Source organism: Stenella coeruleoalba (genome assembly GCF_951394435.1).
Source record: "Stenella coeruleoalba genome assembly, chromosome: 19".
Taxonomy (NCBI): domain Eukaryota; kingdom Metazoa; phylum Chordata; class Mammalia; order Artiodactyla; family Delphinidae; genus Stenella; species Stenella coeruleoalba.
This window is the reverse complement of record NC_137165.1, coordinates 11,665,134-11,906,006: the sequence shown is the minus strand read 5'-3', so window position 1 is coordinate 11,906,006 and position 240,873 is coordinate 11,665,134. Positions and strand designations below refer to the sequence as shown.

General features: G+C 41.9%; 2 protein-coding genes across 5 annotated transcripts; both read right to left on the bottom strand.

Moving 5' to 3' along the window:
• Window positions 1-252: 252 nt before the first annotated feature.
• ANKFY1 (ankyrin repeat and FYVE domain containing 1) lies at window positions 253-72,725 on the bottom strand. Of its 4 annotated transcripts, none has more exons than XM_079903949.1 (25): window positions 72,702-72,725; window positions 55,454-55,646; window positions 51,119-51,237; window positions 40,193-40,328; window positions 35,624-35,747; window positions 34,341-34,490; window positions 32,665-32,830; window positions 27,881-28,085; window positions 26,544-26,612; window positions 26,122-26,321; window positions 21,113-21,210; window positions 17,779-18,010; window positions 16,725-16,823; window positions 16,331-16,484; window positions 15,414-15,582; window positions 14,481-14,599; window positions 13,517-13,673; window positions 12,183-12,383; window positions 10,461-10,637; window positions 5,672-5,819; window positions 5,118-5,208; window positions 4,690-4,814; window positions 3,066-3,212; window positions 1,057-1,147; window positions 253-388 (listed from the first exon to the last, which is right to left on the bottom strand). In XM_079903949.1, exons 1-25 carry the CDS (start codon window positions 72,709-72,711, stop codon window positions 256-258), a joined length of 3,513 nt encoding a protein of 1,170 aa, XP_079760075.1. In that variant the 5' UTR covers window positions 72,712-72,725; the 3' UTR covers window positions 253-255. The 4 variants fall into 4 exon arrangements, with proteins under 4 accessions (XP_079760075.1, XP_079760076.1, XP_079760078.1 ...); XM_079903950.1 differs by lacking the exon at window positions 72,702-72,725 and adding an exon at window positions 60,085-60,152; XM_079903952.1 differs by lacking the exons at window positions 51,119-51,237; window positions 72,702-72,725 and having other exon boundaries at window positions 55,454-55,588.
• A 6,719-nt stretch (window positions 72,726-79,444) lies between these two features.
• UBE2G1 (ubiquitin conjugating enzyme E2 G1) lies at window positions 79,445-181,885 on the bottom strand. The gene is made up of 6 exons (XM_079904220.1): window positions 181,396-181,885; window positions 110,071-110,173; window positions 102,360-102,457; window positions 97,100-97,278; window positions 92,960-93,082; window positions 79,445-80,546 (listed from the first exon to the last, which is right to left on the bottom strand). The coding sequence occupies exons 1-5, from the start codon at window positions 181,439-181,441 to the stop codon at window positions 92,996-92,998; spliced, it is 513 nt and encodes a 170-aa protein (XP_079760346.1). The 5' UTR covers window positions 181,442-181,885; the 3' UTR covers window positions 79,445-80,546; window positions 92,960-92,995.
• Window positions 181,886-240,873: the final 58,988 nt, after the last annotated feature.

Sequence of the window (240,873 nt, the reverse complement as noted above, 5' to 3'; positions counted from 1 at the left end):
TTAGGCTAAAAGACCTGGTCCAATTAGTGAGACGTCTAGTGACCTTGATCATAGTCTGATAAACTGACAATCACACAGAATTATTTGAGATGGGATCTGTCACACCACGGTCCTTAATTGCTCCAGTCTATTGCCGCAAGAACACAACTGCCAGCTCCTGCTCTGGGGGGTGGGGGGTGGGGGGATCAGGCTGGTGAGCAGAGCAGCTGCTGGGGATGCAACCGAGGATGTGGCCTGGACCTTCCCGGGGGCTCACTAAGAGACCCCACCCAAAGTCAGTACATCAAAGCAAATGTTGCAAACTCGCACAGGCTTGTTCAGATCAAACTTTATAATAGGAATCTCCTTGGTCGAGCATTTATGGCAAAGAAGACGTCCGCAGTGACGACTGTGGGAAGCAAAGAAAGGAAGTGTGAGAGGGGTTCTCGAGAGCAGACTGCCGCCCGGCACGCGAGCACAGCACGGCAGTGCCCCATCGGACAAGCAAGCCCACGCCTGGCACTCTGAGGCCAGCTCTGCCCCTCACCAGCCAAATCATACCAACGCATGTATAATTTATAGTCCATGACAACAAAATTCTAGCCAATAATTACGTTAAAGTGATCCTGGAGAAGCCTCTTTAAAGCTCAAGAAAGGCTCAGCAAGAGCCAAAGAAGCGTCTCCCTGTAATGGGAACAGCTCCTCAGTTCTCAGGACAGTGGCCTGTGCTCAGGCTGGGAAGCACACGTCCTGGGAGCGCAGTGATCAACTCAGCTTCACTGCAAGCAGGAAGCCTGGCTAAGACGACAGGAGGCCTGACAGGCCACCTAGCACTGTGAACCCCAGCATTCAGCAGGAAAGCCATCAGTCTGAGTGCCCGCTGGCCTCTGTACATCACTAGAAGTGTGCAGGGTCCCGTCACCTCATTGCTCCGTGTGGTCAAGTGTTGCCCAGGAGAGTACAGGGCCCTGGCAAGTTCATAGTTTACCATGGGAAAAGGCAGCAGCAATGGTATAGCAGAAATCCCCTTATTCCTCTGGCAAGTGATTGGTGGGGGGTGGGCGGGGACAGTCTTACCAGTGATGTTTTCGAGTTGTGACTCCAAACTTGGCAGTACACTCATAGCAATTGGAGCCGTCACACCACGGAGGCTCCTTGGACAGCATATCTGCAACACAGCACAAGACTAGTTCCTGTCAGATACCGACTGTGCCCAGCCAGACCTGGGGCTCAGAAGTAGCCGGGAAATGGCCCAGTAAATAAAGCAACACGTCGCAGAGGGACGTGAAGGATAAGAAAGCAACATACAGGCACGCTTCCTTTTATTGCGCTTTGCAGATATCGTACTTTTTACAAATTGAAGGTTTGTGGCAACCCTGCATTGAGCAAGTCTAGCAGTGCCATTTTTCCAAGAGCATTTTCTTACTTCATGTCTCTGTCACACTTTGGTAATTCTCAAAAATTTCAAACTTTTTCATTATTATTATATTTGTTATGATGATCTGTGATCAGTGATCTTTGATGTTACTATTTTATTTTGGCATTTTTTAACAATGAAGTATTTTTCAATTGAGGTATATACATTGATTTTTGGACAGTGCCACTGCATACGCAATAAACTACAGTACAATGTAAATAGAACTTTTATATGCGCTGGGAAGCCAAAAAAATTTGTGTGACTTAGTTTATTGCAATATTCACTTTATTGTGGTGGTCGGGAACTGACCGAGGTCTGTCTATATTCTAAGTAGGTCAGGGAAAGTGGCACACAGGAAAATATGGAGAACCAGTGTCTGCCAGGCAGACGGGGGTAGGAAGGAAACAGTCTTAAGGCAGTGAAACAGCACAGTGTCTGTGGGGGAAACACATGCAGTCAGGGATGGTATGGCAGGGAGAGGGCAGACCAACAGCTGGAAAGACTGGCAGGGGCCCCATGGTAAGGGGAACAGGGATGGAGGGACCAGACAAGAGCAATGAAGGGGGCAGAATCCGTCAGGTCTGGTGACTGAACACAAGTCGGGGGTGAGAGGGAGGCAGGGAGCAGGAAGGAGACAAAGGTGATTCCCAGGTTTCTGGACAGAGTCACTGAGTCTGAGGTGGGACCACTGGCAGGGAAGAGACATCAGAGAGAAGCAGAGCAGCAGAGGAGTTCAGTTTTGAGTCTGTGGAAGCTGTGGGGCATTCGGTTGGAAGTTACCAGTGTAGGTGACAGCAGCAACCACTAGCATTTCTCTAACCACATGCCGGCACTGCTTTGAGTGCTCCATGCACAGAAGGAGACCGAGCTCACGGGGAGGAATCAATCGTCACCAAGCACCTTCCACATGCCAGCACTGCAGATGGTGTGGGCTCCTGATCTGAGCTCCTAAAAGGTTGACCAAGAGCACGGCAGAGAGTAGACTAGCTATAGCAACACCGCACTTTGGTGCTGGCTCTGCTACAAACCAGCTTTGTGACCTTGGGCAAGTCACCTACATCAAGATCACACAGCTACTAAGTATGTCTGAGCTCGTTTCTCTGCACATACCATGGGGCTAAGAACCCCGTTCCACCTGCACTGTGGGTGATGACAGCACAGTGGCACTTGAGACATTCTGAGTCTTTCTGCTACTTCAATGGGGACAAGTAAAGACTTGCAATATGACATTCATCAAGCGTGAAGCTCTCCTCGCCACAAAAGGAACACAGAGGAGGAAGTCAGTGGGGCTGAACCAGAAGGCAATTCTGAAGGACGCAGAGAAGTGGCATCAGCTGAAGGACAAAGGGTGTGCAGACACGCAGTCGGGAACCGTGGGAAGGGGGAATGCCTGGAGCTGTCAGGTTTCTGGTGGGATCTGGGGAAATGGGAAACTGACGGGAGCCCCAAAGCGGGACACCCAATAAACCAGATTTCCAAAAGTGACCCTCCCACTGCTGCTCAAAGGCCCTGCATGGCATTCACAAAGGCCTAAACCATATGGTGCCTGGAAAACTGCTGGTTCAGATCGTGAAGCAAGTCATTATGAGATTTCAAGGTCACCAATACATCCAGATAATCAACACCGTCACTGTGCCTGCACTGGAAGAGCAGAAAGTGGGCCACTCACCTAAGAGTCTAAACAGCAGCTGCTTGGTGGCAACCTGGTAGTTGAAGATGTTGACCCCTTGGTTGTTGTTCACCCCCAGGCGAGCACCCGAGCGGACGACGGCACGGCACAAGTTGGCGTTCCCTTTCATGTATGCCAAGAGCAGCACTGGAAACAAAACCACAGGCAGGGCTACTTCCCACCGCTGAGGGCAGGACAGAACCCTGGCAGGACACGTGTTGGCAAAGTCCCCACTGACACACAAGGGCCTTGGGGCTCTCGTGACAGCTCCGCAGAGGATCTGCAGCATCTTGCAGCCAAGGACCCGGCCACGAGCCAGGGGGTCCAGAGCAGCTCCAGCTCCAGAGACACACTCCTGCCCATTCAGAGCTCTGGCCACAAGAGCACTGAGGAGGGGTCACACACTGAAGGGAAAATATACCATTGTTTCAGCTGCCTTCCTCTGGCATAAAACACTGGGGGGTGGGGGACAAAGCTCTTTTCACACGATGTACCTAACTCTGAAGACTCGTGAGGTGTGTACACACGGAGAAAACAATAGATTAGTGCGGTAAACCTGCGCCAGAAAGTTCTTCTACCCCGTGGAGCCTCTCTCCTGTGCAGGAGCAGGCCTGGTGGGCGCCCGGGCTCTGGCCAGGCCACCCTGCTGGCCCTCCCTACTGGGGCAGGAAGCACCTGCCTGCCTGTTCACCTGCTCCTGGACAACAGTGCTCACTGCAGTAGGCTCTGGGTCCAGCAGCTCACGCCCAGGGCTGACTCCTCTGAAACTCAGGCTCACCACTGCTGGCTTAAAAAACATGTTCATGAATCAAGGCCGAGAACTGATGACAAAATATTTGGTCCCATGCTAAGGTCTGGGACACCCTTTGGTGACTGCCTTGCTGCCAAAGGCCATGAGGTTCTGTCTGGCAATGATGGCAAATGAATGGGAATACAGCAGCAGCAAAGAGCTCAGAGAGCCCTGGGCTAGGGAGAAAGAGATTTGGGTTTCATCTTTGTTTCCTTACTTGAAAAATGGGGACACATTATACGCACTGCTTACCTTATAAGGTTGTTGCGAGTATTCAACAAGAAAACGAATGCAAAAGTCCATCAAAAACACTATGAAAGCTACACAAATTAACACAGTGATTGTGGGTGGCTAGAGCACTACCATGACAGAGGCCTGTTTACTAAACCCCTCAATTAGACATCAGCCCTCATCTGTATATAACATGCCACTTTTTCAAAACACATAAATACGCACTGTAGCACATTTCCTCCTTCTGAAGCACCTGTGAGGTGGCTGTATTTCCTCTCTCTCTCGGGATCTGGAAGCTTGGGTAGGGATCTAGTTGACTGGATACGAGGTAGATGAGGGCAATAAAAACAGGTGGGCAGGCCTGTCTGGACGTGGATATGGCTTTGGAGCACTAGCCCCACTTCAGATGTGCTTGTGCCTAAAGTCAGACACTGCCAAATTCCAAGTCAGGAATCGGTGACAGGTTCTCACAGAGCCCAGCCCACTGGGCTGAATGTCCTTAAGTAACGGCATGGGTGTCTTGTTTTTCAGCATGGGCTCTTATTTTTTCTAGGAAGCAAGGAACACCAGTGAGACAGGACAGACAAAAATCTTATTACATACCTGTGTTTCCTTCTGCATCTGGTTTATCCAGAGGATACTCAGGCATGCACTCTAAGAAGAGATCAAAGATGGCTGCTGCGTTCTCCTTGCCATATTGTCCCAAAATGTGCAGTGGCGACTGGCCTCTGATAAAACAAGTTGGAAAAGTTAGGGATCTATCTGCCACAGCCATCATGCACAAGAGAAATGGGGTTTTCAGAACTCTGTGATGCTGGATAAATCTAAAGGACACAATAATCATAAAAGTTTTCCTAAAAAGTATTTTCAGAAAGAAGAATTCCAGGGTACTAAAGGCTGGTCAAGGGCCCTAGTGGACAGTTCTGCAGCATGCCCCTGGGGCTAATACAAGGTGCCCGTGACCACCAGCTCGGAGGGGCAGGCCAGGGGACGTGGAGCTCTGGCCTCTGCTCTGAACCACACACACTCACCGTAGATTAAAGGCTTCAGCATCCACAGTGCACTCTGTCAGGAGGACCCGGATGTTGTTGAGCCGGCCATGCATGACAGCGAGATGAAGAGCTGAGGAGGAAACTCTCTTACAGTGCAAGCCCAGAAGCACAGAGAGAAAATCTCGACTCCTCCTCACCCTCACAAACCTCCCTCTAAATGGGACTCGGCCAGAGCAGCCACTGTCCACTCACAGAACCATCCTTTCCATGCTTCACCATCCCCAAGAATGAGTCCTAAATGCAACCTAAGATTCACTTTTTGCCTCTGCCGTTATCCAAAGATGAGATTCAATGGTTTCACAAGAAGCCATTTAGGCCTCCAGAGTTACCACTCACATCAGGAGGTTGCTCAGGCCCTGGTCAGGAGCAGGGTGCATGCCTGGCTCAGAGCATTTCCTGTCACAGCACTGCCCCTGTAAGAGCCAACCTCTGGGAAGGGGAGCAGACCCAAGGAGGCAGTGCCCCTCCAACCCTAGAAGGGAGGGACTGCTCGAGGCACTCAGCACTGCACACGGGGAATGACTGGAAGTTACCATTATTTCCATTCTCATCCACAGCAGCAAAGTCCACTCCATTCTCCAAGAGGACTGAGCAAATGGTGGGCAGGTCCTGCTGGGCAGCAAGATGGAGGGCGGTCTGGCGGTGCTTGGTTAATTCATTCACTTTGGCTCCTGCAAGAAGCTGTTGAAGTTGATTACATGATCAGCCGTTCTACCACAACCAACCAAGGTCCTGTGTAAGGGACCAAGCCTGCCTATCTCCTGGCATCCACAGAGTCTGCCCTGCTGGCAAAGCTGGGAGCAAACTCCTGGTGAGGCACAGGCCAGCAAAACCTATCCCAAGGGCAAACTGGCAATTATCAAAATGTTTAAAAAGCCATTCCCTAGGACAGAGAAATTCTAAGACTTCAGTATATTAAACTACACAGGACTGCAGTGCACTATATAAGGATGTCCACTGCGTGTAACAGTAAAACCAGACTGCAGAAAAGATTTAGTTACAGAAATTATAATACATACAAACAATAGCACTGGGAGCCACTAAGATGTTAAAAATTTATGGCTTAACATGAAAGGATATCTATGCTATAGTAAGTTTAAAAAAAAGGCAAGTTAGGCCTCTCTTGCTTTCTGAGATGGCCCGAACTCTGTCTGTGGAGTGTGTTTCTCTCTAAATAAATCCACTACTTACCTATCAAAAAAACAAAACATAAAAATAAAAAAATAGGGCTTCCCTGGTGGCGCAGTGGTTGAGAGTACGCCTGCTGATGCAGGTGACACGGGTTCGTGCCCCGGTCCAGGAAGATCCCACGTGCCGCACAGCGGCTGGGCCCGTGAGCCATGGCCGCTGAGCCTGCGCGTCCGGAGCCTGTGCTCCGCAACGGGAGAGGCCATAACAGTGAGAGGCCCGTGCTTACCATAAATAAATAAATAAATAAATAATAAATAAATAAAATTTAAATTTAAAAAGGCACGTTAGAAGACAGGAAGATAGTGTGATTCCATTTGGTGAGACAGAGATAAGAGAACTATATATACACACACAAACATACACAAACTGTGAAGGTGTTTAAAAGCACACACGCCAAACTCAGGGAAGAGTCAGGAGTGAAAGGGAGTTACTAACTGCTTTATACCCTTACATGCTTTAAGGGATATAAATAAATCCACAATAAAAATGTACTTTTTAAAATTAGTTTTTTAAAAGAAAGAAAGTAACACAAAGAATTACAGAATCAAAGGCAGGAAGGTCCTTTAAATAGTGTCTTATATATTCATTTAGTATCTGAAGTTCATTCATCATCCACTTCCTAATAAAGTTTCAAAGACAGCTGCTGTTAACAGAACAGAACCTCTACTTTGCAGTCAAAGCCCAGTTTGCCTCTCCTGAGGTCTGCAGCCATCTTTGGTTCCTTTGTCTGTGTGCGCAGGCACTCTGCCTCTGGGAAAATCTAGGCAGTGATCAGCTTCTCTGGTTCTGACCCTGACTTCCAAGTCCCAGCCCCCCAGACCTCTGGGTGCCTGGTCAAATCACTCATAGGTCCAAATAGGACATGCCATAGAGGGGTATTCATGGTCGTGAGTGCTGTGCTAGGGTCATCGCTAACCCTAACCTTTCTCAGTGGAGAAAGGCACTGTTTCAGTGTGAATAGGTTCCAACATTAAGCTATACCGATTCATAGACAAAGGACTACATGGCCATTGTTTGGAAGATCAGCTGTTTCTAGGGACTCCAATCACCTGCAAGATCAAGGCTTAGTAAAACAGAGGCATGACCTTGAGGAAGGGGCCCTGACCCTCAAAACACCTAGGTTCCTAGGGTGGCAGGCAGACTGACACACACGGGGCGCAACTCCCTATTCACGTCTGCCTCCTTCACTGCTCCCCACATCCAGTCTGCACCCGGCATCTGTCAGACCCACCTCCTCATCACTGTCCAGTCCATCCTTCCCTGTGGTTGCCTCCCCTAGGCCTCTTCTCTGCTGACACTGCCCCCACACCCTCACACCCCACCCCCAAGGCAGATGCTCTCTCAGCTCCAACACATGTCAAGTCATAAAGATTTTCCTAAAAAGAATTCTTCAAAAACAAAAATGGCAGGGCACCAAAGGCTGGGCAAGTGCTCGAGCGGTCAGTTCCGATGGGAGGCAGCAGCAAGTGGCAGCTCTGTAAGCCAGCCAGGTGACGTGGAGGCCTGGTCTTGGCTCTGGACCACGCTCTCAGCTCAAACACTCTACTACTGAAAGGATGAAGGCCGCTCACAGTTCTTGGTTTGAAATATGAGACCCCATGACCTGGCTTCTATCTCTCTCTCCAACCACATCTCCTTCTACTCTCTGCTCAAATTTCAACCAAACTTTGCCACTTGAAAAACCACATGCATTTTCCAGTCTCCACATCTTTGCTCAGACCCTTCCCCTGCCTGGGTGGCATTAAGTTGTCCTGGAAAAGACAGGCTTTGGGGTCAAAGAGAAATGGCCAAATTCCCAGCTATACTCCTAACTAGTTGATTTTCCTTCCTTCCTTCCTTCCTCCCTCCCTCCCTCCCTCCCTTCCTTCCTTCCTTTGGTCCTTCCTCCCTCCCTCCCTCCCTCCCTCCCTCCCTCCCTCCCTTCCTCCCTCCGTCCTTCCCTCCCTCCCCTCCCTTCTTTCTTTCTTATTTATCTATCTATCTATCTATCCATTCATTCATCCATTGCTGCATGTAGGCTTTCTCTAGTTGTGGCAAGTGGGGGCTTCTCATTGCAGTGGCTGCTCTTGTTGCGGAGCACGGGCTCTAGGTGCGTGGGCTTCAGTAACTGTAGCACGCGGGCTTCAGTAGTTGTGGCTCGCAGGCTCTAGAGCACAGGCTCAGTAGTTGTGACACACGGGCTTAGTTGCTCCGCAGCATGTGGGATCTTCCCGGACCAGGGATCGAACCCATGTCCCCCTGCAATGGCAGGCGGATTCTTGACCACTGCGCCACCGGGGAAGTCCACTGATATTCTTGAGGGAAGAAAATTCTTTGAGATTAAATTTTCTCCTTTGTAAAATGTAAAACATTTCCTACATCCCTCTGAGTAGTTTTGAGAATTAAGATGCAGTAAGCTCCCTGACATCAGTACTGGTGATAGTTTTTTAGATCTGACACCAAAAGCAAATGCAACAAAAGCAAAAATAAAAAACTGGGACTACAAACTAAAAAGCTTCTGCACAGCAAAGGAGAAACAATCCAATTAAAAATGGGCAAAGGATCTGAATACATATTTTTCCACAGAAGACATACAGATAGCCAACAGGTACATGAAAAGATGCTCTACATTACTAATCATCAGGGAAATGTAAATCAAAACCACAATGAGAGGGACTTCCCTGGTGGTCCAGTGGGTAAGACTCCGAGCTCCCAACGCGGGGTGCCCGGGTTCGATCCCTGGTCTGGGAACTAGATCCCGCATGCATGCTGCAACCAAAAAAAAAAAAAAAGATCCCACACGCCACAAGGAAGATCCCACATGCGGCAGCTAAGACCCAACGCAGCCAAAATAAACAAATAAATAAATAATAAACAAACATTTTTTAAAAGCCCATGAGATATCACCTCACACCTGTTAGAATGGTTATTATGAGTAACAAGTGTTGGCAAGGATGTGGAGAAAAGGGAAGCCTCGTGCATTGCTGGTGGGAATGTAAACTGGTGTAGCCACTAAGGAAAAAAGTATGAAGGTTCCTCAAAAAATTCAACATACATCTACCATACGATCTAATAATTCCACTTCTGGGCATTTTTCCAAAATAAACCCCCACTAATTCAAAAAGATACATGCACCCATGTTTAATTGCAGCATTATTTTCAGCAGCCAAGATATGGAAGCAACCTAAGTATCTGTGACGGAGGGATGGATAAAGAGCTGTGTTATGTATATACAATGAACACTATTCAGCCGTAAAAAGGAATGGAATCTTTTGCAGCAACATGGCTGGACCTTGAGGGCATTATGCTAAGTGAAATAAGTCAGAAAGAGAAAGACAAATACCGTATGACCTCACATGTGGAGTTTACAAAACAGACAACAAAAAACCCCCAAGCTCACAGATTCAGAGAATAGACTAGTGGTTGCCAGAGGCAGGGGTGAGGGCTGGGCAAAATGGGTAAAGGGGGTCAAAAGGCACAAACTTCCAGTTACAAAATAAGTTAAGTCACGGGGGTGTGATGCACAGCATGGTGACTACAGTGAATAAACTGTGGTGTATATCCGAGAGTTGCTAAGAGAGTAAATTTAAAAATCCTCATCACAGGAAAAAAATTTGTTGTAACTACATATGGTGACAGATGTTAACGAGACTGGAGTTGATCATTTTGCAAAATACACAAATACCAAATCAATGTTGTATACCTGAAGCCAACTTAATGTTGTTTGTCAATTATACCTCCAAAAACGATTTTAAAACTCATGAAAACAAGAGAGTGGGGGGGAAGGGGGGGGGAGGGAGGGGTGAGGAGAGGGAGAGTGTGCGCGCACTCGCTGGAAAGCACCAGCTGAGCGCCTGACACAGAGCCGGCAGTCAACGGAAGTGACCTCCCTTCCCTTGATGCTCCCACCCTGCCACCGCCACCCACACGCCGCCTTCCCTCGTGGCCTCACTCCAGCATCTGTCTGCCCACTGGGCACTCAGGACACACTGCCCACAGACACACCTGCTTTCCTCAGTGTACCGGCTACCTCCCCAAATTCCTGCTGGCCTTTCACAATACCTGGCCAAACACCTGTGATGAGAGTCCGCACACACTCTACAACATGCTTTGTCCACACGTTTCATGCGATAATGTTTCAGCGACACTTACCAAATTGCGGACAATAATCTCTGAGCCTGCTTGGACAGCAAGGTGCAAAGGGGTCAACTTGGAAGCATCCTGGACTCTGGAATTCACGTTAGCCTGGACGCTGATCAGGAAGAGCACACTTTCGATATCAGAGTTCTGAACTGCCACGTGAAGAAAATTCCGGCCCTTGTTATCCACCTAAGGCAACAAGTGGGAACCAAAATATTAGTGGGCTCCCCCTGCAAGAGGGCCTCCTGAGCACCTGCGAGCTGCACTCACCACTGGAAGGGCCACGGTGTAGTCCTCCCTCAGCTCCAGAAGCTCCCTCCCAAGAACCAACACTCAATGTCGCACTACACCCCACGCCCCACACCCACCATAGACCCACACTGCGTTTTATGCGTGTGACCACATGTGCGTGGTCAGAAAAAGGGAGCTAACCCAAGCTGCCCCGGCATCCTCCTGAAGCAGGAGTGGACTTGGAAGGCCAAGAAGGAGACAACCTTGAAGGACAGGGAAAGAAAAGCACCAGAATACTGGGATGCATGGGGAAAGGCAATGGTGGACAGCGGCTTTGGGTGTTTCCTGCTTTGGCTAAAACAAGCACCCAGAATTCCAAAAACCACAGCTGCAACGCCAGCCTGACCCTTGAGCAGCCAAACAAACCTTCAGAAATTTCCAGAAAGTCTCTTCTTTCACTGAGCTACAGGATAATAATACATGTTGGGGGAGGTCGCCAACGGTATGTCATAGACTTTGCACCACTGATGTAAAGCAGACAGAAGCCCACTCACATCAAACCACACAGGACACTACAGCTACCAGAGCTGCCATATCAGTGTGAGGGCTCAGGAGGAAGTGAGGGAGACACACATGCTACACACACACCACATTCCGTCTCTCTCTCTCTCTCACACACACACACACACAGCAACATATCTGCAAAGGACTTCGATCAACAGCACCGGTTTCATGCTAGATGGGGAGGAAATGTGAAATGACTATCTCCATTCATGAATATTTTACCCCATGTGAGCAAGAGTGAGGTCAACACCTACTCGATCAGTCACACTCAGGCAAATGCTGAAGAAAAGGGATGTACGGAAGCCTGAAATACAAAGCAAAAGTCTCCACCCGTGTTAGTACTTTTGTTCAGGTCCCAAGTTTCCAATTTACCTTCATAAATGGCTACTCATAAATCTTGGTGTAAATAGACAAATAAAGTGCTGGATGGAGATTCAAGTGTCTGAGAACTGACTTCACAAACCCATCCCAGCTCCCGCCTTAAATCAGTTGCCTCTGTCCTTTCCCGCCCAGTCTGATGTTGCAGGTCAACAGCTCACCATCCACAATAAGGACAACTGAGCCTGCTAAGCTGAATGCTGACAGCTCCTCTAAAACCCAACATGGCACCAAAAGCTCAAGTTCAATTTAACCCTTTTAAGACATTCATTACTAGGGCAAGTAAACCACCCAGCAAAAGCAAAGAATGCCCTCAGTTGTACAAGCACAGAATTCCTGTCCCTGGGCCCAGCCTCCGCCAGCTCCCTTCCACACATGGCACCAGCAGGTGGCTGGCATGCAGGGCAGCGCAGGCACATTCCATCCAGCACTGACAGGACATCTGAATGGCCAAAACTTAAGGGGAGTACAAATGTCTTTAACGAGAAGAGCCCTGTTTAGTTGGTGACACATGTTTAGTGCTTGGGGCGCCATGGAGAATGTTGGGTGCCGGTCACTCACCTGCTCAGCAGCCCCGGACTCTCGTTTCAGGATGGCCTCGGCTGCCTTGTTGTTCTTGTAGGTCATGGCACAGGCAAAGGGGGTGAGGCCCTGCCTGTCTCGGACATTCAGGTGGATGTCAGGGTGGGAAATCAGCAGCTGAATGATGACGCCGTGTTGGTTGCTGATGGCCACATGGACAGGCGTTCTTCCTTCTGCATCCTGTGGGGACAAGGCACAGATTTCAATGTCCAAGCAAAGATAAAACCCAGGAAAAATACGAAGGGGAATAACCTGTAAACAGAATTCAGTTCTGAGAATCAAAACTGCCACTCTGTATTTGAAATCAGTTTTTCAAGAGGCCAAACACAGAGATGACTGACAGCCACTCCCCGTTACCTCCACGCTCCAGTGACCAGGGGCACAAACACATTTGGTTTAGAAAAGCTGTGATATGGGCTTTCCTGGTGGTGAAGTGGTTGGGAATCCGCCTGCCAATGCAGGACACACAGGTTCGAGCCCTGGTCCGGGAAGATCCCACATGCCGCAGGGCAACTAAGCCCGCGTGCTACAACTACTGAGCCTGCGCTCTAGAGCCCGCGGGCCACAACTACTGAAGCCCACGCACCTAGAGCCCGTGCTCCGCAACAAGAGAAGCCACCACGAGAAGCCCGCGCACTGCAACGAAGAGTAGCCCCCGCTCGCCGCAACTATTTTATAAATAAAATAAATAAATTTATAAAAAAAAAAAAAGCTGCAGTCACCCTCACCTCTAAGTTAAACCACTACTTACCTGGCTGCAGGGCCAGACAAATCTTTTCTGTTTTTGGCCGCACAGTGCGGCACATGGGATCTTAGTTCCCCAACCAGGGATCGAACCCGTCCCCTGTATTAGAAGAACCTTAACCACTGGACAGCCAGGGAAGTCCGCTACACAAATCTTTACAGGCTAGAACGTTGAAAAGCATCAAGGAACGTAACTCAGGGATGCCCTATTGAGCTACTGGAACATTTTCCTAAACACAGTACTCAGCTTGGGATAGGAACAAATTCTCAATGGAAATCTGTAAAAAATGTGGACAGGAGGCAAAGAAAAGTTGATTGAACGAAACTTCCTCACTTTGTAGAAAGGACAAAGGCAAAGAGACGAAAAGTCTTAACCTGAAATCATTAAAACTACTAGACAGGCTACACGACCCAAGAGACAGTCACTTCGTGTGTCCGTCCCTTAGGCCCATTCATGGAAAAGCAGAGGCCCGAGACCAGAGACTCTGCAAGGTCCCTGGCCATAAGAGGTGGTTTCCCTGATTCTGGGGTTACCATCCATCTTCCTGGAAAAGAGATACTCTCCTTACCTGTGCATTTACATTGGCACCAAACTCCAGAAGACACTGTATCGTCTCTTCCAGCCCCCAGGAGGCTGCCAGATGCAAGGGGGTCTGCCCATCTCTGGCCTCTTCCTCTCCTTCTCCATTAGCACCAGGTTGTCTGGGACTATTCACATCGCAGCCACTGAAAGGAAGGGGAAGTAAAAGGAACGCATGCTTCCACCGAGCCTGAAGGCATGCTAACAGGTGTAAAGCAGCAGCCTCATCCAACCCAACAGAAAGGCTGCCACCACCAGGGACTGCAGTCCTTGCTTCTTGGCCTCAAATACGGGTGTGTGTGTCCTGCTCCCACAGATTTTTTTTCTTTTATTTTTGGCCACGCCACGCGTCTTGCAGGATCTTAGTTCCCCGACAAGGGATGGAACCCGGGCCCCTGCACTGGAAGCGCAGAGTCCTAACCACTGGACTGCTAGGGAATTCCCTTGCTTCCCTAGATTCTTTGGCAATTGCCCCTGGGGGCAACCTGGGTATCAGAACGCTTAAAAACTCCCCCAGGGGACCTGCATGCATTTAAAGTTTGAGAATTACTGCTCTAAAGCTTTCCTGAATAACCTCAGCTCCCACACCTCCTGTACTCTGAGGCCGTGGAGGCTGGCATGACTCAGGCACCTTGGTGGAGTCCTGCAGAGGCCATTCGGTCTCCTCCACCCCAGCCTCCCGGTCTCACTGTGTGAACTGGTCTGATGTGACTACAGGGACCTATATGGCTCCCAAAGCAGGAAGCTGGCCTAGCTTTTAGATTCTTTGATCTGGGCACATAAGCCCCTCTCCCTGACTGACTTGATCTGACAGAACAATGACCCTCTCTAGCCTTCATTACAAAGGTCAAGCTAGCTACAGGCAGGTCAAGACTATAGTTGGAGTAAATGAGAAAAGGGCCAGTTTGCGATACGCTGAATAAGATCTGGAGGGATACTCAGGCCTCTCAGACCTGCGAATAAGAAAGCAGGCGGTAGACTCGTCGTTTCCATCAATGGCTCTGTGCAGCAGGGTCTGAAGGCACCCACTAGGTCCTGGGCCCCAGCACGTGGCGTCACAGCCATGTCTGACCTGCAGGAAAACACAGGTCACTCACAAGCACTGCCAAGCAAAGGTAAACACGTTTATTACCATCTGTGAGCCCTACGCACATCATTAGACCCAGTTTTCAGGCGAGACACAGTAGATAGTTAACTGAGATTTAGTTTAATCTGTCCCATTCATTAGTTTTACAAACACTGATTAAAATCTGCTCGGTGCAAGTTTTTGCACTAGGTCCTGCGGGAGGGGTTTGAGAAATAGAAGGAAGATACGTTTGATTAGTGCCCTCTAGAGCTGTGTCCTAGAAGGGACAGAAAACACACACAAATGCCTGCATACACACACACGAGCCCCCCAGTAACACACACCTGTAAACAGCAGGTAATCTCAAGAACAGTTGGGTAAAACCCCCAGGTTTAAAATGCCTTTATGTCACATTTCAGGCCCTTCAGAAAACTAAATGAGCTTCTGGGGCTACCTCCACTTTTGGAGCCTGTCTTCTGAATAAGGGGGACAAACCTGAGATTTGAGAACTTATCACTGTGGTAACAGTGAGGACATCCCACAGCCAGTTAAGCCACCACCGGAGCAGACGCCTGAGGAAATGCCTCAGCTCTCTTGCTTCTTGGTAGTTTTCTTGATAAAGACACCCTACGAAAAGGTGTTGGCCAAGGCTACGTTGAACCCGCAAGCTTCTTTAACATGACCTTTGACTGCTTGTCCTTGACCCAATCTGTTACTTGGTAGATCTCATGCTCCTTATGATTGCTACGGAGGCCCCAAATCCATCTCTGACACAAAATATCCCCATGTGTAAACGGAGCTGAAGTTGAGCTTGTCTCACCAGAGTGGATGCGATGTCCTCCAGATTATCTGCCAGCGCAAGCCACAGTGGGGGGTTCCCCTTCTCATCTGGCACAGACATGTCAGCTCCTCGGGTGCATATGGCATCCACGACAAGGGGAAGCTGATTTCTGATGGCCAGCTGAAGAGCTGTCTCCCCATCCTGAGTCCTGCTGGGACATGGACACCAAAACCAATGTTTGTATCTGGGGCCAAATGGTTAAAGCGTGCCCTTCTGGGCATCCTAGAGGCCAGAGTCCACTGTATCCCTTAAACACACTTCACCCACATTCACTAATATTCTTTCAGAGAAAGTTAACCTGTCAATAGCATCTGTCCCTCCTGTCTTTTTAAAAAATACAGCCAGGCTATCCTATTGCACAGAGAAGATAACTGCCAAACATGCCAGCATGCTGAAATCTTACAGGCATACAGCTGCTTTCAACAGCATCTGAATAGAATGTCACCCCAACTACCCACTTGACAAAACACTTTCACCCACTCAGTCATTCTGGGTCAGGTGACATTGGAGATAAAGATAAATTCCTTTGAAAAAGCAAAAATAATAAAAATTTAACTGTGTATTTTCGCCCCTCAAGCCTTTTGATAGCTCATCTGTTGGAATGTTCTTCATTATAACTGAAAATTCCTACTTTTAAACAATTGATTTTGGACTGTCCTTTTTAATGAGATTTGTGCAATATTGTGCCCTGGTCTCAAAAGGTTCAAATAAGAGCAAAGCACACAATTCTCCTTCTGAGTCTATGATTACATTTAATTACAACACTGCATTGGTACTTTTTCAGTCATTGTTTCTCTCCCTTTAACAGGGAACAAAACTCTTTTCTACAAGCAAGGCTATGAACCGTCCCAACTAAACGTGGCCTGGTGCTGTGGCGGAGTGCTGTTCCAGCCCACCTGACGTTTATGTCCGCCTGGTGCTCCAGGAGAAAGAGCGCGCTCTTGCTGTCCTGCCGCTGCATGGCCATGTGCAGCAAGGTCTGCCCGTCGGACATGGTGTCGTTGATGCAAGCCCCGGAGCCCAGCAGCTGGGCTGCGATCGTGTGCATGCCTGGGAAAGAGACAAGCCCCGATTAACGTGGGCTCAGCTTCTCCCACTTCATCAACCTCTTACTACAACAAACACCCTCTCAACTTTGCAAAGCCAGCAGTTCTCCACTGGATATTACGGGCTGAACCCAAACAGAAAGGCTGTCCTACAACAAATGATTAGCTCCGACCCTTCCACCTCCCTTCCCCTAGCGCCCACTGTCTGGCGTATGTCTGTCTGCAGGCCCTGGCACCACCTTACCAGTCCATAATGCCAGGCCCAGCACAGTTTGGTCTCGGGAATCCTTGAGGCTGAAGTCTGGAATAATTTGCAGGTTGTTGGTGGCATGAAGAGCATTAGCTATATTTTTTAAAAGAAAAAGAACACTTGATTTCACCATCCCATGGATCCCATCTAAAGTATTCAAGAGACTACCAGCTCAATTTCAAACTGACTGACTGATCATTTCTATACAGAGAACTGATAAATCTTGTTGTGGGAAGTGGAAGCCAAGACATTTGATATTTTGGAGCAAAGTTTATGAGGAAAAATGAATGGTTTTAAAGGTTAAAATACTGAATCTTCACAAAAGGAAAACAGAGTCCACTATGGAAACACACATTAATTACTTGATTACTGAAAAGAGGATCAAAACAATGCCCTGGTGACATTTCCCTAACACATAAGTCCTACCATCGTATACCTCCTGTGTGGGCTAAGAAAAAGGCACGGCCTATCTAACACCCCACTTCCTTCCATGAGCTCAGTGCTAAAAGATGCCGGCCTTAACAAGGATGCAGGAAAGAGTAAAACAAATTTCAAGGCAGGAAAGAGAAAAATTGGAAGATGACTTTCTGAGGGAAACGGGCCTCCCTCGTGGCAGGGGCTTCCCTCGGCCCCTCTTTCTGGCTCCTCTCTCATGGTTCACCTGCCAGGGAGGCTCAGAGGTGGGCGAGAGAGCTGACCGGCTCGTGGAAGACCGGCGGCGGCAGAGTTTCCAGAGACAGTGCTCACGCCAAGGCAGAACTCTGCTTGACCCGCACTGAAGTGGCCTGGGGCCACACCCCGAAACACCAGAGGAGCAGCCAGAGACTCTAAACCTTAACCCCGCGGGTGAAGTGAGCAGGCCCCATCCTGAAAACGTACACAGAGAAAAACAGTAGCCAGAGCCAGAATATATGCTTATCTGGTTTGACCGCAAAGGATTTTTGGGGTAAGAAAACTCACCAATAGAAGAAACATCAACTCTGTCATTAACTACTCAAAACCACTGTGCAAAGGTCACGGTGATGGGCAGTAATCCCTAACTACCTACCTTTTTGCTCCAGGATGACAGACACCACATCTGGATGATTATAGGCAATCGCCATGTGCAGTGGTGTCTGCAGGTAGACGCTGCTGTCCGCTGAGCTGGGCAAGGATGCAGGCTGCTTTGGTGAAGGCAGGGCCTCCTCCGTCTGTAGGTTTGGGTTGGCTCCCTGCTGCAGAAGCTCTGCAGTGAGGTTGGCCAGGCCACGCCGACAGGCCGTGTGCAACGGGGTTTCTCCCTGAACAGAAATGAATAGTCCCAGTCAGAGCACTTCAGCCTAGGAGGCCCCTTCACAAAGGGACAAAGACAGCCTACGTGCTGCAACTCAGTCCCCAGTGCCAGGCACAGCCCCTGGCTCATCCTGTCACCAGCTCCATGAGGTCTGTCCCACTCCTCAGGTCTCCTCTCCTTCCCTTTCTCCTGTGCCACCATCCTTAGTTCCTCCAATGTCCTCCCAAGCACCCTCCGAACACCCTGGGTCCTCATCTTCTGCATTTCCACCCTTCACTCAGTTTTTAGAATTATGTTACTAATTATAAAAATAATACATTATTATTATTATTAAACAGACGACCTCCGAGCGTCACTAAAATAAACACTGTAGAAATCAGAAAAGCCTCACATCCACAGCCCCACAGATAAGCGGTGCTGTCAGTCGACCGTCACAGCTTTTTTAACCCCCTCCAGCACACTGATGCCCTGATTCTTTCACCAGCTTGTACCAACCTCATCTTGAATTCTGATCAAGAAACACCTCTTTCCCCCACTTTTTAAAATTAAAAAATTTTTAATTGGTATTAGAGGTACCTGATTCAATATTCACAAGGTGCAAGAGTATACACTGAAAAGAAGTTTCCCCTCATGCCTTCCCCCCCACCTACCCAATTATCCTCCCCTGAAGGAACCATTATTACCAGTTTCATGTTTCTCTCCAGTGACGGAATATTCACACAAAGACATATACACGTGTATATATGTGTGAATACATATATGTGTACACCTGTACACACACAGACACACGCAGACACACACACTGGATCTTTTCACCCAAACAAACTGAACACACTGCTCTGCACCGGCTCCTACCGAAGCTACACATCCTCACTGTTTAGAGTCCAAGAACTTCACCTACAAGGCCTGCTGTGAAAAACAGCAAGGTTTCACCTTGTTTTCCCTAAAAAAAATTCTCCTTTCCCAGAGGGAACCACTTTGAATGCTTTGAGCGGGTTTTGTATTTCCTCATTTCTAGCTAGCGTGTTTTTATTGCCGCCTCATCACCTTCCCCGGTGTGGGATCCCCTGTGGGTCCCGCCACTGTGATCTCACCGGGTGATAAGGATTTGGCTCTTTCACTTCTTTCCCCCGTGGACCCCTTCCCACCCCACCCTCTCCCTACAGCCTCCTCCTCAGGCTGTCTTCTGCTCCAGCCCTTCCCCCCACACAGCCTCCCTAGGTACGCTTATCTACGCCCATGACTTCTACCAGGGAATACAAGCAGGGGACTCTCAAACCAGGATCTCCAGCCTTGTCTGTATATCTAATTTTCCCACTGCCTGCAGGATATCCCTGCCTGAATGTTTAAAAAGGAGTTCAACAATCACAAAATGGAATTCACTCTCCCCACAGCAGTTCTTCCCCCTGGCCAGTCCCCTGCTTCTCTTCTTGGATCCAACATAACCGTCTTAACACCTCTCCAGCCCTTGCTTCTGAGAGCCACAGAGGTAGGTCCCATGGACTATCATTCTGCAATTCCTCTGAAACCCATCCCATTGGGTCCAAATCTAGTATCAGAGGTCAGGACAAGCCATTGCTTGTCTAGATGATTCCCATCTGGCTCCAGCCTGGATCTCAATGGTACATCCACCCCACCAGCTATCCCAGGAAGCTTTCTCAAGCCGAAAATGATCATACTGCTTGCCTACTTCTGTGGATTTTCTATTCCCACAGGATAAAGTCCAAAGACCTTAAACCAGCATTCCAGACCTGTCTCCAGTGTCATTCTCACTTGCTTTCAAGTCGAGTCTCCTCTGTGCCTCTACATCTTAAGGTTTCACCCAGTTTTGCTCTGAAGGGTATCAGGAAGGAACAGTTGGTAGACAACGTGGGCTCAAGGGAGAATTTTCTTTTAAGTTGAGAGACAGTAGAGCATGTCTGTATGCTATTAGAAATGAACAGTGGGCAACAGTGATGATACAGGAGAGAGACAGACAGAGGCAGACACACATAATGGCAGGAGCAAAGCCAAGAAACCAGCCGCTGGTGCATACAGGGCCCATGCCATCATTCTAGCTGGAGAGCAGGCCGGGTGCAGGTTTAGGCGCAGACAGATTAGTAGATTTAATGGTGGGAAAAAATGGCGCTGCCCTCCCCTCCGTGCTTCCACGACACATTGATTTGTCTCATACACCAAGCTTACTGTTTACTGCTCTGCCCAGCGCTGCTGAGAGAAAATGCAACTGTATGTTGTAGTGCCTGAGTCTTAATACTGGCTCCGTTATTTACGAGTCACTTAACCTCTCAGAACCTCAAGGTTCTTTACCCTGAAATGAGGGATTTACAGATGTTGATAATGTCTCTTCAACACATGCTGCTTCTAGATCCACTGTGAGAACTGAAAGGGATAATAACCTTAAAGCTCCTAGCACAAAGCAGCTGTAGAATAAATGTGATCTTAAAGATAAACACATCCTCCCTGTCTGAAAATTATAAAGTAAAAATAACTATTATTTAGTTTCTAATGTCCCAGATGTTATGCTAATAAGCACTTAAATTTATCATTTATTTTTATCTTAACCACACCTTATGAAATCAATATTAACCCCACTTTACCGATGAGAACTGAAGCTCAGAAACGTTAAGCAACTTGCCTAAGACCACATACAGCAGTATGGGAAATGGGAAACCTAGTAAATCCAGGAATGTGCAACCCGAAAGGCCCCCCCTTTAACACTGCACCATCTGCCTTAGCTTGAGATACAGACTAAATAAACATTCACATAGGAAAACTTTAGCAAATGTAAAATGTTACAAAAAATTAAGATGCTAATATGGTAGGTTGTTGTGTCCATGTTTGCTAATCTCTAGTAGACCATGAAGTCCACAGTGTATTGTTTAGGACCTGACATACCACAAATGCTTAAGAAGTGGCTGCTGAATGAATCGATCAACCAATATTTGAGGATAAAAGCATCGATTAGACTCTGGTTTTTTAACAGTGTCCATGTATTTTTTTTTTTTGACAAAAATTGAAGAGAATCTATTCTGTTTTTTTCTACCCATCCACCACTGCCACTTCTTCCACAGACCAAAGCCACTTCACCTGGTTGCCCTGTCACACTTACCCACTTGTTTCTGTGGTTGACGTGGGCACCATTGGTTGCCAGGAAAAGAGCTGCTGCCTCATTTCCTGCTTCAGCTGCCCGCTGTAGTAAGCAATTTCCTAGGAGAAAATGCGCATATTCATTCTTCCATTTGCATAAAAATGAGGTCAAGTTCCACACTGCACCACACCCTGCCCTTCCCTACCACCTTTCACAACTTACAAGCCCACACTAGACGTAGATGAAATTTAAGTCTACACAGGCACCCTGTGTGTGGACACAGAGACTCAAATGAGCCTGTGTGGGGAGAAAACACTTGGTCTGGAAGTCAAAAGACATTCATTCCTCCCTGGATTTCCCACTAGCCACCTCCTAGGACCAGGGGGAAGCTATGTCTCCTTACCAGGGTTGGTTAGAACATAATTTCTCAACAGCAGTGCTACTGACATTTTGGGCCAGATAATTCTTTGCTGTGAGGAGTCTGACCTGTACACAGTGCGATATTTAGCAGTATCCCTGGCTTCTGCCCAACAGATGTAACACTCTCAACCTTATTTTTTTTTATTAATTAATTAATTTATTTATTTTTGGCTGTGTTGGGTCTTCGTCACTGTGCACGGGCTTTCTCTAGTTGTGGTGAGCGGGGTCTACTCTTCGTTGCGGTGCACGGGCTTCTCATTGTGGTGGCTTCTCTTGTTGCAGAGCATGGGCTCTAGGCACGTGGGATTCAGTAGTTGCAGCACTTGGGCTCAGTAGTTGTGGCACACGGGCTTAGTTGCTCTGCAGCATGTGGGATCTTCCCAGACCAGGGCTCGAACCCGTGTCCCCTGCATTGGCAAGTGGATTCTTAACCACTGCACCACGACCTTCAACCTTATTGTGACAATCAAGACTGTCTACAGATGTTACCAAACGTCCCTTGGGGGGTGAGGCTTGGGAAGTCATCTCTAAGAACCTCTGGGGTAGATGACCATTTTGGAGACACTGTGAGCCGAAGTTCTACCAGAAAATGCTCCTTAAATACTTTAGTTTTATTCCTATGGCCTTAAATATGTTTGTTCTTGGCTTAGAAATGTTTTACTTCACACTATCACTCTTCTAAATAAAAATCTTAGAAAGAAAAAAACAATAGGAAAAACTCTCTTTGACATAAACCACAGCAAGATCTTTTTTGACCCACATCCTAGAGTAATGAAAATAAAAACAAAAATAAACAAATGGGACCTAATTAAACTTAAAAGCTTTTGCATAGCAAAGGAAACCATAAACCAGATGAAAATACAACCCTCAGAATGGGAGAAAATATTTGCAAAGGAAGCAACAGACAAAGGATTAATCTCCGAAACATACAAACAGCTCATGGAACTCAATATCAAAAAAACAAACAACCCAATTAAAATGAGCGGAAGACCTAAATAGACATTTCACCAAAGAAGACATACAGATGGCCAAGAGGCACATGAAAAGATGCTCAACATCACTAATTATTAGAGAAATGCAAATCAAAACTACAATGAGGTATCACCTCACACCTAACAGAATGGCCATCATCAAAAAATCTACAAACAATAAATGCTGGAGAGGGTGTGGAGAAAAGGGAACCCTTTTGCACTGTTTGTGGGAATGTAAACTGACAGCCACTGTGGAGAACAGTATGGAGGTTCCTTAAAAAACTAAAAATAGAACTACCATATAACCCAGCAATCCCACTACTGGGCATATACCCTGAGAAAAACCATAATTCAAAAGGACACATGTATCCCAATGTTCACTGCAGCACTATTTACAATAGCCAGGACATGGAAACAACCTAAATGTCCAACAACAGATGAATGGATAAAGAAGATGTGGTACATATACACAATGGAATATTACTTGGCCATAAAAAGGAATGAAATTGGGTCTTTTATAGAGATGTGGATGGACCTAGAGTCTGTCATACAGAGTGAAGTAAGCCAGAAAGAGAACAGCAAACATCGTATATTAACACATATATGTGGAATCTAGCAAAATGGTACAGATGAACCTATCTGCAGGGCAGGAATAGAGACGCAGACGTAGAGAACGGACATGTGGACACAAAGTGGGAAGGGGAAGGTGGGACGAATTGGGAGATTAGGATTGACATATATACACTACAATGCATAAAACAGATAGTTAGCAGGAACATGCTATAAAGCACAGGAAGCTCCGCCTGGTGCTCTCTGACGACCTAGATGGGTGGGATGGGGGTGGGGGTGGGAGGGAGGTCCAAGAGGGAGGGGACATAGGTATACATAGAGCTGATTCACTTCCTTGTACAGCAGAAACTAAAACAACATTGTAAAGCAATTATACTCAATAAAAAAAAAATTTTTTTTTCTTCTTTTCCTCTTGAAATGGTTTTAGTCCCAGAACAGTGTTTTCTCTATTAAAATCCATTTCCTTTTTGGATAAACACAAGTCTCACGTTCTACAGCTATGCTATTTGAAAACTCAAAATAAATTAAATACCAGGACTAAAACCAAGGAAAAGCAACGGGACAAAGGACTGCTTTGTTTCCATGCCATTTTTATCTTTTCCCTCAGAGAAAGTGATTCCATGCCTAGTTGAGAGTCTTTCTAATTGAGACTCCTAATAAGAGTCCCACTTTCACTTCTGTAGTCATGCCAGTGTACACAATAACTAAATCATATACCTCCCTACAGAACAAAGATAACCTGCAACTGCTAAAACATTACTGATATGTCTATGAAAACTCAAAGTATATAATGTAAAACTGACAGAACTAGCAAGAAAAATGGACAAATCCATAATCGCAGTGACCATTTCTAATATACCTCCCAGAAACGGACAGATCAAGGAGTCCAAGAGTTAGTAAGCTAATGAGTAAGATCTGAACAGCACAATGAACAAGCTTGATTTAATGGACGTAAACAGAGAATGCTACATGCATCCTACAATTAAAGAATGCAATTCTTTTCAAGTACATGTCAGACTTTCATAAAAACTGTATCTCTAAGAGTCTAACATTCAAGTCCGAAACACCAAAGAACCGATCTCTTATATGTCACACTCTTCTACAATGCAGTTAAATCAGAAATCAGTGGAAGTATGGTCAATAACCAACAAACATTTATAAATTAAAAGCTATTTAGTAACTATCTCATTTCCAGAGAAACTTTAGTCTAAAACACAGTTCTGCCTGTACTCCCCATCCTGTAGTACTGCTGCCTTTAGCTTTTATGTCACCCAAAGGGTGATTTCATTTGACCTTTATTTAAAGTTAATTAGTAACTTCTTTTAGGGGAAGGGATATTTAATATCTTTTTTTTTTTTTTTTTTGGCCAGTTCCCCTCATTAGTGACACTTACCCATGCTTTTATACACTGCTAGCACTCAATACTGAACCACATGGAATCCCGCTCCTTAAAATATCCCCATGTTTTATTTAGTCAGATCAAGGACATATTCACATTAAAACAGTGGTTCTCAATGTATGGTCTTTAGATTCGTAGGGGTTCCTCAGAGTCTTTCAGGGGGTCCAGGAGGTCAAAACTATTTTCATAATAATAATACTTGATGTTATCTGCTTTTTCCCCCTGTGCTGACATTTGCACTGAGGGCACAAAAGCAATGGTGGATCAAACTGGGGAGCCTTAACACAAATCAAGGCAGGGGCCCCAAAATGTACTAGTGGTAATCACTGTACTCCTCACAGCCATGCACTCGGTCAAAAACATAACCAGTTTCACTTACGGTGGCCCTTGATAAAGCAGTAAAAATTACTAACTTTAATAAATCTCAACATTGAGTACATGTCTTTAAAATTCTGTGTGACAAAATAAGAAGTATGCATAAAGTATATAAAGTATGTTACATCTGTTGTGTAACAAATTACACAAGTTGTCTCAAAGGAAAGCACTTGTGTCATTGTTTCACTGCAAGCTGAACTAACAGTTTTTTCATGGAACACCATTTTTACTTGAAAGAATGACTGATTAACAAACTATGGTTATTCAAACCTGAGTATTTGACAGACAATTTCTTAAAAAGTAAGCCTGTCTCTGTAAGAAAAACAACTGGCAATACTTCCACCAAATGACAAAATTTGATCTTCCAAGTGAAATTAGCATTTTGGAAAACTTTTGTCTGCAACTATAAGTTTAACAGCTTCTCAATACTGAAAGACTTTTCCAATGAGATCAGTGGTGATATTAATAAATGTGATTCTAAAATAAATGAACATTTTGAAGATCTGCATAACTCAGTGAAACAAGATTTTCCAAATGACTAAGGCATGATGTTACAAAATCACACATGAAGAAATCCATTCAAAGCACACACAGACCATGGATTTTATATAACAGAGTACAAAAAGTTCACTGATATAGCTTCAGATTCCATATTGCAACTAACCTTAAAAAAATTATCCCTTGATAAATTCTTCTCACTGTAGTATCAAAGAAATATATCCACAATTATCTGAAAAGGCTCTTAAAATATGCCTCGTTTTCCAACTACATCACTGTGTGAGGGTATTTTCTTTAACCAAAACAACATATCTCAAAAGACTGAACACAGATGCAGATACTAGCAACCAGTCACTCCTCCAACTAAATTTTTTTCTGAAAGTTATTCTTCATAAAAAATGTTGTATGTCAACATAAAATTGTTTGTCGTTATTATTATTAATACATCTTTTAAAAATTTCTCAGTTTTAATTTCTAACATGGTAAATACCAAAGATATCCACTTAAACAAAAGCTCTTTGGGATATAATTTTTAAGAGGGTGAAAAGAGTTCTGAGTCCAAAAAGACTGAAATTCACTGCATTAAATAAATAGAAGTGTTTCAGCTTAACGGACTTATCGAGTCTGGCTAGATTTTTGGAAGCACAAGATCAGGCTTTTTACTATGGTTAAAATTACGTACAAAATAATTCTCATAATAGCATGCCGTTCGGTTTTTAAATTTTTGGTAAAAACACTGACAATATTTCATGGGGTCTCCAGACTTGAGCATCAGCTCTTAGGGGCCTGTGTTTTACCTGTTATTGCATCAGGTGCATTGGTGTTGCTGCCACGCTGAATGAGTCTGGCTGCAAAGCTATTTTCATCAAATGAGGTCCCATTCACCACAGGGAGGTCTTCAAAGGGATTTACGGACTGGTCGGAAGACACAGTGATGTACTGCACGGCAAGCCACAGAGCTGTGCTGCCCTCATGGTCTTTCAGCTCTAAATCTAATCTGGAATGAGGAAGCAATGTGAATAGCAAGTATAATCGTCTTCTGACACTCTGTACTGTCAACAGCCTCATTCTTTCTCTTTGTACTTTATGAATGACAATTTTTTATTTACTTTTACTTATTAAAATGGATAATGCTAAAAGACATTTTAAGAGAATCATTTTTCACTCACAATCCCACCCTCACAACTGCTTTTTCATTTCTCCATGTCTCCCTACGTACTGTTTACACTGCAGCAACTGGTTGAACACGTATTCATTCCTGGCCATGATGGACAAGTGTAAGGGAGACCTACAGGATGAAGAAGAGGTGTCAATTCAGGACAGGCCCAGTTCAGGACTACTCACAGCAGGAGGCAACTAGAATCCACAAGAAATTCCCCATTTCTGCCAGAGTTTCTTTTTCTATCCTGACAAACAGTTTTCCAAAACCATGATCAAGTATCAAAGGATGAAAATGGATTTGATTATATGTTACAATTTATTCAAGTAGCCAAAAGAACAAGAATCAATAAAAGGAAGAGATATAAAATACTCTTCAATTAAATACTGACCCTCATTGAATGTATATGTACTCATGTTTTTAAAACAAATAAAACAGTAGTTTCTGCCATAGGTATGCCTACTTTCCCCTACATATCCTCCACAATTCTGAAAAGAAATTTTTTCTTCCCATAATTCTCTGTTATACTCAAACACATTATGAGTGGCATCGATAGGAACTGATTAACCACTCTTCACTGCTTTTATTTAGCCCTCATGTGCCCTGAGGAAGATGGTCACCACAGAGCACAGGGACTCCCAGGCTGGTATCTATCTCAGAGGTACAGAATGCCAGAATTTATTACACTTGGGGGAAAAAGATTAAGAAATCACAAGAAAAAAAGGAATGCAATTATTTTGGGAAATAAGGTAATTATGACATTATACTGAGTTCATGGAGATCCACCTTATTTAAGTACCTTACTCATCACACAAATCTATTTTCCTATTCTGACGACCTCACAGTTATTTTTTGACAGGGTTTTTTAAAGGTATAAAATACTGAGCTGCTATGGTAAGAAGTGGGTCCCCCTAGTGTTGGTGATTCAGGTGGCTTAACTCCCTTCAATGCCTCACACACTGGTGTCCCAGAGATAAGCAGCCCGTTCTCAGATTCTAAACCACAAGGAATCCTCAACCAAATATTTCTGGGAAGGGGCAAAAGGAACATGACAACTACTATCAGTATGCTGTGGAAGATGGCAAGCTGTGTGGACAGAGCTGTCTGAAGCAGAGGTACTTACAAAAAGGTGGAAATGGAGTTTTGTGGAGATGACAGAAACTGCTTAAAGATCCAAGGACCTCAGTTACCCAGGATGGAAATGGTTTCCCCAAATGCCTCTGGCCTTAGTCGTCTCTCTCATTTGCAAAACGAATCAATGTTTGTAACTTCCATAAAATTCAGAGAGAATAATGCTGAACTAAAAAACATGAAGTCCCCGCCTGCCAGTTATGTGCCACAATAAAATAACATTGTGGGAACTGTGCTCAGAGCAGGTGATCTGCTCCCCGACTTACCTGCCCTTGCTGTCCTGCATGTTGGGGTTGGCGCCAGCCTGCAGGAGGGCCTCTGCAATCTGTGCCATCTCGGACATCACATCTGCTGAATGTTTTTTTGAACTGTACGATGCTACAAGGTGCAACGGTGTCTCCTGGACACCCAACGTAGCAGCATTGACAAGGGCCCCGTTCTTAATGAGGAAAGTGGCAGCAAAGAGATCTCCTTGAAAAGAAACAACACAAGAAATGGTCACATATGACAACACTCAGGGCAAGCTTTTCTGACCAATGCTTCCACAAAAAGGTACCAGTCAGTAACCGTAGACAAAGAAGATTTCATCATTGAGATCATGGACTTACATACTCAAATTCAACTTCTGATGACCTCTTGTCATCTGTCCTGACCCCTCGCTTCAATATCACTTCACAATTTTAAGCATACCAGGCTTCTATCCTTCAAAGGTCATTAACTCTCATAAAGGGTTCCGAGATTCCTCCACAACACAATTTATCTCCCTCTCTCATTCTTGACCACAGTCTATACCTAAGCAATACTTACCTCTAACCGGCTATACTTGCAGTGGCTCTTGCTAAGGCACTTATGAGAAGTTTTCCTTTATATCCTGCAATACCATTTCATCTTCTTCAACTATACTTCTGCTATCTGAATATCGAGAACGGGGCTTAGGATTTCGGGAGTGGCAAAGCTCTCAAGTCTGTTAGCTGTATTCCTGTATTATTCATCTGAATAACATGAGTTTCATCTAATCTTCAGTAGACATGGAATTTCAAAATAAACTGGTTTTCGATATTTCCCATCTGCTCTATTCTTTCTTCCAAGGGACCATCTTGCTGGAGAGTGTGAGCTCTGGCACTGACGTGACTAGGCCACCACAGCCCCTCATATCCTGATTGGTCCATGTCTGATTTATTTTTGTATCTACCACTGTCTTATACAAAACAGGCACCAGGGAAATGTTTGGGAAGAAAATGGATTGACTGGTTGAAGTTATAAGGTTCCATTTTAACAGAATGGCTCTAATTCCAATCAATTATGATTTTGGGTAACTTAAGAATCCTCTAACCAGACGCTTCTGAAATCTTTTCATTCGTCTGTCCCCGATTTTTTTCTTGGGGGGTAGGGGAAGATACAATCTTTACCAGCATTGTGTGCAAAGGACCAAAGCTTAGATTTCTTTACAAAAAGATGTCGGTAGAGCTCTGAAAGCAGCAGGTAACATGCATATCAGGGATTAGTCTGGGTCAGGCCTTTGCTGTCCATATGTACAAAGACATACTAGGGTTCTCAGTAGGGCCCTAATGTGTAATATGAACAAACCCCACAGAGATTCAGTCTAGGAGAGAATATGTAAAAACAATACATTAGCAATAGAATAAAATATCCTAGAGAAAGTCACTTACATTCTGGAAGTGGAAAGAAAATTTAGAATTATGAGGACAGAGAGCCTTAAAATGACAAATCTGATAAATAACATGCTGGGGGAGAGGTGAAATGTGGTTTCGTTATCTTTAAGCTTGGCATATATTCCAAACTAAGTAGTAAACAGCAAAGCTAAAGTATGTCAATAAAAAACTTATAATACACTATACACACAGAAGATAAACTGGGCAATACTGCACACAGAAATAAGGGTACAGATCAATGGTTGGATTCAGATGGATGGCATAATAAAAAAACGTTTTATATCTTAAGCCCTCTTGAAAAGAATCATAGGGCTTCCCTGATGGCGCAGTGGATGAGAGTCCGCCTACCGATGCAGGGGATACAGGTTCGTGCCCTGGTCCGGGAAGATCCCACATGCCGCAGAGCGGCTGGGCTCGTGAGCCATGGCCGCTGAGCCTGCGCGTCTGGAGCCTGTGCTCCACAACGGGAGAGGCCACAACAGTGAGAGGCCTGCGTACCGCGCAAAAAAAAAAAAAAGAATCATAGCTTTTAGATTAGATTTACTTTATTCATAAGCGCCGAAGTGTTTTTTTTTTAACTTACACATATATACATACATACAGTATACGCACCCTACACAAAAAGTTATTTAGGAATTATTGGCAACTGAAAATTGATGATGTTTTACATTAACAGAAAGTCAGCCCATGGATATACAGCCTAGAGGAAATAGACAACTGACATCGCAAAGCAGAACAAAGGGAGGGAACAGAAAATGCCAAAAACACCATTTATAAAGGTTCTGTCAACAAGAAAACTTCTAATACATTTTAGAACGATTTCCATCAAAAACCGTTAAAACAAAAACTGTTTGGTGCTCAACAGTTCCAATTACTTCATCACTTCACTCCCTGAAACTGCCAAGTAAATGTATAATGACTTGTCCACATAAAAACATTCCTAACAATGTAGTTAACGTTTAAAAGAAATCCACACACAATTTTTCTTTCAACAAAGCTCCCTGACCGGTTTCATTCAGGGACCTGGCAGTAACTTTCATTATTTAATTAACAAAAGCTGTATCGCATGCTGCTCCAGTTGGTGGCATCATCTGCAAACCTCCTACAAACAATTAGATAGGAGCATGCTGCTTAAGAGACCCACTGATTGATGTTGATCATCAAGGAAAATAAGCACAAGAAGATTGTTTTAAAAAGCAAGGATTCATCTTCTTGCCCAGATGCAGCTAATCAGAGGAGATGGCATCCCTCTGGTCACATGTGTATCTCCTGTGGACTCACTCACAGACGCACTCTCGGTACAAACTGATGGGTACACTTGGTTATTAGGATGATTAGTGAGTCTTCTGGTTAGAGATTCTAATGTGTGTCCACAACCAGACCTAAACCTCATATATTAAGGATCTTCACTCATATTACAATGAACTTAAAGTAAGGTTAACAGTTAAATTTCAGGTATATTACTCAATTTAATCATTTGGGCAGGTCAACGGACTGACAGCTCAAGGTGAAGAAGGAAAAGGTGAAAAAAATTCCTACAGAAATTGAAGCTGGTCGTGGCACTGCAACACAGGGGCGAGGTAAGAGCTGCAGGCTGACCCTACCACATGGTAGTCACTGGGCTAGGTGTGCTACTAACCTGTCTCTCAACAACCAGTAAAGCAGGTTCCTCACCTTACAGGTGAGGAAAAGGAGACTCAAGGATGGTTAAGTGACTTGTCCAAGGCCACAGAGTAAGTGGATGAGCCAGGATTCCCAGCTTGGTACATCCACGCTCCAATGCCAATACTCCGTGCTCCACACCAGGCCACACTGCCACGTTCAACAATCAAGTTTACCGTGCCCACACTGCAGCCCACATACTTGCAAGCAACTAATAAATTCAGAGCAGAAGATTAAATCATCTGCAAATAAGCACCATAAATGCACCACCAATTCTTGGCAATTCTTGTAACTAAGTAATCATCAAAATATTTAATAACTCATCAAAGATGTTTTTTCATCATACATAAGAATTTAAGTCCTTAAGAGGAAAGAGACATAATTCTGAGATTGTTTTTTTAGTAACAAGTTTATTTGTTTCCAAAATAAACATTTCAGACACTAAACAGTATGGGAAAGAATAGTTCCTGATGTGGTGGAAACTTTCCCCACTGAACACACACCCAGTGCTCAGCACCCAATGGCTTTGCACAGTGTGGAGTGATGCTTGGGAAAAATGCATCTGCTCTTGACACTGACATACTCTAAGGCTTTCCTTCCCAATGATGAACAAAATTTTCCTCTCCATCAGCCAGCATGCTTAACACTCTAACGCATGACTTAGAGGGATATTTATATTAAAGCCTATGCCCAAAAAGGGCAAAGCCACAGCTGCAACACGACCTTATTTGAAGTAACTACATTCCACCAACTAGGAGCAACTTGTGAATGGTAAAAATGTGGCAGAGATAATAACAGTACAATAATGCACAACTGGAAGGTTAAACATACATGATTAAGATATAGGGAAACCATTACACGTATTCTGTTTTTGATGTCCACATGTAAACAAAAAAGTGGCCACAGCCAAGTACTTCAATCAAGTCATCTATCCCCCTACAAAATGAAGGCTTTGAGACATTTGAAAGGTTTCTTTCCATACTGGAACTCTACCCCTATATAGCTTTTCACTCTGTCAAAAAAATAACTACTGCAAAGTAGAGTCAGGCAGGATCCATTTGGGACTTAAGAATTATTAAGGCCATGGGAAAAACAAAAGACTAGTACTTGTTTCCCTTTAATTCAATAAGGTGAAAATGCTTTGATCGTAATTCTATCACTTACATAGCTTCCCACTACTAATGACAATGTACTCAAACACAGCTACAATTTCAAATAACTTCCCAAGAACAAAATGAAACTTTATCACTTTGTCATGATCTATGAGAAGTCTATTCTGTAAAAGTGAAAACTCTGAATCCAAGAATATGTTTAAATATTCGTGTTCTTGATACTTTCCCTCTCTTACAGTAACTGATACAAGTAAAGTCTTCCTAGCACAATTTCTGGAGAAACTGATGTATTGAATAAGCAAATAACACATCAATTGCTTACAAGTAAAAGGTACTTTTTCTATAAGTACCATCTTTCTAGCCTTCTTCTGGGGCTCCTGCTGACACTCTGAAGAGCCTAACCAACAAGACATAAGGCAATAGCTCTTCCATCTCTCTTCTGACCCACTGATCACAAATTCTAAATCATGTAGCCTGCAAGTACAGACTCAAGAAGCCTTTGAGAATCTGTGGAACAGGAACAGGGTCAGAGAGTCTTCAAAAGTTACCTGGATAAAGGTAAAATTGCCCACTGCAGAAAATATAAAATACGCTTCTTCCTACCTCTTTGGATGCCTTTATGTAACAAGCTCCAGCCATTCTTGTCCACCATGTCCACGTCAGCTTTGTGACTAACCAGAGTGGTGGCGATACTCTCTAGTCGTCGTGAAAGGGCTAGATCTAAAGCAAGATCTCCGTTATGATCCAACTCATTCAGCTTCCCAGGGAGCTGCACAGAGAAATTTGTAAATCAGCACCCATCCAGTAGAGAATACAACTAAATCTCTCACACCTTGACTCTTAAAAATCATCTCACACAAATGTCAAATTTTAGTCCTATAACTTACTATATCTTACTCTCCAAATTCAACTGAATTCACAAACTTCTCTCAGGCCTCCTCAGGACTCATGCCTTTCAGGGAGCCCAGGACTAACGGGGATCACAGAGCAGGTGCAAACACCATGGAAGACAGTACAAGGGGGAAATGCAGACAATGCTGTAGGAACACAAGTGTCAGGACAGAGGTTCAGAGAGCCTGATGGGAAACAGCTCACATTTTCACAAAAGACTGTGGCTTAACTATCTAATTCCTCCTAGCAGTTTAATGCCTCCCCCACACCCTGGACACCCAGGATAAAACACATGACACAGCCATCCATCAAGAGCAGCTACATTTCTTCTAAGGCAGTGCAGTAAGCAGAACGACAGCCCCAAAGATGTCCACGTCCTAACCCCCCGAACCTGTGACTATGTCACCTCACACAATGAAAGGCACTTGGCAGATGTGATTACGGTTGAGGACCCTGAGATGGGGACAGTGTCCCTGGATATCCAGGAGGGCCCAATCTATCTAATCCCATGAGTCCTTAAAAGTGAAAGAGGGAAGCAGAAGAGTAGGTCAGACAGTTGTGACACGAGAAAGACTTGATTTGCCACTATTGGCTTTGAAGACAGAGGAAGGGGGCCACAGGCTAAAGAAATGTGGTGGCCTCTAGAAGCTGAGAATGGCCCTGACTCAGCTGATAGCCAGAAGAAAATGGGGATGTTGGTCCTATAATCACAAGGAACTGAATTCTGCCAACAACCCAAACAAGCAGGCTTCCCTAGAGCCTCCAGAAAGGAACACAGCCTGCCAACACCTTGACTTCTAGATGGGTGATGCCTGTACTGGACTTCCAAGCTACAAAACTATAAGATAATAAATTTGTGTTGTTTTAAGCCACTAGGTTTGTGGTAATTTCTTACAGTAGCAAAAGAAAAACTAAAGCAGATTTTGGTACCTGGAAGTTAAGTACTGCTGTAACAACTATCTAAAAATGTGGACGTGTCTTTGGAAGTGGGCAATGGGCAGAGGCTGGAAGAATACTGAGAAGCATGATAGGATAAGCTCAGACTGCCTTGGACAAACTACTAGTAGAAATATGTACATTAAAGACTGTGCCAGATGGGCTTCCCTGGTGGCGCAGTGGTTGAGAGTCCGCCTGCCGATGCAAGGGACACGGGTTCGTGCCCTGGTCCGGGAAGATCCCACGTGCCGCGGAGCGGCTGGGCTCGTGAGCCATGGCCGCTGAGCCTGCGCATCCGGAGCCTGTGCTCCGCAACGGGAGAGGCCACAACAGTGAGAGGCCTGCGTACCACAAAAAAAAAAAAAAAGACTGTGCCAGCAATGGCTCAGAGAAAGTGAGGAGCACTGTAGAGAAGAACAAGAGAAGTATAGTTTGGGGAAAAGGTATAGTACCTGTGAATCCATTTCAATTAGATAAAGGAAGACCACATCTTCTCTCTCCACTTTGATAGCTTTATGTAATGGGTACTCAGTCTTGGACTTGATCATTTTGTATAACAACTGAGCACTCATGCTGCTGAAGTCCTCCTTTCGTAAGTCATCCTAAGGATTAAAAAGACAGTGAAAAGCAGAACAGATTCAACATATCAACAATAACGACAACTGACATTTCTTAAGAAGCCCCTGGAATGTGTCTGGCCCTATTTTAAAGGGCTTAACATTTCCCAACTCATTTAATCCTCACGAAAACCCTATGAGGTAGGTACTATTATCCCCATTCACAGATGAAGAAAGTAAAGCATAAAGAGGCTAATTAGTGTGCCCAGCTCGCACAATGAGTGAACGGCCAAGCCGGGATCTGGAGCCCAGAGGCCCACCTGCCGAGCGAGGACTCTTCACCACAGCACTGCCCTGCCTCTGGGTGAGACGATAAAGCACAGGCAACACGGACACTCCACAAGGACAAAGTCACAAGGAGCCCTCCCCGTGAGAACAGAGTCCTCCCCTTCAACCCCACACAGGAGACAGGTACAGAATTAGTCAGAACTTCCACAAACAACTCAGTCCACTGAGTCACCATCGCTTTCTACTGTTGCAGATCTCTAAGTTTCTACTACTTTAGCAGAAAGGTTACCGTTCCTGTTTCAATTCTTTAAAATCCAGTTCTTTAAGACACTTTTTCTCATAATGCTGTTGAGTACCGAACAATTTGCAGAAACTAGGTTATAAACATAGCCCTAGCCATGATTTTCTGAAAAACGCAAAACAGACAACAACAAAGAAATGCAAGACCTGTCTTTATGATGAAAGCTACCTAAGAAGGGCATATGTAAATTTAACAACACCCTCCACACGACAAGAAGGCAGGGAAATCCCGGAAGGGGTGCTGCCGAGCACGAGCACGGCAGGCCTGCTGGCCCTACAGCAGCACCCGCTCCCGGGGCTCAGCTGCCACTCCTGCAGATGGAGGGTAAAGCAGGCCTGTGTCCCTCCGTTCCAAGCCTACTTCTTGACCTGAGCTATCTTCTGCTCCTCTACTCCGAAATCAGAATTATGAGAATTTTAGAGCCCAAAGGAATCTCACAGATCATCTAGTGCGACTACTTAGCCTTCAATTTTGTTATAAGAGGAAGTGAGGGGCCAGAGAGGTATCTTTCTATGGAACCAGGTCCCAGGCCCCAGTCTTCTGACTTCCAGTGAAGGTGCTTCTCCACACCTCTCAGTCTCACACTCACCCAATGACTTGCAATAATTTCTGCACAGTAGTTCATCAGCGTGCTGGCATTCAGCTCCTCCGCAGTCTGATAGAAGCGGATACAGTTCCTGACATTCACCAGGGACATCACACCCTTCTCACATCTACGAGACAATTTTAATGATCAACAGTATTATTAGGACCAATTTATTCATAAACAAACAAACCAAAGCAATAATCTGTGTACTGCCTGGCCATGTCCAATAGCACTAAAGCCTAAGGTTTAAGCAAAGCAGCTACGAATGAATTGTAGCTGAGTTACTATATATATATATATATGTGTATATATATATATATATATATATATATAATTTTTTTTTTTGCGGTACGCGGGCCTCTCACTTTTGTGGCCTCTCCCATTGAGGAGCACAGGCTCCGGACGCGCAGGCTCAGCGGCCATGGCTCACGGGCCCAGCCGCTCTGCAGCATGTGGGATCTTCCCGGACCGGGGCACGAACCCGTGTCCCCTGCATCGGCAGGCGGACTCTCAACCACTGCGCCACCAGGGAAGCCCACTGTATTTTATAAGTCCTAGAATTTCATTATTATATTGCTCATTCTGGTCAGAACCAAAATAATCTGTAAATAAATATGTTAAGCTTAACCCCCCAACTGCCTTGAAAGTAATCACGTGAAACTCAGTAATCATAGCACACAGGCAATTGTAATATCAAACACGCAATAAATCAAATTCAGTCCTTTGATGTTTAATTGTATGGGACACGTTTGCAGTTCCCACAAGCATAACTCTGTCACGCAACCAGTGTGGCTTAGAAATCACTTCAAATATGAGGCTCTATGCCTCAATAAATGAACACCTCCTTAAAAGTCTTCCCCAAATGGTGATCTATATGGTATGAGAATTATAACTCAATAAAGCTGATTTTAGAAAGCCCACTTTAAAAATCTATCATGTATAGAAACAACTGAGTTAAGAGTCAAACTATAGTACACCAGACAGAGAAGAACCGGCTACAACGGATGTCCCATAGAGCCTGGTAACAACATGACAACAACAACAGCAACAATAACAAGACTCTCACAATCACTAAGAGAGCCCCAACTACGTCAGGGAAGAGAGGGCTGCACGCAGGCCTCTGGCAGCACAAAGCAGGCACACGCATGTCCTAGACTAGAAGATGTAGCACTGGGAAGGCCCACACTTCCACTGCCCCAGAATTCCTGGAAATCTTGGTGGGTCTCCACAGCACAGGGCCCGGGGGAAGGAGGCAGGTGACACGGCCCTCCCATCTCCTTTGCCTGAACATCTCCCTACAAATCAGGTTCACCTCCAAGGGCAGTCGAGAGGCCTAATGTGGCATCAGGTATTCCCTGACACCCCACCGCTGCTTCTGTCCCCAGCTCCCACAAAAACCATGTTCTAATCACAAGGGCAGCATACAGTGCTGAACGCAAAGTGAACCGTGAGGTGAGAAAGACCTGAGTTGAGGCCCACGGAATTTGAGGGGCCAAACTACACAAGCTCCCTGTGACCCCACCTCCTCCCCTGTGAGACATTACTCTATCTCAGAGGTTTAGGGGATCTCTGTGTGTTTTCCAAGATAAAGGAAAACTATGTAAGCCTTGCACAGTCTGAGGTACATAGGAGGTATGCTTGCTTGAAAGCTGAGGTCCTTCTCAAGGAAGCTGCATAATTTAATAACTAATAAGAATGGGTTTCAGTATTACTATAAATAAGAATAACTGATTGGCTAGCGGATAACTCCCAATTCTAACAGGTGAGGTTTGGATACCAAGTGGAGAGTGGGAGATGAGGGAGGAGAGGAGGAAAGTCATGAGAAAGACCTGGGAAGAAGGGGGAACAAACTTTCTAAACCTCACAAATGAGACCTTAGGCTAGGAGCAAGAATAATCATGGAGCCATTTCTCCATCTGGCAGTAAATGCAGGTACCCATTTTATTCCAAGACCTGTGCTTAAGTGCTTTGTTTTTAAGCTACACAGCTTTGTGTGAAGAAGCATCTCCCCCAGGGCACTTTTAACTCAAATTGTCACAATATCTAAATAAGTTACTATAATAATGAATAACAATGTTCTATTTCTGAGCCTCTGCTGTCTGTACCACCAGTTTCCCCAAACTATTAGCAGACTGACAGCAATGTTTGAAGTTATTCTGACCCAGGCTATGAAATCAGAGCATTCCAGGAGAAAAGTCCTCTTTTCAGGTATGTGAAACTTTTACCACTTTTACAATGACAAATATCCTAATGTCCTAAAACATGGTGTGATCTCAGGGAGTACTGACTTTACAAAGTATTTTTACAGACAAATGCTGAGAGTCTGAAAATTCTATTCCCCTCCTTACTACTGCCAAAATACACTCTATCAAGATACTCAACTATGTTTCATGAAGACAGATGTTTTGTTACCACTGGCAGACACTTCATTTTCACTAAATTCTGGGATCCCCAGAGTGACATTCACTATTTGGATAGCCTATAAATAGTAACTGACATGATTTACACAACTGAAGAACATGTAATTATATCTAAAAACTCAGATTCTCAGTTCATATCTTCTCTTTGAAAAGTAGCAAGGCAGACTAACTTTCCTCTAAAGGGATTTTGTTGCTGTTAATATACGTTTTTAATTTTAGAGTACAAAAAGGACACAGATGCACAAAAATGATAAACCTAATTTTTAAAGTACAAAGTCAAGCATATACTCAAGCGTCCCACAAACTCCTGTCTAGTTTTTTATCAATCCCGTGTATGAACATAAGGCAGAAAAGTTACTGAAAGAATGAACAACAAAAGGTTAACAGTGGTTGAATTAGACGATTTACTTTTTTTCTTTATATCATTCTATACTTTCTAAATACCATGAACTGAATACGTAGTTAATAATCAGGAAAAAATTATACAAACTGTCAGTTGTTAGCATACACCATTAATTCTCTCCTTTTTTAAGAGTATTTTCCTGATAATGCTTATGCCCAAAACCTCCTTTTCATCAAACTGGTGATAGCATTCCCAAACCACCAAGACCCCGACATTACAAAAATGATCAACACCGGCTTCACATTTAACTGCACACATTTGTGTTGGGGCCCTTTCACTTACTATTTCAAATGTGTAATTTCTCCTGCAGACAGCAGTGGGCGCTCTGTGACCTTTCAAAAGCCAACAATTGAACCCGCTACTGGGTCTCTTCCATCCCAGCCCTTAACAAAGCCATGACAGATAAACTTAGTGCCCACATCCAACAATACAACATTGAGCATCTGGTCATGTTGACAGTTATGAAGCCTAATCAGTCAATAAACAACAAACATTCTAATTAAAGAATCCATTACACAGATTACAATTATCTAAACTGCTCCAAACTGCAGGGCACTTTTATCAAAGCAATTTAAATTACAAGCAAGTTTGACAAGGTCAATGGGAAAAAGCTCAGGAAATCTGGGGGGGAAAAAGTAGATATAAATCACACTCAATCTAATTAAAATTATTCTCATTTCACTCTCAGATGATTCAAAAACTCACCCAACGAAAGGCCCTGACAGTAAAGTCATCTTTGCTAACCTAATACTGTATGTACCTACAAACCTCAGACCTGCTTGTTTGATTTTTTTTTAACTTACTGGATTTAGATATTAAAATGCACTCAAGCCCACATCAATCACAGACAGTCAGGAGTAACCTGTGTACTTGTCTCATGTGGGGCCCAGTGGGCCATCTCAGGGGAAACATCAGCCTCATAAAGAAAACAGAACAAGCAGCTCTAGTAGCAAGGTCTCTCTTGACTCACTGAGGGCAACACAACAAGTGGAATGCCTCTTGATAGCTGAAACTACCTCTCCACCCACCCAGGAAAAAAGCCATTCCTTCACGCATGCAGAATACAAAAGATTACTAAGTGACATAAAAAGACGCTCCATCTACCAAGCTGACTACCAAGGGCCATATCTCCAACAAAAACTAAAGGGCATTTTGCTTGATATCGTCTGGTGAACGTTTTGTTTTCTGTTGTTATAAAGGCCAACTCGGGAGAGCAACAGAGAAAATGCAATATAAAAAACATAGGAGGCTATCTCCTTGGAACCTAAAAAGCAGTTAACAAATGAAGTGAGACCTCAGAAACACTATGAAACTTACTGAAGCAGATTCTCATGTACTAATTTAGTCATTAATGTGTTTCTAACAAGAGAATATGACCAAGAACTCCTTCTAAGTAGATATATCAGAAAGTAGAATAAAATGTCAAAAGGAAATGGTATAGGAGGGAAAGTTGAGGCATTGGACATTGGATTATATTATTTCATATTCAGTTCATCAGTTCACACAGCTATGTAATCTCAGGTAATAAACCAGTGAAAGAACAGAGAATACCTAAAAGCTTTGGCAAAATTTAGCTTACAAGATAACACAAAGCAAGGGAGATAAAATTCTCTCCCCACTACTGCGTTTAAAAGAACACCTTGCAAAAGTTATTTACATTAGCAGAAGCAGCTGTTTTCCCAGAGCTTGGCATAATTAAAGCTCAGCCACCACCATCTGAGGTGCTTGAATATATCTGCTGTGACTTGCCTCTCCCTAAGGAGCTGTAGCTGAAACCGATTAGCTAGTTTCATCAGCTCAGTCAGGAACACATCATCTTCTCTGAACTCCAACTCATCCGTATAGATCCAGCGAAGCATTGTCATGGTCACCTCAGGGTTAGCATCTGGTTAAAGAAAAGAAGTAGAAAAACTTTGAAAACAAAGCACAGATGACACACTCAGGCCTTCTCGAGGACCCCTAAAAGTTGAGGATAATAAACTAAATTCTGGTAGACCCCACTCAAAGAAATATCACACAGGCATTAAAAATGGTAATTAAGCATTTTGGGTACCATCTGACTCCAGAAAAGTGTTAAGAATTCTGCACGGGGCAGCAGGTGGGGAAAATGAACCTATTAAAGATATAAGTCAGGGCTTCCCTGGTGGCGCAGTGATTGAGAGTCCGCCTGCCGATACAGGGGACGCGGGTTCGTGCCCCTGTCCGGGAAGATCCCACATGCCGCGGAGTGGCTGGGCCCGTGAGCCAAGGCCGCTGGGCCTGCGCGTCCGGAGCCTGTGCTCCGCGACGGGAGAGGCCACAGTGGTGAGAGGCCCGCGTACCCCAAAAAAAAAGATATAAGTCAAATAAACTGGGGGAAACTATTTTAAACATATGGCAAAGAGTTTACATTCTAATAAAAAGATCTTACAAATAAAAATGAGAAGATGGACACTCAATGGAAATATCAGCAATGGATATAAACAGGTAATTCACAAAGAAATAAAATGGCCAATAAACCTTACTGATAATTAAATATAAACTTAAACTAGAATACTTTTTTTGTTTCTCAGACTAGCAAAGATTCTTAGAAGTGCATAACATTTTTTTTTTCCTTTGGCTGTGCTGCAGTGGAAGAGCAGAGTCTTAACCACTGGACTGCCAGGGAAGTGCATAACCTTTGACACAGCAATCATACATGTAGATTATTATCCTAAGAAAATAACTAAGCAAATACAGAGAAACATAAGATAGTCAATGAAGTATTATTTTTAATAATGAAAAACTGGAGCAAAACTCTTAAGAGAACTAATTAAATAAATTAGAGTATAAACTGGAAAATGTTGCATCAATTAAAATTATTTAGATCTATATTCAACATAAAAAGATATTCACTACATAGCAAGTAAAAAAACTACATAACTAAAAATACATGTATTAAATGATCTCACTTTTGTTAGATATATTTGTCTGTGTATATATGTGTGTGTATACACATACACACACACACACACACACACACAGTTTTGTGTCTGTCTTCCATCCAAGTACTAACCAAGTCCGACCCTACTTAACTTCCAAGATCAGACAAAATCGAAGACATTCTGGGTGGTATGACCACAGAAAGACTGTCCATCTGTCTGTCTGTCTATCTATTGAGAGACTGGAAAGATATACACTAAAAGTATTGACCTGGAGGAATTTGTAACTAATTTTTCTTTTAGCTTCTTTTCTCCCTGATTTTTATTTAATGAACATACATTACTTGTGTAGTTTTTTCAGTTAAAATGCTTTACAGCAACTCGGGGAAATGCTTGGGATGAAAATCATAATGTAAAATATCTAAATTATGATTTCAACTAAAATCAACTCTTGGTTATCAGAAGGAGGTCAGTGATGGTCAGAGGATCACTCAAAAAATCATGGTCTACACACCAATAGTTCTCAACTGTGGGCCTGGGCTAACAGAATCAGCATCATCTGGGAAAGTGTGAGAAAGTCTTATTATCAGGCCCACCCTGATCTATTAAGTCAGAAACTATAAGAGTGGGGCCCAGCATTTGTGTTTTAACAAGTCCTTCATGTGACTTTGATGCTTGCTAAGGTTTAAGAAACTATACTCAATTCTTGATCACCTAGGAAAGGTGGAACATGCAACAGGAACATCCCATTAACTTAGTAATTAGGCAACAACTGAATGGTTCTTACTAACCCCTCTCTTCCAACTCTAGTGGGGAGGAGAGGGTTGAAGACAGTAATGTCAAGTGAGTGAAACTGAAGGCCCCTGATTAACTTGCAACCACATTAATTCACCATCACCCCCTTAAGTAGCCAGATAGTAAAAGGAGAAAAAAAAAGGTGTAATTGGCGGGGAAAAAAACAGTGAAAAATAATGCATCAAAATGCTAACAGTGATTAGGTTAAGGTCTATTTTTTTTTCTTTTCTCTCTTACCTGCCAATGTAGTAATAATACTTTTGTAAATGTCTTAAGAGAGAGAAAAACATTTTAAAATCAGATGAAAATCTAATTTGATTTCTTTAAACAATTTACTTGAAGAAGTACTTCAACTAAGCTGTCTAAGGTATACAAAGTAGATCTTGAAACAGTGAAATTCTAAGCTAGCTTTGTAAAGTGGGTTTAATGCCTCAGTAGTCTCCTAATGAAAAGAAAAAATATGTAGGCCATGCAATTTGTCCAGAGTCACCAAAAATGCCAAAGCTGTGTACAGGCAGACCTCATTTTATTACACTTCACTTTATCTCACTTTGCAGATAGTGTTTTTTCACAAATTGAAGGTTTGTGGTAACCCTGTGTTATCAGATGATGGTTAGAAATTTTTAGCCATAAGGTATTTTTAAATTAAGGTATGTACATTGTTTTTTTAGACATAATGGCAATGCACACTTAATAGGCTATGTGTAAACATAGCATTACATGCACTGGGAAAACAAAAAATTCATGTGACTCACTTTGTTACAATTTTTGCTCTTGATGGCAGTGGTCTGGGACTGAACCTGCAATATCTCCGAGGTCTGCCCGTACACCACTACTTGGCTCATACAGCCTTATCTTGGAAAGATAGCTTATGCCTAATGATGAGAGCATCCCCAACACCACAACCCTCAAATATCTTCTCTGTGGTAGTTTAATTAATTTTATTTTAAAATTTGGCTGGTTTCCTTTAATAACTCTTACCCCAATTGTCCAAACAAATAAATTTGACCTGTACGGTTGATAAACCAAAATCTAGTTTTCTTTTCTTTTTTTTTTTTTTTTTAGTTTTCTTAAAAACCACATCAGCAGGGACGTCCTGGAAGCCCTCAAAATTTCAAATAAAATAAGATCCAAGTGATCGCCAAATTTTCCCACTCCTGCCTTGACTCTTCCCTTAATCTCCAAAATAAACTGAGAATAGATGCATTTTGAGACTCAGACTAAGCAGCCCGTGGTATAAGGTGGGCAGAGAACAATGAACCAGAAGGGTATGTGCTTCCAACTGTGTACTTTTAGGCAAGCGATTCAGTCTATCTGCTTCCAATCTACGTAAGCAAGTGGCTATAAAAGTCAGATGACCCCATAAACCAGAAATTACCTTTAAAAAGATTAGACTCTGAGAAGTGAAACCAGTTGGCATCCATGACTTGCCTGGTATATCTGCTGCTAGAAGCCGTCACCCTCTCATCAGGCCCAGCGCAGAAGCTGGTAAAAATCTGTGACTGCAAGGATGAAAAGAAGGTAACACCTAACCTTCCGACTTCACTGTAGTCCACGATGCATATTGTCATGCTTTGGAAAACTTGAAATTTTCTTTTGGAGAACTTGAAATTTTCTGTGACCTAGTTGGGTTTTTTTTTTTTTTTTTGGTCTGATTTCAGATAAATGTTTTATAAGACATTTGGAAAGAATGGGAATAAACTTATCTGTACGCAAGTAGCCATTAAATGAAGTATACTGAGGAAATTAATTTTGTTACTTAAATCCTCCATTCAATCTGTCAAATCTGAGAAAGGTGTTTTGAATCTCCTACTGTGACTCTGGTTTGTCTTTGAGTTTCCAACTATTTTTTTCTTCATGCCCTTTACAAAAAGTTTTTAGCTCATAAAATTTAAAAATCATGATAGACTGTATCTTTTTTTTTTTTTTTTTGCCACACTGCAGGACTTGCAGGATCTTAGTTCCCCACCAGGGACTGAACCCGAGCCCCAGCAGTGAAAGCACCGAGTCCTAACCACTGGACCACCAGGGAATTCCCATAGACTGCATCTTTTATCAGTATAAACATCCTCTTTAGTCAGTTTAAGGATGTACCCTTAAATATAACTTCTTGGAAATAAAAATAAACCCCATATCGTACTTCAAAATAATCCCAGTGTCAAAAAGGAATAAAAGTATACAGGGTCTAGTTCTGTTACGGCAGTGTGACAACCCATGCTACTGTAACTGATTATAGCTAAAAACTGTAGACAGTGTACCAAAAACAGCTACCAGAGGATTCTGAAAATAAACAAAAGCATCTGAATTGTAGGGGGAGGCAAAACTTGAAGAAGCAATTGCACTGGACAAGCTTCTCCATTGTTTTTTTTCCCTTTATGGCTTTGTCCTGAGGGTAGACTTGTCCAGGAGGAACACTGCCGTAGTGACCACGAGGATGCCTAAAACGCCAATAAAAACTCCACCTTTCTGGTCAGATGAACCAGGCAAAGGAGCCCCCAGGGCACTGAAGGGTCAGGGGAGAGTCCCAGAGTGAAGAGAACCAGAGAAGGAGATCTCCTAATTCTGTGCACAAGCCACAAGGCCTCAGGCTCACCTCTAAGCCACTGATGCACAGAACAGTCCTAGCCCAGCTTTAAGAACTGAAGTGATATTTGAACCACCACCCACAGAAGGTGAAACAGAAGCTGCAGTTTGCACCTAAGGAGCCTTAGCATTTTCCAGAGGATGACACAGGACCAAAGCCTACACAACATAATGGCAATGTCCAGGATACAATTCAAAATCATTTGATAAAGAAAAACATTTGGAAAATATGACCGTTTTTCAAGGGAAAAGATAACGTCAAGATGACCCAGATACTGAACTTATGAAAGACTTGAACACATCTAGTATAACTATGCTCCAGAAGGTAAAGGGAAACACACTTGAAATTAAAAGAAAAATTTTCAGCATATAAATTATAAGAAATAGAAATTATAGAAATGAAAAATATGATATGTATAATAAAAACATACTCAGTGGGCTCAAGAGCAGAATGAAAACAGCAGTGCAAAGTCAGTAAACCTGAAGATAGATCAGTAGAATTTATCCTATCTGAAGAACAGGAAAAAAAAAAAAAAAAAAGGTTGGGAGAAAAAAAAAAAAGAGAGAGCCTCAAAGAGACCTGTTGGATAGTAACAAAGGGTCTACTACTGGAGTCTCAGAAAGAAAGAGATCAAGGAAGAAAAATAATGAAGAAATGATGGTCCTTTCCTAATTTGGTGACAGACCTAAATTTTTAGATTCAAGATCAGAGTACCCTAAACAAGAAGAAAATCATATCTAGATACATCATCAGCAAACTACTGCAAACTAAACATAACGAACAAGTCTTTACCACTTCACATCCGGTAGAACAGCCTCTATCAAAACAAAACAAAACACAGTAAACAACAAGTATTGGTGAGGATGTGGAGAAATTGGAACCCTTGTGCACTGTTGGGGGAAATGTAAAATGGTGCAGACCGTATAGAAAACAGTTCCTTGAAAATTTAAAATAAAACTACTATATGATCCAGCAATCCCACTTCTGGGTATGTACCCAAGAGAACTGAAAGCAGGCTCCTGAAGAGAGATTTGTACACCAATATTCACTGCAACATTATTTACACTAGCCAATAGATGGAAGCATATATTGCTCAATATGTAGATGACCATATATTCCTCATCTATAAGAGGGAATAAACAATAGTACTTACCTCAAAGTGTTATTCTAAAGATAAGTGAGTTAATACCTGTAAACTACCACCACATGTTAATTGCTATACAAAAATTTCCTATGATTATTATTAAAACAGACTATTTTAAACCAACACACAGACAAATTTAGCATAAACAGAGATTACAGAGAAAAACACAAAAGCCATGTTAGGGTTGAGTAAGGGGACATAACACAGATTAACTGAAGCTCTAAGAAAATCTCTGGGAGGGGGTCTCAGCTGTTAGCAGGAGGCCACAAGGCTGTTTGAGTGTCCTCATGACACAGCAGCTAACTTCTTCCAAAGTGAGCAATCCAAAAGACAGAGCAAGGAAGAAGTCACAATGCCTTCAAAGAACCTATCTCTGCAGTAACATGTTATCAATTACAAGCTCAGTCAGCCTATACTTAAGAGGAATGGAATCAGGATCCTCCTTTGAAGGGAGGAATAACAAATAATTTATGGACATATTTTAAACCACCATAGATATCTTCAAAATACTGAAACTGAACAACCTAGAACTAGCAGTTCACATGGTATCTAACAGATACCATTGTCCCTGTGAGTTTGCTGGAGCACCTTAGTGTGCCTGAGCACAGAGTCTGGGACCCTATGCTCCTTCCACTGCACAGTGCAACCTCCCAGGTCTGTGCTTTGGTGCGTAGTTTTCCTAACTGGACTGAAAAGGAGGGAAGGAGGATGCTTTCTGTTTTTGGAATGGCTTGACAGGACACAGGACACATTCCAGGAAAGCTGAATGACTCACCATAAACTCTCATGCCAGGGAACCATAAGATCTTTGCTGGTGGAAGCATGCAAGAAATTCTAGCTTCAAAACAGCCATTCTACAGCATTGGAACTGCTCAGTGTCAGCTGCTATTACTGAAGTGCTATAGAGAGGCTATAAACAAACCACTTAGCCTGAAGCAAACTGCTTTACTTCATAAAGAAGTGAAATATCGTGCATCAAGATTTGTTGTACTGTGTTGAGCTAACAGTTATATTCTTTCTCTTCCCAGTTGATCAGTCAGTATCTTTATAAACATCTTTATACTTAAAATAACCAATAAATAAAAAGCAAATTTATACTTTTGACCTTTATATTTTGAAACAATTTCAGACTTAACAAAACAGTTGTAGAGTTCCCGTATACCCTCTACCCATCTTCCCCTAATATTAGCATCTTACATAACCATAGCACAATTATTAAAACCAGGTGACTAGGACCGATACAATACTATTAACTAATTACAAACTTTGCCAATTATCCCAGTAATGTCCTTTTTATGGGCCAGAATCCAATTGAGGTACCACACTGCATTTCATTATCATGTCTCCAATCTCTAACAGTTCCTTAATCTTATCTTGTCTTTCATGACCTTAACATATTTGAGTAATACTGGCCAGTTATTCTGTGGAATGTTCCTCAATTTGGGTTAGTTTGATGCTTTCCCATAATTAGATTGAGGTCATGCATTTATGGCAAGAATCCTACAGAAGTGATTGTGCCTTTGTCACTGCATCATATCAAGCGCAAAATATTTTACTTTTTTTTTTTTTTTTTGCGGTACGCGGGCCTCTCACTGTTGTGGCCTCTCCCATTGCAGAGCACAGGCTCCGAACACACAGGCTCAGCGGCCACGGCTCACGGGCCCAGCCGCTCCGCAGCACGCAGGATCCTCCCGGACCGGGGCACGAACCCGTGTCCTCTGCATTGGCAGGCGGACTCTCAACCACTGCGCCACCAGGGAAGCCCAATATTTTACTTTTTTGAACAAGGTATGATTTAAGAAAACTTTCATGTACCCAAATACATTTTAAACACTTGGTATATAATGCCTACTGTATCTTCATCAACATGTGCTAAAATTCTTATAACAATTAATAGAATTAAAGTTGTGCTTATTTTGAATTTTAAGAAATATCAGTTACACAAGAACCTCCAAAGAAAATGTGAGACTTAGGATGTCACTCTAAGAATGTAAGTTCCATACAAATACGAATTTAATTTTGTTCACTGCTATAACCCTAGTACCTTGAAAAGTGCCTGCCACTCAGCATTTGTGATATTAATGGACTAATTCTGAAGAAACAAAATCCCAATAAATTCATAAAATGATTTTCTTAAGTTCATGAGTGTGGAAAAGGTTCAACCATTTAAAACACAGCTTTTACGCTATTTATACACTTGTTTACAAGAGCCTATTTCCAATCTCCCTCAGGCGTGAGGCAGCCATGGGCAGTAGTGCTTCCAGGTATCGTATAACACACAGGCTTCTCAGGCAGTTTCAGTTGCTGCAAGCCCAGATTTAGGTAATCACACCCATGCCCACCCAGGCAACTCAGCAGGACTCTGCACAAGACACACAAACATGAACAGGTCCACAAATGCAACCACCTCCTTGGAACCCTTCAAAGATAAACTTTATAAATAAAAGTAAAGATGGGCTTCCCTGGTGGTGCAGTGGTTAAGAATCCGCCTGCCAATGCAGGGGACACGGGTTTGAGCCCTGGTCCGGGAAGATCCCACATGCCGCAGAGCAACTAAGCCCATGCACTACAACTACTGAGCCTGTGCTCCAGAGCCCGAGAGCCACAACTCCCGAAGCCTGGGCGCCTAGAGCCCGGGCGCCTAGAGCCTGTGCTCTGCAGCAAGAGAAGCCACCACAATGAGAAGCCCGCGCACCACAACGAAGAGTAGCCCCCGCTCGCCTCAACTAGAGAAAGCCCACGCGCAGCAAGGAAGACCCAAGGCAGCCAAAAGTAAATAAATAAAATTTTAAAACGCTTAAAAAAAAAAAAGAAAAGATACCATAAGCTCCACTACAGCTATCTTAGTAGATGCCTGATTTACCAAAGCCACCAGAAACATTGACTCTGCAGCCGCTCACTCCTGAAAGCAAACCTTGTAGCCCGGATCAAACCATGCTGATTATTTACAGCAGGAGGCATGTTCAGGGACATTTAAAGGCATTAACATTATACCTCCCTAAACTCTAGAAAATCTCCTGCTTCTCAGTGATCCAATCTTGTGGTCAGATAGTCACAGATAGTGTTAAAGCAGCTCTTAAATGTTCTAATGTACTAAAAAAGTAAAAGCAAAATTTTAAGTGCAATGTTTAATGCAATTTTGCAATTAATTAATTAATGCAATTTTCTGTGTTCTTACGTAATTTTATTTGTTCTGGGGAGCAGTCATATTTTATTTTTCCCACTCATTCATTTTGGTTGTATGCAATATTTCACAGCTACATTTACCATGATAAACATTTACACTGTCTGAATTACCTATAACAGAATCCATCTGACAGAAGTCAAATGATGAGGTGAAAAAAAAAAAGTATGACTATTTTATAGCTCAGCTGTCTAACTGTTTTCTAAATCCTTCATACCCATTTACAATGTGACTGGCAATGTGCAAGAATACCAATTCCATGAGCCTCACAACTACTGGGATCATCAATTTTTTTTTTTTTTTTTTTTTTTGTGGTACGCAGGCCTCTCACCATTGTGGCCTTTCCCGTTGCGGGGCACAGGCTCCGGACGCGCAGGCCCAGCGGCCACGGCTCATGGGCCCAGCCGCTCCACGGCATGTGGGATCTTCCCGGACCGGGGCACGAACCCGTGTCCCCTGCATTGGCAAGCGGACTCTCAACCACTGCGCCACCAGGGAAGCCCGGGATCATCAATTTTTGATACTGTAGGTATCAAAAGGTGGTAACTTAGTCTAAACTTTTTTCTAACAAAGTTGAATATTTTCAATATTTTATTATCTCTACTAGTCTTTGAAAACTACCTGTTCATGTAATCAAGATCCTATCATGCACTGTGAAGAACACCTCATGATCCAATGGGTTTTAAAAGTTATTCATAATTGTGTTATATGGGGTCAAAGATATAAGGCTTCAAAAGACTTTACTTTTAAAAAAGAAAAACTGTTCAGATTTCAATCATGTGGACTGGTGTCCTTCCAGTAAAGACCGTTTCCCAAGTAGATGTTTTAGTTATAGGCATGAATGCATATGCTCATGTATATGCATGTATGAATATTTGTGTGTTTACAGCTATGAATTACGGACCTCAGGTTAAATCCCAGAAATGATCATGAGACAGAGTTCACTCACAGTGGAGAAGCATCAGACAATTTACCCCCTAAATTCTTGAGATAAATGCTTATTTAACCTGTGCAACACTGCTCAGGTGTTAGCCACCTCTGACACGTTCCTTATCAGCCCAAGTCAGTCTCTTCTGTACCTTAGACATAAAGCCATTACACTACTGTATATACAGCCCTGGCCTTAAATGATTTGTTATCAGCCCATTTCCTCCAACAGAGTATGCGCTCTGTATGGCAAGGATGGTGTCATAGCCATCTCAGTGCTCCTAACACTACACATGGAAAACAGTACCTTCTGAATTGGCAAACCTTTTGAACAAAGACATAAATCAGACTTTCCACACAATCACTTCTGCAAGTAACGCATATCTTAATGCCTGGGTATGCTCCTTACCACATTATAATTCTCTTGATTATTAATATCAGAATTAAATTCAAAATTTGCTCTTTTTATTTTTTTTAAGCAGCTGTTAGGCAAGTACTAAGTGAAAATGCAATTTTGAAATCAACTTTTGAAAACTATGTTTTTAAGTTTACTTAACCACCATATTTACCCAAATTCTACACAACATACTGTGGCATAAAACAATTAAATAATAACATTAAACAGCTCAATGCACTTATTCAAATCCTAAAGACTGATGGTCATCCTTTGATGTTAAAGAAAGAATATTCTTATTCTTTGGAATAAATGTTACTTCTGAATTCAGTTCTTATAGACCAGGAAAAGTACTTTTGGCAGCTATGATTAAATTTTAAGCAACTGAACAGCAGCAGGACTTTTTCTTAGAGTGGAAGAAAAATTTTTCTCTACACATGCTCCCATATTTATAACATACTACTATATGAAAAGAGTTTCTGGATAAATATTCTTATTTTATAAATTCTAAGAATACTGTGAATCCTCAAATATCTATGATTTATCAGCCAGACATTAAACAGAAGTGTCCACAAAGTACAACCTACTGGTTCACTAATTATTTAACTAGTTTATGGTCACCATCAATTTGTAAGAAAAGTATTCTACGTTCATTAAACCACAAATATTTCAAAATTACACACCATAACCTTCTGCCAAGTGTTCTTGTGCTGGGAGTTTTGAGTCCCCAGCCCATCAGAGGCTCACCTGACAGGTCCAGCTCCTCGGTGGAAGACAAACTGGCCAGACTCCAGCTGTCACTGCGGGCCGCCAGGACAAACTTGTGAGCATTGATGTGCCTGCCCCCAACCTTTATCTTCAGATCACTGATGAAGAAAAATACCCACAGATATAAAATGTCATTATAACTAGGTGTAGCTAGGATTCACAGCTGATAAATATATGAGTATTGACTGATCAACATACATCTGCAAAAGAAAAAAAAATCACAGCAGAATTATTTCTCTATGCTACCACTGAATTCTGATGGCTCATATTTACAATATGTTGCTAGACACGTTTTCTATTTCTAACTTCTAGCTTTAGTTCACGTGGGATGTTCTGCTTTCAAAGACATTCCCTAATGTCACCCACAAGATGGTGAACCTACAAGTTATCAATACACAGGATTATTAATATTCATATAAAGAGAAGAGGTTTTATGAAGGAAAAAAAATCAAGATTAATCATCAGGAGACAGAGAGAGAAAGATTAAAGATTGTGATGACAGCTCTGAGACTACAGTGCTGCAATGCTCCACACTATATTAATGCTCAAGCAAGGTTAAACCAAAAACCATGAACAAATTAGCTTTGACAAAGCAGTCAAGAATATGAAACCCAATATCTACACTCCTGTTCTCACCAGAAACATTCAGACCTATTATTGGCCATTTTTTACTCAACCATTTATAAAGAAATGGGATGAGAGAAATCTTGTTTTCAAACATGTTTCCATATGTATGACTTACCACTACATGAAAAGAGCTTTCCAAATAGTTATTTATTTTTAACTCTGAAATGTCAGATGTCAAGGTGGGAAAGCATCTGGGCAGTTAACAAAAACCTAAGGGTGACCTACTGGGCTGACACAAGCATGTGCCAGATGGCAGCGCTGGCAGCAATCCACAGGCACGAATCAGCATCACCCTGCTTGTATCTGCATGTCTTTTTATTTTTATATTCCCGTTGAAAATAATTTGTTAGGCTGGAAAGGTTTCAGAAACTAAATTCAGAGAGAGGGAGAGAGGGAGAGAGGAAGGGGGGGGGGAGGGGGAGAGAGAGAGAGAGAGAGAGCGAGAGAAAGGAAGGAAGGAAGGAAGGAAAGAAAGAAAGGGAGAGAGAGAAAGGGAGGGAGGGAGGGAGGAGAGAGAAAAAGAGAGAAAGAAAGAAAAAACTATTACATGAATTGACTCATCCACTTAAAAGGAGATGCAAACATAATACTGCTTCTATACAACGCTTGATGCAAACACATTTTACCCCACAAAAGCACTGTCTAGAACATACTTTATAATTATGTAAGCATATCAGTTCTACTTCTATTAAAGAACTAACCAAGTTGCAACTAATTATGTTAGATCACAAGAGTAATAGGGTACTTATTATTTCAAACTATTAGAAAATACTGTTAACACAAAACACTATCAATAAAGAAGAAATACAATTGATATTCTATTTTAAATGGAAGATAAAACTGTCTCATATTATATCCTATGATAAGGTTTAAAAATTATAATGAAAACAAAGCACAAATAATTTTTACACTCTAAATTTATTTGTAAAGTATTAAATTCTAATAATGTAAATGAACAGTCACTGTTTACTGTTTCTGCCACAAACCTGACTTTAGCCACAAAATTATAAAAATGAATGTTTCTATAAAATTCCTACTATTATTCATGAATGTCAAGTCAAAACTTTTTCTTCTGTAGTCTTAACATCTCAAAAGGAAATAAATATAAGGATTTCACTAATCTCTAATAATAATAGTTTTTAAAAATATGATTCAAAAATGTAAAATTGGACAGGTCAAGTCTATGAGGACTCTATGCAGAAACAATTAGGAGGCTAGCAATTTTTTAAAAATTTCATCCTAGTCAACTAAAGGCATTTCCTTTTAAAATATGGATACTAGGATGTAACAACTGGAGAGGAAACATAAATAAAGAGCTTCTTGCTAGAGTGTCTCAATCAAACACTTTAATAGGAAAAATTATAAGCTTGTTTGCTAAAAAAATGGTAGTAAATAACTACATATAACCATCATTTTTAACTGTCTTATGGGACCAAAGCCTCCTCCTGAACTTAAGTAAGAATAAAAGAAATGCACCAATTTCTTCCACATCACTCAATTTAAAAATTTTAACACTGACCCTTCAGTTATTCCAATTACTGAAATACACATAAAAACACTATTTAAATTCAACAAAATGCATGTTCATGGGACAAAGTATTCCCCCCCCACATCTTGGTAAAAGAGTATCTGCTTCAGAAATTGATATTCCAGTTTCACTTATCCCATCTCAACAGGTAAGTCCTCTTTGAAGTCTCCATTCCTCATCTGATTATCAATTGTAGATAACAAAGGTATTCAGCCTTCTTTTGATAAAGGACAGGTTTTAGAAGAGGAAGAGAGACCCACCAGAACCATGGGATCATACCATAGCCAACCAGGTAAAAAGTGGCCAGAAGAGATAACTGCCCAGTCTCATTCCCAGTCTCCTAGAAGGAATACAGTATAAGAATGCAATCAGGGACTTCCCCTGGTGGTGCAGTGGTTAAGAATCCGCCTGCCAATGCAGGGGACACAGGTTTGAGCCCTGGTCCGGGGAGATCCCACATGCCGTGGAGCAACTAAGCCTGTGTGCCACAACTACTGAGCCTGCGCTCTAGAGTCCACGAGCCACAACTACTGAGCCTGTGCACCTAGAGCCCGTGCTCCACAACAAGAGAAGCTACTGCAAGGAGAAGCCCACGCACCCCAATGAAGAGCAGCCCCCTCTCGCAGTCTGCAACTAGAGAAAGCCTGCGCACAGCAAAAAAGACCCAGTGCAGCCAAAAATTAATTAATTAAATATAATTAATTAATTAAATAAATATTTTTTAAAAAGGAATGCAATCAACTGTTACGTATTACAGAAAGTAAATTATGGGAATTCTAATGGGTAAGAGCCTTGGACAGTGGGACAGCTGTGTCTGTAATAGAAATGCTAGGCTTCCTGGGGCCAACGGAAACAAAGTTTTCACTTGTCCATGGGAAAAAGAGGAGGGCGAAAAGAAAAAAAAACAATGAACTATATTTTACAAGTAGATACATCCATTAGATTTAAAGAAAGCCCTGTCCTTTACTCAGAGTATGTACTTCCTATTTTTTTGGTATTAATTTTTTCTTTTCTTTTAGAAATGATTAAGATGGTAGATGGCAATCCTGGATTTTGATCTATTTTAAATGTCATAATTTCAAAATTTTACTTAATCATCTAATCCAATCATCCTTCTCCCTAGTAGGCAAATCCTTCCTTCCACACACATTCATGTCCATGTTTCTTTTCCACATCCACATCCCAGCTCAGTCCTTCATCACTTCCGGTCTGGACTATTTACGACAACATCATGGCTGCTCTTGTCTTTTTATAATTTCATCTATACGATGTTACCAGACTAATCTGCCTAAAACACCACTTTGATTATGATAGTCCTATAACTCAAAAACACTGTTCCACACTTCCTAGAGGATCAAATCCAAATTCCTCACCTTGGCATCCCCAATCCACCCTACCTTACCCACCTCTCCCAGTGCTCCCCTACATGGACATGTACCCTAAAATGGGCCCCTCACTGTCCTCTAAATCCTCCACATGTTCCCATGTTTGAGCCTATTCTCAGCCACTCTCTCTACTAGTAATATCACTGTCTTTATCTATTAAATCCTACTCAGCCTTTAACCTTTACCTCAAAACTCATTTAATAACAATTAAAAACTGAGCACTTACTATATGCTAGACTGTTGTTCTAAGTGCTTAAACAGTATTTTATTAATTTAATCCTCACAACAACCCTAAGGTAAACAGTTGTATTATTATCCCCATTTTACAGATTAGGAGGCTGAGGCATGTCATATAGCTCCAGGTCACATAGCCAGTAAGTGGCCAGCTGAGCTTCTAACACAGGCTGTGTGGCTCCAAAGTCCACCCTCAACCATCATGCTACACTACCCACTAGTTCCAAGAAGCCCTCTTTGACCAGCTCAAGAGAAAGCGACCTCTCCCCTCTGAATCCCTGCACCTGTAAGCTAATTCCTATCTATACCAGCGATGCTATCTATCACCATCACTCCTATACTCTGTACTGAATATAAGCAGCAAACAAAAGAGACAAAATCTTGCCTCAAGGGGCCTACATTCCAGAGACTAAAGGCTGGTCAACTAGTAGAGAGAAATAAACTTGGGAAGAAAGTCAGTAAGAGGAGAAGCTGCAATGTAGCCTGTGAATAAAGCAAAAGGGCTTGCTTCCCCAAACTGGCCCAGTGCCAGGAGCTCACCTATACTGCTCCTGCTCGTACAGGTCGGCCACAATCGTCAGCAGGCGGCTGATGAAGGACTCTTTGCTGCTTTCCTTGTTTGCTTGCGCAGCCAAAAGGGTGCATCTCTTCTCTGTCTCTGCCAATTTCTTCTGCAGCTTGACATACTCCTGTCGGAGAAGCATCAAGTGCTTCTCCAACTTGGCCACCTCCTCTGCAAGGGAGACAGAAAATCAAGTTTACCACAGCATGTGTAAAAGCAGACAGCATCCACTCATCCCTCATCCTGCAGCCAGGATGGCTACCAAAATGACTACAGCTGACCCTTGAACACGGGGTTGAACTGCGTGGGTCTACTTACACACAGATATGTTTCATTCGTAAATACATACAGTACTACACCATCCGCAGTTGGCTGAATCTGAAGATATGGAGGAATCAAGGTCATGGAGGGCTACAAATTACACGAAGATTTATTTTCCACCGTGCCGGAACGTAGGTGTTCCTAGCCCCTGGAGTTGTTCAAGGGTCAACTGTAGTCACGTGACATTCCTACTATTTCTTATTGATACTCCTACAAGACCAAGAGTGGTTTTGTTTGAGGATGCCATCACAGTCCAGGGATGTCTTCCCAGTTTCCCTGAAGACCAATATTTAATATATGGAGTCTCAGGAATGATTATCAGAATTACTTGGGAGGCTTTTTCAAACCACTAGCAGTAATAAGTAACTTCTACATATCACATGCTGTTCTACAAGCTTTCCGTGAACTCTCATGCAAGATTCATGACAACCCCATGGGGTAGGTACTATTACTAGCCACACTTTTCAGATGAGGACACTGGGCCACAGATTAAGAATTTGCCCAAGGTCACGAAGCTGGTGAGAGGTGGGGCTGGGATATGAGCCCAGGCATTCTCATTCCGGGGCCTGTGATCTATTAACCACCACCCCACACTACCTGACACCTGCCCTCCCTCAGGAAGCCTCAGGGCAGTCAATAACGGTTCAGATGAAAGCAAGTAATATTCCACAGGTGTGCTGGGGCAGATTTAAAAGGTTGAGAACCACTGTATTTTTTTTTAATTAATTTATTTATTTTTGCTGTGTTGAGTCTTCGTTTCTGTGCCAGGGCTTTCTCTAGTTGTGGCAAGTGGGGGCCACTCTTCATTGCGGTGCGCGGGCCTCTATCGCGGCCTCTCTTGTTGCGGAGCGCAGGCTCAGTAGTCGTGGCTCACGGGCCTAGTTGCTCCGTGGCATGTGGGATCCTCCCAGACCAGGGCTCGAACCCGTGTCCCCTGCATTAGCAGGCAGATTCTCAACCACTGCGCCACCAGGGAAGCCCGAGAACCACTGTATTTGATTCATTAAATTCAACAAACATTTACCGAGTAGCTACGAGGTGCCAGACACTACAGTGGTAAGCAAAATCAGACATATCTTTCCTCAGAGCTTTCAGTAACCGGGGAAAGTAAATTTTTATAATTAAAATAATAATTGCAACAACCAAATGCAAAACTACAACTCTAATGAGTACTAGAAGAAAAGAACAGAGCTATGAGAACCTATAATAAAGAAATTTAACTTCCGACATCAGGCAAGACTCCCCTGAGGATGCAAGCAGTCAAGAGACTTCTCTCTTCCTTTCCCTGGAACTTTGGTGGGGATTCGTGCAACCATGCATAAATCATCGTATCTAGGGAACCACAGTGCTGCTATGGTCATTCTCTGGGCTTCGGTCCATCCACCCCCTACTCCCCACCACAGATATTCCAAATCTTGACACCGCCCTCAACCCCATCTCCCACCCAATCTGCCTCATTCTTGGCCAATGTCTTGAGAAAACTGAGCTACTGCCACCGACCCCCACCGTGCCAGCAACTACTCCCATCTACCCTATGCTTTCTCAGTGAAACCATCTCCCTCCTATCCAAGCTTAATCCCTCCACCTCTGCTCCAAACCCATCACTCTCCTCTGGTCCTCTGCTTGATCATCAACCCCCCCTCCTCCAGCAACTTCAATCTCTTTCAGCTGGGCCCTTCTCATCAGCACATAAAGCTGTCCAGGTCTATACCTAGTAAAAACAAAACTCTCCTTCCACACATCCGACCCACCTCTGCCCTTCCAGCTCTATCTACCACACACATTTCCTCACCCACTACTCCCCTGCCACTCCCTCCTTCTGTCCCCACCACTCCCTTGAAACTCCTCTCACTGATGACCTTCTAATTGTCAAACCCAATAGACACTTGCCAGTGGGTCTCCTCCCACACCTCTGTAACATGACTCAGGACACTACTGTCCATCCCTCTTTTCTTCTCTTCTTTCAGCAACCACAATGCCACCTTCTCTCCAGTTCTGGTGCTCTGTCTCTTTCACATGCTTCTCTGCATCCCTCCGAACACTTGACCACTGACACTCCCCAGGGGGTCTATCCTTGGCCCTCTTCTCCACCGTGGGATCTCCTAAGGCAGCAGATTTTTGGTCTGTGGTTGATGCCAAAATCCAGTGCCAGTGATCCGTAGATTCATCTCTCTAGTGCAGATCTCTCTTCTTAGCTTCAACTATCCATCTGCCCGACAGACATTTCTCCCTAGTGGCCCACAGGCACGTCAAATTCTCTATCCCCAAAACAAAGCTTCGAGCAAATTTGCTCTTCCTTTGTATGGTCCCTATATTAATAAATGACACCAGCATCTATCCTAGTTACCTGAAGAAGAAATGTGGGAGGAATCCTGGATGTCTCCTGTTCACTCACATGACTCTAACCCTACCCCAACTCAAAAACTGACCTTCCCACTTAAAAAACAAAGGAATGGTTAAATAAAGTGACATAAGAGTTTGAAGTTATTATGCAACTATTAATGTTTTCAAAGAAATATGTGATACTAAACATGCATTTTCAAATTATAAATATTATTAACAGAAAAAAGGAGGCTGAGAAGCATATTTTATAAGTCTAATTTTATTAAAAACATTCACATATATGAGGAATAAAAAGACAAATACCACAAAATATCAGATTTTTCTCTTCTTTGCACTTTCCTGCACATTTCAGGTATTCTACAACAAATGTGTTCTCTTTTCATAATTATAAAAAAATATTTAAAGAGAAATGTGTTTAAATACTTAAATACTAATAGCCTATCTTCTGCATACATACAGTAGGGAATTTTTCCCCTTCATCTAGAGATTCCACATTAAATAAATGCCTGGAGTCAAAAACCTGGCTATCTCAGGTATAAATCAGTATTCTTAGGAAAATAAAGGAGAAGGCACTTGCAAGATGAAAATTTGCTTACAACTGCTAAAATGATCACTGTGGTCATGAGTTACATATCAGATGAGAATTCCTAAAACTAATTTTTTTTCAAAATACTGCAATTATTTGGCCTACTAACCGTTAAACCAAATATTGTTTTAAAAAACACTGGCTAAAGGAAAACAGTACTTACAATGATCCTATTGCAATATTTTTTCAAATCTTAGCATTACATTTACACAAAACCCCTTCAGTAGGACTCAGGTCTACACTGCTATTCTGGTGTGACAAATCACTGGTTTTAAAGAGTTCTTCATAGTTACTCAGACTAAAGAGCCATGAAATTGCAATTATTTACCTAAAACGGGGACACATTTAACACAAAGCAATAAATTCATGTGACTGTACAAAATTTATACTTTTTTTCTTCCTGTAAAGAAATGGAGTTGATGGGTCTCTTTAAAGAAAAACTGGCACTCATTTTCTACATGTGGTAACAGAAAATGTAAAAGGACATATGAATTAGGAGTAGCTTCAAATTATGTCCAAAAACTGCTAACACTCTTGGCAAAATCAATCTATGGTGTCACGATAACGGTTATCTTTGGGGGAATGGGCGGAGAGTGGTAATTGGGAGGGCACATGAGGGATGCCCTCTGGGATGCTGGTAACATCCTTTTTTGTTGTTTTTTAACTTAGTAATGGTTACATTCCTGTTTTATTTTGGTAATTCACTGAGCTCTATACTAATGCTTTGCTCTTGGCATGTATCTTATGCTTCAATTAAACAGTTTTAAAAAATTCATATACACCTGTAGTGGATTCTGGAGTCCAAGCAATGGGGATCTAAATCCTTTTAGTAACTAGCTATGGGGACCATGGGCAATTCATTTCTCTGAGCTTTAGTTTCTTTATATGTAAGATGGGGGGCGGGCAGGAATCTACTACTCAGTGCTGTAGTAAAAATTCAATGAAACTACTGTAATTTGCACATGCACTCAAAACTGTCAGCATTGCCTCCACCCTCCTCTTTGCATTTCACAATTACATAATTATTGGATAAACAGTTTAAACTATTTTAACTGTTTACACATTTTTTTGAGTCATGAAAAGCAGAATGAGTTTCAAATGTTTTATTGACTTAGGAATTAAGATTGATCAATTAAAATCATGGCAAATCAACAGGACATTATCAGAAGGATGAGGTGATGAACAAAAGTAAAAACAGAAATGGAAACACCGCTAACTACTGAACGAGCTACTTTAAATACTGCATCACCTCGTATAGCAAGTCTGCAGTGACAATTCCCGAACCAAAAAGTAAAGCCTAACATGCTTTAAAAAATCATCACTACTATTCATTTGAAAGAGGTGTAAGTTAGGCTGTACCTTAAAAAAAGCTCTCAGGGCTTCCCTGGTGGCGCAGTGGTTGGGAGTCCGCCTGCCGATGCAGGGGACACGGGTTCGTGCCCCGGTCCGGGAGGATCCCACATGCCGCGCGGCTGGGCCCGTGAGCCATGGCCGCTGAGCCTGCGCGTCCGGAGCCTGCGCTCCACAACGGGAGAGGCCACAACAGTGAGAGGCCCACGTACCGCAAAAAAAAAAAAAAAAAAAAAAAAAAGCTCTCAAAGAGGCAACTGCTAATCTACCCTAGGAAAAAGTCAGTCAATGCCTATAATTGATCAATCTAGAAATGGCAGTATTATCACTTAGAGGTAAACAGAGAGGAGTGGAAAGTGGTCTGCGGAGTGGGTCTGAGGGGTAGCAAATTTATTTTTTGTTGTAAGTCTTGTAATATTATTTGAACTTTAAATCTATGTGCACTTACAAAGCAAATATACTATTTCACACAAATTTTAAAGATTATGGAAAACAATTACAAATATGAGGAAAAATAAATAATTTTCTAATACCCAAGTGTAAGGGTTTTTATATATCACAAAACTTTAGGAAGGGAAGGAGCCTAAAGATCATCTCTTTTGGCTCAATTCCCAGAGAGTGAACCAAGGAGCAGAAAGGGGACAGGCCCACAACCAGCAGCCTACCCACCTCTTGCCTCAGACTGTGTTTGATGACATTACTCCCAAACTGGCTGCGTAAGAATCACTTAGGCAGTTTGAACTAAAGAGAGAGAGCGCGCCCAAATTCAGTAGATCGGGAGTGGGGTCACAGGAAATACAGAGTACTTTTAAGACTACCCCAGGTATGGGGATGACTAGCCTGGGGAAAAAGTTCAGCCCCCAGCGCGTACCTCCCCAAGTCACACAAAGACTGCTCTGGGAATACTACTGTTTAGATAGAAGACCAACTGAACTGCAATTTTTCTGTTCATTCATTGACTTGTTCAAAGGTTTTCATCTCCTAGGAAGACAGCTGTATAACCTAGTCATTCATTAAAAATTTATTAAGCACCTATGCAGTGCCAGTGTCAAAGTAAAGAAAACCATCTTGGCACATGTTTTTTTACAAAGTCACAAGGTAATAGAGAAGATGGGCAATTAAACAAGACAAATTGATAAAACCTGACAGTACTCTGACAGGGGATGCAAACTGAGCATGGAGCAAGACCACCTGGCTAAAGCCAGCGCAAGGAAAGACACTCCAGACAAGTGATGTTTTACTCCAAAAGATTTAAATAGAGCCTCTGCTTGTAGCATACTGGGTCCAGAAAATGTAAGGAAAAGGCTTCAGTGTTTTGTTTTCTTGGTCAGATTTTCCTTTTAAACTAGTATCGGTCAATGGGTTTGTGCAACAGGCATAATACTAGGCTCTAGGAGAAATACAAATAATTAGAAGGCAAGACCTAGTCTTGTCCTCCATAAAAGTCACTGGCACCACTCACCTGCCTCTCTCTAAGTCAACTAAATGGATGGCCAGAGGACACCTTATCTTGCTAGTTCAAACTAGTGGCTACAGTCACATCCCACTTACCCAAGAGACAGCTTCCAAGTTTTCACAGGGTATAGCCTGTGGCTGTCGACTGCAGATTTTTCTTCCCTGAAGCAAATGAACCCTTTAACCCTGGTTTCAATCACACCATATTCTAGCCAACCTTTTGCTCAAGAGCTCCAATCCATCAAGACTATAGCATCTGTAAATACTCTGCATTTCCATTTCACTTAAACTATCATTCTGCAAGTATTTATGAAGCACCTGCTATGAACTAAGCATTATAGTAGATCACCAGTTGCCTCTTTGAGAGTTTTTTAAAAGGGCAGTCTAATTTGCACCTCTTCCAAACAAATAATGTATTGATAGCACCAAAGGAGTACCAAATATAGAATCAAAGTAGTATCTACAGGAACTCACAAACAGGAGGGAAAAGAACAAAGCTAACAGTCACAAAGAATCTGGATACTGATTCATGTGGGGGAATTATGAGGACATTTGCCTTCAACAGTAGAAAGTTACTAATTCCTTTAACCCTTAAAGAAAAGATCATAAAAGTTCTGTTTCAAACACCTTCTCAAGGAATCCTTGTAAATTTCTTTGGATATCAGTTATACACACGTAAATCCAAAATCTACAGCAATAACCCTAGTCTCTCTCCAGAATTACTGACACAAATTTCTACCTGCAACCTCGACCCTGACATTGTTGTTTCAGTCAACAGTTCCCTAACAACACGAGACATAAATTACAAGGGTTATATAAATTACAAAGAGAAGAGGCAAGATGAAAGGGGGGCTTTAGGATATAGGGCTCTCATTCATGAAATCAGAGATGCTCCCCGCCTAGCATCTTTTGTAGGATGAAACCCTGATCCCAGGTGCACCTAACAGTGGTATTGCAACTGCCACACCGTTTCATAGTATAATGGAGAGAGCACCCAAGGCTGAGATATTATTCTGTGGGCAATGCGTCTGCTTGCAAACAGCAATACAAATGTGTCCTTGAAGTACCACCAAGCTGTAGAGTTCTTATAGGAAAAAGTATACAATTACCATTCTGAGCAATAATGGAGAGAGAATCTACAGCACAGTACAGTGGTGAGGAGCACAGGCTCTGGAGGTAGACTGACTGGGATCAGATCCCAGGCCCAGCACTTCCTAGTTGTGACACTTCAGGCAAAGGCCTCCTTCTCCTCATATGTTAAGTATGTTGTAAACATTAAACATTCAAATACATACAAAGACCTTAGAAGATTACCTGCCTTGCTGTAAGTGGTCAATAAATGTTAATTATTACAATTCTTAGAAAGGCAACACGATACAGTCCTTAAGAGAGTGTACTCTGGGACTTCCCTGGTGCTCCAGTGGTTAAGAATCCGTGCTTCCTGGGCTTCCCTGGTGGCGCAGTGGTTGAGAGTCCGCCTGCCAATGCAGGGGACATGGGTTCGTGCCCCGGTCCGTGAAGATCACACATGCCGCGGAGCGGCTGGGCCCGTGAGCCATGGCCACTGAGCCTGCACGTCCGGAGCCTGTGCTCCTCGACGGGAGAGGCCACAGCAGTGAGAGGCCCGCGTACCGCAAAAAAAAAAAAAAGAATCCGTGCTTCCACTGCAGGGGACATGGGTTCAATCCCTGGTCGGGGAACTAAGATCCCACATGCTGAGCGGCCAAAAAAAAAAAAAAAGAGTGTACTCTGGAGCCTCAGTTGACTGGGCTGAAACCCTGGCCTGCCCATTACTAGCTGTGTGACCTTGGCAAGTCACTTACTCTTCTCCGTGCTTCGATTTTCACAGGTGGAAAGTGGCAATAATCATGGTGTCTCAGAGTGCTGTCCAGGAGTAATTGAGTTAAGATAGATTAAATTATTTAGAACAGTGTCTAGTTTAAAGGTTTACTACCACTTCTTTATCAAGTGACTAGTTTTCAGCTGTGGCTTCTTCTTTCTCTTCCTCCAACTTTCCTTTTGAAAAATAAGACTAGAAATTTAAATAATAGATAAACCTACAGTTTTGCCGAAAGAGCTATGCTAAGTATTGGTGAAGAATGTCAGCACTTGCATTATAATTCAATCATGTTTCTTTCCAAACAATACCCATTTGCTCTTCACCAACGCAGTTGGAGGTGAGACATTTTCATGAGCTCTCTATAATTCATCACTCTTGACCTAACCAAAGATGCCTGAGACAAAAAAGAATCTACATTCACTATTAATAGCCTAAAAAAGAGACCAACATCAACTGCAATATATATATATATATATATATATATATATATATTTTTAATCAGCAAGTCATTGGACAGTCAGAAAAGGAACCCACAATGATCCTTATAAGACTCTTCCTTCTAGGTCAGGAGTCGGCAAACTTTTTCTGTGAGGGGCCAGATAGTAAATAGTTTAGGCTTTGTGGTAGAAAGCAGATCAGTGGTTGCCAGAGGTCAAGGGAATGGGATTGAATGAATGCAAAGGAGTTCAAGGAAATTTTTTAAGATTATAAAAATGTTCTAGATCATGATTTAAGATCTTAAGCCAAAGCCCATGCTCATCCCACTGTACCATGCTACCTATTTTCAGCTCTAATGTCAGGACATCAAACACGTATTTATTATTAATTCACTGATTTAGAAATTAAATGTTGTTTCCATTCCCTACCTTAAATGTGATTTCTACTCCCCTCTGCCTACTCCAATACTAACCCACACTGTATTCATTAAACCTTTTTAGATTAACAAAACCCTGATATTTCCTTTCTCTACACTTCTGTAGTTCTTACTTTCTAGTCCCAATTTTAGCAGTGAATTAGTGTTCTTTTGTATAATCCTTTAATTACCGACTTTCTCCCTACTCTGCTTCAACTATGTCCATTAGATAAAAGAAAAATGATCGTAAAAGCTGTGATAACATTTCATTTTGAGAACTACAAGAATAATTTTTGTTTCAGACATATATTAGAGTCTTCCACATAACAATATTTCATTAAAGCATGTATCAAAGTCCCAGAAAATACTATCTTCTTTGCTGGCACCAGAAAAGATAAGCTCCTCACAGGTGATGAATTACTACCACTACTGCTTTCCTAAACCTGTCATACTAAAGATGTCATTTTTCTTTCACTGGGATTACTGAATATTCACTAACCAAGAGTGCTAACTATGGGAAAATTGTGTAATGGAGAATAAGAAATAAGTGGATACATTTACTGTTCAGAATTCAAGTTCACAAAATACCCTAATGAAAAAAGGAAGGGAAGGAATTCCTGGCCGCCTAGTGGTTAGGATTCCGGGCTTTCACTGCCGTGGCAAAGGTTCAATCCCTGGTCAGGGAACTGAGATCCCGCAAGCTGCACAGCTAGGCCAAAAAAAAAGAGGAAGGGAAGGGGAAAGAAGACAGCAATACCATCGGGAGGAGGTTACAAAGGAATAGTAAGATACCCCTGCCAGTCTGTAACCTCCCAGTTCACACAAAGTTTGTATTACTGAAAACAAAATGGTGCTAAGAGACATTTCACATTTTGACTTTTCACACTTTAAAAAGTCTAGCAATTCTGTCATAACTCAAATGCATTGACAACGTCCAAAAGCCATTACTTAACAAAAGTTTGCTTTAAAAAATCCTTTTACCCCAGTTTACAAATAAAACCAATTACTCAGGACTTCTTAGTTAGGAAAGATGACCTTATTTTATTTATGTATATGTGTGTATATGCACATAGTTATATTTGTTTAAAAAATGATTCAGTAGGGCTTCCCTGGTGGCGCAGTGGTTGAGAGTCAGCCTGCCGATGCAGGGGATACGGGTCTGTGCCCCGGTCCAAGAGGATCCCACATGCCACGGAGCGGCTGGGCCCGTGAGCCATGGCTGCTGAGCCCGCACGTCTGGAGCCTGTGCTCCGCAACGGGAGGCGCCGCAACAATGAGAGGCCCGCGTACCGCAAAAAAAAAAAAAAAAAAAAGATTCAGTAAAACCCTCTTTTATTCAATACTGGCTCAGTTTGAAAAAATTGTTTTGGGGGATATACTGATCTTCACTGAAGCTGAGTGATGCAAAAATCTGAGTTTTTAAAAACTTCCCAGGTGATTCTAATATGCCGGGTTCTCCAGGTTGAGAGCCACTAGCATGAACTACCAGAATGACAGCAGAAAGGAAAGAACGTATGTGAGAGCTTTATAAGAGTCACAGGATTTGGTGACTGACACCAGACTTAGGAGGAAGTCAGGGATGATTACTAGGTTATGGACTTGAGTTCGGCTGGACAGTAGTGCCACTAAGCATCAATGCAAAAGAGAAAAGTTACTAAACTATAAAGCACAATATGCATGTTTTTATGAGAAACTTTGCCTTCCCCTCTCGGTTCCACTTCCATTAAGGCTGCGACTGTGTGTTGCTCACTTTGTCATCCCTAGCAATAGTTGCCTGTACTTAATAGAAATGAAATACATTTTTCCTGATTGTGATTCAACTCTGTTAAGACTTGTCTGCAAGTCAGTGGCATGACTTAGTATGTTTTTCAAGACCTCACTCTGGGGACTTCCCTTGGTGGTCCAGTGGGTAAGCCTGCGCACTCCCAATGCAGGAGGCCCGGGTTTGATCCCTGGCCAGGGAACTAGATCCTGCATGAAGGCCGCAACTATAAGTTCACATGCCACAACGAAGAAGTCCACATGCTGCAACTAAAGTCCGCATGCCACAACTAAGACCTGGTGCAGCCTAAATAATATTTTTTTAAAAAGCACAGCATTAAAAAAAAAGAAAAAACCTCACTCTGTGTAGCACTGATCACAGATAGGGCTGGCTTCACAGGAGATACTCAACAAATATTAGTTCACTAGCTAATTTTCACACAAACGCCAGTCAGACTGGAAATGCTTCCAACTGCCTGCTAAGACATAACCACCTAAAGGTATATTGGGCATGGCAAAATCTGTCCACACCTGAGATCAAGATATTTGTTCTCAAATCTGTTCCTCTTCTTCCTGTTAACAGCCCAGCCATTATCTGAGTCACCCAGGCCTAGAACCCTTGGGTCATCTTTGATATCGCCCTCTTGTCAACATGCAAACAGGTTTCCAGAGTCCTGTCTTTTATGCTGTCTATAGTGAGTATCTCTCACAGCAGTCCTCACCAACCCCAATGCCCCTTACCCAAGGACTCACCTTCAATTGCTACGGCACCCACTCCAGCCTCCCTCCCTCATTCCCTCCCAAATCCATCCTCTACATTATACAGCCTTTTCAACAGGCCTCAGACAATTCTAGTCACGTCACTACCTTGGCTGATACCTTTCAGTAGCCTCACCCCACGGTCCACAGAGCAAAATGCAAATGCTTAAACAATCCCTTCATAATCTAGCCCTTAACATACTTTTCCAACCTCACATCCTGCTATTGATATTTCTTCCGGGAATACTGACCTCCTCCCACCCACATCTCCCCATGTCCAAAAGCGGCCTATTTTTCCAAAGTCCAGCCCAGATAAGCCCAGCTTAACTCCTGCAGCAAAGGCCTCCCCTGACACCCAAAACATACTCCCCACTTCCCTAAAACATCTCTTCCTACTCTGAATTTTCAAAGTAACTCCTAAGCATTTTTCACCTTCCACCCTACAATGCAGTTTCTTTTTCTTTTTTTCTAAATTAATTTATTTATTTTTGGCAGCATTGGGTCTTCGTCGTTGTGCGCGGTCTTTCTCTAGTTGCGGTGTGCAGGGGCTACTCTTCGTTGCGGTGCGCGGGCTTCTCATTGCGGTGGCTTCTCTTGTTGCGGAGCACAGGCTCTAGGCGCGTGGGCTTCAGTAGTTGTGGCACGTGGGCTCGGTAGTCGTGGTTCATGGGCTCTAGAGCGCAGGCTCAGTAGTTGTGGAGCACGGGCCTAGTTGCTCCACGGTATGTAGGATCTTCCCGGACCAGGGCTCAAACCCGTGTCCCCTGCAATGGCAGGCAGATTCTTAACCACTGTGCCACCAGGGAAGTCCCTACAACGCAGTTTCTAACACACATGCTTTCGTCTCCCCTCCTGGACTGCAGTGTTCTCTGTGAAGAGGCTCTAGGTCTGGCTCTTCTTTTTTTAACCACTGACTACCTCTCCCTCCACCCCCACTCCATGCTCATCCCATCCTCCACCCTACAGTGCATTAGTAGGTGGAGTTCAATAATACTGTAGGTCCCTGGCCTACTCAGATTCAACAAGAGAGCCTGAGGACATAGTTTCTCATTTTGTTGGGCATGTCTGTAAATCATGATAATGTCCCAACTACAGCAACTCACCTTGCCGGTGACTGAAGCCCACATATCTGAGCATGATTCAGTAGCTCTACTCTGGCACATCCACAGTCACTGCAGTGACTGGATAAACTTCGTTTCTTTGTTTTTAAAAAATATATATATCCTCAAGGAGAAAGCTAACAGCCTCTGCTGGTGACAGAAATGAAAGAAAGGGAAGATAGAGAAAAGAAAGGAATGGTATATAGAGAGATACTGCTTGAGGGGTCACCAGACAATACATAATTATGAACAGACTGGGACATCTGATGAATGAATAAAATAATAAATGAAGAGATAAACTTTCAAACTGGAAGGAGCAAAATTTCTCCTTTCACTGTTTCTACCAGCCTATACCAAGCATTTTCTGGAACACTGCTGTCCAACAGCACCTTCTAGAATGATGCAAGTGTTCTATTCATCTGTGCTGTCTGCTAATATGGGAGCCGCTAACCACACGGTTACTGAACACCTGGAATGAGGCTAGCATGACTAAGGAACTGAATTTTAAATTTTATTTAATTTTAATTAAATTTAAGAAGCCATGTGTAGCTAATGGCTACTGTAGTGGCCAGGGATTGTCCAGAATACAGAATGTCTTCACCTTGTTACTTGAATTGTTGTCAAAAGTATTTTCCTGACCAAATTCCAGTAAGCTTATAAAAGTCCATGATCATTTTTCTGTTTAACAAGTCACATTTTTTTCCAATTTTCACTTTTATTTTATTGAGGGGAGAGTGGTTTAAGAGGAGACTAAGAGAGGGGACTTCCGTGGTGGTCCAGTGGCTAATACTCCACGTTCCCAATGCAGGGAGCCCGGGTTCGATCCCTGGTCAGAGAAATAGATTCCACATGCCACAGCTAAAAAATCCCACATGGGGCTTCTCTGGTGCTGCAGTGGTGAAGAATCTGCCTGCCAACGCAGGGAACACAGGTTCGAGCCCTGGTCCAGGAAGATCCCACATGCCACGGAGCAACTAAGCCCGTGTGCCACAACTACCAAACCTGCGCTCTAGAGCCAATGAGCCACAACTACTGAGCCCATGTGCCACAACTACTGAGCCTACACCCTAGAGCCCATGCTCTGCAACAAGAGAAGCCACCACAATGAGAAGCCCGTGCACCACAACAAAGAGTAGCCCCCACTCACCGCAACTAGAGAAAGTCCACACAGCAACGAAGACCCAATGCAGCCAAAATAAAATAAAATAAAATATAAATAACTTAAAAAAAAATCCCGCATGCCGCAACTAAGACCTGGCGCAGCCAAATAAATAAATAATAAATATATTTTTTTTAAAAAAAGATGAGACTAAGAGACAGACTGCATGGTAGGTACACTGCATGATACACTATTTCTTTTGAGATAGTGATTATCCCCCTTTCAAAGTTGAGGAAACTGAGACTGAGAGCAATTAATTGGCTTGCCTGTGATCACAGCTTAGTAAAACTAGGATTCAAACCCATGTCTGCCTGCAGAGACTGAGCTCTTAAGCATGCTTAAATTGCTAAGACTAAACTGGGCTGGACGAAAAGTAGGTTAGGCAGTTCCCAGCAAGCTGATGTTATTCAGAGCACATTAAAAGTTGGACCAGCCAGCTTACTTGACAAGAGACTAAGGATGTATCCAGGCAACTTTCTTTCTTGAAAGCTGGACCAGCCAGCGTACTTGACAAGAGACCAAGGATGTATCCAGGCAACTTTCTTTCTTTCTTTCTTTCTTTTTTTAATTTTATTTATTTATTTTTTTATTTTGGCCACACCGCTTGCAGGATCTTAGTTCCCCGACCAGGGACTGAACCTGTGCCCTCAGCAGTGAAAGCGAGGAGTCCTAACCACTGGACCGCCAGGCAATTCCTGGCAACTTTTCTTGATGTCTGGTAAATGATGCTCAATAATTCATCCACTCCTTCAACCACGGGCACGATGCTAAGTTGGAAGATACAGCAGTGAACAAAACAGGAAAAGTCTCTGCCCTCATGGGGGTTATATTCCAGTAAGGGAATTAAAAAACAAACAAGCAAAACCTAGGGACGGTCTCTAAAGAGGTGAGAACTGAACAGACACCTGAGTGAATAAAAGTTGATTAGCTGCGTGGAGAAACTGAGGAAGACTGTTCCAGGCCAAGGAAACTGCAAGACAAAGATATAGAGGTAGGAGTGTGTTGGGAATGTACAATACAAAGAACAGCAAGGAAGTTAGTGTGCAAGAGCTTTGTGAAGGAGAAGAAATAAAGTATCACTGTTAACCAGCGGCCAGATCCTGTTGGTCTGTAAAGATCACTGGAAGGCTTCGGAAAAATATATTCCAAATGTATAAAAGATATAAAATATATATAAAATCATGGAGAGCCACGGGGAATGGGGAGAACGTGTGGAAGGGTAGGTGTATTGCAAAGAGTGGGAGAGACATGATCTGATTTATGCTTTAAAAGGAACACTGGAGACTGTAAAAACAGGCTGTGGGGAAGCAAAATCAAGGAGAAAAAGTAAAAGCAGAAAGACCAAGTTGGAGGGACTTGTTCGAGTGATGAAGGAGGCTGAGATGAAGGACAGCTACAGAGATGTAGAGTGGAAATGGCAACTAATTTTAGGAAAGACTTTAGCTAAATATATACGGTCAAACCAATACCCATGGATGCAAGGAAAGGAAGAAGCTTGGTTTCTAAACGAGTCGCATTAAGAAGTTACTGTATAACTCAGCCCCTGCAGGTTCTATTTACTATTCCTAAGCGCAATTTCCCACATTCTCACACTCACACCACCTAACGAAGACCATTATCAGGGAAATTCCCACAGAGCGTGCTTACAGATCATCCAATTGTTACATGACACAGATTTTTGCTATTTGTTTATATTTAAATGAGTATTTCTGAACAAGTATAGCCAGCTCCGATAAATTCTTTTTAAAGTACATGTCGCGTAACACCCCCGCAAAACACTGTTTAGATAACCTTGCCTTCCTGTGCATAACAAGCAGTTTCAGTTTAATGAGGTAACTGGACTAGGATGCTCCACTCAATTCTTCCCAAAGTCTGTGACATTGTTTCCAAAAAGCTTAAGTCAGAACACAGGCTAGGAAACTGGAACACACACAAAAAGAGTAAAATAAAAACTGTCGAGTCAGAACCTCCTGACTATGCTTACCTATCTGTACTCCCTTGCCAATTTAACCCTGAAAGGATGTTTTAAGGTGTGCTCTCCACCAGCTGCATCTCTCTCAAGGTTATCCTAACACAAATCTCAAGGCACTTGCAGGATAACAATCAGCATATTCAGCCAGTAGGAGCTCTTCAGGCTGGAACCGAACTGCAAGGCAGAGCAGGTGCTCAGTAAAACTGCTTAATGAAAAACCAACTGCCTTCTACAGTTTCAATCTTGGTAATGTACTCCCCAAACATTCCTTAACTTCCCTAACTGGTGTAAAAGCGCTGGAGTACCTGCCACCTCACATGAAGCCTTCCTGAACCTTTCCACCCCAACTCACTGCTCTGGGCAACACGCTCCATTTTCACTGGCTACCCACTGTGTTAAAAAATCTTAATCAACATTCTGTGACTCATCCAAAGACTAGCTTCAGGGGATACCTCAGCTTTCTTCGGTTCCTTTTAATCCTCCTCTGCTTTCATACAATATTTATCTGATGTTTCCCCCTCAGGGGGTCTAACATGGTAGAAAGAGCAGACAAAAAGTGGGTGCCTGCCCCGGATATCTCTACAACTCGGCCTCAATTCCTTTATCTATAAAGTGCAAGTAACACCCATGCCGGACCTCCTTCACAAGGTTGTTGCCAAGTCTAATCCAAATGAGAAAAGCCTGCAAACTGTCAGGTGCTGCCCAAAAGTAAGATCCAAGTAAAGATACGTTCAGACAAAGCTTAGCTCAAAACCAATCGGACAGGTGGAGGACCAGCACAGTGCAGTCACTCAATAAACATTAAGTCAAATAAGGAGTATTTTCCTCCAGTAATGGGGTGAACAAGAGAAGCACACTAGCCAGGTCCGACAGCTTCACTCTAGGGTCCCTGGCAGGTAACTCCCATCTCTGGGTCTCCTTTCCCGCCACCTGTACAACAAGGCTTTGACAATGAAGGCTTCTAATATTGCTACGTTAAGGGCGGCTCAATCCGAGAGGCCAAATTGCCTTCACCTGCAGGGGCACAAAGAAAGCGCCAGAAAAGCGGGTAAAGACAGGACTGAGAGGCAAAGGAGTCGAGGTCTGGTTTAGCACATCTCTTAGGAGCAGCGTGACCTTGGCCAACTCCCCTACCAAGCAAACCCCCTCCTCCCGTCCACATCTCTCAATCTGGGGAAAGAATCCCAGCCGCTCCGAATCCCGAGGCTGCTGGGGAGCCCAGAGCCTATGGCCCCCTCCTGTTTGGCTCGTTGGCCCGTGACAGCCCTGGCTCACCCCCACCCCTCACCCTGGGAAGAGTCCTAAGCTCTTTCGCAGGGGAGGGATGTACTCCTTCCGGATGCGGGACCTGCCAGGACAGCAGTTTCGATTTCCTAAGGAGAAGGGTTACGTCCCCCGCCGTCCCAGCACCGCCGGTAATCAAAGGAGCCTCCCCGGCGGCCCTCGGGATCCCTGAGGCTGCACTCAGTGCTAGTACGGGACCTCACGACCAGCCCGGCACCCTGCCAAGGTCCCGCGGGGTCGGGGACGCCGGGAGGGGCGTTGCCATAGGAATAGCGCTCAGTACCCCGGCCCGAGGCGCGCGGCAGAGGCGAGAGAGGAAGGCTCGCGAGACCCGCTGTGCCCCAAGCGAACACACCCGGCCGTTCCCTCACAGGGCTGCTTCGCCCAGCCAGCAGCGCCCCCACAGCTCCGCGCCTTCCCGCGCTGCTCCACAGAAACCTTACCTTCCGCCATGTCGGGCCCAGCCCTGCCTCAGCCTCGCGAGAAGTGCGCCGCTCAACTTGGGCGGTGCGTAACGGAGGTGCCCAAGTCTCGCGAGAGTCATGGGGGCCAGGGAGAGGGAGGGATCGAGACTGGGTAAGAGCAGTGAATGAAAGTGGAGGTAGCTGGACGCGGGAGGAACCGAGAGCCTAGCTCTCTTCACCTATACTTTCGAGGCTCTGGACTTATCAAGCACTGACTGGGCTCTATCATATTACACGCCCTAGGCAGGGGACTGAAAGGGATGGACGCAGCGAGCATTGACTACTCTTTGGGAAAATGTGGCCACGAGAGGGTCGAGAAAGGGGTTTTCGTGGTTTGTTTGTAAAGATGTGAGAGGCTGAGAGAAAAGAGCCAAAGGAGAGGGAAAGGCTAATGAAGGTTCACTAGCCTGGGGAGGCGGGATGCCCTGCAGGCGAATTCAGAAGGAAATTTAGGGGAAAGGATTAACTGTAGACTACAGGCAAGTCACTTGTTTTCTACTAAAACATTAGGAAACAAGAACGTGCATGCAGATGGATGTGGAGGTAAGAGATATCAGAGAGATTGCTTGGTGACATCGTTTTTATGGTTGAAGTTCATAGGCAAGGGGACCAAAAGAGTGAAGAAAATTTGGGAGAGGAATCTGAATTTGGAAGGCCTGGTTGCACGTGTCTTCTGAGTGTGTGGATGGGCCACTTTTTTCTAGCAGAACTCAGCCACCTGGCTGCAGAAGCAGAGAATATGGGTTGTAGCATTTGCGCAGGGCTTGGGATTCATTGCCAAAAAGAAACTGAGAGTGCTGTGAGAATATAACTCTGGTGCAGACTGGGTAGAGGCTGATGTACGAGTCATAAAACTGCAGGTCTCTATAATATTGAAGACCAATGCAGTGTGAACAAGATTGTGAGAGCCCTGTGTTAGGGTGGCAAACTGAAGTTCATAAGTTAAACAGTACTAGGAGACAATAAACTCCAGGACAGAGTCATGGAATATGGTAGCTGAAGTGGAGGTGAGAAGCTAGAAAAATCAGATATTGGAATTCAGAGGTAGAGAAGGTAGGAGACCATAAACCAGGTGCTAAAATCTTTAGTCAATGTGGGGATGACTAATAGCAAAAAGGAAGGCTAACGAGTAATATAACTGAATAGTGTGAAACCTGTCAAAACAGATTTTTACTCAAAGGACAATCAAAAGAATGTGGATTGCACCCATTCCTAGAAGCATCCACAGTTAAGGACTGAGGGGGAAGTGGTGGCCCTGGAGAAGAGCCAAGAATAAGAGATGACAGGTTGAAGGAAGGATCTGAGAACAGGATGAGGGTGTCAGAACAGAAAAGGGGGAGGATTTGAAAGTGGAGAGATTTTAGGTGCTGCCAAGGTTAACCATTTAGTGGGTAGTGAGGTAGAGTGGAGGAGGAATTTGGAGTTTAGATCATGGTAAACATAATCATGGGGTTAAAATGTTGAGGAAGGAGGAGGAATTCTGAGGGAGGGACATCTGGGAGATGAAAGGGGAGAGGGTATTGAAATCTTTAAGAACGGTGGTGTGCTCAGGGAAATAGCGTTCCAGTTGTGGCAAGAGACTAAAGATGCGGGAGAGGTGTGGGCAGGGAGGTGCGTACAGCAGCTGCATCGAGCAAGCAGAGCTTAGAGGGCAGGAGAGCATTTGCCAGGCTCAATGGAGGTGTCATGGCTCAAAGCTTCCCTGTCAAGAATGGTTTATAGGTGTGCTAAATGGTGAGCCCTTGGGGCCACTAGGGTAGCCAGGCAAGACAGTCTCCTCTGGCCACAGGCAGCCTCATCTGTTTTATCTCAGAGTGCCCTACAAATATTTCCTGGGTCATAACATAAACGTGATCAAGAAGTCCTGTCATAGCTGATGTCTGGGTTTTGCATCATATGACTTATCTTTGCCTCTTCACCAGCACCAGCCTAGTGTCTGGCATACAGCAGGTGCTCAAAATGTTTTTCTTTTTAATACATTCTTTTTAAATTAATTACTATTCATTTTTAGTTGCATTGGGTCTATTGGGTCTTCGTTGCTGTGCGCGCGCTTTCTCAGTTGAGGTGAGCAGGGGCTACTCTTCGTTGCAGTGCACGGGCTTCTCACTGTGGTGACTTCTCTTATTGCGGAGCACGGGCCTCAGTAGTTGTGGCACGCGGGCTCGATAGTTGTGGCTCGCAGGCTCCAGAGTGCAGGCTCAGTAGTTGTGGTGCACAGACTTAGTTGCTCCATGACATGTGGGATCTTCCCAGACCAGGGCTCGAATCCGTGGCCCCTGCATTGGCAGGCGGGTTCTTAACCTCTGCGCCACCAGGTAAGCCCTCAAAATGTCTGATGAGCTGTTGCTGTGAGCTATACCGGGAGTCAGGGGAACTGGGTTCAGATTTGCCTCTGCAACTGATTTGTTGTGTCGATCATGGTCAAGTCCCTGCACGATCTATGCTACCATCTCAGATTCTCCATCAGTTTCAAGAGGGAGTTGGACTAGAATCCATGGTTCTTAATAACTTGGGGGATCATGACCTTGGAGAATCTGATGAAAACCAGGGACCCTCTCCCTTAGAGCAGCACACATGTAGCAGTAAACAAATGTGCCCTTTCAGTTTGCTTGGCCTAGATGCCCACAGTCAAACAAGAGCTCATCTTAAGGGATTTAATCAACTCAAGAGCTTCACTACCTCCTCATCACGAACTACCTTCAAGAAGCCCTCTAGCAGAGGTGAAAGCACTCTTCTTAGCACTGTAACATAACCCTACCTCTGGGCCCTTGTCTTCTGAGTAGACTCTTACTGGCTTGAAACCCCTGAGCTATAGGACTACTTAATACACCCTGTAAAATAAAGCATCTACAGTACTCAGTGAATTACAATACCCAACAGGGTTGGATGGAGCTACAATATTAGATATGACCTGAGAAATCTGAGCACTGAAACATGATTCATTTTAGACCTAATTCATGTTTTGTCTGATTTAGAGGAACTTTGTATGAAGTTGTCCCAGACATGGAGCATGAAGTACAGGAAGGGAAAAATGCTGCCTGCCTTAAGAGCGTAGGGGAACAGACTCTTTCTGGGGAGGTAGTGTCATATCATGATAGGGAGGGAATCACTAGACTGGTAGTCCAATGAATTGGGTTCAAGTACAAGCCTCAACACACCTCAGTCTCTACGTGACCTGGGAAAAAATATCCCGGAGGTAAGAAATAATGGCACACGGTATGTAAGGGAAGTCATGAAACTGAATCCCAGCCATGAAACCTACTTGCTGTACAGTCTTGAGAAATTAATCTGAACCTGATTCTGCATGAGGATCCTTGTAAGAATTTGACTAGATCCTTTACGAAACACATCTAGCACAAGCCTGCCACAAAGTGGAGGCTCAATAAATAGGAACTTGATTACTGGTGCTCATGAGGGTTAAAGGAGAGGTCACAGTGCTAACACACACAGTACTATTATACTGCACTTGTTCTTAATGGAGACTGCTGGCAAGGGAAAACCAAGTACCTTATCTATGACTTTCTGTGCAGCTATGTCTAAGATGTGTCTGGCTGCCTTTTTTGAAAGCCTTTCCCTTCTCCTTCACTGCAGCCCAGTGGGGTGTGCAGACTCCAAGAGACAAAGAAGACTAGTCCTACCGAGACAGCCAGGTTACACCATCTGAAACTGAGCAATCAAAAATACCTGAATCCCGTTGGGGTTTGCAGTCCTCCAGAAAACGAACAATTTTAATTTGGTGAGGTGTTACCAACTCTTACAAGAAGGAGGGAGAAAACCAACTGATCCTTCCTCAAAGCCTATGGCCTTGCACACAGTAGACAAAGTCAAAAGCTGTTCATTTGCATTGGACAGCATGGGAATAAAACTTTTTTGCTATATACCTCAAGTAGATGATTATGCTTACAACTGATATTTAAAGTTTAGGGACATCATCTAGACCTTTCTATAATAGTTTTATTTCAAATATATTTTTCAGAAAAATTAAACCCTGAAAACTGAGCCCCCATTTTCCCCAAACTGCTCTCAAGGAGGATTTTCTTCTTGTGATTAAGAAATTAGGCTCCATGTTCTTTTCTCGGAGTTTGTAAGGAAGAGGCCTTAAAACCACTGGCAACTTCTATCAAGACAGACAAGCTTTCAACACCTAACACTGTAAATCCATATAAACTATATATAAAGATGCAGGGTGAAAAGCTGAATATTTACATCCTGAATCCTGTTGTGGTTTGCAGTCCTCCAGAAAAAGGAAAAAAATTGTTAAGGGGGAAAAAAGTACTCAGTTCTTGCTGCATTTGCCACTAACTTACTGAGTGGTACTGGGCAGGTATTGGGGCCAAGTTTGCCCATCTGTTTAGAGAAGGGAAGGTGGGGATTGAGATGGTGCCTGTGTTCTCTTCCAGTTGACGTTTGAGACTGGGTTCTTCACCTTTTGGCTTATCTTCATGGTAGAACCAGTCTAGGCCAAAGACAAAATCCCAAATAATGCTCTAACATGTGCTCATTTTATTTTATATAAGGTTCTAAATCAGCATGCACGAAATTCTGATTAAGGATGGTGGTTGGCCGCGTACTGGAAATTTTAAGACCGTTATATCAGGTTGGAAGTAAAGTGAACTTCCTACCCTCTGGTTCCTCCTTTAAATAAGGTTTTAAAATTTTTTTATCTAGATTCCCCTGTGGACCCTTTGCTATCATGTGCTGTTTATATAGAAAGAATCCCATAACTTGCTTTGGAGACCTGCATCCTGAAACCAAAATAGCTCATGATACAGCCTCTAAGTCATCATTTATTGATTTATAGAGCACCCATCACATGATCGAGGTGCTTTACAATACAGTAAACATCACAACAGAACTCACATAGTTAAATACAATCAACAAATTACAGAACTAAAAAAAAAACAAACAAACAAAAAACTGGAATGAAGCAACATTATGTCAAATTTCAAAGATGCTGAGAAGTGGCAGTACACAAAAGGTAATTCCACCAACTGGGGACCAGACAGGCAAAGATACACAGGCACCACAACCCCAAACGGGGAGATCTGTAGAGGGTGAATGAGCATATAAAATAAAATTTCACAACCAAGAATGAAGGCCATTAAAGACACTATGACACCCAAGTAATCACAGAACTAGTGGAATAACCTCACAAAAATATTACCTTGTAATGACAAGAAAACCAACCTCATTTGGATTTTAAACTCACAAGAGGCCAGAAAGCCACTGAGCTCACCCATCCTATTATGAGCACAGACTGAAATCGATAAGCCTTTACAAGAACTTGGAATAAATTTAGGAAACAGGCAACGGTTCTACAATCCGTAAGACTATGCAGGTGTTGTTGATGGTTGGCACGAGGTCAGGGAGAAAAATCCTTTTCCTAAAGCAGACAAGACTCACACTAATGATGAGGCACTGCTGGGACAAAAGCCACCTGGATCAGTGTCACCTGAGTGTGGTTTAATATCAAATGTAGAGGCATTTAGATTCACAGTCAGATGAACACTGGGAAAGGCACAGATGACACCTCTGACAGAGGAAAAGAAGCCAAAACATCTCTCGAGGCCTGTGTTTCCATATGTAGCACACTCAGGGCACCAGGTGGAAAGGGGTGTCATGAGACGTGCACTCATTCCTGGCTCTCCTTCTACCCCCCATGATCTAGCCCTAAAGAACACATGGTTACACCAAAGTAACTGCATTAATGTGGCACTTGAAGTTCAAGAATAGTTGTCCCTGAGTTACTAGGTCATTTGCTCCTCTCTGAAGAGTCAAATCCCAGGTTTTAACTCAAGAGATTGCTAGCAGAATTACAGCAATAGGAGAACAAAATTCAGACTCCATCTTGCCACAAGCAAGCACCATGTGAACAATTTCTGATTTAAGAATAAAAAGGGATTGCATTCAAAGTCCCAGGTAGGCATGCAGTACTGCTGGCACTTTGGGGCAACAGTGTTTACAGAGTCTTTGAAAAAGTAAAGTCACACGCCAAGTTCTTGAAGAAAATTGGGCTGCAATGAATCAAACAATTTCACATTCAGCCATTACACATTTATGGGCTTTTTTAATGCTTCAGAGTGAAGAAGAGACTGACATTTAGAAAAATCACTCTCTACTGTGACTACATCCTCAATTATTTTACTTCTGCTTTAAAAGACATGCAAGTTCATAAAGGACTGGCTCCTTGCAGGAATCCTTTCATTCTTCTGCCCAAGCATTTCTCCAAACCCCCCCGAGCAGAGATGCACCAATTCTCACTGATTCTCACAATTAATCACCATGTCCCATCAGGTACTGTCTCAAGTTCTATCCCTTATATGCCAAAGACTACCTCCAAGTCCCAGCCTCACACCAAACACAGAGGAACCTGGGCACACCTTTAACACTGCACATGCTCATTTTACATTTCCTGAAATTATTTTTGAAAACTTATGATATGAAATATACTTATGCTCAAACAGTAATAAAAATCCAAGTGCAGTATGTCAGTGGCAAAATCTGTATATGTCAAATAACAAAGCCTTTACATCCCTGTAATGCTTTGGGATTCACATAAGAATCTATACAGAACCCAATACATATACTGCCATGGCCATGTGATTTTCAAGTATTAAATTTGTTTGCATAAGGAAACAACCTGAGATTTTTCTAAACTGCACTTCTCTGGCACTCAGTATTATAACCTTCATTCAATACAATAAAAGCCAACAACTTGACAATTATTGGAAAAAAATTATATTTTGGAAGAACTCACTACATAAGGTGACAGAATTCCAAAATCAAATTACATGAAAATATACATCGCAATTTCTTTGTACAATAGGTGAGAAAAATCTGCAGTATAGAGGATAGAGGCAAAGAAATATGAAGAGCTAAGGAGAAGGGTGTGTGGGTAAACAGCATTTTTAATAGCAAACCCAGAAGTTAAGTAGAAAGCCTGCAGCTGTGCATGCTTTATTCATCCAACCTTCACATTAGGTAACTGAGGGCAAAAATAAAACCAAATCAGAATTTTGTATTGTTTGGGGTAAATTTCAATCATTTTAAATCTGAATTGAATTCAGAACCAACTCTTTTTAGTTCTTGGGGATAATGACTGAATTCAAGAGCTCTCAACAATGAAAAAAATGTTATTGCTATATCCAATCCAAGAGATGGGTGCAAGTATAATACAAAAGGGATGAAGCACCTAGTGATGACCATTCCTCTGAAGTCATCATTAAAAATCAAGTAGTTGCTTATTGAGTGTTTCAGTATTTGAACTAAATGATCCTGGCAGACAGAAGAGATAAAAGCAAAGGGGAGTGTGTCAAAACAAAGAAGATACAAAGTTTAGTAAGTGAAAAGAGTTTAATGAAGCCTCAATGGTTTAAAGGAAATTAAATGGAAACTTTTAATCCTAATTGCTTTTTATCTGACATGCTTTAAGGAGTCTTTTAAAACTGATAAGAAACAATGAATAGGGAAAGAAAACCTGCTAAAATCTTTTAGAATTTACACGATTCTTATTCTACTACAAGAAAGCATTATTTGGTACAAGGTGTGTTTGTGGATGTACATGAACAGTATATATATTATCCGGATCATGTTGTGCTATGTACAGGTCTTTACAATTCTTCCTGAAGGTTAAAACAGTTCATTAGAATTCAAAATGCGTAATCATCTGTAAGTTGGCACTTGTTAGGCTCTTGTCAGCATTGATACTGGCATGTTTTATTGCAGCCCAGTTCCAGCCAGTGTTTGCCAACTTGTTACAACAGAAGTCCAGCAATAGGTGGGTAGAGTGCAGGAAAAACAGTGCCATGTTTCTCAATTGGAGACCTACAAGAAAGCAAACAGCATTATATAATGATTTTATAAATTACAAAAGAATTGATTGATTAGAAATTTTTATTTGCATTCCATTTCTTGGGAAACAAATTTTTCATTTCACTTTAAGCTCACTTTTGTGCTCTTCCAATATGATAGCCACATACAACCATTTCATTTTAAATTCAAATAATTGTTAATAAAATTTTAAATTTAGTTCCTCAGTCACACTACCCACATATCGAGTGCTCAGTATGTTTACTGACTACCATGTTGGACAATGCAAATATAGATTATTTCCATCAGTGAAGAAAGTTCTATTACTAAGCTTTAACTTAGATTTCTCTAGGTTCAGTCCAAACCTATATTATCCGTGAAGCCTCTGACAACTGACCTCTCCCAATTAGAGTTCCCTATTGTTTTGTATCTGCTAATCTCATGTGTTCAATTCGACTAGAAGAACCACAGCTAAATAAAAACAACTACCACCTTATCGAGTGCTTATTATGTGCCAAGCAGTATACAAAGTGCTATACAAACTTATCTCATGTAATGCTCATAATCACCATATGAAGGGGTTTCCCCCTTTTACAGAGAAAAGAGAGACAAGGTCACAGAGCTAATTAATAAGTGGCAGAGTTTCCTGTTCAAAAGGTTAGAAAAAAACACTAGTTTCAATTAAATTAAAAAAAGTCTAATTAAATGATTGGACTTTTCAGAGCTTTTATTATATGAATGTGTCCTTTGAGTATGTAGCGGGAGCAGGGGAGGAGAATACCTATTACTATTACATCGGATCAAGTACTCCAGAAACACTGAAGTCTGTATCACCTGCCAAGCCAATGCTGGTCACAAAGAAGTCTAATAGAAGATGACTGGGAATCCAAGGGATATAATTTTAAACTCCTAACAATGAAGCCAAATGTACTTAGAGCCATGGCAAATATTTAACTCACACCAGATGTGTGAAAAGTTCAGTGTGTCTTCTTCTAAATCCCCGAATGAATTTATCAATATTACAATCACCCGAATTCAACCATACCAGAGGTCTGATGTGGGCAAGAAGAAAGCTGTGGGCTTATCTATGGCCGAACATGTGCCTATTTCCTGAATTTAGACTACTTCCCTAAGACAGCTCCTGAGAAGTAGAATGACTGCTAAATTTCTCTCCAAAGGGCTCATACCAATCAATGTAAATGGTCCCCAGCAAAGCACCGAATCCACCAAATATGAATATACCACCTTCACCAGCAATCAGGTTCTATTGTTTGCACACAGATACACATATGTGCACACGTTTTATTAGAAAATCTAAAGACATAGACTGATACTCAAGAGAAATCATTATGAATAGGACTGTAACTTTTAGGTTACGTTACTTAAGTGTTTTTCCAAAGACTACATATCACACCCAAATTTACCCCTGCCCAGTTAACCTCTCAGGGCTGAAAAAGAACTGGGTATAGAGCTCGGGCATTCAGTAATCATTCCCTTATGATATGAACAAGAAATTTCAGGGTCACAAAAGAACCATTTAAAACCTGTTTCCATGTGAGGTTTTAAAGAAAAATACTCCAGAGAGGACTGACTATAGAAAGTCATTAACCACCTAAAATCAGGTATTTGAGCCTTTTAGTAGTTAGGACCCAGCTTTAAATAGCTTTAGCTTCTTCTTCAGCAGGAAAAGAAAAATCTATTCCCCCCGCCCCGCCTTTAAATAAAATATATTCTAAACAGACAAAAGGCCTTGGTACAGAAAAAGCAAGTTTGTTGTTCTTTTCTCTAGAAAGAGAAATGTGAAACTGAATTACCTGCATAACACTCAAATAAACGGTGCTGACCTAAAACAGTCATTTACAATTTGTAAGCATATCCCATTTCTGGTTTAAAATAAATCTTCTGTTGTGTGACTTTGTTAAAAAATCACACCATTTTTATATTAATGGAAATTATATCAACTGTATGTCTTTACAAAATAACTTAAGTATCTATTTTTTGCCTCAAACTTACACTTCATTATTCTTGATTTCTAACCTACAAATCTGGAGATGGTTTAGTTGGAAAGTGTCTTGTTCCATTTATTTCTAAAACTAGAATCAAATCATTAGTTTTCCATGTGGCTACACAATTTAATCTTTCTAAAAGGCCTAAAAAAATAAAAAGCAGACAAGCGTGATTTCCAAAAAAAAAAACCACTTTTTTTTAACACTTTTTGATGTTAAAGACAATATTGAAAGTAATTCGTCATTCAAGGGTAAGTGTCCCAATAAGCTCAACCATTCTTAAGTGAAAGCAGTCCATGAGTTAAATAGCTTAGTGTATCAAGGAAGTTTTCCCCATTATCTTTCACACAGATGATTCCAAAAGTTCCAATTCATTCTACACTGCCACCAAATATACTACTTACTAAACAACAACTCTCCCCCTATCACCAATCCATCTGTTTTTCCCCCAAACTGAACTATTCTTTTTCTTTTCCTTATGTCATGCACTGGTGACCATCCACACACTTCCTTTCTGAGGTCGGTAATACCTCACTCTCCTAGCTCTCCTCCTTGTGACCAGGCAGCCCACATGTTTCTGTCCCCTAAATGTGGAAATTGTGCAAGATGCTGTCTTTGGCCCTAGTATGTACTGCTCTCTATACCAAATGAATGGCCATCTCTACTCTAGAGACTTCTAATCTCACCCGCAGCCCTACGTCTAACCTCTGTCCTAACCATTCAGTATCAGTCATACTTTCTCAAAGCTGCACCGTGTTTCTACTCCCACTAGAGCTCTGCGAGTGGTTTAACCTTTTTTATGCCTGGTCTAACTGGCTAGGTGAACAGCTCTCTAATGGCCTGGATAATGTCTATGGTACTCCTACAGAGCCCCTTCTTTCCCAAGAAAACAGTGCCTTTGTAAATATTCATTAACAAGAAATGAAATGAGCTCAGGGTCAGCTGTTCTTGGTGTTACCTCTCATTTCAAGATATAAATCTTAATCCTTAATAACATGCAACTGTTAAAAGGGAAGCAGATATACATTATTGAGCTAGTAAAATATCAAGACAATGTTAAATGGAAAGTACAGAGTGTATGCTATGTATACATTTATGTTATAAACACAGACACAAAATCACACTTGTGTGTACATGTGTGTTAGGGGGAGAGTAAGATTTCTGAAAGATTAAACAGTGTTTACTTCTGATAGCAGAACTGGGGAGCTGAGATGGAAAAGAGATTTACTTTCCCTTATATATAGCTGCAACTATAAAGGTAGCAGTCAAATTCAGAAGGAACCAAAATAGAGCCATGATATTTATGGGTTAGAGAAGATGTTTCTAGAAGGGAGATCAATAGTCAATTCAATTCAATTGCTACAGAGATTAAAAATCAAAACTAAGGGACTTCCCTGGCGGTCCAGTGGTTAACACTCCCCGCTTCCACTGCAGGGGGCACAGGTTCAATCCCTGGTCGGGCGAACTAAGATCACACACGCCTCATGGTGCAGCCAAAAAAAACCCACTAAACTAAAATTAAGCCTTTGGATGTGGCAAACAGGCAGCCCCTGGTTTCCTTATTACGTTAGTTTTCTGTGGAGAGGGAAGAAGGTGAGGCAAATGTGCTGGAAGATTGACAGTTTAAAAAAAAAAAAACAGGGCAAAGCCCCTTTGTTTCCCAGGTCCCTCTCTTCCTCCCTAAAGTTAAGTAGTACTACAAATTTTAAGAATTTTATATATTTCTTCTAGTCCTTTCTTTTTAAAAAAACTTTTATTCTATCGGATAACTATGATAGAATAAAATATAGTTGGTTTTACTTTATAATTTACATAAATGATATCATACTTTTTTTTTGCAAATTGCTTTTCCTACTCAAGATTTGTGTTGAGGGCTTCCCTGGTGGCGCAGTGGTTGAGAGTCCGCCTGCCGATGCAAGGGACACGGGTTCGTGCCCCGGTCTGGGAAGATCCCACATGCCGCGGAGCGGCTGGGCCCGTGAGCCATGGCCGCTGGGCCTGCGCGTCCGGAGCCTGTGCTCTGCGACGGGAGAGGCCACAACAGTGAGAGGCCCGCATACCACAAAAAAAAAAAAAAAAAAAAAAAAAGATTTGTGTTGAGATTTAACCATGTGATTATATATTACTAAGTCTACATTAGGTATTTTAGCTGATACAATAGAATATTGTAACTGATATTAATAGTAACTGATCAATTCTGATAGGCCTTTTAAAAATTACACACAATACTGCAAGCAATATCCTTGTATCATGTCTCTCTGTACACATGTGCTGGAGTTTCTCTAACCTATACACCTAAATCGCAGGATACGTGTTTTCAAATTGAGTAGATATTACCAAATTGCTCTCCAATGTTGACAGAACAACTTCACTCATACCAGTATTTCAGGTACACCACTTCCCGAAATCTTCACCAACACTTGGGTTTCTTGGACATTTTGGTTTTTGACAACCTGATGGATTTGACGTCATCCCCTGTAACTTCGTATTTCTGCTTACAAATACAGCTGAATTAATTTTTGCATGTATAACAACCATCATCTTTCTTTTTGCTTCTATTTATTATCTATTCATATCATTGTCCTTTGTGCTGATATTTTTCTTATTGCTTTGCAAAAGTCTGTAGATTCTAGATAGAAATCCTGAATATTAGATTTACAGAAAATTTTTCCCAGTTTGCCGCTTATACTTGTTTACTTTGTCTTGTCATAATATTTAAGTTTTTGGTTTTGATACAGCCAAATTTATCAAATTTTTTCCTTTTATGGGTGTTACTGGTGCCTAATAAATCCTTCTCTACCTTGATATTCTCCTGTATTTTGTTCTGATATTTGTTTTTCCTATCTGTCTTATGTTTTAAAATTTACTGGAGATAGCTTAGTCTCCTCCTTACCTCAGTCAACAAGATCACTATAGATCACCTGTATTAGTGGGAGTGAGGTGGATGCATCCTTGAAGCAGGTTCAGTAGAGTCTGCACTTTTCTTCATAATCTTACTGTAACACAAGAGATCAGAAAGCCTCAACGTTTAAGGAGCCCTAATTTTAAGGAGATACGGGTGAGATGTGGAGGCTAATCCTTAAATGATCTGAATATGAAACCCATCAAGGATGTGGTCCTATTGTGATAATCACATACTCCAAATGTGGTCTCAAATAAGCCATGAAGAAAATATGGCCACCTAGGAGGAACAGAAGCCGTATACATGGAGCCACATATACTTCTATTTGTGAGAAATGACTCTAGATTCATGCGTACACATATGCAACGAGGTAAGGCAGAAAATCTTCTATCTAACTGTGCTGGGTTACACAATGCCTACTATCCTGGGTGAGGTTATCTACGAAACAGATTCTCAGACAGGTATTTGTTTACTGGGAAGTGCTTCCAAAAACAAGAGTGAGGGAAATAGATCTAAACAGAAGAAGAAGATGAACTGAGGGGGGCAGTTGAAATAAAGGCTTCAGTCAATCCCACACTGGAATGGCCCTTCAGATAATTCCCAAATTGAGAAAAAAGTCCAAGCCTTTGTATCAACCCATCCCTTACCCAAACCAACTAGTCCTTGGATGCAAGTGGCCTCTGGGGAAGGGGACTAACTTGGGCAAGTGATCTCTTTTAGCTAAGGGCAACACTCCTAGAAAGCAACTCAGCTATGAGTTATCAGTAGGCAACATGCCCAGCAGGCTGGGATATGATTATTTCCCTCTGGACAGAGACAGTAACATCCACTACAGCCATAGCTTATCTTCTCTTATCATCTTACTTATTCCCTAATGAAGCCAACCAGCAAGTTGTGAGTTGACCTATGAAGAGGCCCATGTGACAAAAAACTTAGGACTCAGTCAATGGCCTATAAGGAATAGAAACCTGACAAAAACCAGTTGACTGAACTTGGAAGCAGATCCACCCACCACAGCTGAGCCCTGAGATGGCTGCAGTGCCAACCAACACCTTGACTGCAGCATTATAAGGAGCCCAGAGCCAGAAGAGTCAACCAAGTCATACATGGAACCCTGGCCTATGGTAACCATGAGATAAGAAATGCTGTTTTAGGGCTTCCCTGGTGGCGCAGTGGTTGAGAATCTGCCTGATAATGCAGGGGACACGGGTTCGAGCCCCGGTCTGGGAGGACCCCACATGCCGCAGAGCAACTAGGCCCGTGAGCCACAACTACTGAGCCTGCACGTCTGGAGCCTGTGCTCTGCAACAAGAAAGGCCGCGATAGTGAGAGGCCCGCGCACCGTGATGAAGAGTGGCCCCCGCTGGCCACAACTAGAGAAAGCCCTCGCACAGAAACCCAACACAGCATTAATTAATTAATTAATTAATTAAATAAATAAAATAAAATGACACTTAAAAAAAAAAGAAATGCTGTTTTAAGTCACTGAATTTTAGGTAATTTGTAACACAGCAACAGAGAATTAATACAATCCCTCTAGCCTTGATACAGAACCAAAAGACCAAAGTCCTTTTGTCTAGTGGTATAGAATGTGGCCATGCTGCTGATCTATGGGAAAGGGAGGATTTGTTTCTCCCTATCTCCTCTCTCTTCATCCCATCCCACACCTGAATTAGAAAAAGGATATGGTTATTAATTATTAATAATCTTTATACAGGAGACACAGATACTACATGATTACACTTATATGAGGTATCTAAAGTAGTCACACTGATAGAAACATAAAGTGGTGGCTGCCAAGGCCTGAGGAGAGGGGGAATGGAGAGTTGTTGTTCAAGGGGTAGAGAAGTTTCAGTCGTGCAAAATGAAAAAGCTCTAGAGATATACTGTACAACAATGTGCATATAGTTAACAATACTGTACACATAAAAATTGTTAAGAGGGTAGATTTAGGTTGTGTGTTTACCACAATAAAAGTAAAATAAAGAAAATCTGGATCAAGTACATCAACACTAATGCTTCCAGTTAAAATTAAGTTATAGATTTTGATGTAAAAAATTACATCATTAAAAAATACTAAATTAAATTTACTTTTCATTCAACCCAAATAGAATGTACATTTTTCAAGTGCTTCTTGTGGGTTTTATTTCACATCATCCTATCACAAGACTATAGAGACTGAGGATATTCAGAAAGTGCATGAAAAAAGCAAGTCTTTAAGAAGAGTTTGAGGGCTTCCCTGGTGGCGCAGTGGTTGGGAATCCGCCTGCCGATGCAGGGGACACGGGTTCGTGCCCCGGTCCGGGAGGATCCCACATGCCGCAGAGCGGCTGGGCCCGTGGGCCATGGCCGCTGGGCCTGCACGTCTGGAGCCTGTGCTCCGCAACAGGAGAGGCCGCAGCAGTGAGAAGCCCGCGTACCGCAAAAAAAAAAAAAAAAAAAAAGAAGAGTTTGAGTGATAGACTAGAGCTCGCTAAATCTGCCACAAAGCAACAGGTTTCTACAGTATAGCCATGGGCATAAAAATCATGTAATGACAGAGACATTTAGATTATGTGGGGCTTCCCTGGTGGCGCAGTGGTTAAGAATCCACCTGCCAACACAGGGGACACAGGTTCGAGCCCTGATCCGGGAAGATCCCACATGCCGCGAAGCAACTAAGCCTGTGCGCCAAAACTACTGAGCCCGCGTGCCACAACTACTGAAGCCCGCATGCCTAGAGCCCGTGCTCCGCAACAAGAGAAGCCACCGCAATGAGAAGACCGCGCACAACGAAGAGTAGCCCCCAGTTGCTGCAACTAGAGAAAGCCCACGCGCAACAACGAAGACCCAACTCAGCCAAAAATAAATAAGTAAAAATAAATAACTTTATAAAAAATAATAATAATAAAAAATAAAGATTATGTGGGCACCTCAACCCTACAGCTTACCTTGTTCTGTGCATTAGGTAGATGAGTAAAACATAGGCCCTTTTATAGAAGGTATTAGTTAAGTCATGGAGTCTGATGTGATTTCTTAATTTAATTTTCAAATGATTTCACTTTTAGTGCAATCCAAACAGATGACTGGAATTGGGTATTACTGAGGCATTATTTCCCAACTGCATCATATCACATGTAACAAGAGCAGTAAGACAAATTCATAAATGGCTAAAAGTTAAGACTCTAGGTGCTACAGTACTTCAGAAAGGGAAGAATTTGCTTGGGGATGAAGAGCAATAACTTCATGAAAGAAGGGAAATTTGAAATGGACCTCATCTCAAGTGGCAAAAGAAACAGAACACACATTCCAGACCCTTGGCACGGGAAATGGGTCGAGTATTTGAGTTGGATGAATGACGAGATACATTTCAGAAAGAGGGGGACTATATGAGCATAAGAGGGAAGCTACTAGTAATTGTTAATCAACATACAATAGACAAGACTGGGTCCCTGAATGCTAGTTAAGTACGTCTGCTTTAATTACTTTTTTGTTTGTTTGTTTTTTTGGCGGCACCACACAGCTTGTGGGATCTCAGTTCCCCAACCAGGAATTGAACCTGTGCCACGGCAGTGAAATCTTAACCACTATACCACCAGGAAACTCCCCTTAATTACTTATTAATCAATGTTTCCCAAAGAATGTTTGTCTTTGGCCATAGGTGGGCCAAAGGATCCTCATGATGAGAATGAGCTTCAGACTGAAAACAAAATGCAAAATCGTTTACTCAGTTCTTACCGATGAAAAACACACAGTTCAAAGACTATAATTTTTTACACAGAAGCCTGAGCTTAATAGTAACACAATAAGTTAGGAATAGTAACTAAAATTAACCATTAAAATATTAGAGCATTAATTTAATTCAAAATTCTGTCCTATCTAATGTCCAGCTGCCACACACACCCTTCTACAACAGTGCACAGCCATTACAATGCACGAATGAATTTATATGTAGGACTTGCAACTTTAAAGAAGGATGTGTAAGCAGTGCTGACCTGTTTGCCAAGATTTCCAGTTATTGCTTCCTACACCTTTAATTGTAAGTTCTCAGTTTAGTTTCATCATTAACAGTATATTATACTGTTTTTCAATTAACCTATTCTATGCAAGGAGGTATTTTGATTCAACATTATTATTTGCCTCCATCTTCTTTTTACATGAACCTTAATCTTGATAAGTATACTTTAAAGACGTGTATGTTATGATCAAGTATAAATTAACTCTAATCCCACCAACAAAGAATATATAATCCCTTACAAAATTAGTTTGTGACACTTCATTCGTACTTATTTATTTTATTTGCAATATACTATCAAGGTAAAAAAAAACTCTTGATTATTTCCTAAATTTATAAAGTACTGTTTATAAGGTAAAATCACACATAAGCTTAGGCTTCAACCTATTATTTCCTTCCTCTCAATTCGTTGTTGTCGCCAAGCTCTTTTCTGACTGGAAAATAGTATGGGTAAGGAAAACAAGCCCTGAAGTGCTTGTTGTTCCTAAGATATTGTCCGACCCATAAAAGAACCAATGCAATAAATGAGCTGAGCTTCGTGAAGACTAACATGGCAGTTGTATCCAGGACAAATATCTAGGATGAAGTGCAGGCCGACACAAAAGATGTTCAACTAGTAACAAGAACTTGACCTAAGGTGGTGGAAAGCAAGAGTCAAAAGAAAAGATGAGGATCACTGACTAGACATGTGGGAGGTATTAGATGTAATGATAATGAAATCAGGACAGGACTGTTAGCAAAAATAAACAAAACAGAAATAATTTGAAGACTGCAAGGTTATTGCTATATCTGTTGGGAACAAAGAGAAGTAAAGTTAATTTTCAGCATTTTAGGTTATTATAACAAGATCTAAAAGTAGATATGAGTCTTTTCAGAAACTTAGAGATAATCAAACATGAAAACAGAATGAAAAGTGGGTAGACTTTAGCTTAACTTCTGATTTACCTTTGCATTTGATACGTTTAATCATAAAAATCATAAATAAAAATTAAGACACTGTGATACCAGTTCAAGGATAGACAAGCCAACTAAGGAAACCTAGAAAGGTCAGAAACAGATCAACACATACCTGGAATGTAGTTTTACAACATAACCAACACTGCATATCAGTGGTGAAAGGATGGACTTGTAAATAAATGATGCAGTCAACAGTTATATATTAGGGGGAATCAAAGGGTAAAGTTGAACTCCAACTCATACCATACATCAACCAATTTCACTGAATTCAACACATTTGTGAAAGGCAAAACCATAATAACTTTTAGAAGACAGTATACAATAGTAGCTTTCTGATGGCAGGGAAGAAACTAAGACACAAAAAGTAAAATGCATACAGGAAAGAACTAAAAAATTAAACTGCATTAAAATTAAGCACCTTGTTCATCCAAAGACACCATGGAAAAAGTGAACTGACAAGGATACAAATCAATAACCTTACTGAAAAACAGGAAAGACCAGAATAAGCATTTCACAGAGGAAGTGTCAATGGTCAAACACATGTTACAATACGCAATTGCATTGGTAACTAAGGCAACACACATTAAGTCCATAATGACATATCATTTTACACCAGATCAAAAACTGGGAAAACAAACTTTGAAGAACTCTGATAATATCAAATGTTAAAGAGAATATGGAACAAATGGAATCCTTGTCCTTGCCAAAAGGAGTATAAATAGATGCAACATTTTGGAAGACAATTTGGCATTATCTACTCAAAGTGGTGTGCATATACCTTTAACTTAATGCCACCCCTAGGTATACACCCAAGAAACTTTTTTTTTTTTAATTTTTATTTTTTGCCGTACGCAGGCCTCTCACTGTTGTGGCCTCTCCCGTTGCCGAGCACAGGCTCCGGATGCGCAAGCTCAGAGGCCATGACTCACGGGCCCAGCCGCTCCGCGGCATGTGGGATCTTCCCGGACCAGGCCACGAACCCGTGTCCCCTGCATCGGCAGGTGGACTCTCAACCACTGCGCCACCAGGGAAGCCCCCAAGAAACTTTTGTAGTATCTCTGCAACAAGAAACAAGGATAGCCACATTCTCTGTAATAGCAAAAACAGAGCAAAATAGGGGAATTCCCTGGTGGTCCAGTGGTTAGGACTCTGTGCTTTCACTGCCCTGGGCCCAGGTTCAATCCCTGATTGGGGAACTAAGATCCTGCAAGCCAGGAGGCATGGCCAAAAAAACCCAAAAGAACAAAAAACAAACAAACAAAAAAACAAAACAAAACAACAACAAAAAAAGCAAAACAAACAAAAGAACCCCTCCCAAAATAGAGAAATAATGCAATGAGAATCAAGAGTAATTTATCTAATGAAATACTAAACAGTGAAAACAGAAGAAATATAACTGCACATAACAAAGACCAATTTCAAGAATATAATGATGAGCTAAAAGTCACAAAAGAATGCATACATTATAATTTCACATATATTCAGTTCAAAAACGTGGAATATGTTGTTTAGGAATACAAACTTGATGAAATTATGAAGAAAAGCAATGGTAAACAAAGAATTGGGAATATGAAAAAAGGATGGGGTAGGAGGGGAATATAGGAGAAGTAACAAGTAGTAATAAAGTTCTTTTTCTTTTTTAATATTGATTGATAGATTGACTGGCCACACCACACAGCTTGTGGGATCTTAGTTCCCCACCAGGGATTGAATCCGGACCCTCGGCAGTGAGAACACGGAATCCTAACCACTAACTGGACCACCTGGGAATTCCTAAAGTTCTTTTGCTTAAAATAGGTGGCCAGGTACAGGGATGTATCATGGATTCTGATTTTTTAGATGCTACGTTTCATACACAGGTTTTATCACCTCGATATTTGATTTTAAAAAGGGAAACCAAATAACTTAAATATCACACATTTGGTCAATTCATCTACACCATGTCCTCTTCTAAGCCAGATGGGTGGCTGCTATCTTTGGCTCCTTGCTAGACTTAAAACGGACTTGTGGACAGACGGTATACAATAAAAGGGAAAATTTTCCTACTGGCCCTATAAGTAATAAACAAGGAGATAAAGACCAATTAAAACAAGAAAGGTAGATGTTTAATATAAAATATGATCCTTCTTTAAAAAAAACTGGAAAACAAAAATTTAAGTCATTCTTTATTCATATAGCACAGTACGAGAAGATACAAGAAACTTCAATGCCTAGCTTAGTCAAAGATGGCAAACCAAAAGGTAAAACGGAGGAAACTTAGCTTTAAAAAAAAACAGAACAGAACTTTATAATGAGAAATTTTACCATCAGTGAAAAGAAATAGACTGTTACCATACTAACAACCAGTTTAACACAGAATATCTAGTAAAAAACAGCTGTATTTACTGAAGGAAAAAGCAAGGGGATGACACTATTTCTGCTGAGAAATGAGAGACTACTGGATACTACCACTAAAAAATGAGGCCAATGAAAACAAGCAATTCAAATACCCAAATCACACAATTTCTAAAAACATTTATGACGTGTATAAAAATGCAAAAGAATAGGATGACTTTTTAAATGAACTTACCCTGAAATAAGTGAAGTTACAGCTGTTGAATAAATGTCACTCAAAAGCAGTCTCTTGGCTTTTTCTTACACAGCGGGCAACTTTCCTTTTGAATTCTCCATTTCTGTCTTCCCTCCATTCTTTCTGTAAGTACAAAAGTAACAGCAACTGATTTTATGTAAACTCCTCTTACAATCTCAAATACTAACTTTAATTTTGAATGTAATGCTTTGGTAATGTGAATACTTTTAAAATGTTAAAAAGTTGACAAGGTAGAAAAGTAGTCAAGAAACACTTTTGCAAGGCACTCTGCTAAGATACATGCAAATGACCTCTACAGGCAAAAGTCTCTTTAAAAAAGGAAAAGGCCCTGAAGATCATTAGCAGTTTTGTATTATGCTAAAAAGAAAGCTACGACTTACAAATAAGATATCCAGGCTATCTGAAGGATCACCAACTCTCCCTACTGGGTAGCAACCAGAAAATAAAGTAGATATAACAGTGCCTCCAATATCAAGTATATGGGTGTAATGCATCATACTGAGATGATACTGAGTACTATTTCTAGTGGGGGCGGGGGGATGAGGGGGTGGGACACATGACAGTGACAATATCACTATCACTGCCTGGCCCATAAAAATGGAACACAAAACAGCACCAGCATAGTTTCACAGGAGAATAGAGCTGATTTTACTTAGCATGTAAATACCAGGAAATTCTCACAAAAATGCCCAGCCCTTTTTCCCCCCGCTATATCATCCATTTAGGGACAGCAAAGACTACAGAAATCTTCAATACTTGCCTGTGCAGAGGAAGAGATTTGAACAACAATTTTTGCCCTCAAAGCAAGGCACCCCAGAAAGCCAATCATTATAATAAATTATGAGATAAACTATAATGCTAACATCTACAGAGATCTGGAGATGTTTGATGAAATATTTATGGATAAAATGTTATTGTCTGTAATTACCTCATTATCATATTTAAGAAATTTTAAGGAGAAAGGGTCAATTCCAGAAAAGAAGGAAGGTCAATCTCAAGAAAAGAAAGAAAAAAAAATCACCTAAAAAGAGCACTTAGCAGAGAAAAGTTAAGACTGAGAGCAGGGAGATGAGATAGAAAGCTATTACAATAATGTAGGTAAGAAGTTAAAAGGACTCAAATCAATGGCAGAGGGGTGGAAAGGAATTTAGATATATAATTTGACTGACATTCTCTGGTGACACACAAGACTGGGCAAGGATGACTTCTAGGTAGAAGATAGATTGGTAGATGATGGTTCAAAGCAGGAGCTAGCTAATAACAGAGTCGCCATTTGTTGAATCCACTATGCCACACACTGTGGATGACCAGATGGGTGGTGTTATCATCTGCATTTTACATGTGAAGAACCTACGGAATCAATAGACCAAAAAGCACATATGTTTATCTCTTAGCTCTCCTAAGATCCTATTAAAATGATCATACCGGAATTATTTTTTTAAGGTATAAATCCTCACTGTCAAAGAAAATGGCATTAAAATCATCCGATAATGGGGAGAAATTTCTTCTGGAAGACCAAAAGTAGATGGAAGAACAATGAAACGTACATTAGAGGAGAGAAAGTAATAGCCTACAGGAGTCTCAATGGAACCCCAGCAAAGGAGGGAAAAGGACCTATTGAACAGAACTCTGAAGTTAAAGTTTGGAAATGACAGCTCTGAGAAGTCAGTAAGAAGTGGGGGTGAGGTGCATGCCACAGCTAAAGAAGACCCAGTGCAGTCAAATAAATAAATAAATAAATATTTTTTAAAAAAAGATGTGGGGCTGAGGGACTTCCCTGGTGGTCCAGTGGTTAAGACTTCACGCTCTCAATGCAGGGGGCTCAGGTTAGATCCCTGGTCATGAAACTAGATCCTGCATGCTGCAACTAAGAGCCCGCATGCCACAACTAAAGATCCCGCATGCTGAAACTTAAGATCTCACATACCGCAACTAAGACCTGGAGCAGCCAAACAAATAAATAAATGAAGTGGGGCTGAAAAGAGATTGACAGAAAGTCTATATGACTCAATAGCTTGGCCCTTCCTCCTACCTACACCCAAAATTAATACCTTCCTAAAATAATAACGATGATATATAGATTTTATATAAATATACTGAAGACCACTAGAATTAGAGCTGCTAGTGTGAGTATTGGTACTGAAAGTAATTACTTCTTCACTTTGGCATTTAAATGGTACCCCTCTTCCTCCAACTCACTCTTAGTTTATTTTTTTTTTCACTCTTAGTTTAACATCTGGCTTATTACTCACACACTCTTGAGTGAAACCAATTCTGCACACATGCGCCCCTTATGTTGTTTGGACTGATACTTGACTTATTAGAAGTTAGAATGGTTTTCTGCCAGTGTTTACTTCAATTCAATTACTAAATTCAAAAATTCAAAGCCAGAGATTTGAAAGGGGGTTATTATATGTAGTGTTTTTCTACATGTAAGATTTCACCCAAGTTTTTATGTAGGTTTGAAATAACAAGGAAAAAAGGTGAATTTAATCTCCCAGCTTTCACATATACTAACAAAGTTTCCAAGAATAAGAATTAGAACAAAAGGATTGTTAAAGAAGGATAGACGGCTGAGGAACTAGGACTATTCTAGATTAAAGGAGACTAATAAAACATGAATACAGGACTTCTGTGGCGGTCCAGTGGTTAAGACTGCACGCTTCCACTGCAGGGGGCATGGGTTTGATCCCTGGTCAGGGAACTAAGATCCCACATGCCGTGGAGTACAGTGCAGCCAAAAAAAAATTAACAAATAAATAAAATAATTTTTAAAAAAAAGAAAAGGAGAAGGAAGAGAAGACCAAAAAAAAGAAAATAAAAACAATAATGTAAAAATGAGAAACCTACAGTAAAATGGTAAGAAATACCAACCTTTACAAAATAAAAAATAAATAAATAAGTAAAAAATAAATAAAACGAATACAAAATGTAACGTGAGGACTTCCCTGGTGACGCACTGGTTAAGAAACCACCTGCCAATGCAGGGGACATGGGTTCAAGCCCTGGTTCAGGAGATCCCACATGCCGTAGAGCAACTAAGCCCATGTGCCACAACTACTGACGCCCACACGCCTAGAGCCTGTGCTCCTCAACAAGAGATGCCACCACAATGAGAAGCCCGAGCACTACAATGAAGAACAGCCCCCACTCAACACAACTAGAGAAAGCCCTCGTGGAGCAACAAAGACCCAACACAGCCAAAATTAATTAATTTTTCAAAAGCAATGTGGGTTCCTAAAATTCTGGATTCTGCCGCCCCACCCATTTCGTTCTTAGGAGATACACGCTGAAGTATTTAAGTATATACTTAACCATAAAGATCTGTAAAGTATTCTCAGTTTAGCAAATAATAATAATGATAATAACAACGTTGTAAAATGTCCACATTTGTGAACCTGTATGTGTAGGGTATAGGGGTGTTTAAGGGTGTTTATAACTAATGCAACATTTTGTAGGTCTGAAAGTTTTAAAAATAAAAGCTTGGGAATAATAATATGGACCTACTAGGGACCTGATAATAAGTTCTCATAGGTATGACAGCTGTTTTATAGTTATATAGGATAGTGTCCTTATTCCTTTTTTTTTTTTAATTTATTTTTTTGGGGGGTGCTGCGTTGGGTCTTTGTTGCTGCTCGCAGGCTTTCTCTAGTTGCGACGAGCACGGGCTACTCTTCATTGTGGTGCGTGGGCTTCTCACTGAGGTGGCTTCTCTTGTTGTGGAGCACAGGCTCTAGGCGCGCAGGCTTCAGTAGTTGTGGCTCGTGGGCTGTAGAGCACAGGCCCAGTGGTTGTGGCACACGGGCTTAGCTGGTCCACAGCATGTAGGATCTTCCTGGACCAGGGATCGAACCCATGTCCCCTGCATTGGCAGGAGGATTCTTAACCACTGCACCAACAGGTAATCCCCTAGTGTCCTTATTCTTAAAAGATGCAGGTACAAATATTTAGGGGTAAAGCTTAGTTACATCTTACTTATCTTTGTACAGATTCATGAAAAAATTAAATGAATAAAAACATATATCATACACATCCACACATATATACTTATAAAGTTACTATAGTTCTAATCAAGTTTAATTAAACGGGAGGGGAGATGTGTGCATGTGACCACCTTACCGCAGCGTCAACATTAGCAGGTGAGTCTCCATTAGGGTCTGCCAGCATAGAAATGACACTAATCATGATGGTTTCCACGGTGTGAATAGGCAGCCAGCGTTCCTCGGGCTTTTCATAACCATATTTATCTTCCCCGGGCTCATGAAGAATAGAAATGCATACATCACCATTTTTATCAACTGCAAAATTAAAGAATAAGATTACTGTTTTAAATATTTAAAATAATTTGGCTATACATAAAATACATATTATAATAAACATGGTCCCAATTCCCACGGCATCTGTATAAAATTCAATACCACTGTACCACTGAAAAGATACAGAAGTTAATTTCCAAAATGGAACCTGTTAACCTTTTAGGAAGACCGAAGATTTTACCAAGTAGGATCCACCTGACAAACCCAAAAGGAATGTAAGCTACCTTTTTCATTTGTGCAAAATTTCAAGACACATAGTATGTAGATGGTGCCTAGCATTTACATGTAATAAATACAATGAAATGAAGAAATGGCATCTGTTGAATCTGTTCTTCATTTGCAGAAAGTATATGGTCTAAACACCAGAATTGAGTTTCTGGATAATGAATTCCTAGTTTCCCCACTAACTTATTGATTGAAATTGTTAATAGTCAAAGGTCTAGAGACTTTCCTAAGAAAAAAATAAAAGGTAACATGATAATATACTTTTAAAATCACATAAAGGCAAAATTATATTTTCAGGGAAAAAGTATACTCAAATCCACAAAAGGAACATGTTATATTGCTAGTGAAAATTCATCAACGTAAGTGATATTCATTAGGCCCCTAATCTATAAAACGGTTTTAAAATCCAAGCCACAAATTAATTGTTGATCAAAAGGGGTAGAGGAGTCCTAATCCACATTTACATCACACAAATATTCCCTATTAGGGAACTATCAAAATCATAACATTCATTAATCTTCTACAGTGAAATTTTCCCTATTGCAAAAAGCATACTTATTGGAGAAATGTTAGAAAAGACAGAAAAGTATAAAATTTTGCTGAAAAACTTTTTAACCAAATTTCCAAATCCTATAAACAACCAATGACACTATTTATGTATATTTCATCCCTGACTTCCTACCTAAAGTCCAACAAATTTATGATAGGTATAATGTTAAAGCCTACTTTTCACCTCCTAACTCAAGCACTCCCCTGCTATTATTAACTCTGGGTAACCACAGTCAAAGTTCGTGTGCACTGTGGCTCTACGATAAATGCTTCTTGAACGCGTGCCGTGTGCCAGGCACCCACCACCTGACATGGAGTTCAGCGGTGAATGCAACATTCAAGACTCATGCCTTCAATGTCTTGTATATGAGCTGTTCTGCAATTAAGGTTCCTTTTCCCAACTCACCTACACCTCCTAGTAAAATCTCTTAACTAAAATGAAATAACTAACTAGATCAAGAATAACAACAGCAAAACTTGTGACAGCACTATAAAGTTGAACAGAAAATGCTTACACAGTATTAAGATATTTTCCTCACTTACACTTAAAATTTTTTCTTTGGAAGTCATTTTCTTTGAGAACATTTAACATCAAATGTTTGTACAGAATTCTATCAGAGAGAATCTATTTGAGACCCATTTTCCTTTTATAAAAATTATCGTAATTTAGCACCTTTAAAATTTTTTAACCTTGTGTCATTTCAAACATACAGTTTAGTTTCTTAGAAAGAGGTTTTTACGCTTAATGCCTATTACCAAATTACACTTTAAAAATGCAAGATATGAGCTGATAATTCTGAGTGACAAGGCAATAAAACTAAGATTTTTCTTTATTGAAAAAATTTTTAATTTCACAACTGAAATCTAGTTTAAAATACTTTTAGGGGCTAAATTTTTCCATGTACAGAAACTTTATGTATTTCCTCTTTAGTCAAATGTCTGTTCATGTCCTTTACCCATTTATGTACTCAATGTTTAGTTTTCTTCTTGCCAAACTGCTTCTTAATTTTCCTTGTTTAATTTTTGCCTGTTATTTTTTTTCTTTCATTTCAATACCCCAATAATGTTTTTTAATGGCTGGCCTTATTATCTGACACAAGATTCATTTAAGAATCCCATACTGAATTTAGTTACCATTTCTCTTTCCTCTTTATAGTCTTCCAATATTTATTGCTTTTGAAACTAGAAACTCCTTGTTCCTAACACCCAGAAAATAATATTCACTATTTTTAAAAACCACTTGAAACTTTTTATTCCATTTAGAGTTTTAATTCACTTTGCTGTTTGGTGTGAAGAAAGTTTCTAAATCAATTTCCCCATAAGTAGCTAGCCAACAGTCTCAGCATCAATGACTGAAAAGAAAACACAGCTCTTCTTCCATCTTGAAACTAAACTACCTGAACCATGCATACCCTTCAAGCTATCTCCCTTCTCTTGAAGCTGTGCTCTAAAATTAGGAAAATCTGATTTCCCCTCGTCTTCTCTATTTACACTTGGGTACTCTCTTTTTTGCCTTATGGGAAACTGCCTTCTGCTTCCAAACAGGATGCTATGACTATTCTCACAAAGTGACTGGGAGAACATATTCTCCTGGGTATTTTTAAAGTCAACCCTTCTGGGCCCAAAACAACTGATACCGTTGAGGACACCTTCCTGGACACATTTTCCTCTCTTACTTCCGTGGCACACTTCCTTTCCCTGGTTCTTGAAGCCATTCTCTCAATCACTTTCTTCTTTTCCTTTTCCTTGGTCTGACTTTTGATGTTATCCTAATCTCCAAAATTAATCCTCTTTTCCCTAAGTAAATTAAACCATTCATTATATCACAGTGTTACCCACCATCTCCCCCCCGCCAGCTTTATTAAGATATAATTGACAGAAAACGTTGTGTAAGTTTAAGGTATACCACATGATGATTTGATATCGTTACCTGTCATCTTGATGTCAGTAGCTTCCAAGGCCCTAAGCTCACTGCTGAGCCTTGACTAGTTTTCTTTAATTACCTAAGTGGTTATGGCAACTGCACCTCCAGAAAAACAAGTCTCAAATTGAGTGCATCGAAGTCATACAAATGACTTGTATGACTTTACCATATAATAATTTTTAATAAAACAGCTTTTGAGATATAATTCATGCATTTGAAGTATACAATTTAATGGTTTCTAGTATGTTTAGAGTTGTATAACCATCACCACGATCAATTTTACAATATATTCATCACCACAGAAAGAAATGCCGTACCCATTAGCAATTGATAAAATCCTCTATCTCCTAGCTATTTTGTCTGGTTTTCCCTTCCAAACCTTCCCCCGTGAGTATAAACTTTCTAGACATAAATATAGTCATGATGAACCTACTATACAGCTTTAAAACTATTGAGTCCCCACGACTAAAGATACATATTCAAAATTCTATTTAAGAATCACATTCTCCATCATTCCCTGACTCCCTCTTCTATGCTACCAAACACCTTTATAACAACATCACTGTTGTCTCTGTTTCACCATTAAACTTATGTCCGTCTTTCCCTTATACATACCATAATATCCTTACAGAAAGACCATAACTCGATCATCTTTGTATCTCCAGCACCTAGCAGAAATTCAAATGCTGGTTTTTCCCCTCATTCCCACTGCAGACCACTCTCACTCTCCTTTCTAAGTCTAGCTCCTTCTGAACCTGCCATCCCTGGCCCATTGCCTCCTCGGGTATCCTTTCTTCACAAAGCATCCCTTCACTCAAATCACGTCTTAATTACTTCACTCTCTAATGCCTTCTCCCTTATGGTCTGCAAACCAACAATCCCTTCAACCTTAAAAAACAAAGAAAATAAACACTCATTTCAGTTGCCCTCTTAAACTACGGAGGCCACTGCTATTGTTCCTCTTAACAGAGGTTCCATGTACTGCTTACATATATTCTCTCATGTAACTCTCACAGATAGAGAAACTAAGGTTCAAGAGGCTTTTACCTACAGTAATATAGCTAATTTGTGGTAGAGACAACATTCAGAAACTTCGTTACATTTTCCTTTGAAATAGGTGGAAAAAGATTGACGTACACATCAAATAATTCAAGAGAAGGCAGGAGAAACTGCCAAAAGGCTAGGAAGAAATGAAAGAAACGTCCAAGGCAGATGTGGTCAATTCGTGCCTCCATATATCTTGTAGGATTATCGCTAATGTGTTCTACCAGAAAGAAATTATTTTTCTCCCTTCTTCCTGGTGCAAAAATTAACTATGTCTTTTGTCATCACTGCTATCTTAGATGTGATGAAATATGGCGGCTTCCTTGGTTCCCAATAGTTTTCCATTTGCCAGTCTAGTCTCTCCTAAGTAAGACTCATCTGTTTTTCAAGTCACTGGGTGCTATTACACTTCCTTGAAACAAAGCCTTGGTTTATTCATGCATCTGTTACCCTCACTGATTTTTGCTTAAACTAATATATAAGGGTTTCTATTCCTTACAACTGAAAGTCTGGACTATGAGATGTAGAATGAAGATCAGTGTAATTGTCTAAAAAGACAACTTTGATGACAAAATACTGATAGTCAAAATACTTAGGAAAGAAATTCTTGCAAGCTCTATCATACAAAACAAGGCCAAAAGTTCAGGGAGACTGTGTATACACATAGTTTATCTGGCCTAACCTTTGGCTCACAAAGTGAATTTTAAATGGTAGTACATCTTTGGGTAAAAAAGTCAATGTCACCATTTTATGCACTGCAGTACTGGATACTTTTGAAGGTTTAAACACACAGTATTGTATCTCATTTGATCCTATCAATCACCTTATGATGTAGGTAAGACATTCCTTTTTGACAGCTAAGAACATACATTGAAAGTTAAGCGTTGTCCATAGTCTAGGAGCTAAGATGAGAAAATAGAAATTAAAAATCCAGGTTTAATTACTTCTAAGCTCTTTGTAATAGCCAATGAGTCACCTAATACCTTGGAAATTATCTCCTCAATTATAAGAGCTCTATTAATGCTGAATATCACCCACCAACCCTGCCTCCAGTTAGGAACATCATGAGTCTCAAAACGAGCTGAAAACTAAGTAAGTAAATAAATAAGTAAATGAAGATTTTTTTCCCCATGTGATCTCTGTCAATTCTTCTCTTCTAAGGAATCTAAATCCAAGCCCATGTGCATAACAAACACAACAAACTTAGTACAAAAATTCCAACGCAATTTCATTGAGAACTACACCTTCCTTATTGACCTTGAAAACTTCAGGGACAGGCCATCATACTTGCAAATGTAAAAGTAAAACTAGATAAACTTACCATTTGGGTGCCAGATTTCTGTAATGAATTTCATTTTAGGAGGCCGAAGGGGATAATCTTTTGGGAAAGTGAGATGAGCCTTAAAAACACCACCTTCACTGGAAATACAAAAACAAAAACAAGTTCTTGCCTATAAGTTCCTGCTTATAAATAAGAAAATTATTAAAACAAACATAAAACAAGGATGCTAGTGCTAACATTATAAACAAAATAAATAATCTGGATTTCAAGCAGTTTACTCAAATATCCAGTTTAATAAACTGTCATACCTACCACCTTATTAAACTCTCAAAAAACAGTAAAATGAAAGAAACAGCTTTAAAAAAAGGCATCCAGATCAGATTACACGACTGCTGTGCTACAAACCTTTTAATCTCTTCCCACTGCACTTAAAACAAAATTTAAAAGTTAAGTTTAACATTGCCTATCAGGGTCAAGTTGCCAATTTCTCTACGTTGATCTCAATCTTCCACTCTTCTCTCTAGTTCCAGCCAGTCTTCTTTCTGTTCTTCAAACACAACAAGCTTTTTCTCATCTGAGAGCTTATGTATTTTCTTATTCCCTCTCTGGGAACAGTTGTGCTGACCTTCAATCCATCCATCCATTTATTCATCTTATCATTTAACAAATATTTATTCAGTCTTTACGTGTCAGACACTGGGAGTACAGCAGTGAACAAAGCATAAAGTCTCTCAAGGAGTTTATAATTGGTGACTTTCCAAAGTAGGGCTGTGCAACAGAACTTTCACACACTAGAGGTGGTTTATAGTTATGCTGGCCAATATGTTAGCCACCAACCACTTGTATCAATAATATGGCGAGGGCCTCCCTGGTGGCGCAGTGGTTGAGAGTCCGCCTGCCAGTGCAGGGGACACGGGTTCGTGCCCCAGTCTGGGAAGATCTCACATGTCGCGGAGCGGCTGGGCCCGTGAGCCATGGCCGCTGAGCCTGCGCGTCCGGAGCCTGTGCTCTGCAACGGGAGAGGTCACAACAGTGAGAGGCCCACGTACCACAAAAAAAAAATATATATATATATATATATATATGGCTAGTACAACTGAGGAACGGAATTTTTAATCTTGTTTAATTCTAATAGGCACATGTGGCTGTGACTGTTGTGTTAAGGCACTGCAGAGCACTGTCATTTGCTTAGGAACTGTTCCTGAACAACTGTCAAAACAACGTAAGTCATTGTTGAAGAAAACCAATGAAAAAAAGTCAGCCTTATGGGGCAAAAACGACAAAGCCCCTGACTTGTGTCCTTGGTACTAGCTGTTTCCTCTGTTTGAAACACTGTTCTCCCTTTGTCATATTCAGAACTCAGCTTAAATGTTACCTCTTGAGAATGATTTTACTTGACTACCCAATCTTAACTAGCCACTGTGTCCCTCTATCACATGGACCTCTTTTCATTTCTTTATTGCAAAAGCAATTCACACCTCTGATTCTCTTATTGTAAGATGTGCACCCCATCAGAGCAGGGTCATCTGACTGTGTTTGTTTCAGATCATCGAGAAATGGAATCCTCAGCTCATTAAATGGTTTTCATTCATTAAACAAATAGATAATGATTATCTACCTATGGGAGGCACTGTTGTATGTAAAAGAATACAACAGGGACCAAAACATTAGAGATCACTGATTTATGGCACTTACCATTCTAGAGTCAGAGGAAAGTATCAAGAAAAATACCGGTAATAAATACTGGAATGATATGAGCAATCTATTGTTAAAATTTTTTTTTAATCTATAGAATAAGCCCATTTGCCTTTACAAAGAAAAAGTGAGGGTATGTTTATATACAAATAGAAAAATGTCTGGAAACATGACACCAATATATAATAATAATGGTTAATTAACTCTGAAGCACAAGATTATGAGATTTTTTTACTTTCTGCTTTGTACATTTTGATATACCATGAATTTTTAACCACAAGCAAGTATTAATTCTTATTGCCTTTTTCTAATCATAAAAGCAAGATGAGGGGAGTTAAAGAAAGGTAGATCATTAACACCAAACACTTCTGAATACTTAGGAAAGGCCACTAGATTCCGAGTATAAAAAGTAACCTCGACTTTAAAAACCTCGAAACAGAGTAACTGAGAAATTAGAAGAAAGAAAATAAGGGTAGTAAAGGGCTTACCACGAAAAAGAAAGAATATCCTTTCCTTTTGCACAGGAAGAAAACAGACTGAATGTAGTACAGATATCCAGGGGTAAAAAGGAAGAAAGCTGACACATTTTATGCCTGCCTTATGGTCTTAATTTTCATAATTTATGAGACTATCTATTGAAGGGAAAAAACATGAAGACTTGAGGGAATGGAGACTAGAACAGCAGTTGTAAAGAGCGCATTACACTGTTAAGAGATAAGTCTACCTTCTCGGACTATGTTACCCCAACTGGATAAATTAGTGCCAAAACTGGCCTTAGGAAATATTAATTCTATGAACTAGTTTTTCAAACTGGGGCTGCAAAGCTAAGTAAGTGAGTCACTAACGAGTTTTCTTTATAAACAAATAAAAATAGAATAAAAAGGGCTTCCCTGGTGGCGCAGTGGTTGAGAGTCCGCCTGCTGATGCAGGGGACAAGGGTTCGTGCCCTGTTCCGGGAAGATCCCACATGCCGCAGAGCAGCTGGGCCCGTGAGCCATGGCCGCTGAGCCTATGCATCCGGAGCCTGTGCCCCACAATGGGAGAGGCCGCAACAGTGAGAGGCCCGCGTACCGCAAAAAACAAAAACAAAAACAAGAACACTTTGAAAGCCACAAATACAGAAAACAGCCAAGAATCTATGTAAAACAACATCAAAACAGCTACCACAAAGCCCATGTACTTTATCCCACTGGTAAGACTATTCCCTGATACTAAGTTAGCTTTCCTGGGTCCCTGAGTTCTAACTGATATCAGATCTACTTAAAAGCTTTATATTAGGGGCTTCCCTGGTGGCGCAGTGGTTAAGAATCCACCTGCCAATGCAGGGGACATGGGTTCGAGCCCTGGTCCGGGAAGATCCCACATGCAGAACAACTAAGCCTGTGAGCCACAACTACTGAGCCCGCACACCACAACTACTGAAGCCTGCGTGCCTAGAACCCGTGCTCCACAAGAGAAGCCACTGCAATGAGAAGCCCGCACACCACAACGAAGAGTAGCCTCCACTCGCTGCAACTAGAGAAAGCCTGCGCAACAAAGACCTAACACAGCCAAAAATAAATAAGTAAAATAAATTTTTTTTAAAAAAAAGCTTTATATTAGCTGATTGGAATCCCTATCATGAAAAATTGCCTTAGTCTATTGAATTATTTTCAATCTTTAAATTTTAATAGGACTATCCTTAAAAGTTTAAAGTACACAATTTTAACTCTGTCTGCAATGTCCTCACCCATTCTAAACTAATCATGCAGTTCCTTACAGTTTTTCTCCTACAGGTGGAATCTTTAACTTCTCTAATACCTGTGAAAATCCTACTTGTTATTTTTAAAAGCCTAGTTCAGTAGTCCCAACTTGTAGGCACAAACTTCTAGTGAACAGTGAACAGCCAAGTTAGCAAAAAACTCAGAACACTCAAAGAGTACAAAACATAGTAAACTAAATATTAAAATGTCACATATTCACTATTTTTCAAATATATAAAGATCTACTATGATGAACAAAATGGCAGTTTATGAAAAGCATCAATGAATTAAAAATACCTTCCCTCCGATTATACATTCTCTTCACAGGTATTAATAGTATAATTACTAGCATGATGTTAAAAAGAGGTATGAAACCAATAGTTTCACATTTGAAAAGGTTGAGAAATCTAGGCCTAGTTCAAGTTTCTTCTATTAGACTTCCCTTACTGTTTTTGTATTAAAATTATAAAAATCTTACAAGTATCAGATCCTATCATTCTACTTTGTCAGATCCTATCATTCTGCCATATTTACTTATTTAAATGATATACCATATGCTGCCATCTGAAATTTTGCTCAACACTGTTCTTTTATATATTCCTGATAATCTGTCTCCTGTTTATTCATTTTTACCTGCCACAATTTTTCTATTACAATCAAAATGTTTGCTTCCGATTTCTTTTGCTATTACAAACAACAGAATGTTGAACATTCTGAACTCTTTCTAGGCATTGGGTTTTACCCTAGAAATGAAACAAGACAAAGTTTAAATAACTGTTTAAAGTCACACAGATAACAGTGATAGCCTCAGGGAGCTAAACAAAGACAGTCTCCAAAACTCACGTTCTTAAGCACTAAATGATAAGTGGCACGGCACTGCCATTGATCAATCAATTTCTAAGCCATGCAGGCAGGTTCATTCCCTCCAAAATTTCATTACAGAATATATGGCTTGCGCCTCTAAGTTTTAAACAGAACTGTGGAAGAATTTTGTTAGTGTAAAAGAATATTAATCAGAGAGTTTAGTTAGCCACCTCTTCATTTTCTATACCCACTCAAGATAAGGCAATAATACTACAAAATACATATAATCTTAAGATTCTCCAAATTCTTCACATCATTGGCAGAGGTAGGAAACAAAATTAAGCATACTTCTTGAGCACACTAGCCATTAGTGATGAAAAAAAGAATAAGAGATACAGGAAAGGTACACATTCACCATTCCCTCATACAAATTTATAAGATTTATGATTACATGGTGCTACCCATGTCTCCTAAAGTTTCTGTAAAAACCTACTGCCATCCTACCTGACATTTTTCTTGCCGAGGATATGGGCAGCTAGCCACACTACTTGATAATCATCAGTCTGAAAATAGCAGGCATGTCACACCAGTTTCAGAATGTTTTTCGTAGAGAAAGCCTCAAGACGGGGCTTCGCTGGTGGTACAGCAGTTAGGAATCTGCCTGCCAATGCAGGGGACACGGGTGCAAGCCCTGGTCCGAGAAGATCCCACATGCCACAAAGCAACTAAGCCCGTGCACCACAACTATTGAGCCTGCGCTCTAGAGCCCACGAGCCACAATTACTGAGCCCGTGTGCCACAACTACTGAAGCTGGCGCGCCAAGAGCCCATGCTCCAAAACAAGAGAAGCCACCACAATGAGAAGCCCGTGCACCGCAAGGAAGAGTAGCCCCCGCTCGCTGCAACTAGAGAAAGCCAGCATGCAGCAACGAAGACCCAATGCAGCCAAAAATAAATAAATAATTTTATTTTTTTTTTAATTCCTTATTTTCTAAGCCAGCTAAAATCCAATTTCTGTTGCTTGAAGCCAAAAGCCTACTAACTATTACAGTTACTAACTCTTCAGTTCCCAGTTCCCACTTTAGACATCTCTTCCTCTGGGAAAAATTCCCTGACCCAGTCATAACCTGCCATGCTACCAACGAGTTCTCACAACACCTAATGCCTCCCTCCATCATGGCTGTCCTCAAAGTGTATTAAATAACTATGCAATGAGCTGTCTTGCCAACTAAACTGTAACCTCTTTGGGAGCAGTGACTATTAGCTAATTCAAGATCATGTTCCTAGCATCTAGCATAAGAGTACTGAAAAAACTTTTGGAAACTAAATCAATGAGTAATGTAAATGCCAGTACACTGCTTTATTTTTGCAACCATTCTAAGTAGGAAGTTGCTAAAAGGGACGGCCTAAACTCAATAAATCATAAACCTCTTTTTTGAGGGCTTTAAAAACAATTTTATAACTATCAGCACATGAATTTTAGAAAAGGTCATTAATAAAAAGCAATCATACCAAAGTAATTTTGGATGATTATTATAAGGTCTGTCAATTGCATTAAGGCTTCATTACTCACAGGATGTTCAAAGTACGTGTGGCACTGAGGTTAAACTGCAGCCCAGGTGCAGCCAGTGCTCTCATCAGGAAGGGACAGTGCAGAAGTGGCAGCCAGTTGTCTCGTCAGCAACTCCAGAGGAGCTGCCACAAATGCTTCTGCTGTCCACACCTCAGATCAACAGCCAGCAGTTTTTAAATGTATACGAAAGGCCAGAAATAGATTTTTATTGGCGGCAAGAATGGCCTAATTAGTGCAATGAGTATTAAAGTGTCTCTCTTTGGTAAAGCTGAAGGAACACAACATATATATGGACCAGCTGATAATATTTAGAGATGCTTGCCACCATCACACGAAAAAAGTGTACGAATTTTGCAAGGTCCTTAGAGATCGAGGTCAAACCTGGATGCCTAGTTAATCTTCTACACAGACATTAGTTTAGAAGAATTTCTCTTGTTATCACATATCAACTTTAAGATTAACAAGATTCTGTCACTGGAATGTTGCTGTATCTCCCTTGAGTAAACCTTCACACAATATGTTTTGATTTAAAAACCTAGACGACCAGAACCTCATCAGGCTCATAGGCTAGGCTGTATGTATGATTTTTGTGTGCAAAATTTGGTAAGAAATTTGCTTTCAAATAAATAATATTAAGGTTATGGAGGAATACCTCTAGGATGGCTTTCATTGGCTACTGTTATTTACCAAACTAACATTGTAGAATGACTAAATTGAGTTATTTTAGTTTGCAACAATTACCAATGCAGAGACTTCCCTGGTGGCACAGTGGATAAGACTCCGAGCTCCCAATGCAGGGGGCCCGGGTTCAATCCTGGTCAGGGAACTGGATCCCACATGCATGCCACAACTAAGAGTTCATATGTCACAACTAATGAGCCTGCGAGCCGCAACTAAGACCTGGTGCAACCAAATAAATAAATATTTTTAAATAAATAAATAAAAATAATACCATTAAAAAAACAATTACCAATACAAACATACCGCTGGGAGATCAGCAAAAATTCTGATTGGGAACAGTTGTGACAAAACATAAATCATTTTTTTCAGACCTCAGAAAACCCCCAAATCAATACTACAGCTCAACTCTGTATGTCATATACCAGTTTGCTCTGGTATAGAACTAGCTCTGAATTTTCTCTTACATCAGGTGTTGGCGAAGGGGAGACAAAGGAGTTACCATCTCAGAACATCTAAAATAAAACTATTCCACCATCAAAAAAATGTTTGATGTATCCAAATCCTTGCTGCTTAGTACCATCAAGGACCACAGTTGAGTGACCAAGTATACTCCCCAAGAAGGTCCCTGCTGTCCTTCAGTTGTATTTCTTTGAGAAGGTTGCTGCATTTTTTTTTCAATACCTCAACTTCTATAAAAAGTGTGAGGGCTTCCCTGGTGGTGCAGTGGTTGAGAGTCCGCCTGCCGATGCAGGGGACACGGGTTCGTGCCCTGGTCCGGGAGGATCCCACATGCCGCGGAGCGGCTGGGCCCATGAGCCATGGCCACTGAGCCTGTGCGTCTGGAGCCTGTGCTCCGCAACGGGAGAGGCCACAACAGTGAGAGGCCAGCGTACCGCAAAAAAAAAAAAAAAAAAGTGTGAGACTTGTACTAGTCACTAACATCAGATAGTCAAGATCCATCTTACAGAACATTAAATATTAGTAAGTTTAAGTTGGTCTGCAAACACACAGAACAGAAAATCAGACTGTGGTCTTTGAATCTAAAAATGTATTACATAACGTATTTAAGAAATTCCATCTTTTTCTGTTGCTCTTTGATTACACCACATTCTGTTGTGTATCTTTACATCAATTAATAGTGATTAATTAAAACTGATTATCACTTTTATAAACTGGGAAACTTCAGTTTGTCAAAATAGTTTATATTTCAATTGCTAAAAGAGCTCCACTTGGATGTTAGTTCCATTATACTTACTAAAGTGTATCTGGAGGACCAATAATAAGGACTTCCCATCGGTAGAGATCATTGTCATCTATTAAACCTGCTGAAAAGCCTTCCACTGGGTTTTTGTTGAGTTCTGTGGAAAAAGAAAATGTTTATCAAAAATTTTAAGTAAATAATCTTCGCCCAACATTCATTACAGAACTTGAATATACATGTTATAAATTCTAACCTGTTAAATGAACACACCTGGATCCATTAGCAAAATGCTACCTGATGTCCAAAACATTTCCATTTCTATAACACAAAGAAGCAATGGGTAAAGCAAAGTATCCAGAAAATCAACTTCTACTGTGCCCTTTTACTTCTACCCTGGTTTCCAGCTAGGTTCTCACCATTCTAGTAGCTCCCTAGTGGTATATAGGTATAGCCATACAGAGAGCTTATTAAAATGCAGGTGTCAGGACTTCCCTGGTGGTCCAGTGGTTAAGACTCCACACTCCCAATGCAGAGGGCCCGGGTTTGATCCCTGGTCAGGGAACTAGATCCCACATGTCACAACTAAGACCCAGAACAGCCAAATAAATAAATAAACATTTTTTTAAAATAAAAAATAAAATAAATAAAATAAAATGCAGGTGTCAGGCCCATCCCCTAGAGATTCTGGTTCAGAGGGAAATCAAACCAATATTTCTGGTAATTCTTATGCTGTGGTCTTTAGGATACATATTCAGAAACACCAAGAGTGCCTGATACCTTTTCATTGGAATTTGCTGCTTAAGCAACCTTCATTTATACTAATAACTATATGTCTACATGAGTAAGTCCTCTGTATTCTTGGGGATATACAACTACAGTTGGCGTTCATGTGCAGCCCATCAGACTCTGAGCACAGAGACAGCAGAGGCTCCATCCATCCTGCCTATGTGTGTTGACCCCCTTGCTGACCAGAGTTTCCAGCACCCAGGAGTAGCTTAAGAATAACAGCTGGATAGCCAGGAGATGGAAGCAACCTAAGTGCCCATCATCGGATGAATGGATAAAGAAGATGTGGCACATATATACAATGGAATATTGCTCAGCCATAAAAAGAAACGAAATTGAGTTATTTGTAGTGAGGTGGATGGACCTAGAGTCTGTCATACACAGTGAAGTCAGTCAGAAAGAGAAAGACAAATACCGTATGCTAACACATATATATGGAATCTAAGGGGAAAAAATGTCATGAAGAGCCTAGGGGTAAGAGGGGAATAAAGACACAGACCTACTAGAGAATGGGCTTGAGGATATGGGGAGGGGGAAGGGTAAGCTGTGACAAAGTGAGAGAGTGGCATGGACATATATACACTACCAAACGTAAAACAGATAGCTAGTGGGAAGCAGCCGCATAGCACAGGGAGATCAGCTCGGTGCTTTGTGACCACCTAGAGGGGTGGGATAGGGAAGGTGGGAGGGAGGGAGACGCAAGAGGGAAGAGATATGGGAACATATGTACATGTATAACTGATTCACTTTGTTATAAAGCAGAAACTAACACACTATTGTAAAGCAATTATACTCCAATAAAGATGTAAAAAAAAATATATGCACGAAAAAAAAGAATAATAGCTGGAGCCTACAGGAACAGCAGTAGCAACATGAGATTTTCCTCTTCCGGAGAGAGTGCTCTAGCATGGATGGGGAATGACGGGGGCTGGGGACGAGAACAGAGGCAAAGAACTAGTGAGGTGGCGGGGAAACAGGCCATGAGGGCACCTTAGAGGAGACAGGTAAGAAACAGTTCCTAGAGACACAGAGCTTAATAAAGTAATGACCAATCCATGGTGAGCGTCATGTCAGGATTTTTTAAACAGCTTTAATGAGATATAATTGACATTCGGTAAGTTGCGCATATTTAAATTACATTATTTTTTTTACATATTGATATATGTATACAGCTGTGAAGCCATCACCACAGTCACGATTGTGTGTGCGTATAAATATATGAATCACCAACAAGCGGCACTGGTTGGCTCAAATTGAGAAGTGGGACAAAGCACACAGGAGAGCGATTGAGAGAGGGCTTGCTGGGAGGCTGAACAGGTTTGTAATTCTCATATAATTCCTGCCATCATCCTCAAGGAGCTCAGTCTCATGATAAGTAAGTATAATACAACTCAGAGTGCTATAAAGACTGAACAAAGTGTGTTAGTAACTGAGAAGAAAATATTAATTTTTTGAGGAATCAGAGGTGGTTATTTCAACAGATTTAACACTCCAACATGCCAGTGAAACACAGAGAGAGCCAAAAGTGAAAGTTTATTTATATTTAAACGTGAATGGCTTCTTTTCTCAAAATTTGAGGGGAGATTTTTTTTTCTAATTTATAAGTCTAGTATTTTTGCCTAACTGGCAAAACAGATTTTTATAAATAGTTTTAAATCAGTACTGTGTTTTGAAACACAAGAAATGCATTTTTACTTTTAAACAGCTATTCTAAGACATTTTAAAAATACTGAAAATGCAAAGAAATAGTATTTCAATCTTGTTATTTTGTTTATCAATGCAAACATTTACTGAGTGCCAATATGCTGCAGACATACTGGGAAAGATCTGAAAGTCCCACTTTTACTGTCAACTGAGGGACAGAGTGGAGCATAGACAATTACAATCTGGGCAGGTAAATTCTGCACTGAGTTATCTCATTTCTAACCTTTCTCTAGACAAACACTGGTATATTACTTAGACCATTTTCTCCAACACTATATGCAAGAGTCTTATGGAAGATTCTATAATTTATCTAGAAATCACCTAATGGTTGCATTTTACATCAGAAGTTCAGTGGAATTTTATAAATGTAGGTGGGTAAATTCTTAAATTAGCATACATGGTCAAAATTACCCTTGAAAACGTCCTTACACTTTCCATAAAGTAAATTATTCCTTCTCACTTTTGTCAATACACCGTAAGTTCTTTAAAAATCTTTTGCACATTCTTTCCACGCTTTTCTTCTACAGGAGTGATTGTGTCCATTCCTTGTTTCATTAAGTAATGCAAAAGTAATGCTGCAAGATGTCCATCTATCTCAGTTTTGTCATGGCTTTTGCCCATAGCGTGGATCCTCATAGCCTAGATCCATGGGTATTTAACAGGCTTAATCTACCTATTAGTGGCAGATCGTTACCTACCTTCATGATTCCTTCAAGGTCCAATTCCTCCATGGGGCCTTCCCTAAATAACTTACCAAATAATCTTCTTTTGACTTCTGCTAAATTCTTATTAATCATACTTTTAGTCTGTACTGCATCACCCGGCACTTAACTATCAGCTCCTGATTCCCACAGAAGTAAACAGGCAATTAAATGCTCCAACATTAGTACAAGAATTTGGAGGGGCACAAAGAAGGGCACATTATAATCATGAAGAGACAGAAAGGCGTCTAAAAAGAGAAGAGACATCTGAAATAAGACAAAGGATTTTGGTGGAGAAGGTGCAAGGCTTACACAGGGAACATATACAAAAACTTGAAATATGGAGATCAGCATATGGGGGGCGGGGGGGGCGTCATACAGCTGTAGCTAGATAGCATGTCGGAAGGACTGCAAAGAGCCTTTAGAAGCCATGTTAGTTTAGACTTTATCCAGAGAGAAATGACGAGCCTTTGAAGAGTTTGTTTTTGTTTTGTTTTTAAAGCAATGAGGTGACCTCATGAGATTTACTTTTTCAAAAACCAATCTCTCAGTATATGAAAGATATGTGGAAAAAAAGTATGTGAAAGAGTAAGGCCATGTGATGACGAAGAAACCAGAAAGGAAGCTATTAAAGTAATCCTGAAAAGTGTACCTTTAGTATATGGTAGTGGGAATAATAAACAGGGATACACAGGAGATAGAATCCATCAACCAAGCTTGGTGATGTGGGGGGTTTTAGATAATAAGCCAAAATTGACACACATTTCCTCAAAAAGTTTATAAACATTGAGTTACCATATAGCCCAGTAATTACACTCCTAGGTATATACCCAGGAGAAATGAAAACATCTACCCATTTGTACCCAAATGTTTATACTGCAGCATTATCCATAACAGTCAAAAAGTGGAAACAACCCAAATGTCCATCAATGAATGAACAAATTATGATGTATACATACAATGGAATATTATTCAGCCACTAAAAAGGAATTTAAGTGCGGATACATGCTACAACTTAGATGAACCTCAAAAACATCAGGCTAAGTGAAAGAAACCAGACACATAAGGTGACATATTGTATGACTCCTTTTATATCCACAAATCCGGAGACAGAAAGCAAAATGGGGGGTGAGGGTTGGGGGGGGGTGGGATGGGACGGAGATAGAGTATGATAAATGAGTATGGGAGTTTTTGGTGGGGTGATGAAAATGTTTCGAAACTGAAAAGAGACGGTGGTTGCACAACATTGTGAATACACTAAATACCACTGAACTGTACACTTTAACATGGCTAGTTTTTTTAAAAAATGGTTAGTTTTATGTTATCTGAATTTCAACTCAATTTTTTAAAATGATAAATAGGTTTCTACATAGGGCAACTGGGTAGGAGTCTGTTTTTTTCTCTGAAATGGGAATTATAATAAAGATGTGCTGATTTTAGGGGTGAGGGAAAGAAATAATGATAGGTTTGGTTTTGAGTACCTATGGGGCATAAACAACACATTGTTTTGTTTGTTTTTTTATATCTTTACTGGAGTATAATTGCTTTACAATGTTGTGTTAGCTTCTGCTGTACAACAAGGCGAATCAGCAATATGTATACATATATCTCCATATCCCCTCCTCCCTCTTGAGCCTCCCTCCCACCCTCCCTATCCCACCCCTCTAAGGTCGTCACAAAGCACCGAGCTGATCTCCCTGTGCTATGTGGCAGCTTCTCACTAGCTATCTATTTTACATTTGGTAGTGTATATATCAGTGCCACTCTCTCACTTCGTCCCAGCTTCCCGCCCCCGCCCTGTGTCCTCAAGTCTGTTCTCTACGTCTGCATCTTTATTCCTGCCCTGCCACTAGGTTCATCAGTACCGTTAAATACATTGTTTTAAAAAGAAATTTGAGCTAGAGACTTGGGGTTATCAGAATATTGCTGATAATTGAAGCCATAAGAGTGGTTAGTGGCATCACCCAAAGAAGAGCCTGAAGTGTGAACTGTAGAGAATCTAACTAAAGGAATTCTAGAGAATACCAATATTGGGGGGATTAAAACAAAGAAGTGGCTACAAAAGTGACAGAAGTAGGAAGAAAAGCAGGAAAAAGCTAGATCAAAGAAGCCAAAGGAGGGCTTCCCTGGTGGCGCAGTGGTTGAGAGTCCGCCTGCCGATGCACGGGACACGGGTTTGTGCCCTGGTCCGGGAAGATCCCACATGCCGCGGAGCGGCTGGGCCCTTGAGCCATGGCCACTCAGCCTGCGCTCCGCAACGGGAGATGCCACAACAGTGAGAGGCCCATGTACCGCAAAAAAAAAAAAAAAAAAAGAAGAAGCCAAAGGAGATGCATTCCAAGGAGAAAGTTACCAACAACGACAATTACATGCTGCTCAGGAAAGAGGGGGTCTAAATTCAGCCTACTGGGTTCAGTTAAAAGAAGGGCAAGGCTGCCCTAGGCCTAAGTATTTATTTTCCGTGCAATGGTAAAGCAGAGACAGGCCATGCCGGCAACACTGAATTGACAAAAAGAAGGTGAAGCAGAAAAATACAGGTGGAAACTTTTTCTAGAAGTTCGTGATGGGAAAGTATAGTAGCCATAAGCAGATGAAATTCGAGCAGGTTTTTTTTAATGGGAAAGGCCAACGAAAGATGTTTAAACATCCTATCACATTTAAATGTTAACAGAGATACCTCATACTATATTTGAATCCAAATATAAACAATAAAATTTAGCTGGAAAAAAATGCAGATTTATTTTTTAACATACTCTTGGGTGGAGGTGGCCTTCCTAAGCAGAACACAAAACTCAACAGTCAGATTATACTACACAGCATATTTTAAATCCACTATAGCAATAAAGCTTAAATACAAATGAGAGACTGGGAGAGAATATTTGCAGCACAATAGGTAAAAGTCTAATATCCCTAATACAAATAGAGTTACTGTAAATCAAAAGAAAGAGTAAACATGCAAAGGGTACAAACATAATGGGGGAAAATGGAAATTGCTAACAAACACAAAAATCTAGCCTACTTAAGATAAATATTTAAACCAAGAAGTGCCCATGCTTGGGTTTCTTCTTAGATTCCTAAGGTATTACAGAGAAGTTCTGAATGCGACAAAGATAAAGATACATTTTTTTCTGAATGCTACCTGGACACAAGTAGAGTTGGAAAGAGCTAGAAAGAGCTCTCTTTCCCTCGTATCATGAATGCTAAAACAAAATTATAAAGTTCTAAAGCACACAAAACTAATCAATAATATTAGAAATCAGAACGATATCATCTTTTCTTCTTTTTCTTTCAGAGTGGTGAATGAGAGTGGTATATGGGACGAAGAATGAAAGAGACTTCTGGGATGCTAGTAATGGCATGCTGTACATAATATTTATGCATTTTTCTTTGTATATATAATACTTCAATTTTTAAAACTCAGTAAATCCCGAAGCGCCAGTGATTGTTAAATGAAAGTTATGTATGCATGCTGTGAATCTGGAAATCACTGTGGGCCAAAATGGTCTACAAACCATGAATTTAAAAAGAAATCAAGGGCAAGGTAATGTCCTTGAGAATAATGATTTAGATAGATATAAGTAATGGAAAATAATGCATGAGCAGGCTTGCTATGATAGAGTCATTATTTAAGAATAAGACTAAAAGAGAATGGGGAGTACATATGAAAAGTAAAAACTCCACAGTCCTGAACCTGAATCAGAAGTATCGATGTGAATTCACAATATAGCTTTAAAAATGCTGAGCTCTGTCCACTAAAAAGGTCGAGAAAAATGACCAACTCTGTAGCAATGAGAATCCCTAGTGCCCAGAATATGGTCTCCAAATATGAGTTATACTTAAAGGGAGCAAGGCTCTTCAGAAAAATGGCTGATTCCAGGTCTGGGGTAGGAAATATTCTAGGATCATCTCATACCAGATAAAAAGGAAGCTATCAAATAATACTATGGTCTTGTTAAAAGTACTCAGCCAACTTGAAGAGATTCCCACTGGCTCAATATGGGACAATTTGAGTATCAACAGTTAATAACCACAAAGGATTGAAACATATGTTTTAACCCATGAGGTGAAAAACAGTGACTTAAAAAACAACAAACTAATTGGTCCCATTACAGGATGCTAATAAACCATTTTGTTATTTTGAAAACGAATTTTTTAAAAAAAGGCGAAGGAATCAAGATTTATTCTTCCTTTTCTATACAAATGTTATTGTCAGGAAATCAAACAGTAACTACTATTTGATCAAATGAGTTATCTCTCTATAGAAATGGTGCAGTTAAAAAATGAAAAATTATGGGAGGGAGGCTCAAGAGGGAGGGGATATGGGAATATATGTATACATATAGTTGATTCACTTTGTTATACAGCAGAAACTAACACAACACTGTAAAGCAATTATACTCCAATAAAGATATTTTTTAAAAAAAGAAAAATTATTGAAACATTGCCATTTTTTCATTTTAACCTAGGCATTTTAGAAAGGACAACCAGACATTAACGTCTCCTGATAAATAAACCACCACTTACGAAGTGATCTCACCTGATCTCACCAGAACCCCCAGACACAATTCCCAATTTATAGAAAATACAGAGAAATATGTTTAAGAACATTCCCAAGACACAATTAGCAAAATCTATACTTTGGAAAATTCTAAAAAGCAAGGCCTAGAATCCTCAATAAATATACTGCAACAGGAAACAACAGAGCGGACTGAATTCAAACTTTTAAATAATGTATGACACGTGCACAAATTTAGAGGCTGACTAGATCTAACAATATTAAATTATTGTTAATTTTTTCAAGTGTGGTAATGATAATGTGTTGGTTTTTTACTCCCATTTTTTTTTTTAGAGATACATTTACAGACAAACAATGATGATGTTTGAGGATGTGCTTCAAAATCACAAGAGACGGGGGTGGCGGGGGGGGCGGCAGAGACAGATCAATCAAGAGTGGTTGTGACCTAATAACTGTTGAGGCTAGGTGAGCACATGGAGGTTCGCTGTACAGTCAGTCTACTTTGGTATTATTATATGTTTAAAGTTTTTTCTCCATGAAAGTTTTTTTAAATGCAAAAAAAAACCAGTTTTAATGTAGTCTAAAATAATGGTTTACAATATTTTGTTGATCATGTGAAAATAAACCTTCACTGAGCCTTGGCAAAAATACAAGGTGTCTCAAAATAACAACATTCAAAGACCCAAGTATGTCATTTTATACTTGGCTATTAAGAAAATAAGCTACTTTAACTGTAAATACCCTTTGCCAAGACTAAGTCTAACAGCTACAAAGCTAAATACGAACTGTTATTTATAGTCTAGAAATGATGTTCCTTTATGCCTCAATGGTTGTAGTCTCCTGCTCTGGGGAATGTGCATTCCCGTCAAGTTTATTTATGTATCACACAGCTGGCTTAAGGTGCATTTCTGTAAAGTTACTATTTTTATGCTGGCTTCATTTTGAACTGCTGAAATCTCAGATAGAACCTTTAATCCAGACACTATCTAATTACTCTTCCTAAGTATTGAGATGGTTTGTCAAAACAATTTTGACCTTATTATCAGAGGAATAAATTGCCATATTACTTTAAAACACTCATCGCCAGAAACCAAGTCACCAAAATTAACTGGGAAAATATTCCTGTCTTGCAAACGTCCATTAACTAACCAATATCAAAAAAAGTAATGTATCAGCAAACAACCAACGGTTTGTTCATATTTCCTCTAAAGGTTTTTTAAATGCATCAATTAAATCACCTTTACAGATTTCTGGTAAACTTTAAAAGTCTGCTTAAAATCAGAATTTTTTTCTTTACACTATGTCATAAACCAGGGCTAACTTGATTTCCTAATCCAAAACATTTTCAACCTAGATGAATCTCTTTCACTGTGCTTCAAAAACATAAGGAATATGGAACAAGCAGAAGGGGTCAGAGATAGTATCTTGCAAAGATTTTGCCAATATGCTTCTGAAAGGATTTGCTTGGCAGAATGCCAGACCACATTCCTAAAATAGCACTTAAGGAAGTTCTGCTGCCTGTAATGTTTCACCTTGCTTACATCCTCTTCAAACACTTATTACCTAAGGGCTCTTCAACAGTAAGTCCTGAGTATGTTGTTGTTTGTGCTTAAATACAGCAGCAGCAGCTCATATCTCTGACAAGATGTGCTGTGGCAGGAATTCCCCACAGTACATAAAATGTTACACCTTGACACTATAGTCTACGCTTATTTTTTAGAAATAATTTGATAAAGACACGATGCGCAGGGGGGCGGGGGGAAGGGGGCGAACACAACACTTGTGAATTTCATCTCAGAAGAGAAAATATGGGCCATAGTTTGGCACAGAGTATGGTATTATGTCAGTCAAACCTGGGTTTGAATGCCAACCTCTCTCACTACCCTTAGCACCTTAAACAAGTCATTTCTCTTTTTGAGTGTAATATGCAAAACACTGTCCATCTTAGAGTACAATAAATGTCAATTGTCCATTTTCCTCCTTTGAAATTGCTCATTAGACTACAGGCTATAAAATGAATACAGGGACTTCCCTGGTGGCGCAGTGGTTGGGAATCCGCCTGCCAATGCAGGGGACCAGGGTTTCAGCCCTGGTCGGGGAGGATCCCACATGCTGCCGAGCAACTGAGCCCGTGCACCACAACTACTGAGCCTGCGTTCTAGAGCCCGAGAGCCACAACTACTGAGTCCGCATGCCACAACTACTGAAGCCCACATGCCTAGAGCCCCGTGCTCTGCGACAAGAGAAGCCACGGCAATGAGAAGCCCGCGCACCGCAATGAAGATTGGCCCCAGCATGCCGCAACTAGAGGAAGCCTGTATGCAGCAATGAAGACCCAATGCAGCCAAAAATTAATTAATTAATTAAAAAATAAATAAAATAAAATGAATACAATGTTCTTTAGAATCTCAAGAACAAGCCATACCTTAAATACTTCTTTCTGGAAATACTACCCACCCCTGAACATCACACTGAACTGCTTGTTTTGGTGTTGTTTATTCTGTACCCCATACCCCAGGGCCATAAAAATAAGTGAGTGAATACCTGACAAGCCAAAAGAATGAGATCTCGCTGAGGATTTTTAAAATCAGAATTAAACAAAGGGAGCCCCAATCCATGGGGGAGCCTGAGGGCTGCCAATAGCCACAGCTCAAATCTCAAAGAGAAAACAGATATGTGAAAATGAAGCCAAAATGAAGTCAAATACACAAAAGTAAGCAACAAGAAGAGAGGTCCTAACAGAATTCTAGTTCCTTAAACCTGGTACCTGCCCTCTTCCATAAATTTGGTTAAGGGTCATTTTTCCTTTTTTATCTAAACTTACTCTAGTTCAATTCCTGCCGCTTCCAACTAAGAGTACGCTTTTCTCCATTCAAAGAGTCGTATATTTAAGCTTTCGTCCCAGTTGGTCTCTAGTCAGTTTCCCCTCGAATACTGTATAGCAGTGGCTCCTAGCTTTCCTTTACCCTCAGCCACGTTACACAGGGGTTACAATTGGTTCTCAGCAGGGCTGGCAGGGTATGATCACCCCCAAAGGCAGATGAATGGGGTAATCTATTCACTCTGCCACCAACTGCTGAGGGTGAGAATCATTAACCACTTCACTCCATGCTGATTTTCTTAAGTACTACTCAAATTAAATTAATATTTCTAATAGCTCTTATCTCCTTATCTATTTGTTTTGTATAAAACTAGGTAAGTTGCACTGCTTCATGTATCAATACATGGAATGTGCTTTTTTTTCTTTCTTCTTTTTGCGGGGGGGGGGCTGGGAGTGGAGGGGGTGGGGGTGCACCATGTCACACAGGTTGCAGGATCTTAGTTCTCCGACCAGGGATTGAACCCTGGTCATGGCAGTGAAAGCGCCGAGTCCTAACCACTGGACCACCAGGGAAGTCCCTGGAATGTGCTTCCTTTTGTATTTCTCCAGATTTCAGCAACCTCAAAGTGAAGTCTACATCTCCTTACCATCCCTTGTTATACTCACTTGCATGAACAGCGTCACAATCAAAATTCCCCTAACACGATGATGAGGTTCTCAAATCTCCATTCCAACTCACTTCGAGCTCTCTTCAACCACCTAATACTACATATAAAAACCCAGGAAGACTTCAGAAAAACAGTCTCAAAGAAATTACAGAAATATGAAAGAAGATATTATAAAGGAACAGAGACCTGAAAGGCAAAGTATAAGAGTTTAGAAAAGAACAAAGACAGGGATTACAGTCATTTTAGAAATTTTAAAATTGGGGGGTGGGGGGTGGGGGCGGGGGAGATACAAGACAAATCATGGTCATAACTTTAAGAAATATACCTTAAATGGGACTTCCCTGGTGGTCCCGTGGTAAAGAATCCACCTTACAATGCAGGGGACTCAAGTTCGAACCCTGGTCAGGGAACTAAGATCCCACATGCTGCGGGGCAACTAAGCCCATGCGCCGCAACTAATGAGCCTGCACTCTAGAGCCTGTGCATCACAGCTAGAGAAGAGAAAACCCACGCACCACAACAAAGAGCCCGCGCGCCGCCAAAATCCCGCGTGCTGCAACTAAGACCCAACGCATCCAAAAAATAAATGAAATAAACAAATAATAAATCTTTAAAAGTAATTTTTTTAAAAGCTGCTGCCTATAAGGATCCCAGTGTCAGAAGCCAGAACTGAGAGTGTTCCCAGAAACAAAGATGAGGCACACCTGCTGCTCCACCCCCACCCACCATAGTCCCTGGGAGGGCAGCAGCATCTCCCCCGCCCCAAAAAAGAAATACACCTTAAATGAAAAGGTAAACAATTACATGTTGAACAGAGTAAAGATAATAGATTAAGCAGATATACTTTAAGTTAAATTGATACTCCTGAAGAGATTATAATATAAATGTCATAAATAAATATATGAAACTCTCCTGTAATAAATAACTAAATATGCAGGCTGAAAACATACTCTACAACCCACAGAAAAACTGGTACAAAATAAACACCACCAAAAAAATAAATAAATAAATAAACACCACCAAAACATCTGTCAAATGAGAGGTACTGAGTTTTAAAGCAAAACAGTATCATGAGCATCCAGACAGAAAAAAATCAAGTCAAATGTAGGCAGGCAGGTAGAATCTGGTTGGCCTCAGATTCTTCCACAACAGGGAATTCAGGAATACTGAATGAATAATCACAGAATTCTGAGGAAAAGTGTGATACAAAAAATGTGAAACATGAAGAAGGGGTAGAAACAGCATGGCATTAAGCTCTCACAAGTATTGTGAACTTAAGGACTTAAGTTAAATCACTTCTTGAAATAACTGCTGGGAAATTAAAGAATGCTGTAATAGAAAAACCAAGGTGAAAAGACCATGTACTTACTGACCGTTTAAATACATGACTAAAACTAAACAACCATGAATGGTTATAAGCTTTTAAAAACATATTATAAATCCTGATAATGTTAAAATAGGTTTAAGCAAAAAATAAATAACATAACATAAAATAAAATAAAAATAGGTAGGTAGGTAGTTAGGAGAAAGGAAGAAAGGGAAGGAAGAATATATGCATGTGTTTATTCCCTTATCCTGGTTTATCAATAAGTCAATGGGTTGTACTAAAAGAGACTCAAACTATTTAGAGGTTTTTATAATTTTCTTCTCTCGGCTTTAGGACTATTTTAGGAATTCATCCCTTCTTGTAGTAACAAACACCTGTTTGTAGTAACAAACATCAATCATGTTTGTAATAGTATCTTAGTTTCTTTTTTTCAGTCAAATGCAACCAATTTAATTAAAAATTTATAAACGGCATGCATATCATAACTCCCTATTTCTACATTCATTATATATGCATTAAAAATATCTGGAATGATGTTCATCAAATGTAGGTGATGGTTATTACTAAGTGCTTGGTTTCTTTTTAACTTTTTCTTTAAATTATGAAAAAAGCCATTTATTCTAAAATAACACAGGAAAATAAATTGTAAGCAGTCACTCTACCTCATCTTTCAAAAATAACCGTTATTAATAATTAGCTCTATATTCTTTCAGATTTTAAGTATACTACCACATAGTACAGAAAGTAAGATCATATCGTTTTATACCGCAGTCACTTAAGTATGGTATGAACATTAGGTACTTTCTCCCCCTGTTCGTTCGTTTATAATACTGCCATAAAATTTTTTGTACTGTCCTGTACACCTGTGGAAGCGTACCTAGAATGTATAAGTTGAATTGTGAGTCAAAGGAACATGTATATCATCTACCAAAAGCTCAATTCAATTTATAGTCCCAGAAACACTGTAGGTTATCTATTTCTCTACAGCCTTGGGTGTTATCCTTCCCCCCCCCAACAAACTGATAATTTATACTTCCTACATGCATTACCTATTTGTATTTGTTGCCCTTTTTTACCTTAAGTGATTCAGCCTTTTCTTATTGATTTGGGTGAGCCTTATAAGCTGTATGGCTCTTTATAACTGCCATTTTTGTTTTAAAACATTCTTGGTTTGTGTTATTTTTTAATTTTTAATTTTTTGCTAAACAGAAGTTCAAGGAGTATAAGTTTTTTTAAAAAGTCAATCTTTTTTCACAGCTCTTTGGTTTGTCGTGCATAGAAAAAACCTCTCTCCCTCAAGCCCAGACTAAAACATTCTTGATTACTTTCTTTCATTTTAATGATCTTATCTTTTGTTTTATCTTAACCATTGGCTAATTGTTGACCATGGGCAGGTCCCTCTATCTGTAAAGTGAGGATAACAGTGTCTATTTCATAAGGTCTGTTTGAAGAACACATTCATGCACCTAGAGTGTCTAACCCAGCAGCTGGCACATTGTAAGCAATCAGTAACTATCACGATCCTTTCATAATTTATGTAAACATAAAGACATAAATCTAGCTCCCCTCCACCTATCGCCAGTATGATAAGCCAGTTGTTCCAAAGCATTTTATTAAATAATCCACCTTTTCCCCAAGAGTTGAAAGCCATTCATTGGTAGATCCTGGACTTGAAGGTCACTGAACTGTAAATTCACTGCTTCTTTCCACTATGGCACTGAATTCTGGCTTTGGTTTCATATTTGCCTATAACAGCATCTCCTTTTATAATGTTTGACTTACCTTAAAATCTACCAAGAAAAGAAAATAACTCAAACTGGTAATCCCATTCTCTCACTTGTTGTACACATATATAAATTTCTAAATTGGATACAGAGCACCTAGAAAGAAAGCATCCTAAATAATTAAAAATTAAACTCCCTAGGGACTTCCCTGGTGGCGCAGAGGTTAAGAACCCTCCTGCCAATGCGGGGGACACGGGTTCGAGCCCTGGTCCGGGAAGATCCCACATGCTGCAGAATAACTAAGCCCGTGCACAACTACTGAGCCTGTGCTCTAGAACCCGCAAGCCACAACTACTGAACCCACGTGCCACAACTACTGAACCCACATGCCACAACTACTGAGCCCACGTACCACAACTACTGAAGCCCGTGCGCCTAGAGCCCATGCTCCACAACAAGAGAAGCCACCGCAATGAGAAGCCCGCACACTGCAACGAAGAGTAGCCCCCGCTCGCCGCAACTAGAGAAAGCCTATGCACAGCAACAAAGACCAACGCAGCCAAACAACACAGCCTCGTTTTTATGACTGGGAAATACTTGTTTTAGGTAAAGAGAAAAGAAAGATGAGCTTACTGACAGTGAGTCTTTTTTTAATAAAAGTTGAGTTTGCCTGTACACACACACAAGTATTTCAAAGTCTCCAGTAGCTTTACAGTGTATCTATAGCTATGACAGAAACTTAAAACAAAAATTACATATAGCCCAGATAAAACGACTGATAGACAGTCAAAAACATTAGACTATTTCCAACTGAAGGGAAGGACAGATCCCTAAAACAATACATGAGAAAACTGGACTTAAACCCAGAAAATGATAAAAGAAGCACTGAAGCTAGAGGCAGATGGTCAGTGACCATCTAGATGGAAAGTTTATGTAGTTCTTAAGGCAATCTAAGGAAGGAGCTGGCTTCAAAGCCAACAGAAAATGTTTCCTATGCTAACTAGTAGTTTGGCTTAACTGCATTCCACTGGCTTTAAAAGAATGAAAGAAAACAATTTCATAAAGAAATGGGATGCAGTAACATATGCCATCAGATGAAGGTTAGGAAAACACACTGACTGAACCAGGAGAGGTCCCCTTCCAATCTCATTTCCTTGATAAACTCTAAACACAAAGTTACAAGACTGTGTGATATTTAGGGCCAAATGCACCTGATATTTACAACATCCAAACTCTCATCATTTACTTAAGACAGCAGCCAATGATTCATTACACAAATCTGACTTATACACTAGCAGGGAAAAGTCAAAATTCTCTTGCTGTGTCCTTAACTCTTTGATATTAAAAAAAAAGAAAAAAAGAAAAGCTACGTGTTAGTGCATTATCAATCTGAATGACAGCTTAGTCAAATTTAGTTTTTAATTATGAAAATTCATATCCATCCTGTGCTTACTTGCACTCCAAGCAGAAAGTCCTTTCATAGTCTTCCTCATAAATGAAGAACAGGTAAGCACATATTTTTTAATTGTTTATATAAATTTAAATATCTCCCACGGGATTGACATATATATGCTACTATGTATAAAATAGACTAACTAATGAGAACCTACTGTATAGCACAGGGAACTCTACTCAATGCTCTGTGGTGACCTCAATGGGAAGGAAATCTAAAAAAGAGGGGATATTATGTATACGTATAACTGATTCACTTTGCTGCTGTACAGCAGAAACATTGTAAAGCAACTATACTCCAGTAAAAATTAATTTAAAAAATAAAGTAAAATATATCCCAGAGTTTAAAATATTTCACTGTGGATATGCGCTAAATTTTAATTAGTAAATTCCCTATTTATAGTTGTTTTAAATTTACTACAGCTACAAATAGTATTTTGTATTCTAATCTGGTAGTCAAGAATATAACTTACTTTACTAATGGGGTGAGTTTTATTTTATATGCTAATTACAATGAAATGCCATGCTATTCTTGTCGTTTATCTGTTTTTTTTAGATTTTCATCTTTTTCTTAATTCTTTTATTAAATAAAATTATCAATTTTAAATATTATATTCAGACATCTACCTTTGCTCTTGTTTCTAACTTTCAGTTGATTCTCCTGGATTTTTAAAGGAGATTCATCATTCGGCAACATATTTGGTATCTTTGTTTCCATTATTTGTGTGTTGCTTTTCTCTTGTTTTCCTACAAGGGCTAGAACAGTACCAAAAAATATGAACAACAGCAGTTATATACATCTTTTTATTATTCCTCACTTTTAAAATACATGTAATTACTGATAATTTCCAACAACTATTATTTATACATTAAAGCAGGTCCTAAGTTATTTTTTTGCTTTGGGGTTGTTTTTTGGGGTTTTTTTGTTTTTGTTTGTCTGTTTGGGGGGGGGGGTGCTTTGGTTTGTTTTTATTTAAAAAAAATTTTTTTTGGCCGCACCACCCATGGCACGTAGGATCTTACTTCCCCAACCAGGGATCAAACCCATGTCCCCTGCACTGGAAGTGGGGAGTCTTAACCACTGGACCACCAGGGAAATCCTGGTTTATTTGTTTTTGGTTTTTATTTACTTATTTGGCTGCGCCGGGTCTTAGTTGGCACCTAGGATCTTCGTTGCCACATGCAGGATCTTCGTTGCAGCATGCAGGATCTTGAGTTGCGATGTGTGGGACTTGGTTCCCTGACCAGGGATCGTACCCAGGCCCCCTGCGTTGGGAGTGTGGAATCTTAGCCACTGGACCGCCAGGGAAGTCCCCCGTGCTTTGTTTTTTAAGGTAAAGAATGGAAGCCAGATTTTTTCAAATGCCTTTTCAACATATGTGTACATCATTACTGATCACAATCATGGGACTGTTTCTTCATTAATGTATTAATATATAGTACCAGTAGTAACAGGAAAAGATTATCTTAGCAATCCTAAGTAGAATCCCATTAGTCATTTATCGATACTATTTTGTTGATTTCAACTTGCTAAGATTTTACTGAAGACACTGTTATCTGTAACTGGGATTGGTCCAGAGGGTTTCTGTGCGCTCTGTCAGATGTTGATATTGGACTCAGACTCAAAATGAAACAGGAAGCTTTACAATTTTTACAATAGCATAATTAAAATAAAGTGGGAACCAGAATAAACACATTATTGGAACATGCTAGACAAAAGCAGGCTCTTTGGGAATTTATAGAATTGTCCATTGGGGGAGAGGGGAATAAATCCAAAACTTATATCACATTTGTATATAATATACATTTTACCAAAATAACTTAGTTAAAATATTTTTTTTTATTTTTTGGCTGGACTAAGCAAGACATGAATCACAAAAGTCATAACTCAGATGACTTTCCTGGCGGTCCAGTGGTTAAGACTCTGAGCTTCCACTGCAGGGGGCACGGGTTCCATCCCTGGTCAGGGAACTCGCCTGCCACACAGTGCAGCCAAAAAAAAAGAAATGGGGGGAGGGTCCATAAATCAGAATGACAGCTTTGTCTACATAGAAATGTAACCACTTGAATGACAGGGGAAAATTACTAACATATGACCACGCGTTAATCTTCTCTTAGTGCACATAAGTGGATTCATATTACAAAAACAAAAAAGGCAATGCACAAAGTAAAAACTGGAATGGGTAATATAAATGTAAGATGTTCTAACTCAAATGCATATTAAAACAATGTGATTTCTGGTTCTTCTACTATTTCCTCTAAGTAGGCCCAATCCCCCTCGTGCCATAGGGAGAAAAAAATAAATCTAAGCAGAAGGCCATTCCAGTTCCAATACAAGATTTCTTCCAGAGAGGAGAGTAACACATGTGACTATGTGAAAACAGCAGTGATATATTCCTATTAATTCACTTTCTGGTATATCTAACCATCATGCCTTAAACTCCTCCTCAAACCTTTCCTTAAGTTGGTACTACTTGATATGTTTCTCTAATTCTAATCACAATTTATTTACTTTATTTGTATGTATAATCACATTAGCAAAAGGAGAGAACCCTGCTGCCTGATGAGAAATGGAGTACATGCAATATACCTTTACTGAAAGGCATACTGTGCATAATAGTGATTTTCTCCACATTGAGTAAAAATGGCTTCTAGAAAATGGGATGCCCTGTAAAAAATACAGGTGAGCATAAGAGGCCTAGAAAAGGACATACAGTCAAACAAAAAAGTTGGGAGTGATAAAGCTTATTAAGGGAAGAAAACCATAACACAAGAGCTTGACTATGACCACATCCCCCCTCCACCATATAAAAGACAGTGTTTATTTCTATGCAAGAGAAAGAAAAATGAAGGTAACATTGACTTGGGCACGGCATGGTGCTTTTCTGAAAAGCCAAGAAATACTTTTGTACCATAGATTTGTAACCATAATCGGCATGTATGCCACTAAGCACTATGTGGATATAGCAGTAGGATTTTGTATCTTCAAAATTATGAAGGTAAAAGTGGAGGAAGAAGAGAATTCGGTAGAAGAGTTATTACATTGCAAAGCAAGTCCTGAATTGTTTCAGAGGTTTAAGAACAGTGCAAGAATACACAAATTTAAATATCATTGGTAAAACAGCTTCTGATAGCAAGGCTACAAAAAATCTCCCCCAGTGAACTGTGGAAAGCTACTAATAAATATAGTAGTGCTGAAGAGCAAATTTGTAATCTCAATGAAAACAGATCTTTTTTGGGAAATGAAAGCCATCTTATACTTTCATTTCATAAAACAAGAAAAATTTGTCAGACGAACATTGCTTTTATAAAGAAAAACTGAAGGGGATGTTAACCTAAATTCTTTGTTGGTATACTCTGAAAATATAATACCTAAAATGTGGAATTTTTTTTTTTTTTTTTTTTTGCAGTACGCGGGCCTCTCACTGTTGTGGCCTCTCCCGTTGCGGAGCACAGGCTCCGGACGCGCAGGCTCAGCGGCCATGGCTCACGGGCCCAGCCGCTCCGCGGCATGTGGGATCTTCCTGGACCGGGGCACGAACCCGTGTCCCCCGCACCGGCAGGCGGACTCTCAACCGCTGCGCCAACAGGGAAGCACTGGAATGTTTTTTTCTATGTACTTTTTTAGTATTTTCTGAAAAAGTCTGGAGGGGGGCACTTTTTGTAAAGCATACTTTTATGGGGGGAGGGGGGCGCGGGGAATGCAGCTCAGCTTGTGGGATCTTAGTTCCCTGATCAGTGGAAGCACGAAGTCCTAACCACTGGACCACCAGGGAATTCCCGCATACAATCTTTTTGTAATCAGAAAATAAAGCTATTTCCAAGGCAGGAGGAGCACTGAGTTTATTTTCATCCTATACATTCTTTCGTTCTCAACTTCCCCATTTTCTGACTCAATTGTGCAGGTTCCAGACTTATGTTCAACCATGCCCTACTCTTTTCATTTACTCCATCTATTCATCATCCCTGACGTTTCTTAAATGTCTCTAGTGACCATCTACTTTTAGCACTGCTACTGTCAACATCAAGTCTAGGTTTAATTTTAAAATATGATTAAAATTATCAACTGTTTTCCACCCATACTGAAGATTTTTTTTTTCTGTATTAACGGTAAGGATGTTTTTTGAGGATGTTGTATATTATATTATATTCCTTTCTTATGAGAAAAGGAATTCAGGAGAAATAGTTTTCTGATCTCAGTAATACTTAGGCCTCTTCAGAGTGTGTGCTTTATTTTTATCTTATCTATACCATGAATTGTGTAACTGATCATATCTGCCTTTACGCTTTGGTTGTGAGAAACTTAAGAGCCAGTTTACACCAGCGGTAAGTACAAAGAATTATTTCATATGTATTTTTAGTAAAGCTAATTCTAATGAATACTTTATGCCTGTATCCATTGTTTTCCTTTCACTCTCACTTCAAATTGATGTCAACTTGTTGGAATTTATTCATTCATTCAAATATTTATATTTAAGTACGTGCTAGGCGTTGGGGATATAACAATGAACAAAATAGTTCCTGTTCTCTTTGCTCTTGAGACAAAAGGGTCTCAAGGATCTTTCGTGCTGATGGGGAAAGATAAACTATAGTATATCAAATGGTGATAAGCCGCAGTAAACTACTTTTTGAGCAAGATGGGAAAGACAATAGTCTGACAACTTATCAAACCAAAAAATATTTAAGCAACGTTTTACCTCATCATTTTCCCTACTCTTAACACTGTACAACAACATCAATGTACTTGGTGCCTCTAAACCATACACTTCAAAATGGTTAAAATGGTAAGTTTTGTTCTTTGTTTGCGGTACGGCGGGCCTCTCACTGTGTGGCCTCTCCCGTTGCGGAGCACAGGCTCCGGACGCACACGCTCAGCGGCCATGGCTCACGGGCCTAGCCGCTCCGCAGCATGTGGGATCTTCCCGGACCAGGGCACGAACCCATGTCCCCTGCATCGGCAGGCAGACTCTCAACCACTGCGCCACCAGGGAAGCCCGGTAAGTTTTATGTTATATATATTTTACCACAATTTTTAAAAAAGGCTTTCTGATCCTCTCACTCTCATGGTATATAACCAAATTTCTTAGACAAACTCTCCCCCTAAAATTTAGCTTCATCTCAATCCTTTCTCATCCTCTACTTCCCTGAATCACTGACACTCCAAATACAACCTGAGCCTGTGATTTACACTCCCACTTCCGCTCAGACTTTCCTCCCTCAGGCTTTGATGACTCCCCTCTTTCTTTCCTAGTTTTCTCCTCCCGCTCTGAACACCACTTCTCAGCATTTTAATGGCTCCTTTTCCTCCACCTGCCCGCCAAACACTGCCTTCCAAGAGTAACCCATCATCTGCCCTTTTCTATTTGTTCAACAATCTACTCTTAGGTACTTGCACACACCAAAGGCTTCAAAGTACTACCTTGTGTGGGGTGTTACCTCCAAATTTACCTCTCATGAGCTTCAGAATCTACTTCCCAACAGGACCTCAACCTAAGCTCATCCTCCCCGCCAAACCTGTTCATCCACCTGACTTTCATTACTTCCCCTTAGTCATCCAACCTTGAAATCTGGCAATCATTCCCTATTCCTCCCTCTTCTTCACCCATTACATCCAACTAGCCTACTAAATGACCCTAACTTCCAGTACCTTCCCCAATAATCTGACCTACAAACTGTCACCAGATGGATCTTTCTTGGACAAAAGTTTGGTCATTAACCCAGCACTCATGTTCCTCTATGATCTGACCTCAAAAGAAAGCTTTCCGTCTTTATCTCTTACTTTACATCCTCCCCTCCTTTGAATATACACACCATCATACTCATACTCCTAAATCATATCCCCTCCCTCTTTTTACTAATGCCAATCCCCTATGCTTAAACAGTAATTCATACTTCTACCAAACTTTTTTTTTTTGGCCGCACCGCAAGGCTTGCAGGACTTTAGTTCCCCCACGAGGGACTGAACCTGGGCCACAGCAGTGAAAGCACCAAGTCCTAACCACTGGACTGCCAGGGAGCTCCCGAAAGTCTACCAAACCTTAACGGGCTGGTTCAAATGTCAGATCCTCCTATAAACCTTCCCAAATCAGGAATGTAAATTATCCTTTTCATCTGTGCTCCCTGGTATTTTGTATTTGTGAATTTGCCACATTCTAGCTGTATGAATTATGTTTGTCCTTATAACTCAACTATATTTTAAGAGGCTCAAAGGGAGCCATTTATTTCGGGGAGGGAAGATACAAAATCTCACCTGACTGATAATAACATATGAACACTAAGTATAAACCCTTTAGTTTTATATAAGAACCATGTTAAACATATTTAATAATTATTAAGTACCTACCATTATATTTTGCCAAAATGACATTTAAATCTAGGCAATCCAACTGGATACACAATCACACTTGACTATAATTATGTAAAGAGCTTGGGGTTTTGACAGTAGTGATTAGGAACAATGAGATCAACTTACTTTGGGTTTCAAAATAGCTTCAATTCTTATTACATTATGACTCAGCTTTAATAGGCACTGCTTTCTAGCTACATTACTCTTAACCCACTCCCTCTTAATCCTGGCCAAAATAGACTACAAATTTAGTTGCTAACTGACTCGTCTCCAGAGCAAAGTATTTCAAGTTTAGAAAAGGTTCCCTACTCTAGCTACACCACCAGGCTCTAGGAAATCCTGTCCTCCTGTGTCCCCAGGGTTCCAATCCCCTAGCTAATAACACATCCACAATATAGTATTCTTCCCAGCGCATCCTGAGAAACATGGTTCTGTTTTCTTACTTCATCTGACAGAATCACTTGATTGTCCATGCTCTAGTTCAGTGGTTTTAAAACTTTACACAGGACTGCCCTGGTGGCGCAGTGGTTGAGAATCTGCCTGCCAATGCAGGGGACACAGGTTCGACCCCTGGTCCGGGAAGATACCACATGCCGCGGAGCAACTAAGCCCATGCGCCACAACTACTGAGCCTGCGCTCTAGAGTCCACGAGCCACAACTACAGAAGCCCACGCGCCTAGAGCCCGCGCTTCGCAACAAGAGAAGCCACTGCAATGGAAAGGCCGCGCACCGCAACAAAGAGTAGCCCCCGCTCACTGCAACGAAGACCCAACGCAGCCAAAAATAAATCAGTTAATAAAAGAAAAAAAAAACTTCGCACGACTATTTCTTCACCTGGGTAGTAGCTATACCTTGCTTTATAACAACTCTTTAAATTGCACATGTTTTATATTGCATACATCATACACACATACACTGTTCTGTAGATATGACTATACAGCATAAGAGTAAAACAGACTGAGAAGTAATTTTAAAATTTCAGAGAGAGAGAAACCTTTAAACAACTGAATCTTTTCCTCAATCTTAAAAACGAACAAAGTTGGAGGACTCATATTTTCTAATTTCAAAACTTACTACGAAGCTGCAAGAATCAAAACAGTGTAGTACTGGCATAAAAACAAACATAGAACAACAGAATAAAATAATAGCCCAGGAAAAACCCCTTGCATACATCATCACGTGATTTTTGCCAAGGGTGTCAAGACCATTCAATGGGGAAAGGACAATCTTTTCAACAAATGGTGTTGGGAAAACTGGATATCCACATGCAAAAGAATGAAGTTGGACTCTTTCCACACATCAGATGTAAAAATTAATTCAAAATGAATCAAAGACCTAAATGTTAAAACTAAAACTCTAAAATTCTTAGAAGAAAACACAGGGGGAAATCTTCATGACATTAGATTTGGCAACAATTACTTGGATATGAAAACCAAAGAACAGGCAACATAAAACAATAGATAAATTAGGCTTATCAAAACTTTAAACTTGTGCATCAAAGGCAACCCAAAGAATGGGAGAAGTGTGCAAATCACATATCTTGACATGGGATGAATATTCAGAATACACAAACCTCATAAATTTAAGGACTTGAGTAGACATTTTCCCAAGGAAGACATACAGTTGGCCAATAAGAACATAAGATGAGGCTTCCTGGTGGCACAGTGGTTGAGAATCCGCCTGCCAATGCTGGGGACACGGGTTGGAGCCCTGGTACGCGAAGATCCCACATGCCACGGAGCAACTAAGCCCGTGCACCACAACTACTGAGCCTGCGCTCTAGAGCCCGTACTCCGCAACAAGTGAAGCCACCATAGTGGGAAGCCCGCACACCCAACGAAGGGTGGCCCCCACTCTCTGCAACTAGGGAAAAGCCTGCGCGCAGCAATGAAGACCCAATGCAGCCAAGATAAATTTTAAAAAAAAAGAACATGAAAAGATGCTCAGTATCACTATTCATCAGAGAAATCAAACGAATCAAAACTACAAGATAGGGCTTCCCTGGTGGCATAGTGGTTGAGAGTCCGCCTGCCAATGCAGGGGACACGGGTTCGTGCCCCGGTCCAGGAGGATCCCGCATGCCGCGGAGCGGCTGGGCCCGTGAGCCATGGCCGCTGAGCCTGCGTGTCCGGAGCCTGTGCTCCACAACGGGAGAGGCCGCAGCGGTGAGAGGCCGGCGTACCGCAAAAAAAAAGAAAAAAGAAAAAAAAAACTACAAGATACCACTTCATAACTATTAGGTTGGCTCTTGTTTTTAAAAAAATCAAAACAAATGAAAATGGCAAGTGTTAACAAGGACACAGAGAAACTGGAGGCCTTGTGCACTGCTGGTGGGAATGTTTAGTAGTGCAGCCACTGTAGAAGACAGTATAGCGTTTCCTCAAAAAATTAAAAATTGAATTACCATATGGTCCAGCAGCTCTATTTTTGGGTATATAGCCAAAAGAACTTAAAAGCAGGGACTCAAACAGATACTTGTATACCCACGTTAAGCACAGCATTATTTGCAATAGCCAAACAATGTGGAAACAACCAAGTGTTCATTGGTAGATGAATGGGTAAACAACATACATACACTGTAGCATGAAAACATGCTACAACATGGATGAAAATTGAAAACATTACGGTAAGTGAAACAAGCCAGACACAAAAGGACAAATACTTTGTGATTCTTATATGAGGTCTCTAGAGTAGTCAAACTCATAGAGACAGAAAGTAGAATGGTGGTTATTAGGGGCCAGTGAAAGGCAAGATTGGGTTAAATTGTTTAGTGGGTACAGAGTTTTTCAATTTGAGATGATGAAAAAGTTTTGGAAATAGTGGTAATGGTTACAAAACAGTGTGAATGTACTTAATGCCACTGAACTATACACTTAAAAATGGTTTAAAAAAAAAGGTTAAAATGATCAATTTTATGTTATGTGTATTTTATCACAACAAAAAACAGTCCAAACATACAAATTAGATAAATGTGGAGCACCTCAAATAGAAGCCAGTCATCTTCCTACTGCTTTGTGTGACAGATCCTGATTGAGGATACCATTGCTCTTAATCACTCTCACACTTTTGATGTGGTCCACACTCAAGGAAGGCACCATTAATATTCAATCATGGGGGACTTCCTGGTGGTCCAGTGAGTGGCTAAGACTCTGTACTCCCAATGCAGGGGGCCCAGGTTTGAGCCCTGGTCAGGGAACTAGATCCCGCATACATGCCGCAACTAAAAAATCTCCCAGGTCACAACTGAGACCCTGTGGAGCCAAATAAATAATTAAAAAAAAAAAAACAATCATGGAGCTCAAAATTTCTCAATGTAGTACTCAGGAGCCACTCCAGCCAAACGAACACATGATGAGACATTTGCTACCCTTAGCTTAATATGTGACCTTTGAAAACAAATCTGCCCTTCTCTTCCTATGTGGGAACCCTTTCTCCCTTGTTTTCTGTGGAGCTTCTCCTAAATGAAAGGGCCATTTTAGACTGTGTGAGGTTCAAGTAAGCCAAAACTCTCATTCTCATTGTTAACGACATGTATATAAAAAACAACTCCAAATGGACCACCTAACAGACTTCTTAGGTTTGTGAGGGATATCAAATTCCACCAAGTTGCCAGTCATCATTTTTATGGAGTGGGAACTCAAAGCCTGTACTAGAAAAAGAATGGCTAGTCTGGTTCTCCCAGCTGAGAACCAGAACATGAAGATAAATTAGTCTTGATTTAAAAAAACAAAACACACACAGCTAGAAATACTTTTCACAAATTAATTATTTAAGTAAATGTACAAGCTGCAATTATTTTATGTTCTTCAAAATACTGACATACTGATTTTCTTTTTTTTTGCAAAAGCACTTTAGTACCTTACGAATACCAGCTCTGATGGGCATAATAAACGTCAAGTGAATTCACAAATATTTTAGCTAACAAGAGACACAGTAAAGCTCAAGATTTTGGTCCAAATTCACTGCCTTGCACCCAGACTACTGGGGGGCGGGGAGGGGGGGAAATGGTGAAACAAAATAAAAGGATGCTGTTGTGCTTTGCTTCTTTGCTTCCATTTTCATTCCTCTACATCAGTTCCTCCCCTCCCCGCTAGAATCCATGAGACAATCCTGAAATCACTTATATATTTACTCAAACTTATAAAGGAAACCTAAGCACCTACATGGAAAATTGGAATTTAACTAAACTTTTTCCAAAAAAAGAGTCTGAACAAAAAATTACATGACTGCCACTTGGTGAGTAACACATATGATTACAAAATACAGTAAAAAGCTTGAAAGAAAAAAATACACCAAAACCATAAGTAACTGCTTTCCAGTGACATGAGACTGAGATCTCTCTCTCTCTGTTTCTCTCTCTCTCTCCAATTAATCCACAGTTCACGAATAGGAATTTATTTCTATAGCTTAAAGACTTTAATACATTGAAAATTCAAGACATTTTTATAATAGTTAAGGATTTCAATAACCCCAAAAAATAGGGATCCCTTCAAAATAACATTGACCTATCATAAACCAACCTTTCTCTTCCCAGTATAACTTTTACTATGAAGCCTGGTTCCTTGCCATTTAGGCTTTTTTAAAGGTATTTTTTAAAACATTTTTATAAAATGCTGCTACTTATAAGTAGCTTAAAATTTCAGTGAAGTTCTCTTAGTCTAAAATGAAGTTAATTTTTCCCCCAAAATACTAAACTATCACCAGTAGAAGTTCCTAATGGAATTATGCCAAATAGTGACAAATTCCCTGGTGACATTCCATGACTCATTAAGATTAAGTATCATGCCCTTTGGGTGGAAAGACTAGTTTAGCCAGATTACCCAAGCACAAAGTTACTAGTACTAATAACATCTCATATACCTTAGAAAAAAAAAAGAAAGAAACCTTGTACATTGTACTTTGATGGAAGTGTTTAATAATTTAACACTCTAACACAAGGCAATTGATCATATTTAGAAGCAGCAACAATCCAAAATCTAAATTATCATGATAGATTTTTCTCAATACAAGCCAAAGGCCAAGTGTTTCTAAATCAACTGTTGTCAAAAGTTTCTGTCCCCCCCCACGCGTTTCAAAGCTATCTTCAAATTTTCCACAGTCTTATCTGACCTTAGGAATAGGAAATATTCTGTTAAAGAAAACACAGCAGGGGCTTCCTTGGTGTCGCAGTGGTTAAGAATCTGCCTGCCAATGCAGATTCGAGCCCTGGTCCAGGAAGATCCCACATACCATGGAGCAACTAAGCCCGTGCGCCACAGCTACTGAGCCTGTGCTCTAGAGCCTGCAAGCCACAACTACTGAGCCCACGTGCCACAACTACTGAAGCCCACGCGCCTAGAGCCCATGTTCAGCAACAACAGAAGCCACCACAATGAGAAGCCCACGCACTGCAAAGAAGAGTAGCCCCCGCTCGCCACAACTAGAGAAAGCCTGCACACAGCAGCGAAGACCCAACACAGCAAAAAATAAATAAATAAAATAAATTTTTTAAAAAAGAAAGAAAATACAGCAAAGCTTAAGTAATTGGATAACTGAAAAAAATTTTTCCATGTCAAAAATCACCATACAAAATTACAAGGCATTGGGAATTCCCTGGTGGTCCAATGGTTAGGACTTGGTGCTTTCACTGCCCAGGTCCGGGTTCAATCCCTGGTCAGGGAATCCCACAAGCTGCTTGGTGCGGCCAAACAAAAATTAAAAGGCAAACAACTACTCCTACAAACCTTTAAAACAAGCCCCCCACCCCACAACCCACACAATTCAAAACTGTCAAGAAGTGCTCAATTTTATTGGGAATTTTAAAAATAAAATTATATCTGTCTTTTTCTTTTAATATTTATTTATTCATTTATTTGGCTGCGCCGGCACTTAGTTGTGGCATGCAGGATCTTCCTTGTGGCATACGTGATCTTTAGTTGTGGCGTGTAGGATCTAGTTCCTGACCAGGGATGGAACCAGGGCCCCCTGCGCTGGCAGCGCGGAGTCTAACCACTGGACCACCAAGGAAGTCCCTAAAATCATTTCTTTTTACCTTGCAGAATCAAACATTTTTAGAAGTCCCTGATAGTAAGCACATAATAAAAACTGGAATTTTAATACAGTGATAGTGGGACTATAACCTTCCTAGCAGGTAACTGGTGATATTTGTTAGGAAGTTCAAAAGGGTACAAACTTCCGGTTATAAGATACATAAGTACTGGGGGGTGTAATGTACAACATGATGACTATAGCTAAGACTGCTGTATGGTATACTTGAAAGTTGCTAAGAGAGCAGATCCTAAAAGTTCTCATCACATGGAAAAAAAGTTTTTGTTTTTCTTTTTTTGGAGTAACTATATAACACGATGACTGTTAACTATTTTTATTGTAGTAAGCATTTCACAATATATGTAAGTCATTATACTGTATACCTTAAACTAAGTCCTGTATTATCAGTTACATCTCAATAAAACTGAAAGAAAAAAAAGAACCTCAAAAAATGTTTTATCTTCTTTGATTCAGCAATAACCATTCCTAGAGATTTATCCTAAGAGAAATAATAAAAGATTATGCGTAAATATTTTTCATAGGAAAATCCACAGAAGCATTAGCTATAATTTAAATAATTTGTAATATAAAAACAACCTGAAGTCAAAAATTGTGGGAATCCTATGGTATCAATATTTGCATATGAAAGAATGCTATGTATCAATGTAAAATACTTTGAGAGTATTTAATGACATGGAAAAGTATTTACAATTTGTTTTTAAAAGATAAAATATTGTAAATATATCTAACTCTTAAAAACACATACACTACATGTATTTTTAAAAAGTGAAACCAAAAAATTTGGCCTAAACCTCTAATCTATCGTCCAGTTCAAGGTGCCAGGATAAGCACATGTGTTTATCTCGTCTCCTTCCTAATAACTTTATTAAATAAGCTTTTCTAAAGAAATTTTAAAATAACTTTTTAATTTAAAATATTTTTTAAAAAGCCTAAGTAGATTGCCCATGGTTCTGAAAAGATGGAAAACGGATGGAGGAATGTGAATTGATTAGGCACAGTGGAGGGAGAAGAGCAGAATACTCACAGAGGGGGTGCAGCGGGCGAGGAAGGCTAATCTTCTGGGCAGAACCCCAGAGAGGCGCCAGTTCAGTGACCGTCGTAGTGAGAAGTGGGACTGAAAACATCTGTCATAGCAAGAAGTCAACAGAGAATGTCTAAAGTTGATAAACCAAAAAATAAACACTATAAGCATATTATTCAGAACATGGAGTTAAGCCCCAGGAAATCTGAACCAAAAAGGTTTTTTTCAAAGTAGTTGCCTGTGGAGAGTGGGGATCTTCATTATTAGGCCTTTTGTATCACTGATATTTGATTACTTGATTTTTTAAGCTACGTGTGTGTATAATATTGATTTTAAGTTTTCATCCTTTTTTATTTTATGCTTTGTTCATTTTCCTTTTAATACACAACATCCTACGTTCTACTTCCTTCCCACCAAGGCAGAGGCTGTATGCACCTCATTTAGCAGTGTTTTTCAACTATAAGTTATGCAGTCATGAAACAGATCTAGTGGGATATAAACAGCATTTCTTTTTCCTAATAAAAGGAAAAATAAAATAGAGATATTGTTGGTGAAGCTTTCATTTCACTTATAAATGTTTACTTAAATGTGTGTACTGGGGGTACTATGAAACATCTCTTTCTCCTGTGTCTATTCTCAACCCAGCACCCAGAACAATCCTATCAAGCTGTGAATTCAGATCATGTTACTACTCCAATGGCTTTGAGTTCTGCCTCACAGTAATGAACAGCCTGCTTAATTGCCTAAAAGGTCCTTTAGAATCAACCAGTATCTTTTCAACCTTCTACTTGCTACCTTGTACACTTGGCTTCAGCTAACTGCTCTCCCTCATCTTCCTCTGACATTCAAGACTATCTCCACTTCAGGGCCTTTGTGTTTGCTGTACCCTCTGCATGATTCCCTTCCTCAGCTAATTCAATTATTTAAATGTCATCCTATTTTAAATCATAACCTTCACACTCTTACACGCTACTCCCTATTTTATCCTTACTCCTTATTACTCTTCATAGTCCCTATCTTATTCCGTTTTATGGATACTTCGCCCACCGCATACAACTTGCTATTAATTTTGTTTATCTCCCCTACCCCCATTAGAATGCAAGCTCTAAAAGAATATGGATTTTTGTTTGTTTGCTGATGTAGTACAGCACCTGTTACAGTCCCTGGCATGTAGCAGGCCCTCTGTAAGTATCTGTTGAATTAACAGATTAGATAAAACATATATATCATCTTAGGAATTGCCAGATTATTGGCAATCAAGCACAACAGTTTGGAACCTTTAAGAAATTCTGGTAATTTCAATTTTAAGGATAAGCTATGACTTAGACTCTGGAGTGGTAAATTCAGGTTATTCACAATACTGAGTATGTTGCTGGCGTACTGAGCCATAATGAATGTGCAAGTCTGTTGAAATAATTAAAACAACCTTTCTTAATATCAAAAGTAAAATTTTAAATGCTGGTATTTCTGCCACCATTAAAAAAAATGGGAGAACCTATCCCCTAAAGAGCTAAGATACTTTAAAGTACAGAAGTCTTATACCTTTTTAAATATGTCACAGTGAAAGTCTCATGCTCAGTAACCACAATTTGCACACATTCACAATTTTCACTATTTCCTTCAACCCCGAATGGAGATCAAGGGGCACGCTGTTGATCACCTTCATTTCTTCAGAATAAAACAAAGAGCAAGTTAGCATTCCTGTGAAATTCACATAGCAGGTGTTTTACTGTGGCACATACGGATGACAGAGCCTCTGTCAGTCATGATTTTCTTTTTCAATGAATTTTTTTCTAGCCTACATTACAACTCACTGGATGAAAAAAAGAAATCTTCAACAGATTTTCAATGATTAATAAGAAAAATCCTTGAACACTTCTCCCTCATACACACAGAAGCACACATGGCAAAACAGATTTCTACTGAGTTAAAAAGAAGCAGCTTAGGGCTTCCCTGGTGGCGCAGTGGTTGAGAGTCCGCCTGCCGATGCAGGGGACACGGGTTCGTGCCCCGGTCCAGGAAGATCCCACATGCTGCGGAGCAGCTAGGCCCGTGAGCCATGGCCGCTGAGCCTGCGCGTCCGGAGCCTGTGTGCCGCAACGGGAGAGGCCACGACAGTGAGAGGCCCGCATACCGCAAAAAAAAAAGAAGCTTATCCAACTGCAAAAAGAAATGTCTTTAAGCCTGCAAATGAATAACAGTTTTTCCATATTTCGTGCCATTAATAAAGCACACTTAACAGCATGACTTGACAAAAAAAAGTTTCACTAATCACTTGTTTTTTGTGTTCTTGGAGAATAAATTTTGATGTTAGCTAATTTGCAACTGGTTCTACCCATCCATCTTCTCAAAAAACAGTGTGGTTTTACCTGTTTTTACCACAAGAAGTAAAGGCTTTTTTAAAGAGGGAAATAAACGAGACAAGCTGAAAGGGCAGCTCACAGACATAAATAAAATTGAATGAAGTACTCAAGCCACTGGCACAATGAAAACTACACAGCATAAAGGAAGTAGCAGACCTGATGTTGATGGAAAAAAAATATGAAATGAAAGAGAACCTCAAGAAAATTACCTAGAACACAGCAGAAGAGAACGAAGGAAGCATTTAGAAAAATAAAATGAAGACAAGAAATGAAGATGAACAATCATAAAACTGATGTCTTTCGAGGAAAAATAAAAATGAAAGCATATTACAAGATATATAAGAAAATATTCCTGAATCGCAGATTGAAACGGCTTACCATGTAACAGGAAAATGTAATAGAGAATCACACCAAGACCGAGATATATCCTGATGAAGTTACTGAACTTCAAGGATAAAGAAAGAATTCTACCAATACCCAGGCAGAAGTAGGTCACCTACAAAGGGAAAAAAAAAGTCAGGCTGGCCCCAGACTTCTCTAGAGTAACCCTAGATGCCAGAAGATAATGGAGAAATGTCTATTGGGTATTAAGGGGAAGGCAACATAGCTCAAAAATTCTATAACCAGCCAAAATATAACTTCACTTGTGAAATCCTCCAACATTTTTAAACATACTAGACTCCTGAGAATAGAGCATTCAAACAACCACTCCTCAAATAGAAAAATCTACTTGATAAACATAATAGATTTAAGAATATTAAAGCTATACCTTTATAATAATAGCCACAGAACTATAAACTATCATATTTCATCTATTCTAAGATGCACTTTTTTTCACATTTTAGTATATCTGAAGTCAGCATGCATGTTACAATCAATGGCATGTCATAGTTTCTTTGACAGAACTTAAGCATGTTAGTGGTTGTCGTACAATCTTACAATCAATGGTACTTTAGACATAATGAAATACAGTATAAACTTCCAAAATGAGAGAAGGGAGAGAAAATAAAGGCAATAAACCATGTAGTTTAACACAGAAAAAAGAAAACCAAACAAAAAGACAGGCAATGAAAAGAACAGTATTACAGAAGCAAAAACAAACATACAATATTAATGTAAATGATTAAAAGCATCTCAGATTGGGTCCAAAAAGACTAACCTTTCTTTATCCAACTACATGGGGTCTACATGAGACAAACCTAAAACAAAGACTTTGAGAGGTTAACAATAAAAGGTTAGACATAAGTATAAGCAAGCAAGTATAAACACTCTTATCAGTTGAATTCAAAGTAGAAGAACATTAAAGGTGGCAAAAAGGGTCACTTTTCAGAATGCTCAAGATTACAATCCATAAAGAAGATATAATGTATATAAAACTATGTACACCAAAACCTTCTCCCTCTCGCCATATATATATTTGGAGCCCAAATTTTAAAGAAATACAAGAAAACTGGGCAGAAATAAAAGTAGAAGGCAATCACCATTTCAGTCCTTAAAGACCAAACAGATAAAACGATAAAATGGCTGAACAACATATAATGGGATGAGATAAAATCCCTATGGAACAGTTTATAAAAACTGATTGTCTATTTAGGCCGTAACACCTAAAAATTTAAGAAAGCAGAAATAATAGAGACCACCATCTGAAAATGAAACAATTAAACTACTCCCCTTAGTGGAAGAGACCTGACCATTTATGTACTCTCTCTTCCTAAATTACTCCATTCAAAGATGGAAATCAAAATTAATACAGATTAATAAATAACAATTATAAAAACTACCTATATAAAAAAACCTTTGATACATAAATAAAGCTATACTCAGAGGAAGATCTACAGCCTAAATAGTATCAACTGATCAAGAATTAAAATTAAATATTAAGCATTCAACTCAAGGTTAGAAAATAAATAGAACTAAAACAACAAGCAGAATGGGGGTGGGGGGTATGGACTGAAAGTTTGGGGTTAGCAGATGCAACCAATAACATATAGAATGGATGGACAAGAAGGTCCTACTGTATAGCAGAGGGAACTATATTCAATGGGTCCTGGGATAAACCATAATGGAAAAGAATATAAACAAAAATGTGTGTGTGTGTGTGTAACTCAGTCACTGCTGTACAGCAGAAATTAACACTGTAAATCAACTATACTTCAATTTTAAAAAGCAGAATAAAGGAATTAAAGAAAGTCATAAGTTACTCAATTAGAAATCAGAAGCTAGTAGATTTAATTCTAAAACCTAGGAGCTAGGTTTTAGAGCTAGCTAGGAGCTGCATTTTGAAGGGAAGGGGAAAAACTCTAACAGATAAACCATTAGCTAGACTAAAAAACAATTACATAAAATTAGAACTGAAAAAGAAGCAGTAAGATGGTACAGAGGAAACCAAAATAAGTTTCCAGTAAATTTTAAGTTACTAAATTTTTAAATGTAGATAAAATAAATGGTTTTCTAGGAAAATACAAATTGTCAAGTGGAATCAAGTAGAATTAGAAAGCAAACACCTCAATAACTCCAAAGAACTAAGCTGCCAAAGAGTTCTCTCTCCAGCCACTCCAAACACCAGTCCTGGACATGTTCATAGTAAATTCAAAAGGTAGTTCCTTTATTAAAGTATATCCAGAAACAAAAGTTTTCTACATTTCATGGAGCCAGTCGTGCACAGACAGCACAGAGGATACTCTTTGACAAAAATTCTAAGTAACAGCAAACACTAATATATAGTATTTACTATATTCCAGACACTGGTCTAGATAGGCAATGTATGTAACATCAACTCATTTACTCTCAAAACAATCCAACAAGCTGGAGAACCAAAATATTTAACAGCAGGTACAGAACAGTCACCAACCCATCAGAAGCATGCCAGAACTAGGCTATGCTGGAACACCACCCCAGAGGCCCTCTTTTTTGCCACACAATACCCCTTTAGTGGCTAGGTCACAAGGAGGAAGGGTAACAGCCAAGGAAGGGAGAAAGTAGTTTAACAACCTGTACATCACATTAGTGCTGGTGCCTACTGACTGATTACCACTACCTGCTTATGAGCTGAGAACTATCTGTTATCTCCACTTTACAGCTGAGGAAACAGAAACAGAAAAGTTAGATAACAAAGAGGCTAGGGCACTTAACCTCTAAGCTATACCGCCTTTCTAAAATAAAAAATACTAGTAAATATAATCCAACAGTAAATTTAAAAGGTATCAATCTTCCACAAATTTAAGAGAGGCTCGATCTTTTGAGCTAACATCATATTAAGATCAAATGAGAAAAGGCGTTTGTTTTTACTGTTGAAAACCTTTCATAAAATGGCAATATAGGGACTTCCCTGGCTGCCTGGTGGTTAAGACTCCATGCTTCCACTGCAGGGGGTGTGGGTTCGATCCCTGGTCAGGGTACTAAAATCCCACATGCCGCACAGCGAGGCCAAAAAACTTTTAAAAATAAAAAGCTAAAAGAAATGCAGGTATTAAAAAAAACAGCAATATACATTCCCGATATTAAAAGGAAAGAGAATCCTAATAAAATAGAGGTGGATATAGCACCAATATTTTTAAGAAAGACATACCATATAATACACATGCAGCTGTATACTGTGTATATTCATTAAAGATTTTATGTAAACAAATAATACATTAAGCCAGTAAGGCAAAAACTAGAAGTATTCCCATTGAAGTCAGGTAACAAAACAAAACAAGGATTCCCTCCATGACAACCATTATGAAAGAAAGGAAATGAAGATGAGCAATCGTAAAACTAATGTTCGGGCTTCCCTGGTGGCGCAGTGGTTGAGAGTCTGCCTGCCGATGCAGGGGACACGGGTTTGTGCCCCGGTCCGGGAGGATCCCACATGCCGCGGAGCGGCTGGGCCCGTGAGCCATGGCTGCTGAGCCTGTGCTCCGCCGCAACGGGAGAGGCCACAACAGTGAGAGGCCCGCGTACCGCAAAAAAAAAAAAAAACAAAAAAAAAAAACTAATGTTCTTTGAGGAAAGAAAAATGAAAGCATATAACACTAATAGTTTAAAAAAACTATTAATAATAATAAATAATAGTAAAACATTTAACAATGTTTTAGAAAAATTAAGCAATGTACTCCAGTTTAAAAAAATATTTAAAGAGGAGATATGAATATGATTATTGCATAGCTAGGAAAGCTAACAAAACCAAATGAAAAACTAAACAAAGCGGGCAATTACAAAATTAAACAAATTAACAGCTTTCGCATATATAAATACCAACTAATCAAAAAAAAAAGTGGAAAAATAATGCTGTACCGAGAAGCAATTCAAGTCTAACAGAAAAATGCAGAGCCTGTTTTAAACATAAATAATTAAAATGCCCACTGAAAGCTAGGAATTCATAGGAAGCCAGATTTCGTTCTTGGAAAATACAACAACACTGTAAAGATGTCAAATCACCCTTAATCAATCTATAAATTCAATGGAATGCAGTTGATCAAAACTGCAAAGTATTGGGGGGCAGGGTGAGGGATAGCAGTGAGTAAAACTTGACAAAGTGATTCTACTGCATGCAACTCTGGAGCAAAAAGATGCCAGTATTATCAAAATAACAGCATTAATATTTGCATTTTAATTAAAGTGCTAAGAATTTTTAACAATTCGTAGAATTTGTAAAAATAATCATCTCAATGCAAAAAAGTTAATTGTGAAATATCAAGAAAATGTAAACTTATTAAAATAAATGTTAAACATACAATCCAATATTAACTGATAAAACTAAGCTATTCAAAACTAAAACATTACATTAAAAATTTACTTAAAATACAGAAAGAAAAATATTTCAAGATTGGGCTAAAAAATACAGCTAAAATTTCATTTGAATTGTAAATATTCAGGGACAAATTTTTATAGGTGCTAAAATTATTCTAACTACAACTTTGAATAATCCCATCTCTTATTCAGAAAGGCTGAGAGCTGCAGTTTTTGTCTCAAAGAGTGAGCCTACTAAAATAAGGGTCAAATCATCTCTCTCCTCTGCTGAAAACACGTGTCGGCTCTCCACCTCACTTAGAGCGAAAGCCCACGTCCTCGTAATGGCCCACGACGCCCAACAGGACCTGGCACACATCTTTCCCTTTAGCTGTCTGACCCCATCTCCTACTTCTCTTCCCACTGCTCACCTGAATCTTCCCACATCAACAAGTCTAGCATCCCATTAACAGAAGTTCCAAAAAGAGAGAACAGAAAACAGAAAGAGGGCTGGATACATACATACATATACACACAATTTTCCCAGAGCTGCAAGACATAAAATTTATATTAGGGCCCTCAAAATTCACAAAACATTAACATAGAGGCTCACACTAAGAGCAAAATAATATTTCAGAACACCAAATCCTAACAGCTTCCAGACAGAAAAACAGTTGACTTTTTTTTTCCTAATCAAAACTTCAACATTAGTCTTGAACTTTCCAAATGAGAAGAGACACAGGCAGCTGTTTGTTATAATCTCTTTACAACTGATTTTTAAAATTCTATTTGTTTATAACTGATAAAAATAAGATGATGTATAAATGAAAATCTTTCTAAAATTACAATAACTAACATAGTATAATCTGGACTAAGAACAGACTTGGAGATCTAGAGAAGTGTCCAGAAATGAACCAAAATACACACGGAAATTTGGTATATGATAAATTTGATAGCAGTTCAAATCAGGAGAGAAGAAAATGAAGTCAAAAATGGTGTGTTAGGACAACTGATTCATTAAAGAAAAAAAAGTCAATCTCTACCGAATTCCTTACGACAACAAAAAAGTCAAGATGGATAAAAAAATTTAATGTAGAAAATAAAACCATTAAAGTACAAAAAGAAAATATGGGAGAATGAGCAACATTTTTTAAATCCTGGTTTAGAAAAAGTCTTAGGGGGACTTCCCTGGTGGCACAGTGGTTAAGAATCCGCCTGCCAGTGCAGGGGACATGGGTTCGATCCCTGGTCCGGGAAGATCCCACATGCCATGGAGCAACTAAGCCTGTGCACCACAACTACTGAGCCTGTGCTCTAGAGCCTGCTCGCCACAACTACTGAGCCCGCACTCCACAACTACTGAAGAGTAGCCCCCGCTTGCCACAACTAGAGAAAGCCCACAGGCAGCAACAAAGACGCAACACAGCCAAAAACCAATTAATTAATTAATTAATTATTTTAAAACCCAAAAAAATTCTTAGGGACTTCCCTGGTTATCCAGTGGTTGGGACTTCGCCTTCCAACACAGAGGGTGCAGGTTCAATCCCTGGTTGGGGAGCTCGGATCCCACACACCTCGTGGCCAAAACACCAAAACATAAAACAGAAGAAATACTGTAACAAATTCAATGAAGACTTTAAAAATGGTCCACATCAAAAAAATTTAAACAAAAAGTCTTAAATCAGATACAGAAGCCACAAATGAAAACTTTAAATACAATACAAAAACTTTAAACTTCTGAAAGGTTTAAGAGGGAGAAGAGGAGGAATCCGTTAAGACAAACTAAGAAGCAAACATTTGCACGCATGACAGAGGTAATCCCTAAATAAGTACAGGGCACTGACAAAAAAATAAGATGAGATCCAACAAGTGCACAGGGGAGTAAATACAAATGTCCAATAAATACATGAACAACTGTTTAACCTATTTCAAAATTGTAAATATCACTTATATCTTAAGATTGGAAAGTGAATCTCAGTTTTAACCAGAATTGGCCGAGATATGAGTCAATAAGCAGTAGGGAGAAATGTCACGATTTAATTTTTATAGAAAGCAATTTGGTATTGTTAAACTTTACTTTTCACCCTTTCATTTAAATTCCATTTTTAGGAATTTGTTCTACAGAAAAACTGGCACCATTGAGAAAACTATCACTTAATTTCTCCTAATGCATCATACTTTTAAAGTTTTAAAAAATTTCTTATTCAGTCATATTCACACACAGAATTCACAAATACTTTTACAGTATTAGCCTCTCAAAAATATTTGCTCCTCTTTTACAACTTCCTATTTGTTGTACTTTCTGGAAGATTTCTTCAATTTTATCTTCTAAGAGCTCCCTTCCTTCTTTACAGAATTCTGCTCCTATTTACAAACTTAATCTTCGTTATTAACTTTTTTTCTTTTTTAAATGTTTCCTTCTCCATGTCCGAGGTATATTTCCTCCTAGTTGTTTTCTACCTCTACTGACTTCTTTCATATGAGGAAACATTATTTTACTTATCTGATAAAACTTGACTGTCCATATTTAAGAGTAGACGACTAAAATGAACAGGGGGACTGGAAACTGAGCACGTGGGTAGGAGGTAAGGATTGATAGCTTCGTGTAATGTAAGATGCTCTGGCTTGTGTCTGGGTGAAAAAGAATATCTCAGTGTAGCTTTAATTTGTGCTTCTATGAAGTCTAGCACCTTCAGTATTTTTCAAAGTCATCTCTAATTTTCCATAAATAGACTGTTCATGCCCTTGTCCTTTTTTTCTAGTGGGTCCTTGTGCTCATTTATTTTTAAGAAATTGATTTTAAGATTTTATTTCAAGATAATTTGACTTTACCTGTCTGGTAATTCTTAACAAAATTAATTTTAATTTTAAAAACTAAGAACAAGGCTTCCCTGGTGGCACAGTCGTTAAGAATCTGCCTGCCAAGGCAGAGGACACGGGTTAGAGCCCTGCTCCAGGAAGATCCCACATGCCGTGGAGCAACTAAGCCCATGTGGCACAACTACTGAGACTGCACTCCAGAGCCCGCGAGCCACAACTGCTGAGCCCAAGTGCCACACCTAGTGAAGCCCGTGCGCCTAGAGCCTGTGCTCTGCAACAAGAGAAGCCACCCAATGAGAAGCCCAGGCACCAAAACAAAGAGTAGCCCCCACCTGCCGCTTAGCCTGCACGCAGCAACAAAGACCCAACGCAGCCAAAAAATAAATAAATATTTTTAAATTTAAAAATAAATTAAAACTAAGAACATAAATTGTTCACAGTATTTTTCTGCTTAACAGCTTTTTCTTCACTTCTATATTCCTATGCTTTTTAAGCATATTCTCTTTCATAATTAAAAAAAGTAATTTCTTTATATGGTTGGTTACCATAGCTTCTGCTTCACCCTCTCACCCTTTTCCACTTCCTACCCACCTCACTCACAATCTTCCAAAGGATTCACTGGTGGACAAAAAGAAAGAAAAGGAAGGGGGGAAAAAAATCCCTGCTCTGAGACATTTATTTGGATTTAATTTTAACCTGAACTATTTATAGCACTACTCTTTCCTACCTTGTAATGCGTGCTGTTATCTAAAATATCCTCACAAACATTTATCTTCCATTTTCAAGGGCCATCCCACAATGTTGCTTCCTCCATGAACCCTTTTTAACTGAAGGTAGTCTCCACCTCTTATAAAAACCTACAGCATCATAACTTTTATCTTTCTTATATTACTTCCCTTAGTTTGATATGGTTTCGTCGACTACAGGATCCATGTCTAAATATTTATTTTATATCTCAGAATATTGTCCAGTGTTGAACATTCAGTTAGCAAATGATGGGTGCTCGAAAACATAATTTTATAAACATTTTTATGCTTTATAATTTTATAAATATAAAAATAATTTAGGTCCAAAGTATTTCAACCAGTAAATTTTAAATTCTTATCAATCGGCCCTTGATTCAAATCAACTCCTCTTTAACCTTCCTCTCTCTAGTTTCCAACTTTCCCAGATCATTTAAAAGCCTCCTAAAGATTTTTACATCCTAGGTCTTGTCTTACCAAATCTATATACCTTAGTCCTATTACTTTTTACACAACAACGCAGTCAGAACCTGGGATTCTGTATGCCAAGATCTGATTCTCCGTCAGAGAAACCCTGCCTCTGACAGAAGCTCTGGGTTCTCTGATCCGACTTCTCCACATTTCTCTCTTTCAGCTTTCACCCACCACCATATCACCCTAAAGTGACACTGATGTACTTAACAATTTTAAATATTCTCCATCTCATTTTCAAAATATGAATATACCTAAAGCCAGGTGAGAGTCTGAGCAGATTTCCCAAGCATCTCCAGGTTCCAACTCTCCCTCTAATACTCCTGTATTAACTGCCCCAGCTTTAAAACTGGTCCTAAAATTGCAATTACAGTTTATATAAATATATATTATTTCTCTGCTACTTCTATCCTAAGCAAAGTATAAAAAGAATTCTATTTTCCATTAGGCTATGCTACAATTTTGGTAAAGAGACTTTTACCCACATATTAAAGAAAACGGACCACCTTCAAAGCCATAACATAAAATTACAATGTTTCTGATTAGATCTATGAATATCTTGTCTTTCTGTGATATGCTTTAAGTTAATATTCTGTGTGAGTAGCACCTCTAGTGGCCACCAGCATCTTTGCAAAGAAACGATAGCATAACCAGAAATTACTGAATTTGAGCCAGGTGGATCAATTCAGTAAAGTGAAACCCCAGTATTTCCAGAGAATTACACACACAAAAGATTTATCTGGTCATGTAAATAACATTGTGAGTTTATAAACAAATATTACCACCTTAACAATTTCATACATCAAATTGTTTATAGTTACCTCTACAAGTAATGATAATAGTCAACACTTACTGAGTGCTTTGCTATGTTCTATAATCATCCCTTTACAAGTATTAACCTATTTAATACTCACAAAAATCCTATGAGGTAAGTACTAAAATTTTCCACACTGTATACAAATCCAATGTCTTCCCTGAATCTCTGCCCATTACTCCACCTTCTCACGTGTTACTCTAGATGAGCTAGCTGCCCATGCTCCTAGCTAAGGCTTCCAAACTGGGCAGTAATTAGATCCCATCTAATTTCCTTCACTCAGACATTGCCCCAGAAATTCCTACCCTCTCCTGTGTCATCAATTCTTCCCTCTCTACTGAATTCAATCCCATCAACATACATGCTATCATTTTCCAACCTTTACAAACACAAAAATGAAGCCCACACTTGCTCCAGTTACTGAGCCATCTCTCTGCTGCCCTACTTTAAGAGCACAACTTCTAGGAGTCACCTGCATTCCCCGTCTCCAGTCCCTCTCCTTCTATTCACTTCAGCTCACACCAACCTGGCTTTTGCCCCCACCAGTGGCACTTAAACTGTCCTTTTCAAAGTCTCCACTCACCTCAAGTAATCATTTATCTGTCCTTGTCTTACCTGACCTCTTATTGGACACAGCTGATCTCCCTCCCTCCCTGAAATTTCTTCACTTGGCTTACGGGCCACCCACCATATTTTGGTTTTCCACTTACCTCCCTGACCATGCCCCCTCACACTCCTTCCGTAGTTTCTGATAATTTCTCTGACTTCTTAATGCTGGTGTGCCCCAAGATTTGGTCCTTAATCCTCTTCTCTTACTGACCCCAACCAGTCTCATGGTTTATTTACAATCTATACACTAACAATTCCCCAGTTTATGTCTCTAAGCCATACCTTTTCACTGATTTCCTGATCATATATGATAAACTGACTATAAGGCTTTTCTACTTCAACGTCTAATAGGCTGTTCAAAATCAGTGTATTCAGGGCTTCCCTGGTGGCGCAGTGGTTGAGAGTCCGCCTGCTGATGCAGGGGACACGGGTTTGTGCCCCGGTCCGGGAAGATCCCACATGCCGCGGAGCGGCTGGGCCCGTGAGCCATGACCGCTGAGCCCACGCGTCCGGAGCCTGCAGGCCAAAACCCTTGAAAGCATCCTGGACACATTCTCTCCCTCTCTCTCTCTGTCTCTCTCTACACACACACACACACACACACACTCCTCCCACCCCAAAATCTGGCTCATCAGTAAATCCTGACCACTCGATTTAGCAAATATAACCAAAAATTCAACCATTTATCATCTCCACTGCCACCATTCTGGTCCAGGCCAATGTCATATCTCTTCTGGCTTACTGCTAAAGTTTCATAGTCTATTTGTTTCTGCCCTTCTCTCCCTGCAGTCTATATACTCAGCATCACAAGTCAAGCGTGATCCTGTTAAAATGTAAATCAAATCATGTCAACTCCTATGCTGAAAACCTTCTAATGGTTTGCCTCAGTATAAAAGCCAAAGTTCTTCCCTATAAAGACCACACTATCAACCCTCACCTTGCTGTCTGCTGACAACCAGGCCCCTCCTCCCAACTCAGAGCCTCACTGCCTGGGAAGCTTGGCCCCCAGACACTAATGCTCCACCCTCAACTTTCCATCCTCTTTCCCCACTTTATTTTCCCTTCAGGGAACTTATCACTAACACATCACATTTTAACTTAATTATCTAGTTTATTATCTGTCTTCCCACACTAAATGTAAATTCTGGGCTAGCAAGACTTTTATATTCTGTTCTTTAAAGTACTACAATGCTTATAAAAGTAGGCACTCAATATTTGCTAAATGACTATAGAATTAAATTTAGAGATTAAATTTGATATGTCAGCACTTTGAGTTGAAAGTGCTATGTGAGACAGTTTTTACATGATCCAATCACTTAAAAGCTATAAAGCTTTAAAACAAAGTCAAGTCCTCTTTTCCTATATAAGAGGGTGAGAGATTTCACTATACTCTTCTTCAAACCTTTTTTTGAGAAGGTGAAAAATACATACTATTGGTAAATTTCTCTTTGGTTGCAACAGATGTAAACTCTGGAGACTAAAGCTCCAGGGACGTCTGGAAAAAAACAGCAATGACTATTAGCCAAAAGAAAAAATTGAGGCAAACAAATACACTGGTGCTCCAGCAGGTTTCTAAAACAGCACTATGTCCTTCATTTATTGAAGGCAGAGCCAAAGTTATCCTCAACAGTAAATCAAGTTAATGAGGAATAAATAGCATAACAAGAAAACAAGCAACCAAAGAATAGCTAATTATTGCTATTAACACTAGAGCACACAACATACTTCATGTACTTCAAAGGATCTCCAAATAAGAAGCCCAATCAATAATATGAGAAAAGGTTCTCTATATAGCTTGCCCTAGTACTGAAGCAAATGTCAAAAGGAATGGGTCTCAGAAGTTATTTTAATCCTATTTCTTTAAAAAAAAAAAAAAAAATCTTTAGCCCAACCATGAAACACACAAAACATGAGGCACGAATTTAAGTCTCACAGATAACTCAAATGATAAATACTATCCCCCAAAAGTTCTACTGGTCTTAGTCTGAGAAGACAACTCAAGAAAAAAATTTAACAATTGAGAAAACTCATTTGCTTCATATATAAAAACTGGATTTCATGCAATTCAGATAAGACCAAAGCATAAGCATATATGGCCCTTTTTAAACTTACCAAATTATCAGCAGAGTAGAATAGTAAAACGGTTTACCATGTACCCATGATCCAGGTTCAATTATCAATACATGGCCCATCTTGTTTATCTATTTTCCTACCCATACCCCCTCAAGCTGGATTTTAAATTCCAGCTGTCATACTAAAATTAAGTTCTAAAACATAACCACAATATTATTATCACAGCCTAAGAAAAATGAACAATTTGTTAGCATCAGATACCCAGTGCTCAAATTTTCACTCTTTCTCCGTAAAGACTATTTTTACAGTTAGTTGGTTAGAATCAGGGTCCATCCAAACAAGATCCCTACACTGTATTTAGTTAATAATTTATAGGTTTCCTGAGCCTTTTTCTTTTCCTGTCACTTATTTGTTGAAAAAAACCAAGACACTTGTTCTATAGAATTTCCTTCTAGATTTTACTGATTGCATCCTCCTGTGGTGTCTTTGAACATGTTTTCTGTACCCTGTGTTTCCTATAAATTGGTAGATGCAGAGGCTTGATCAGATTCAGACGCGAATTTTTTGCAAGAAAATTTCACAGTTAGGGGCTTCCCTGGTGGCGCAGTGGTTAAAAATCCACCTGCCAATGCAGGGGACACAGGTTCGAGCCCTGGTCCAGGAAGATCCCACATGCTGCAGACGAAGTAAGTCCGTGCACCACAACTACTGAGCCTGCACTCTAGAGCCCGCGAGCCACAACTACTGAGCCCGTGTGCCACAACTACTGAAACCTGCACACCTAGAACCCGTGCTCACAACAAGAGAAGCCACCACAATGAGAAGCCTGCGCACTGCAACAAAAGAGTAGCCACCACTCGCCACAACTAGAGAAAGCCTGCGTGCAGCAACAGACCCAATGCAGCCACATAAATAGATAAATAAAATTCTTTTTTTACAAAAAGTATGCCCAACTGTCTATTTAACTAATAGACAAGTTCCATATGGCTATCTGCCCCTAGGTCTACCCTGCCACAGATTAAGGGGAAATAAAAGATGGGTGAGGAGCAGGCAAAATTCGGGGGGTAGGGGGGGAGGGCGAAGGATGCCATAACCTTAAAAAAAAACTTTAGGTAAAAATAAAGAATGGAACACACCAATTTCAAAGAACAAACCATGAATATACAGACAACACCAGAATTAAAAGTGATGAGAGTTAAGGGTGGGAAAAAACTCCATATTTCCCGTCTTTAGAAATTTTCTACAATTCAAAATTCAAACAAGTTTTGCTTATTATATGTATTCATGTGCCAAAGAAATAAAAGATCAAACTTCAACTTGAAAACATAATTATCTGAAAACTTTAAATCAGCTTTGCAAAATAAATTGATGCATAATTAAAGTCTGATATGATGCCATGTTAGTCCAGAGATCCAGAAAGAACAAGTAGAACGATAGCACCAAATGGGCAGCTAGAAACACAGGCCCCAGCCTCATAACAACAACCTAATGTTTATTACTTTTTGCGGGGAGGGAGGGCTGTCATTAGGTCTTCTCGGCAGTGTTTAGCAAAGGTAATCTTCTAAGAATCAAAAATCTTTTCAGGGAATTCCCTGACAGTCCAGTGGTTAGGACTCAATGCTGTCACTGCCAGGGCCAGGGTTCAGTCCCTGGTGGGGGAACTAAGATCCTGCAAGCCGCACAGCACAGCCCCCTCCCCCAAAATCTTTTCAAACCAAGCCCTAAGCAGATTCTAATGCCTTGAAAAGTATAATGTTGCTCAATTTGAATTTTAAACAGTACTGCTTCACTTTCAGTTTATAATAAAAATGAAGATTAAATTTGATTTGCCAGACTTTTTTCAAATTCAATAATCCTGGCTAATTTACAACAATTTGTAAACATTTCATATGTATTACTTTCACTGATCACTTAAAAAGCAAGCATAAAGAAAATAAAGCTTCAACAATACTACAAAAAAAATTACTTCTAGCAATTATTTACCAGGCATAAAGCCAGCCACTGAATTATTGAATTATCTTTAGTCATAGTACCAGGAGACATTTGGTACAGCATTGCTGTGACTGAAAAAAAACCCTCAATAAATGTTTATTGACTTACTAAGACTTGTTTACTCTTCTAATAGTCACCTATTATACAACTCTCATCTTACAAGAGAAGATCTCTTGTTGATCTTCAGAGCATGAAATCAGAGACAGCTTCAGTATGTAGATCCACAAGTAAAAATAGAACAGATTCCAGAGACTCAAACTGAGAAGGGAGAGGAAGAACACAGCCACCCTTTTTTAAGTAAACAACCTATGGTTCTATTCAAAATCATAAAATAGGTATTTCCCATAATATGAAATAGAAGTGTTGAATAATTCACGACTGCACTTTTCAAACTATTTTCACATTACGATTACTAATAGGATGCTCATATCTGCTATTGATGTTTCAACAATACAGTATTCAGAACTGCTACACAACTTACAACTTCTCTTTATAAAAATGACTATCCTTAAAATACAAATATCATTTACTGCCATTAATATGAAGACCAATTTTAATTCTCATCTTAGGTATATTTTCTACCTACTGAAAGAAGTCTTTACATGTAGATCATTCTTTATACTAATCCAATAAATATTGAATATCAATGCAAGTCAACAGTAAGTATAGGGACTTCCCCAGTGGTCCAGTGGGTAAGAGTCCACGATCCCAATGCAGGGGGCACGGGGTTCGATCCCTGTTTGGGGAACTAGATCCCACATGCGTGCTGTAACTAAGAGTTCACATGCCACAACTAAGAAGTCCATATGCAGCAACTAAGAAATCCGCATGCTGCAACAAAGATCCCACTAGCCACAGCTAAGACCTGGTGTAGCCAAAAATAAATAAATTTTTGAAAGTAAGTATGAACATTGTATCCAGACCTCAACTGAAATAATCCTAAATATACAGATTACATAGCCAATGAACTCAGTTTTTATGGTCCTTCGAAGTAGGTAAGATACTGCAGTCTCATCTATGTAACCTATACTTTCCACAGGAGTCTAGAAAGGAGGAACAGAGAAAAGAAGAAATATACTTCAGAAAAAGATACTAAAGAGGAAGTAATACAACTGTCGAAATCCAAGAAAAAGACTGCTTAGTCTTCTTTAATCTTCCAGCAATTTCTTTTCTAACATCCCTTCCAGAGATTTAAAGTTAGCAGCTACTTGAAACTTGAACAATGCCATCCATTCAACATATATTTACTGAATGCCTACTACATGTCAAGCAAAGTACTGTTTTATGTGCTACTAATATAATGTAGTAGTCATTAAGGCTACTGTCTCTTTTTGATGAATGACTAGTTCAATTAACTTAAGATTTCTAGCAGCTGATATGAAAAAAGAACTATGATCAGAAAGCCTCACAACTAAGTACCACTAAAGTTGAAAAAATTATTTTTCGGATTAAAAAGAATTATTTACATTGCTAACAAAAAGAATGAACTTACTCCTTGAAGTTCTCCTTAAAAAGGACACTGTTACATAGTATCTTCACAACACCCACAATGAATTTCACAAGGCTGCTGCTGACAGCATTATCTCCACAGGTGGAGACAGGAGTAATTTCACCCAAAGCCCAATTCAGTAAAGACACCTCTGTGGAGGGTGGTGTGCGGCAGGGTAGGTAGGTGCACAGCGCTCTGCAGAGTCTGAGGAAGCATTTAAGAGTATCCATAACAATGATATTTAATTTGTTGAGGGGGAGAGGGAATAAAGGGAGATCAGCAGGCAGGTGGTTTCAAAACTCAGAATATAAATTGAGACAGATCTTCCTCTCCCTCCACTAAATGCAGACAATTTTGAACAGAAAATTTCAGAGGATTCCAGACTACTATATCCATTTAAGAACCCAAGAGGAAGGGATTGACCCCAGAATCTTTAGTCAATTCTCAAAAATTATAATTTAATCTTGGTAATCTTAACTGAATATGGTAGCAGCAAATATCAGACTATACTCACTGACCAGTTACCTATAGTGCAGATACATATACTCTACGTAGCCAACAGAATAAACACCTAGTGCAGAGCACACATCTTCCAGAAAGCCTTAATGAGCTCTTACTACTGAAGAGAGGACGATTCCAATGGATACTTAAAATGGCTTAATACTCTTCACTGACTCATGCAACCACCACCCCTAGCCCTTCTGGATCTCTTAGTTTCCCCAAATGTCCTGGCCTTTTCAAACATCTGGCTAGTTCCTATAATTATCCTTTAGTCTTAGCTTAGATATCACTTCCTAAATGATGCTCTCACCAACTCTTCCTACTATATGAACCTCATATCTTATGGCAATTACAAATTTAACTGACTGTCTTCCCTGCTAAACAAATGTACTGGGCTTCCCCGGTGGCGCAGTAGTTAAGAATCCGCCTGCCAATGCAGGGGACACGAGTTCGAGCCCTGGTCCAGGAAGATCCTACATGCCACGGAGCAACTAAGCCCGTGCGCCGCAACTACTGAGCCTGCGCTCTAGAGTCCATGCGCCACAACTACTGAGCCTGCCCTCTAGAGCCTGTGAGCCACAACTACTGAAGCCCCCGTGCCTAGAGCCTGTGATCTGCAACAAGAGGAGCCACCACAATGATAAGCCCGTGCACTGCAACAAAGAGTAGCCCTGCTCGCCACAACTAGAGAAAGCCCATGCACAGCAACAAAGACCCAACGCAGCCAAAAATTAAAAAAATAAAAAATGTACTTCCTTTCAGAAGCAATTTCTCCAGTGTCTCCAAACCCAGTAATATTTAAAGTCAGTATTTAAATGTTTACCTGAAGGACAAGACTACCTCTGATGAAAAGCAAATTAGCCTTAGAAGTTTTTCGATCTCCTTTCTTATACACAAATGAGCAAATTTCTATCCCATATAGTATGGCTCAGCTAATTAGCTAAGAACACTGTCAAGGCACCACCTTGAACACTTCAAAATGAATAACAAAGCATTTACAGAATGTCTGGTTTTGAGCAGTACTTCTGGCTGTACTCCCCAAATTAAACTATTTGTAAAAATGTGCACCCAGGGACTGAAAGAATCAACTTATATAATTAAATGGTAGGGCCACTGTTATTTATTTAAACCACTCTTAGATAATATAACCATATCATCTTCAAGATAATACTGCCTTACCAATCTCTATAAAGAAAAGGTTTCTATGTAGCTCATTGAGAAGTGGAATCAGATCATGAAGGAACCATTAAAAAGGAGACTGGCCAGACATTAATTTTTTTACTCCAATGTTAATTATTACCTGACCCATAAAGAAACAGTCTCCAAGGACCCTAAGAACGAGCCATATGGTAAATGGAAGTGTTATCAGTCAAGGTTCAGGGTGCAGAAAACAGAAAATACATTCAGTATTTTAATGAGAAGGAATTTAATGAGAAATTAGGTGCTTACAAAGTTATTCAAGTGGCTAAAAGAATGAGTTAGGGAAAGAACTTCCAGTATGACAACCAGAGAGATACAGAACTGATCTACCAGCAACCCTGGAGCCAAAAGTTCAAGAAGAGTACGGCAACAGTGATCCAGATTCAGAACATGAAATCAAGGAGAAATCACTACATCACTTCTATGCAACACTGTATGGCAAATCATGGCAAGTGTAGTAAGAAAATTAATTTAAAAGCATATAGATTAAAGAAATAAAACTGTGTTTATTTGCAGACTATAGCTGTGTATGTAAAAGATACTAAGGAAAATATTAAAAGGCTACTAGATCTAGTAATTCAGCAAGGCTGCACAGTACAAGGTCAAAATACCAAAAACATCAATTGTTAAATGTCCATCAACAGAGGAATGGATAAAGATGTGGTACATATATACAGTGAAATATTACTCAGCCATAAAAAAGAACAAAAAAATGCCATTTGCAGCAACATGGATGGACCTAGAGATTGTCATACTAAGTGAAGTAAGTCAGACAAAGACAAATATATGATATCGCTTATATGTGGAATCTAAAAAGAAAAAATGGTACAAATGAACTTACTTACAAACGAGAAATAGAGTCACACATGTAGAAAACAAACTTTTGGTTGCCAGGGGAAGGGGGTGGGTGGGAATTGGGAGACTGGGATTGACTATATATATATACACACTACTATATATAAAATAGATAACTAATAATGACCTACTGTATAGCACAGGCTACTCTACTCACTACTCTGTAATGACCTATATGGGAAAAGAATCTAAAAGAGTGGATATATGTATATGTATAACTGATTCACTTTGCTGTACACCTGAAACACAACATTGTAAATCAACTACATTCCAATAAAAATTTAAAAGAAAGAAAAGAAAAAAAAATCAATTGTATTTCTGCATGAAATACTTCGGGATACACTTAAAAAAGCAGATACAAAATCTATACAGCAAAAACTACAAACTTGCTAAAATTTTAGAAGACCTAAATAGGGACTTCCCTGGTGGTCCAGTGGCTAAGACTCCATGCTCCCAATGCAGGGGGCCATGTTCAATCCCCGGTCAGGGAACTAGATCCCACATGTCACAACTAAGAGTTCATATGCCACAACTAAAAGATCCCGCATGTCACAAGTAAAGATCCCACATTCTGCAACTAAGACCCAGCGCAGCCAAATAAATAAATATGTAAATATTTTTTAATAAATAAATAAAATTAAAAGACTAAATAAATTGAGAAATATACCATATTAATGGAAGACTCAGTATTGTTAAGATGTCATTTCTCCTCAAATTAATCTATATATTCACTGTAATTCCACTCAAAATCACAGTAGGCTTTTTTGTAGAAACTGTGTCAAAATGACTTGAAAAGGGCTTCCCTGGTGGCGCAGTGGTTGAGAGTCCGCCTGCCGATGCAGGGGACACAGGTTTGTGCCCCGGTCGGGGAAGATCCCACATGCCGTGGAGCAGCTGGGCCCGTGAGCCATAGCCGCTGAGCCTGCGCGTCTGGAGCCTGTGCTCCGCAACGGGAGAGGCCACAACAGTGAGAGGCCCGCGTACTGCAAAAAAAAAAAAAAGACTTGAAAAGACCTCAAAAAGCCCACACAATTTTTAAAAGAAAAACAAAGTTAGAAGACTTACACTGCATGATTTTAGGACTTACTATACAGCAATAATCAAACTGTGATATCAGCATAAGGTAGACATATAGATCAATGTAACAATACAGAGTCCTCAAAGACACCTACAATAGGTTGGTCAACAGAAGTTCCAAGGTAATTCAGTAGAAAAAGTTTAGTGCCTTCAACAAATGATGCTGGAACAATATGCTACAACCCAGATCAACCTTTTTTTAAATTTATTTTTGGCTGTGTTGGGTCTTCATTGCTGCACGCAGGCTTTCTCTAGTTGCGGCGAGTGGGGGCTACTCTTTGTTGCGGTATGAGGGCTTCTCATTGCGGTGGCTTCTCTTGTCATGGAGCATGGGCTCTAGGCACTCAGGCTTCAGTAGCTGTGGCTCATGGGTTTACTTGCTCCACAGCATATGGGATCTTCCCGGACCAGAGTTTGAATCCATGTCCCCTGCGTTGGCAGGCGGATTCTTAACCACTGCACCACCAAGGAAGCCCAACCCAGATCACTCTTAAAAACATTATGTCAAGTGAAAAAAGCCATAACAAAAGAACACATATTGTATTATCTCATTTTCATGAAATGTCCAGAAAAGGCAAGTTCATAGGGACAGAAAGTAGATTAGTAGTTGCCTGGGTGTGGGGCTGGGAAAGGGGATTGTCTCCTAATGCGCCCAAGATTTCTTGCTGAGGTGATGGAAATGTTCTAAAATTACACTATGGGGGACTTCCCTGGTGGCACAGTGGATAAGACTCCGCACTCCCAATGCAGGGGTACGGGATTTGATCCCTGGTCAGGGATCTAGATCTCACATGCATGCGCAATTAAGAGTTCACACGCCGGGCTTCCCTGGTGGCTCAGTGGTTGAGAGTCCGCCTGCCGCTGCAGGGGACACGGGTTCGTGCCTCAGTCTGGGAGGATCCCACGTGCTGCGGAGTGGCTGGCCCATGAACCATGGCCGCTGAGCCTGCGCGTCTGGAGCCTGTGCTCCGCAGCGGGAGAGGCCACATTAGTGAGAGGCCCGCATACCGCAAAAAAAAAAAAAAAAAAAGAGTTCACATGCCACAACTAAGGAGCCGGCAAGCTGCAACTAAAAAGCCCATCTGCTGCCACTAAGACCCAGCACAACCAAACAAACAAATTTTTTTAATTATTAAAAGAAGAAAATTACACTATGATGATGGCTGCACAACTCTAAACATACTGACTGTACACCTAAAATGAGTAGGTTTTATGATATACAAATTAAGCCTCAATAAATCTGCCATAAAAAATATACTTTCATATGTGGGGGGGGAGGAAAAGCAGAGACTAAGTCCTTGGAAATTAGAAATAAAATTGCTGGGACTTCCCTGGTGGCGCAGTGGTTAAGAATTCCCCCTGCCAATGCAGGGGACATGGGTTTGAGCCCTGGTCTGGGAAGATCCCACATGCCACGAAGCAACTAAGCCCGTGAGCCACAACTACTGAGCCCGCGTGCCACAACTACTGAAGCCCAAATGCCTAAGGCCTGTGCTCCACAACAAGAGAAGCCACCGCAATGAGAAGCCCGTTCACCACAACAAAGAGTAGCCCCCACTCGCCACAACTAGAGAAAGCCTGTGCACAGCAACGAATACCCAACACGGCCAAAAATAATTAATTAATTTTAAAAATCATCATAGCGTTTCTTTAAAAAAAAAAAAAGAAAATTGCCAAAATGAAAACTAAAATGGCCAGTCTAAACAAACAAACAAAAAAAAACAGGCATGGCCGAAGACCAAGTCACTAATATGGAAAAAAAAGTGTAGGGAATCTCCACAATATAGTAACAAAAGACAGAAAATGGACAACGGAAATAAGGAGAAAGAAAAGTGATCAAATACATGACTAGTAGAAGTTCCAAACACAATGTAGGGGAATGAAGATGACGACAAAATAATAAAAGAAGGAAATTTCTGAGCTAAAGACAGACCTAAGCCTTCAGCCTAAAAGAGCCCATTGAGAGTCTAAAACAGCGAATAAAAGTTTACACTTAAGAGACACATATGGGTAAAATTTTATAACTCTGAGTATGAAGAATATCCTTTAGAACTTCAAAAATGTATCTACACAGGAAGTAAAATTAGACTGACATGAGTAATTCTCCTTCACTGTCTTCTCATAAGGAATTCTGGACACTATAGACAATGAAACAATGACATCTAAGTTTCATGCGGAAAAGATTTTCAACCCAGAATTCAATTCTCAGAAAAGCTAACAATCAAATGTGAGGACAAAATAAAGGCATTTTTCAATATGCAAGGACTCAAAATTTACCACCCACACACTCTTTATAAAATTTAAGAAATACTAGAAATAGGACAATATGGGTTATGAGAAAATAGTTGCATATGAGCCAGAATAACTAAGTGAAGGTGAAGGAAGTAAGACTTTGTTTGATACTTAAAGATTCTCCTTCAATAGACACAGTTTCAGTGATGAGAAGTACAGGGCCTATTTAGGTACAAAATTGTTATTTGGTATTACAATGAATACATTAACATAATTATATAAATGCTGTTTTCTGGCTCTTTTTTGAGACAAAACAAAACATTATTTCAGTTATAAAAAAGAATATAAATGTTATAAACCCTGATAATATAAAAACAATTAACAAAAGCTGCATGGGGGGGGAAATCACTGAACAGTAAGTGATCTAATTTTTTTACCTTTCATGGCAAAAACTCCTATGTAAGGTTGATAAATCATTTTAATAATTAAGCCAACCATCAGAAGAGCTACAAATATATAACAAAAATCAGGAAAGGGAATTAGTGTTATAAAAGTCTTCATCTTTCACAGTGAGAAGTTAAAGTCATGAATTAAGAGCTATCATATAAACTATAGTGGTAACCATAAGCATGAACTATAAATTCCCTCTGGAGATGGAAAAGGAAGGGGGGTGAGTGGATGGGAGACTTACTTTTCATTTTATTCTCTTTGGTAGAATTTATATATTTGCCATGAATATGCAATATTTTTATAATTTAAAGAAGTGTTTTATAATAAAAATTGAATTTTGTTTTAGCCATACAATGGAATACTGTGTTTGAAAAGAACAAAATAAGTTTCTACATACCAATACATAAAGATGTCTACACTATATTAAGTGAAAAATCGAGATGCAGAACAATGCATTAGGATGGTACTATGTTTACAATAAAATGTGTGGTACAGCCACCGTGGAAGACAATTTGGCAGTTTCTTATCAAGTTAAACACAGTCTTACCATACAATCGGCAATCATACTCCTAGGTATTTATTCAAGGTACCTGAAAACTTTACTTTCACACAAAAACCTGTATACAAATGTTTACAGCAGCTTTACTCATAATCACTAAAAATAGGAAACAACCAAGATATCTTTTAACATAGGAACAGATAAGTAAACCGTGGTACAATGGAATGTATACACTGGAAAGTATACAGTGGAATACTGTTCAGTGATAAAAAGGAACAGGTTATACTGATTCATGTAACAAATGTAGATAAAAAAAAAAGAAAAAAAAATGTAGATGAATTTTAAATGCATATTTCTAAGTGAAAGAAGCCAGACCCTAAAAGCTACATATGACAAATTTAGGGAGAAGGCAAAACTGCAGAGACAGAAAATAGATCAGTGGTTGCAGGGACTGGTGGAGAAGGGAGTGGTCAACTGCAAGGGGGACACACGGGGGAATTAAAAATCGACAAGGATGGAATGAAGACTATGACAAATGAATCTAACTGTATTACAAATGTATGACATAACTTCACTGAAGGGGTTGGGGGGGGTGGGAGGCTGACTTAAGTAAGGTTGGAAATCAATATTTGTAAACTGAAAAGGACAAAGAACTGTATATAAACACTGTATTCTAGCTGTAAACTTGTTTCCCACAAGGGTATGAGTTAAAAATTCTAAAACTGCTTTTAAACAACTGGTAGGGGTCAGGTTTCTCACTGTCAGAGAGGGAAGTTACAAGAAAACAAGAAGGGAAGACTAGAATGAACATTCTGCTACTTGATTAGAGTCAGAAACATCAGTATGAACCTAGGAGTAGCTTAATACATATACAGATGGATATACAGAAACATTATAGATATGTATATACCTAAGTTAAAATACACATATTGCCTACTGCTGTCCTATAAGGTAATGACACTCCAGTAGCAATGAGCACTTTCAATGCTCAGATCTTGGTTTCTAGATACTATTCTTGGAGAAACAGCTGACTGCAGGGCTGAGACAGAGAAAATACAAGATAGGTCTGACACATCCTGTAGTCATCAGAAAATAAGGAAGTGCTTAAAAACTAAAAGGTTGACTGCATGTCAAAGCAACATCAGAGCCAAGTTGAAAGAACTCTCAATGACCAAAGCTGGAACAATTCAGGGACAAAATGAATGACATAAGGAACAAAATAAATATATGATGATTAATTTATGTCTACTTTGCTGGGCCACAGTACCCAGATATGTCGTCAAACATTACTCCAGATGTTTCTGTGAAGGGATTTTTTTTAAATGAGATTACAATTTAAATCAGCAGACTTTCAGTAAAGCAGATCACCCTCCATAATGTGAGTGGGCCTCATTCAATCAGTTGAAGGCCTTAATTTTTAAAAAGACTGACCTCCCCCAAGAGGAAATTCTGGCAGTACACTGCCTTAGGAATTGTACTACAACACTGACTCGTCTCTAGGGTGCCAGGCTACCCTGCAGAACTTGGACTAGCCAGCCCCCACAATCACATAACATATAGATATACCTGTATATCCATCCTATTGGTTCTGTTTCTCTGCAGAACCCTGCCCAATACAGATTTTAACCCCCAAAATATAAGCCCATACTGAGTAAATTATTGAATTAACAAATAAATGGGAGAAGTGACAAGTCTTCCTTACAGATGAATTCCAAATGATGTAGGTAGTGTCCCCTTCAGTAGGTGGGGCCTAGTCCCTCCTTCCCACATGAGTATGGGCTGGACTTCGTTAAGTGAGTAGCTTACAAAGATAAGGGTAGGAGAAGAGAAAAACAGTAACTTTACAGTGGAGAAACCTGATCACCACTGCCTTAACCAAGGGATCATGGTTCACATCACCAGTGTTGTTGTGTGGTTATCGACTGGCATGTGATAAGAAGGGCACTTCACCTCTGTGGTATTCTTTCTGAAAACCCCAGTCTAATCAAGAGAAAAACATTAGACAACCCCAATTTGAGAGACATCCTACAAAATACCTGAGAGGTATTCCCCAAAATTGTAAGACACAAAAAACAAGGAAACTCTTGAGAAATTCTCCAAGAACAGACAAGACTTAGGACAACTAAATGCAATGTGATATCTCAGATGGGCACCTGGAACAGAAAAATGGACATTAGGTAAAAACTATGGAAATCTGGGACTTCCTTGGCGGTCCAGTGGTTAAGACTCCGAGCTTCCACTGCAAGGGGTGTGGGTTCGATCCCTGGTCGGGGAACTAAGATTCCACGTGCCATGCGGCACAGCCAATAAATAAATAAATAAATATGGAAATCTGAATAAAGTATGGACTTTAGTTAATAATAATCTATCGGGACTTCCCTGGTGGCACAGTGGTTAAGAATCCACCTACCAATGCAGGGGACATGGGTTCGAGCACTGGTCCAGGAAGATCCCATATGCCGCGAAGCAACTAAGCCTGTGTGCCACAACTACTGAGCCCGCGTGCTGCAACTACTGAAGCCTGTGTGCTACAGCCTGTGCTCCGCAACAAGAGAAGCCACCGCAATGAGAAGCCCACGCACTGCAACGAAGAGTAGCTCCCACTCGCCGCAACTAGAGAAAGCCCACACACAACAACAAAGAAGGTCCAATGCAGCCAAAAATAATAAGTTAAAAATATATATAGGGGGCTTCCCTGGTGGCGCAGTGGTTGAGAGTCCGCCTGCCGATGCAGGGGACACGGGTTCGTGCCCCGGTCCGGGAGGATCCCACATGCCGCGGAGCAGCTGGGCCCGTGAGCCATGGCCGCTGAGCCTGCGCGTCCGGAGCCTGTGCTCTGCAACGGGAGAGGCCACGACAGTGAGAGGCCCGCATACCACCAAAAAAAAAAAAAAATATATATATATAGGGCTTCCCTGGTGGCGCAGTGGTTGAGAGTCCACCTGCCGATGCAGGGGACACGGGTTCGTGCCCTGGTCCAGGAAGATCCCACATGCCGCAGAGCGGCTAGGCCCATAAGCCATGGCCGCTGAGCCAGCATGTCCGGAGCCTGTGCTCCGCAACGAGAGAGGCCATGACAGTGAGAGGCCCACATAACGCAAAAAAAAAAAAAAATATATATATATATATATATATATATATATATATATATATATATACTGATTCATTAATTGTGACAAATGAACCATACTAATGTAACATGTTAGTACAATACTGGGGAAACTGGGTGCGGGGAATATAGATAGAATTCTACTATCTTCAGAATTTTTCTGTAAATCTAAAACTTTTCTAAAATTCAAAGTTTATTTAAAGAAAAAAAGGCCTATCACAGTGGCACTGCTTCCCCCAACAGCCATACCATATGCCTTAGACCCTGAAGAGGGCAGCAGGAAGCACAGCACTCTCACTATGCCACTGATGAACCTGCAAGAGTTAAATATAAACCAAACTGGTTAATGACAGTTTTGTTCTTTTCCCACCAGGCAAATGCTAAGGGCAGAAGTTGCAGCAAAGGTATAATCCTAAGGGAGAGATGTAAAAACAACCAGAAGAGACTTTGAAGATACAGTATTTCCCTGGGGAATTACCACACCACAGAGGTCCACAACAGTTTGAATAAAGCACAGTCCAAACTCCTAGACTGCTAATGATGACAACATAAACCACCCTATGCACTACCAAATACAAAAAATATTATCCTACGAGGTAAAAAAGTATTAAAGGGAAGTCTCAGAGTAACACCCTTCTCTACATAAGCCTTGAAATAGACAGATATTTTAGTTTTAGAATCCTACAGCGTAGAAGATGAGAAATAGACAAACTCAAAATATCAGATGAGGCCACAAGCAATAGTAGTTACCCTTCCAAAAGTCACAAAGTTTTCAGAATTTAACAGTGTACTATTGTATAAAAAGCAGTAGTTTGGGTAATAAGATGACCTGAGTTTAAAATCAAGTTTAAGGGCTTCCCTGGTGGCACAGTGGTTAAGAATCCACCTGCCAACGCAAGGGATACGGGTTCGAGCCTTGGTCCGGGAAGATCCCACATGCCGCGGAGCAACTAAGCCTGTGCGTCACAACTATTGAGCCTGTGCTCTAGAGCTCGCGAGCGACAACTACTGAGCCCACACGCCTACAGTCTGTGCTCCGCAACAAGAAGCCACCGCAGTGAGAAGCCTGCACACCACAACAAAGCATAGCCCCAGCTCGCCACAACTAGAGAAAGCCCGCGCACAGCAACGAAGACCCAACGCAGCCAAAAAAATAATTTTTAAAAGCTTAAAAAAATATATTGCAATAAATTCAATAAAGACTTTAAAAGTGGTCCACATCAGAAAAAAAAGGCTTCTTCCTTTCAGAATTTCAATTTACAAAAAATGCAATGAAAAAATAATCAAATGTTAAGAAGCTACAAAGGGATGGCTGATGTTTGTATCATGTTTTATCTTTTCCAAATCTACAATAAACATGTTCATTTGTAATTAGGAAAGTTGTATTTTAAAACATACACATTCCATTTTCCTTTAGAATACCTTGATTTAGGGTTACCTGACATCTGTTTTAAGAACATTTAACTCACCCGCAAAAAACATAAGAAAATCAAAAAAAAACAACAAACCTACGAAAATCAAAGAACATATGACCCCACAGACACCCCAGGACCCAAGTAGGAAAGGAATAATTGGACTAACACATTTTTACAGTCTCAATATAGACCTAATTTAAATACTGTTAAAGAACAGGCTCAGAGAGTAATGAAATCTAGCTGTCTTGGTTCTGCTATTGTGAATAAGCCAAACCGAGTTTCCTCCTCTGAAAAATGTGGTTAACCACCTTGGTAGGAAACCTAAGATAGCTAAGATTGAGGACCAGACAGAAACTTTGAAGACATTAAAAAAAAAAGAAAGAAAGAAAAAAAAGTAGAAAAAGGGACTTCCCTGGTGGCACAGTGGTTAAGAATCTGCCTGCCAATGCAGGGGACACGGATTCGAGCCCTGGTCCGGAAAGATCCCACATGCCGTGGAGCAACTAAGCCCGTGCGCCACAACTACTGAGCCTGCGCTCTAGAGCCCGTGAGCCACAACTACTGAGCCCATGTGCCACAACTACTGAAGCCCACGCGCCTAGAGCCCATGCTCCACAACAAGAGAAGCCGCCACAATGAGAAGCCCGCGTACCACAACAAAGAGTAGGCCCCGCTCACTACAACTAGAAAAAAGCCCACGCGCAGCAATGAAGACCCGATGCAGCCAAAAATAAATAATTTTTTTTAAAAAAGTAAAAAAAGCTTTAAAAGGTGGGGGGAGAAAACCTTTAATTTTTGAGGTAATTTATAAAGAGTTAGAAAAACCAGTCATAGTAAAGTAGTCCATTAGAGAAACTGCTTTGAGAGAAAAGTAAGGACCTTGCTGAGACACTGAGGGTGCCCAACAAGTATCATTTGGTCAGCTATACTGTAAATAAGTGAAGGGGGGTGGGGGGTGTGGTATAAGGGCAAGAATGTCTACACTACTGTGGTGAAGTATATATATTCTAATTATCAACCAATATTTATTTATAAAAGTCTACGCTCCCCACTAGAAGGGGAAGCCAGGAATTGTATCATGAATCTTTGTATCCCCGGGGCCTGGCATATAGAAGGAATTAAATGTTTACTGAATGGAAGTATTCTAATTGTTTCACTTTCTACCTTAAAAGGTTCAGTTCACATGTGCTTAAATCCTGTGTGTGGGGGGGGGGAGATCCAGAATGGTAATTTTAATCCATTCAATAAGTATTTACTGGTTGCTTGCTGTTTCTGTCACCCTTCTAGGCATCTGTGATATGTCAGTTAATAAACAAAACCAAAAATCTCTGTCCTTATGGAGAGACCGTAGTCTAATATCATTCTCCACTCTGCCCAAAGTAATGCTGAAGTGTGGTCCCTTAACTGGTGCCAATCCACCAAACTGTTAATGGTCCCTGACCACCAGCCAGAGGAAGCATTTTGAAACTCAGATAGCAATTTGATAGTCATTTTATATGATGAACCTAATATTATAAATATGGGCTCAAATCTGTCTTTATTTCATTTTTCTAATAATTCATTTTTTATTGCTTTTTAAAATATTATATAATGAATTGAATTTTTTAAATATTTATTTATTTATTTGGCTGCGTCGGGTCTTCATTGCCACACATGGGATCTTTTAGTTGCGGCATTCAAACTCTTAGTTATGGCATGTGGGATCCAGTTCCCTGACCAGGGAATCGAACCTGGGCCCCCTACATTGGGAGCATGGAGTCTTAGCCATTGGACCACCAGGGAAGTCCCTGGAAAATTTTTTTAAATTGGTCTTTCACCACAGATAATGAGAAGCACGGGTCCCACATACTTCGGATCACATCACTTCCCCCCTCCTCAGTGACTCTGTTCTTCAGTATCTTTATGGTATTCCACAAATAAAACCAACCTTTCCAAATATTATTTTCCCACTAGTTCAGTTTATCATATACTCCAACCACATTGAATTGTTTTCAGAACAAGCTTTCTGTCTTGCTTGTTCTTTTCCCTCAGCCTTAAATACTTTCCTATTTTATGTGATCAAATTTTACATATCCTTTAAAAGTCAAGCACAAATGCCACCAACTCCTCAAAAGCCCTCCAGGTAGAAGCAAGCTTTCCCTGACTTTCTCTGATACACTATTTTAAAGCAGCCCTCTGAGGATTTTCTACAGACTACGAGTTCCTAGAATACAAGAATAACTTATTCATCTGGCATCCCTATAGACTATATAAAACAGGCATCAAATTTGCTGAATGATGTAAGAGACAGTATTATATGTGCATAAATGAGCTTCACTCAAGAGATCAGAAAAACCTCCAAAATTATACCCAAAATTGTATGCATTTTTCTCAGGAGAAGGTCTTAAATGCTTACTAAATTCTCAAAGGAGTCTAAGAAGCCCCCAAATGTTAAAGAAACTACTGATATGGAAAGGGCTTGGGTTTCATTGGCAGACAGATATATTTCTGCCAGCCAGCTCCATCAGGGTTAGCTTGGCGAAATACCAGATATAATATAAACCTTAATTTCCTTATCTCAAAAAGGTGATATTTACTCCAAACATTTGCTGTAAGAACTGAATGTGACCACATATAGAAAGTCTAGGATCATGAAGAGTAACCTGTTTCCTTCCTGCCCTCTTCCCTCTTTTATATGTTAGTGAAGTAAGCAGACTTAAGTTCTTTACAAAATTTTTTTAATTACAAATTACTGCCATCCCTTGAAAGTTGTGCCCAGACCACTTTCTTGGAAATCTTCAACAGGGTTATTTGTCTTTCATAAATATCTATTTGTTTTAAATCTGTCAACTTTAGACTTCTGTAATGTTAAGTAATTCTAATTACTGTTTTTTCTACATTGCTAAATGCAAAGGTTTTTTTTTTAATATATAACTTAATGCTCTTAAAAGAACTGACATCTTGATTCTGCTGTATCTAAAATATAGTCCTATTCCTATAAAGCCTTCCCTGACTTCACTGTACTCTCCCATAATTAATCACTCCTTCCTCAGTGCTACCTTCTGCTCCTTCCACATGTATGTTTTATACTTATACTGCATTATACTTATACTGCAATATGTACTTATGTTGCATTATAACTTTGTTTACATGTCCATCAACGCCTACAAAATGTAGCACCTCAAGGCAGGAATACCATATCAATTATCTTTGCATTCCCCCAGCATTTCTCAATGCAACTGAAGAGCTCAATAAATGAGCTTTTTTTTTTTTTGCGGTACGCGGGCCTCTCACTGTTGTGGCCTCTCCCGCTGCGGAGCACAGGCTCCGGACGCGCAGGCTCAGCGGCCGTGGCTCACGGGCCCAGCTGCTCCGCAGCATGTGGGATCTTCCCGGACTGGGGCACGAACCCGTGTCCCCTGCATTGGCAGGCGGACTCTCAACCACTGCGCCACCAGGGAAGCCCAATAAATGAGCTTTTATACTGATCCTCTCTTCCATTTTCCAAACGACAACACAAGAAGTTTAAAGGAGGATTATTTAAAATTAAGATGGAATTTCTACCTCAAACTACAGATTTCTCAATTCCAACTTCCTATTCCTTGAAAGTGTTGTTATGGCAATTATGTTGCTATGTTTGTAACTATGAATAGTAAGTTTAAAAAGGACTTCTCTACATGAAAAAAGACTGATAAAAATGCTCTGGTTACAAGTGACTTTTTAAAATTTTTTATTTTAATACACAGATTTATAGGGCAATGGAAAAAAACAGATCAGAAAGATCTCCTATACCCTTTACCCAGTTTCTCTCAATGCTAACATCCTGCATCACTATCGTATAATAGCGAACCCAAGAAATTGGCATTGGTACAATCCACACACTTTATTCCTATTGTATCACTCTTATTTGTGTGTGTGTATAGCTCTATGCAATTTTATCACATTTGCAGATTTATGTAACCACTATAAGACAGAAACAGTTCCATAACCACAAAGATCATTTATGCAGCCGCCTTATAGCAACACACTATTACCATCCTTAATCCCTAAAAACCACTAATCTATTCTCCATCTCTACAATTTTGTCATTTCAAGAATTTTATAAGGGTGTTAAGACCATTCAATGGGGAAAGGGAAGTCTCTTCAACAAATGGTGTTGGGAAAACTGGATATTCATACAGAAAAGAATGAAGTTGAACCCTTATCTTATATGACATACAAAAATTTACCCACAATGGATTAAAGACCTAACGTGAGACCTAAACTATAAAACTACTAGAGAAGGTTTGTGATATTGGACTTAGCACTGATTTCTTGGCTGTGACACCAAAAGCACAGACAACAAAAGCAAAAATAGACACCTGGAACTACATCAAACTTAAAAACTTTTATGCAAAGGACATAATCAGAGTTAAAAGGCAACCTATGGAAAGGGAGAAAATATTTGCAAATTATGTATCAGATAAAAGGTTAATATTCATAGTAATAAAGAATGTATACAACTTAACAACAAAAAATCAAATAACCTGATTTTAAAAACAGGTAAAGGACCTGAATCAACATTTTGCCAAAGGTGATCTACCAAGGCCAACGAAGATGGGAAAAGTTGCTTAATGTCAGTAATAATCAGAGAAATGCAAATCAAAACCATATCACCTCACATCAATCAGGATGGCTACAATTAAAAAAACAAGTGTTGGAGAACAAGTGGAGAAATTGGAGCCCTGTACACTGTTGGTGGGATTGTAAAATGGTGCTACTGCTATGGAAAACAGTATGGAGGTCGCTCAAAAGCATTCAAAATAAAACTTTTCAATACAGATGCACTACTCTGGTGGAGGATGTTGATATTGGGGGAAGCTAAGCTTGTGTGGGGGCAGGGGGTACTATGGGAAATCTCTGTATCTTTTACTCAATTTTGCTGTGAATTTAAAACTGTTGTAAAGGGAATTCCCAGGTGGTCCAATGGTTAGGACTTGGCGCTTTCACTACTGGGGCCCAGGTTCAATCCCTGGTCAGGGAACTAAGATCCCACAAGCCATGCCGCGTGGCCAAAAAATAAAATAAAATAAAATAAAAAATAAAACGGCTCTAAAAATAAGGTTTATTTTTAAAAAACAGAACTACCATATGACCCAGCAATCCCACTTCTGGGTATATTCAAAAGAATTGAAAGCAGGATTTTGAAGAGATATCTGCACATCCATGTTCATAGCAGCAATAATCACAATAGCTAACAGGTGAAAGCAACCCAAATGCATCTACAGATGAATGGATTAACAAAATGTGGTATATACGGACAATGGAGTATTATTCAGCCTTAAAAGGAAGGAAATCCTGTCATATGCTACAACATACATTACACTAATGAGCCAGTCACAAAAAGACAAAATACTGTATGAATTTACTTATATGAATCAAATGCAGAGAAACAGTAAAACAGTTGTTAGCAGCAGCTAGGTCAAGGGGGAGAGGGAGAGTTGTTTAATGGGTATAGAGTTTCAGTTTTTCAAGATGAAAGAGCTGGAGATTTGTTTCACAACAATGTGAATATACTTAACGCTACTGAACCATACACTTAAAAATGGTTAAGATGGTCAATTTTATGTTCTTTACCACACAGAAAAAAGAATTTTATATAAATGGAATCACAGAATATGCAACATTTTGAGATTAATTTTTCATTCAGCATAATTCCTTTGATATCATCTAAGTTGTTTTGTTTATCAATGGTATATTTCTTTTTACTGCTGAGTAGTATATTCCATGGTATGGATGTACCACGGTTTACTCATCCACTGAAGGACATCTGGGTTGTTTCTAGTTTGCAGTTATTACTAATAAAGCTACTATGAACATTTGCATGTAAGTTTTTATGAGGATATAAGTTTTCATTTCTCTAAAATAAATGCCCAAATGTGTACTTGATGGGTTGTATGGTGAGTGTATATTTAAACAAGAAACTGCAAACTGCTTCCACACTGACTGTACCATCTTACATTCCTACCAGCAATGTATGAGAGATGAAGTTTTTCTGCCTCCCCAGGCCAGCATCTGGTGTTAATTTCTTTTAATTTAACTATTCTATATAGGTATGTGGTGATATCTTACTGTGGTTTCAACTTTCATTTCCCTGGTGTTTAATGGTGTTGAACAACTTTTTATTTGCTTATTTGCCATCTGAAATGTGTTTTGCTCATTTTCTAAGCAGGCTGTTTTCTTTTACTGTTGAGTTTTGAAGAGTTCTTTGTATTTTTCTAGATCAGTCTTTTGTCAGGTTGTTTGCAATTTTGTTCTTCCAGTTTGCAGCTTGTCTTTTCATTTGCCTTTCACAAAAGTTTTTTTATTTTGATGATGTCCAGTTTACCAATATTTCCTTTTATAGATCATTCTTTTGGCGCCATGTCTACTTTGCCTAGAATTACTCTTAAAATAGAAACTCTAATTAAAATACACCTTATATAAGAAATTGATAATATAATTAAAGTGTAAGTACATTCAAAAGCAAATCAAAAGTGTCTTCTAATATAAAGGGCATTTTTAGGTTTTGTTGTTTATACTTTTAACAGATCCCTAACCAATGGACAAGAAAGGCGAAGAAAAGCAGAGAAGGAAGAGTAGCAGTTTTTCTAAGTTATTAGACATTAATATAGAACATCAATAAAAGGTAAACATTTCCACTTACAAAAATTAACTTTTCAAAAATATTCTAGAACTTAACATCATAAAGAAAAGTACACATCTCTAGCAACTGCAATAAACTACAGAATTTTTTCCTAGCTGTTTCTTTGAGGGCCAGAATCTATCAATGGAGCAGCACTGATAAAAATTTCTGATTTAGGGAATTCTCTGGCTGTCCAGTGGTTAGCATCCACACTTTCACTGCGAGGGCGCAGGTTCAATCCCTGGTCAGGGAAGTAAGATCCCGCAAGCCATGTGGCACAGCCAAAAAAAAAATCCTGATTTACTTGAATTAGCCTAATACTATCTTGCACTAGGTAAAAAAAATTTAAATTCTCTATTTTAACATGTATATATCTTATTTCCTAAAGACGCATTTTATTCTTATTCCCTCATTTATCTGTTCATACCAATAATTCATGTTCATTACCAAAATTTGCAAAATATTTGCTTTTTTTATTTGTACTTTTCTGTGGCTGAAATGCCTTCAACCAAATATAACTATACTATGTTTACCTGGCCAGACTGGTTCCGTAAGCATATACTATGCTTTCCTCTCTGAAAAGTTATTTCCTATAAACCAGTCAAGGATGGCATTAAACAAGACTTTTGCAGGTCATCTAGTGTTTTAAATTCTAACAAAAATATTTCTCAATAATTTAGAAATGCAAAAATCCTTCATCCTGGGCTTCCCTGGTGGCGCAGTGGTTGAGAGTCCGCCTGCAGATGCAGGGGACACTGGTTCGTGCCCCGGTCCGGGAAGATCCCACATGCCGCGGAGCGGCTGAGCCCCTGAGCCATGGCCGCTGAGCCTGCGCGTGCTCCGCAAAGGGAGAGGCCACAACAGTGAGAGGCCCGCATACGGCCAAAAAAAAAAAAAAAAAAAAAAAAATCCTTCATCCTAAATTGAAGTGAGTCCATTAAAATAAAAGAATGCTTAGCATTTTACTTGCTTGAAGCAAGAGCACATCCACACTACAATTTACAATAAATTAGCATGACCTCCTCAAAGAAACTTGCACTAAAGTAAACAAGATCAAATAACCCAAGGATTGAAAGTCTTCTTGATATATACAAACACTCTTCACCTGAAAAGTCAAAAAGCAACAATAATACAGGAGTAGTGAATGGATTTTCAGATTTTCCTCACTCGATATCACTCTATCAATAATGAAGGCATCTAACGTACATTTATATGCACACATATCACCAAATATAATGTGTATTAACTCAAACTATATAATAAAACCATATACTTTGGCACTACTTTATAGTAAGTACAGATTATACTAATATACTAATATGTACAAATTAGAGTTTACTTCAGTATTTTAATATATTAAGCAGTACTTGAGAAAGTGAGGTCTTCCATTACAAAAGACAAGTACGTTTCATTCCGACTTTATACAAAAGTAAGCTACCATTACTTATAAAAAACTAAATTTCATTATATATCAAAAATATTCAGAGTAACACAAATTATAACTTAAAACATTTACTCCCTAATGTTAAGAAAATTCACTAAAAAAAAAAAAAGAAAATTCACTTACTAAAAAATTAGACTTTTTTCCCAGCTTTACTGAGATAAAATTGACATATAACACTGCGTGTGTTTAAGGTATACACGATTCAATATATGTACATATTTTGAAATAAGATTCTGAAACATAACATCAGATGCATAATTCCTTGATGCTCCCTCCACTACAGGGATTACAAATCATCCAACACCCCTCCCTCAACCACAATGTCTGTTTCATTTATACTTTTTTTCTGACAGCATATAGTAGCTGCATTATTTCTATAACAGTGTAATGATTTCTGGATATAAAAATTCCCAAACTCTATTAAACAATTAGTGGTTTGATGAAATATAAACTTACTTTTATAATTTTCTTCCATTTCTAAATATGTGGGTAAACAACTATTAGTATACAAGTATTAATATTCTGCTCATCACCTAGAATCTTCTACCACTAGGGTATCCCTGTCAATAATCAATTACTCTATTTCTGCTACTTTAAGATTATTAATGAAATTTTATGTCAGAATGCCAATACATTCTAGAAAGGCCAATGAGAAATATTAAAAATTGGGCTTTCTTTGGCCCCATCTGGACATGTAGACTAATACTCTGTGAAGGTGAGGCCAGGAATCTGTATTTTTAACATACTCCCAAATGATTTTATTGCACATAAATCTGAGAAACACACATAACTAACTCATCACAACCTACTTACATATGTAGACAAGGAGACAAAGATTTGGGAATGTTGCAGATTACTTTAAAATATGCAATCAAAATTTCTAGAGTAAAAGGAGTTCAATTATTTTATTGTTACTGCTTAAGAGATTCTTCTTGCTAGTTCTGGGATGACAGGTACCTATGAGAAAGCAACTGTGTTGTCAATGTTAAAAAAAACTCAAGTGATCTTAAAAAAAAAATCCTCTTATTCTTTATAAATGTTTATCATAAAATAAAAGTTAGTATGGTTAGAGTAGGGAATAAGTCCAATTAGTCCAATTTATTTTCTCAGAGTTAACTGCTAACACAAAAAAGCTTAGCGCTACTTTCAATCTATGACATTCTACAGAATGTTGGTCGTAAAGTGACAATGGCTAAAACATCTTTTTATTATTACCTTAAGAATATCACTTAGATTTTAATGTGCATTATTTCGTACATAAAATTTTATTAAGATGAGAACATTTCCCCAATCATTTTGGTAGTTACTGGATAAATTAAGCTCGAATATTTAAATCTATAAAACCATATTTCACAATTGTGCTAAACTGCTGCTCCCTGGAAGACAATATAGCCAATTAAAAACAACGAAGTCTCTAATAAGAAGGTCCTGAATATGAATCTAGCAGCACCACTTACTACCTGTGTGACCTTGGGCAAGTTATTGATACTCTCTTAGCCTCAATTTCCTTATTAGGAGGATTAAATGAGATAATATATGTAAAGCTCTCAGCGAAATGCTTGGTAGATGCTATGCTAGTCCTCAGTAAACGTTAGCCCGTATAAACATATATATAAACATATATAGCTATATAAACATATACAGTATAAGAAGCCACACAAGAAATTATTGATGATGGCTGCTTCCAAGAAAAGCAGCCTGGGTTGGGATGGAAAGACTAAACCTTTTTTATACTCTTTATATTTTTAACCACTGCTTACAACACCTTTTCAAAAAAAAAAAATTAAATTATCTCTTGTGCTGTAGGATTTCTTAGTGTTTAGCATTATGCACTGCAAAAACTGAACTGTGACTGCTGAATTGGCAAAGAAGTAAGTCATAGTCTAATAATACCCACAAAGAAATATACAACCTATCTGATTTCATGAATCTGTTAGGTGTTCTTACTTGCTTCACAACGGCCATTATGGTCTTAATTAAAACACCTTAAACCAGAGTTTTCAACCTCAGATGACTATGTCCCTCAGGGGACATCTGGCAACAGAGACATTTTTGGTTGTCACAACTGAGGAGGTGTACTACTGGCATCTGGTGGGTAGGGGCCAAGAATGCTGCTAAACATTCTATTATGCATAGTATAGACCTTTACAACAATAATCAGCCCAAAACATCAGTGGTGCTGAGGCTGAGAAACTCTGCAACCCAAGGAACCATTCTGCTTCACTCAGAAAGTCACCAGGTTCTTCATTACAGTTACCAACAACACACAACACACACACAATAAATTCTCCCCTCAAATAATGAAGTAAAATCCTTCAGGACTGGCAGACTAGGGTCTCAATAAATGTAACTATTGTTAGCCACTGTTGTTGTTAAGTTTCTGAAATTCTAGCAGCTAGAATGGCTTAGGTTTGTGTGTCTACTCAGTTCAATACATTTCAAGATTTTCAAAGCATTTATTATTACGCCTTCCAAAAGTTCACTCTAAATTATTTCAAGAGACTACAGTTTACCATTCTTTCCTGTTTTCAAATGATATCTGAAAAACCAAAAAGCTCAAACAATGTACTACTAACGACTAAAATACAACAGGGCCTTTATTTCAGTATGTAGTTTTATCAAGTCTTCCCAATAAACTTGATATTTTCACATTTTCCTTAATACACTGGCCTTGGTCTGTTTTATACATTTTGAGCATGTTAATAACCTTCAAAAATTTAAGAAACTATTAACAACAGTCCATTGTGTCTGATCAAAAAGACAAGAAAATTAATCAGCAGCTAAGTAACTTTATAATGAGGCATGAAAAATTACAAACTAAATCATTCTGTTCTCCAAACTTAAAGCATATCTTGGTGTGCCTTATCAAAAAGTCAACCATTAAGAAAGAGCTTTGGGAAATGTCTTATCAATATTTGGGATTAATCTTGTAAAAGAGTGCAAAACTGAACCAAGTGCCTATCAAAATTTACAGCCTGTTCACAAATAGGTTGGAAAGAATTTTGAAATACTGCTACTGATAACACTGTTATTAGTCATACTTTACTATCTTAGTAACTGCTTAACTTCTTTTACACCTTTAAAACATGTATCTTTCCCATTATGAAAGAGTTGAGTACTGTTTTAATACTGATTTAGTATTTTAATACTGTTTAACAGTCCACCACATAATTAAAACTTATTCTGATTTAAAGTATTCTTAGGGAGAAAAAAGAACATCTTAATTCCTTCCTCCAAAACAAAACAAACCAGAAAAATACACAGAGTAACGTGTGTTTGCAAATGTAAGATGCAATGAAGTTATTCTTTCACTGCTTGCCCAATACCTTTGCGATGGACACAGGTATCACTAGAAATTCTCCATTCACTCCGTCACTCTCCCTGAGCATTTAGAACTTTAGTACTTGTCCAAACCTGCTTGCTCATGCTCTAATAATAAACCTAATTATACAACCTGTAACAGCCCCTGACAACCTTTTCCTTAAGAAGCCATAAAGGTGATTTAACTAACACCTCAACCTAAGTCTTAGTAAACCTATTTCAAAAATAGATGTCTTCATTTCAGCCTCTGGGTTCTGCCGAGGGCTCAGGGCCGCTGGCTGTGGAGCGGGGAGGTGACGATCCGTCAGAACTGTGAAGGACACAGGCTGGGCGTTGGGCAGCCGTGGTTAACTGCTGGTTCATTTCTCTTTAAATCTGGCAGCACGTGGGGCGGCATTGTGAAGCCACCGACCCGCCTCCCCCCTTCCACTCCGCACACGTACGTCCCCGTCCCCACTGCGCATGCTCCACTCACACAGTCCTAGCAGAGTCGGAGCCAACCCCCTAAAAAGTCAACCTGGAAGCCGCAAACGGCCGGAGGCCGGGACAATGGGGGAGGGGGACGCAGGCACCTCTGGGGAGGCAGACTGGCCACCGCCCCAAGCCAGAGCCCGCGGGCCTCAGCCCCGGGGACCCGCAGGCCTGCACAGGAGCCGGAGTCGCTCGGAGCACAAAGCCCCGAGCCGGCCAGCGAGCGGCTCTCGGCTCGGCCCGCTCCTACCCTCCCCCAGCCGGGCGGCGCAGCCGGAGCCCGTGCCAGGCGGAGGCAGGCGAGGCGGCGTCCCGCGCCCCGCAGGGTTCTCAGACCCCGCGCGCCCGCGACGAGGCCGCGGAGGCCGGGGCTTTTGTTGTCCGCCACAACTCCGCGGACCCGGCGCTGCCTGGGCAGAAGTTTGGCGCGCCTCACCTATCCGCCCGGGGGCCAGTTCCTCTCGCCCACCCTGCCCCCGGCTGTCGGCCCGCGGCTCCGACAGCCGAGCCCCGGACGCGCAGCCGGTCCGGCCCAGACGCTCTTACTGCCTCGGGGGTCCGGCGGCCTCTGCCGCACCTGAGCCCGGACCCGCCCCTCCAGGGAGGGTCCGCCGGGGCTGTGGACCTACAGCCCCTCCCCCGCAACGTCCCACCGAACGGTGGGGGAGGGGGCAACCTCCCCTCCTTCCCCCGGGGCGGCAGGCCCGGTCTTGGGGCCGAGGCTGGGGCGCGTCCCCGCCCCTAATGCCCTAAGAAAGCAGGGAAAGAAGTAATGGGCCCGGCTGGGACTGGCGCCCTGGCTCCCCAACCTCGCAGGCCCGCTCCCGGCCTCGCCGGGGGCTGCCGCTTCCCCTCGCCCGTCCGGCCGCCCGCCCGGGAGCGCCCAGGAGGAGGAGAGGAGGAGCAGGCAGCTGCTTGCCGCGATCGCGGCCCGGGCCGGCGCCCCTCCACCCGCCCGCTCACCTGCCAGCTGTCTTCGCAGTAGCAGTGCCGACTGCAGCTCCGTCATCCTCCCCGCCAAGGGCCCGGGCTGGCGCCGGGGCTTCCGAAGAACTGGGGACAGGCTCTGGGGCTGCTCGAGCTGGGTGTGCTGAGGAACCCGGGCCCCCACGACGGGAGCGCCGAAGCCAACGGGGGCTGGGGCGGCGGTAGCGGCGTCTCGCTGCCGGTGCGAGTCAGCTCGCTTCAGCTTTCCTCACAGCGCCTCACGCCCGGAAGGGGAGGGTACCCGTGCCGCCGCGGCGCGCACTGGGACTTCGCTCGCCCGCTTCCCTCCTTCAACCCGCCAGTCGGCCCCACCGGTGCCTTCCCCCGCCACTGCCTCACTGCGCGCAGGGTCGCTCCACGCAGGCGCGCTGGGGCTGCCTACTTCGGAAGCTGCCCTCCCGCTAGGCCGACCCCTCTGGCTCCCTGCCCCGCCTCCGGAGGCGGAACCCCGCCCCCTCCGCGCAGTGGCCCCTGACGCCGCCATCTTGGGAAGGTCGCCGCCTGGCCTGGTGCCGGGGCCTCGGCGGGAGACGCCCCGCAGACGCCATGACAAAGAGGTCGCGGAGGGTCAAGACAGCACCTCCGGGTCGAAGCAGGTGGTCTGAGAGTGAAGGGGCCAAAAGAAGTGGTAGGTGCCTAGTTGTTGGCGAGCGCCCAACAGCTATCTAACACTCCACATATGGTGTGCGAATTAGTCATTGTTAAAGGCGAACTTAGTATACACGGTGTGCCCCATTTTAAGCACACCTCCAAAATAGACTTCAGATATGCTGGTAGTTCACTTTACAGAAAGTTGCACAAAAAGATTCTTGAAATAAAAAAAATGTTCTGCATCTCATAGCACAAAATGTTTAAACACCATTAATAATCTCTATGTGTAAAGTGAGTTGAGATTAGCAAAATCTGATATACACGGTGCAAAATATCCAGAAAGGCATCTACTATGTAAAGTCTAAGTGCGGGATCTAGGGTTTGGAAAAAGCAACCTTACCCCGCTCTACCTCTTCTCATCCTCATTCCCACAGCTTTCTGCCTTGCATAAGAGAGTCTTAATAAAGAGACGGAGCAGAAGGAAAAATGATACCTAATGGCACTCAAATGTATCTGTTCCTTCAAAAATATTTACTGAACCTGGGCTTCCCTGGTGGTGCAGCGGTTGAGAGTCCGCCTGCCGATGCAGCGGACACAGGTTCTTGCCCCGGTCCGGGAAGATCCCACATGCCGCGGAGCGGCTAGGCCCGTGAGCCATGGCCGCTGAGCCTGCGTGCCCGGAGCCTGTGCTCTGCAACGGGAGAGGCCACAATAGTGAGAGGCCCGCGTACCGCAAAAAAAAAAATATATATATATATATATATATATATATATATTTCCTGAACCTGCATTAACTTTGCACCTGAACTGTAGAAGACACAGAGAACACAGCTCTGTTCCTATCCTCAAAGGTCTTACAGTCTCCGTGAGCTCCAGGTAGGGTAGCCAGAGGAGGACCAGGTTCTAATACAGTTTCTTGATTCCAAAAATTACTGAAAAAATTGTCCTCACTCTCCCCCTAAAACAAGACTTAAAAGGAACAAATAAACATTAAGAGTGAATCTGCAGGGCTTCCCTGGTAGCGCAGTGGTTAAGAATCCGCCTGCCAATGCAGGGGACACAGTTCAAGCCTTGGTCCAGGAAGATCCCACATGCCGCAGAGCAACTAAGCCCGTGCGACACAACGACTGAGCCTGTGCTCTAGAGCCCGGGAGCCACAGCTACTGAGCCCGCGTGCCACAACTACTGAAGCCCGTGCGCCTAGAGCTGGTGCTCTGCAACAAGAGAAACCACCACAATGAGAAGCCCACGCACCACAACAGAGTAGCCCCCCTCGCCGCAACTAGAGAAATACGACGTGCAGAAAAAAAAAAAAAAAAGAGTGAATCTGCATAAAAACATAAATCTACCATTAAAAAAAAAGGTGAATCTGGACTCCTTTGGGAAACAACTCCCTGGAGCTAACCCAGGTTTTGTGAAGCCTGAAATTTACTCCGTTTGAAGGACTCTCTTTAGGGAAAAAATTTTTTTAATTGCATTTGAATATGATTGTCTATTTAGAATGAGAAAATAAACCACAAATAACTGTATGCTTGGAAAATTGTTCCCTTTCTCTGAGATCTCTTGAGGCAGGTTGTCAGAAATTCTGCTTGATTGCAACATGGTTTCCTCTCTCACCTAAAACAAATTCCAGCCTTCAGGGGAGCTCTAAAGCTTCCTTAGCTTTACCAGAAAAAAAATCCGTTTCTGACCCCATCCCTCCTTTCTGGACCAAAAATCTTTCTATTTAAGTAAATTTTTAGTTTTATCAAAGTAGTAAATACACATAGTTCATAACCGGTGTATTAAGGATTATAGTGAAAAACAAACGTATTTCTCACATGTGCCCTTCACCATTCCTAAATCCTGCTTACCAAACGCAACCCCTTTTAACTCTTTTAGCAGTTTCTTCTCGTAGTTACCTCCATTTATTCTAAATGATATAATGCTTTTTCTTGACTTATCCATTTTAGACCTTATATATTTATTCTTATTGTAACTGATAAGGATTTAACTGTCATGCTACTTTCCATCTTTTATTCTCCTAAATTATTAAATTATCGTATTTAGTTATAGCAATAAATGGTTTTTACACTATTGTGACTTTGTAAATGTTGAATAGGAGAGTCAAATACTATAATGGATTATATTCATTCCTTACACAGATTTTTTTTTGGAGGCCTAGTGTTTCTAATTATACTTTTTTTTTCTTGCAGTATCTTGATTATAATTAATATCCTTCCCTTCCCTATTCCACCCTAGTGCTATCGTACCACTTACCCTATCAAGCCCTTTTTCTTGAAACTCTCCCTTCTAGAAGTCTCTATGTTACCCTCTAACCTGGGCTGGTTGCTTTGGGCTATGCTTCCTACATAGAAGTCTTCTTAGGACTCCCCTTGGCTGCTCTCCTGGGCTGAGTCTACTGCATCCTAGATCAAGTCTAATTACTTTTTGTTACTCCCTTCTTTTGCTGGACCATATTATCAGATAACTTCTGATGAGTATACATGAGGCAAATTTTCCAAGTCCTTATAATAACAGCTGAAAATGCCATTATTTTAAACATCTATAATTAAGTGCCACTTTAGCTGGGTACAGAATTTTATGTTTAAAATCAAATATTTTTTCTTGAAAAATGTGAAAGCATTGGTCCATTGTCTTTTAGCATCCAGTGTTGCTGTTGATTCTTATTCCATTGTCAGTGACCTCAGTGACCTACTTTTTTTTCTTCTCTGGATAGTCTTAGGATTTTTTTTTCTGACTGTGTTGGGTCTTCGTTGCTGCACGCAGGCTCTGTCTAGTTGCAGCAAGCGGGGGCTACACTTTCTTGCGGTGGGTGAGCTTCTCATTGCAGTGGCTTTTCTTGTTGTGGAGCATGGGCTTCAGTAGTTGTGGCGCACGGGCTTAGTTGCTCCACTGCATGTGGGATCTTCCCGGACTAGGGCTTGAACCCGTGTGCCCTGCATTGGCAGGTGGATTCTTAACCACTGTGCTACCAGGAAAGTCCTTTTTTTGTATTTTAAAGTATCATGATAATATGCTTTGGTTGTCTATAGGATGTTTTCTTTTTTTAATTCACTGGATTCACAGTGAGTTTTGTAGTGACAGAATGGTTGTTTTCATTTACATACAGAAATAAGCTTAGAATAATGAGATAGTCTGCATTTTTCTGGTATATAAAAAATTATTTTAAAAAGCAGTTGAGGGGCTTCCCTGGTGGCGCAGTGGTTGAGAGTCCACCTGCCGATGCAGGGGACACGGGTTCGTGCCCCGGTCCGGGAAGATCCCACATGCCACGGAGTGGCTGGGCCCGTGAGCTATGGCCACTGAGCCTGCGCGTCCGGAGCCTGTGCTCCGCAACAGTGAGAGGCCCGCGTACCGCAAATAATAATAAAATAATAATAATAAAAGCAGTTGATTTTTGTATGTTGATCCTGCAACCTCACTAAATTCTAAATTAACAATTTATAGATTATTTTTATTTTCTATGTAAATAATGTAAGTCCAAATAATGGTGTTTCTATTTCTTTCTTTTGATACATTGTTTCTCTTTTTGCCTCACTGTGCTGGCTAGGACCTCCAGCAGAGTTGCGTAGAAGTAGTAGTGGGCACCCTTATTTTTTTCCATTCTTAAATGGTTATTTTGATGTTTCATTATTTTTTTCATGCTGTAGATTTTTTTGTAGATCACTTTAACAAGCTAATGAAGTTCCCTTCTATTCCTTGCTTATTAAGATTTTTAAAATTAATTTATTTATTTATTTTTGGCTGCGTTGGGTTTTCGTTGCTGCATGCGAGCTTTCTCTGGTTGTGGCGAGCAGGGGCTACTCTTCATTGCGGTGCGCAGGCTTCTCATTGTGGTGGCTTCTCTTGTTGCGCAGCACGGGCTCTAGGCATGCGGGCTTCAGTAGTTGTGGCTCGTGGGCTCTAGAGCACAGGCTCAGTAGTTGTGGCACATGGGCTTCATTGCTCCATGGCATGTGGGAACTTCCCAGACCAGGGTTCAAACCCGTGTCCCCTGCATTGGCAGGCAGATTCTTAACCACTGCGCCACCAGGGAAGCCCTAAGATTTATTTTTACAATAATCCCCAAATCTTTATCTCCAGCCCAGATCTTTCACTAGTTCATGTCAGCGCATCTAACTGTCTAACTCTGTGTTCATTGACCTAACAAATGTTCATTGAACACCTACTGTGAGCTAGAGGTGATTCTAAGACCTAGGGTCAGGGAGTAAACTAGACAGACCAAGTTCCTGCCCACATGGCACAGACATCCAGTGAGAGAGGACAATCAGTTAAAAAGGTAAACAAATATTAAACAAGTCATCATTATAACAAGTGATATGATAGAAGTAAAAAAGGAAAAGAGTAAAGTTTAGATAAGGTAGTCAGGGAAGTCCTCTCTCAAGAGATTATATTTGAGCTGAGTTCTGAATTACAAGTAGGAGATGCCATTTGAGGATTCTGGGGAAGAGCATTCCAGGCGAGGAAAAGCTACTTCTAAGACCCTATGGTAAGAAAGACCTCGGCTTGGGACTTCCCTGGTGACACAGTGGTTAAGAATCTGCCTACCAATGCAGGGGACATGGGTTCGAGCCGTGGTCCGGGAAGATCCCACATGCCGCGGAGCAACCAAGCCCGTGTGCCACAACTACTGAGCCTGAGCTCTAGAGCCTGCGAGCCACAACTACTGAGCCCGCAAGCCACAACTACCAAAGCCCGCACGCCTAGAGCCCACGTTCCACAAGAAGAGAAGCCACTGCAATGAGAAGCCTGCGCACCACAACGAAGAGTAGCCCCTGCTTGCCGCAACTAGAGAAAGCCCACGCACAGCAATGAAGACTCAACACAGACAAAAATAAATAAAATAAAATAAATAAATCAAAAAAAAGCCTAAAAAAAAAGAATGTAAACCCTGAAAAAAAGTAAACCCTGAATATCAATTTAGAAATGAATAAATAAATTTATTTTTTAAAAAAAGGAGAAAGAGCTTGGCTTGTCCAAAGACTAGAAAGGGGGTCAGCATGGGTGTGGCGGCCCTACTGGAACCTGATGAAAAGGGTGCTAAGAGCAGGTTGGAGAGGCAGACAGGGGTCATCTTACAAAGGAGGCCTTGTTGACCACAGGAAAGAGTCTGGATTTTAGTTTAGTTACAGTGGAAGCCTTGAGACTGGTGATTTTTTACATTGTTTAAAACTCCCTTTGGCACTTATACAAAAGAGAAGACTTTACTGGAAGATCAGTAAGAAGGTTATTGCAGAAGATGAGGCAAAAGATGGTGGTAACTTGAACCAGAATGGGGGCAAGGATGGTAAAGTAGGTGTGGGGAGGGGAGATTGGGAATGGATTTGAGATAAATTTTGGAAGTAAAATAGGAAGGGCATGCTGATGGATTGAATGTGGGTGAAGGGGAAAGACGACTCCTAGGTTTATGACCCCTGGAAGAACTGGCTTTATTTCAAAAAGGAAGACGGGAACAACAAGTTCAAGTGGGTGATATAAAGAGATCTATTTTGGATGAGTTATATTTTAGCTCTTTATTAGACATCCAAGCAGAGATGTCAAATTAGCATATGCATACATAAGACGAGCTCAGAGGAGAGGCCAAGGCTATAGGTTATAGATCTATAGATACAAATTTGGAGAGATCAGGTTTCCTAGGGAGAGAGTGAACTGAAATTTTTTTTATTTTTATTTTTGGCTGTACCACGTGGCTTGCAGGATCTTAGTTCCCCAACCAGGGATGAACACAAAGGAGAAAAACAAGTGTGGGGTGTTACAAAAGCCAAGACAGGAGCAAACGTTCCCAGGAGGAAGGAATGGTCAACTGCAACAGGCTATTGAGAGGCAGAGAAAGATGAAGACTGAGAAGGATGCACTGAATTTTTTTTTTAATTAAGACAACATTCACTATGTACAAAGTAACTGAATAACCACTTTGATGCATTACCTCACAGATTACATACATTAACCCTATTATTTCCATTCTACAGATGAGGAAACTGAGGCTTAGATTCAGCAGCCTTCTCAGATGTCAAATCCTCTTAAAACATAGTAAATGGTGGAATTGAGACTGAAACCCCAACTGTCTGTTGCCAAAACCTGAGCTATTACCCACTGTACTGTACAGCCTCCTGTAACAGCAGGTATAAGAGGCTGCATTCTGTCTCCTTAATATATTAAGTTACTTAACAACTCACCCAGGCATGACCATACTACCTGTTTCACATTTCACTACCTGAAAGAACTTAGTAACATTTCACACCCAGATGTTTGTGCACTTTGTCTTCCAAATCTTTTAGGAAAATGTTCAACGAAGAAATTTCCAGCATTAACCTGCAGGTGGTCTCAGTATTAACACTATTCTATTCAGAGAAATCTTTATATAATGTATTCTGCATTTGGAATTTTTTTTCTTGAGGTATAATTGACATATTAGTTTCAGGTGTACAGCATAATGATTCCATGTTTGTATACACTGAGATCACCACAATAAGTCTAGTTACCATCCATCACCATACATAATTAACAAAAAAATTTTTTCTTACAATGAGACTTTTAAGATGTACTCTCTTAGCAACTTTCAACTATTCGATACAGTATTATTAACTATAGTCTCCATGATACACATGACATCCCCGCGACTTGTTTTATAACTGGAAGTTCGTACATTTTGATTCCTTTCACACTCCCCCTCCCCCACCACGCACTGAATTTTGAAACTGAGAAGCTGTTTTTGACCTTGATAGAAGGATTTTGATGGAGCAATGTTGACAGCAGGCAGAGCAAAGTGGGTTGAAGGCTAAATGCAAGATGGAAAAATAGAGATCTCAGTGTCGTGTGCTTATTTGAGGTTTGTGGTCATGAACTGCAAAAGGAACCAGTAGGTCCAGCCCGGTAATTTTTTTTTTTCTGGCAATTTTCAGTTGCTCAGGTGTAGGCATGAAAAACTCTGATAGCTGGGGTACATTTAGGGTTGGGGGCTATCCGTCAAGTAACTGGGGATTGAGATGGAGACAGGCAAGTTTGTTGAAGTTGTATGAAGAGAGTGCCTGTAGTAATGGACTCTTCTCTAAGCTGAGTAGAGAAGGAAGTGAAAATGGGAGGGAGCTGATGGTGAAAAAGTGATACAAATAATGGGATCTTGATGAGTTTGAAGAGTGGTGTGGTATAGACACTAAAGCAAATTGGCTGGCAGGATAGGAAATGGTGGTCAGGGTGGGGGGTTTGAAATCCAGAATTCAGTTGAGGTATGGTCATGGGTGGTGAGTTGGTCTCCTGTGAACATAGGAGAGGCTGGCGGGTGGGGAGGGGAGGGGAGGGGAGGAAGTCAAGGAGGTGACAGGCAGGAGTACTGGATAGGTCTTCCACGTGGGTAATTAAGTCCCCAAGGACAAGAGGTGGAGTAGAATGAAGGGAAAGGCTGTGAACCAGGAGACAAAGTTATTGGTGAATGGGTCCACAGATAATAGCAATAAAGAGAGTAATAAGTGGGACTTCCCTGGCGGTCCAGTGGTTAAGACTCTGTGCTTCCACTGCAGGGGGCAAGGGTTTGATCACTGGTCAGGGAACTAAAATCCCATAGGCGGAGCGGCACGGCCAAAAAAAAAAAGAGAGAGTAATAAGTGGTATAGCGGAGATGGCGTTAACCTCCAAGAGCTCGGGTTTGGGAAAGTAAAGGAGAAGAAAGGCTGGGAAGAAGCAGTGAGGAACCAGGAGACTATGCTAAGCCTACTGGCCCTGAGATCCATGAAATGTGAGAGAAGACAGCCTTCCCTTGAGAGGGCTGAGGAACCTGAGTCCTTAGAAGAGAGCCGGGTTCAGATAAGGCCAGGAGGTGAAGAAGTGTCCCGTAAGCACCTCAAGCTACTGTGATCAGAACACACTGTCAGGGTGGGGGTGGGGAGATAAATCAGGAGTGTGGGATTAACATATATACACTACTCCCTATAAAACAGAGAAACAACAAGGACCGACTGTATGGCATAGGGAACTATACTCAATACCTTATAATAACTTATAACGGAAAAGAATCTGAAAAAAATAGATATATTTTTATACATATAAATGAAGCACTTTGCTGTACACCCAAACCTAACACATTGTAAATAAACTATACTTCAATTTTTTCTAATGGTTAAAATTAAAAAAAAAAAAAAAAAACCTTAAAAGTAAAAACAAAAACCTCACTGTCTTCCCCCGAACCTGCTGTCACATCTGACAGTACCTAGTCACCCAGGTCAGAAAAGAGAGAGTCAGCCTCGGTGCCCCACCCCCTTTCTCACATCTGATCAACCACCAAGACCTAAGTGTTCCCTCTTTTCCATTTCCTTGGACACTCCTTAATCGAGGACTTGATGACTGCTGCAACCTCTGGAAGGGTCTCCTGGCCACTGGTCTTGACCTTCTCTCCCTTCATCTATTTTCTGCAGCCACAGCAAAACTTTCAAAATGCAAATCTGCTATTGTTCCAATCCTACTTAAAACTCTTCAGTGGCCTCCCAAGTATTACAGGATGAAGCCCAAGCTCCCCAATATGGTTTATAATTTTTTTTTTTTTTTTTTTTAGGTACGCGGGCCTCTCACTGTTGTGGCCTCTCCCGTTGCGGAGCACAGGCTCCAGACGCGCAGTCTCAGAGGCCATGGCTCACGGGCCCAGCCGCTCCGCAGCATGTGGGATCTTCTCAGACCGGGGCACGAACCCGTGTCCCCTGCATCGGTAGGCGGACTCTCAACCACTGCGCCATGAGGGAAGCCCCACAATATGGTTTAATTGTCCTTTACAGTCTAGTCTCTGTAGACCTCTCCAGGTTTATCCTGCACCTCTCATCCTGTACCTTTCCCTGACACTCTCTGCTCCTGGCACAGTACACTTCCTTTCCTTCCTCTAAAAGGTCAAGGGGTTTTTTTATACCTCTGGATCTTTCCACTTGCTGCTTCAACTGCCCAGCACGCTCTTTTCTGCTGTGTACTTGGCAAGCTCCTACCAATTCATCTTTCAGGTCCTTGAAGGAAGCCATTTCCTCCAGAAAACCTTTCACAATCTCAAAATTAATCTTACTCCTATGTTTCCTATCTCCAACGTGTATTACATATCCTATCCTAACATTTATCATGCAGTATTTCAGGTTTTTTCCTTTCAATTGTCAGTAAGCTTTGGGATGGCAGGACTCTATTTTACTTCTCTGTTCTCAGAACTTAATATAATGATGCTATGCAGTGGGCACTCAACAAATATCTGTTGAATGAATGAGTCAATCCTATTAAATTAATAATAAGATAGTCTTTCAAGACTAGTATAAGCCTACCCTTATTAAATTTGGGTTTGTATACCTGGCAGAGGGTGGTACAGAGTGGTGTGCCAAGGTGTTCTTGAAGCCTCAGAATAAACCTCTTTAGGATTGTTAATTTTACTAATTTTTTTTTTTTTTTTTGCGTTATGTGGGCCTCTCACTGTCGTGGCCTCTCTCGTTGCGGAGCACAGGCTCCGGACATGCTGGCTCAGCGGCCATGGCTTATGGGCCTAGCCGCTCTGCGGCATGTGGGATCTTCCTGGACCAGGGCACGAACCCGTGTCCCCTGCATCGGCAGGTGGACTCTCAACCACTGCGCCACCAGGGAAGCCCAATTTTACTAATTTTTTTGAGGTTAAAAAGTAAAAAATAATTAAAGGAAAATGTGTAACTTTAAATGCTTATTTTAGAAGAGAAGAAAGACTGAGAACTTCATGAGCTAAATACTTATTGTAAAAAGTTAGAAACAGAATAGCAAAATAAACCCAAAGAATGATGCTGGGACAACTGGATATCCACGTACAAGAGAATGATGTTGGATCCCTCCCTCACACCATATACAAAAATTAACTCAAAATGGATCAAATTCTAAGTATAAGAACTAAAACTAAAGTTTTTAGAAGAACACATAGGGACTTCCCTGGTGGCGCGTGGTTAAGAATCCGCCTGCTGGGCTTGCCCGGTGGCGCAGTCGTTGAGAATCTGCCTGCCAATGCAGGGGACACGGGTTTGATCCCTGGTCTGGGAAGATCCCACATGCCACGGAGCAACTGGGCACGTGAGCCACAGCTACTGAGCCTGCACGTCTGGAGCTTGTGCTCCGCAACGAGAGAGGCCGCGACAGTGAGAGGCCTGCGCACCGCAATGAAGAGTGGCCCCCGCTCTCCGCAACTAGAGAAAGCCCTCACACAGAAATGAAGACCCAACACAGCCTAAATAAATAAATAAATAAATTTATTAAAGAGAAAAAAGAATCCGCCTGCTAATGCAAGGGACACGGGTTCGAGCCCTGGTGCAGGAAGATCCCACATGCCGCAGAGCAACGAAACCCATGTGCCACAACTACTGAGCCTGCACTCTGGAGCCATGAGCCACAACCACTGAAGCACGCGCACCTAGAGCCCATGCTCCGCAACAAGAGAAGCCACCGCAATGAGAAGCCCACACACCGCAAGGAAGAACGGCCCCCCCTCGCTGCAACTAGAGAAAGCCCATGCACAGCACTGAAGACCCAAAGCAGCCAAAAATAAATAAATTAAATAAATAAATTTTAAAAAAGAAGAACACATAAGCATAAATCTTTGTGACCTTGGATTAGGCAATGGTTTCTTAGATAAGACAACAAAAGCACATGCAACAAAAGAAAAAATAGATAAATTGGACATCATCAAAATTAAGAACTTTAAAAAAAAAAATTAAGAACTTTTGTGCTTTAAAGGACATTGTTGAGAAAATTAAAAGAAAACCAAAACAAAGGGAGAAAAGTTTTACAAATCGTGTATCTGATAAAGGATATCCATTCATAATATATGAAGAACTCCTACAACTCAATAATAAAAAGACACCCCAATTTTAAAGTGAGCAAAGGATCTGAATGGACATTTCTACAAAGAAGATATACTAATGGCCAATAAGCACATGAAAAGATATCAATATAATTTGGCATCACAAAAATGCAGTCAAAACCACAATGAGATATTACCTCACAACCACTAGAATGGATAGAATACAAAAGACAGATAATAAAAGTGTTGGGGAGGACATAAAGAAATTGGAAACTTCATACATGTTTGGTGGAATTGTAAAATGGTGCAGCCACTGTGGAAAAGTCTGGTAGTTTCTCAAAAAAGTTAAATATAGAATACTAGGGACTTCCCTGGAGGCGCAGTGGATAGGACTCTGCACTCCCAATGCAGGGGGCCCGGGTTCGATCTCTGGTTGCAGAACTAGATTCCACATGCATACCACAACTAAGGAGCCTGCCTGCTGCTACTAACACCCGGGGCAACCAAATAAAATAAATTTTATAAGTAATAATAAGGGCTTCCCTGGTGTCGCAGTGGTTGAGAGTCCGCCTGCAGATGCAGGGGACACGAGTTCGTGCCCCAGTCTGGGAAGATCCCACATGCCGCGGAGCGGCTGGGCCCGTGAGCCATGGCCGCTGAGCCTGCGCGTCCGGAGCTTGTGCTCCGCAACGGGAGAGGCCACAGCAGTGAGAGGCCCGCGTACCGAAAAAAAAAAAAAAAAAAAGTAATAATAATGGTACTTACCTCTTAAGTTGTGGTGAGGACTGAGTTAATGTATTTAAAAATATATAGAGAATACTACATGATTCAGCAATTCTACTCCTAGGTATGTACTCAATAGAATTGGAAACATGTTCACACAAAAACTTGCACAGAAACATTTGCAGCATCATTATTCATAAAAGCAAAAAAGTGGAAACAACACAATTGTCCATCAACCAATGAAGAGGTAACCAAATGTGGTATATCCATACAATGGAATATTATTCAACCATAAAAAGAAATGATGTACTGTTACATGCTACAACGTGGTTGAACGTTGAAAACATTATTCTAACGGAAAGAAGCCAGACACTAAACCCCACATATTATATGATTCTATTTACATGAAACACCTAGAATAGGCAAATCTGTAGAGACAGAAAGTAAATTAGTTGTTGTCTAGGGATGGGGTCGGAGGGAAGGAAATGGAGAGGAACATATAATGGATACAGAATTCTTTTTGGAGTGATGAAAATGTTGTGGTAATGGCTGTTCAACTCTGTGAATATACTGATAACCACTGAAATGTGTATACTCTATATGGGTGAATTTCATGGTATACAAATTATATCTTAGTAAACATGTTATAAAAAATAATAAATATACCCAAAGAAATAAAATAATAAAGGCGAGCGCACAAGATTGAGAATATAAACAACAATCAGGAAAACCAGTAAAGAGGAATAACAAGGCCAAAAATTGGTCATTTGAAAAGTCTAATAAACTTGACAAACTCTGGCAAACTAAAGAGAAAGCACAAATAAAATTAAGGGTGAAAAGAAGCAAAACCACATGGATTAAAAAGATAATAAGAGGATTATGAACAATTCTGTACCACAATTTGAAAACTTAGATTAAATGGATAACTTCCTAGAAAAATATAATTTAGTGAAAGACTTAACAAGTAACAGAATGTAAATCAACTATACTTCAATAAAATAAATTTTAAAAAAGAAAAAACAAATAATACATTTTTAAAAAGAAGTAATGAAAAGCCTAAATAATTCCATTGCTATTAAATAAATGGAATTGGTAATTAAATGTCTTCCTAAAAAGAAAACTACGGCTCAGATATTTTTGGTTTTGCTTTTTACTTTTTTTCTTTCTTTCCTTTTTTCTTCCTTCCTTCCTTCCTTTCTTTCTTTCTTGGCTGCATCAGGTCTTAGTTGCAGCTGGTGGTCTCTTCGTTGAGGCGCTCTCTTAGTTGTGGCGTTCAGGTTTTCTCTCTCTAGTTGTGGCATGCAGGCTCCAGGGCACGTGAGCTCTGTAGTTGTGGCAAACAGGCTCCAGAGCACGTGGGCTCTGTAATTTGCGGCACACAGGCTCTCTCGTTGAGGCGCACAAGCTTAGTAGTTGTGGCGCGAGGGCTTAGTTGCCCCTCGGCATGTGGGATCTTAGTCCCCCAACCAGGGATCGAACCCACCTCCCTTGCATTAGAAGGCAGATTCTTTACCACTGGACCACCAGGGAAGACCCAGGTCTAGCATAATCTTTTATTTTTAAAATAAATTTATTTATTTATAGTTGCAGCAAGCGGGGGCTGCTCTTCCTTGCGGTGTGCAGTCTTCTCATTGCAGTGGCTTCTCTTGTTGTGGAACACCGGCTCCAGGCGCATGGACTTCAGTACAGTAGTCGTGGCACATGGGCTCAGTAGTTGTGGCTTGTGGGTTCTAGAGCGCAGGCTCAGTAGTTGTGGCACACGGGCTTAGTTGCTCCGCGGCATGTGGGATCTTCCCCTACCAGGGCTCAAACCCACGTCCCCTGCATGTGCAGGCGGATTCTTAACCACTGCGCCACTAGGGAAATCCCTCCTTTTTTTTTCTTTAATATCTTATTTATTTATTTGGCTGCGGTGAGTATTAGTGGTGGCTTGCAGGCTCTTAGTTGTGGCATGTGGGATCTAGTTCCCTGACCAGGGATTGAATCTGGGCCCCCTGCATTGGGAGCGCAGTCTTAACCACCAGGAAAGTCCTGATGCAAAATTCTTAAAGGAAAACATTAGCGAATTGAATCCCACAATATGTAAAAAAAAATAGCACATCATGTCTAATTTGAGGCTGGTGTAAAAGCATAAGGAAGCCTTGTGGGGCTGGGGCGAAAGGTGTGAGGGGAGAGGATGGCAGGCTGTGACGTCAGCGGTACTAGGCTTCCTGGACCAGAGTGAGGAGTGGATTTTATTCTATTTGCAGTGGGAAGTCATTGTAGAGTTTGAAGTAGTCTCTCCTCCTTCAAGACGTTTAACTATGAAGGAGAAAAGAGGTGGGGCAGTAGCTCAGGGGAGGGCTATGTATGCACAGCCCAGAAGACGATGACTTAGTCTTTTTTATTGATGCTCCCTCCTTATACCCTCTACCCTCCCAGCTGTTTTCACAGATTTGAGCAGCAAACCTGTTCCTTTTTGGATCATGGTGGAGTAACAGTGCGTGCACAGGTGCCTGCAATTCCCCTTAAATGATAATTAGCTTCTTCATACTTTGGTGCTTTGGTTCTGCCATCTGAAAAATGGGATGGGTCTCCAGAAGGTGTTGAGTGTAAGGCCTTTGGGTCCCTCAGAGGAAATGTTTGCTAGGACACCAAGCTTCCTGCAGGCTGCAGAGCAGCCCCACCCACCCTCAGTGCTTGCTGAATGCCTCACAGCAACCCTGAGGGTCCCATCAGAGAGACTGAGGCCCAGAGAGGGGAATCGGACTGCCCAAGGTCCCAAGGGAGGCAGAGATCAATCCAGAGACAGAACCCAGGCCTCAGTTCTCATTTCCTGTTGTTCTCACGAAGCACACTGTGGCCAGAAACAGTGAACTTGAGACTCAGAAAGTGCTAAGATCTAATTCCCCTGAAAACCTCACCTCTCCTCACCTGTCCTGGGTATTTAGGACTCCCAGAAGTCCTTATCTGCCCCACGTGCCACCCATCTCTGAGCCTAGGTCCCCTCACCTGTCTGGGTGTTTGCCAGCCTTAGCAATAAGGAAGCTGCTGTTGATCTCAACAAGTATGTTGATAATGGAGTTACAGCAGGATGAGCCAGAGGAGAGTATGGAAGGACTGACCCTGGGTGACTTTTCCAAGAAATACGACTATCAGGGAAGGAGTCAAAAGATAGAAGGCAGTAGCTAAAAAGTGGGACCAAAAGAGAAGTTTTTGTCATTGGGTTTCGGTTGTGATTTCCTTTTAGGTTGAGGGAGTTGAGAATAAGCTGGAATGCTGACAATGAGTCAGTGAAAAGAAGGATGATAAAGATTCAGGAGAGGGAATTCCCTTTCGGTCCAGTGGTTAGGACTCCGTGCTTTCAGGACTGAGGTCCTGGGTTCGATCCCTGGTCGGGGAACTAAAATCCCACAAGCTGCATGGCAAGGCCGAAGGAAAAAAAAAAGATTCAGGAAAACAAGAGGGTAACAAATTGAGCAGGGTCCCCAAGAAGGGGAGGAGGTGTGCCCCACAGCACAGGTGGAGAAGTAAACTCCAAACAGGAAGGGGAATTCTCTCTTCGAAACTAGAGAGAAGGAGGAAGGAACTAACGTGGATGAAGGTGAGTTGCGGGGGGGGCAGGAGGCCATGGGGGAGGCAGGAGGAGCAAGGGTACAAGGGGGTGTGGAGGTTTAAGAAATAGCCACTGTGGGGCTTCCCTGGTGGCGTAGTGGTTGAGAGTCCGCCTGCCGATGCAGGGGACGCGGGTTCGTGCCCAGGTCCGAAAAGATCCCGCATGCCCGGAGTGGCTGGGCCCGTGAGCCATGGCCGCTGAGCCTGCGCGTCCGGAGCCTGTGCTCCGTAACGGGAGAGGCCACAGCAGTGAGAGGCCCGCGTACCGCAGAAAGAAAAAAAAGAAATAGCCACTGTGGAGAACAGTAGAGAATTGACTCGGGAAACAGGGAAGAATGATCAGGCAACCTTGAGAGCCCAGCTGCTGTTGGAATACATTTATAGCAGCACCAACCTGCCCAGACACGTGATTTTTTTTTTCAGCCGTGTTCACTTGCCCAGATGTAGACACAGAGAAGATGGAGATTTGGAACGATTTAGGGCTGGTATGACACAAAGACAAGTGTGGAAGAGAGTTGAGGATATTGGTGAAAGGGTTGACATGATGGACCAGAGACTCCTGTTATTGAAAAAACAACTATCCTCAGAAGAATGTGTTTTATTGGCACCATTTTTCCAGGTTCATGGAAAAGCTCAGACAAAGTTCTTTTTTTTAATTATTATTTTTTAAAACAAATTTATTTATTTATTTATTTTTGGCTGTCTTGGGTCTGGTAGCTGTGGCCCGCGGACTCTCGCCCTCACACTGCAACCAAGAGCCTGCGTGCCACAGTGAAAGATCCTGCATGCAGCAACTAAGACGTGATGCGGCCACAAATAAATAGATGTTTTTTAAAAGAAGAGTATAAAAAAAAGAAATAGTGGCTCTGTGTACACACGCACACACACACAAACACTACATAAACAAAGGAAACACATAGTTTGATGAGTAGGAAGAGGCTGTGAGCTGATTTCTTAGTGGTTCAAATACTTAGGGCTGTAACTGCTAAAGTTAACGTTTCTAAACAACAGGGTCTATTTTTTAAAAATTGTTTACTTCAGGGGGATCAAAGGAGGCTGATAGATGATGACCCTGTTATACTCCTGACACAGTTAAAAATGCACCTGTTCACTCCTTCCGACAATCGCTTGTTCGCTGGTTTTTCACACATACATTCAGCAGGTGGGTGCACGTGAGAAAAGTCTGGAGTTGAAAGGCGATCTTGCATCATTCAGGACTTAATTCCTACCCTCCACACAGACGTAAATCTCACCCTTAAGAGCTTATCATTCCCAAAGAAAGTCAAAGCATTTAAACCAATGCCTTAAAGATTCTGCTTCCATTCTGAGATGGAATTATACTTTGGTTCTTCAGCAGGGCTGACCTTGAATGGTGATGTCCCCCAGGGCTCTGGACAGCACATGGTGATTTGCACATGGGCAAGTTCACGCCCATTTATCTTTGACAAAGTCCCATAAACAGTGTACTGAAACACCCGCCCGTCCCCCCCAAAAAAAGCATAACTACACCTGGTCACCTTGTTTAGCTATACTTAGGCAATGCGTATGTTGATATAATTAGATGATCAAAACGCCAACAGTAATTCTTCCAAAGGAACTGCAGCTAATGATACAAGACCCTGCTGGGATTACCAAGGTGGGGAACCGTGGATGCCACCGTCTGCATCTATTTGTGGAAGGATCTCTTTCTCTGGCTGGAGTTGACTCTGCCAGCATGGCAGCCAAAAGTGTGGGAGAATTAACATGCCCTTCTCACCCCCAGCTGTCCTCACTGGGCGACTGATCTGATGGGAGTTGGTATTTACTCCAGCTCATCACCCCTCAGGTGGGAAAATTCTGAGAGGCGTGTTCTGCGCTGATCCCCAGAGGTCCCCTGCAGAATCGGGCACTGTTGCCCACAGAGGTCACCTACCTGACAGTGCTTTTATTTATTTATTTTTTTAAACATTTATTTATTTGGTTGTGCCAGGTCTTAGTTGCGGCATGCGGGATCTTTTAGTTGTGGCATGTGGGATCTAGTTCCCTGACTAGGGATCAAACCTGGGCTCCCTGCATTGGGAGTGCAGAGTCTTAACCACTGGACCACTAGGGACGTCCCGACAGTGCTTTTTTTTTTTTTTTGATTTATTTTTGGCTGCGTTGGGTCTTCCTTGCTGCACGCGGGCTTTCTCTAGTTGCAGAGAGCGGGTGTTGCTCTTCCTTGTGGTGCACGGTTTTCTCATTGCAGTGGCTTCTCTTGTTGCTGAGCATGGCTCTAGGCATGCGGGCTTCAGTAGTTGTGGCTCGTGGGCTCTAGAACACAGGCTCAGTAGTTGTGGCACACGGGCTTAGTTGCTCTGCAGCATGTGGGATCTTCCCGGACCAGGGATCAGACCTGTGTCCCCTGCATTGGCAGGCGGATTCTTAACCACTGTGCCACCAGGGAAGCCCCTAACAGTGCTTTTTACTTGCTTCTTCCCCTTGCTTGCTTCACGTCCCCACTCCTCTACAGGTGTTCCTGGGATCACCTGCCAAAGAAACCTCTTGCATTCAAATCTTTGTCTCAGGATCTGCTTCTGGGAAAATCCAAACTAAGACAGGGGAACGTTGCCAAGTATGAACAAAGGCCCTTGGAAGCCCAACTGATACTCATTATCAGAGGCAGCCTCTCTCTTACCCCATAAACTAATTTAGCTTCGCAGCACTCTCAGAAGAGCTTTTGACTCACTCATCATGTATCTCATGGGAGGAAAGGGGACTGCAGGGCAAACAGTGCATGTTTCATAACTTCTTTCACTTAGTTTTAACTCTTTTAGGCTAAGACAGAGTGTGACATCTAAGGAGGGGTTGGTGAGGAGTGGGTACAACCTGGCAGGGCAGTGGGGCTATTCTTCACAGCATGAAGTTCATTGTTTGTTGGTTTATAGCTTCTTACCACAGAAAATCTCAAACATACACAAAAGTAGAGAGAATAGAATAATGAACCCCTGTGTATCCATCATCACATTGGACAACTACCAACTTATAGCCAATATCTCCCCACTCCACCCCCAATTATTTTTATCTTTTATTATGTACATTTTTTTATTTTTGGCTGTGTTGTGTCTTTGTTGCTGCCCGCGGGCTTTCTCTAGTTGCGGCGAGGAGGGGCTACTCTTGGTTGCGGTGTGTGGGCTTCTCATTGCGGTGGCTTCTCTTGCTGCAGAGCACAGGCTCTAGGCGTGCGGGCTTCAGTAGTTGTGGCATGTGGGCTCAGTAGTTGCGGCTCACAGGCTCTAGAGCGCAGGCTCAGTAGTAGTGGTGCACGGGCTTAGTTGCTCCCCGGCATGTGGGATCTTCCCAGACCAGGGCTCGAATCCGTGGCCCCTGCATTGGCAGGCGGATTCTTAACCACTGCGCCATCAGGGAAGCCCCACCCCCCCCAATTATTTTAAAGTGAAGCCTGTAGGGAGGGAATTCCCTGGCGGTCCAGTGGTTAGGACTCAATGCTTTCACTGCGGAGGACCCAGGTTCAAACCCTGGCTGGGGAACTAAGAACCCCGTAAGCCCCGTGGCCAAAAAAAGAGTAAAACCCATATATATTATTTCACCTGTAATACTCAGTATCTCTAAAACATCAGGACTCTTTTTTTTTTTTAACGTCTTTATTGGAGTATAGTTGCTTTACAATGGTGTGTTAGTTTCTGCTTTATAACAAAGTGAATCAGTTATACATATACCTATGTTCCCATCTCTCTTCCCCCTTGCGTCTCCCTCCCTCCCACCCTCCCTATCCCACCCCTCTAGGTGGCCACAAAGCACCGAGCTGATATCCCTGTGCTATGTGGCTGCTTCCCACTAACTATCCCTTCTACATTTGGTAGTGTATAAATGTCCATGCCACTCTCTCACTTCGTCCCAGCTTAGGACTCTTTTTATAAGCATAAACATAGTATCATTATCATATCTAAAAAATTAATAATTCCTTAATATTATCAAATATTCAGTCAGTGTTCAAATATCCCCAACTGCCTCATCATTATTGTTACTATTACTATTTAGTTTTTTATTATTATTACTATTTAGAACTGTAGACTACTTACTAGTTTACAGTTATCTAAAAAAAGGTCCATATTTTTTGATTGGTTTTATGTCTCAAGTTTTTTGGTTTTGTTTTGTTTTGTTGCCGGGCTGGGTGGCTTGTGGGATCTCAGTTCCCTGGGAACCCAGGCCATAGCAGTGACGGCACTGAATCCTAACCACTAGGCCACAAGGAAACCCCCTTAAGTCTTTTTTAGTCTGTAGGTTCCCCCTCCCCATCTCTATTTGTCTTTCCTTGCTATTTATTTGTTGAAGAAATCTGGTCGTTTATTCTTATATAATATCTTGAGAGTTGAATTTTTACTGACCACATCAACAGGGTCTGTCATTTAACATGTTCTCCAACTTTCTCTATTTTCTGTAAAGTGGTAATCAGATTTACAGAGCTGATCAAATTTGGATTCCATTTTGTTCCAAGACACCTTTTTATGTGGTATTAGGGAGTTCCATCAAGAGGTACATCTGTCTGGTTCTTCTTTGTTTTCTAGTTTCTATCTTGATTAAAAACAACCACAACCACAAAGCTGTGATGTTTACACTGCCATGGGACAAACAGAATTGTGATTTACCTTTTGTAACTTATGTGGCTGATTCCCCAGGTTCTTCTGCAGTGTGAACTAACCTGTCCCCAATGGTTACAGTGTTTTCCTGCTGGGATTCTGAGACATGGCTAGGAGTCAAATGGAGAGCAATGTCTTCATGTGAGAGGGCCAGTGAGGGTAGGGGACAAGATTTCAAAAATACCTGACTCAAGCTATGGACGCAGGAAAACTGTGTTTGAATCCTCAGGCAAGGCTCAGCTGGGTAACCATGGATAAGCAGCTTAACTTCTTTTGACTCTCAGTTTCCTCAACCCTATACTGTGATAAATAATAATCTCTCCCAAATAGGGCTTACAGTGGACCTTTTATTATTATTATTATTGTAATTATTATTATTATTTTCTTTTTTTGGCCACACCACACGGTACACAGGATCTTAGTTCCCTGACCAGGGATCGAACCCATGGCCCCTGCAGCGGAAGCGCAGAGCCCCAACCACTGGACTGCCAGGGAAGTCCCTGTAGTGGACCTTTTTAATCTTGTGGTCACCCAGCATCTTTTGGAAAACCCCTCCTACACAAGCCAAGACAATTTCTCATTATGAAAATAGAAGGTACAATAAAAGATAGACTCTTCTATCCAGCCTCCTGTGTAGTTAGGGCATAGGTGTGTGGTCCAGTCTTTTCCAATGAGATGCAGCTGACTTTGATTCAGAAGAGAGATATATGAGGAAGAGGATGCTGCAGGGAGTGGCAGGAACTCAGAGCTTTTGTGGGGCATTTGGAATACTCGGAGTGGAGATCCTTTCTCCCTTATGACAATGCCCAGTGGTGGCAAAAAACAGGTGCTTTGCTGATAACAGTCCTGGGGTAAAATTGGCATATTGTTCCTGGCTATGTAGCCTTCAAGCCCAATTCTCTATCCTGCTCAGAGACTGTGTGAGCTATTTATATCCTTAAATACATTCCTTTACTGTTTAAACCAGTCAGAGTATATTCTTTTATTTGCAGCTAAGTTCCCTGACAATTATGGGGATTCCAAGATGTTGCTAAATATGGTGTCTAGTATGAGGAAGGGAGGAGTCAAACTCTACCTGAAGCCTCTGGCCTTCTAGGTAGATGACATAATGCATTTTATTATTGTTTACGTCAAACTAAGTTGGGTTTTCTGTTCTTTGTGCTTAAAAGCATCTGGATTGATTTCTGTGTGTACCTTCAGTGCCTGGTTGTACCTAAATATGCTCAATACATGTTTGTTCGTAATCACCTTTTAAAAATTACAATATAGGTAATTCCCTGGTGGCACAGTGGTTAAGAATCTGCCTACTAATGCAGGGGACACGGGTTTGATCCCTGGTCCGGGAAGATCCTACATGCCTCAGAGCAACTAAGCCCGTGCTCCACAACTACTGAGCCTGCACTCTAGAGCCCGCAAGCCACAACTACTGAAACACACGCGCCTAGAGCCCGTGCTCCACATTAAGAGAAACCACCGCAATAAGAAGCCCTGAGAAGCCCACGCACCGCAACGAAGACTCAACACAGCCAATAAATAAATAAATAATAAAATAGAAATTACAATATAAGGACATAAAATAAACTGTACATATTTGAAGTATATCATTTGAGTTTCAACACATGCAAACACCCATGAGTCCATCACCTTAATTAGGCAATGAACCTACCCATCATACCTAAAAGTTTCTTCGTGCCCTTTTATAATCTCTCCCTCTTTCCTTCCACCCCAACCCCAGGCAATCACTGATTCCTTTGCTGTCACTTTCTAGAATTTTACATAAATGAAATCAAACAGAATATACTCTTTTTGGTCTTCTTTCACTCAGCATAATTATTTTGAGGTTCATCATGTTGTGTGAATCAATAGTTTGTTCTTTTTAACTGCTGAGTAACATTCTATTGTATGGATATACCATAATTTGTTTATCCATTCTAATGGTGGTCATTTGGGTTGTTTCCAGTTTGGAGTTATTACCAGTAAAGCTTCTATGAACATTTGTGTAAAGTCTTTGTTGGAGAATTCTCTGGGTCCAGTGGTTAGGACTCCGCACTTCCATTGAAGGGGGGCGCAGGTTCGATCCCTGGTCTGGGAACTAAGATCTCACATGCCCTGCGGCACAAAAAAGTCTTTGTGTGGACGTGTTTTCATTTTTCTTGGGTAAGTATCGAAGGACAGAATGGCTGTGTTGTATGGTAGGTATTTCATTTTTAAAGAAAATGCCAGACTGCTTTCCAAAGTGTTTGCTATTTTACATTCCCACCAGCAGTGGATGAAAGTTCTACTTGCTTCACATCCTTGCCAGCACTCAGTAAGGTCAGTTTTTTAAAAGTTTCTAGCCATTCCAGTAGTACCTCATTGTGATTTTACTTTGCGTTTTCCTAATGATGTTGAGTATATTTTTCAAATATTTATTTGCTATCTATGCATCTTCTTTGATGAAATATCTGTTTACATTTTTTGCCCATTTAAAAAAATTATGTTGTCTTCTTATTGAGTTGTAGAAGTTCTTCATGTATTCTAGTTACAAGTCCTTTCTTAGACAGGTTTTGCCAATACTCTCTCCCAACCTGTGGCTCAGCTTTTCATTTTTGTAAGTGTCTTTTGAAGAGCAGAAGTATTTATTTTAATGAAGTCCAATTTATCCATTTTTTTATAGTTTGTATTTTTTGTGTCATATATAAGAAATCTTTGCCAAACCCACGGCCATTACTATTTTCCCATAAGATTTATATTAGCAACTTTGTAGTTGTAGCTCTTATATTTTTTAGGCCTGTGATCCATTCTGAGTTAGTTTGGTTACGTGGTGTGAAGAAAAGGCCAAGGTTCATTTATCACAGCAATTATTTATTATGTACTCTTTTAAAACTTTTCCCCCAGTTTTACTGAGGTATAATTGACATATAACATTGTATTTGTTTAAGGTATACAACATAATGATTTTATATATGTATATACCGCAAAGTGATTACCAAAATAAGTTTAGTTAACATCCATAACCTCACAAGTTATAAATTTTTTTCTTGTGATGAGAAATTTTAAGATTTACTACTCTCTTAGCCACTTTCAAATATACAATACAGTATTGTTAACTATAGTCACATGCTATACATTAATCCCCAGAACTTATTCATCTAATAACTGGAAGTTTGTACCTTTTGACCACCTTCATCCCCATCCCACTCCCCGCACACACAGTGTTTATTGTTTGGGTCATCTGATTTAGTCCTGACATTCTTTGAAGTAAGTATTATCATGCCCATTTTACTGATGAAGAAACAGAGTCTCAGAGAGGATAATTGCTTTGTTGAAGGTCTCTTCTCTAAGTTGTTTTGATAGAAATTTACATGTAATTCTCCCTATTATATTTAAGGTTTTTTTTTTTGGCTGCCAGGGAATTCCCTCTCCCTACTATATTAATCGCCATTACCTTCCTATTAAAAATGTGAATAGAATTGGTGTGTCCATTAGGATTCTTTGATTGCAAACAACCAGAATCACCCAACACTTAACCCTAATGCCTAAGGATGTATTGGGTCCCCTGACTCCAAGAGTTGGGCTGGTTTCCCTACTAAATCAGGGTTCCAGTGATGTCCCTAGGCCTTGGCAGATCTCTGTCTCTCTCTCTGCTTGGCTCTGCTCTCCTTTTTTCATTGGCTTCCTTCTCAGGCTTCAGATAGAAGCCCAATGATGGCAGCAGCTTTCAGGGTCGAGACCCACCAAGAGGATCATCTGCCTTGTTCCCAGAAGCCCCAGCCTCCTGCTTGCTAACTTCAAACCCTTGGCTTCTGGAGGTACACGCAGGAGGAACATGAGACAAAACCTTTCCGAAATGTACAAAAGGGCCGCTTCTTTAAACCTGTCCACGCAGCACCTGCATCAGAACCACCTGCGGGCATCTGGTAACAGGCAACTTTCTGGGCCCAAGCCTCTCTTCCTGCAGGTTGACTTATGAGGCCCCAAGAAGGAGAGAGATTCATCAGGGAGCCAGGGCTGATCTAGGAAGAAAGCCCAGGGAGGAAGGGAGAGAGAATGAGGGGCAGGAAACATGTCCAGCCTCAGCTCCAAGGACTCCCATGTATTTTCCCTCTGGCTCCGGTATCAAGAGAAAAGGCCAGTGCTGAGCCCAGCAGGAGGCTTTGGAGGGAGGTGGCTTCCTGCTAACTAGGGCCTCTGAGTGTGTTCTGAAGGCTCAGATTGCCGCCCCTCACCTCCCAGGGAGGCTCAACATAGCGGGCATCTCAGGTCTCCCAGCCTCAGGCACAGACATCTTCTGTTAAAGGAGGAGGCGTGGCTAGGGGAAGGAGCTGGGTGGGTCAAGCTCTAGCAAGTATGAGAGCTGCCTCCTTTGAAAGGGCTCAGGAAGGTGGGGAGGAGCGCATAGGCAGGGTAAGCTAGGTAGAGCCTGATCCACTAGGGAGGGAGGCAGAGGGAGGCCAGGACCTCAGTCATTGAGGAGGTAGGCACCTACCTTCCCTCTGCCCCACAGAACCTGTTCCACTGCTGTCTTTAGTTCCTCCCCTGGGCCAGCCAAGGGCCTCAGGGGTAGAGGTAGGTGGGCAGAGAGGTGATGGGAGGAGAAGCAGACAGGTGATGGGAGGGAAGAAGCTGCCCAGCCCTGGGGAACAGATGTCTGCAGGAGAGACAGGTGCCCAGTGCAGGCAGATGCAGCTTTCCCATGATCACCTGCTCCGGAGCCAGAGGAGTGACCCTGTCCATCAAGGGATGGGCACTGCCTCCTGGTTTCATTAATGCCATTTTATTATTTATTTTTCATTTTTTTGGCCACACCCTGCAGCATGTGGGATCTTAGCTCCCTGACCAGGGATCAAACCCGGGCCCCTTGCAGTGGAAGTGCAGAGTCTTAACCACTGGACCACCAGGGAAGTCCCTCATTAATGCCATTTAAAAATATATATGTGTGTATATATACATATATATATATATATATATATATATACACACACATATATATATTTTTTAGCTGTGTTGGGTCTTCATTGCTGTGCAGGGGCTTTCTCTAGTTGCGGCGAGCAGGGGCTACTCTGTTGCAGTGCACGGACTTCTCATTGCGGTGGCTTCTCTTGTGGTGGAGCATGGGCTCTAGGCGCGCGGGCTCAGTAGTTGTGGCTCGTGGGCTCTAGAGCACAGGCTCCATAGTTGTGGCGCATGGGCTTAGTTGCTCTGCGGCATGTGGGATCTTCCTGGACCAGGGCTCGAACCCGTGTCCCCTGCATTGGCAGGTGGATTCTTAACCACTGCGCCACCAGGAAGCCCCATTAATGCCATTTTATACTTCCTCAGCCCATAAAATGTCATCTTATGGCCACTACATCAGCACAGTACTTGTTTGGTTGGTTAGCTGTAAGATTTAGAAACAATGCAGGATGGGACTTCCCTGGTAGCACCGTGGTTAAGAATTCGCCTGCCAATGCAGGGGACACGGGTTTGATCCCTGGTCCAGGAGGATCCCACATGCTGCAGAGCAACTAAGCCCGTGCACCACAACTACTGAGCCCACATGCCACAACTACTGAAGCCCGCATGCCTAGAGCCTGTGCTCTGCAACAAGAGAAGCCACTGCAATGAGAAGCCCATGCACTGCAACGAAGAGTACACCGCTCGCCACAATTAGAGAAAGGCTGTGGGCAGCAACAAAGATCTAACACAGCCAAAAATAAACAAATTTTAAAACTTATTAAAAAAAAGAGAAAGAAAGAATGTAGGAACAGTCTTCTCATCCCAAACTCTCATTGTATAGATGGAAGACTGAGGTCTGGAAGGGGCAGGGCCATGAAGCTATTTAATATGCTTATCACCTTCTCTCATGGAGCACTGTGGTAGAAAAGTCCCCTACTTTAAAAATTATTTTATACATGCACACATACATAATATACATATGAAATATATATTTCATAAGATGTTGGTTAATTTGATATTTCAAAAACTCATAAGGCACCCAAAAAAATAAGTCTTCTTCCCATTTCTATTCTTGGTCTCCCAGAATAACTAAGCCCGTGCACCACAACTACTGAGCCCACATGCTGCAACTACTGAAGGCCGCGTGCCTAGAGCTCATGCTCCCAACAAGAGAAGCCACCACAATGAGAAGCCTGCGCACCATGACAAAGAGTAGCCCCCGCTCGCCGCAACTAGAGAAAAGCCCGTGTGCAGCAATGAAGACCCAACGCAGCCAAAAATAAAATAAATGAAATAAATTTTTTTAAAAACCCCACTTAATTTTAGTACCTAGCTGCCTCATTCTTTTTAACAGTACGTAATATTTAATTGTATGGCTGAAGCATAATTTATTAACGACCCTCCTATTTAGGTTCCAAACATTAACTATGAAAGCTATGGTCCAGTGAATATCCTGGTGCATATTATGTACGTCTTTTGGCACCTGTATACCTGTAGGGTAAATTTCTGAAGTGGAATTGCTGGGACGAAGAGTTTTTGTTTTTGTTTTGAATTTTATTTATTTTTTTATAGAGCAGGTTCTTATTACTCATCCATTTTATACACATCAGTGTATACATGTCAATCCCAATCTCCCAATTCATCACACCACCACCACCACCCCCTGCCGCTTTCCCTCCTCTGTGTCCATATGTTTGTCTCTACATCTGTCTTTTTATATTTAATTTTTTGATAGATATTACGAGTTGGCCTTTTAAAGAGGTTGTGCCAGTTGACTTTCCCACCAACGATGTGGTGGGACCTGTTTTCAGACACCTTGACCAGCATGAGTTCCCCTTTTTTTTTTTTGCGGTACACGGGCCTCTCACTGTTGTGGCCTCTCCCGTTGCGGAGCACAGGCTCCGGATGCTCAGGCTCAGCGGCCATGGCTCACGGGCCCAGCCGCTCCGCGGCATGTGGGATCTTCCCGGACCGGGGCACGAACTCATGTCCCCTGCATCGGCAGGCGGACTCCCAACCACTGCGCCACCAGGGAAGCCCATGAGTTCCCTTTTGTTGGCTTTTTTGTTTTGTCTTGCTCATCTGATAGGTGAACAATGGTATCTTGTAGTTTTAATCTACATTTCTTATGTTATGAATGAGGTTGAGCATCTAAGATAGAAACACAGACACAGTTCGTAACTGGAGTGGGGTCTGGCCCCTACCCCAGCCTGAGTCACCGTGCCTGTCTTCCTCACCTCAGCTGATGAGAGCTGGCAGGACAGCCTGGGCCCCAGCCCTCCCAAGAGCTGTCTTCCCCGCCCCCTCACCTGTGATGAGCAACAGCTTCTCCTGGGTGACTGGAAGAGGCATGTTTTATTCAGGCACCCTCGTTTGTCCGGCTTTTCAGTCCCTGAGGGTTGGGTCTTGGCCACTGATGCAAAACAGAGGAGTTGCAGCAGAGAAGTGGCAAGATGAGACCTGCTTTTATTGGGAATGGAGCTGGGGTATATGGGTAGATGGGGAGGAGGCTGCAGTAGTTCAAGGTGAGCACTGATGAGCCCGAGCTAAGCAGTGGGGCCCTGGGACAGACCCAGACAGACAGGACGGACTAGGTGCGGAGGAAGAGGGAGAGGCAGAATGGTGATGGGGGTGGAGTCAGGATGGCAGAGGAGGAGTGAGTTGAAGCTTGCCTGTGGGATGGACAAAGGAGATGAAAAAATGTTTGTTGGATGAATGTCTTCCCAGTGGTCATAGGATTGGAGTGGTCACGTGTTCAACAGAGGGATGGTTAATTCAGCCAGTCTGGCCACAACAGGTTAAACCAACTCTGGGGCGTGTCCTGCTGCTGGCTTTCTGCAATGACACAGTCTGGTTTCCTGGAAGACAATTAACACACAGCTAGCTTTACTCCTGATTTACCACCTGGGTCTAGCTTCTTCTGTGATGCCTCCTGCTGTCCCTCTGGTGCAGGGAATGTGGGTTGGGGAGTGGGCTGGTGGCCAGACCAGCAAGAGCTGGAGGAGGAGCAGGTAAACTGGAGGTGGGGGGAAGGGGGAAACATGGGTCCACCGACCCCAGCCCCCATCCAGGCTGCTGGCTAGAGCAGAAGGTCAACCAGGCCTGGTGGCCACTGCCCTTTTCAGGCATGTGTTCTTCAGCCCATGTTTCTTCCACAGGCTCTCACCCCGTGTATCCCAGAGTTCTCAGTCCCAAATGAAAACTCTCAGGTGGCAACAAGAAACCCATTATCAGTACCTTAGTCTCTCTTTTAGGGTCTGCAGATAAATTTGAATTTCAGATAATAAATTTTTTAGTATAAGTATATCCCAAATATTGTATGGGACGGACATACTTATATACTTCAAAAATAAAAAGAAAACCACTCATTTGAAATTCTCCTTTAACTGGGCATCCTTTTTTAAAAATTTGCTAAATCTAGGGACTTCCCTGGTGGCACAGTGGTTAAGAATCTGCCTGCCAATGCAGAGAACACGGGTTCGAGTCCTGGTTGGGAAAGATCCCACATGCGGCAGAGCAACTAAGCCTGTGCGATGCAACTATTGAGCCCGCGCACCTAGAGCCCATGCTCCGCAAAAACAAGACAAGCCATCGCAATGAGAAGCCCGCGCACCGCAATGAAGAGCAGCCCCTGCTCGTCTGCAACTAGAGAAAGCCAGCGTGCAGCAACGAAGACCCAACGCAGCCATAAATAAATAATTATTTATTTATATTTTTTTAAAAAACTTTCTTTAAAAAACTTTTTTTTTGCTAAATCTGGCAACTCTGCCAGCCCTCCCCCAGCGGATGGAGACAGCCACTGCCACCTGACCTGTCACTGGCCCAGGTCCTTTAGTGCGCGGGCACCAGGGGCTTTACTTCCATTCGCCAGGCACATGGCCACACGACGACCCTCTGAGGAGGGAGTTCAGTCCCCTCTGGGTGAGAAAACTGAGGCTCGGAGACACGAAGTGACTTGCCTAAGGTCAGACAGTAACGCAGGCGCAGAGGCAGGATCCGAGCACCGGCCCGGCCAACTCCAAGTTCAAGCTATCTGCCCTCCCCACTCAGTTTGTCAAACCACCTCCTCTCCGAGCAGGAAGGGCTAAGGGTGGGCTTCCGCCCTGCAATTCACAGAGAGGAAAAAAGGCCAACGCGGTGGAAGCCCCCAAGCCCGGAACAGACAAGATTTGGTGCTAGAATATTCAAAGCGATTTTGAAACCAAGCGCCTCTTGGTAATAACAATACTAACCGCGGTCATTTGCATAGCTCTCGGCAGTTGACAAAGGGTGTCTCCAGCAGTCGATTAGAATAATAAAGAAAGCAGATGGGAGAGGGAACGCCTGCAGGACCACTCGGCAGGCCCGGGGACTTTTCCGGAACTCAGTCCGGGTGTGGCGTGGGGAAGAAGGGAGGGGGGAAGGGAAGAGAGGGGAGGTGGGGTGCATCCTCTCGGCCGACTTCCAGGAACTCCGGGGTTAGAGAGCCGGAGCCCCAGGCTTGGGATGAAGATCTGGGCGGGACTCAGAGCCTGGCGATGCCCCAGTGGGCGTGAACGTGTGGGGGTGATCAGTTCCTCACATTTCCTGCTGGGCTGTGTCCCCGTGTGTGCGCTCAGCCAGAGGTTAAGGTGACCGGGTTGGATTTCGATGGCAGGGGACTGGGAGCCCGGCCCGAGGGTGGGTCCGGGACGGTGGGTCAGGGACGGCTGGAGGGGAGGGGCTGGAAACCCCTACAGGGGGTGGGGTTGGGGAGTGGAGGTGGGGGTGGGGGGACAGAGGTTGGGGAAAGTCTGGTCAAAACGAGACTTATGTAAATTAAACCTTATTTTCCCCTTGACCCACAGGATCCTTTTGGATCGCACCTGAAGTTCTCACCTGCAGTTGCCAGGGGCTGCTAGATACTTGAGTTTTGAGTTTTTCTTCTTTTTATATGCCACGTGCTGCTGGTGGGGGGAGGGTCGCGGTTGGAGTGGGGTTAGAGGTGAGGGATGTGCTTTAGGCTACCTGGGGCTTAAGGAGTGCCAGGAACCTTAGGGAATCTTTCCGAAAAGCTAGAAAGGAGAAAAGCTGGGTAGAGAAGGGGAGGGGAGGGGAGGGAAGAGAAGGGAAGGTGGTCCCTGAAAACTGGGTTCACCTCTTGGTGGGTATCACAACCAAGCCAAAGATCGGGAGAAGGAAAGATTTATTACTTGCAGCAAGTAAGGAAAACATGGGGGATCTCTCCCAAAGCAGTGTCTCCAAGAACAGCAAAATTGGGGAAGTTTTAAGCTAAGAGTACATGTGTATTTATGAGGGTGCTAGAGCACAGGAGAAGTCAGCATAGAATTGGGGCAAAGGGCAGCAGAGTCCAAGCCTTCGTTGATTGAAGTCAGGAGCGTCAACATCATCATTCCGTCCTCCACCTGGGTGGGGCGTTAGCTCCTGCAGAACGCAAAGATGCGTTATTACCTATATCCCTTGAGGAACCAGGACCCTGCCCCAAGGCTGCACTACTGTTTCAGGGCAGCCTCCCTTGTTTCTGCAGTTCCCTCCCTTAAGATCATTAATTACTGAGAACTGTTTGAGGGCAACCATTGTGTCCAGGCTTAGATTACAAAATGGCTTTGGCCAAAATGGATTCTCTTATGTCAAGAAAGCCATTCCTGGTTCTCTTTCTCCAGGTACCACACCCCCCTGCCCCGCCCCGCAACCTATCTGCTTACAAAGGGAGAAAGAAAAAAAGAAAGAAGGAGGGAGAGGAAGGAAGGAAGATATACGGGTGTGGATAAGGATAATCTCCCCCTCAGTTTCTGGTTTGATAACGTTATTTTTTTTCTTAGTTTTCTCCTCTAAGCAGCTGTGTCCAAAGTGTAGTCGTGTGAAGCTGACAAGAGGGCAGAAGATACACTGATTTGACCCCCCCCCCCAAGTTAAAATTTTATTTCAAATCTTCTGCAAAGGGAGATACTTTGAAAAAATCTAGTGGAAAGATTCCCTCTGGGTAGAAACATTTGATATGAAAAAAATTGTTAGTTAATTGTCATCAAGCTGGACTTTAAAAATCTGGGTAAGCAACATTAGCCTGTTTGCCAGATGGAAGATGGTTGTGTGAATACATCTAACTTCCAGAGAAGAAGGTCTTCTCAAGTATTTTTATCAGGAATGCTAGGGACTTCCCTGGCGGTCCAGTGGTTAAGGCTCCGTGCTTCCACTGTAGGGGGTTCGATCCCTGGTCAGGGAACTAAGATCCTGCATGTCTCGCGGCTCTGCAAAAAAAAAAACAAAAAACAAAAAACGAAGGTTCCAGGAATTACATTGGGCAAAAAAGTTCTGCTCCAGATAGGTGTGGGACAATTGGCACAGTGAGGTCGTCCCTGGGCAACTGGACTCCCCAACAAGTACCCAAGGGAATGGGGGTACGTAGGTCCATCAAAAGACACGGGCAGCACACACTACCAGCCCTCTGGGGCACCCGCACCCCACCCCTGCCCTCACCGCCTCGTGCCAAACAGCACACTAGCCCAGCTGGGCCCCCTGGGCCCGAGTGGGGAGCTGTTTTGCTTTAGTTTCGGTTCCCAGCAACCCCTCCTCCCCACCTACCACACTCGCCCACCTGGAGCAGCAGTAGACAGGATGGCCGGAGAGAAGGCAGCCCTTTCAGTATCTGTGGGCATCTGCTGCATCTCGAAGCCTCAGGCCCGAGAGCTGCCACCTGGCCGAGCTCAGAGCTCTACCTTGTTTCTACAGCCTTCTTGCTGGTCAGACGGGCTTCTCTTCTTCCGGAGTCTTCAGGAACCTCCCCTATCCAGCCCACCTGTTTGTGGCCTGGCCTCCTCGAAGCATTGTGAGGCCCAGGTGAGTGGGGTCAGCACTTGGGTGGCCCTTGAGGGCAGGAAGCGGGACTAGTGATGGGGCACCTTCTCTCAGGTAGCACTGTCTGTGCATGGGATGAATGGCTTCAGGAGGTAGGCAGCTAGCAGTTCTTGGGAGTTTAAGCACACACAGGGGCCAGACACTTTCCAGAGATTCTGTGGAGAAAATCCAGCCACTGACAAAGCCTGTGGTGTCCTCACCTGGGTCCCTACTGTCCCACCTCCGCGAGAGGTTGGAAACTCGTGAGAGCATTTCTGGAGCGCTACTAGCGGTTTGTGCCTTCTAGGGTTTTGGGACCAGGAATACTAAACTCATGCAGTGGGTTGGGAGTTGGTCCCAGCAAAGGAGAATTATCTCTATTGAAATGCCAATAGTGGAAATTCCTTGGTGCTCCAGTGGTTAGATTCCAAGCTTTCACTGCTGAACGCTGGGGTTTGATCCCTGGTGGGGGAACTAAGATCCCACAAGCTGCGCAGTCCAAAACCCTCACAAATACCAATAGTGACTCCCTGAGAAGCACTGGTAGGGTTGAACTGGGTGACTTCTGAGGGACTTTATTTATTTATGATTTATTTATTTGGTTGCACCAGGTCTTCGTTGTGGCACGTGGGCTCCTTAGTTGCAGCACGCAGGCTACTTAGTTGTGGCATGAGAACTCTTAGTTGTAGCACGCATGCGGGATCCAGTTCCCCGACCAGGGATTGAACCCAGGTCCCCTGCACTGGGAGCGTGGAGTCTTATCCACTGCGCCACCAGGGAAGTCCCCTGAGGGACTTTAGATGTGAGTGGCTGCCATTTTAACATCCACTGTAGGTGATATATGGAATCCTGGCAAAATAACCCCCAAAGAGGAGGATTCAAGGTCTAGGCACACATGGCGTGTATGTGTGTGTGATGGGGGTATTGTGCACGCACAGGCACACTTGAGTGTTCACAGTATGGACAAGCACACACGGGTTTGTACATGCACTGCAGGTACACACGCACACTCACACATGCACACAGGTTACAAACAATCCTCTGGGAAAACTCTGACCAGCCCAGTGATGGGTGTAGTGAGCTGGGCAGGGAGATGGGGGAAGAGAGGAGCAGGGAAGGGAGGAGAGGGGAGGGGAGTCCTGGGGGCAGTGTGGGTGGAGAGGCTGCATTTGGGGACCTCAGGTGACACAGCAGCCCCAGTTCCCTTTCTGGGAACTCAGCCTCTCCCTGGCTAGAATCAAGCCTCTCCCTGGAGCTCTGCCCACCAGCAGGTTTGGAGCCAAGAAGATGCCGTTCAGTTTGAGTGATGGAGTCAGCTGGTAGCTGGCTGGCACAGGTCCCTTGGGTTGATTTAGACATGTGTCCATCCCCTGCCTCCCACAAGCCTCCGCAGTGGGACCAAGGGTGCCTGCAGGCAGATGACTGAAGGCTCTTCCGCTGGTCTTGAGCATCCCTTTCCTGAATCATTGGCTCTGCCACTTGCGCTCCACCCCCTCCTTGCCTGCCTCCTGCTGACAGCCTGTGTCCGCCCCCTGCCCTTCCTCCAGCTTGCTGTCTTCCTTCACCATGATTCCCACTCACCTGAGGATTCAGCTGTGTCCCATGAACCTTCACCTGGCCCAGCCCATCCCCCTGCAACAGGTTTCTAGGTTTGTCTTGGGCCATATGTGAGACCCAGGCTGAATGAAGTTGCTGTGCCCATGGGGACGGAAGCAGGGAAGGGGTTCAGAACATCTGAGGCAGAGAGAAGCCCCTTGTCGTTAACAGCTTAAGACACAATTGTGGGCATAATTAACACATAGGTACTTTTTTTTTTCTTTTTGTGTGTTTTTTTTTTTTTTGTAGTACGCGGGCCTCTCACTGCTGCGGCCTCTCCCGTTGTGGAGCACAGGCTCCGGACACGCAGGCCCAGCGGCCGTGGCTCACGGGCCCAGCCGCTCCGCGGCATGTGGGATCCTCGCGGACCGGGGCACGAACCCGCGTCCCCTGCATCGGCAGGCGGACTCTCAACCACTGTGCCACCAGGTAAGCCCTTTTTTTTCTTTTTGGCTACATGGCATGCAGGATCTTAGTTCCCTGACCAGAGGTTGAACCCACGCCCCCTGCAGTGGAAGCCCAAAGTCTTAACTGCTGGACCAGCCGGGAAGTCCCCCACAGGTACTCTTAAAACAACACATTTAAAAAATCACCGCTTACAGGTGCATGTTCCAGTTCAACTTCAAGAGCAGCCCCCAAACACGGGCACACACAGAGCTGTGCGTGCACCAAGGGTGCCCCTGAGCGCTCACAGTGCATCCGTTGTCTCCAGCGGCTCGCTGGGCAGTGCTCTCTTTCAGCTGTGTCTCTCTACTGCTCCCTGAAGGGCAGAGACTGCCAAGCCCAGCTGGAGAAGGAGAAGGGGGGGTGGGGTGTGAAGCATCTGCACCCCACTGGAAAGGCACAGCCTCCAGTAGCAGTTGGGCATACCTTTGGGCATAGTTTTCCAGGAGGGAGTAGGTAGGGTGGTGGGCTGGAGCTGGATCTTCTGGGCTTGCAGGCGCTGTGTATTTAGTGATGTTGCAAGTCTGGACATGATGGGAGTATTTATACCATGGCAATTGACAAATGCTACAAGTCCCCCTCCCTACTCAGTGGGTTAAACATTTCCCCAGAACAAAACTGGAGCAGGAACAGAATTGCCTTGTTTGCCAGATTCCTGTGAAAGCTCTCAGCCTGACCTATTGTGCCTGTCATGGGCAGGAGAAATGCCAGGGGGTGGGAGTGAGTGTGGGGAACAGATATTTCTATACCTGTGGGTGGCCTGGGTTAAGTGGAACAGGGGCCTCACCCTCTGACCGTGATGCACCTCGGCACCCAACAGTTGTGACTGTTCCCTTTGCCTGGAAACCCTTTCCTTCTTTCTCTATCACAATCTGACCTTCAAGGCGCAGCTGGATCCTGCCCATTCTGGGAGGGTTCCTGGATGCCCTGCAGGTAGTGGGGATGGGGTCTGGAGCCCAGCCAGGGCCCTGACTCTGCCACTTACTAGCTGTGTGGCTTTGGGTGACTTAACTGTGCAGAACTTTGATCCCTTCCTCTATAAAATAGGCGTAATGGTGGGGGAGATAAATTAGGAGTTTGGGGTTAACATATATACACTACTACATATAAAATAGGTGAACAAGGACCTACTGTATGGCATAGGGAAGTATACTCGATATCTTGTAATAACTTATGGCAATAACTTGTAATATCTTATAATGTAATATCTTGTAATAACTTATAATAGAAAAGATATCTTGTAATAACTTATAATGGAAAAGACTCTGAAAAAGGATATATATATATACACACACATATATATGTATAACTGAAAAAGTGTTGCTGTACACTTGATAAAAACACAACGTTGTAAATTAACGATACTTCAATTAAAAAAAAAACTTTCAGGAATTCCCTGGCGGTCCAGTGGTTAGGACTCACACTTTCACCGCAGAGGATGTGGGTTCAAACCCTGGTCAGGGAACTAAGATCTTGCAAGCCGCGCCGTGCTGAAAAAAAAAAAAAAAAAAAAGGAGTAATGATATTTATGCCAACACAGTGTGAGCATTGACCAAGGCCACCTGTGGGACACACATGGCACAGGGCTGGCACAAAACTAACATTTGATAACTGGCAGTTCCTTTTCCCTCCTCCTGTCCAACCCACGGCAGATTGCAGACACCTCTGTTTAGCCTGAGTCACGATAATTGTAAATGCTCCAACTTGGCCAGATTGGCTGTCAGATTGGATTATAAAAAGAATCCAGATTCATGCTGTTTACAAGAGAAAACATCTAAAACAAGGATATGGAAGGTTGAAAATAAATAGAAAATACTAACCAAAAGAAAGCTGGTGTATATCTACAAATATCAAACTATTATTTAAGACAAAAAATATTTATGAGGAAAAACAAGAATATCTACATTGTGATTACAGGAACAACCTGCTAAGATGAAAAATTCTCAAGTTGTATTACCTAATAATATATCCTTAAAACATATAAAGCAAATATCAAAAACGTGAAAAAAAAACCCATGGGAGAATGGGAAAATAGTTTTGCTAATCATGTAGTGATGAGGAATTTGTATCTAGAAAATATAAAGAACTCTTACAACTTAACAATAGAAAGACAGGGAATTCGCTGGTGGTGGTCCAGTGGTTAGGACTCCACGCTTTCACTGCCCTGGCCCAGGTTCCATCCCTGATCGGGGAACTAAGATCCCACAAGCCATGTGGCCAAAAACGAAACCAACAAACAAAACAAACAATAAAGAGAAAAATAACCCAATATAAAAATTGGCAAAGGATTTGGATAGACCTTTCTCTGAAGAAGATATGCAAATGACCAATAGCTACATAAAGATGTTGAACATCATTAGTCATGAAGGAAGTGCCAATCAAAACTTCAGTAAGGGCTTCCCTGGTGGCACAGTGGTTGAGAATCCGCCTGCTAATGCAGGGAACATGGGTTCGAGCCCTGGTCAGCGAAGATCCCACATACTGCGGAGCAACTAAGCCCGTGCACCACAACTACTGAGCCTGTGCTCTAGAGCTCGGGAGCCACAACTACTGAGCCTGCGCGTCTGGAGCCTGTGCTCCGCAACAAGAGGGGCCGCGATAGTGAGAGGCCCGCACACCGCGATGAAGAGTGGCCCCCCGCTTGCCACAACTAGAGAAAGCCCTCACACAGAAATGAAGACCGAACACAGCCAAAAATAAATAAATAAATAAAAAGCCAAGCATTTGAAGAAGAAAAAAAAAAACTTCAGTAAGTAAGATACTACTTCACACCCCCTAGGATGGCTAGAATCAAAAAGGCAGACAACAAATGTTTGCAAGGATGTGGGGAAATTGGAACACTCGCATGTTGCTGGTGGGAACGTAGAATGGTGCAGCTGCTGTGGAAAACAGTCTGGCAGTTCCTCAAGCTGTTAAAAATGGAGCTGCCATTTGATCCAGCAATTCCACTTCTAGGTATATACCCAATACATTGAAAACATAGGTTCACACAAAAACTTGTACATGAATTCTCACAACAGCATTACTCATAATAGCCAAAAGGTGGAAACAACCCCGATGTCCATCAATGATGAATGCATAAACAGATCATAGTGGATCCCTACAACGGAATATTATTCAGCCATAAAGAGGAATGTAGTACTGATCCACGTGATGACGTGGATGAACCTTGAAAACACTGTGCTCAGTGAACAAAGCCAGACACAAAAGGCCAACGTATGATTCCATTCATATGAAATGTCCAGAACAGGCAAATCCACAGAGACAGAAAGTAGACTGGTGGTTGCCAGGCCTGAGGTGGGGGGTAAAGGGGAGAAGCTGGGGAAAAATGGGGAGTGACTGTTCATGGGTACAGGGTTTCTTTCTGTGCTGATGAAGTGTTTTATTACTATAATTATTATTTTTATTTTTATGTTTTGGCTGCGCTGCACAGCTTGGAGGATCTCTGTTCCCCAACCAGGGATTGAACCTGGGCCACAGCAGTGAAAGCCCAGAATCCTAACCACTAGGCCACTAGGGAACTCCCTGAGGAAGTGTTTTAAAGTTGATCGTGGTGATGGTGCGTAACTCTGAAAAGACTAAAAACCATTGAACTGTACAATTTTAATGGGTGAATGTGTGGTATGTGAATTATATATCAATAAAGCTGATTAGATAGATATAGATGTAAATTCGCCTTTGCTGTATTCTGCCCCCCCTTACCACCCCACCCTTTGGTTGTGACTTTAGTTGAAGTGTGTGGGTTTCTTTTTTTTTTTAGATTTTTTTGGAGTATAGTTGTATTCTGCCTTTTTTTTTTTTAACATCTTTATTGGAGTACAATTGCTTTACACTGGTGTGTCAGTTTCTGCTTCATAACAAAGTGAATCAGCTGTACATATACGTATATCCCCATATCCCCTCCCTCTTGCATCTCCCTCCCACCCTCCCTATCCCACCCCTCTAGGTGGTCACAAAGCACCGAGCTGATCTCCCTGTGCTATGCGGCTGCTTCCCACCAGCTGTCTATTTTACATTTGGTAGTATATATAACTCCATGCCACTCTCTTCTCACTTCGTCCCAGCTTACCCTTCCCCCTCCCTGTGTCCTCAAGTCCATTCTCTATGTCGTCTGCGTCTTTATTCCTGTCCCGCCCCTATGTTCTTCAGAACCTTTTTTTTTTTGGATTCCATATATATATGTTAGCATACGGTATTTGTTTTTCTCTTTCTGACTTACTTCACTCTGTATGACAGTCTCTAGGCCCATCCACCTCACTACAAATAACTCAACTCCGTTTCTTTTTATGGCTGAGTAATATTCCATTATATATATATATATATATATATATATATATATATATATATATATATGTGCCACATTTTCTTTATCCATTCATCTGTTGATGGACACTTGGGTTGCTTCCATGTCCTGGCTATTGTAAATAGAGCTGCAATGAACATTGTGGTACATGACTCTTTTTGAATTATCGTTTTCTCAGGGTATATGCCCAGGAGTGGGATTGCTGGGTCGTATGGTAGTTCTATTTTTAGTTTTTTAAGGAACCTCCATACTGTTCTCCATAGTAGCTGTATCAGTTTACATTCCCACCAACAGTGCAAGAGGGTTCCCTTTTCTCAGCTCCTCCCCTCTTGCCCATGGGTGTTTGACAAGGAGCAGGAGGCTGTGTTCCCAAGTCTTTCATCAGTCCTGGGTCTGAATATACCCCTGAAAGGATGCCCCCCTTCTCTTTGGGGGCTGGATCGAATCAGGATGAGGATGAGCGTTCTGGCAAGAGGCATAACCCCTCTCGCGTTAACCATTTTGACCACTTGGATGTGTGCAGAAAAATTCATTCTCACTGAAGATCTGGGGTCTTTTTTGGTGGGGGGGCCCACACCACGCGGCATGTGGGGATCCTAGTTCCCCGACCAGGGACTGAACCCATACCCCCTGCAGTGGAAGCACAGAGTCCTAACCACTGGACCACAGAGAAGTCCCAAAACTTGGGGACTTGAAGAGTCACCCCCAAGCCCCAGGCATTTCCTCTTGTCTCTGGTTGCCTCTCTCCTTCCTCTCCCAGAACCCAAACTGATCTCTCCCTGGACTCAACACTCATAGCAGTGTGTTGAGCCTATTCTGTGTGTGTGTTTTATCGGAAGGAAGAAAGTGCAGACCTTGCACAGGTCAGTGCCTCTCCCTGAGGCTCTTCTGTTTCATAGATGCCTGGGACCCCAAGCGGCTCCTTACAGGGTTTCCTCTAAACCAGGGGTCTGCAGACTCTGACCTGTTAGCAAAACTGGTTGGTGGCCTGTGTTTGTTGAACCCTGACTACTAATGGACTTAACATTTGTTGGTTTAGAAAAATACACTTCCCCTCCTCCTCCAGGATCTCCCCAACTCACACAAGAGGAATTCTGTGGAACATGATTGTTTCTGCCTCATCGCAGACATGGTGATAATGAAGTCACACTGTCACAGGAGATTTCCTGTTGAATGTGTGGGCACCCTGAGCGCACCCTGGGAAAGACATGTCCCTGTCCCAAGAGAAGGGCCCCTGAGAGCAGAAGAAGGAGGAAAAGGGTACCCTCTTCCCCTTTTCCATCTTCCTTTCCTCCCACCTCAATTCTGCTACAGAGATAGGATTTGAATTAGAACCTGGACAATGAGTCTACACCCAATGGACAGATGGGAAGACTGAGGCCCCAGCCCCAGGGCCTTTGCCTGGCTGGCTGAGTCACTGGAGACCCCTGCCTCTAGTAAGCATGTGCTGACTCCAGGTGTTCTTGGAGACCCTCATAGTGGTGAGCTGACCGTTTAGCCCTCCTGTCCAGCCTTGGAACTACCCTGCCATGGATCTGACTCTTAGCAAAGAAGTTATCTTTAGCAACACCTGGTGGTCACTGACCGTCATAACTCTAATTTGCCTTAAAGGCTGATTGATCCTCAGAAGCAAAGAGCTTATCCAGTCACATAACTTTATTTCATGGAGAAAGTTCAGAGAAGAGCACTGACCTACCAGAAGTGACACAGCAATTCACTCCCTTCTTTATTAAAATGTGAATGAGCCCAGCATGAGTGCCAGGTACTAGTGACAGCAGCAGCTGCTAAGACGCACCGTGGGAAAGAAAGAAAACAAACAAGAAAACTATCAGGGACTTCCCTGGTGGTCCAATGGTTAATACTTTGCCTTCCAATGCAGTGGGTGTGGGTTCAGTCCCAGGTCGAGGAGCTAAGACCTCACATGCCTCGAGGCCAAAAAACCAAAACATAAAACAGAAGCAATATTGTAACAAAATCAATAAAGACTTTAAAAAAATAGTCCACATCAAAAAAAAAAAAAAATCTGGGGAAGCTGGGACGAAGTGAGAGAGTGGCATGGACATATATACACTACCAAATGTAAAATAGATAGCTAGTGGGAAGCAGCTGCATAGCACAGGGAGATCAGCGCAATGCTTTGTGACCACCTAGAGGGTGGGATACGGAGGGTGGGAGGGAGGCTCAAGAGGGAGGGTATATGGGGGTATATATATATACATATAGCTGATTCACTTTGTTGTACAGCAGAAAGTAACACAACATTGTAAAGAAATTATACTCCAATAAAGGTATTAAAAAAAAATAAAAAACAACTAGCAGACAGTGATAGGAGCCATGCAGAGCATTCAACTATGAAGCTGGGACAGAGAGTGACTGGGTGACTTTTTTTTTTTAATTGAAGTAGTTGATTTACAATGTTGTGTTAATTACTGCTGTATAGCAAAGTGATTCAGTTATACATATATACATTCTTTTTTAAAAAATATTAATTTTATTTATTATTTAGGCTGCAATGGGTCTTAGTTGTGGCACGTGGGGTCTTTTAGTTGAGACATGTGAACTCTTAGTTGTGGTATGCATGCGGGATCTAATTCCCAATCGAACCTGGGCCCCCTGCATTGGGAGCTCAGAGTCTTACCCCCTGGACAACTAGGGAAGTCTCTATACATTCTTTCTTCAATATTCTTTTCCGTTCTGGTTTATCATGGGATATTGAATACAGTTCTCTGTGCTATACAGTAGGACCTTGTTGATCCATTCTATATATAAAAGCTTCCATCTGCTAACCCCAACCTCCCAATCCATCCCTTTCCCAACCCCCTCCCCCTTGGCAACCACCAGTCTGTTCTCTTTGTCCGTGATTCTGTTTCTGTTTCACAGATAGGTTCATTTGTGTCTTATTTTGTTTTTTTTATTTTTTGAGGCTATTGTGAGCAGAATTGTTCTCAATTTCATTTGGTTATTCTTTTTTAAAATTCTTTTAAAAAATGAGATATAGTTGATATATCATTTCATTTTGGATTGTTCATTCCAAGTGTATAGAAATACAATGTAAACTTGCTGGACTCATTTATTAGTTCTAAAGGTCCTTTAGTGGATTCCTTAGGGTTTTCCATATAAAAGATCATATCATCTGTGACTAGAAATAGTTTTAATTCTTCCTTTCCAATCTGGGTACCTTTTATTTCTTTTTCTTAACTAATTGCCCTGACTACAACCTCCACTGAAATGTTAAGTAGAAGTGGTGAGAGCAGACATTCTGGTCTTATTCCTGATCGTAGGGGAAAAACATCCAGTCATTTACCATTAAGTATGTCAGTTGTGGATTTTCCATAGATGTCCTTTTTCAGAATGAGGAAGTTCCATTCTATTCTTAGTTTGAGTGCTTTTAATCAGGCAAGGGTATGGGATTTGTTAAATGCCTTTTTTTTTTTTTGCATCCATTGAGATCATATGATTTTTGTTTATTGATGTGATATATTACATTAATTGATTTTTCAGATATTAAACCAACCTTGCATCCCTACGATAAATCCTGCTTGGTCATGGTGTATAATTATTATTTTTTTAAAATTTTATTTATTTCTGGCTGTGTTGGGTTTTCGTTGCTGTGCACAGGCTTTCTCTAGTTGCGGCGAGTGGGGGTACTCTTCATTGCAGTGCGCGGGCTTCTCATTGTGGTGGCTTCTCTCGTTCCGGAGCATGGGCTCTAGGTATACAGGCTTCAGTAGTTGTGGCATGTGGCCTCAGTAGTTGTGGCTCACGGGCTTAGTTGCTCTGCGGCATGTGGGATCTTCCCAGAACAGAATTGAACCTGTGTCCCCTGCATTGGCAGGCGGATTCTTAACCACTGTGCCACCAGGGAAGTCCCGTGTATAATTCTTTTTTTTTTTTTTTTTTTTTTGTGGTACACAGGCTTCTCACTGCTGTGGCCTCTTCCGTTAAGGAGCACAGGCTCCGGACGCTCAGGCCCAGCGGGCATGGCTCACGGGCCCAGCTGCTCCGCGGCACATGGGATCTTCCCGGTCCAGGGCACGAACCCGTGTCCCCTGCATCGGCAGGCGGATTCTCAACCACTGCGCCACCAGGGAAGCCCCCCGTGTATAATTCTTATAATTAAAAATATTATTATTGTTTTAAGCCATAAAATTTGGGCATAATTTGCTAAGCAGCAACAGATAATTAGTTCAAGCTGCTTGGTGTGGGGACCATGGGCTCCTTGCCCCCTTAGTTGCCAGGGGAATGTGGTCAAGAGTGAGGCAGTTGCCTGCTGCAGTGTCTGTTCTCTTGGGCAGCTATGAAGGCCTCATCTCTCCAGTGGCTTGGTGGTGGGGTAGTCTCGCGTGGAGCCAGGAGCCAGGAACTCCTTCTTCTCTTTGGTGGTGTGAGTGTTACGGCTGGACACGGGACACCTAGAGGCAAAGCTGGAACTAGAACCCGAGCTTCAAGTCCCTGGGTCTCCAAATTCTTTCATTGGGAGTCATGACGCAGCTTGTCCTCCTGTCGCTTTCAGTTATGCTTGAATACATGGGGAAGAAAGGCGTCTTTTTGCATGAGGGTCTAGGTTGGCCCCTGGAAAATAAATTGCTCTAAATAACAAGAGAGTCAGGGCCTCCAGCTTAACTTTTTATTTTTATTTTTGGCTGCACCATGTGGCAGGTGGGACCTTAGTTCTCTGACCAGGGATCAAACCCGTGCCCCCTGCAGTGGAAGCGCAGAGTCCTAACCACTGGACCACCAGGGAAGTCCCTGGTGCCGTGTACAGCTCAGGCAACCACTTAGGCTGTGCTCCACTCCTCAGATCCTGGTCCACACCAAAAGGGAAGGGAGCTGTGAACACTAGCACAGGGATTGCTTCCCCAGGGCTGCCGGAAGCCCCACAGAGAGGTGTCCTTGTGTGCAGAGAGCTCCTAGGTGCCCTCTACTTGAGAGAACATTCTGTGCACAAGCACGCCACCCTCTGCATGATCCCCAAAGAAGTGTGTTGGGTCATGTTTTCAAAAGGGGACAGAGTTCTAGCTATTTGCTAGTAAAGCCTGGAGTGACAGAAATACCTCAGCTGAGCGGCTTCCCTGGTGGCTCAGTGGTTAAGAATCCCCCTGCCAATGCAGGGGACATGGGTTCGAGCCCTGGTCTGGGAAGATCCCACGTGCCGCAGAGCAACTAAGCCCGTGCACCACAACTACTGAGCCTGCGCTCTAGAACCTGCGAGCTACAAGTACTGAGCCCATGTGCCACAACTACTGAAGGTCGCACGCCTAGAGCCCATGCTCTGCAACAAGAGAAGCCACCACAATGAGAAGCCCACGCACCCCAATGAAGAGTAGCCCCCGCTCGCCACAACTAGAGAAAGCCAGTGCACAGCCAAAAATAAGAATAAATAAATAAATAAATACATAAATTTAAAAAAACAAACAAAAAAAGAAATACCTCTGCTGAAAATAATTAGTCCCAGGCTGGTGCAGCTGGTCGCCTAAGAAGCATGTTTCATTCACTCATTCAGAACATCCATTCTGTCTTGCTGCTCTGGTTAAGGCCTGGGCCAGACTCTGGAGGAGGCAGAAAGAGTGCCTTTCCTTTAAGGGGCTTACTGACTCATGGGAAAGAGAGAAAATCCCAATAACGAGCAGTAAGTTTCAGGATAAAGATAAGTACTCAGCCAAGCCTGCAGGCTTCCTGGAGGAGGTGACCTCTGAGTGGAGTTTGGAAACACCAGTAGGAGGTGGTATCATGAGCCCAATGGGTGGATACTGAAAGCTCAGGGAACACTGAGAGCCGGGGATGGGGAAAGTTTAGAAAATTCCCTTCCTTTTTTTCATCTGTCTCTGCCCACTTCCTCTTTCCCTCTCTCTTTCTTCCTTTCCTTCTCTTTTCCCATCTTCCCGTTAGTTTGGCAGCCTCCCTCAGCCTCACCCTGCCCCCAGTTCGGGCCCACCACTCACCAGGGCTAGGTCCCTATTAACTGCTAGTCCTTGTATTCATAGCTTCCAAGGGAAAGGAGGAATTTTCAAAATTGCTACCAAATCAAGAGAGCCCAGGGAATTCCCTGGAGGTCTAGTGGTTAGGGCCCAGCTTTGATCCCTGAGTGGGGATCTAAGATCCTGCAAGCCTTGTGGTATGGCCAAAAAAGAAAAAAAACAAAACAGGGGAGCCCAGGTGAAGAGGGGAAGTGGGCTTCTGCAGTCACAAAATCCTGACCTTTCTGGTGTAGCTGCACCCATGCAGCACCGGCAGCCCTGACCCTGCCTCAGCCACAGGTATAGCACATGGTCGGTCATGTTTATCTTGTTTTGTTTCATAGCATTATTTTTTGGTGTGATCATAAAAACTACACAGGCCACTACTTTTTCTTTTTTAATATTATTATGTAAGTGAGATACTGCAGAAAATTTAGTATATACAAATGAGACAGTAAGGTAGTACAGGGAATTCCCTGGTGTTCCAGTGGTTAGGACTCAGTGCTTTCACTACTGGGGCCTGGGTTCAATCCCTTTTTGGGGAACTAAGATCCCGTAAGCATGACCAAAAAAAAAAAAAAAAAGAAAAAGATAGTATAGCAAAAAGGAGAGGAGCACAGAGTTCAGAACCAGGTGGGACAGTTATTTAGCCCCTTTGGGGCTGTTTCTGATTCTAAAAAATAAGTATAGTTATCATACCCAATTCACAGGTAGTTGGCAGGGTCCAGCACATGGTGAGTACTATTTAATATTTGCTATTATTACTATTGGAAAGTAAAGAAAAAAGAAAAAAAAGAAAGGAAAAAAAGTACCTATAATTCTAGGAGCCTGAGGTAAATACTGTTAACTCTTTGGGATATATGCTTCTATACTTTTGCCCTGGGTATATGCTTTATAAAAATGGGCGGTTCTGGGCTTCCCTGATGGCGCAGTGGTTGAGAGTCCGCTTGCAGATGCAGGGGATACGGGTTCGTGCCCCGGTCCGGGAAGATCCCACATGCCGCGGAACGGCTAGGTCCGTGAGCCATGGCCGCTGAGCCTGCGCGTCCGGAGCCTGTGCTCCAAAACGGGAGAAGCCACAGCAGTGAGAGGCCCGCGTACAGGAAAAAAAAAAAAAAGGTCGGTTCCATAATGTGGGATACAATATGATCACAGCTCTTATTTTCCCAGTTAATCACTCATGATTGCATGTGTCTCATTAGCAAGAAATCCAGGATCTTTAGACCACCCTGAATTATCCATGAACTTTGGGGGTTTATACTATGCCTGGAATAGTTCATGACTGCTGTTGCTTCTTATGGCCACATGGTGTCACTATTGGAGCCTGATCCCAACCAGTCCATAGGACTTGCTGGTGAAGGATGCTGTTGTGTCCTTTTGAAAACCGGCTGAACTCAGCTAGGGGCTTGCAGGCTTGAGATCCCAAGCCTGTGGCTCTCAGTGCGTAGCAGCTCTCTTTCCTGTGCACTTCCCCCTAGTTAGTGTGCCCGCTAGCTTCAGGAGCCCCAGGTTAGGACAGTATTTCCTTTTCTCCTTGGGAACCCACACCAGGGGCTTGTTTAAACCCTCCAAATATAAAGGGTCACCTGACACCCCCTTATCCTGGGAGTGTGGTCACTTCCTCTTGTAGGGCACCGAAGTGGTTAGCTTTCTGTGAAAGATGTTGTTTGCTCACACAACGGCTACTTGCCTACTTCTTCTTTACTAACGGAGGCAGCCTCTCACGAGGCCCACCTTCCTAGCTTCTCTTGCAGCTGGGTCACAGACATTGGCTCAAACCTGGCTGGAGGGTCTTGAGGGGATGCTGGCTGGGGGATTTCTGGGGAAGATTTTCCTCTCTGATAAATACACATGAATATATTTCAGGAGAAATCTTCCTTATTGGGACTTCCCTGACCGTCCAGTGGTCAAGACTTCACCTTCCAATGTAGGAGGTGCGGGTTTGATTCCTGGTCAGGGAGCTAAGATCCCACATGCCTCTCGGCCAAAAAACCTAAAACATAAGCAGTATTGTAACAAATTCAATAAAGACTTCAAAAATGGTCCACATCAAAAAAATCTTTAAAAAAAGAAAAGAAATCTTCCTTCTTATATGTGAGAGGGCAAACCTGCAGACGAAGGCTGAGGTAGCCAGCCTTCAAGAAGATCTCCAGGTAGCTTTGCCTCCTGGTTTCCATGCCCTTGTGTAGTCCTCTCGTGCAGTGAATCAGGGCTGGCCTATGTGACCGATTAGAATACAGCAGAATGCAGACTTAGAGGGCTAGATTGTGAAAGGTATTGAAGTTTCTGCCCTGGTCCCTATTGGATTGCTCCCTCTGGAGGGAGCAAGCCACCACACTGTAAGGACACATACCCCACTGTGAGGACACATACCCCACCGTGAGGACACTCAGGCAGATCTGCAGAGAGGAGTCAACAGCCAGTGCCGACTTGCCAGCCATGTGGGTGAACCATGGGGGTCCTTGGAAGTGGACCCTCCAGCTCCAGTCAAGCCTTCAGATGAGCACAGCCCCAGGTGACATCTCACTGCACCACATGGGAGACTGAGCCAGAACCCCCAGTAAGCTGCTCTGACCCACTGAAGCCGTGAGGGATAATAAATATTGTTGCTTAAAGCCATACATTTGGGGGGGGGGTTGTTATACAGCAATAGATAAGTACTCAAAGGCCAACACTATAAAGACTTCAGAGAGGAAAGATGGAAAACACTGGTGTCTTCGATGACATCATGGTGCCACTGAGTTCTCTCATCCAAGTACTAACCAGGCCCGACCCTGCTTAGCTTCCGAGATCAGATGAGATCGGGCGTGTTCGGGGTGGTATGGCCATAGACCATGGTGCCACTGAGTTAACCAACCCTGAAACCTCCTACTTCCCATCCCTTAGAGTGAGAGACGTACACACAAACTGCAAAGCTGAGTGGACCTTCTAGGGCCATCCAATCCCTCCACCACCATGGCTACCAACATTCAGATAGGGTAGTTGAGGCGCAGAGAGGGAAAGCCTCTGGTTTGCCCCTCGTAGTGTTGGACCCCAGGCTTCCTACGTGGTCATCCATGACTCTGTGTTGCCCCACGCCGGCCTCCTGCTCCTGGGACGTGATGTTCTTCTGTTTTATTCCTAAAATGCCTCTTGGGCAACGCCTCTTCATAAAAAACCCCTCTAGAGGTCAAATCCTGAATCCCTGGTAGGAACCCACCTTTGGAAGCCGAGGAGTCCAAGGCAGTCGGTCGTATTCTGATGCTGTGCTCCTGGCCAACACCCAGTCTCCTGGATTTGACCAATCCCGGGGGTTCTGACTCCTTGAGCTGCTCCCTTGCTCTGAAAGCCAAGGCAGGGTGGCATTCTGGGCTGGCATAGTGAGGGCTGGACCTGGAAAGGGGTGACCATGACCAGCGTATCTGGGGCAGCTGCCTCTGGATGGGGGGCAGCTCTGTCTCAGTGTTCACTAGCTGCAGTGCTCTTGTGTAGTTTGCATGAGTGTGAGTGTGTGTGTGTGCTTGCAGGCTTGGTTTCTCACTCATGCACTCATACTTGAGGGTGTAGCTCTGCCCGTCACTCCTCGGCCCTGAGGGCAGGGCTGAGACCAAAGTCTCATCTATGTGTGCCGGGGAAAACCCTGTTTTATTTAACACTGACATAGCATTTCCTCAACACCAGGCAAAGTTCTAGGCACATTTCAAACTCATTTAAGCTGCAACAACCCTACAAGGTATGTACTATCATTATCCCCATTTTATAAATTTATTTATTTACTTATTTTTGGCTGTGTTGGGTCTTCGTTGCTGCGTGCGGGCTTTCTCTAATTGTGGTGAGCGGGGGCTACACTTCGTTGCGGTGCGCAGGCTTCTCATTGCTGTGGCTTCTCTTGTTGCAGAGCACGGGCTCTAGGGCACGCAGGCTCAGTAGTTGTGGCGCGCAGGCTCAGTTGCTCCGCGGCATGTGGGATCTTCCCGGGCTGAAACTGGTGTCCCCTGCGTTGGCAGGTGGATTCTGAACCACTGCGCCACCAGGGAAGTCCCATCCCCATTTTATGGTTGGGATAATAGAGGCACAGAGAGGTTGATTGGCCTAAGATCAAAGGGTCAGTGAGTAGTGAGTCTGGCTCCGGGTTAGGATCTTAGCCATGATGCCAGCCTGCCTGCGTGTGCTCAGGCTGAAAGGCCTGATTCTGAACTTCCCTATGTTTCACAAAGACCATCCACATGGGGTTTGTGGTTGGACTGCATGGCAGAGGCCAAGGACCAATCACTACCATCAATATCATCACCATCATCGTCATAACAATAATAATTGTCACCGAATGCTTCCTACGTGCCAGGCTCTATGCCGGGAATGTTACGCGTACTTATCTCAGTTCGTCCTCACAGTTAACCGCTCCAGCACATATTCTTCTCTCTGTATCACACATGAGATCATTGAGGCTCAGAGAGGCTGGGGACTTGCCCAAGGTACACAGCTAGGAAGAAGCAAAATCGGAATTCGAATCCAGGCTCGTCAGACGGCAAAGCTCGTTTCCTTGCCATGTCACCAGACTGGTTTTTTGTTTGTTTGCTTTAACTTAAAAAAAAATTGAGGTGAAATTCACATAACATAAAATTTTAAACGTTTTAAAGCATGCAATTCGGTGGCATTTGTTACATTCACTATACTGTGCAACCATCACCTCTATCAAGTCCCCAAAACATTTTCATCACCCCAAGCGAGAGAGACCTATGTACCTACGAAGCATTCCCTCCTCTCAGCCCCTGGCAACCACTAATCTGTTTTCTATTTCTATAGACTTAACTATTTGGGGTATTTCATGTAAATGGAATCATATATTGTGTGACTTTTTGTGTCTGGCTCCTCTCACTTAGTGTGTTTTTGAAATTTAGCCACGTTGTACGTGGGTCAGGACCTCATGCCTCTTTATGGATGACTAACATTCCATTGCAGGTATACACCACATGTTGTTTACTGATTTGTCAGTTGATGGACATTTGTTTCCACCTTTTGGCAAGTGTGAATAGCACTGCTATGAACATTCATGTGACAGTGTTTCTTTGTGCCCCTATTTTCAGTTCTTTTGGGCATATGCTTAGGAGTAGAATTGCTGGGTCATGTGGCATTCTATGATTCACCTTATTTTTCTAAATTGGAGTATAGTTGCTTTACACTGCTGTGTAGGTTTCTGCTGTACGGCAAAGTGAATCAGCTATACGTATAAATATAGCCCCTCTTTTTTGGATTTCCTTCCCATGTAGGTCACCACAGAGCACTGAGTAGAGTTCCCTGGGCTATACAGTAGGGTCTCATTAGTTATCTATTTTATACAGAGTATCAATAGTGTATATATGTCAATCCCAATCTCCCAATTCATCCCACCCCCCCTTCCCCCCTTGGTGTCCATATGTTTGTTCTCTATGTCTGTGTCTCTATTTCTGCTTTGCAAATAAGATCATCTATACCATTTTTCTAGATTCCACATATATGTGTTAATATACGATATTTGTTTTTCTCTTTCTGACTTCACTCTGTATGACAGTCTGTAGATCCATCCACGTCTCTGCAAATGACACAATTTCGTTCCTTTTTATGGCTGAGTAATATTCCATTGTATATATGTACCACATCTTCTTTATCTATTCCTCTGTTGATGGACATTTAGGTTGCTTCCATGTCCTGGATATTGTAAATAGTGCTGCAATGAACATTCGGGTGCATGCATCTTTTTGAATTATGGTTTTATTTGGGTATATACCCAAGAGTGGGATTGCTGGGTCATATTGTAGTTCTACTTTTAGTTTTTAAAGGAACCTCTATACTGTTCTCCATAGTGGCTGTATTAGTTTATTAGTTTACATTCCCACCAACAGTGTAAGAGGGTACCCTTTTCTCCACACCCTCTCTAGCATTTATTGTTTGTAGATTTTTAAAAATTTTTATTTATTTATTTTATTTTTGGCTGCATTGGGTCTTTGTTGCTGCACGCGGGCTTTCTCTAGTTGCAGTGAGCGGGGACTACTCTTCGTTGTGGTGCACAGGCTTCTCGTTGCAGTGGCTTCTCTTGTTGCGGAGCACGGGTTCTAGGCTCGCGGGCTTCAGTAGTTGTGGCATACAGGCTCAGTAGTTGTGGCTTACAGGCTTAGTTGCTCCACTGCATGTGGGATCTTCCCAGACCAGGGCTCGAACCCTTGTCCCCTGAATTGGCAGGCGAATTCTTAACCACTGCGTCACCAGGGAAGCTCCATTGCCCATTTTTAATTGAGTTGTTTGTCATTTTGTGGTTTATCTTTTTATTTAGAAATAACTTTCAACTTACAGAAAAATTACAATATAGTACAAAGAAACCCAAGCAATCTTTACCCGAATTCATCTATTATTAACATTTTGCCCCATTTGCTTTCTTGCTGTATCTGTTTTTTCTTTTTTTTTTCCTGAACCACTCGAATGTAAGTTGCTTACAGGATGGCCCTTTACCCCTAAATGCTTCAGTGCAAGGATTTCACTTACATAACCGTAGTGCAGTCATCAACTTCAGTAAATTCAACACTGATCTATTTCTTCCTAATCTATCATCTACATTCCAATTTTATCCATTGATCCAATAATATGCATTTCTTCCTCCAGTTTAGGACCCAGTCCAGGATCCCATGTTGCATTTAATTATCATATCTCTTTCATATCCTTTAATGTGAAACAATCCCTCAGTCTTTCTTAGTCTTTTGTGACCTTGACATTTTGAATAATACAGTTCCTTTAAAAAAAAATAGTCTTCTATACTCTTACCATCTGATCTAGCAATTGTGCTTCTTGGTGTTTACCCAAAGGAGTTAAAAACTTATGGCCACACACAAACTTGCACATGGATGTTTTTTGATCAGCTTTATTTATAATTGCCCAAACTTGCAAGCATCCAAGATGCCCTTCAGGAGGTGAATGGATAAACCATGGCCCATCCAGACAATGGAATATTATGCAGTACTAAGAAGAAATGAGAACCTTCCAAAGGGGCAGCCGATGATGGCGCCCTGCTCGCCTGCGTCAGCGCCCTGGGCTGGTAGGACCTGCTCCCTTCCCTTGCCTCAAGGCGCTCTTCAGAATCTGAAAAGGAAGCAGTTGGGGGCATGGTGCCCGTGAGCTGGGGCGCACACCAGGGACATCTTTCGTCCCCAGGTCCCTCCCCGAGCTTGAGGTCAGAACAGAGATGAGAGTCTAGAGGAGAAAGGAAACTCGCCCTTTGGGCTGATGCCCACGCCGGGAAAGCTCTGGCTGACTCTTCGTGGTGCAAGCATCTCGGTCTTCATTTTACAGATGAGCAGACTTGAAGCTTAGAGGAACCCATTCATTTCTTAGTCCAACAGTTAATTAAAGCACCTACTTTGTGCCAGGCCCTGGGTTAGGCTCTGGAGACACAACCATGAACAAGACACGCGCTCCTGATGGAAGACACAAAACATAAGGGAGTGATGCCCAACTGAACTTGAGCCCGCAGAGGTCCGCACAGGGGTGCCCAGGAGCCCTGGGACCACACCAGCTCTGCCACACATGTATCAATACAGAGTGGTGGGCTGCCTCCCTGGACCTGTTTCTCCATGAGGAAGTGAGAACATCTGCTCCCTTCCCCTAACTTTCTGGAAAGAAGGCCAGGGAGGAAGAGCCCTCTCTCCCCCAAGGTCTTGGTTCTTTTGGACAGGTTCACTTGCCAGAAGACCAAGGGGGCTTATTTCTGCCGAAGCTGCAGGGATAGGCCTCAGGGCACAGAGCCCTAGTGACCTCACTGCTGGAGCAGGTGCAGGGGGATGGGATAGTTTCTAACTCAGGGGCACAACCTTTAGACACAGGGCCTCCTCCTCTTTCAAACACTGCGTGGCTGGAGAGCCAGGGGCTAGAGCTGTCTCCCTACATGGTGTCTATAAAGCAGTGCTGGACAGCTGGGGCCGGACTAAGAGCTGCTGGCAGGTAGATCTGGTTTCCCGTACCAGCCGTGGCTGTGGGCAGTTCACTTAAGCCCCTCTGAGTCTCAGTTTCATCCCAGAAATGGAGGAAATGACAGTATTTACCGTATAGAGGTGTTGGGAGATCAAATGAGATAATGCATTTAAAATGCTGTACAGTGGTTAAGAATCCACCTGCCAATGCAGGGGACACGGCTCGAGCCCTGGTCCAGGAAGATCCCACATGCTGTGGAGCAACTAAGCCCGTGCACCACAACTACTGAGCCTGCGCTCTAGAGCCTGTGAGCCACAACTACTGAGCCCGCGCGCCACAACTACTGAAGCCCCTGCCCCTAGAGCCCGTGCTCCGCAACAAGAGAAGCCACCACAATGAGAAGCCCACGCACCACAACGAAGAGTAGCCCCCGCTCGTCGCAGCAAGAGAAAGCCGCGTGCAGCAATGAAGACCCAGTGCAGCCAAAAATAAATAAATTAAATAAATACATTTTTAAAAAAAGAAGAAGAAGAAATGAGCTCTCAAGCCATGAAACAACATGGAGGAAACTTCAATGCAAATGACTAAGACAAAGAAGCCAATCTAAAAGGGCTACATCGTGTAAGATTCCAACTATATGACATTCTGGAAAAGGCAAAACTATGGAGACAGTAAAAATATCAGTGGTTGTCAGAGGATGAGGGGAGGGAGGGATGAATAGGCAGAGCACAGAGGATTTTAGGGCAATAAAACTATTCTGTGACACTATAATGGTGAGTACATGTGGTATATTTGTCCAAACCCATAGAAGGTACCACACCAAGAATGAACCCTAATGTAAACTATGGACTCTGAGTGATAATGATGGGTCAAGGTCATCAACTGAAGCAAATGTCCCACTCGGGAGAGTGGGGTGCTGATAATAGGGGAGGCTATGCGTGTGTGGGGCAAGTGGGAGTAAAGAGTAAAGAGGGGTAAATGGGAAATCCTAACCTTTTGCTCAGTTTTGCTGTGAACCTAAAACCGCTCTAAAAAATAAAGTCTATTAAAAAAATAGTGTCCCTCATTTGGGTTTGTCTGATGTTTCCACGTGATTAGATTGGGGTCATGCATTCCTGGTGGGAATCCTGCCCCTCGTTGGTGATGCTATTTTAATCCTTTGGTCAAGATGTTGCCTGATTCTCCTCCTGTATCGTTACCCTTCCCCCCACCTGCTACTAATAAACAATCTGTAAAGAGACACTTTAAGAGCATGCCAATATCTTTCCCCTCATCAAAAATCTCCCGCTAAACTTCACATCCAATGTTGAGTTTTGCCCACAGGCTGCCTTCCTGTCGGCCGCCCCTCGCTGTCTTTGTTTCTCCGGTTAGGACATTACGTAGGAGCAGGTTAGCCTCCGCTTCCGGTCCAGTCCAGTGTCGCTCTCCTGGCCAACACCCAGCCTTCCTGATCTGACCCGGGTTCGAGTCCCTCATTCACAGCCCATCTCATGTGTGGCAGCCAGACCTTCCCACAGCGAGTGGGACTCTGGGAGACTCGTCTCATTTCCTGTCCTGCAAAGCTTCTCTTTCTCACGGCTGCTACCATAGCCCCAGGCTAGGTCAAAAGGACCAGCCACCCTGGGTGGTGAGGCCAGGAGCTCTCTTCCCCCCAGCAGGCCTCAGGGGCTGCGGATGGTGAAATCTCACCTTCGAGGCTGCACTGGGCTCAGTAGAGACCTGCAATAAGATACCGAGCGGTTAGGGCAGCTGCTTTGAGGTTGGGCGGCTGGGAGCCCACAGGAAGTGACTTGGTGCAGATCTGATGCGTCTTTACCCCAGCACCCATCCCGGGACGGGAGCTGTAGGCTGGCGAGGCTGGGGGCATGTCCGCGGAGTGCGGGGAACCTGGGCCCGAGGGGCTTCAGGGCTGGTCCCCGGGGCCAGGCAGGCACTCAAGGGCCATGGGCTCGGGTCCGTGCCCCTCTCCATCCACGCCCACCCCCTGGAGCCTGCCCCGCTGGAGAGCTTACGTGGCTGCTGCCGTGCTCTGCTACATCAACCTCCTGAACTACATGAACTGGTTCATCATTGCAGGTGAGGAAGGGGACGGGCATCCTGGGCGGCACTTGCCCATCTACCTGCTGGCTGCCCTGCCACCAGCCGTTTTCGCCATTTTCTTTGTTTACCTGTGTTGTCTCTTGCCAATGAATATGTCTAATTCGTGTAAGTAAAAGTATTAAAAGGGAAGGAAAGACATACAATTGGTATCTGGACGTTGTGGCAACTGGGTACAAAGTGAATATCAGAACAAAACCCTCTCACTTTGCTTCTCTGCTTCTTGCATCTTTTTCACCCACTGGCTGGTCTCACAGGTGTGGATGTGGGGCTTTCTTCTCCATGGTGGGGGTGTTTCTGCAGGGCTCCATTTGTGACTCTGGGTGGGAGGGTAGACCCAGCTCCCCTAATTCCAGCTGTACAGCCGTAGGTGGCTGGAGCCTCTGTTTCTCCATCTGTATAATGGGGACAGTGATACTGAGGGCCCTCAGCCATCTCATAATTCAATCAAAGTGATGACAGGGCCAGAGCCTCACAGCTCAGATGAGCAGGTGCCTGGGACCGTGACTAACTCTGGAGTACCACCAAGGGGCTGAGGGGATTTCGGCCTAGCAATCTCTCGGAGGGGCTTCAGAGCAAGAGCCTGCCACCCTCAGGGGCCGAGTTCGGACCTAAGTGGGACCCTCTGAAGCTCTCATGGGCATTCCATGTTTGTGTGTCCATGCCCCTGGAAGAACATGCTTGTGTGTGCATGTGTGCAGGCCAGGGCACATATGCCTTTGCATGTACATGCTCATGCAGGTGTATGTATGTCTATGAATGTCTGGAGTGTGTATACAAGCAGGGCTGCACAATCCCAGGGACATTCATTTACACTGTAGTCTAAGTGAATGGCTGCCGTCACTATGACTGTGACGTGAATGGCAGCCCTGCACACATGCAAATGCATGCATGCCTGTGCGTGTGTCTTTACGTGTACATCTCAGTGTACGTATGTCCGGGTGTACGAGACTGGGCTTACACGCCTGTGAGTGCAGGCTCCTGTATGTGTATGTCTCGGTGCCTCGGGTGTGCCTGTTTGTATGCAGCGGTGTGGATCTGCATGTCTGTGTGCCTGCGTGACTAAGTGTCATGCTTGTGCATGAATGTGTGTGTATATCTGTGCCTTTGGGATGTGCTGGCTCCTGTATGTGTGTGTGTGTGTATGTGTTTGTGTGCATGTGTGGGAGAGAGGGGAAGAGAACAGTGGGCCCGGGTGCCACACCAGTGCTGTGCTGGTCGGCTGCAGGCCTGTCCCAAATGCAGGGGCAGCTGCCCTTAGAGGCCTGGCAGGCAACTTCCCATTTCCTGAGCACTGTCCTTCCGCCCACAGGAGTTCTGCTGGACGTACAGAAGTTTTATCAGATCAGTGACAGCAATGCTGGTTTGCTTCAGACAGGTAAGGAGGGAATCCCCAGCCTGGGGCCCTGGGCTCATGCTGGGTGGGGGTCTTTCAGCAGGTCCTGCTCTGTGTCCATCTCCAGCTGCTGGGAAATGCGTGCCAGGCTGAGCCTCACTGAGTCCCTTGGCACAGAGGATGGGTGGTATTTGGGTGGGAGGGACAGTCTGGGTCGGAGAAGGAGGCAGCACAGGCTGGGATCTGGTTGGTGCCTGAACAGCCTCTTAGGGTTTGAGGGTAGGAGCTGTGGAAGAAGCAACGGGAGCCGGGGCTGGAAAAGCCTCCCGAGTGGAGTTGCTCACTCATCCTTCACATCTGTTAAGCTCAGCTTTGTAGCCGGGGTTGAGAGTTTCTGACGTGTGCTTTCCTCTCACGGACCTGATCGCTAGGACACAGACAGACAGACAGTGGACTTCCCTGGCAGTCCAGTGGTTAAGACTCTGGGCTTCCACTGCAGGGGGCATGGGTTCGATCCCTGGTTGGGGAACTAAGATCCCACATGCCTCGAGGAGCAGCCAAAAAAAAATAAAAAAAGGTAGACAGAGACACGTACCCCGCCCATGGGCTCAGGTGGGGTCTGGGCCCACTGGGGCCTACATTCCAGCAGTGGGGAGCAGCCACACCTCCCATTCCAAGGTTGGGGTTGCAAGGCATTAACTTTTCCCCAATGTCTGGATGGCGACACACACATGCACACGCACATGTATGCACACACTGTCACAACACAGGATACACGTGTGTGTTCTTTACAGTTTTGAGAGAATTCATGTACAGATCGAGCCCGTATATTTCTTTCCTAAAATAGATCTGCCTGAGAACAAGCATCTGGCTCTTTTTTTCCCACCTCCCCTTTAATACTCACCTGTCCACCATTTAAAACATATATTTATTTATTTATTTGGCTGTGCCAGGTCTTAGTTGTGGCATGTGGGATCTAGTTCCCTGACCAGGGATCGAACCCGGGCTCCCTGCATTGGGAGCGTGGAGTCTTAACTGCTGGACCACCAAGGAAGTTCCCGTCCACCATTTTTGGCAGGAAAATACACCTATCCCCATTCTGAGTTTTACTAGGTATAGAAACCTCCAGGGTACTAGACAAAGGGACCCCTCATGGCTGTTTGGCTTCTGTTGATGAGGCCCTGGAACGGGTCAGAGAGAGCATCGGTAGAAACCAATTGGGGATGTTTCCTCCAGGCTACAAACCCGGGGATGGCAAGGCGCCAAGCCTTATCTAGCTGTCCCGCTTGTGTGTGACAGTCTACTATTTATCTGCGATTGAGAATTCAGAAGTGAGATGGTTGTCTTAGGGATGGGTATCAACACATGTATTTCAACTAAAAAAATGAAGCCAACATTTTAATATCTTTTCTTTTTTTTTTTTTTTTGTGGTACGCGGGGCTCTCACTGTTGTGGCCTCTCCCGTTGCGGAGCACAGGCTCCGGAAGCGCAGGCTCAGCAGCCATGGCCCGCGTCCCCTGCATCGGCAGGCAGACTCTCAACCACTGCGCCACCAGGGAAGCTCTTAATCTCTTTCTTACAGACAACCAGTCTGATCTGTCCTACTGATTGGGCAAATGAGGACTGGCTTTGCCCATAAGCCTTTATGGTAGACATTTCCCGTAAACTGAATGAGCTTAATCTGCAGCCTAAGGATTTGGATGAAAATATAGTTTAAAACATACAATCATGCTGGAAATCACATCCTTCTCAACTATTTAAACTTACGATAAAAATGCCTCAGCTGAAAACATGCAAAAGGGTACACAGTTCTGTAAACCGAGGCACCGAGCAAAAGAGGTAGATCACTGGTTAGACCACCGTATTTTCCAATTGCTCCTGTCTTGGGGCTGAGGCCGGCAGCTGGTGCTTACCTTCCAGTCATATTGTAGCCAAAGGGAGACTGTGTCTCGGTTCAATACCCACAACCTTCTAGATTAAACAGATAATGGAATCTGAGTCAGTATTTCCCTTCCCTGGTTCTTACCATGGTGAACAGGATTATGACCACAAGGCCCCTGATAAGTGAGTTGTGGGGAGGGAGAAGTTTGTGTGTATGAGAGAGAGCGGGGGGAAGCCTGTGAACGTGGGGACGTGCTTGTGAGTGTGTAGTGGGGAATGTGCGTGTGCGTGTGAGTGTGTGTGTTTGAGGTTGGATGAAGGGAAGGGGTTTCTCTGCAGAAGCAGCCCAAAGAGGTGTGTGGAAAGGGCAGTGGGCTTGGAGGCCTGACGACCAGGCTTGTCCCCAGTGACCTCAGGTGAGTCTTTTCACCTTTCTGGGTCACCGTGCAATGGCCCTAAGACCCACCCTGCTGTCTGCAGGGTGGTAGACTGGAGGAAACCGATGACTCAGAGGGCACGGTGTAGCTCTAAGAGTGGGGTGGAAGGTGGGGGGAAGCAGTGGTCAGACACCCCTCGCCCCACCGCTATGGGACAGAGAAGCTGCTGGAGTTAGTTAACTGATTTACAATATTTAAAACGAACACTGATGTGGACCTCACCGTGTGCCAGGTGCTAGTCTAAGGGCTTAATAACATTAACTCATTTAATCTCACAACAATCCCACGAGGCAGGGATTATTATTATGCCCATTGTACGGATGATGAACCTGAGGCACAGAGAGGCTATGGGGCTTGCTGAAGGTCACACAGCTGGTAAGTGACAGAGCTGGGATTCAAATCCAGGTAGCTGCTTACAGAGTCCTTCTCTGAACCCTGTGCTCCTTAATTACTCCCACCTTGTCACAGAAATGATTTTAATCTGGAGAGCGAAGGCGTGCCTGCCTTCCACTTGGGGGCAGGCGTCTCCAACCCAGGAGATCTGCAGGTTTAAGGTGTTTATATCCTGTAAAGGATTCCCTACCCCAAATCTCATAAAAGTATGAGATTTGGGGAAATATTTTATAAGCTTTAGGTAAAGAAGATGTGCATTAACAAGACACAAAATGACTCCCCCCCCAGGAAGATTGATAAATTTGACTACATCAAAGCTAAATCCTTCTGTATGATGGTGATTGAAACTATAAGTGCAATTAGCAATAATAATAGATGACATTTGTTGGGCATTTACATAAAGCCCGTCACTGCCTTTTATATGCTTTATTTTATTTAATCTTCCCCATAACCTTATGGGGGAAGTACTATTACTATCGTACTCTGTAGTTGATAAAGGGAAAACAGGAGAGTTAAGGATTTTGTCCAAAGTCACACAACTAGGAAGTGGTGGGGTCAGGATGTGAGCCCAGGTATTCAGTCGCAGAATTTGCATTTTAAATCCTTAATACAAATATAAAGGACTGGGAGAAATTTATCCACAAAGAGCGCGATAGAAAAATAGGCAGAGGATGTGAACACAGAGCCTGCTACTCAGCCTCACTTGGGAAAAGAACAATGCAGGTTAAAACGTCAGCGAGACGCCATTTGTATTTCAACCATTAAATGAACAAAAATAAATCGATTGATCCTAGCAAGTGTCAGCAAGCAATAAACATACTTCTATTCAAGTGTAAATTGATACAGCCTTTTTGGAGGCCTATTTTGGCAGTAGTTATTATATATTTAAATGCCGTTCACACCAAAGACCTTTCTCAGCGGAGGATTAGGTCAAACCATATTAAACTGCCGTTTTTGTAGGTCAAAACTGGCTTAATTTCCGCAATTGCCTACGGCTCAACCCAGTAATAGAGCGGGTCGGGGCAAAGTGGGAGGGGCTGGAACCTGAGCTGGGACGAATCT

What these genes read in the sequence shown, in the direction of transcription:
- ANKFY1 (XM_079903949.1), bottom strand. An exon ending in AGATGCAGAAGGAAACACAG is followed by an intron (nt 3,213 to 4,689) that starts GTATGTAATAAG and finishes TTTTGTTTCCAG; the next exon opens with TGCTGCTCTTGGCATACATG. An exon ending in GCTGCTGTTTAGACTCTTAG is followed by an intron (nt 1,148 to 3,065) that starts GTGAGTGGCCCA and finishes GCTGTGTTGCAG; the next exon opens with ATATGCTGTCCAAGGAGCCT.
- UBE2G1 (XM_079904220.1), bottom strand. Translation starts at nt 181,441, where the DNA reads ATGACGGAGCTGCAGTCGGCACTGCTACTGCGAAGACAGCTGGCAG. An exon ending in GGTCCTCCAGATACACTTTA is followed by an intron (nt 102,458 to 110,070) that starts GTAAGTATAATG and finishes TTGTATTTCCAG; the next exon opens with TGAAGGTGGTGTTTTTAAGG. An exon ending in CTGCTAATGTTGACGCTGCG is followed by an intron (nt 93,083 to 97,099) that starts GTAAGGTGGTCA and finishes TTGTACTTACAG; the next exon opens with AAAGAATGGAGGGAAGACAG.